This window comes from Pelecanus crispus, chromosome 2 (genome assembly GCF_030463565.1).
Source record: "Pelecanus crispus isolate bPelCri1 chromosome 2, bPelCri1.pri, whole genome shotgun sequence".
Lineage (NCBI taxonomy): Eukaryota > Metazoa > Chordata > Aves > Pelecaniformes > Pelecanidae > Pelecanus > Pelecanus crispus.
Window position 1 is genome coordinate 160,522,586 of NC_134644.1, and position 216,602 is coordinate 160,739,187.

A 216,602-nucleotide genomic window follows, 5' to 3' on the forward strand; every position below is an offset into this window, starting at 1 on the left:
CTCCTTGCAAAAGTAACATGGTTAAAAGAGAAACCAAATGCGTCTCCATCTGGCTCCGAGAAGCAGCGGGGGAAGCTCACTCAGGGCTGCGAAATGAAAATATCCCAATGCCACCCTCAAATGTCACCCAACGTTGCGGGCGTTGCTGCGTGGCGGGCTCGGTGCGTGGGGCGAGCACGCAGCCGCAGCTGCTGACCTTGCGACGGCCGGGTGGGCTTTGGGAGCTCGGGCGCCCGTCTCATTCTCCCAGGGTGCTCCTGAACTTTCTAACTGGGTCGCAGAGCAGAGTCCCCCCCAAACTGGGGACACCTTCAGAGCAGGGGGTTATTTTTCAATGCTGTTCTCCCACGCTGCAGTGGCAGTGCAAGGCTTGGACCGATGGAAACGCAAGCAGTTTTATCTGAATAGCTGGAAACCGCATACTTCCAGAAAGGAAGGCAAGTCACACATTCCCTCTGCCCCACATTTTCCCATTTTCCTCAACAACAACAAAAAGCTTGGCTGTTTGGGTAAGAGCTTCTATTTACAAAGCAAATGATAATGCTGAGCAGAATCACGGTTCAAATCAGTGGCTTAAATATTGTTTGCCAAGGCAAATTATTTACTAGTGTAGTTTGCCACTTTTTTGTCTGATGAAAGCTTCTTTCATTTAAGTGTTTACTAACAATTACATTTAAAAGGACAGAGTCAAGATTCGTAAGCCCTCAGACGGACTGAGCTTCCCTTGGGACCTGTCCCATATTCTATACTGGCATTAAGAAACACAGTACAGTTTTCTTTAAACTATCTTGCAATATTAAACACGTACAATTGTGAGCTTTGTTTAGAGGTACCTTTTACCTGCTGCAACATCTGTTCTTCCCCACGATGGAGCTTTACAGGACAGTGGCTAAAGAGCCCTCCTGTTTGCTACCCACATTTTATCAGCCTGCCAGCCTTTGCTAGGAGCTGATCCTTTTTTAGGCAGTTTCTTAACCAAACGTGGCTCCTTTGTGCAGCTGCATCTTTGCACTGCAAGCCTCAGGGAAATGTAATCAGCCTGGGAAGACCTACATCTTAGCTACACCAGGATGTCGTATTCCTCTCCCTTGCACAGACCAGGACTGTGAAGTCAAGACCTATCTTCTAGTGTTCATCACCAGCTGGGTCGAAAATGAAATAGGTTGCAATAAGCAATATTTTTCTAGTAAAAAAGCTGCACAGAGGTCTAGAGAAAAGTAATCACCAAAAGTTTTACCAGCTGTTCCTATAAAATTCTTCACCCTTAGCCTCTGGTATATCCTGTGGTTAAACAGCTTCACTCCCAAGCACTAGGTAAGTACAGCAGTGTGTGACAGCAGCAGAAGGGCAACCAAAGATGTCACAAATAAAATCACTCAATAGTGTTGCCTATCTGTCTCAGCTAATGAAGTTCATGATTTCATGAGCAAAACATGGGAATCAGCAGCCCCAAGCTCTCCTCCAGCCTGGGACCGAGTCACCGACTGACTCAGGCAAAACACAACCGAATTTTCAAATCTGGTGGCCAGTTTTCAGGGCCCAAACCAATGTGTCCAGCCTCTTTTTCAGAGATGCTGAGCCTTTGCTGTTCCTGCATATTTTCCTAACACACAGGTGCTCAGTTCTTTTGAAAGAAAGTTCGTACATAAGTTAAAAATAGCCACCCAGAAAAATAAAGCAAGAAACAAAGCCAAAAAATACAGAATCATGGATGACTTCTACTGATTTGAAAAACACATATTTAATTTTTCCATTCATGTAACCTCTCTGGAGCTTGTAAACTGCACAATTTCACATAAATGGAGGAGCTCATTTTATGTTTCCTGGTCCATGCTAGAAGTATATATTAATTAACCTCCTTTGTAATATCCTTTAGAACTATAGATGATGATGACTCTGAAACTGCTAGTCTTTTTCATATGTGTTATGTAAGACACATTTTCCAGTAGCTCTGAACTGACCACATACTCAGATGCACAATCATCTTTTTGTCATAAGGATTCTGCCTGAAGCCACCCCACAGATGCACAAGGAACTTATTAGTATAAACAAGGTCTAATGATTTTGTTCAGGCAAAATTTCACTGCTGGGATCACTGGCAATTAACTTTTTTAGCAATTAATTGCCATTTTACTCCTCAGAATAGGGAAGACTAAAGCTGAAATAATGTATTCCTGGCCCAAGAATGCAGTGGTTCAGTGCAAGTTTTAGGGCTTGAATGAAACACATTAAAAAGGAATCCTAACAAGATCAACAGAATATGAAATGTCTTTTCATCAATTATTGTGCGTAAGAATTGGCTTGTGGCTTTTATGGCTTCTATGATCATACTGATTATTATTTAACTCGGGATGCAAAACTTTGAACCAGCCACTAGGTGACACTTTAAATGAGAAATTCATATTGTAACATTTCCACAGTTACAAGCATTCCTGTTCTGCACTGCACAGAGTTAATATAAGAAAGGCAATATTTACAGTCTTACATAAACCTGATTTTTCTTGAGCAGTTTTTTTAATGAGAAAAGAAAACGCAGAGAAACCAAGTATGTTGGCTGAGTCAGAGGTTGGGGATGGAGTGGGGTCTAGAAACGAGCCTTTTTAGCTACTCATCTCCACTTAGCACTGCTGGGTGCAGCCGCATTGGGTGACCGCGGGGCCAGGGTGAAAGCTTCCAGTATGCTTGACAGCAGCATGAAAGGCAGAAAGGTGAAGGACTTCTCCAAATAGTCCCAGAGCTCTCACCCCCCCAAACACAGCTTCCATATACAATTATGGCCAAGAAAAAACAGTCAGGTACATGAAATAGCAATTTCAAAGAACAAAACCTTTTGACAAACTATAGAAATTCAAGCGTGTCCACATCCAGTCTCCTCAGATACAAGCACTGTGAAACCCCATGAGCTTCCAGCAGCTGAAGTGAGCATGGGAAGATGTGGGTACCTCGCTGAAAACACCCTGAGGCTTTTTAGCAAAACCAAAGAGGCACAACATAACAAGGAGAGATGATTCCTCCTTGGAAAGGAGGAAAGGAGGAAAGTCCTTGAAAAGGACTTTAAATTATATTTTTATAGGACTTTACAGATCAAAAGAAAATATCTTTGGCACTCAGCCAGCACAGTGGCTGATAAACAAGATGGAGAAGGAAGGGATGGTGAGTGTGCGAGGGCAAGGACAGCAAAGCCAGCCAGGGGCAGCAGTCTGATGACAAAAAGAGAGGTGAGAAGAGTCAGTGCAGGAGGGCAATGACCTGCAGTGAGGAGTCCCTCAGCTGAGATCAGCCCAGGATCCAGGCTACAGCCACATACTGGAGCCCAGAAACGTGATTGCACAGCCTGGGTATGCAGGGAAAAATACACAAAAGCTGCTGAAGGACGAGGAACCCGTATCTGCTTTAGCTTGTAAGAGTACCACTGAAGCCCCAAAAATGGGATCACCGAGAAGTCCTCTTTACCTGATGGAGGCAAAACACTCCAGCAAGAGACAGATTTCAAATGGCTGGCAAGCTGGCTTGGAAACAAAAAATTACAATGTGATCATAAAAGGGTAGGAGAGGACACAGATGCTTGCACGGATGGATGAAGGGGACAGGCAGGGTATAGAGGAAAAGAAGCTGTTAGCAGAGACAAGGGTCAGACCATCCCTTCCTTGGGCTTTAGGACATGTGAGAGTTGCAGAAGCTTCTGCAAGTATCTTTTTTTCTTACGCTCGTAAAAGCTGCATTTTGTCAAGGAGGTGATTTCCCTGGCAGAGGGCACAGGACTGACTGCCAGGAGCTGCACCACCATGCCCACTGCTATCCCATGAGACTGGGAAGACCCACAGAACAGGCTGTGCTCATGAAAGTACAGCCCTCCTCACCACATTACCTCAGAGCACCACCTGACAGCACCCTGCAGCTTCACCAACAGTCACCAATTACCTGTCTGATGATCCCCGCCCTGAGGGGAAAGGTATGCAAACCATAGTGCCTGGTGCACCAGAGGAGCATGCTGAGGACAACTTTCTCAACCAGAAAGATCCATAAAGGGGTGCCAGACCCTCAGGGATGATCATGGACAAATTCAGGTCTTTAAAATTGCAGTTTGCTGCAGCCCAACCCCTGAGGCACCAAGTGCCTTAGGCACCTATAGGCCCATCAACATTTCTGAGCACCCTACATAATGCCTGCAGGGTTCACAGGGCCGGGAGCCGAGCATCCGAATCCAGCCTGCATCTCACTGAGGACGACCAGCAAAACACGTCGCGTTCCTCCTCGTCTTGCCCTCCCGTAAGTGCCCTCCCAGGACAGCTACCAAACCACGTCCTGCACAAAACACAGGTGTCGTGGGTGCACACCTGTCTGAAACTGAGCCTACATGCTCTGCCTACCCAGAGAGAAAAGAGAAACCGCCGGCCAAGGGAGGACCTGAGTCCCAGTCTTTCTGCTTTACTCATATAAAACACTTATATACTCACCGGGACAAGGAGAGAAAGCCTGGTGGGTAGCCTGGTGAAAAAAGGAGGGCATAAAGCAGTACAGGAATAAATTCTCCCACACCCCACGTCAGATACGGCGGCTTCAGTGGCTAAATGAGGGCTGTGGGATCGGCAAGAGCACCGCAGCTCCTGAAGCTGCCTCTGATGCCTGTGGAGGGGCCTTAGCTCAAGTGCATCTTGCACACGCAATGACCATTTCTGCCCACACGCAAGCGAAACAAGGTTTATAAGCGAGGTCATGTCTTCTATCAGAGCAGCTAGGTTAGCTGAAAAAAGACGACACGTTTTCAGTGATCTGAAGAAAGCTTTGCATGCCTGAATGCCTGTCTCCCTTCTCCCAGCAGTACTACGGCTAATAGACCGACCGCTCCGATACACCTCTCCCAGTGAACTGCACACATGACTGCAATAGCATTGACACTAGCCCAACATATATACCTTCACCATCTTCAAAGAAACTAGCATTTTCCCAATTCAGTTTCTGGACAATATTATTCTTATGAAGCAGCACAAGGCACTTCGGGACATAGTTTAATCTAGTCTACCCTTGATTGGTTTAGAGTAGACTTGGTAGTGTAGGTATATTTCTTAAGATAATCATATATAACAAATCTAGCATGCTGCAGAATAAAAACTGTTCTGGGATGAAAAATCACTTCTTCATGGAGGGAATGAATGGTGAAACACGGAGCCAAAGAGCCCAGATGTGTTTTTAATGTAGCCCATGCAAGGCTAAGTATGTCTTCAGGTCCTCATCCTTGCTTTCCACTGTTTGAGATGGTGACAGGTATCACAGGTGCCCATCAACAGCTTTACATCCATCTTTTTAAAAGTGCTGTAGACTTCACTGGTGTGAAAATCACCCACCTACCCCCTGACAGTAGTCTGGAGGTCTCAAGGGCCTTGCATGGTACCTTGTATGTGCCACACACAATCACTGTAAATTTATTTGAATTTTACAAGTGATACAACCTATTCTGCCCCACAAAAACGATAGCCCTTTGGAAACAACGAGTTAAAGCTAAAAGAGAAGAGAAAAAAAAAACAAACCAAAACCAGAACAAAGATGGGAAAGCTACTTAAAGATGCAATAAAGCAGGTTTTCTAGACTTCAAATCACGTCCCTAGTTTCTTTGTGTAACTTGTATGTACCTCCTTTACCATGTTTGAAACTTTCTCTGTAGAACATTAGCTTTTAATTTCCTGGGTATATAAAACTTCTTGTGGGGACTTCTACAATAATCCTGTAACATATCTCTCCTACTTAATCATATTTATCCTCAGCCCAAACTCTATTTTGGCACACTTTTCAAGCTCAAGGCTTGGTTATGATTAAAAAATTTCCAAGTGCTAATCTCTTCCTTACAAGTAAAATGTGGATATAATTAATACTGTTTTGTTTACTTTGCGTTTGTTTTCTTTGCCAAATGAGAGTTTCTGTTTGTTTTATATCTCCCTTTTTTAATGTTTTTGGCAGCTGGATCAAAAAAGTATTTTAATTAATATTTTTCTTCTCGTTAATCTAAAAAAAACACTGATATTTTCTAACTAGCAAAACCCTATTTGATTTCAGTTTAAAGAGATATGTCACTAAGGAATATTGTTCTCAACTTGCCCGCAGCTGAGACTTTGGACATCCATGCTCTGCAGCACTGATACTGCTGGGGAAAAAGCAAAGTGGGATCAGGGTGGAAACAGAGGATTTCCACAAAACAAACAGGGACGTGCCCTCACAGGGGCACATTTTCCTCCTGTTTCTATGTGCAAGGAGTCATCTCAAGACTGAAGAATTGGCTGCTGTTATGGTGACCTACAGGTGTCTATACGTATGAAAGCTTTTTTGGCAGGGTAAATGAATGTGTGAACATAGGACAGGCTGTGGCAGTGTTATAGTTAAGACAAAAAAAGGCTGTGGGCCTTCTGGGGCTTGAACCTACTTCACACGAACACAAGTCCAAGTCAAGTTCGGAACTATTTTATTTGCATAGGGACTGCAAGACTGCACCACTAAATGCAATCAGTCCAGCATAAAGCGAAGAAAACCCTCTAAAAAGATCCTGAAGAAATTAGGACAGCTGAAGAAGAAGAGATGACCTCTGAAAAAGAAAAATCACAATTATTAAAAGCTGGCTAAACTCCCTGATCTGATTCACTGAGTGGCCACATGAACACTTATGCAGAAGAGGATACGGATACAAATAGGAACTGCACAGGCTTCTGCCCAGAGAAAAATGCATAAGGACACAGCTAACACTGTGACTTAGCCCCATCTGCAACCCCTTTTGGGGGGTACTGATTTATCTCACAGCTGAAAGACACATCGTTATAACTTACACAAGCTTAAGCTATCCCCAGCTGTTGAGAGGGGTTAGGTATTTGATTAACTCGGAAATAACTGGACTTTCTGCCCTTTTCCTTCAGAACAGAAATAAACCCAGCAGGTAGAGTCCAGATACCAAGCATCTACCAGCAGCCCTGGCAGACTGGCTAGTCCTTGCCATCATTTCCATCCCTCTCACCCCAAATAACCACTCCTAGGGCCACACTGCAAGTCAAAAAAGGTTAAAAAATTCCCTTCTTTTGACGGGTTTTGCAGTTGGATGAGTTCCCTGCTCTGGTCGTCAGCCCTGGAAGCAGCGTGTCTGTGAGATACAGCGAGCTGCAAGCTGGTACTGCTTCTGAACCCCCAGCCAGGCACTGGAAATAAGCAGCATCCCATGGCCAGGGGAGCCGAGGGCAGAGCACGGCCCAGCTCTTCTCTTCCCCCCCAACTCGCTGCTGCTCCCAGGGCAGCAGCGTCACCGCAGCATACCCTTGGCTCTCCACATTTCTTAACATGCATCTACTGCTGCCTGTTTTAATGGCAAAGCACACAAGCGTAGAACAATTGCATATTACTTTTGAGGTCATTTCAGACAGATGGGCTACTTTCCAAGCATCACAAATTTTCCTAAGTTGAACCATGTCACCACCACTTTAGTCGAATGCCAGCTTTTTTTTCTGATTACAGCCGAGTGCAAAGATGACAAATGTAAGTACAAAGGGAAAAACATCCTGTTGGAACAGTACTCCCTGTTTTCTCCATGTGAGAAAAGTATAAGCGACATTTCAACAACAAAACAATGTGATCCATTGCTGGATTTTTTTTTTTAAACCCATATCATAACGTGTAACTGAATACATTTCAAGTGCTGCGGGAATGCAGTATAAAACAAATGAAGGTAAGTCCTAGAAATCAAAAATATGCAACTCTGTGCTTGCATGGATTTGCATAAGAACTATTAGGGTTTTTGTGAGGTAAAAACTTTTTTCACCTTTCCAGCATAAAACTTTGGAAAGGAATAAAGAATAATTTTTTTAATGGATTAAACAAGTAGACTGTAGGGAAACTCTGGCCACTCAAATACCAATAGAATTCTTCAATGTTCTAAAGCAAATAATCTTACTGAGTTAAGTTTTGTTTAACTCATCTTTTTTTTCATCTAGCAATACAAGATTTTCAGAAAGAATTGGTTCCTCAGTTTAATGATTGCTGACTGCTCTAAAACAAAAGCAGCTCTGCTTTGCTCAGCTTTCACAGAAGGATCCCCACCCCAGTAAATCTCTTTTTCACAGCAGACAAGACTAAAGTCAGCTTGAAATTATATTTGTTGAAGTTTCTCAGGGCATGGACAGATGTTCCTGGGCATCCACAGAGAGCCTGCAAAACAGCTGGGACTATTTAATTTAGCGTCCTTTCACTGTTTATGGCTACCCCTTCTCCAAGATGCTGCAACCAAACACCTTTGAAGGCAATGTCTAATCCAACCCACGTAAAAAAGATTTGAATAAACTACCGCTCTGGTGAGGAGAGTGGAGACACCTCCTTTTCGACCAATAGCTTTGCCAGTTGAAAGAAAGGCCTCCAGTGCCTGCTGTCCCTGCTCAAGTGTGCAAACTCAATACTTCATCCATTTGGGTGAGAAGTTGCCCAGCCCGGTTGCTTCTCCCCCACCTCTGCACCACACTGACCATGGGCGTTTCACTGCTTGGGTGATCTTCCTCCAGCCTGGTGCTGAGGAACACTACGATTGAATCACCTTTAAAAAAAAACAGACCAGACCAAACCAAACCAAACCAACACAACACAGTTTGTGCAAAGAAGGCAGGATGGACGATGGAAACAGGCAAGGAACAGCAGTATCTTCAGGTGACAGCTGAAGTCAGCAGAGGAGGACCACCCCTACCCCTGGGGTGAACCATGTTCACTTTGCACTGAGAGAGAGCAGGAGCACATACAAGGTTCCTCTGTGGCAGCTTAAGCCATGACAGCTGTTTTGAAAATGAGTATCGGCCTATAACCTCAAGTTCATACCCCTGTTTGTAGGCAGCCTAAGCCTGCTGAAACATCTGCTTGATTCCACAGATATTGAGCATGGTTTTGGAAGGTATTGGATTAAAAAAATGACACTAGGAAAGCTTTTGCTTTTATTGCTTCCTACTCTAACGCATTATAAATAAAACAAATAAGCCAACCCCAAAGCTCCATTGTATAAGGGCAGGTGGAAGAGCAGTCAGACGGCAGCGCTGTGTTGAGGAGCCAGGACAGAAGGCACAGGGCAGAGGCATGGGAGGTTTTGGAGAGGCGTCAGCTTCAGCAAATAAACCAGGCCTGATGCTGCCAGCAGCAACTGCCAGGACAGCACGGTAGATGAAGAACACCCAATATCCCATGACTGTCACAGCCACCTCCTACCATCCGTGGGGAAATTCTGGGCTGGCTAGGCAGAGCAATGGAAGGGCAGAAAAAGACATCTTAGTGTTGGGGGTGAAAAGAGACAAAATATATTAGGAGAACAGAGCTTTGGAGATTCCAAAAGGGAATCTTTCCTTCTTGTTCCCTTTGTTGTAGGGCTTGGGGGGAGGAAACTATCCTTGTGATCTCTGCTCTATTATTAATGCTGTGTTTCAGTTGTACTGTACTGCACAAGTCCAGAATACGTTAAGGGACATCAGAAAAACAGAGCCTATTTAGGTGCATTGAATTTATGTGGTCAAGCAAAAATGACCTGAGTAGTGAATCCTTTTGGACTTGGCAGGCAGCTGAGATTGGGACCCTTCAGGTTGTTACCTTTAAGAGAAGACTAGATTGTGACATCAAGTGCTTCTTTGGTACAATCCTGTCGTTTACAAAGAATGTACAAAAAAATGCTGTTCCCCTGAGCAGGGAAAGGAATCCTATTGTTTTGGATATCAAGAGGCACTTAAGGGCTTCTTACAGTTATCCTGAATGAAGGGCCATCAGCTCCAAGGGAATTTCACCCAATTTTATAGCAGCCATCCCTTCCCTCTGTCCCACCTCAAAGGGGTGGCCTTGTCTGGGGTTTGCCTGTTGTCTTCACTGCCACCTGAGCTGTGCAGCCTCATCATGGAAAGAAAGGAAAGAAAGCATTTACAGGTGATAGCAACTTAATTATTTACAAAGTGTTGTTTCATCAGAACATTTTCTCTTTATCCCCTCATAGTGGCCATGTTTTCATCCACAGGATGTTTTTTGATTGTCTCAGCCAAAATGCCTTTTAGGGGTGCAAAGAGAGCCTTTGAGGAATGCCCAAATGACTGAGGAAGCCGTAACTCTCCTGGGCTGAGCCATGCACTTCCAATGTCACCTGCTGCAGGTACCAGACTGCCGCCACGAACTCATACACTTCTTTCTCCAAAGATGGCTGAACCAAGCCATATTTTCTCTTTATACAGCCTATGAAGTTTTTAAGTATTGCACCCAACATCCTTCACTGATCCTGATATAGATGAGGGCTGGACCACCTTTGGCCTATTCCCACCATCCCACACATCTGAGGCTGATGCCAACATACCAAACCACAGACTGGTGCAGCTGGAGGGGCAGCAATTTGTTACAGTCCTTGCAGTTTGCAATCAGAGTTTCTCTGTCCCAGCTTTCGTAGCCTGGACACTGAATTTGGTGCAGGTCTGATCACCCCAGTCTCTCTGCTGCTGCCACGACACGGGTTCCTCACCACCATCCTGTCCCAGCTCCAGTAACCCACACCAGCCCTTGGCCTATTCCCCCGTTCGCCTGCCATGGCCAGAAAATGTTTTCAAGCTGTCACATTCATCAACAGCACCAGGGACATACAGCTAATATGACTACAAAGTTTCTTCTGCAAGGGGAAATACACAGCAATAGGTGAGCAAGTGTTCTGTAGATAGTAACTTCTACCTTGAAATTCACTTTATTGTCTTTGCCCTTTTTACTGCTATTTGTCAAGTGTGCTGGTGCCTCCTGCTGCACCAAAGTCTCCTTGAAGCAGGTCTCGCACTTAAATAGGGCAGTTTGGAGTAATTCTGCAGAGCTCAGCTGCTGGAGTCAAGTCATTGAAACACAGAGCGTGGGATGGGTGTCCCTAGGCTGTGTTCCTCCCCTCTGCTTTGTTATGCTGTTTGCAAAGTGCTGAGGGACGTGTTCAAATCCCGTCCCAGGTTTGCACAGGGCTCTCCCTGAAACCCGGAGTGATTCCCTGTGGAGCCCGCTGGGAAACATCCTGCCTGCACTAATTCTGACAACTCTTGCTACAGCACAGGCAGAGCAGTAAAATCATCCTTTCTTTAGGTCCACACGTTTCCCCCTTGGAAATAATCCACGTCTGGCAAAAGAATGACCCGGTGGGTTGGTTTGTGTGTAAACATAAGCGTACACACCTGTCTTGGAACATCTCCTCATGGGTTAGTCCCATGTGGCACGTGTGGCCCGGCAGCCTAGGAAGCATGCCCTGCCTTGTCCCTACAGCTACCTGCATTTTGACACATGCCAATACAAAGCCAGAAGCTTGAAATTTGGCATTAGATCAAAAAGCCTGTATGAACCAAGTGGTATTACCCAGGACAGTTAATATATCCCAAGTTCTTTGAGCAGCACAGGGATGAGAGGAAGCACTTTGGTTGAACATGCTATTTAGAATCATAGAGTCATAGAAGCAGCAAGAAATAGCTGTGAAAAGAATAAAATGGGAAATTGCAGTAATGGGGATCGGAGGTAGCTGCTGTGGGAGGGAGGGTTTCAGGAGAAGAATGGCAGGAACAGTGCTGGCCATGTTCCACAAATAATGTGCAGGCTTCTACACCAGATGACACGGGAGGAAAAAATAAGGTTATGTTCAAGGATGAGTTCCCAAGAACTCCTCAAAAAAAGAGAAAGCCAGTGAAGAGGTGAGTGATAGCAAAGCCAGAGATGTCTTCCAAAACTAGAAGGCTGTCAGGTCAAAATCTTTAAATAGCAAAAAATACATGGAAATAAAAGATCAGAGGGCAAGAGTCCAGAAACACGTAAAATTGTGCATTATTTTTATAGATATGAGGTTAAGATTTAAGGCTTCTGTACTGGGTGCCCCTGCCCAGGGGCTGGCGGCGGGGCTGTGGGGCGGCCCCTGTGAGGAGCGGCCGGGGCTGCCCCGTGCCGGACACAGCCGGTCCCAGCCAGTCCCAGCCGGTCCCAGCCGGCTCCAGCCGGCTCCAGCCGGCTCCAGCGGCCCCAGCGCAGGGCATGGCTGAGCCCCACAGCCAAGATGGTGGCACCCCTAGGAAAACGTATCAAAGAAAGGGTGAAAAACACTGGGCATGTAGTGAGGAGTGACGAGAAAAGCATAAGAAACAACTCTGCAGACATCATGGTCATGAAGGAGGAGGGGAGGACGCGCTCCAGGTGCCAGAGCGGAGATTCCCCGTCAACCTGTGGAAAATACCTCAGTGAAGTGGGTTTATCCTGAAGGACTGCAGCCCGTGGAAAGGGCCCACAGTGGGGCGGGGAGGCGAGGGGAGGCAGGAGTAGCAGAGAGGGGCTGGGACGGAGGGATCACAACCCCCCATGCCGCCTGGGGTGGTGGGGAGGAGGTGGAGGAATCAGGAATGAAGGACTGAAGTTGAGCCTGAGAAAAGGGGAAAGAAAAGTGCTGGTTTAATTTTTGTCTTTGTTTCTAACTATCTAAATCTATTTTAATTGGCAATAAATTGAATCAAATTTCCCCAAGTCGAGTCTGTTTTGCCCATGACACTCACTGGTAAGTGATCTCCCTGTCTTTATCTCAGTCCGTAAGCTTTTCCATCTTATTTTCTCCCCCTGTCCTGTTGAGGAGGGGGAGTGAGAGAGCGGTTGGGTGGGCATCCGGCAGCCAGCCAAGGTCAACCCACCACAGCTTCCTATTAAAAATCTCTACAGGATATTATGAAATTAGAAAAACAAAGGAGAAAGGTTATAGATGAAACTTTTGAGGTACTTCACAATAAAAAGAGTGGAAGGCAGGCATGAAGCCTCCCACAGAAATGAAGAGAGTGGCTGGACAGGAGTTGTATTAGAAGAGGAGGCATCTGGGGACCCAACTTCTGTAAGGAAGAGCCATCTGCAGTAAGAGAAAAGCTCTGTTTGGCTCAAACAGGGTGAGGAGACAGGAGCTGAGCATAACTGCTACTATTTTGTATTTTCAATCTCTTTCAATCCAATTTTTCATGTACAGCGCTAGCAACTGAAACTTCTAAGCAATTCCTCACTCCTATACTTTGAAATATGAAGCCTGCTAGGACAAAAGACCATTTACCATGAATCTTTCCTATGAAATTTAAACAGTACCCAACAGCAAAATACTTCTCCAATGCCGATAGAGTCCATATGTGGTATTTATTTCTGTATTTACATTTCTTTGTGCACCAAAGTGACAGTGACGCTGTTCTCCTTTACTCTAAATGCATGCAGTGCACACAGTTTCATGGGTTTTGAGACAAAGAAAGCCTGTGAGATCATTTGGTCTAACACCCTGCAAACATAGTCATTGTTTCACTGGGCGGTGAGTCCAAGGGAGGGCGCATCCCAGCTGGGCTGGTGTGGGCGGCACGTGGCGAGCGGCACTGGGAGGTTCGAAAGCCCCTGTCCAGCAAGGTGCAGCAGAGGTAAAGGACATCTCCAGCTTTGCAAGCACATATAAACCAGTTCATGTTACTGGTGTGTCAACAATTACAGGTTTTGCTCCATTTCCATAAGTGACCCATTAATCTGGTGAAGCGCCATAAATGAGCACTTACAATAGCGTGTGGGAATTCGGACAAAGTGGTGCTAGCCCAGTGCTGCCAGGAGCAATCTCATGCTGCCACCTTTCATTCATCTCTCAGAAATATTCATTACCTCCACTTCCAGTTCAACTTATGTCAAAGGATTACATTTGGCGTCCTTGGGTAAAGGCTGCTTGCAAGCACTCTTATGAACAGCTGCAGCTTTCAAGAACGATGCTAACATACCTTTAGCTATCTGGCATTCAAACTCAGCTGGCGTCCTTGATGAATAATTGGAAACCTTCCCACTGCAGTGACTTTAAACTCATAGTTTAACCATCATATTGCATCCTCTGAAACATGGCAAGATTTTGTAGAATAAATATTGCTACACACATGGAGCACTATTTTGTTTTTTTAACATCCTATACAGGCCTGCTCAGAGGAAATATTTCTACAGGCTTGGACTTCATGAGAAGCTCTTTCTTAATCTAAAAATGTCCACAGCCATCCCTGAACAGTTCAGCAGGTCACCTGTGGGCAGCCACTGTTAGGGGCAGAGTCAGCCTCTTCTTTCCTTTAGGAACAGGCAGCCCCCCCGCTACCCCTCCCTACCCACCAGGTCCCACTGCCAGCCCACGCAGCACGTCCAGCGGGGAGGGCTGGAGCACTCAGGTAAGGTGCAGACAGAGCCTCGACACCGCTCCGGTAATGCAGTCTTTCAAACAAGGGGAGCAATACCTGCTCGGCGCCAGAAATGCTCTATTTTTGAATCTGACAAGTCAGTGCCCCACTTCGACTTGCAGAGCTCAGCGTTTCCATCACAGATGTGGTGGCAATAAGGAGCAGCCTGCGCAGCACTGATGCATGCTGACAGGAAGCTTGCATAGATCAGTGGTAATTAGAAGCAAATCACAATTAAAATCTAAGCAAATCAGAAGCAAAAGAGACTCAAAAGAGGGACCCAATGATTACTACTCCAGAGTAATCAAAACCATTAGGAGTCAAGCCATATGGAGGGGAACTACAAGGCATGCGCTGTTTTACTAACTCCTTATCAACTTGCCTCTCTAATCAGGACTTTACATTTCTGGCACAGGGAGTTATGAAAAAAGTTACAGATCCTTGAGGTGTTACTGCTCTGATTAAAGAAATTCATAATGTCCTTTGGAGAAAAAGGCTTAGGTAGAGGTGCCTGTAATAGGAACCTTATTTAAACAGATTGCCTTTAAGCCCAGGACTTTGCCAGCGAAGCTCCAGACACTGGAAATTTTAATATAAATCAAAAGCGAAGTGATGTGGGAGTTTTAAACTCATAATTACATATTTTCATAATATTAATATTGTAGGAGGTAAATACAAACAAAACCCAAGGTACCTTCCTTGTGTCTGTGCTGGGTGCCAATTTTAACATTGCTATCAGGTAACATATATGAAAGGCAGTTTATATGAAAAAGGTTAAGAGAGAAGGCATCTTCAGAAGGCAAAACAGGCTATAAGAGATCTACTATGATTTTTAAAATACTTTTTCTTCTCAGTGCATTAAATAAGACTTTCTACTTTACTTCTGAATCAGAGCACTTCCAACATCACCCCTGAATGCACACTGAAAGGACTTGCAACTTGCCAAATCCCAATCCAATTGCACTTGGCAAAAACATATTCACGCTACTTCATAGCCTGGCTTTGCTTGTAATTATATTTATTTAAGACTGCTTCAACAAGCCAGAAAAACACATGGGGCGGAAGGGGAGGGAAGATGCTCCTACCGTACCAGTGGATCTTTTTTCTCCATGACAGAAGCTTGACGTGGAAACTTCACTTCCCCTGGCCCCGGCAGCGACTCCCGGCAGATGCACTTGCCCAGGGAGGTTGTGGGCTGCCTTGGCCCCGGGCCGGCTCCCGGGGGGCTGCCTGGCCACCCTGGGCCTGGGATCCCGATGCCGCGCAGCTGAAGTCAGGGTGCCAGCTGCCCCGGCGGGACAATGGCTCCATTGGGAGATAGCTGGGGGACAAAGGCGCTGCTTTCAGGAAGGATTTTATATGCACACATGTGACCTTTGCCTGAAATGACTCTATGGAAAGCGTCCCTGTCCTGAAGATCTGCTTTCAAATGCAGCGGTCTGAGGCGCTTGCTTAATCTGTCCTTTTTTTTCTTTTCTTTTTTATTTTTGGCCACAGATGCCTCAGGAGAGGTCATGTGCAGATAACAAGGTGGTGCCAAGCTCTTTCTGATCATTTAATAGAGCTATTCAGTAACGGATAGGACTATTTTCTTCACTTTTCAAAGTCCTTCACCAGAATGGCCACCCTTGCTAGAGTGCACATAGGTTTAAATTTATGCATCCACAAAAGAATGGCAGAGCCTTTGGATTTTTAATGGATTGGAGTGTCTTATTTATTTCCTATAAATCCATTTATTGTAATTGTGATTTTGAAGTATTTTGAAGGCTTCATACTTGACTGAATATAAAATAGAAGCTGTCAATATATAGCACACAAAATCCAAATATCGCTATAGCTAGCTGGAGGTGGGGGGATGAAGATGGGGTTTATCACCCTTACACTGGGATACTGTAGCGAACGCTGCAGCTATGGCAGGTCAAAGGAAGGTCCCTCAGAGCGATTCTTTGTTAGGTTATAGGGAAGGTTAACAGCAGTATGCCTCTTTAAGGTTAGCCAACGTTTACCGTTGTAAGATCTTGATTTTTGCTGTTTATTGCTCTGATAACATTTGCACTGACCATTTTTGTGCTGGAAAGGGTGGGGGGTTTTAATCTATTTTTAAGGGAAAATATGCCAAACTTTTTGAGACTAAAACAAAGGATGTATACGTGCTATACTGATGTTCAACAAAACTCTCTGTCCTTTCAATAAACAGATCTCAGGCTTACATACCCTAGAGTAACAGATTGGATTTTGGGGGCCGGGGAAGAATGGCCTTTGTTAAGTGAATATGTTCATTCATCCCTACCAAATTCCAGCCAGATTTGGTCAAGTTATAAATCTTTAAGAGATCTTTGTGTATGCTCAGCACTGTGTGCTACTTGCTCACACTTAACAGCTGAGCTCTCTGAAGATCATCTTCTCCGGGTGTCTTTGAGCCCGTTATAGACTGACCCCAGGTCACACTGTAGGTCTATTTCAAGGGAAAGGAGTTTTAAAAGGTGCTCACAGTCACAATGGGATCCAGGAGTGGGGTTGTGTCTGTCCGTCCATCATACATACGCTCCCACCCCCAGCACAGCTGCACGCGGAGCCCACCTCTCTCCTGTAAAAAGTGTGTGCTTGTGCATGCTGGGGAAGGGGATTCCTTGTCCTGAAATAAATCCTGCCCCATCCCCCAGACAATATCAAAGCCCACTGTGAAATCTCCCCATGAACTCCCCCGTCCATCCTCCCTGCTCCCTACAGCCCCTTCCCTCACCATCAGTCCTTCAAGAGAAGGAACACTGAAAAGGAGGATAAAATCAAAGCTTTGAGGAGCCACTGAATAGGTGGTGGGCCCTGTACTGTAAATGAAACAGGGCTGCTGCTGGAAAGGCAGCATGGAGTACGTTATAATGCACAGAGACCATAGAAGCAGACAGATTTCAAGTGTTTGATTTAGAAATCTTAAAATACAATGTCAGTATTTTTGCATGTCAGATCAAATAATTTTCAGATAAAAATCCAGTTAGAGTTATGTAAGTACTAAATGCAAGTAATTTTTTAAAAAAATAAATATTCTACAATGTCTAGAAGCAAAGTATCTGAGCATCCTAACACAAGGGAGTAAAAAAAGTACGGAAGAACAAGAAACAAATTAGCAAACTCACAGAAGATGTCCCCACCTCATAGCAGGCTGTTCCCAGCATTGTGCTCCGTAATACTTGTTTTGAATTCCATTTGAAAGAAGATGCCTCTTACTTCCCTTAGAAGCTAATGTGCAGCCTGCAGTGCTGTTGACAATTTTTTAGTCCTTTGATCCCCATCTGACTTTAATATAATTATTCATTTTTTTAATTTCAGCTTATCACTTCTAATTATTTGTTGCCCCACAAAAATACATCAGTTTTAGAGCAGAGGGGCTTAAACTCATCATTACAAGTGCTCTGCTGAATAAAGGCATGTTTGCGTAACAAACTCAAATGATTTCTCCACATTTACAGAGTTTATGTATTATCAGTGTTTGGAGAAAAGCACAAGCTTCCCCACTTAGTCTCCTTTCAGCACAGTTAGCAGGAACTAGCATGATTTATTATTTCCCAATATATTCATTGCAATCTAAAAATATTTTGGTAGATATTTACCCCTGTTTAACACCACAGCATTCTAAGTCATATGGCTATCGACTTCTTTGAGTCATGCTCAGTTAAAATAAATCTTAGTAAACTCTCTCTCATTCTGTATAAATAAACTCAAGGCAGTTTGGCAAAACAGACGCCGCTGTCTCTAGATGTCATGGGGAGTGGTGGCTCTTGCTTTAGATAATGCTTCGTCAGAATTAACGCACACCAACTGGCACAGTTCAAGCGGGGGCAGTGGTGCAGGGCAGGGCACGGTCAGAGGAGCAGACAACACTGCAAGTGGAAGCCAGAGCCTGTCCCTAAGAGCCCAAAAAGCGCAGGAAGGGCTTTAGGAATGGATTTCTACCCATAAACACATCCTTTTTCCACATACGGATCTGCAGCGGTAGACCCCTAAGAGGGGGTCTGTGCAGTGCCACCACCACTTTTACAGACTGTGGCCATCACTGCGTTTTATCAGACACCCTCTCCCTGCAGTGTGTCCCCAGTGAGCCATGACCAGAGCTGTTGGATCTGCTTTCTGGACTTGGCTTTAGGCAGCAGTGAGACACAAGCTGCTCATTTCAGGGCTGGACGTGCACAGGAATATAGCTGCTGCACTTAGGAAATTTCCAGGTGTGGTAGACAGCTACTTCCCATTTGAAGGAGCAGCTCAGCTGGACAGACAGTGGATTGCAAGTCTTGGATAAGGAATTAAAAATCCACCAAAGTCCTATTTTAATCATGCAAAACATCCAGTCTAATGAAAATCAAACCAACAAGTTTCCAGATATGCTAGATTCAGAAAACAGTATTCAGGAATTTGATTTTATAACAAATGCACCAAGAAGACTTACCGAGGAGCATAGTTTTATGCTTTCATATGTACCACAGGCCAGGCTGTACTGGAAGGTTAATGAAAACAATAAAAAATATTCTTTCTTTTTCAATATTCAGATTTTAAAGGAGATGATAGTGGGTAGGACTGAAGCTCTGCAGCCAGACAGGAGAAAAGATTACACAGGCTCAGCTTTAAAGCAGATGTTCTCCTCATCAGAATCAGAAATCTGAACATCTCTTGATCTTGTGCAATCAGAGAGAGTAGTTATATACTTAAAGCAGGCCACACATTGAGCACCTATATATGGATTTCCGGAGCTAACATTAAGATCCTATTTTTAAAAGCTGTGCTTACGGATGCCTCAGCCTGCTAGAAATAAAGACCTTTTGAACATTATTCCTTTTAATACCTTCAATTTCTGCATTCATTTTTAAACAGTATTGTTGCAAATAAATTCATCAGAAAATTATACTGGCAGTGAAATATGCCATGGGTAGTACAGCATTAAAATCAACCATAAAAAACAGTGCTTCAAAAAAAAAAAAAATTGCACTGTAGATAGTCATGAATAAAAGAAGATTGTGACTTACAAGAAATATACAACCCCTCCTCCTGTTAATCTGTTCCATATTTGATGATTGAGCATGAATTACAGTTGAAAAATATCCCGGGGGATTACTTAATATACCGCCTAATCCAACCATCCACCCCCTGCAAAGTACAACCTCAGTGCGGTTTTGCTTCATTAGGAGTTTCTCTGCAGCTCCAATGTCCCAGCTCAGTTTCACCTCCTGCAAACAGGTCTGAGCATGAAGAAATGGCTTCTGTGGCCAGAACTGTGCAGAAATATGTAATTCTGTACAAGCATAATTGCACGAGCTGAGCTAATGGAAAAAACATACTTTGTCCGGCTACCTTCTAGGCATGGCTGGAGTTACCCCTTCTGCAATCTGAATGGATGATGTGGCCTTGTATCTTTGACATATTTTCCTTTTCTTAACCCTTAGTTTACACTGTTTCAGCTGGATAGCAGTTTTGCTCAAACTCTAAAGGTTTACCACTTCTCCTGTTCAACAACATTTTTCCTGCCATGAAATGTTGTTTTATTTCCCCTAGGCTTTGCCCACCAGCCAGGATGTTACGGTATCCTTTATCCTCAGTTTAGGCAAAAACGTATCTGCACTTTGAAAAGTCATCAGACCCAGAGCTTCTAAAGATCCTCTGTCAAAAGATTAATCCTCCCTTCTTGAACTCTGTTAACCACAGTATACCAGGCTATGAGCGGCTATAAGATAGCACAGCTTTAACAAACCTGCACCAGTAGAATCCACGTCCCCAAGGATATCTTTCATGGGGAGCTTGGGATGGAAGAGAAATGGCCATAAACTGGTGGTGTGGGTAAACGCGTACAGGGAGACAAAGTGTGGATACATGAAGAACTGTAAAGATCTTAACTGAAGTTCAGTTCCCCCTGATCAGCACAAAAAGGCTCTGCATGGGCTGAAGTTTTCCTGAGAGCATGAACTTGGTGAGATAGGTTAAAGCTTTATCACTCAGGCCGTTACACAGGGCACTCCAGATCCTGCATAAGGCCAGAAAAGGGCCATAGGGGACAGTAGCGTATTGCCAGCATCAGACAAGATTCTGCTCCTTGACTCAAGGGCTGACACCATGACTCCTTTATCTACTTTCCATATCACTAAAACACTGCTTTCTACACATCCTATCCTTCTCTTCTCCTACTGGTTTTCTTGCCTTAAGCAAATCCCTATGCCCTGTCCCCAACAACATCTCTGTAATCTAACGCAGACACAGCTCCACCTCATTTTGAAGTTCCTCGTCTTGTACAATATGTACAAGTTATGCCAAATTCCACATTCTGAACAAATTTCTTAAGTGAAACAGTAACTCACAAATCGTAACTAGGGACCAATTTAATAAAATACTTCAAGAAATTTGACATACATATGCCCCAAAAGGGAACACCACAAATTTCAAGGCTGCTCTTATCTGCTAAGGAAAATCCAGTGTTGAAACATGGCTGTAAAGGTTTGAAAAGAGGTATTTCACTAGGAATGAGGGATATGTACATAAAATTTTAAAAAATCGATGAACCAATAGCACAGCTACAAACTCCCCACAAACTGGACCCTTTTTACCAAAGAGCAATGCACCAGGTAACACCGATCCATAGATGAGGGTAGTCAACAAACACAGCCACAAGTACCGCCAACATACCCTAGAGAACTGAGAAGTCAAGAAACTCCAGAAAAGGCTTACAGAGGAAGGGGTGATGACTTCCAAGGGGTCCTACTGCAGGGCAGAGTTTGGACACACAGATGCATTTGCAGGTCATACAATAAGACCAGCCTCTGAAGCATAGTGAGGAATTTTGACCACCAGCTGCTGTGCCAGCAAGAAGCTGTTGGTCCAACAGCCGTGGCATGACTTGGGTTGTTCAATGCAATGTTTGTAATTCAAGACCAGCAGGTTGGCCAAATTACTATAATGCCTGGATTTTCATCTTCCTGAAAAGAAAGTTAAAATCTGGAGAGAACATAAACATTTCAATCTTTTGGGGGTTGGGGAAATTGGTTGATTTTTTGGGGGAAGAAAAAAATAATGATAATTTCTTACTTCTTATCGCCTACAACTGGGGTATAAGAGACACTTCAAGTGAATGAACAACTCATCCTTGCATTTCCAAGCATTTTGAGTGAAGCCCATAGAAAATCTGTAGTGAAAGGAAGCTACAAGCCCAACTGCAGTGTGGGTTGGGGCCTTCCAAGTGCTAAACTGAGAGGTATCAATCACAGTAACAGCTGTTCCTGCATCAAAGTGCACTCAATTCTAGGGAAAAAACTGAGAACAAACTGGCCTGTTTGGTTTTGGATGCTGCAGTGAGGAGCCGTTGTGAAGGTTTTGGGGTTACACAAATGATCTCTGACTTGAATTTTACATATAACTATTTGAGACTTCCAAAATGACTCCAGTTTGTTTGCAAAACTTGGTTTATATTCCTGCTTATAATTTATCTTCTGCTTTTGATTCCTCACAACATCTGTGTCCTTTTTCCAGACCCCCCTGCATGGTTTTATTCACTAAAGCTTTCAGAGTTTTGTTTTTGTTCTAACGTTTTTGCCTTCTAAGTTGTTTTTATTATGATGTACACCACACTGAGTGCTCTGGCAGCCTGCGAGGGGTGTTTTCTAAGAAGAATAAATTATGGGCATTAATAAAACAAAGCACAGAGCTTTTGAACATTTGGTTTCAACGTGGAAGGATTCTCTTTCTCTTTCATATGAGAATCATGTTGAGGATTTATTTCTAGGGGGACTTTTTCCTGTTATTAAGATCTAACAAAGCAGTATTTTACTGAAGGCTTTTTGTTTTTTCCTTGCCCGCTCTGTCATGGTTATTGCGAAGCTCTTCTGCTGTTTCTCATTTCACTGCAAGGTACCTATGTGCACATGAAAGGTACACTGTGCAGGGTTCGCTTTCAAGTTTTCAGTTAAGTGGGGGAAGGGAGGTTTTGGAGGTTTTGTTTGGGCTTCTTTTGTGGAGAGGAATTAAGGTAAGGATACGGAAACCAGGGGCAAAGTAGTTCTTTAAAATAAATCCAGATCTCCCCTCTGTAAACACATGCCAAACAAATATACAAATTACGGCAAATTGGTTGGCTGTGTTCACAACTGGGTTAGTGCTAAAAAACAAGAGCGCTATAAGCATGAGTTACAACATTTATTTGGACCTCCTTGAAAAGTCTTCCTTTCAGTAGGCTCAATCCTGCAACACAAGCAATTTAGCTCTCATGAGTAGTCCCATTGACTAAAAGCAGGGCCTGGATTTACAGGGTCACCTAAACCAACAGAAGAGTTTTGAATGCAACATTTTCCCATAAGTCACTTCCCATTATACCCTTTTGCCACCTGGACTCCATCTCCTTAAATCTGCTTTATTGGTCCCATATGCTTTTATTCAGCGAAGTGCTCAAGCTTTGATGGAATGGAAGGGACGTAAGCGAGCACCAAACAGCTTTCCTGAACCGGCACTGCAGCCGCACTCCCCATTAATGCCTCCTTTCATATAGCTGCGTCCCCACACTACACGCAGGGAACAGCCTCCCACTTGTAGTTCCCAAACACGCTGGCTTTCTCTTCCAAACCCGCTCGCAAAATCCACTGCCTCCCAGCTGCCTCCAGCTCACAGGTTTGCACCGTTGTCCTTTACACGATGGAGGCACCTTTTGTTAAGTGCCACTGAGTGCTCGACACCACCAAGTGCTTAAACTCCCATGGGGTTTGGTCCCTGCTAGTTCCCAGGAGCGGGGTCTCACCCGCAGCCCAGCAGGTCTGGGGGCTGGCAGCTTCCAGCTGGCACCGCTGCCACCTCCTTGTACTGCCTCTGGCCCTCACTTGGCTCCCAGGGGATTTAATTATGTCCCCCCAAAAGGCACAAAACACTTTTCCCCCCCTGATTTTGGTTGCATTTGGTTTCTGGCTATTTAGCAAGCTGACTCACCCCATCAAGGTGAGCCTCTGGGCTAACACACAGGAATTCCCAGAAGTGGAGTGGGAGGAGGACAGGACAGGACCACCACATCCAGCAGTGCTGGATTAATTAATTGTTGAATCATACCCTAATTAGGAGAGAGACAGCGGCAGCTCCATATAGCCTTCCCGCACTGTATCTCCATGCACCTTCTCCTTTTTGTCTGCATTTTACAATACAAAAATATGAGAAAATATTTTAGTGTAGATTTCCTAAAAACAATGGCAATTTTTGCACCTGGACAGATTTTTAGCAGCATCTTAACATATTTTTAAGCTGGTATATGTTAGCTATACACCTACTTTTAAGTTAAAGATGCAAACAGTTTGACTACATCATACTCCAGATCACAGAGAGGGGGGTGGGAACCGTAAACTTTGCAATGTTTGACTTGAACTCAAGTGAAAACATCTGAAGGCTTTTATGGGTGTTTGTATTTCTCAGTGACAGGAATCGAGGTAAAAGCGTCTCGATTGTTTCTTTTTATCACTTTCCAGCCGTGGTACAAAAACAGGAATCTGTTAATTACTTCGGACACCGATGGGGTCGGATTGGCAGCAACGAGGAGCTCTGAGCCTTTCACTTGTAACTGCTGTCATGAAAAACTCCCGTGTGTTTCCTTCCTCGCCACATGTCTCACAAAGAGATTTATGGCTGTGTTTTAACCACGTGTCAATGAGCCATTCAAGATTTACAGCAGCAAATTTGGAGACTTATCTCCAACAGAATTTTCCCACTGATAGACCATAATTTATAAGAAGTGCTTGCATATTTAATTAGCTGTATGATGAGATGAAATACTATGGAACAGTGGCCTAAATGGAGGCGGCAAGTCAATGGCACCGTATCCCTTCCTAGGAGGGTGAAGAGTAAGCAGGACCTGAGGAATGAGATCAGATTCCTTAGCTGCACCATGCTGCTCACAAGCAGCAGCAAGTAAGTGTATGGGAATACCAAGAAATGAATGTTTATTTGCATGTCCTGAGGTTTTGCCTTAGTTCTTGCAGGATCTCTTACCATCAATGCCACTTCTGTCAATTTGTTTTCAACCAGACTCCCAAACTTCCCAGCAGAGACAAGGACCTATACAGTGAATTTGAGCCAGTGATCACATTGACTTGTTTAGCCACCTTTTACTAAACAAAGGGTTTGGAAACCATTTCTCCCGACATCTTTTTTTCTTCTTTTTTTTTTTTGGTTTTTTTTTTGTTTTTTCAGTCCACATGCACAGGACAGGGCTCTGTGAGGCTGGAACAGAGAGAGGCTATGGGCTTGTGAGGGGATGCCAGGGAAGAGGCCTGGGGCAGGTGAGAGCTGAACACCCATATTTTTCTTACATGCCATCTCTTGTCTCGTGGCACTGTGTCTCTTGACAGCTCTCAGCCGCTTTCATGACATGCATGCCAAGGAATGGGACAGCAGAGCAAGGAGTCCCTGTAGAAGATCTAAGCGATACAATTTCTTGTTACCAGAGATGTACTTTTTTCTCAGGTCTTCTCCCAGCTTATTACTTCTCAGCCAATGAAAGCTCAAATCCAGCTAAGGCGGTGTCAGCTCCTCCCTCTCATTTTTTTGGCATGTGCCCAGAGCATAATCTTTTTCCATGTTTCAAATATCAAACCTTTCATTAGGGCTTTGAGCATTTCCAGTTTAAGTTGTTGTAACCTCTTCTGCAACATACCCACATAGCCAAAAGAGCATATACAACTCAGACACCACAGCAACTTGCCAAGTTGTGTTCAGCTGAGTTTCTTGCTTCCATTTGGAGTCTGCTGTTACGGATCGCCGTTATTCTTAGTACCAGTGCTGATATTCTTATCACCCCTTTTGGCTCAAAAGGTGAAAACACTTCCAGGCTCAGCCTGCTATGCCTCTTACTATCATCCCACCTGTAAATTCATTACTTCAGAGAGAGAGAAGCATTTACTAGAACAAGCCCAGGGAAGCCTGACCCAAATTAACAGGTGACAGTACCCGTCCTTCTTCCACTTGGTGCAAACACCACATTTTGCCTTTTACGAAGTGCTCATAGCACCTTCAGAGAACATGTAATTACTACCGAAGTAGAATTTTGCTGTTTGAACTATCAGTCCTCATACATCTTCCAGGGGACCAATATGAATTTCAAAAGTAAAATTAAGCACAAAATATACTTTATAAAACAACTTTTCAAGGTGCCTTCCTACATTTTAAAGGATTTACAGAGCACAATCCCATCTTGTTTCCTTCTCAAGTTACCTGCAAGACACTCAGGAATTCCTGAAGCACAACAAAAAGATGACTTAGGTATAAACACAACACATGCGTAACAGAAATAAAACAAGTAATCCATTTTTAAAACTAATTACTGGAGCATGTACTTTCCAGCAGAGTTTCACCCCTCTATTAATTCAGCTCATTCTTTACCAATAGGTGAAAACAGCAGGATCAATGTGGAACTGTGCAAATAAATAAGAAGAGCAATAATGTAACTTGCAAAGGGTTCCAAGAAGGTTGGACTTGCAAAGCAACAGTCTTCTCTCTCTGATCCCTTATGCTTTCGCCATTCATCAAGGTTGGAAGTAAGACGAAATTGTTAAATCAGAGGCTGGGGAGTACACCAGGCTTCCAAGCCCAGGCTGTGAAAGGCCCCCTCTGTCCATTGCAGAGTTTTACAGGGACTGCAGACAGCAGACCTGGGACAGCCTTTCAGGCCTGTATTTATCAGTCAAATCTCCTCTTGCACTCTGGAGGAGCCCCCTGGAGAGGCTTCAGCCCCCCCAGTTGTGTTGGCGTGAGGGGGCTCGGCGATGTGCACCCCCCGCCAGCCGGACCTCCAGGCTGCCAAAGTTTCCCTTCATGCAGCCAGTTGGCTCTCAGGCAGCACTGGCCTCCCTCTGCTAGCAGGACTTCTCTTTCTTACACCAGTTTCGATGTATGGAAAAATAAGATACCTGTCAGGAGAAGTAATTAAGCCCTTTTCAGTTTTATTACATTCCTTCCATTTTATAGGTAGGCTGTTTCTTTCTCGTTTGCTTTGCAAAAGACATTATAATAATAATTAACCAGTGGAAAGAGTTTGGTTTTCATTCCTTTGGATGAATTGCCTTAGAGAGACTGTGTCTGAAGTAGAAGAGATTAGTACTATATTTACTAACATGCTACAGGCTCAGTGAGAGAAGGGGGGAGTATCCCTCAAAAACGGCTGTTTGTTATAAAACCCACCACAAGTAATCAGTATACCCCAAAAGAGCAAAGGCAGCGATGGAGCAAACCCTTAATGTGAACCAGACCAAATAACATGAAACAATCAACTTGATGGGTGAAGTAGTGATTTGGCAAATGTTCTGAGGCTCCTTGCCATGGGATTTCCAGACAAGTAATGGTGAAAGTAAGTAAACACGCCTCATCAGAAATAAAATTAGCAACAGGCACAGCAGTAACACACAGCTGGGCCATTCATTCAGAAAAGGGATTCCTTCCTCTACCTGACACTAAATCTTACCCTCCACAGGGTACCACAAAGCAACGTTACGTGGGGTTCACTTCCATCAAAACACTTGTGAGCTGGAGGTGCAGCAATGTGATGGCAGAGTTCACACTTCATGACAAAACTGAGAGGTTGCCTGAATGAATCCATATCCGTTATGAACGTTTGAGGGAACAATCTGGGAGCTGGCACTTTCTGGCTCCCAATCTCATGCTCTATCCATTACACACAGAAATTCTGTGTTTCAGTGACAGAATTACTGAGGCCTTTCTGGGGAGTGTTAAGCCAAACTGATTTCCTCACCTGGAAAACAAGAATAAGAGGGTTAAAGTATGTAAAGGGTTTTAAACATTCAGTGACATTGCTAATGGCTATTCTCCATGTAGCAACTGAATCTTGATTTTTTTGTTTATATTTCACTGAAGGAACTCCTCCCATCCCTGGGGAGTGTGAATTGTGCAGAGTGGAGAGAAGCAGAAAAGGGATGTTTCATTTTGTCAAGAGAGGGATTCGGTCCCTCCAGGAAAAGGAATATAATACATAAAATCATTTTATAAATCTTCAGCTCCAGAGCTACTAATCCAGCATTCTTTCAATGTCTTCAAACTCGGATGATGTCCTAATGCACAGCCCTTCTCTCTGATTAGCTGCAAAGAGATGTGAGATTTTCTGGGGACACCAACCGGGGGGGAATTTGAGACAATCCCCTAGACTGGAAATCAACAGCAACAACTGTATACAAAGGTTTGGATTTTTGGACAAAACATCAGGGCCCATGGGGAACATTCCTGCATTGAAGTCAGCATTTGATTCCAAAATTTGACATCTCCAAGATGCTAGAGAGTTTTCCAGAAAACAAGACCATCACTCAAAGTGTGACAGGGGCTTCTAACTGTTACAACATCATCTCCAACAGGCATTAACACTAAGCTTTAAACACCGAACGTTGGGGTTTGATGCAGCTCCAGGAAAGTGCTTTACTAAGCTTCAGAGAGGATGTGCTAAATTTGGAACATTGTCCAAAGAGAAAACCAATTATTTTCACCAGAAGTCCATCTAATGTTTTGCAATGACCTTAAAGCAGGCAGATAGAACAAGGGATGGCAAATAGCCACTGATGTGAATTATATTTCATCCCAGCTTCGATGTCGTTTGTCAAATACAAACAGTGATCAAATCTGAGAAGACACGTGGTGTTCAACAGGCAGCACAAGGCTGAAGGGAGCCTGCAGTATGGCTGAGGGACAGCCTCCTGCCTTCTACAGAAGGAGCTCCCAGCTGGTTGTGTGTTTCTCTGTTACTGAGAACCTGATCAAGACAGTGACCAATCTTGTGTTGCAGAAGGCACCAACGTAGGCCAACATTTCTCCTGCATTTTTTAGTATATTCATATCTCTGCAACAACCAGCTTTAGCGTGCTCTTAGAGGTATCAGCATGGTCACGTAAATGCAAAATACATCACCCAAAATGTACTCCAAGTCACTCAAACCGGGGATATTCCCACTCCCACTGGAGTATGTCCTCTGGCAAGACACTGATGCATGTCTCTGTTGATCTGACTCCAGTGTGTCCTGTTTATTCAGGTGCTTTCTGCACAGGTCCTGGTGCTGTAGACCCCTGTTTCAAACTGTATCATCCACAGCAACAAGCAAATGGTCTTACAGCACCCTTGCTCCCTCTGCTTCCTCACATCAACACCACACTGCAAACCAAGTCAGGGAGCTGCTCCAGATCAGAAATTCTGAGCCGGCTTGCTCTCAGTCAGATCCATTTTGCAATGCTAAATGCTGCCGATAAGAAAGGGGCACAGGACCACACCCTTGCAGTTTGTACACTGCATAGCTGCACACTGGGGCTGCAGGACCAGCTGAATCTTCCGGGTGCTGCCAGTGATACCAACAGCAACACAGAGCAGCCCAGCACAGTCACTGCATACAAATTCCTGACTTCTTTATTTATGGATCACCATTCAAAACTGTTCTCTGGACAAGATGATCAAGAGATGTCCTTGCCGTAGTGTCCAAGCAGTTTCCAAAATATTGTGAAAACACTCCTTTGCGGTAAAGGCAGCATTATCACTATTTTCAGATGAGACATTAACAAACTATTTCCAATAATTTTAAGAGCCTGCCTTAAGACTTCAAGAATCCCAGTTTCTAGAATTCATAGCATTAAATAGCACTAATACTACAGTCTATAATAGGCACTACCAGAGACTTGCTGTACTGGATGTGTGCAGCACAGACCCCTGTTATCTCCAGCTGAAGCCATCAAGACTCACCAGTTCTCCTAATCAGAGCTGTGTGTCTCAAGCTGAGTGCTGAACAGAGAAGTTAAAAATGACCTTTTCTGAAAATTATAGCTGAAATGACCTGGCAGCATCCCATAATAATTCTGTCTATGGAGACACAGAAACAGGATTCAGCCCTCCAGAACAAGATTGAGTTGATCTCAATGTGACCTGATTCCTCCTGCAGCCTCATTCCCCACTCAAGACACCGCTTTGAGATCGTCTCATACTTTTATTCCAAGAAGCTGAGTAAAGTTGCCCAGATGGTCTGATGTCCACTTGAATTGCAACCTTAATCATATTCCCCAAAGAGAATACTTTGTGGGTTTTTTTAAAAAAGACTGAATTCAAAGAAGAGCAATTTCTAGTGTGTCAATGATGTGATGCATGTTGACTCTTTTGTGGTTCAACAGCAGCACTGGAAAACATCGGGCTTGCACAAGGTAAGAGACTGGCAACTAAGAGCTGTTGTAGATTGCCATCCTTTTAGTAACTGATACCTACAGAGGAAAAAAGTATGCATTTTAGCAAATGGCTATGAAACCTGTTGCCCAGGAGCACTGAGCCTCCTGAACTTCTGGTTACAACCCAACTTCTGGAGGGGTTGGTTCAAAGGGATTTTGTCTTATCATTTTTGCCCATTATCCCTTGATGCCCAGCTTCTCCTCCTTGTTGCTGTTCCCTCTCAGATACTCCTTTGACTTTATTCTCTGTCACTGGTTCTTTCTTCCAGTTCTTGATCCATTTGCTTAGTTCCCTCAATCCCTGGGCTAGCTTAACTTTCTATTTCACATTTGTCTCACCTTCATTGGGGGTCAGTCTCAACCACCAGATTTCACCCTGGAACAGCTGAGCCCGAAATGCCCATTCCCTGCTGCTGCCTCTGCCCTGGGAGCAGCAATTTTGTGAACTGCTTCAGCCATGTGTCAAAGTGATAAGTCTCACAGAAATTCACAGGGTTTCGATTTCGCCTTGCTGGAGTCTCTTCTGGAAATCAGGCAAAGACTTTTAAATCACGTGGATGGTTTGGCCAATTCTACCTCTCATGTCTACTGAAAACTGCAAGTCTTTTCATTATTTCAGGCAGATGTTAGTGGATGATTCAGGGAGCAGATACACATAGTTGCCAGCCACTGAGCTGAAGAAGTCCAAGAGAGAGTCCAAGAGATGATGGAGTTGAGCAGAACTGAGAGTTATCCAAAACTTGTAGCTTGCGCCCAGCTCCCCTGGGAACACACAACACACACTGAGCAATGGATTCCAAAATATTAAGAAATAAGCTAGCGTGTAAGAAAAATAAGGATCTCCTGTTGAATTAAGGAGTTAGGTCATTAATGCTTGTTCGTATTACATTACTCACACTTGAGAGACAAATAACTATCTGTTGCCTCACTAACCCACATATTTATTTGAACAAATATTTCCCAAGAAGTAGGGAGAGAGAACCATTTCAACAGAAAAGTTCTATATTATGGTCTTATCATAACAAGCCATTCACAGTACACTGATGTGTATCGTATACAAGCATCCATTGTAAAAAGCTATTAAGTGTATCTCATTTTACGGTGCTGACATGTTCGTTCATTCACAGAGGTCATTAGCTCACAACGGGGCCTCTCATTTCCATATGGCCTACTGAGGTTTTGCTATATTTCAGAATCAAACTGTAATATGAGCATTATTAACTCCAAAGGACATGATCGGTGCCATATAAAGTCAATGTATATAAAAATCCTGCAATCATTCAAACCAAATTTTATATAAAAAAATCTACAGTCTCTGACTGGAAAGGACACAGTACATGATTAGCTGAACTTCACATGCTTAATATGTTTAACAGAAGGCTAGCGTGCTAAAAAGAAAAAAATACCCAATGCTAAACAAAACTACCTATTTTCCTCTAAGTTGAAAATGTTGCTCAGCTGCCTGTTTACAGGCTGGCCTGTAAACACGGTGCTGGATGCAAGCTGTGTGTGGAGGTGAATCGCGGCTTACGTTTTGATCAAACAAGTCGGTTACTGCTGCTGGAGTGCCAGCGTGACCCTCAGCCCAGCAAGCAGAGCCATGCCAGGCAGCGGCACTGCCCTCTCTCCCCAGTGGGCTCCACCACGCCAGAGCTGTGCCAGGCAGCCAAGGGCAGGACGCTATCCACCCGAGCAGTAGAAAATACACAGGAGAAAGTCAAACCCTCTAAAAAAGTAAACCAACATGCTATGGGAGTTGGCAGCAGCTAATTAGCAGGCTGCCCTCACCCATGCACATGCCCATACAGTTTTAACCATGTCTGTAATTGTCTCAAGGGCACGAAAGACTATTTGGTGGCATGTAATGATACCTTCTGCATGAATATACTTCCATCTCCTGGTTCTGCTCCTCATCCCAATGGGGTTTGAAACCCTGACATCCTGAGCAGCTCACGTCTGAGGCTGTAGAAAAGAAAAAAAAAATATTAGTGGAAAAGAAAAATGGGGGGGAGGAAGAGGGAAGACACAAGGGAACAGGGGCATGAAGATAAGGAGTCTGGGGTGTGAGGTGGCCCTTGCCCATGCAGTGAATTCAGCTTGTGAGAGCTACACAACAGTTCACCTTCCAGTCTCTCCCCCTTCCCCAGCCTGGCAAGTGCTGGTACAGCATGAGCGGGCACACGAAATGTCCTAAAAAACTCACCTAAACAGCAGATGTGGCTGATGAACAGATTGGTCATCATGCAGAAGGAGGGGTTGGAGAAAAAGTCTGTCCTGACAATTACAACCACAGCTCCGGTGAGCGCAAGTATTTCTTGTGTATTTTAACCTGCCTCCAGGAAAGGGCAGAGAAGTCATTTGCATGCAAATGCAGAAATTGAGCTGTAATTTGAAAGGAGAGAGGCGTGTTGCCTTGACAGAGAGGAACACTGCAGCCTGAATGATACCAAGATACAAAAAGCTGGGGTAGTTGTGTCCCTCCAGTGAATGTCAAAGCCCCAAGAATATTAGGTACTAGACAACTCACCACCTGGAGCTTCTTTTAACAGTATAAGGCATTATGGATGCCTTATACTAATTCATTTTTACTTTAAATAACAGTTTCAAAAAAATACCCTAAGATTTACAGCTTCCCTGTTTTTCTGTAGTAGACAGGTAACTGTCAGGAGCTGATTCAGGAGCCCAGCGTGTGGAATAGGATCATCCCAGCCTGAAAGTCTGCCCAGACTGAATCTTCCCGTCATGCTCAGGTGAAGCCTCCATCATGTTTAAGTACAAGAAAGGCAGATAAATGAGAAAAACCCGCACTCAAACAGGGGAAGGTGGAAGGGCTCTCAATGGCCTGGTAATATCTGCTCCAGCTGGTGACACTGATTACGTAAAATTGGCCCACACTCTAGGGACAGGTACGACTCAGAACCACGACCAGAAATACATATTGATAAAAAAACAGCTCCTCTGTGCGCAACGGCCAATTTCCGATTGTATTTCTGTCCAGGCCAAGTAACATGTTACATACGTAATGACAGAACAGGTAAATCAGGTTCGAAGTGTATTTGGTTTTTATAAAACAACTGTAAATCACATATTTAGAAGCTCTCCCTATTCTTAAGGGCATAAATCATTAAAGGAAAATTAAAAGAGAAAATCCAAGCTCTTTGTTTCAGGTACATGACAGCGATTCAGTCACGATAAACTGCTTGACTCTGGAAAAGAAATGGAGCTCTTGCTAGGTTCTCAGTTAACACTGAGGAATACAGCACTCAAGGACAACAGTCAAAAACTAAGCAGCTGTTATATGTTATACACATCATCAGTGTCTTGTTTTCATTTTATAAATGCATTTTTCTCCAATCAAATTGTTGAACTTTTATTGAAAAAAGAGTACTGTATTCAACTGTCCTCTCCATACTATTTTATTTAGACTTTCATCTCCTACATTACAGCAGTAGTAAACAACCAGTTCCTTGAAGTCCTTTCTCAATTCTCTTATAACATAACTGCACTTCTCTCTTCCATGAAGAGACATACAAAAAAGCTTTGTTCCTTCCCCTCCTCTGTGTCTTATCCTAGCTTGTAAGTGCTGAGTGTTTTATTAAGAACCTGGAAGAATTTCAGTGCTGTAAAAACAAATGCCTATTTTTAAAAATCTGAGTCTTAAAATTAAAGCAATTGAATGTGTTCAGTATTTTGAAATTAGTCAAGTAGTCAATAACAACCATATGAATCCCAACATTTGAAAATGACAGCATCCTTTGATAGAAGCATTTGAGACAGAGAAACATTTTTTATACATACCGCTCCAAACACAAGAAAAAGAAAGAAAGATGCTCGCACAGACTCTGGAACTGTAAGATGTCCATAAGGGACAAGGAACATCTATGCCTGGAGGAGAAATAAGCTGTAGTAACCTGCTGGCCACAGAGCTGGGAACAGACCATGAAAAACCAAGACAAGAGGCTCAAACTCCCAGTGCAAGGCATCATCCTGCTCCAAAGCAGCTTAAACCCTCTGCTTTGGTGGATGGCTTTGAGTGATCTGCCTTTCTTGAAGCTTGGACATCTCTTAGATGATTATTACATCAATAAGCTGGAATAAGAATTGAAGGTAAAGAAATAATGGTGGAAAACAAGTGAAGATGGCAGCAACTCCATGGGTGAGTCCAAAATACCTAAAAGCAAGTAGGAACTGCCTTAGGAAGGCAAGTGGTAGAACTGATGCAACACCTTTAATCTCTCCCAGTCTCTCTTCACCATGGTGACAGATCATCTCAGCCCCTCCTCTTCCTTCTTCCCTACCTCCAGTTCTTCAGCACAGTCACATAATTAGGAATTAAGTGACTAAAACTAGCAAAACAATGATACACTGTCAATAACTTCCGTATCAACTTGAAGAGCTGTACTCAAATATTTCCAAAACTGCTAAAAAACCTTCTTCCCACACATACTTCAATTCGACTCCTGGGAGTCCAAAGTCTCTTTTATAATGCCAAAGTTCACGGCATGAAAAAAATTGAAAGATTTAGCAGAAGAAGTGACTAGAAGTTCAGCAGAACCAGTCACGTAAGGTAAGACAGGTCCAGGGCTGCTCCTACGTAGGCTGTAGCTGGGCGCTGGAGGAAGAGTGTGGCCACCTTTCTGTTGCTCTCACGGTGTCCCCTGGGCTTCCGCGCCGAAACCCACGCCCAGGCAGACCCAGCAAGGCTGGGCACAAACCGCTCCAGCACCCACGAGAAACAGAGGGCTACTCACACAAATTCAAACAGCTTTTAAATCATGAGCGAGTTTGAGTCATCGCTCCTTTTCCTGGAAAGGTGAGGAACAGATAACTTCCAGAAGAGGCTGTTTTCCCTGAAATAAGTTATTGAAAAAGGGAAGAGTCAATCAGGTCTTGACATGTGCTTTCATTCCTAATGTGCTTTCAAACTTTTTCCTTCTTTTTAGGGCATATTTTCATTGAGAAGTTTTATCAGGTACTCACATTTTACAGTATGATTTATTCATAAAATATAGGAACACTTAGAAAATGAAAAGTGCATTTTCAGAACGAAACGCTTCATATTAACACTCTTCTGAAATTCAATTCTGTGGATAAAAGTAAAATAGAACAAAATCGAATAATAGTAAATAAAAAAAGAATAAAAATAATTTAAAAACCCTATCTGACCTGAAATGACCTTTGGAGTAATTTTTGAAGAGCGTTTCTTTCGCCCTTTATTGTTGAGACCATTCCTTTTTTATTTTCAACACAGCAAAGAAAAAAAATAACTGCCAGTCACGTAAGCTCATCTCACTCCAGCCTTCCAAAATTGCCAAAATGAATCCAATTCAAAACATTCACGCAACCAATTCACAACAAAATTAAGACTCCCAAAGAGGTGCAGATGTAAAAACTTGAATTCGCCCTATCGTATTGTTTTCTCGGAGTGAAGTCACAAGGAGCCGCGGAGCCAAACGAACCGGCTGCTGCTGCCAACGGGGGTTTTGGTCCTGCTCATGCCTCCCTCCCTCCCTCTCCCCGCTCCACCCTCGGCCCCGCAAGGCGTGCATCAGCCTCGCTGCCTACTCAGCCTCTGCCCAAAAGTTTCAGCTCACTAACGCAGCGAGCATGAGCCCGATTTTATTTGCAGGTTGGAGAGCTGTGTCGGGCCCCAGAAAAGCCTGGTTCGCACCCAGAAAATCCAACGTGGGACTGGGAGGAGGAATAGCTGGGGGGAGAGCTCGCTCCTCGCTGCATCGGTGGCAGCTGTTAGATCAGCCCAAACCATACCCATGCAGTTTCACTTTTACTCAGAAATGAAAAAAATCTAGCTAAATATGCTTTCAATTTTTGCTGTCACTCTACGATGTTTACCACAAAAGCGTTCATGCTTTTCTTCCTAAGCACCATACTAGACGAAGTACGCTTCAATAAAATACAAAGTCTTTCTAATGAAATCATGACTTGTCTACATCAAGAAATGTCACTAACATTGTAGATTTATCTGGACAAAAATAATAATAAAAGAAAACTTTGCAAATGCGTTTAGCAAAACTATATTTAGGATATCAGGTGACTATGGAATAACGGAGACTTTATAGATTAGCTGCCATGGCTTAATGTGTATGCAAACACTCATATAATGTAAATGGCAATAATAATATAAAATCAGGAAACAAATACATATTTTATGAATAATACGTATTTTATACATGTATACAGATATAAACACATAAAAGTACTTAAATCTCATGCAAAACTTTCATATTTACTGGGTGTATTTTAAGGGCCCTAGTGCAATACTGACGCTGCATTAAAAATCAGGTTCCTAATTTTCTGTGGCATAACTGTCTTAAGGAACTAAAAATATTGACATGACTAAAAATTCCTTGTATTAAAATTTACATAAATCATCAGATTTGTGTGAATATGAAATCAACTAAAACTAAATGGGTTTTATATCCTAAAAAGCTAAACAGTGTAAGGATACTTTGTTATCATTGATAAGAAGCCTCGTGCCAGCTGGAGTACTTTATAGGACGGCACAATTTATGAGAGAAAGATGGTACCTGCTCACCCAAGAACTCAAAGAAGTTGCATCCTGCTTGTCCTTCCTCCACAGCACCAGGACAGACTGACAGGGTCTGGTAGTGAACTGATCAAAGCTGAAACGCACGCTTACTTGGACAGCTACGGCAAGAAGCTCTATCCTGATCAGACACTTGAGCGTGTCTACAAATCTAAAGAGATGCAGCAGTTACTTCGTGGACATTTTATCCTATAATTATGCTGAGAAATAAAGAAAAAAAGCAAGATGAATGAAAAGTCTGCATTAAAAAAATGCATACAGGTCTTTTAATATTACATATTTTCCCTACACTATGTGCATTATAATGTTTAGAATGAACAAAACAAAGGAATTCATGTTAAAAACTGAGATGTCAAAATAAATTCTCCAGCCTTTGACCTCTTTGCGCATTTTCAGGAACATAAGCATTTCTACTTTATGTGTGTGGTGCATATTCTTCCAGTATTTGGATACTACCCCACCTACATCAAGTATTTCTCCTTTTGTTTCAAGGAGAGTGTACTACAAGCCAGAAGTTTTTAACAGAAAATCAGAACCCAGACCAAAATCAACTGCACAGGTTACTGCCAGCCTACGAGGTTTGAAGGTGGCGAGGATAAAGAGCTTAGTCCACTACCCAAATACAAAGTTTTAACTTGATGTCAGGTTATAACTTTGAAATAGTCATCGATTTTTCAGTAGAAGAAAAAACCCAAGCTAAATTGCGGTCGGGAAGATCCTTGGCAGGCAAGGACCTCTGTTTCCTAAGCCTCCCACAAGGGCCCATCACATCCAGGGAGCTACCGCAGTAATTGCACCGACAAAAATGGAAGATCGAAGAATCCACGAAAACAAACTATAGCAGCAAGGTCCCCGCACTGTGGTAGGGCGAAGCATCCCATAAACATCCCCTGCGGACATTTGCCAGTCTGCTGCTTAAAAACCCGCAAGAAAGGAGCTTTCGCACCATTAGGTGCCTGTTAGACTATTTTTCATCTTAACATTCAACAAAAATATTTTTTCTTGCAAATAAAGCTAATCCCTTCCTTCCCACAGGAAGCATCAAGAACAACTGATAAACTTTTGTTGTAGCAGTATTTTAGGTATTAGAAGGCAGAGTTCCTTCCTCAAGACTTCTTTTTATTCTAGACAGGGAATACTTCGTTCCTTTTTTTTTATTCTAGACAGGGAATACTCAGTTCCCCCCCCCTTTTTTTTTCTTATATGCAATGTTTCCTATTGTTTCCATTTAGGGGAATTTGCCCACCTATTTCTTAAAATGTGTTTCCCCAAATCACTGGCACTTGATAGAAGAATTACTTTCACATCTTATACAAAAAATTCCTGCTAACCCTGAAGTGAGTTTTGCTTTTTGCAGTAGTTGCTCACCTCCATGCAACCAGATGCTTTTTTTCCCTCACTGCATCTTGCAAGATGGGGGAACGGCTTGCTTTCATGTACTTCATTTTCCCTCAAATTCAGTAATTCACATTCATTCCTACTGAATTTTGGCTTGCTACTTTTGGAACACCTGTGCAACCTGCCTAATTATTTTGACTTTTGAGCACACCTACCAGTTTGTGAGCACTGCCTGTCCACGGAGTAACCCCTGCAGACCTCAAACTTACTTTGCATTCCATAAACACATTAATGGATATTCTGAACCAGGACCATGAAATAACCTCAGAGAGTGCACTGTAAAAGTCTTTGTAGATTTTTTTTTCCCCTCCAGTTTTCTAGTAATGGTGTCTTCACTGTGTTTCCTTAGCATATATTCAGTAATTCACTTGAAGTCATACAGCCAAATACGATGCTCAAATTGCCGTGTTACAGCTCTGCCTCAGTTCTGTGCCTGTATCACTAAACAATACGTTTCCCCTCAGCACGAGAGTGTAAACCCACGTCTCCAAAAGTAGAAACTACACCAGCCTAAATTATCCATGACCTCATTTTTAAAACATAAACGCATCTGCCTTCGCTCTACTGAACAATGCCAGCTTTCACTGCTTATTAGCCCAGGTCTCCCACAAACACCTTTGGCACTGTTACCTCACCCCTTAGCCAAGGGAAAAACACCTAAAAATATTTCCATCGAGCTGTTTCCTATAGCCTCCCAACCTCTCCCTGTGACTCACAGTTCATGATGCTAACGCAACAGCTTGCTGGCTCAAGAGAGGCGGTGAGCTGAGCTGTACACATGGCTGGTCTACCCAACACACGCTCAGTGCCTCATTCTATCCCCACTTAAGTGTTTTCCTGTTCCTTTAGCTCATCTAAGCTGTAAGAGCTTGCAGTTGTTGCTAGAGAGGAAACAAACCACAGGGAGGTGGGCTTCACCCAACGCAAAGAGCTGCTGGCGTGGCAGCAGATGGGCGCCACATCCCGCAAGGAGAGAGGCTGCGATGCCGCCCGGGTCCATCGCGTCCGAATCCAGCCCAAACGTATCTTAACGTGTGTTCCGAGTACAACGATTAGCGCAACTATCCATGCAGTCTTAAAGGGATATGGCGTTTCAATAACAAAATAAGTATATGCATATTACAAAATACCTGAGTCTATCATCTTTCCATTCTACAGCTAATTTGGTATTAGAAAAACTACAAGATTCAACAGCAGGTATATAATATAAAAGTATTTATTAACTTTCATGAAACAGAATATAGCTTAAAAAAAATCTTCTTGGGTCCCTGTTGAACTTTCTCTCTTTGCCCTAAGAAGGAGAATCAGTCTCTCACAGGAATTTGGGGAAAAAAAATTTAAAAATATTTAACCCAAATACAACCATCTTCTAGAAAGCCAAATGTGAAGCAATCTCTGGGCAACAGAAGTCAACCAGTGCATGGAAATAAAACCCCTGCCTCTACATACAAATAAAGAAAATACATAAAAAGTGGCAGAGACTATTTACCTCTATTATCAAAACTTCTAAAAACTAAGTTTTTAAATAGAACATTTGCTGGGTGTAAATAGTACACTGCATAAAACACAGCTAAAGAAATTTAAATGTATCCATCATTTAAAGTCCCAGGCAAAGCTTAGTCTACTAATGTATTTCTCCTGTGGATTCATGAGCTGATCATATAGAATGCTGCCAAAAAAACCACCCTTCAGCAGGAGGAAATATGTATTTTTCAATTTTTAAGCTTTTCAAAAATATTTTTTTTAATTTTAGCAAAGCTATCCTTCAAAAGCATATTCCAATGTCAAGCTTGAAGAAAAAAATTCTGCCTCTGTCAAAATAATTTGCAAACTTTATTGGATTTTTAAAAGCCTGATTACAGGACAAAACATGCATTAAGCGTTTTGCTAAAATTCCAAAAACATAATTGCAGAATGTCATTATATTCAAAGGGTCATGTCCATAATAAATACCTGCAGCTTAAAAGCAGCTTGGAATTTTTTAAGAGTTTTGGTATCTGAAAAAGGCAAATGTTCTGTACACTGTTCTTAAAATTCTGACGTTACATGGCAATGGTTAAAGCAAGAAACAGCTCAACTGAAGACTACAGAAAATCCCTGTCTTCTCAGGAGGTCCACACTTGGTTATACAACACTACTCTGGAAACAGCACTTCACCAAAGGTCTGGCAATTGGCTTCTGCTTAAAACATGCTCTGCCTCATAACATTCTTCAAAGGATTAAAACATAATTGATTCTGGCAGTACACATGGTCAGCATGATGTGCAGGGGGTTGCCAGTGGACATGGGGCCCTTACATAAAGGGCTGTTTTCTTTGTTTAAAATGGAAAAAAGAGTGGGAGGTGTGGAGAACAGTGAAATACAAAATGACTCAATCATAAAACATTTTTTTGAATCAGATTATTTCAACAGCTGCATATGCAAATAGAAGGCTTCAAACAAGGACGGTGGCAGAGCTTCTGAATTGCTAAGGCAATTCACATATTCTTATTTCCATAAAAAAAGATAGAACCTATAGTTATATACATCCTTCTAGGTATTCAGAGAATATTGCAAGTTGAACTCCAGAGAAGCTATCAATATCAGTCTGAAAGTGATGGGGAACGGATTGATCGTGCACTGGCTGGACTGTTAGAGAAAGCAAAGGGATCCTTTTCCTTTTCCTTATTATCATGTTTATGTTTATGCTTATGCTTATGCTTGTGTTTCTTCTTCTTTTTCTTGTGCTCATGGTGGTGATGGTGATGGTGATCACTATGTTTTGAGGAGTTTGATTCTTTACTAAACACAGACAGTGGAGCTGCTGAGACAGGGTGCATGTTCATCTCTCCCGAAGACTGTTCTTTACCTAAAAAAAATGGATATAGTGGGATTAATAAATGTTTACCTTGCATTGTTTTCAAACATAAGAATTCTGAAATATTAGATCAAACCTACATTATCATTGAAACATGCAAACACAGAATCTGTTACTATACTTGTACCATTTGTTTTTTGTTTTTTTCAGAAAAGGCTCTGAGCATGCCATATGCTTCCACACTACTGACAATTTTTACAGAGGAACTCCTTCCTGCCTCGAAAGTATAAATGTATCCCAGACAATTAGGAATAGGAAAGAGCTAAGAAACTGCAAGTTATACTAGCTTCTAGAAATTAATTTTTAAACAGAGTAGGAAGGCCACTATACCATGAATCATGAAAATATAACTGCTCATGAAAACTATGACATAAAGTGCAGGACTGGCATGCATTGAAGTGCATTTCTGGGATGTGAACTCCTTTTAGTCAGGAGCTAAAGCTCCGTGCAAGAACAAACTTTTTGATACTGAACAGAAGAATTAAATCACCTTTTCCAAAAATTGCATCTTACAACCAATTTAGCCTATTTGAAAGATTATACAAAGTTTTGTTCTTAAACAAAAAGCAAATTCCAATAAAGACAATTACACCATCTTTATTCGTATATATTTCACAAATACACTAGAACTACTTATATATTGAGTAAGCCTGGTATCTGAATCTGAGGAGAGAAAAATCTGATCCACGACCTCTCAATTCCTGAACCACTTTCTCATTCTCTCTCTGGCTCATTTAATATTTCATTATTTCACACAAACTGCAATAGCTTCAATAGTAGGGATTAAAGGGCAATAATCTTGGAATACCATTGTTAATGAGTGGAAACACTTGGAAGGTAGGAAAGCTCGAATTCCTTTACGCAGAAACTGAATCAAATCATGTGCATTGCAAGGATGTGCTTTAACTACTAGACAAATGTAGAAAAGTACCATCTGATTTTTCAAGGCAACTACTCCGTTAAGTTTTACTTAAAATGCATTTTCTTCACAGCTGCTTTAAATGTTGGGGTTCCCCCCGCCCCTTTCAGTTTTTGGTGAAAATATGCCTGTTGTATAACAAGGAATTATGTTATATCCTTTGCAATTATCTTTTTCTGTATGTTTGAAAATGGATTTTTTTTTCCCAGTATATCTTTTTGGCTGGTTGGTTTTCTATCTTTAAAGGCAAGAATGATTTGCCTATGGTAACGATTCCTGGAAGTCTGAAGAGCCAGCTCCCTGTAGCATGACAAACAAGCATTGAGAAAGATTTCCATGCAATCTTTCCAGCCTTACCCATAAGATTAAGAGCTGATTCAATCAAGCACATAGATAGGAAAGTTTCTAGACAGTACAGCTGTTCTGGTTGTTTGTTTGTTTTTAAATATGGCTGGAAAAAACCAAAATCTACATCTGTAAGCAGTGTTTATAATTCAGAATAGAAATACAAAACATTTCTACAGTGAGGATAATCGATTACTTGGTGGAACCTCTATTGCTTAAAGTCTTAAACAGCAAAAGTGATGAATTTCTAGAAATACGTTTGGTCTTGACCACAAGAGGTGAATATGGTGCAATATAAAATTCTGCTGATGTTACAAAGGAGGCTAGACTAGAGTAGAACAGTTTCCTATAGACTTAAAATATCTAATATGCACGTATTTTAAAAAAACACTTTAATTTTTATTTCATCAGAACTATGCAGTAGTAAGCTCATGTTATCAGTGCAAAGATTTATTGTTAGAACTCACAATGACTTTACTTTTTTATGTATATTATGGCAGATAGAAGATAAGCGCACAAATTCAAATTTCTACCTGCTGACTTCAATGCACAGTTACTACAACTTTTTTACACTGTTACCTGGAGCAGTTCTCAACAATGCAGACAGCATGCAAGTATACTGAATTTGATGCAAAAAGATACAAGACTGCTTCACAATTTAAGAATTTCTAATTACATTTCTCTTAAGGAACTCCTACCTGTAACTAAACCTATCCCCATAACCTGAGCTCATTCCTCTAAAGCATACAGCTTTTAAACAAGTAAGAAAATTTTCTTCAGCAGCTGCAAGCATGCAAAACCAGCCATGAAACAGAAGACAGAATGGTGGAAAAAGGAGCCTATCTGACTTGGGCCATTAGAAAACTAATGGTTGGAGGCTGTACCTCAGAAAACCAAAGCACACAATATTTGACACCATTAAAATAGGCTACAGTAGTTAAAGGTGAACTGTTGCAGTGACACAAACACAGCTTCTATCAACACAGAAATAAAGGTCGTGGCAAAAAGCCTGAAGAAGACCGATCAGTATTCGTCCATGAAAGATGTACAAAAGATTATCCAAGGTATGGAACACATTCTCACATGTTCTCAAGCTACCGGCACATGATCCATTAAAATATACAAGGCAAACTAAAGTCAACTTAAAAGAAAACAAAAAACGCACACCCACGACACAAACCCTTAAAACTTCACAGCTCCATTAGTTCCAAATTGTGAAGTTATTTTTATATTGAAACTGAACTTGTAGGTCTAGACACTACCTTTGTAACAACCTCAAACCAAAGCTAAGCCTCTGAGCTTTAAACATTTTAACCCAGTATAACTGGTATAAGGACACGGGCTTAAGTCCGCAGGATGCAATCAAACAGACCCTCTTGATGCTGCTGCACTACCTGCCACTTAGGCAAATTTCCTGCTGTTTACTGAACTACCAGCTCTACTAATGCAACAGTCTGCATTATCATTTCTTTACTTATTTCAGGTAGGTTATTAAAAAAAAATTATTCTTTAAAGCAGTTAAACATGCATGACTGGAGCAAGTTAGGGAGCAAATACAACAGCAGCTTAAGCCAACAGGACTGAAGGGGTGGTGATGGGCACCTGGAAACTGAAAAAGGCAGGAATATCTTCAGGAAGAGGAGAAATGGGATTCATCTGCAACTCAAGGGCTACTGATGCTTAAGGAGACAGTCAACACTGGTAATATGTCACAAATGTCAATAAAAAGTGAAAGAATGTCATTACAAGAATCTGTTTTCATGGAGCCAGTACGAAGAGTACACACACACACTTTCTTAATAGAGGTCAATGACAGCTATTATCTATTGGTTTTTTAAATGCAAAACGAACAACTATCCAGAAAATTTCCTCCTACAACTAAAGAGTGCTTTGAAATCAAGAATAAAATATACTGATCCTGGATGATGGCTCAGAAAGGATGTATGCAGACTACTGAACTCAGTTGTCTGTAAAATGGACAGACCTGTAAAAGCTCTATAAAAAATTTTACAGATTTGTACCTGTAAATTTCACCGTTAAATTTGCAGAGCACTTTTTCTTCATTTTAATTTCTTTTTAATTAGTATCTACTTAAAGCCCATGCCAGGAACCTGCCAAACTAGGAAAGCAAGGCTAAATACTAATTGCTTCACAGGGCACTAATATCATCCTCATATCAACAGAGGTAGCCGGATTGCTGCAAGGAGGCACGGAGCACTCCCTCTTCCTGCATGGAGCCCACTTCCTCCTGGCAGAGGGAGCGGGACTGGAACCCGGGTTTCTCAAATCACAGAAAGACACAGTAAGTGGAGGGTGAGCCCAGGAGCTCGCTTCTGAAGTGGTTAGTAGCATTCCTTGGAAGAAAATGCACATACATGCGTCTATCCACTTGGATCCCCTTCTGTTTGGGATGTGGAGATTCCAATGTAATTATTGGCTTTGCGGTGTTCCAGCTAGTTGGGTAGGTGTTTAAAATTAGACAGGATTACTGTCCCATGGGAAGAAGATCATAAACTTTGTGCACACCTTGTCACAGGGACCGATACAAATGCTGTAGATATTGTGAGAGAGAACAAAACATGAAAACACAGATCTTGTAGTTTAGTTTTAGAATGAAAGGGGTTAGATCTTGATACGCTTTAAAGTAACATTTTCTGTCGTAATAAAAATCGCTGTCAGATAATTATAACATCCTGTTCATCAGTTATCTAGGGTAAATTTTTTTTTCTTTTTAAGAATCATTGGTGCATGAACATTGAACAATGTTGTTGAGTACAGTGTTTTACCTATTTTACTCCTATTGAACCTTTACAATTTGGGAACACGTAACTTGAGACTTTAACATACCAACAAGCTTTCAAAGATCTTCCATATGGTCTCTACTATATTTCTGATTTTGTGTGAAGAGGGTGGGACACCACAGACTTACAGTCTGTTTCTCTGCATGTACAATCTATTTAAAACAGCTGTCTTGTGTAGGACTTTTCCAAATTTACACTTGTTAAAAATGACCCCATTTGCACCCTGATTTATTCAAACGTCAGAGAGGGAGAAACCAACTTCACAAATCACAGCAAAGGGTAAGGCCCATGGGTCCAGTGTTTTGGCTGAGGACAGGCTGGTGCTCCAGAACCTGACACCAACCACCTCTGGGAAGAAGAGGACATCAACACAAGCACACGAGCACTTAGTACGTCTATCCCAGAACCCAAAGAGAGCTTGCTAATGAGAAAAATAATGCACTCTCTTTGCCTAGCAGCTGAACTGCAGCTCTGGCTAGCATTTTCTCTAAAGAGAGAACAGTAAAAAAGCTGAAAAGATCTTAAAATCTGTTTTGACAATTACCCTGTTTTTCCTTATTTCTACTTTTCTTTTTTAGTATTACCCTGGAAACATCCAAGACACTATTTTTTAATTTAATGCTGTGTTTATGCATCTGTTGAACCATCAACAAAGCACATACAGAAAGTTACCAAGCATAAATAATTCCAAGCTTCCAGAATGCAAGTGTCGTCATTTGTCTTAAGAAGCAGACTCTTCAAATTATGTATCTCTGAAAAAAAGTTATCAATTTTCTATCTAGTAGAGTGTTCTTTTAAAGACCATGTGACAAAATTAAAGTTTGTGAGTGAGAAGTAAAGGTCTAGTTAAAGAAAAACACCAAAACACCCAAAAGTTTTCTGAGGATGTACTAAACAGATCAGTTAATTTGGCTCCAACATAAAAATTTTAAGTAGTTCCAATTTACAGATTCGTTTGACTTCATATTTTTTAGTGGTATTTATATCCAGACACATAACTCCTTATACGTATACCAAAGGATAGCATCTACTAAAGTACTGCATAGACGGGCTGGTGATTTAACTAAAATATCCTTTTAACTGGTAACTGTTTTATTAATGTCCTCATTTGACTCGCACGTAACAACCATATTGCTTTGTCCTTACATTAAAATAATGAATAACTGTGGTGTTATTTTTACTACATTTACTTTAATATTCTAGAAAATTCTAGAGTATTCCCTACTCTGGGAAAAAAGAACATTTAAATCAGTAAGTCAATTCAGAATACTTTGTGCCTCTAACAGTTTCACGTAGTTCACTTAGAAATTTAGTTGCTAGCCTTATCCATCTTCTAGGTTTGAGAGTGATCAGCTGTTTTCTCAGAGACAATATTATGTTGTTTTTACTAAATCATGTAGTTGACACACTGCAGCCACACACTGATGCAATTCTCATTTATGTTGTCACTTTATCTGCAGGTCTTATGTTTCTATTAAAGCTGCTTTCATGCACTTTAGGGTAGTCTAACAGAACAGTTGTAACAGCTCTCCTTAAAAAGTAAAGCAAAAATCCATCATTGTCAGTGGTGTCCTCATATCCAAAATGTGTTCATTTATATATTTGTCTGTGTGCTGGTTTTGGTAACCCTTTTTGGCAGGGAGCCACTAACTAATGGCTGAACTTTGAAGTACTGCTGCTTTTATAGCTAACTCTAGTAACTCTGCTGAGCTGCAGATGACCGGGCTTTTTATACAGTTCAGACTGAATTCCTATTAACTACTGTATCCACACTTGAAACATGGCAATTTACACCACAAGCTCAAATCTACTGTTGTAAATGTACTGTTTAAACATGACTACAGTAGTTTCCCTCTACACTTCACTGCAGTATGTGCTGTATCCAGTTTCAAATCGTTCCAGAAACAATTCAATCCAGCTACATTATTATTTCCTGAAACTGCACACAGTAACTGTGATAAACAAGATCACAATCCAATCAACACGTATGACTGTGGCCTAGACCTTCAAAGTTTCAGGTACACCTACATGGTAAACGGAGTGACCTACAAGGTCAGCAGTGGAAATTTCCAGTTTGATTACCCTGGAAAACAGCAGGATTAATAGAGTGGCCAAAGGATTTTTCTGATCGGTGTTCGAATGCTCAGGACATGTCCTCAAAGCCCACTGCTCCTGAATGTGATCAGAAAAAGGACTGCCAGCGTACAAAGAGAACATCACTGTACTTACTTTTTTTTTTTCTTTTGTATAAATAAAGAAAAGAGAGAATTGGATACTGCTTTGTATCAACTATCAAACTACCAAAAATAGTTGGGAAAATTCTAATTAAATGTTTATCCATGATGACCTGTTGAGCCATAACAATGTGTAACTTCACTGGTAGATCATGCAGGCTACAGCCAGGCATTTATTTTGGAAGCAGAAAAGAACAGGCCAATCAATAACCACTGACACATACAGCAGAATTTTTTCAAGGTTAATTTTGAAGTATTGTACTTTCCGACGAGTGAAATATTAAAGTAAATAAAGAAGTGTATCTTAATCTGATTTCACTGAAGTCAACAACGTATGATAAGTCAACCTTACAGTCTGAAATGAGAGTTTAAATCTACTGCTTACACAAAATCTGATCTTGAAATCCTTTGGGTCTTAAGAGTAGGGAGCATTACTACTATTCTTGATGATTTAGTAACAAATAAAAATCTCTTCTTGCATTAGAAATGTGACCTTGCACAGCTTTAGAGGCTCAAAGGAGGCTACCGTGTTTCTAGTCCTTAGGGCAGATGAATAATCAACACAACAGTATTCAGACAGTTCACAACTGATGTTTTGTTTGTTTTAAGAACTTCTTGAAAAACACAATCCCTTATAACTACCAGAGTCCACAGTTCCATTATTGCAGACAGGATGCTTTAGTAGGATTTAAAAAATTTTCTATATGAACAACTACGAAAGGTGCTGTAATTATAGTACTGAAACCTGTAGTCCTGCAAGAGTTGTAGTACAAGACTTCTTTTATTGCCCTTGCAGCATGTCTCAACCCTAACCTTTCACATCCATGAGCAGAAGCATACAGAAAAAAAGCTTTTAAAGGAAAATAATATTTTCCTGGCTTTATGGGGGTTACATCAACTTGAACAAATCCAAATTATCATTAGGGGTGGTGTGGGGAGTGTAAAATTAAAAAAAAAAAAAAAACCCTAAAAAAAAACCCAACAAAAAGGACTACACAGATACGGCAGGATTTAGACTCAACATGAACTTCCTCCTGGCAGCTGCTGTTCGCAGGCGGTGTTTGGCTGATGACCTAACACTTCATGTGACACGTGGGGACATAACCCACAGCTGTGAGAGGAAAACTGAGTATGGACTAAGAGCTCGCTGCCTTCCAAGTAAAAGTCACAGAACTGAGGCAGATACAAGATCTGACAGATTTACTAACAAGATACTGAGACCATTTCAGAACCTGTTGTCAATCTATTTCACAATAATCACTCACTAAAATGCACCCATCCTCCACCATTGCTGCAAAAACTCAAAGGCCCTCAGGAAATATTATCTGCAATGCCTTTGTAAAACAGAACACTCCTATGTGTGAACAATTTTATTTACGTATGCTTTTATTTTTCCCCATCTGTTTGGCATTTCTTCTCAGAAGTATGCTATTTCCTAAAGACTGAACTGTCTTTATTTACTCAGTCTGAAATTCATACATCTCTGGTTCTAAGAAAAACGCTATGAATAAGAAACAGGTGAAATTTTAGAGGCAAAGAATATCTGAAGTGGAACTGTTTCTAACCACACAAACAAAAAAAAAAGAAATTAATCTGAAGTGTTTCAAAATAATGCTTTTCAAAGGCCTTTTTTATAATTTTTAATTATTTATAATTAATTCTGTAGCAAAACCCAGCATTTGTCTCATTTATTACCTACAAAAGAAAATGTATGCCAGTGTGCTGAATGCCTCAATGGCAGAAGTGAGAAGGTCATTCAGCACACAAATGAAACTCGAAGTAGCTTTTCCCTGCTGTAGGTCTACAAAAGCAGCAGTCAACTAGCCATTACTCCATTCCTGATCTGACCTTACCCTTTCTGAACTCTAGCGCAAACTTAATATGCAACAGTCCTGGAGCACAGAGCTGGCATACAGAGGGTCCCGTAAGTCCTATTTGTGAAGTATTTGGCAGAGTTTTGTTTATGACTTTATATTCCGTAGAGTGTGTAAATCTAGTAAAAAAAAAAAAATTGTTGCAAAATATCATGTAAGAGTTATAAATACTAATCCTCAGTGGATCAGCTTTGCACTTGCGTGCCCTGGATGTGTCATTCTTTGCCGTAACAGAAAATGAGATGGCTGACCATAACACTGAGGACAAAATTGAAAGCAGCTCTGAGAAGTTTAAAGTGAAGGTTGTGCAGAATTAGGCTCCTAAGTTCATGAGAGCAACCTATATGCAGCCTTCCCCTTTACTCTGCTGAAATGCCCATGATTTAGACAAAAAGTTGTGAGTTTTGCTACTCTACATATCTAACAGCAGATCCATGCTGGTGGAGCTGGCTGTACAGGCACATGTCATTAACCAAAGGCCATCTGGAATCCAGAAACTAGACCTCCCTGTGTTTTATGTCCCCATATGAACTTAATTTGTTAGCTGAGCAATGACAGCAGTTACCTTTTATAAAAAAAACCCAAAACCCTTGGTGGCTAGAGCATCTGCCAAGGAAGTAAAAACGTAAGCCCTAGGCCCTAAGGGAGTATGAGCCTACAGCTTCCACACCTCTGGCCAGCGCCAAGGCACTGGCCTCAGCAGGACACTCAGAGCAGGAACATCCACCAGCCCTTCTCTTAAACAGGGCCACTAAATTGCCAGGTCACAGGGAAAGTAGATGAGGTTGCCTGTCAGCATAGCTCAGGACCTAGGGCACTCAAGACGGAACCAACGCTCCAGATCCTGCTGCCAAGGTCTACTTGTGTTTTACGTTAGGCAATCACTGGATAAAAACAGAAAAACAACCAAGAAGGTAATTACTCCGAATCCTACTTCTAAGGCCAAATACTTCACTTTTACACATTGCAGTACTGCAACCTTAAGACCTTGTTTTGGATGTGTACCGAAGATCTCTCAAAATGCTTGTTACACAGTCACACCACCTCAGCTTAGCTCCACTGGCACATTCTGGAACTAAACTTAAGAAATGTGGTTAAAATATTTTGAGAAAATGAGACTAACCACTGAATTTCTTTGCTAGTGACAGATAAGCAAAGAATGTAGAAGTTCATCAATGAAGCTCAGTCTCCTTTAAGGTTTTTAAGAAACACTATTCTTTGAGAAGTAATTTTGCCAAATATTTTATGAAAAAGATACTAAGAGAAGTAGGAAAAGTGCTTGAAATGAAACCATTTTACTCATAGATGCAATCTTTTCAACTTTGAAAAGCCTGTCTAAGCATCTCTGAGGTTTGCATGTTTTTTAACTACTGTTGTTAAGTTATAAATCATTAAGATTAGAGATTTTTTACCTGAATAGTCTTGCTGTTTTTTTTAAAGTTAATCTTCAAAATTATAATCTTTTAAATGACAACTATGGCAAAATAAGTTTTACCCAATTGCTTCTGGAGTTCTATTTCAGCTTTATGTTATTTTATTAATTCATTAGCTTTTCACTTTTAGAAGCATGATACACACTTGCCTTACTTAGATATGTATGAAAATACACATGTACACTGTTATCTAGAAAAATACTGGAAGCTACAGAAATGTTCTTATGCACCCTTTACGTACTTCCTTGAATTCAGTTAATATTTAACACTTACCAGCACTGTATGTATGGGAATAAGCAGTAGCACAAAAACCCCCACAACTGAAATAGTTGAGAAATTCATGGTTATAATTTTCCCAATAAATTTACCCGTACCTGGTGTGGATGGTCTCTCCAACATGTTCAAATGATGGTAAATAAAGGCTTGACTGTCATGAACTGTGTCCATATCAATTTCCTCCTCTTCTTGAGAGTTTGAGAACTAAGGTATCAGGAAAAAAAAAAATAAGCAGATGCTAATAATTCATAGGAATATCACTAAATAGAACTTAAAATGTTTTATTTTTGAGGTAAACTGAGGGTGAGAGGGAAAGGAAGTGATATCTACCACTGCAAAGGAATAAAAATTCAATAAAATTAAAAAGGGTCAGTGTCTTTTCTTCTTTCTAATTTACTATGAAGCTGTGTGAACAAGAGCATTAACTGTCAACTTTAGTTCTTGCCAGCCAATAAAGAATCTGATGGGAAATGATTTTGCCAAAGTAAGTGTAACAACTACTGTACACATATACACAAAATGTCTTTTTGTTTGAACACAGCTTTAAGGGAAGTCAGCAGAAGCCACTGCCGTTATTCTGAATCCCCTACATATTGTGCAAGTTGAATTTCCATTTCTTACTCTGATTTTGAGTTTGACTTTACTGTCTTCATTCTTCTCTAGTATTTGCCCTGGCTCCAATGGAGACCCGAGTGGCATATCAGCCTTCCTCTTCACCCCCTGCTGATGACCAAAAATGCTGGATGCTGTTTCCTTAATAAGATGATCATCCTCCTGAAGCAGCATTAAAAGACCAAAATTAGAAGATAGCAAGAGCCATGTTTCAGCCTAAAAGAGACCTGATAGCTGAAAACACTTCTGAGTAAAGTGGGTGATTTGAACAAAGTTTTCCCTGTAGTTCTGGCAAAAAGTATTTTCTAAAACCCTGTATGGATTTGTGCCAACCTCTCCTACAAACATAGTTTCTCTTTACTTCTATCCGGGCTCCCTCTGCATATCTAGCATTGGCATCTTTTCTGTCCCTTCTCACAATCATGGTACTGTTGGTGTGCAACAACATTTGCCGCCTCTGAATAGCCTTTCTATAAATCTGTGCCTTGCAGACTCTCCTCAGTCCAAATCTCAGTTGAAAAACTGTGATAGCCTCTCATCTACACAGGGGATTTAGCTAAATCTACTTTTAGTTAGCTTTAAAAGCTAATGCTTACTTTGTTGAATACAAATCATAGTGAGCACTTATAACAGGGTTTTTCTTTGATTTCACAACAATATTTATTAAAAAGAGCTAAACTCTTTTGTAAATTACTGCTTAGATTGTCAAAAAATAGGGTCAAAGGACTATAAAAATAGCAGGAGAGTCTACTAAGTTACACATATAGTAATTAAAATAGGAGACAGGTGTTTCAATAAGTCCAATACACAAAATATAAAAGGAAAAATAAAGTACCCACAGAAGCTAACATAATTAAAAGCCCACTAAAAACTAGATAAAAGCCATATCATAGACTCTCAAGAGCATATGCTGCTCCACTGAACTGCTCTTCCCCTTTCCTATGAAGGGCACTCCAGCCCCACAAACTCTTGCCCTGAACAATTCAAATTCAATTTTATGAAGTGGGTAACTTTTACCATCCTCAGCAAATTCAGTGTCACGAGTCTATCAGTACTGATTTTAACGTGTTTATGTTCTCAGAATATACAGTCTGCTTTAAAGGACTGAGTTAATCTGATGTATTCTATCCCCTCAAGTATGTATTTCACTTTTTTCATCCCTATTATTTAACCCAACACACTGCTGTTGTGAAACACTTCTCGGTAAACTTTGGCTGATGTGAGAGGCAGCCTTTGTTTTATATTACTGTTTTTGTTTGTTTTTTTTTTAACAAGGAAAATCAGTTCCCTGAATTTTGGGTGAGTTACAGTGAAAATGGTAACCTTAAAGTAAGGGGTAGGAGAATGGAGATGAGGCATAGGAGAAGATACGAGGGATGAAGTGTGAATTGAGGCTTATACTAATGCTGTATTTTCAGACTAGTGTAAGCCAGTACTGCTGCTGACAGAAGCAGCCTCTTCCCCTTCCTCACATATTTCTGTCCTGGGCTGCCACAAGCATTTGTATAACTACATGATGAACTGGACCAGGAAGCAGACCCAGCAGGAAATACCTGTTCATATAAGAAGTATTTTTCAACCAGATCCTCCCCTGATCCAGCTCACTATGCAGCAACAACTGTGCTAGCACAAGGGAGAGGACAGAACAGGAAAAAGAAGAGTTAAGAGGAAATTCTTTTGGTTAAGATAGTCTGGCTGCTAAAAAAGTCTGGATGTTCACTGAACTAAAAAATCTGCCAACAAAATGTCTCCTGTTACTTAATTCTGATGTCTGTGTGCAGCAAATTAGGACTTATTACTTGTTCTGTAAATATGTAGGATAGCTCTAATGATGTTTGACTCGGTCATCATTTTCTCCCCCTACTGGAAATAGCCTGCAAAGTACTGTGATAATTTGCACTCTCAGTATATTTCTGAATAAAAACAATTCAGAAATTAACTATGGGATTGATAAAGTAACTATGGGACCTACAAAGTAACTATGGGATTGATAAAGTAAACTGTCCCATACAAAAGGGTGGAAAGAGTTTCAAACATGCTAACCACATGTTCACATTCCCTTTCAGGGTTTACTCCTAAGCAGTTTCAAACAAATGTAGTTTTTGAAACTCTTAGGAAAATTACTCATTATTTCCATGCCTGTTAAGCTTTTTCCCCTCATAATTACATTTGTCCAACAAAAAGACTTAGTCTTGCAACAGTGGCAGTTATTCTTCAGAAACGTATCACTTGAATAGCTTGTGATATCCATATTCTAACTACACAATGGATTATGTGTTAAGACTGAAGCCTCCAAAAGCCAGAAAGATATCAAACTTAATGGATGCGATTTTTCAGAAGTTGTTACAAATCCTTCAGAGCACAGTACTAAATAGTCAGATTCAAGTGTTCAATGAAGATGTGTTAAAGTTCCAACTTTCACATCTCTTAAGGTTGTTTAAAAAGAGGTATATCTATGTATTTTAAGATGCACTAAATTTACTGACAAAAGGTTTTGTTTTGGAAAATTGCATAACTTGCCTATAAGCAATATTCTTAGTCTAATAAAAAAAAGTTTTCATCACAGCATCAAACATTTCTGTGAATCACTTCAAGTCTCATAAGCAATACAGAAAAAGTAAAGTTTAATAAAGAACAGAAATGATGAGACTAGAAAAAACAAGTAAAAAGCTTACATACACTAGGCAAAACAGTTAAAAAGTCAAAAAAGTTAGAGCATATACCAGCTTTTCAAGTGGAAGGAATGAAGAGTAGCAAGGTATAAAGTAGCTTAGGTAAAGCATGAGAAGCTTGAACACAATACAAAATTAAATCAGCAACCAACGCAAGGACTCAGGGCCAGCTGAATGGGATGTATGCAGATGGTTTGTGCTTACGGTGTTCTGAAATCCTACTGACTGTCCGTGATTGTTAGTATTATTCACAGGTTCCTGATTATTTGCAACTGATTCAGGGATAATTGTCGGATTAAGTACAGCCTTCTTTTCTTTCAGATTAAGAACAAGTCCAAGCTCTGGTAATGGTAAACAAGAAGGTCTGCTGAGGCCAAAAAGTGTGAAATAGAGGTCCACAGCACCACATCGTAATCTCCAGTCATGTGAAGTTCCTAAAACCCAAAAGAGATTATTGTTAATACAGAGATGCAATCTTCTCCTCCCCCTCAAATAAGACAGTTTAACTGATCTGGATCCACCACAGTATGACATTTTCTGTGCTTAAGAAACACTTCCCTCATTATTCCTGCCTCTTACTGACTCAAACTCACCTGCCACATCCTGTTTAAAAGGAAGGCTTTAGGTTGTTTGGGTTATAAGCTGGATGTGTTTGGTAGAACAAGACTGGGAAACTAAGCGCTATAATAACAGAATGAAAAATAAAAGGAAAACAATCACACCCATATGCTTTTATTTTTGAAGTTTCACTTCAGGTTTTACTATCTGAAAATTAAACAGAATATTTTGTTACCAAACTGGCTTCCCATGTCAGTGGATTTGGTCGCACTTGCCTATGTATTCCATGAAGTGTAGTAGGAGCCTTAAGCATGACTGAGATCTGTACCCTCTGGAAACCACACTGATAGCGGACACAAATCAGCAATGCATAAACATGCTTTCTGATGTCAGTACTATGTCACATACTTCACTGGATACTCCATACTTTAATCTGTATTCATACTGGAGATATGTATTTCTACAGCAATGCTTCATTGATTTTATCCTTCACTGCAAACTGTGTACTGCTTTTGTATCTTCATATGCAAATGGTCAAAGCACGTTTGGCACCAATCACAACAGAAAGACATCTAACATCTGGTGCAACGCTGCAAATACAGTGATTCTGGTGTTAACTCAGCCCAGCTCTTGACTGATTGCAAGTTTATTGAACATATTGTTCCACAGCAGGAATAGAACTATATCTGGTAAACAAGACACAGATGTGCCAATTGCCATGTTAATGTGGCTGTGCAAGACTTAGCACAAAATAAAATTGCAAGATCTATCCCTGTGAATACTAAGTTTCATGGGGCTAAATAGTGTTTTGAGTGAGCTTAGCTGTACATACACTTCAGGTACAAGTAACTGATCAGTTTCATGAATAGCTGGGTGAGGAGAAAGTGATATGAATATTAATCTGGACATTTCTAACATTAAAATACTCTCCAGAGAATGACACATTCACAAATATTAATTTTAAAACTATTTCAATATTTTAACAATATATAATTTACTCAACTTCTTAAGCTAGTACATCTTAAAATGATATGATGAATCCCCATTCAGTGTGTCTCTCCTTTTCCAGTGCAACAGCTATGCTTAAATACAATTGGTTGCTGAATTTCTCTGCAATCATTGGAACTTCTGAGCATTATCAATTTAATGCAGATTAACACAGAAGTAAAAAAAAAAAAAAAAAAAAGATTACAGATATCAGTCAAGAGTCTGTTTTCTATTGCATGTGCTTATGTTAAATGAAAGCAACTCATGATTCTAGAATCAGGCAGCTTTAAACCTGGCTACTAACTTGTCTCACATTAACGAACATTTTTTTCATGGCACTCTGGAATGCTACAGTTATCCCTTACAGAAAATAAATTGAAACATTATGTCATCTTGATGCGTAGAAATTTAAGTACTTAAAGCCCCATGAATCATAATAAGAATGTATACCCTGTTACTTGCAAAAAGAGGTAATGGTTGTAAGTAACACTGCACACACTCTTCCTTCAAGAAAAAGGAAAAATGCACTCTGTGATAGGAACATCAAAATTGTCTATTTTCTGTGCCTGACACTTGGCAAATCCTACAAAACTGAACTACTAGTAGTTTCCCCACTTCAACCCCTGCAGTGTAGCTGTAAACTTTTAAACACTAAAAATAATGATACACAGAGAACAGACAGCCTTCAATGACCTAAAAAAGCTATATAAACATTTATATGTAATCTACGTAGTAATGTGCCAGATGTTAAAGGGCATTTTGTCAGGACTGGATAAAACTGCTTCAGTAATGAAAAACAGGTCAATGGTAAAGATGCAAGCCCTTCTCTCATTAGGATCTTTCTTATCACACAAGGCAAATTGAGTCTTAGGTTTATAATACACTTCTAGAAATCTTGTTTAAATTATCTGTACAAATGTTATCCTCTCATGTTCTCTCAGAGTTTAGTAAAAGAGGACAGAGACTAATCTAAAGCAAACTATAAAGAAAAAGGTAACACACACACCATCATTTGAGGAAACATTTCCTTTGAACTGGGTCAAAGAATCATTCTGTGCCAAAGTACATCAAAGCACACTACAGTAGTAGACGAAATAATGAAAAACAAGGAGGTTTGGTACCCTGTGTCACTGAAAAAGTTCTGGAGGTACGTACCTGATGTTGCACTTCTGAGACTGAATTTTCAGTTTCTAATTACTGAAACTAAGAGAGTTCTTGCCATATTCTGAAGCAAGTCTTCAACACTTGTTCCAAAAAAAACCAAAACCAACCGAACAACAAACAAATCAAAAACCAACCTGAATTCATCAGTTTCCAAAGCTGATCTACCAAAGCTTCGTTACATAAAGGGGACTCCATGTTCTTAGTAAAAGGTGGATTCTTAGTCAGCATATCCAGAATCTTATGCCTGAAAAAGAAATAGAAAAAAAGAAATCTTTATTAAATCCGAATGAAGGCACTAAGAATACCAAGTCTGTTCAGTTTGCAATATTCTTACAAACTTACTCAAATACAGGATTTCTTGCAAAATTTTAACTGATGTTTTATGCTTTCAGCTCTTCCTTCTGTCCACAACATGCACAGATTTACCATCAGCAATATAACTTAAAAAGTAAGGTGCAAAGCAGCAGGATGTTATTAGACATATTTTTTAACAGTTAGGTACAAAATTGTAGGCTACATTATGCTCTTCTGTTTGATAACAATCCTTTTTGCACACTGACCTGATAAATACAAATAAGGAGCAACACTGGCTAACGAACTCTTTACATACTGACACCACAGTGTTTTTAAATAACTTTACATGTTTATGACTGATAGAAAAATGACAGGACCAAAACCAGTGACTTGCACATCCTTCTGGAAAGCAACACTGCCACCTCTTAAGTTACATTAGTGTATAAAAATTCTGCACTTACCACGTTCGCTTACAATTTACACACTGAGCTGAAAGTCGGTACATTTGTACCCACTTTCTTTCTTTAAACTTGACCTTGAAAACATTTTATGAATGAGAACAATTACTCATTCCATTACTTATTATTTTAACTATTTTCCTTGTATAGCCAGCTTTCCCCTTGCCGTCTTACACAACTGGGGCAAGAAAACTCTCACAGATTTTTTTTCCCTGTTCTTAAAGAAGAGGCTTACATATAGCACTCAATTCAAAATTTAAAATCCTCTTTAAAAAGATACAAATCAAATGAAATCTCCTTCCTAGACTGAAGCTAAACCTCCTCTAGTGAGTCTAACTGTATCTACTTTCATTAACAATAATGACAGAAGCAAAATAGAGAACAATCTTGTAGCTATGATTTTTGTAAGACATCACTTATAGAGACAGGGTAAAAGTAATATTATTATTCTTTGAAACTCGGTATTTTAATGGTGGCCATAAGAAGAATGTGTTGGGGAAAAACAAGGATTACGAACCTTGGTGTTCAAGGGTTTATAATGAACATGCTAAAATATCCATTCACTCACTGGTGAAAACAAAGTTGAAACAGGCAATACTAGAAATTACACCATGTTTTCACATGTTATCCTTTCACCCCATCTACAGTCTAACAATTGCTTTACACTCCTTGCTGACAAAACATTGTGTGCACTATGTCTCAACTGTTGTCTTTACTAAATATCACAAAGTCTTTCTGCCGTATACAACATCAGATTTATACACTTTATTTACGATCAGGAAACGACCTCTAACTTCAGACTTCCACCACAGGGGTAGAGCATAAAAGACAAAAATAATATAATGGAGAATTAAGAACAGAGTATATTAGTTTTTGAGATATAAACTGTTGAAACATCAAAACATGCTTCAATTTATATAAAATAACAAGAAGAAAAAACAGTTTTGTGAAGCAGTATTAAGCAGTTAAGCATTTGACCTATTCTAGCAATTCCAGGCCAGGAATTTACTTAGTAGTTCCAGCATTAGCAAAAATACTGTCTCTTTACTAACTCACTAACCTTATGTAGGGTACAGGATCATTCTGAACCATAGTAAGCAGCCACTGTAGTTCTTCATAGCTCCTATCAACTGCAAAGAAAAATAAAATAAAATGCCTATAAACATACATGAACTAGAGGGATCTTGATCAAGACAATCACAAGTTCCTGAGTTAGCACACAAAGACCTTGAATCACTGGAACTAAAAAGGAACTTCATTAATTATAGTGCAAATTCAAAGTAAAAGGTGGTTTATTTTCCACTGAAATAGAAACGTGCATGGAACTCCTTCATGCCTGAATTGTTCAATAACCATCAACTGACTATTAGCAGGTAACTCTGTCACTTGTGAGCATTGATTGGGAAGATCACAGAGTAAATGATCATCTTAATATCGTGTTGGAAACAAAATCAGCTTGTTAGTTTAAAATTTAAATTAATTACAAAATTCCTTTGATTGTCAGAGTAACATTGCAAAATAGGAAACAACACAGGACACCAGCAGCAGCAGCAACTACACAAAAAATGAAAAAATTTCTATGTAATCTTTTTTCTCAGGTGCATAATTGTTAAGATTTTACAGCAGTATTCTCATTTCCTCAAAACAATGCAGAGCTTGCTTAGGCTTTGCTTTACTTCAGAATTTGGGGTGTATTAATCACTCCTATCTAGACAGCTCCAAAAACATTTCTGTATTTCTGTTGCTTTTCATTTTCTGGTCCTAGCAATGTATTTCTCACTTCCCCAAGCCTACTGTATCTTCAGTTCTAAATAACTCAGTTCAACTTTCCTTCCTCATCTCAGTCAGTTTTCAGTCAGTAATTTTTAAATACAACTTTTCCAGTCCAACCAATTCTAATACCTATTATTCCCTTGTTATTTCACTACAGTAAGTTGCTTCTAAAGGAAGAGGCAATTATCTAAATTATGTTATGAGAATCAGCACTTCATAGAATCATAGAATGCTTTGGGTTGGAAGGGACCTTTAGAGGTCATCTAGCCCAACCCCCCTGCAGTGGGCAGGGACAGCTTTAACCAGATCAGGTTGCTCAGAGCCCTGTCCAACCTGACCTTGAATGTTGCCAGGGATGGGGCCTCCACTGCCTCTCTGGGCAACCTGTTCCAGTGCTTGACCACCCTCATTGTAAAAAAATGTCTTCCTTATATCCAGTCTAAATCTATTCTTCTTTAGTTTAAAACCATTATTCCTTGTCCTGTCACAACAGGCCTTGCTAAAAAGATTGTCCCCATCCTTCCTATAGACCTCCTTTAACTTCAGTTCTATTAGAAGTTCTTTAAATACCTAGGACAACTAGAAAATAAGATCTCTTGGGTTGGCAGGAAGCAGCCAAGCAATTAAAAACTACATTATAATATTGCTTACAAGACAGCTGAATAGTCTTCTGCAGGCCACTTCCAAGTCAGCTCTGCTCTTCCTACAATCCAACCAGAACAGAACTGGTTATACTGGTGAGGCACTGAACTGGGCTGGTAAGCCCTGTTTAGAGGCAGAATATATTAGCTCACGTTCTGCACCATTTAGACCACAGCTACACAGTTCTGGATGATGCCAAAGCAAATTTGTATCCATACAGACCAAAACTACAATCTCAGATTTGCCTTAAAAATCTGAGAAATCTTTGAAATTCTATGCCTAGGACATACTTTTAAGGGATTACTGACTGCCTGTGCTTGACTCCATGCACAGCTGCTTTTCCTGGCAGCTACCTTGCCTGGGATAGAAGGTAGCTAGAACACTGCATACACAAAAAAGTTGTTTTGCATGGAAGAAAAGTAATATTGTATAACCATGCAGCAAAGACTCACAACATGGCGAACACATTAAGTTACAATCATAAGCAAGCTGCAATTATTTCAGCTGCTAACAAAAGGGATTTTAAAATGGTTTTTGATTAGAAAATGAGAACTCTGGGAGATGAATCCTTTAGGCTGACAGGACTGAACAACAGAACCAAGAAACACCATACTTTTGTGGTCAAAAAAGAAAAAAAAAGAAGTCCTTTTTGCTTCTTAAACTTATTTGTACTTGAAATAAAGTAAGTCTTCCCTGCTATTTGTCTCATAGTGTAAACTAGGCCTGCTAGACTTCCAAAGCTTTGCCACTAATGCATTTAACCTGCTTTCCAAATTTATATAGCATCTATGAAACATGTACATGACAAATAATATATGACCTTGGGCAGAATAAATCTTATTAGCCAGAAGAATCATAGACTCATACAACAGTCCAGTTTGGAAGGGACCTCAAAAGATCATCAGTCCAACCTTTTCATGGGAAAGGGAGCCTAGATGAGATTATCTAACACTCTGTCAAATTGCATCTTGAAAACCTCCAGCAATGAGGACTACACCATGTCCCTGGGGAGGATATTCCACTGATTGATTGTTCTCACTGTAAAAAATTTCTTTCTTATATCAAATTGAAACCTCTCCTGGTGCAACTTGTACCTGTTGCCCCATATCCTCTCCATGTGGCTACTTGTGAAGAGAGCCTCCATCCTCTTTGTAGCCACCCTTTAAGAACTGGAGTATTGTGATGAGGTCCGCCTGAGCCTTCTGTTCTTCCAGGAAGAAAAGACCTAACTCCTTCAGTCTTCCCTCACAGGACAGGCTCTCCAGCCCTCTGATCATCTTTGTGGCCCTCCTTTGGATGCTCTCCAGTCTGTCCACATCTTTCTTGAATTGGTGGGGGCCAGAACTGGACATAGCACTCCAGATGTGGCCTGACAAGTGCTGAGTAGAGTGGGATGATCGCCTCTCTCTCACTGCTAGTAATGTCCCTGCAGATGCAGCCCAGGATCCGATTTGCCTTCGTTGCTGCAGCGGCGCACTGCTGACTCATGGTCAGCTTGTTGTCCAACAGAGCCCCCGGGTCCTGTTCAGCAACACCGCTCCCCAGCCACACAGATCCCAGCCACTACTGGGCTCTTTGGTTATGTTGTCCCAGGTGCAGGACCTTGCACTTGTCTTTGTTGAACTTCAGAGTTTTTGCTTGCCCACTCGCCTGTCCAGGTCTCTCTGGAAGATGGCTCTCCCATCTGACGTGTCCACCTCACCATCTAGTTTAGTGTCATCAGCAAACTTGGTGAGGCTGCTTTCAACACTGTTGTCCAGATAATTTATGAAGATGTTCCCAGGGGGGCCCCACTTGTGACAGGCTGCCAGCCTGAGTAAAAACCATCAATCACCATCCTCTGAGTGTGGCCCATGACCCAATTTCCTACCCATCTCACAGACCACCCATCCTGTCTGTATCTTGCCAGTTTGTCCAGGGGAAGGCTGTGGGAAAAGATGTGTAGATTTTCATACTTCTGGTAGACATAAAAACAACTGATTGCTTTCTGAAGTAAAAATTCTCTCGAGATTTTTTCCAATTACAAGAGATGGTGTATCAGTTCTCAATTACAGCAGAGCATCTCTGAGACCCTAAACTTTAACATTCATGAGATTAGATAATCATGGATATTTATTTAGAACCGTTTGTTGTTACCTCTTATAAATACGCAACTGCTTTGTTGTATACATGTAACTACTAATAGTCATATAACTATCAGAACCTAACTTTAAAAAGTTTGTTAACTTTGTTCACTTCAAGCCAGTTTGGATCAACTGTCCAAGTCCTTATATGCTGCCTCAAGCATTTTACAGAGTTAGCGTGTCTCAAAAAAAACCTTACTATTAACAGCAAAGAAAACAACTTATTCAGTTCCATGGAGAACTGGTTTCTTTTAAAGTAACTTAAAAAAAGGCAGTGCTATTCCTACCCTGAAAGTTGATAGAAAAACATGGGAGTTCCACACTGCCCCAGAAAATACAGACTTTCCTTTTTATGGAAATTACAAAATCTGTCAGCTTCCTTTACAAGAACTGTTAAAAAGCCAGCTTTGGCACAAGAAACAGGCATTTGATAGCTGCTGGTTTATATTCAGTATGAACTGGAAATCAGGTAACCGGGAACAACCAGAATCACACCTCTTGGCAATAGACGGCCAATCATTTCTCCCTCCAAAGCCAGGTTTAGGGCTCTGTGAGACAAGCACTGCTAACTTCTATAGGGGTAGCTGAAGAAGTCAGTTAGCACACTGAGCTTCTGGATTTATCCCTCCACCAAAAACTTACCGGTCTTACAGCAGGAGCAGAAGCTAATGTGTTCAGTGTTGGAAGGTTATGTTTCAGAAATGATACTGGTGACCAGTTAGATAGTGGGTTGTGTTGTGAATTGTAGTGACTTTATAGCAGATAGGTATTTGCATCTGCTACCTCTGCATCAGAGAAAGGCAAGGGGGGGCAAGGCAGTTAGGTACAGTAATACTCTAATCCATCATTTCCAGATCTCACAGTGAGCTCAGTCAAAAATTACGTTCAGCTCAATCACAGATTTCTTCAGGTAATCTTTCTACTACTTTTTACCATTCAAGTTTTACCCTCCTGTAGAGTATTTCGAGCAACTTACCCTATCTTGCTTATACAGCAGCCCATTTGATCAGCTGTTTTAAAGATGTACTATATTACTTTGCAGTACACTTTCTTATCCAAGTCAGTTATTAACTATAAACACCATCCATAAAAGGTCAAGAATTTAATGACAAAACATTATTTCTATCAGTTTGTCTTTCCAAAGGGTGGGATGAATTAGTGAGGAGATTATGCTAAAGGAGGCAAGGTGATGAGTAAGCTTTCCATTCTCCAGCAAATGTTTCCACTAACACTCTATGAAGGGAGAAACAAAGTGAGCAGCCTAACAGACAGAGGTGCACAGCACCAGCAGAGTTCTGAATTCTAGCTGGGTATCACTCACAGGGTCACCAAATGGTACATGTGCAGTGTTTTATGGATCCAGAATGCCTGGTGAATTACAAGACTGAGCACGCTCAGTGCACAGCCTCCCTTGAGATTATCAGTTTTTCTGTATGACAGTCTGGTTTCAGTCTGTAAGTGTACGTCTGAATTCTGCCAGATGCATTCACTCAAAGACTCCAATTGCCTTACAACCTCCCATTGCCTATCTAGCTTGAGAAGTCTTTGGACAGAATGACAGCAGTAAGATCAAAAGTAATAAAGCCCTTATAAAAAAGAGAAAACAATTATTCATGCAAAAACCGAAGAAAACTCTCCATTACCCTGAAAATGAAAACATGAAATTTGAGGCACAATAATTAGAAGTCTCGAATCGACAGTCTGCTCACAGACGAAGAGCTGAAGGATTTGGCCACTTTGATAGTTCAAACACAGAACTGTCACAAATCTGCTGAACAGAGAAAGACTAATCCAAATAAATGAACAGGCCAGTGCAGTACTAAATCCATTTTATAAAATGCAAATCATTAAAGCTATAATTTCTAACTGCCTCTAGAAAATGTCAGGATTGAATTTCAACTTCAAATGGCATTTAAGAAAGGACCTGCAGCAGTCAATTAAGAAAAAGACAATGTTAAAAGAATGGAAACATCTCACAAACGTAAGCTATGCATAAGGAATGGCAAAGCAGAATCAATCAATAACCATTAAAGTAATCCAAGTTTCCAAAATTTATAACCATAAGATGCATGCAAAAAGCAAAATAAAGAGGTTAGCAAGAAGGTAAAGCAAAACCACGAACTTTGACTAGCAATTACAGCTGAACTCAACTGAATCAAAATCACTAAACATGAAGTGTTAAATTACCAAAACCCCTTACCACTGCTCATTGTGCTGTCTACTCATTATTTCAAAACTTAGGTATCTGATTCAATTTGCAAGACACTGAGAAACAATGCTCACCACATCTTCATAAAACTTGCATTCTCTAGGACAAAGCATTAACAGCGATCTCAGCTTCTCATCAATACATCTGTCATCACACAAGCTCATCTGGTGAACAGTATTTCAACCTAATATTAATGAGGTAAGTATGACACTTTTCTACTATATCACAAGTGTTACAAAGTGTCACAATACTTGAAAAAAGTACCTTTTGTGTAATCAACTACAGCCTCCAACGCTGCTATTCGGACATCTACGAAGTGCCCGTATTCTGCGTATGACTTGAAGAGAGCAGGATCACTTGGGACATGACCATTCTTCTGAAGCACTCGAATAGCTTTTAAACAGCTAGATGTGATAGAAAGAGGAAATTTACATTAGGTTTCTGGAATGCCAGCCAAGAAGAATAAAATTACTTTCTTCAAAATCAAGAACTGCAATTTTTCTAGAATTGTATTATGCAAATTATCACGTTACAATTACTTTCACAGCATTAACACATAGCTCTCATTAACTCTGAATTAGGCAGAAACACAAACAAAATTCCCCACTGTGTCAAATCCATTGTTTGGTTTCAGTAGAACTGTACTAACTTACAGAGAAAACACAGCCCAGATTATATTGTGTAGTCTATAGATATGTTACAAGGCAACCTTTTGCAAAACTTTCATAAATGCTTTTCTTAAAGAGGCACAAGCATGACCGACTTATGCCTGCTATTAAAAGTCTACATTGATAGAAATAATGTTGAAAAAATAAAGTAATCAAGACAAACTTGCACTATCAGCTTTTGGAAATTGGAAGGAATTTGACATATAAGATTAAGACATGCAAGCTAAAATCTCAAATACTAACTCTAGAAGGATACATAAAACCCAAAAAAGTAGCGTTAATATGTCTGCTCTCTTCATGTGTACAACAATTATTAAACCACACCTGACTGTAATGGTATGCCTGTAACTGGGAAGAAGCTTCTCCATATTTAGGAAACGGGTAATTTCCTCAAGAATAAGTCGAACATCAGGATTTAAGTTATCCAATGTTCGAACTTCATTGTTCACACTGACTGCAGGAGTTACAGAGTTGGCTAAGGCATCAATCAGCTCAGCACGATAGTAGTTGTCTGAAAACTAGATGAAAACAGCATTTAAACACAAGCAAATATAACAATATATATTCTTTAAAAGCTAAGAAATGTTGAAGCACTGTTACAGAACAAGATTTTAAAACATAAACCATGTGAGAAACTGCATGAGAAAGCAAAGCAGGAATAGATTTGTTCTGAAAATGGATTTGAGAGTGATTGAGCAAGCAGACATACTATCAATCATTAATCTTCACTCTGTAATACAAGCATATTAATAGTAATGCATAGTTTTATAAAAATGGAAAAATCAGGCATTGAAAATTTTCCTGATATGGAAAATAAAAGCCATTATTTCTAAATGCGAGCATCTACAACTATCTGTTTCTATATTCAGTACCACGGCTACCAAGGTTAATGGGTGTTCAGCACCTCAGAAAATCACACAGTTTATCTAGATAGCAACCCCACAAGCTTCTGAGGTGAACTAATGGGCTCACTGCTGCTCATTGAGGAAACCTTTGCTTCTCCATTCACTCCTTTTACCTGGGCTCACAGTTTCAACCACTTCCATTGTGCTGGCTGTTGCATTTGTTGGTCGTGTTAATTCAGTAAGCAGCAAAAAGTATAAAAATAGAATTTAAAAAGCAGTAAAAAGTACCGAATTTGAATATTAGTTAATTTAATCTAAACAAACCCAATATCTGTCAGATTCGGCAGAAGATGTCAAATACATGTGCGGAAGGGACATGTGGAAAAGTGAGGCGGGATCTCTCCGTTGGTGGTCGGGAGATGTTAGCACAGCTCACCACATTCTGTGACTACTCGTGCTTGCATTCACATGTCAACTCTCTACATCTCCACCCTCTATCATCCTCTTATTTCAGTAATCTTGCCACGAGTGTCTTATTAGAGTATGTGTTTCTACACACAAAGAAGTCAGACGTAAGAGGCTTCAGATTGTTCCACTTCACTTTGGGTACTTAATTGGGAAGATTATGCTAGGCTCCTAGCAGTTGTAGACTTCCTCTGTAGCTAGGGAGATGGAATTTTTTATCATCTCAGGATCTTAAAGGTCCTCTAATCATCCTTCAGAGGTGGTCTGTGTGGGAAGGAACTTTAGATGACAACACTTCCAATTCTGATGCTTCAACTTAGTGATGGAACAATATTAACCTGGGTTTCAGCAGTTATTTAACTAGATGAAGGCAATCCAGTTCTGTGAGCTAGAGCTGACATTCAGAACCCAGAACACCAGAGTCCTGTATATTGTTAAAAAAAAGATTATTTCCTTTCCTTGCTCTTTAAAATACTCTTCTCAAGGTGAAAAAAACCCTAACAAACCAGTGCTTAACTTTGCATGCTACATGTTAGCCTCATGCACATTTTCTCAAAACACATGGGTCTTTTGAATGAAAAAGAGTAAAACGAGAGAAGTATGTGTGCAAATGAAGACAGGCAGGTCCTTAATAAGTTAACAAGCACAAAGAGCTTTGAAACATCCAAGAAATGCCACAAAAATGTCAGCTACAGAACATTCTGTAACATTTGCTCTTTAGTTTAGTGTATCGCCTTTTCATCAACTCTCCTAGCCAGATACTTACATTAGTTAATATACTGCATGATGGTTTATGCCACTAAGACTTTTTTCAACAAAGAAGTGAGAGATTAAATTAAACATATTGTTTACCTTATTCTTCCTGTTATCATTATACTTGATCAAATCCAAAATAAACATTAAAACCTCCTTAGGACAGAGGTTGTGAACATCTCTCAGAAGGGCCATGGCAACAGGCATAGTCTGCATAATAAAATTAATACAAACATCACTCTGGCATTAGTGAAATGATAGTTACACCCTGAAAAGAGCTACATTCTAAAATGAGTAATTAACATTTTCACAATAGCAAATCTCTGAAATATTGTATTTAAATGCTTTTTGAAAGTCATACTACATGCTATATAATTTTCAGATCAAATAAACTATGTAATTATTGCTCAATAGTTAGTCATAGTGCAGACATTTGAAAAAATTGTATATCCAAGAAAAGACTCTCAAGTCAAGGCACTATCAAAAACATAACAAATGAAAAATAATGAAACACAGAAAATTATGATGGAACTAATTCTGACACAGACACTGAACTTGAGTGTTTTCGTGTGAACGTAATGTCTAAGCTTCCATTACCACTGAGAGGTACAGATCCAATACAGTCAGTGAAGCCTAAATAATTATTAGTCAGACAGGTATTAGCCCAATTAGGTATTTATTTTAGAATGAGCAATTCTCTTGGTCTCCACTCGCATAGACTTAGGAATCTTCCTCCAGATCTACAAACTTGGGACATGGGATTAAAAAGGAGAAAAGTGTAAGATTTAATGGGAAAGAATGAACAATGACAAAAAGAGCAGAAAAATACAAAAGAAGGTCCAAGAAAGAGACTGGTGGGGAAAAAGATGAAGCAGTTTTAGACAGAGTAAGAAAACAAAATTTGAGTTTTCTCTATAATCAGGAATATGAAATCTGTGAAATAAGAACTCAATCATCCAATAATTATAAAGTGAACCTTGAGAGAAAACAATTGTCATCCATTTTGTTATCCACTGTACAACTAACAGCTATAGGTCCCAGTAAAAAAACCTACATTAACATCAAAATAAGCTGCAGCAATACATGATGTTGAAATAGAAAGGAGAAGGCCAGAAGGATCATGCAGTGCCTTGAACTAAAAAGCCCACCAATTAGAGATAAGATCTATGAGATTTTATTTGGAGTATGCTATCATTGCCACTAATGAATAAAGACAGCTGAATTCACCTAAAAGATAAAATGCGTAGCTTTTTTACTGTGCAGTAAATTCTATTTAAGAATCAGCTCACAAATATGTACAAATCATTATTATAGGTACTCCATTCTTCTGAAGACACTGCTGATTTAACTTTAGCTACTCAGAAGAAATTGATAAAATTTTGTTAACTGATTTTTGACTAAGATGGAACAAACAGATGCCATATAAGAACGAACTAGTTATTTCGGAATTTTATGAAGGGGTAAAGCAGGACTGTGCTATCCATCTTTCTTTAGTTGTCAACTGTAGGAACATTTTTGTATTTTGACTTTTTTTTTAAAATGTCCAGTGGAAAAAAAAAATTACCTTTTGCAGAAAGTAGCTTTGAAAGTTCATGAAATTGTTGGTCTTCACAATGTTTGGACAAGTCTTACAACAAAACATTCGGGTAAAGAGTGACTTCATGGCTGGTGGTCCTGTCCACGTACTTACCATGGAATTTGCAATCTGTAGAATTAGGGGGTAAGGGAAATCATATTAACATCACCACTGCAAGTTTACTTTGGCTGTAGAAAAATACACATTACCCATAATCAAAAAGGATAATTGCCAAGAACGTACTGTCCTTCAAATAGATACAAACGGAGCCAATGCGCCCTACAACATATCGGGAATTTCCATCGTTACAGACCCACCACAGCCTAAGGAAAAAATCTGGTTTCACACAGAAGAAAATTAGTTTGATGATTTCCTTCTAAATTATTTAGCTTGTTTCAAAGAGTATTACATATACAATAAGAGAAAGAAAAACAAGAGGCTATGTGAAGACGGGTAGCAATCCATTTCACCATTGCTCTTACTTCAGATGGGTCTTTTATTACAGAAAACCATTTTCCCACTAAGCCAGGCTTCAAAGGAAAGACAGAGGGAGAAAATACGGCAGTCAGACTAGATGGTCCCTTTGCAATAACTGAAGTCTTTGAACTAAAGATGCAGGTATACCTTTTTCTGTAAGCTACATAATGACTCTTCCTGCAGAGGAAGCTTAATCCCAAAGACTGCTTAGAAACCATGACAATGAACTTAAAACTGCAGATGTGAAATTTATGTAGCAGTGTAAAATAAAACTCAACCCCAAAAATATTGTCAAAGTTTACTATATTTACAAGATATTCACTATTCCATTAATATTGGGGTGTAAATTCTTTAATATTTTTTAACTACTTCTCATTTTAAGCATTTCGTTTTGCAAAATCTATAGATGAACAACAGTATTTTCAAATTAAATCAACAGTAGTTAAATCATCATCTTTTCAGTATGTGTTCTGACTCATTTGAACTTCTGTTTAAATACTGACAGAATCCAAGTTTCCTATTTATTCTACTGATACGCTATACACTCTGAATTAAATGCATTTGCACATTCCCCAAACCATAACACAAATAGCCTGTCTTGCATTATTTCTATTTTCACTAAAAAGATGGTACACTCTATTTCTGCATCCTTCAATTCAGTATAGCATAAAAAACTGGCACAAAATGTAACTGTCATGCACAGCTATGAAACTCCTCAATGTTGGGGGTGGGGAATAGTTTGTGGTGGTGGTGTTGCTTTTTTAAACCTTATACCACATCACCAACACTGCAATGGATCTGAATGGAAAAAGCAGCCTCCATATACTCCAGGGAATTCATATCGTGACATTGTTTTCTCCTTTTTCTGCAGGGTTATTTGTCATGAACTACTCAGCAAAGTGCGCGTGTGCACACACACATCTATTAACTTCTTTATCAATGAGGATTTAATATGTTACCTGGATACTTTATGCCTGAGAGACTGAAGTTCTGTTTTACAATGAAGTATACTGTACATTTAGAAAGTGTAGTAAATTCAGTTTTATAATTGCATTATCACCAATCATTTCTCTGTATCAACACGAGTACACCAAGAATGTTTTACAATAGTAACCGCAATCCAGCTACAAGTTGCAAATCAACAAAAAAGAACCCTCCCCCTAATAAGCAGGAGGGACTTTGCTTTTTTTCAGTAAAGAATACAAATCCTGAATATTTACAAGCTGTGAAAATTAAACTGAGTTAATGACAACAGGAAGTGATTCTTACTAACACCCTCATGTTGGAACTTGTAATAGAATCCTTTCCTCCTAGGTAACTTACATAAACATATCTACAGTTCTGTCTTGGCATGCCCCTTCACCTAGAGTCAATGTCACAGCCATACTTTTTGCTTAGCTTTGTAATCTTTTTTCTGTAAGTCAACTACCTTATCTGTAGACCCAAGATTTTTCATACAGTTACAACTGAGCAAAACTGGTTATGATTACCTGCAGCCCAATTGCCTGAGAATTCAAAGTAAAGACAGAAAAACTATTGCATTTAAACATTGTAACAACTGCTCTTTTAATATTTACCTGTGGAATGTACACTTTTAAATATTCTAGGAGAATTCATTATGAAACATGCATATTGTATGTCAGATACTGGCAGTACCACTACATACACTGGCAGTATAACACCAGTGTTTCATAATATTAAAATACTTTGTGACAAACATTTCTTGGATTTTGATTTTCAAAATATGGCCAAAGGATTTATTTCTGTACAGGTACTGAATTATTCTCAACATGTACATGGCAGAAAGCAAGCTATATGCCAATAATCTGGACTCTATGACCGTAGAAGTATGTCAAAACCATGCCTTTTCAGAAATTCTCTGTGTTTCCACCCAGTTGCTTTATAGGTTTCTCTAATTTTCATTCTTAATGCTCATTTTGTGTCTAAACAAAAAAGATATTCCCTTTTCAAGGCCATTATTTGTGGTTTTAATATTTAACTGCAGACCAACATGATGTTTATTTTGTGCCCCTATTCAACCTGAAACAATACTGAGCAGCAATCTGAATTCATATTAGACATACAGATGAATTTCAGCACTGCAGAGTTCTCAACAGACAGGCCAAGGAACTTCCCAGTAAAATAAAAAAAATACAATTTGGCTCTGAAAAAGATTAAACAAAAGTCTTTTCTTTCTGCCATTTAATGAAATCTGGAAAAATCCCTTGTGGTTTTCATGTCTGACATCTCAATTTTGACAATTATAAAAGCCTTCTGTGGTCTCCATTTACAGACTAAAATAATACAGCTTTCCTTTCAAATAGTCATGTTAAAAATACTTGGCAAATACTTTTAAGAGGCTAAATATCAAGTCAGTTGAAGAACTGTGATGAGTTTTGAGCTGAAACGTTTACAACATCTAGTGGATTTCTTCCCTTACTCCCATCCATGCAACCTCACCTTTGCAAGGCAGAAACAGGCCAGCATTCTCACTCGGTAGAAACATTGTTCTTGTTCTAGTATATCAGTCAGTGCAAGCCGCGATGCTGGAGTAGGGAATTTTTCCAATGCCAGAATGGCTTCTTCTTGTGCAACCACATCTCTCTCGTATCGAAGCTGATACTGCCACATGAAATCAGATTGTTCAAATTCTACCTTCCTCAGTACTGACATATCAGGATCTATTCTTATCCAGAGCAAAGGGGAATCAGCACTAAGACAGACATGAAAAACATTAATAGCTTACAATATTTCAAGACTATAGAAATTCAAATGATGTTCTAACTTGTTATGAGTTATTTTCGAAGTATTTAGAGTCAAAGAACCACAAAAGAATCCAAGTTAGAGGGGACTTTTGAAAGTCACCTGGTGCAATCTCCTGCTTCTAGGATGGCAATTCTACAGCTTCCCAGGGTAATCTCTCCAAACCTCTAATATGTCAAAGTGAATACAGTGTTTTAGTATTTTTAACCTACAGACCTGAGTTCATGGTAAACTACTTATGATCTCAATATGCTTAATTCTACTTCCTCAGACACCATAACTTTCATAGGTGAGCAGCACTTTATCACCTTCTACAGTTTAAGACTACAAAAAAAAACCCAACAAAGAAAATCTGGGGGTAAACACCAGGTTTTTATATACTGTTTTTTATCAATAGATGTGAAAGTGCTTTACAAACACACACATGCTATAATGTTGAAAGCTGACAAGGGTAACCATGCAAATGCACAGAACTGCCAAGCCAAATGATGATAAAAGTGAAAGTATCAACAGACAAGATTAAAGTGTTAGTCCCACAGACAAAATTACTCAGTTGTATTCCACCCAAAGAAGCATTTTATACTTTAGTATTCACACAGCACCATGACCGCAGAAGTCATTTATGGGAGCAACAAGCACAAACTATATAATAAAGTCTCTTACTCAGTTTTCCACATAAAAATTTTTAAGAACAAAATACAGATATGGAATTAGGACAGAGTTTGGCATGATGAAAAGAGCATCATTATAAATATGATGCATATTTCTGTATACATTTGTAGAATACCTAGAATTACTGTCAAGATAGTAGCTAGAGAAGAAAGAACGGTGAAAAGAAGAGTGCATGCACAGGATTTAGAAGAATAGAAAAGAACGAACATTAACATATATGCTTGGAGCATAGGAGTCCAAACTGGATAAAAGAATGACAGCATCGCAGATTAGGAGGTTAGCAGATAAACAAAGCATAAGTGACTTGCATAAAATCATATACCAGTTCAAAGGTAGTTCTAAGAAGATCATTATGGTTTCAGCTCAGCGTAATAGCTGAATAGTAATGCAATAGCTACCTGAACATAACTGATAGGAACCATTCACAAATATTTATGCTAATTGCTCTTAAATACAATTTAAAAACTGTTTATTCATATGTCAACTATCATATAGAAATTATAACAATTACTTGCTCAATGAAAATATCCCTTATAAAATTATTTTTCATCATATTTTAGATGAGGTTGAATTTACCAGAATCTCCAACACTTTTAAGGTGGCAAGCAATCTATCCTTCTTCAAAGAGACACCATCCATTTTCAAGAGCAGATTATTTACTTCCCTCAGCCAGCACAAGGTATCAACACCTTCAGTATTTCTGAGAGCACCACTGGCTCCAACTCAAGGTAAAGCAGGTATTTATGCTGAGCAAGGATTTGCTTCCAAAGAGCTAAACAGTTCCAACCGAAATTAATGCCAGTATGAATTTCAGTAGGAAGCGTTCCATCACTTATTTTCAATTTAAAAGGATTCTTTCAGAATTAACCACAGATTTCAGGAACTTGTCTATTGTAGTGTTACTTAAATGCTCTTCATCAAGGTCCAACAAAAATTGCTCGCTCTTTGTTTCAAGCAAATTCTTGTTTACATTTTACCTATAAACTCAGCCGAATATCATCAGAAATGTGTAAGAAGAAATCAAGTAATTTATTTTATCACTTCATCATGCCTAAGATTTTTTTTTTTAAAAAACTGATTATAGTAGTTAACACATACATTTTACACTTCACCAGCATTTTCCCAGCTACAGAAGAAAAGTCTCAAAGAAGGCAAAGAAACATGTCTTGAATAGTCTTGAAATTTGCCAGTCGTATAATGAAGTACAACATTACTATCAAATCTTTCAAAATAGCATGCTTCAGACAAGGGGAACATGGCTCAGTCTCACACTGAGAAACTCCAGCAAGCTAACTTACTCCATAGCAGAAAGGTCCATGTCCACCTCTTCTCCATTCATCAGTGGAATCTTTTTCTTCTTGTTTCTATTAAAAAAAAGAGAAAATAGAAAAAAATAGGTATTTAGAAGATTACCATGCTAGCAAAGATATGCTTGTAAATGGAGCTTAAGCTTGCAAAAGTACGCTGTGTATTTCACCACACCGAAAAATAATGCTCTCTCCAGCAAAAAATATTCACAAAGTTGAGCTGTGCATCAGTTTTGTTCAAATAATAATCACCAATACTTTACATTGGTTTAAACTGGACTCCCACCATTTTTACAATTACACATAAGCGTACAACTTTGAGAAGCAGAGGTTAAAGGAGCATTAGGAAATTGAGAGAATCTATTTGGGAAGTATGTAACTTTTCTTGCTCATTAGGTTTAGTTAACAGCCCTGGCACTCTTAACAGAAAACTATGCAAGTGCTTCATTCATGTATCTTCACTTGACGTACTCCTCTGGCCTACATTTGTCTTCCCTCTAATTTGTCTTTCCCATTCAAAGACATTTTGAGTAACTTGATTAATTACAGTCTTCATTCAACTCGTTCTACATAAATAGGGTCTTTATAAAACTTTTATAAAATTTAAGACCTTTACTTATAATTAAGAACCGTATATAAAACGTAAGGTTTCTCACTGTCCATAAACAGTAGTAAATTCTATTTTCTCCCCTTACATCAGAGGTAAATCTTATTCAGTAAGATTAACAAAATACAAACACAAAATTTAAAAAGCATATATTTATAATCAATGTACTATACGCTTTCACGTATCCATACTAAAACTACTTGCAGTCTGTATTTTAATTCTTACCTTCTGCTTTTAGAATGGCAAGGTATATCATGTTTAAGACTGTTTTCTTCAATCTGCAATGTGTGGTTGAATGATCCATCAAGTTCTTGCACTGTCACTTTAAGAGGACCCTTCAAGTTCACAAGATTTTGTTATTAACATTAAAATTATGCTTATTAACCTACACATCATACTTGTAGGTATATATAAATATGGAAAATTGATCTTACCACGTATTTCTGAGTCCCAGGAGATGTGTAGTCTTGTTTTATTTCCAATTCCAATACATTCCGTTTTCTATTAAATGCAAAGCTACCATAAAATTTTACCACTCCACTCTGATCCCTAATAAGCAGTATAGGAATTCTAGTGCACAATGCAGTAGTTATAAACAAACATAATTCTCAGTGTTTTCACTCTTTACACTTGCTTTATGCTTCTTTATTCCTAGAATTTCCTATCCTAAGCAAATCAAGAAATGAAAACACTGAAGTTCGTTCATTAACTTTTTAAGATTTTCTTTTTTCTTTAAACAGTTCTTTAATATACAATCATGTACCTTACGGTGAAAAACTGAAGTACAATGAAAATTATCTAGTAAGAAAAAAGTCATTATGAAAAACTATATTGGACCCCACCATACCCAGTGTCCTTGACATACTCTCAGAGGAAGTAATTGAGTAAGACTTTAGTAACTTCAATATGATTTGCTTTACTATATATTTCAGTTAAATAATACTCATGGGAAAATGTAGACATTAGTTTCTGTTTTCTACCCATGCTACATTCAACTCATTTATTTCATTGCAGTTTTTCAAACTGGGTCATTGTGAGCACTCACTTGTGTGTGTGTATATGAGTTCACATATACATGAGAGTTGTCCTGGTTTCGGCTGGAATAGAGTTAATTTTCTTCCTAGTAGCTGGCATAGTGCTGTGGTTTGGATTTAGGATGACAATAATGTTGAGAACACACTGATGTTTTAGTTGTTGCTAAGTACTGCTTATGCTAGTCAAGGACTTTTCAGCTTCCCATGCTCTGCCAGGTGCACAAAGAAACAAGGAGGGGGCACAGCCAGGACAGCCGACCCCAACTGCCCAAAGGGCTATTCCATACCATATGACGTCATGCTCAGTATATAAACTGGGGGGAGTTGGCTGGGGGGCAGCGATCACTGCTTGGGGACTGCCTGGGCATCAGCCAGCAGGTGGTGAGCAGTTGCACTGTGCATCACTTGTTTTGTATATACTTTTATCATTTTTTATATTATTTTATCATTTTTATCATAATTATTTTATCAATATTTTAGGCTTTATTTTATTATTATTATTTTATCATTATTTTAATATTATTTTACTTTTTTTTTTTTTATTATTCTCTCCCCCATCACACTGGGGAGGGGGAGAGTGAGCAAACAACTGTGGTGTTTACCTGCCTGCCGTATACAATATGACTGATAAAAAGTAATGATCTCACTGTGCATTTTTATCCCAGGCAACAATTTCTTCAAGTCAACTGTTCCTGTGAATAACTTCATCATTCATTATTTGTTTGACAGCCATTACTACACTTTATTTCTATTAAAACTAAAACTAGAATGAAGCAGTTTAGTCTAGTGCATGTTCTCAAGTCTCTGACAAGCAGGGAAGGAAAACCTGTTCTTTCATGTCCTCACATTTAAGGGAGGAGCTGCCAGATTCCAAGAGGCTTCTTACCATACATGCATTATTAACTTTTCTCCCAGAATATGGTCATTTGGCTAGATACCTCAGACTGGTTCTGTTCATAAAGGTCTGTGACTTTGTCATTAGGTACAGCTTATGGCATTTTTAGTGGTTCCTTCAGCACAAGGTTTAAACAAAATCAACACAGCACTAGTTAATAGTAATAAAATATCCTCCCAAACAATACAAAGACCTGCTCTGGTCTTACAAGCTGTAAGGTTACAATTCTTCCTTGCTTACAGAACAGACGTAGTTAAGATTCACCCAGCTCAGACAGTAATGCTGATATTTAGGTATAGTTGCAGTGTGAATATACGTACATATAGAACCCCTATTTTCCTCAAGTGCTTGGAACAGCTAAGTATGGAAATTAGAATAATGTGTATTTATACTTTATAAAGACTTCCGATGCAGATAAAATACTAACTTCTCATATTACTCTATAAATATTAATTATACAGTGTTTTTAGTTAGATGTTGAGATGCATGAATATTATTAAGTCAGCTCAAGTAAATAATATCTAAACACAAATACCTACTTTTGTTTTCTGTTGGAACAGTAAGGTATGTTTTTGCTACAGTCATGCATGATTTTAGCCTGCAGTCACGTTAAAGCTACCAATTAAACCTGTTAAATGGAGCAAATTCAAATTTACCCTCATATCAATCCAAAATAAGAAATCCTATTTCTTGACTTATATCACTGAAATTTGAAGAATCAACACACAGAGGTTTATTTTACCTGAAATTGTAATATTAACACAAGCTACCAAGCTATTAAAATGTTAGTGTATTTTAAACTATCAATCTGTGCTTTAGGTTACTTATTTCATGGTGATTTACTGGAAATCACATCTTAAAATGCACCAGACTATAGCATTTTCCATGTCAGACTTAAGCATATTTCTATGGGCAGTGTCCTCTGGAATCTCTTTAGTATAATTTGGCCTTAAATTCCAGCAGACTTCTTGTGCTTCTTTCAAAGTAAAACTTAAAATCATGAAATCCCTTCTAGTAAAGAACACCCAAAAAAGCTAGCATACTCTAAATGACCATGAAAGGAGTGTGAACTCATGGCTCACATCTATTTCTAATTTAAAGAATAGTGTACTTAACTGTTTTAAGCAAAGACATTTCATACCTTTCTTCACATTCCTTTAATGGTGCCAACTAAAAAACAAGCTCATTCTCCATATTAACAATCCAGACCAAGAATAAAAAGGATACACCCACTGCTTTATTAAAGGTTGGATGTCTTTGCCAGAGACATTTGAGATAGATTTCAAAAACCCAGATGTGGAAACCAACATCTGACTCCACATGTGTGACTGGAACTTCTGAGATGAAGCAGTGCTGGCCAGACTCAACAACTTGTTGAAAACCTAAAATGATAAAAAGTTATTACTTTCACTAAGTACTTCAATATATAAAATAAGCTTTTCTGTTTAGTTGCAGCTGAATTGCAACTAAAGACCAATAAAATCATTCTCTGATAACTGGCCTCGAAAACAGTCTTTCAAAATAAAGACATATCAGGAAATTATTTGCTCGTCCATATCAGAAATTGTGATTTGCAGACACGGAAGTATTTTTACTTAAGGCAAACCATCCACGATGCTGAGGAAAGCTCTGAACCCCCAGCTTCTTCACATGGGAAATGTTTAACAGTAACAAAATTAAAACTAAAAATGTCATCTTTGCTCATCACTGCTACAGGTACAACTTATGCAGCTTTTAAACAGAGTTGAATTCAAAGTGGAATACAGAAACACTTTTTGGCATCCATTTTCTAGTTCTAAGCATCGCTATACTTCACAACCATGTAATTTGTGAGGTTAGTCACTGCAAGCAGGTATGGCCTTTATTTACCAAATTATAATGCAGAGTAGTGTGTTTTTAATCAATTCTTTCCACCTGAGCTTTTTCAAAGAACCAACTTCCTCAAAGTTACAGATATATACACAAAATCCATTAAAAGACCATCAGCTTTCAAAAATTATCTCCAGTAAAACAGATCACTGACTATATCTGCTTTTAGAAATAAAACAGCCATCAAGTTCTCTGCTTTGCGATTCCTATTTAAAAATGGCAAAGAATAATTAAAATTTATGTAAGGAAAGCTTTAAAAAAGGTGGGTCTGCTTTACTTTCAACCTGTTAACCTCTTATAATAGATCTAACACAAGCACATACATGTTGTCCTTCAAAAAACAGAACAAACCAACCAACCACAAAAAACATCCAAAAACCTGAAGCTGATAAGAAAAGGTACCACTTGGTTTCTAACTGTGTGTTTCTTTATAGCACCCTATCTTTTTTAAGACGTGTCACAAAACATATTTAGTAAAGAAGAAAAAGTGTAACTCTGCAGAAATTTGGCATTTCAGAATAAAATTACAGTCATATTCAACTGCTTCTTCTAATATAAAGATCTATGCTCCCTCTAGCACTGAAAATTTTATACAGTGGAGAAAGAAGCTGGATCCTCATTACTTTCATTATTTATAATTTGATTAGATTAGCTCACAGCAACACCAGTGAAAGTAAAACAGTCCTCAGTGTTAACAACCAATCACAATAAACCAAAGCAATGAATACCTTAACATTAAAGAGAATATGCAATATATAAAAAGTTTACAAGTTATGTATAAGAATAATAGCTAACCTTATCGTAACACAGAAGACCTACATTTTACATTTGTTCTATTCTGCTAAAACTGAAAATACAGATGGAATCCTATGATGACCTGTTTTGTTCTTTCTTAAATGCCTTTTAATAAATAGAAATGCAGCTAAAGACAAAAAGTTGTCTATATTCTACATAATCATGTATACACCTACCTGCAACATGAACTCCATGCTAATCCTGTTCTCAATCAGTCTCATAACAAGATGTGCTTTACACTGGAACATAGTGTAATATTCCCAGGACAGCGTATGAGGGTGTTTAATAGAAAAATGTAAATGTGATGCAGGGCTGAAAAATAAAAATAAAAAAACCCCAGCTCTCTATTTTGCATTTTATGGAATGCAACTTAAAATACACCTTAGCAACCAAGATTATAACTGCACCAACGATTATTTAGGATCTGTTCTACTACTTTAAAGTTATAAATTATAACATGCTTAAAATGACCGCAAGCTTGTACAGAAAGGTGACACGGGTGCATGTACCTGGCACACAGCAAGTACTGTATAAAGAACAATGACAGGTAATACATGCTGTGTATTACTGTAAAGACAGTGGTAGCAGTAGCAACCAGAGCAAGGAATCTGTGACTTGAGTCTGGAAATTAGTCATGAATTGACATTCCACTTCCATTTCCAAGTGATTGTACATAGTGAATATCTTATATTTATATAAATAATTGTTGCAATTGAAGAAAAGTAAGAGGTTTAAAATTCACAGCAGACTTTCATGAGATGAGCCAAAGGAATTGTTTGTTTTTTATTTTAGTTAGCAACTTTATGCTTTCAATACTCTGGCAAACTGATGACTTCTAAATCAGAAAACATGCCAAGGAAGACTAGGCAGAGCATCATGTTACAGCTGCCACACTGTTTCCATAACTTGAACTATCTGTGGTGCTCCTTCACACATACCCTTCATGTCTATAAGCAAAATATTTTAAATGGTTTCATTTCATTCTATATCAGAAGACAAACAAATGGTGAAACCCTGAAACTTTTAAAAACAGAACTGATTTCTGGATAGCCTTCGTGGCTGTACAGCAGTAAAACACCAGAAGACTTAATTCTGATGAGCTTTAAAATTAATTTTCTCCAGGTTTTACATTTCAGAACACAAACATTCTGACCTATAGCCCAGTTAGTACAAAAGTAGCTGTAATACCATAATTCTCGAGAAAAATAAGACATTTTTGCCCCCTTTCAATTATTTGAGAACTGGACAGAACTAGAAGTCTGATGTTATTTTATTGATGAACCAAGTCTGTGGCAACTGGGCTATGTTTTTTCTTTTAGTTCTTTTCACAGGACATTTGAGTTTTCCATGAATGAATAACAAACATCTTAAGAAACTGGACCCACAGTCAAGCCAACTTCTTAAGAAGTGGGAATCCAGACTTATTTTATGCTGGTTGGTGGGAAAATCACAAATTGGCCATTGTGACATAGAAAATGCCAGCTACTTAAAATTTCTGGGCTCAAAATTGGATTCTTCCCCTGCGATTCTCGCTTATAGATAACCTAACTAAACCATTTCCAGATGGACCAGGCACCTGATTTGTCCAAAGACTTTAGAAGACACTGCAAGACAGAATGAAATAATTCATGAATTGTAACGATCAAAGATAAGCGCTATAAGCCTAATCTTTCATGCCAGCTACCTTCAGGAAAAGACTGGTCTCCCAGAACCTTCAAACACCTATTAAACAAACCCTTTTAACTTTGACTAATCTTTCCATGCAGCTGAAAGACGTATGCCAGCAAGAAGCGTTCTACCAGGACAGGATCAGCACTTGGCTCCTTATCTGCAGCTTTTAGGATTTCAGGAGATGGCAAGAACCAAGGTAGCTGCAACACCTTAATATTTTTTTCCATCCTTCTATTTACTGGAAGACTCCCGTGACTCTACTCATGAATGTCTGTTTAAATATCTTAAGAAGACACAAAAAGAAAAGTATTTCTAAGTTTAAGCAATACTATCCTTCTTAGGTATACTGAGTATATGAATAAGAAGGTACTCAGGTTTACTACTTGCTGTTTCTAGTTGATAGGCAATTGCTAAAGTTCTTATCAAAATTGTCCTGTTATTTTGGGTACTTCTCTATTCTGAGGCAGGGAAGAGTTAGCAACCATGGAAGAATTGAAATGCAAGGAGGAAACTGAGGTTGTGGCTCAGACATTATATAATAATTTGGTCTTAGTACAAAACTGTTTATCCAGCTTCAAATTATACAGTTGATTGACTTTGGTAAAATTCTTTTCTTGAAAATTACAACCAAGCCAGGACCCACATTCTTGGCCTTCTTACATTTGCTAAGTGTTGATTGATTTTGGTACTGGTTACATTATTTAACTGCAAATCAAAACTGAGACAAGTTTGCATTTGACATGTTCTGTAGTTCATTCAATATTAATACATTTCTTCCAATTATATTTTTCTTCAGTCATTGTACTTCTAAAACTTTTATTGAATTGGCACCAAATGAGTATTAAAATTAGGAATATGGACCTAGAACCTTTGTCAATGTGAAAATTGAACTAGCTCTTCCATGGAAATTTGTAATGCTCATGCTCTCAAACACATTCTGGTCATTCAACATAGACCCGTCAATATGCTTCTTCCATTTCAAATATATCTATATAAATTTCTTGAGGTTTTTTAACTTTTACAACAGGGTGGTAACAGCACCATCAAAGTCTGAAGAGAACCAAAATCTGAGAGGGGAGAACACAAAATGAAAACATAACACATGAACCGTTGTTTTGAAGCTTTCATCCGTACAGCAGCTAACCTGCACTTTCCTTTCTTTCATTTTTCTGAACTCTGGGTTTTTTGCTTTTAAAATAAGTGCTCTGGAGAGCAGTGTTTGTGTTTTACCAGACATAAACAGGAAACTGTGAGACCTGTGTTTTGCACAGAAATTAATTCATGTGTCTGAAAAGTTTTTGTCCCCCCAATGATTTCTTTCCATATTCTAATTTAGTTGAAAAATGAGATTATTCATTAATCTAATTTTTTCTTCATATTATTATTAATTGGGACTGATGTAATGCAAATATGCTTGGCAGGAAACCATATAATAACAACCACAACAAAGAAATGCAAAAAATATATTGGAGAGTAACGTTCTAGACATCATTATGAAAATGCCTCCATAAATACCAATCATTTCCCAGAGTCAGGAACATATACTTAGTTTACATAGAAGGGAACTTTGCAATCGACAAGAATCAGCAAGCTGTAATTTATATTTAAGCGATGTTGTTATTATTATTAACAAGCTGTAATACAATGAAGTAGGGAAATAGCTGTAGAAACATACAGTGTCTAACAGTAATACATCACATAGAGGAAACACACATTTAAGAGCATCAGAACAGGATTTTGTCAATTATTTGTGTCCAAATCTAAAATAAATACAATAAAACTAATAAAATTAACAGTTAAAAAGACACTTTTATTTTAGTGCATTTCCTTTTTTATAAATGTGCCCTTTTTCTCTAGCTTGATCTGATCCTATAAATCTGAATTTAGTCTCTCTGTGTAGGAAAATATGTTGCCAAATTGTAATGCTGCCAATTAAAAAGCCTGCCAAGACCTAATTCAGTACCCCAAATTTTCCTTAAAAAAAAGACATCACCATCAACATGATGCCTAAAATGACACACCTAGCTGTAACTTGCTTTGCAGAGGTATATGTAACAAAAGCCTCTAGGTACTTGGTCTGCTTCGCTACTTGAAAGAACAGGACAGTGAACTAAATCAAAGTCCATCATGAGCAGGCAAGCAAAACTGAGTAATGGCTTGGCCTGCATACACATACACAAACTGCATCCGTGACTGTCACAGCCAGAAAACATGGTAGTTGTTGAGGATTCACCTGGCTAGGAAACTCGCCAGTATGTCCTATTCCTAATTTCAGAAAACACTTTCTTCTTTTTTCATCTCAAAAAAATATCACTATTCAAATTTCAAATGGGCTATTTGCATACTTCTTTCAGTTCTAAATCCAGAATTTTAATTTTAATGAACAAAACCTGGATTTGCACACACTCAAAAGCAAGAGAACCACTGCTGCAGACAATTTAGGTTGTATTTTCATAATACAGGGGCTTCTGATGCAGTAAAGACCTAAGAAATTCACATATTCTCCCACTCCACCTGCACATGCTCAACGTCACAGTTTTGCACATGCTGCTCATGAGCTTCCAAAGAGCAACTCTTTGCGAGGCTGTGTCATAACTAGATTAATTTATCCAAGAAAAGAAAAACCCAGCAAAAGGATGTCATTGAAACCTGGATCAACTCACTGATCTGGCTTCTAGCAATACTTTTCTACCGCCGGTGGTTAGCACTAGGCAGTGGGTAGTACAGGAGTATCACAAAAGATGTAAAGGGAAAATTCCTAAGCTAGCAATACTGAAGCTACAGTTATTGGGAAAACACAAACCCAGCCAGTTCACAGTTACCAATGGTACTTCACAGATGACTGATCTAGTATTTTTTTTTCCAATTGAAAAGAAATCTCAGTATAAGATTGCAAGGTGGTAACTGAGAGTGGAAAGAAAAGGAAAACTGATGATACTGTAAAAAGCCTGAAGATTACTAACCACTCCAGAAATAGCTCAGGTCAAAATTCTGGCTCAATATTCTCTCTCATTCTCTTACTAAAAATTAGTGTCATAACAGCATTACAAACATTCATTACACTTAATTCCCTTCAAGATTTAAACTGAAAGAAAAATAAAACAACAGTGACACAAAATACTCAAGATGTACTTTATGAGACTGGTAATACATGCCTTGGGCAGCTGATTCTTCAGCCTTTGGCCTTGTGCTACACAACACACCCAAGGCATATATTAATGGCCCCATAAAAACATACCCTGTAATGACTTGTGGCTTAAATAAACATACTTGTCTTTCTCTTTTCCTCCTCCAAATATTGGATGCAGTAAAACTCCACCAGTCTTCAGTTCGTATGCCACTATTTGATCTAACTCCTAAAAAGTACAACATACATAAGGAAACATAATTTTGAAAAGTTGAGAAATTATTTAAAGACAACAGGAAAGCTTTTCATAGCATTATTCAAGCCATACCTCCTAATTAAACTTGTTTACAAACACAAAGAGCGTTTTAAAATCAGGGATATTCCTCAGCATAGCAAACAATAATAAAACAGTAGAAATTAGCAGTTAATACTCGTTCACGGTCTGGATTGTGGGTCAACCCACAACAATATTTAACTACAATATTTCTAACGAGTATTATAGTTCAACAAATAAGTTGTCTCTGACCAAAAGAAAGGTGATTACCATTTCCTTGCAGTGGAAAGTAATACTGGGCATACCTACACAGTAGACTGCAGCATATAGAAGCTCACCTTGACCCATCCCCAAGCCAGACAGAAGCCAGCTCTGAACTGGAACATGAGTTTGAATTTGTGTGGTGCTGTGCCCATTTAACAAGCACACTTCAAGGCAGGATGTTTGCACAAGCTTACTATCACCCAACAGTCAACACGGCTTTTGAATCAAATTGGGTCAGCTTGAGCACAGGGAGAGTGAATTGACGTCTGTCTGCAACCCAATGTTAGTCAAGGAATTTCCAAATGTTGATATGTATTGATATTTATTGATTCATATCAACTTACACACTTTCACATATTGATAATACATTCAAAGCAGTAAGGGCAGAATTGGGAGCTGCGATAGCAGCACCTCTTAGTTCTATGTGGAAGCACTTAACTAACTCATACGGAAGAACATAAGCAATATCCAGAAGCAACTTCTGCTGCATGCAGCAGTGAAGTCTCAGGTAGACCTCCATCCAGTTCTGCTGTTCTCTATAGCACCCACAGCTTTAGCACCCACAGCACACAACTGGTGAGCTGAATGTACGTTAGGCAGATAAGGATATGGTATTGAGTCCCCATGTAAGCAAGGCATGTAAATGGAGCCCATGGGGTTAATAATCTAGTTTTTGGAAGAGGAAGGGTTAAGAGAATGTGAAGAGAGAAGAAGATATACATCTTTCTGTGAATTAATGTTACTGGCAAAGAATGAAGTGTCACTGCTACTATCACTAGAGAGTACCTGTCTCAGAGCATTATTTGGAAATGTAAGAAATAGACAGAAATCTCTTTTCCAAGAAAGGAAATCCCTTAAACAGGGATTTTTTTACTGTTTCATTATTTCATTTAGTATTTAAATGATGCTAAAAGATACCTGATCCACTACTGATCCAAGCTAACACTGGAGCCCTTCTGAGCTATATGGATGGCCATCACAGTATAACAAATTCACCAAACATATCTCCTTATGAATCCCATATCCTATTCTAAGTGTTTGAAAAAGTACAATCTTTTTTGACTTCTTTCTGGTTTTGTGCAAAAGCCCAAACACAAAGACGAAAAGTAACTGCACAGAGACAATGAAAATTATTATTCATCAGGCAGTCACAGAAACGTATTTTGATTATTATGTTCGGTGTTTTTCCTTGCAGCAAGTGGTAAAAATATTTTACCTCTAAGTTTAGTAGTGCCAAAACATTCCTTTAGATTGCAGTGCAAAACTATATTATATTCTGGTTTTATATTGCATCTTCTTTGATGTAAAATGTCTGAAAGATACAGAAATACTACTATTATGTCGTTACCTGTTTAATCCAGTGGCGATACTCATTAACACCAAAGGTTTTTTTCATCCAAAGGCCATAAATATAACCAGAGATTCCCTTTAGCACCCATTCATCTGACCTATAATAAGAAAGAAGCATGAATTACAGCACTTCAGATGGTATTTTGTAAGGAGTGGTATTTTTGACGAGCTCAAAATAGCCACAGATTTCAGCAGGTTATATAACTTCTCTAAGTCAATAGGAGTCTGATGAGCTGTGAACCAATTTATGTAACTTGGCACCTGGACGGGACTGATGAAACTGAAAAGCCAGTGAAAACTGAACTTTTACCACAGAAGCCCAGATTAAAATATAAAACTAAACCATGTTAGCTGAAACAGTAACAATAAAACAGAGTAAATGGACACTGAAGTTAAAACAACTGCTAATCTATATGATCTTAATTTCTTGATAAACATCTTAACGCAATGCAAAAGATTTGAACAGCAAGTAGACAAAATGCCTATCTCGCAATATAGTGGACATTCACTTAAACACCTCTTTTGAGAGTTATGTTCTAAGAGAGAAAAATATGGACAAAAACTATAAAATAATCATGAAATAGAATTCTAAACATAAGAATGACAGAATATGATGAAATGAATAAAATAAAGACACAAAGGGAGTCATTATGAAGGAGGAAAAAATTGTCTTCACAATGGAAGCAGACTAGAAATAAGGAAGAGAGCAAGAGAAATTGTAACAGTACAAACATCAATTTAAAAACATGCTGGTTTCTTTTTTTTTAAGCCAAGGATACTCTGGGACATACACTTTTACCATGAAAAAAATAATGGGTTCCTTGCCCCTGATATATAAAGTGCATGCAAAACGCTTTAAAATAAACACTGATCAGAACTGCAAGAGCCAGCTGGGGGAGGTTTTCTGAGGGATGGAGTTATAGGCAGCTTACCACCGCAATGAATTTGCCCATTTGACAGTAATTTCTGCATTCCCCTCCCTGAACTTCTTCGTAATTTATTAGTTCTGCGCTCCACAAGTACTTCCCATGCAGGCTACACTTCTTCATCCAAAATACGACAGAAATTTACTGATGATACAAGAGAGTCTCCCCTCAGAATTTCCAGGCGCCAAAGCACACTACAACGTTCAGTAGCAACAACTTCTGAGAGAAGACACGTTCAATCTCTACAGTCTTTGGAACCTTTATATCTCACATCCCCCCTCTCAAACAAAAAAATCTCATGGATTTTCATTTATTGAGCTGATTTTATTATTCCTTTTTTTTTCTTTCTTCTACAGTTACTCTTTCACTTATTATTCTGATAAAATGCAACATGTAAATTAAAATTTGAGTTTCCTAGATTTTCCCCATTTTCTAGAGAGTACAATGGTAAAATACTTACCAGGACATTCTGGATATAAAACATCCAAAGAACTGCTGGGCCAGGGCCTGTGCTAAGCACCTCCTTGTCAGTGGAGTTTCATCTATAATCATTGCACTGTGTAAGAGATTTGTGCTGGACCCCCATAAAAGGAAAATAACACAGTATGAGCCAAAACAAATAAAATAATTCATTCGCTGGTTTTCCAATGAGATAGTAACATCTTTTTTTAAATACCCTTAATCCAGGCAGATCTCCTGCTATTATCATCTATGTACAACTCTCTGTGTAGAGCTAAAGTAGTTTGTTTTAAATGCCGAAACTCTTTCGGATTTCTGGTACCCTATCCCAGCTGAAAAAAAATAAAACATAATCAAACTTCTGCACTTAATTTGATCTTAAGTATTTCATATGTGGTGTTTCTAATTCACAAAGAAAACCACTGCCAATTTTTTCTTAAAGAAGATACAAATCCAACATCTTTATAACACATAAAATTGGAAATGGTGTTAAAAGCCTTGTAATGTCAACAAAAGCCAGCCTTTTCAAACTAGAGAGCCCAAAACTCAGACTGTAGAAATAATAAGAGCTTCATGTATTTCTCAATAGTCTTGGACCTACAGCTTCTAAGCCTGTGGATTTAGAAGGCGTAATTTTCTCAAATACTAACCTGAAAATACTCATGGATGCATAAGCAGCTACTTCAACATAAGCTTCATCTATAAAAACAGTCTTGAAACAGGAATATGGATAGCGGCAAGTAAGAATCTCCTCATAAAATTCAAACACTTCATGAAGGTATGACGTGGTATGTTTGAGCAACGGGAGAAGTTGTGGTAAGCAAAAATGAGTCACCTACAAACAAAGGAAAATTTGGTACAAGACTGATGAATATATTTAAATCCATAAATATCAAGTATATTGCATAACAGAAAAAACCCCACAACACAATAAAAATATAGCTGCTGTAAATTTAACAGAACAAAGCATTCTGAAGCTGTGATAATGACTATCATGGCAGAAGAGTGCACCAGCATGTCCATCTTAATTGCGAGAGCAACAACGGGAAAATAATTTTAGCAGCCAACACACAGTAACAATGTCTACCTAGCGATGTCTATAATTTAAAAACACATGACGTTTTTCTTTCATTTTGCAATCCAATGTCTTTTGGAGGTAGTATTTTTCTTTTATGCAGTAAAGAATTAGCTATTTTCAAATCAGTCAAGCAGTGCTACTGTTTAGAAGACTTCTTACAGCTAAAACTACGAGTAACCTTTGATATTACTGGTTTTTCCACAAACTTATGATGCAGCCAATGACACTGACTTCCGCAGTGACACAGGAACCAAGTTAAGAATGACATATAACTTCAATTCGTCTCTATAGAAGTTAAACTCTACCGAAATTTATCAGTTTGGGTTTTTCAAATATCAACAACTGGTTGTTTTTTTTTTAATAACTATTATCTTTCACAAGTGAGTATGTCCCACCAGTAAAAGTCAACAGAATACCATTGCTGAGGACCAAAATCTGATGTTTGCCTTTGGATAAAGTGAAACATAGCTATTTCCCAGTATTTTCCTATCATGCTTTCAAAAGAAGAATACACAGGCCAGTCTTTATGATAAACTGGTAACTTAATCTGCCTGCCAAGTCCATCCTTACCCCATCTGAAACTACACATATAAATATTATGGCAACAATCTGTGAAGAATGAAAACTCAATGTCAAATTTAGTTCAAAAGACTACTCAATTGTGTAGCACTAATTCTCATCTACTACCAGCAACAGGATGGGTTTAAAGCTATTTTGAGAAATATGCTGTTACCAACTCCAACTAAATTATCCCCCAAAATTCAAGCATAAATAGAATTATTGCTCATTCAAAGGCTTTACTTTGGAGATAAACTTAAATACAGGCATTACTAGACAAGTTTTATCATATAACTGTACTAACAGAGGTCGCATCTAGACATACCCATATTTGACCAATATATACTGGTCGCAACATAAAAATAGTCACTACTACTTTACAAAAAAAAAAAAAAAAAAGGGCAGCCTCTATGAATATTATTACCTCATGCATGTATGGATCAACAAGGATTTCAAAAGGTCCTATCGCCAAGGAGATGTTCGAAGCTGCAGTTGGAATAGTCAGCATATAATGAAAAGTCTTCTTTCTCATATCATGGGTATATACAGTTTCCACCAAATCTCCGTTTGAAACAGCCACCATTGCAGCATCTACAGTATACTCAAGTTTCCAGGTACACAACTCAGAATATGAATCAACACAAGGAAACCAAAATCTAGGGAAGTTAGGATTGGGGGAAAAATGGTTAACAATCATACTTCTCTTTTTCACAGATGATTTTTCTCTCAAGTTCCAAACTATATTCTTAAATACTTTGCATGTTGACATACTGACTCCTACTATACATTAATTTTATAAAGCACTACAAGTTTCTTTGCCATTACCTCCTGCTGAGCTATAAAGACTAAAAATCCTAATTACTAATCATTAGATGCTACTTCACATCGGTAAGCTCCTTTAGAGTATAAATTAAGTTTTAGACTTTTTCAAAATTACAAGAATTCAAAGAAATTATCTGTATTTCCTACACTTTGAGATTAAATAGGAAACACAGTCTAACATTCAAAGACGGTTTTCTTACCTTGTAGAATTTTGATAACCACATGAAAAGACATGAGCCCCTCTTTCTGCCATGCTGCCCTCCATGTTGGGTACCACAAAATGAAGGCCTCCTTTTGGCTGGTCCAGAGAAAAGTTTATATGCACCTTCAGGACTTTCAACTCTGCCATAGCAAGATCAAAATTACAGTAAATACATACAACTCCCATGAAAGTTATTTCAGAATAGTCATTCAGTTTTGGACTCTTGGTCTTTCAAGATGATGTGTTTACTTCATTCTCATGGACCTCCAGGTCCACTTACAAAGCACAGCTCGAAAGCTTACAAAACTGAAACCTCTTAAGCTTAACTTACAGGATATGAATTTATGAGAATCTTTATTAATGAATACAAACTGCAATTGGAGTTACATTTCATCTTCCAACTCCCCAATAGTAAAGAATCTTTATACAGTGATTGTACCCTAAACATGATCTCCTTTGTACCTTGCTGAAATAATTTTCTACAAAACCTGCATGTAACAGGCACATTCTTAAAAGACATGTTATTGTAATTTGCAGTTTCTTAAAACCTCTTATTATAGTTAAAGCTTTTCCTGTAACTGAAATGTCCTTGCTTTGGTTTAGTTTCACAGAAATCTCACCTATGAATAGGCTGGCAAGAAAAGAAATTCAGGCATATGGTGAAATTTATCCAACAAATCTCACCATATTTTGGCATTCAAACTTTGAAAACAAAAATTACACCTGTTTGAATATTTTCATTTTTAGGCTTGCAAGTAACACAACAGGAACTTAAACAAAAATTAAAATAAACAAGTGTCTTTCCTATTGAGGTGTATCTGACCACACTGTGTGAGTCAGTTTCATGATATAGTTGTTTTTTCTCTCACAGGTCTCACAAATCCACGGGAAAATCTGATAAAACCATATAAGAAAACCAATACAAGAAACTAATAAGATCCATGTAAGAAAATAATCAATGTTGAAGGGTAATTTATTAAAAAAGTTACTTGTTCCAGGATCTAGTACACCAGTTTATACAGTAGTCTACTTTTCACTATTGGATCCGTTTTAAACCAACCATTCTTCAAAGTGAGATGGGAAAAAAATTAATATAACTTTTTAAACAACACTTATATAGGCATATCGTTGTAAATTCTTCTCTTTGTTGGCTCATGCATATTGTAAGCAGCTTCAAATAGTTACAGTTTAGCACCCACAATACTGCATTACACCCACATCCTCATGTATACTTCTGGGCCCATGAACTCCCCCAGGAGTCTGTTTGTAAAGGCTGTTCAGAAACCTTGCAACCACTTCTCCATATTACCAAGAAGTGCGCAGGTATTTTTCAGATTTCGGCTGGGAAGATATAGGTGAGGAAAAAGGAAACAGTAACCACCATTTCATAATGTAATGCTATTTCTATTTGTATAAATCTACTATCTTCCTATGCAAACTCACAGTTGCCATAGCAACTCTATGGCATCTTTAAGCTTTCAGTATGGTCTCTTTACTTTACCATCAACATGTTTCCACAACTCCGAGGGAACCTTAATGCAGAGTTCTCCATTTCCGGCATCTGGGTCCACAGCACTGACTGCGGCAGCGTAGGCATTGGAAAAATAGTTGAGATTCCTCCTGTCAGAAATACCCAGTTAATTCTTAAAGTACATGCTGAACTACAAAAAACAACTTCTGAAGTTATAGGATTTCTACACCGAATTTCATAGTGCATGTTCAACCAAGTATTTTGTTGTGTTTTTAAAGGAGTGAAGGGAAGAAGGAGTAAGGATTAGATTTTGAAAACCAGAACTTAAAACTAGGTTCTTACAGAAGTGATTCATGATCAAAAAGACTTAAGCACTAATAAACCCCAGTAAATTAAATGAGAAATGTTTGGTGCTCTTTACTTCCCAGTAAGAGTAATATTTACGCTTACTGGAAGAGCAATCAAAAATTCTTGTTTTGGAAAATTTTGGATTACATTTGTGTGTTTCTTCTAAAGATCTGTCTTGAAGATCTGCTTCCTCACATATTGTAGTTTTGGTTTTAAGTTGCTTTTCCAAATGTAGTAGGATTTTAGCTTGGCAATGGTATTTTCCCCCCTCTTAGCTTGATGGATAGGAATAGTTTTATTTTATGCTCTTTTAAATATCACATAACGTACTAGAGTTTTAGCTTCAATACGCTAAACTACAGAAACACATACTGTACTTTTTACTCCCTAGAAATAATTTTTTAAAAATGTTACCGTAATTCATTTTTTTAGGATGCAGACACAAATTTTTGTAATCAGGTTTGAGCTGCTCAAGCTACTTGTGGTGCGTTGACCCTGGCTGGATGCCAGGTGCTCACCAAGGCCACTCTATCACTCCCCTCCTCAGCTGGACAGGGGAGAGAAAACATAACAAAAGGCTCATGGGTCAAGATAAGGACAGGGAGAGATCATTCACCAATTACTGTCAGAGGCAAAACAGACTCGACTTGGGGAAATTAGTTATTTATTACCCATCAAATCAGAGTAAGGTAATGAGAAATAAAAACTAAATCTTAAAACACCTTCCCCCCACACCTCCCTTCTTCCCAGGCACAACTTCACTCCCGATTGCTCTACCTCCTCCCCCTGAGTGGCACAGGGGGACAGGGAATGGAGGTTGCAGTCAGTTCATCACACATTGTCTCTGCTGCTCCTTCCTCCTCAGGGGAGGACTCCTCACACTCTTCCCCTGCTCCAGCATGGGGTCCCTCCCACAGGAGACAGTCCTCCATTAAATTCTCCAACATGAGTCCTTCCCATGGGCTACAGTTCTTCATGAACTGCTCCAGCATGGGTCACTTCCACCGGGTGCAGTCCTTCAGGAGCAGACTGCTCCAGCATGGGTCCCCCATGGGGTCACAAGTCCTGCCAGCAAACCTGCTCCAGCATGGGCTTCTCTCTCCATGGGTCCACAGGTCCTGCCAGGAGCCTGCTCCAGCGCAGGCTTCCCACAGGGTCACAGCCTCCTTCGGGCACATTCCCCTGCTCTGGCGTGGGGTCCTCCCCGGGCTGCAGGTGGATATCTGCTCCACTGTGGACCTCCATGGGCTGCAGGGGACAGCCTGCCTCACCGTGGTCTTCACCACGGGCTGCAGGGGAATCTCTGCTCCGGTGCCTGGAGCACCTCCTACCCCCCCTTCTTTACTGCCCTTGGTGTCTGCAGAGTCGTTCCTCTCGCATACTCTCACTCCTTTCTTCGGCTGCAGATGTACAGTTTTGGTTTTTTTCCCCCTCTTCTTAAATACGTTATCCCAGAGGCACTACCACCGTCGCTGATGGGCTCGGACTTGGCCAGCAGTGGGTCCATCCTGGAGCCGGCTGGCATTGGCTCTATCGGACATAGGGGAAGCTTCTAGCAGCTTCTCACAGAAGCCACCCCTGTAGCCCCTGGGCTACAAAACCTTGCCACGCAAACTCAATACACTACTACATATTAGCTGCTAAATGATTGCACATTTCATTCCGAAGTAATACCAAAGTAATTCCAAAGTTATGGCTTAGATTAACTGTTTTCTACTGAAATGTGCAGGAACATGCATGTGTCTGCTATTACAGCAGTTATGAGCAGGAAGTTGTCTTATTATTTAATGTGATTACATTCAGGTACTGGAGGACCGACCAAGTCAAGTTCAAAAATAACCTCAGTTTTGCATCTTTACACTACAGCTTTTATACTTCTTCAAAATAGATTTTTAAACTCTGTAAACATGGAAGCAACACTTAATTCTAATCCTCTAGTACACAGAATTCTTCAAAAGCTTGCACAATTCTATACCTGAAGAGAAAGTGTTTGAATTACTGATCACCTTTTTTCCCCAGAATTTTGAGCATTTAGGTGTGCACCACTGATGAATCCAACCATTGTGGGGGCAGAGCTGCAATCAAGCATAAAGCTATCTGCAGTGTTACTGCACCACATTGGAGTAAATTAACTTTGGCTGTCGACTTCACTCTTCCATGGAATCTGAAGTCCACGCAAAGCAGACATGATCTCACTTCAGGATTTTACTTTCATCTAACCATTCCCTATTCACCACCCACAGAGAAAACAGCATTCAACCTAAATTACAGTACCTTGCTTGGAGGAATGGAGGGTAATTAACCATGCCAGGATCATCCTATAAGTCTAGGTATGTCAAACACCATGCTTATATTCCTAGCCTTCCACATCTAAAAAAACCTGCTAAAACACTGAAATATATTGAGAACATATTTTCATGCAGTTCTTGATCTTTGGCAATAATAGTGCAAAAATTCCCTGGCACCACTACCTAGACTGAGAATGTTAGGAGCAGTAAACTCGTCTACTTTGCTTGGAAGCTTCTGAAAATAGGACGTGAATAGTAAATGGGAGCATATGAGCATAGAAACATCCAAAACCCAAGTTTTAATACATAATCATTTTTAACTTTTTCATAGCTGAGGTGTACCTAAAGATAGGATACAATGCCAACAAGTTTTAAAAGCACAAGGTTGAATTTGTACACTAGAATATACTATAACTTTGGCTACGCTTCCAGACCAATTCAAACCAACTTAAACTCCAGCTGATGTCTGTCTCCAGCCACGCATTCCTACTCCCTCACTAAGGAGACTACTGATCATCCAACCCTGGGGTGATGCAGCTGAAAGTGCCAAATGAAAAAAAAAAAAAAAAAAAAAAAGCCTTTTTTTTTTTTTTTTTAGGCAGCTTTCAGTTGGTTTAGCTCCCTGACCTGACATACTGAGGGGTCAAAGAGGTGCTGCTACTGAGGCATGGGAGTCTGTCAATGGGATCATAACCACCCCAACTGATGTTGCTTTAAGCTGTGTTCAAATGGCATCCTAGGAAGGCAAGCAAATACCATTGGAAAAACTCTCTTTAAAAAAAAGACTGCATGACTAAAAACTACCTTAGTAATTAAAGAAACTAGCAACAGAAAACAACAGTAACATTCTGTTAAGATTGTAAAGTCTTGAAGTTCTTCATTTTAATCGAAACTGGTTATGAAAATTCAGAATTACTGATAGGGGATCCCTTTCCAACACATCAGTGAGAATTTGTTCCAAGTTTGAGGATCGTGATGAGCTTGTGGTTACATTTTAAACATCAATGGGTTCACAGACAGGAAAAGGTTATGATTTTACAGCAAGAAAGGTAGACTCCACAGGGCTTAACATTTTATGGAAAACAGTCTATTCTGACATTTCTATTTTTGTGAACTGTTCCAATTCAAATGGGTGATTCATTGTAAAAGGAATCCATTAAAGGCTTAGTACCAGAGATTAATTTTTTCATAGGTTGAGCTATTCTCAATAAACTGGATATGGCCATTTTAACAAAAACAGAGCTCATGCCAAAAGTTACAGCCTAAGGAACAAAGATAAATTTTCCTAATGCTAAGTATAGATTGACATTGAAGAAGTAATATGCATTCATGTTTTCTCCTGGTAGGGATACATTTTATTATCAGAATTCACCCAAAACACTTAATTACAGCCCAAGTGCCTACTTGTTGACTGACTAGAAACAAGCGATCCTGTAGAGACTTATTTTTTAAAGCTACTCATTGATTCCAAATACCTCCACATCAACTTTCCATAGCACATCTCACTACTAGCTGCAGTGGTGCTACTTAACTGTTACACAGCCCAAACATATAGTCTATAAACCACTTTCTTCCTACAGTATTTAACATCACCTTGGCAAAATAAGCTCTTTGATCCACATGTAATTCATTACTCTTCGTTACCTATAATTCATTTACTACCTTACTTTGCTTCCCAGCTACAATTACCACTTGGTTTTGGAGTCCAACCCCAAAATATATAAAAAATATGCTATATATAATATATGCTATATCATAGGTATACATATATTGAGTATGTACACATACAGATAATTTATGAATAAGGCAATGAGCTGAATCTTTGGCACACTGAAAAACTAGTTTTCATTCTTGCCCAAGGTTAAGGGCTTTGCCATCTCTTTCTTCAAAAGTTCTCTACACCTCTGTTTATTTCTAACAAGGTCTATCGTGAATTTATAACTAGATAAGCATCATACCAGTGGAAATGAAGGCTATCTATTGCAGAAAAACACATGCTCAGTCCACCAGTAATGTTTCTATTTTGTGCATAGGCTAAAGGCTTGATCACTGACATGTCAGAAGAAAGAATATTGCAAGACATGCCCTGAAGGCTATCACATTGCTCTCCCTCACAGCTTGCTGCTGCTGCTTGTAACTAAAGCAACAGTAAAGTTGGAGGCTATCAAAACATCTTCATATTTTTAAAGTTTAAAAACTACAGGCTTCACGTTAAAAAAAAGCTGAACTAGTGAATGAACAGGTATATACTGCCAAAGGTTAAAGTTATGCTGAATAGAGTACTTATGCACAGGAAAGCATTATGTGCACGTTAGCTATAGAAAATCATACCTTCCTTTACACAGAGTAATAATAAAATGCAATAGCTTCTCAACCCTGCACCATAGTTGACATACAAACATGTGAAGCACATAACCAAGTGTCCTGGTTTCGGCTGAGATAGAGTTAATTTTCTTCCTAGTAGCAGGCATAGTGCTGTGGTTTGGATTTAGGATGACAATAATGTTGAGAACACACTGATGTTTTAGTTGTTGCTAAGTAGTGCTTACACTACTCAAGGACTTTTCAGCTTCCCATGCTCTGCCAGGTGCACAAGAAACTGGGAGGGGGCACAGCCAGGACAGCTGACCCAAACTGCCCAAAGGGCTATTCCATACCATGTGATGTCATGCTCAGTATAGAAACTGGGGGGAGTTGGCCGGGGGCAGCAATCACTGCTTGGGGACTGCCTGAGCATCGGTCAGTGGGTGGTGAGCAGTTGCACTGTGCATCTTGTTTTGTATATTCTTTTATCATCATTATTGTTGTTGCTGTCTCTACTGTCCTATTAAACTGCCTTTATCTCAACCCATGGGTTTTACCTCCCCCCCCCCCCCCCCCCCATTCTCTCCCCCATCCCACTGGGGGGTGGAGGGGGTGGGGAGGGTGAGCAAGCAGCTGTGTGGGGCTTAGCTGCCAGCTGGGGTTAAAACACACCACCAGGCAACAGCAGGATCATCACAAACTTCACTTATCACAGCTCAAACCACTGCATCAAAACTCCAAACTTGTGCTGTGGCTATTTAACAGTTTACAATCTTACCCATAGGATCAAGCAAAGAGAGATGTCCTTTGCCCATTTTAACATAAAAGGGGCTGAGATACACAGTTGTCTCAGTATTCAGAATACATACTGTGGGATTTCTGCATACTATAGCCCAAAAAAATAAACCCCACTTCCCTTATATTGACAGAATTGAGAAAGCAACAATTTACAAGGAAAAGTGGGAAGATGAGGAGGACAGAGGCGGCTGTAACACTTAACAGCCCTCAGACAAGACTCAAACAGACATCCTCCAACACTATTTGCAGTCTTTGCAAGATTTCAAACTCTTCCTTAAAAGTATAAGCAAAATGGGATTCTCTGCCACCTTGTGTACACATGGTAAAACTATGTGAATTGTATTATACCTTACAGCACTGTTCAGATGTTTGCTCAGTCAGGGAGAAAGTGACACCATCACTTAAGCTCATCTATCTATTCTAACAGGAAAAAGCTATGATGTCCTGAAGCCTCAAGAGGAAATTACAAGATGGAAGACTGACTTTATTTCTACATAAAACTCTAAAAATTCTTTCAGTTGTTACCTGAAATTATGGTTTGGAACTAATGGATAAGCTGGCAATGGCATCAAAGCTGAAAATACATTTAATGCACTAACTAAAGGTTTCCAACATTTCCTACAAAATCCATCAATTTTTAATTACCTTTTTAGTGAGGTCATTCAGCAGAAGTGACAATATACAAGACAAAAAAAAAAATCATTTCACCTTCCCCAACACTGAAAATGTGCTATGACAGAGACCACATATCAATGATTTTTGCATCAACAGACGATAAAATCCAAAAGTATTACTTGAACTGAAAACAAGTTGAATGTCCAAATTCAGAACACAAAGAGCTGATCTGACAGAAGACCTCACCCAAGAAGTAGCAGAGAACATTGTGGTGAGACAGATACTATTTCATAGATAAAGCTCTCTTTACCCTTTACTTTCTCAACCCTCTTTTAGCTACGTTTTCTTGCATGCCAAAATTTGGCACAACATAAACAAGAAACAGTTCACCACTTCATATCAGCAAATGTAACCTCTCAAGTCACAGATGCTGTAGCAAGTCTTCCCAAATAATTACAGTGGCTTTAAATACAGAATTTTCCATTTTTAATTGAATTTTGTTGCTAACTAAGGGAGTAACAAGTCTTTAGAATATTTTAACTTCGATAAAAAAGGTAGGAAAGAGTCCATTAAGCCAACAACTTTTTCTACATACTTTATGTATTCTTTTAGAAATTGACATTTAAGAAAACCAAAAGCACTATCAAAAGGAAGAAAATGTTTGTATATAAAACCTTCAAACTTGAACTAATTTTTTATTTGCAAAACACCACAGGAAAGAGTAAAGATAGAAACCAAGTATTTTAAATAAACAGATTGCCAAGAACCATCTTAATTTCACATTTACTAGTTCAGTAGACCACTGAAGAAATCTGTGCAAAAGGTAACTATCCCTGTAACACTAGAAACAAAATCTGATGTCCTGTGTCTGTGTCCTGTTCAAAATAATTGATATACCTTGTTCAGCTGCAAGGGTACAAAGGACATCGTCATTAAACCTGCCATAACAAACTAGAACTTGGAAGAGATGACCAGCAGAGCCAGGACTGATTAAAGACTACTATAAATCACTGCTGTTTCTAGAAGCAGTTCTTTGTAAAGAAGGGCAGAGGAAACACACTTACAAGTTTCTTTTTGAGGTACTAATTAGAGTTTTTAGATATCTAGCATTTCTGTTTGTAATCCTGCCTTAAGAGCAGAGATGCTGTATTTAATCAATATAGCTACCACCATGTTCAATACCCTATTCTGACCAGGTATTTCAATGGAAAAAATACACCTCATGTAATACTTCATAACCCATGTAGCCTTTGACTTCTGAGATAAAGAAAAGAGGCATGCTAGTTTTTCGTTAAGAATATTTGGTGACCTCTGTCTTTTGTAACTATGAATAACAGGACTTACGAAATACGGAAACTTTCTATTAAGTTCGAATAGCAATGTGAAAACCTGCAGCAGTGAAAAACCACAGGTCACTGTAGCCCTGTGTGAGACAGGATTTCACTTTGCATGCATTGTCCTCAAATTGCATTCACTGCTCTTAAACAGGATAATATGAAAAAAGGATGATGTTCCACTATACCACTAGGATGCTAAACAAAGCAGCTCACTTCCTCCACAAAATGATAGAGTTGTCTCTCCTCATCCCTTGCTTAATGTAATGGAGTGCTCACTCTGATCATTTTAAGTGCTGCTCCTTTCTCACATCTTCCGGAAGTTACTCCAGATTCAGTTATTACAGGATCACAGAATGGATGAGGTTGGATGGCACCCCTGAAGGTTATCTGGTCCAACCCCTCTGGCTCAAGCAGGGCCACCTATGGTCAGTTGCCCAGGACCATGTCCAGACAGCTTTTGAGTATCTCCATGGATGGAAACTCCACAACCTCTCTGGACAAACTGTCCTGTCCCAGGGCTCAGTCACCCTCACAGTAAAAAAGTGTTTCCTGATGTTCAGAGGGAACTTCCTGTGTTTCAGGTTGTGCCCATTGCCTCTGGTCCTGTCATTGGACACAAGTTAAAATACATGAAATTCCATCTGAATGAAAGAAAATGGTTTTCTGCTGTGAGGGTCATCAAACACTGGAGTAGGTTGCCCAGAGAGATTGCGGAGTTTCCATCCTTGGATTTACTCAAAACCCAACTGGACACAGCCCTGTGCAGCCTGCTCTAGCTGACCCTGCTTGAATGGCGGGGGTTGGACCAGGTGATCTCAATAGGTCCTTTCCAACCTGAAGGACTCTCTGATTTCATACCAGACAGTGCTGAACATACCTAGCACTTTCATTAGAAGTTATTTAACAATTCAGCAAACTGTAAATTCAACCAAGCCATAAAAAGAAGGTGTGAAAACATGAAAATAAGTTTCAGTAAAATCAAAAGAGAATACTTAGTGAAAATATTTGCCCATGGTGCTTCTCTTACCAAAAACCAAACAGATATGAGATTTTTACCAAAGCCTCTTCCCATACCATTTCCCCAAAACATGTGGGAAGCTACATGTTTTTAAACTTGCTCTTCAATATCAGATGGTGAACAAATTTGTAACTTTTCCTTTCAAATTCTTGAAGTGAGTTTAGGTAACATTCTAGGACTTATACCCTAATCTATGATGCTAATAAATAATGAAAGTTTGATTCCTTAGAAAAGACCAAATGGTTTACTTTATAGCTCTTCAGAACTATTAGGATCCCCGCTATGAGGATTCTGAATTTTTGACTTACCGAGCAATAGCAACAACAACAACAAAAAAAATCAAGCCACAAAATGGACAGGAATTACAGAATTAATAGACTCAAGTGGTTCAGTATCAGGACGCAAAATTTCAGAACTCTGATATCCACTTCAGTGTCTTATATAAATGAACACTGTATTTGCAAACTGAATTACTGAAACTCTTGCATAAGTGATGAATAAAGGAATATAGTGTCTGCCATAAACAAACAGTTCAAATCCAATGATGCATAACTTTGGATAAAAAGTAGCACTTCAATCTCAGTAACTGAACAACAGAAGTTCTCTTTAATACTGCAGTTTTCAGACAATAGTCAGAGAAGTTAAGTCAGGTTTAACCTGAAAACTGAGATGGGCTAAGAAATATCTCAAAGGCTCTAGTCATTAAGGCAATGGGTAGACAACCTCTTATAGATCTAGCTACATCACTTGAGAATGCCACTATTTTCACAAATCTAACTAGCAGGACTGTATGGACTCTGCAGTTTACTGCAGAGTAAGTCTAGCTAGCTCCTATCTGCCTTCATCAGCTCTCTACATGAATGCACGCAGGATGGGGAACAAACAGGAGGAGCTGGAAGCTGCTGTGCTACTAGACAGCTACGACCTGATTGCCATAACCGAAACCTGGTGGGACAAATTCCACGACTGGAATGTGGCTATTGATGGCTACAGGCTCTTCAGAAGGGACAGGCGAGGAAGGAGGGGCGGAGGCATTGCCCTCTACGTAAGGAAATCAATACAGTGTGAAGAGCTGTCCCTGAAGAATAGCCATGAGCAGGTCAAAAGTTTATGGGTAAGAGTCAGAGACAGAGGCAACAAAGGGAACCTTGTGGCTGGTGTCTACTACAGGCCGCCTGATCAAGGGGAGCCTGCTGACGAAGTCTTCTTCCTCCAGCTCCGGGAGGCTTCGCGCTTGCAGACTCTTGTCCTGCTGGGGGACTTCAACCATGCCGACATTTGCTGGGAAAGCAACACGGCGAGCTGTAGGCAATCCAGGAGATTCCTGGAATGCATAGACGACAACTTCCTAAGCCAGGTAATAGACACACCTACCCGAGGGGACGCGATACTGGATCTGATGGTCACCAATGCAACTGAGCTCATCGGTGATGTCAAGACTGGAGGCAGCTTGGGCTGCAGTGATCACGCATTGGTGGAGTTCATGCTCCTGACGGACATGGGAAAAGCGAGGAGTACAGTCAGGACCCTAAATTTTAGGAAAGCAAACTTCCAGCTCTTCAAGGAGTTAGTCAGAAGGACACCCTGGGAGACGGTCCTCAGGGACAGGGGAACGGAACAGAGTTGGCAGATCTTTAAGGACACCTTCCATACAGCACAAGAGCTATCAGTCCCCAAGTGTAAAAAATCAGGCAAGGATGGGAAGAGACCAGCATGGCTGAATCGAGACCTGCTGGTCAAACTAAAGAGTAAGAGGGAACTGCACAGGCAGTGGAAGCAGGGACAGGTGTCCTGAGGGGAATACAGGGAAACGGCCCGATTGTGTAGGGAGAAGGTCAGGAAGGCCAAGGTGAGGATGGAGCTGAATTTGGCAAGGGATGTAAAGAATAACAAGAAGGGCTTCTACAGGTATATCAACCAGAAAAGGAAGGTTAAAGAAAGCATACCCCCCTGATAAACAAGAATGGCGACCTAGTATCAACGGACGAGGAGAAGGCTGAGGTACTCAACAACTTCTTTGCCTCGGTATTCACCAGCAACCTCTCTCCTCACCCCTCCCAAATCGATGGACCAAAAGATGGGGACCAGGGGGGTAAAGCCCCTCCCACTGTAAGGGAAGATCAGGTTCGAGACCACCTGAAGAACCTCAATGTACACAAGTCTATGGGACCTGATGAGATGCATCCGAGAGTCCTGAAGGAATTGGCTGATGTAGTTGCCAAGCCACTCTCCATGATATTTGAAAAGTCATGGCAATCAGATGAAGTCCCTGCTGACTGGAAAAAGGGGAATGTCATGCCCATGTTTAACAAAGGGAAGAAAGGAGGACCCTGGGAACTATCGACCTGTCATGATCACCTCTGTGCCTGGGAAGATCATGGAACAGACCCTCCTAGAAGCTATGCTCAAGCACATGGAGGACAGGGAGGTGATTTGAGACAGCCAGCATGGATTCACCAAGGACAAGTCCTGCCTGACCAACTTAGTGGCTTTCTATGAAGGAGTGACTGCATCAGTGGACAAGGGAAAAGCAATGGATGTCATCTACTTGGATTTCTGTAAAGCCTTTGACACAGTCCCCCACAACATCCTTCTCTCTAAATTGGAGAGATATGGGTTTGATGGGTGGACTGTTCGATGGATAAGGAATTGGCTGGATGGTCACATCCAGAGGGTCGTGGTCAATGGCTCGATGTCCACATGGAGACCGGTGACAAGTGGGGTCCCTCAGCGGTCTGTACTGGGACCGGTGCTATTTAACATCTTCATTAATGACATAGACAGTGGGATCGAGCGCACCCTCAGCAAGTTTGCAGATGACACCAAGCTGAGTGGTGCGGTTGACACACCAGGAGGACGAGATGTCATCCAGAGGGACCTGGACAAGCTGGAGAGGTGGGCCTCTGTGAACCTCATGAGGTTCAACAAGGCCAAGTGCAAGGTCCTGCACCTGGGACGGGGCAACCCCCGGTATCAGTACAGGTTGGGGGATGAAGGGATTGAGAGCAGCCCTGCCGAGAAGGACTTGGGGGTACTGGTGGATGAAACGCTGGACATGAGCCAGCAATGTGCGCTTGCAGCCCAGAAAGCCAACCGTATCCTGGGCTGCATCAAAAGAAGCGTGGCCAGCAGGTCGAAGGAGGTGGTTCTGCCCCTCTGCTCTGCTCTGGTGAGACCTCACCTGGAGCACTGCGTCCAGCTCTGGGGCCCTCAGCACAAGAAGGACATGGACCTGCTGGAGCAGGTCCAGAAGAGGGCCACCAAAATGATCCGAGGGCTGGAGCACCTCTCCTATGAGGCCAGGCTGAGAGAGTTGGGGTTGTTCAGCCTGGAGAAGAGAAGGCTGAGAGGAGACCTTATTGCGACCTTCCAGTACTTAAAGGGGGCCTAGAGGAAAGATAGGGAGAATCTTTTTAATAAGGCCTGTTGTGACAGGACAAGGAATAACAGATTTAAACTAAAGAACAGATTTAGACTAGACATTAGAAAGAAGTTTTTTACAATGAGGGTGGTCAAGCACTGGACCAGGTTGCCCAGAGAGGTGGCAGAGGCCCCATCCCTGGCAACATTCAAGGTCAGGTTGGACGGGGCTCTGAGCAACCTGATCTAGTTAAAGCTGTCCCTGCTCATGGCAGGGGTGTTGGGCTAGATGACCTCTAAAGGTCCTTTCCAACCCAAAGCATTCTATGATTCTATCAGTTAATCAAGGTGGTATCAGCTCTGAAACTGCTTACTAAGACCTCTCCATCTTTTCAGCTAGCAAATCTCTCAGAGCAATCACTGTCCAAAGGGAACAACAAATAGCTGAAGGACAGTAATAAGCATCTTAATTTAGCAGTCCAATAGTTAACCTGATAGTCATATAATTTGCCTTATTCCTATTATTTGTTTCAAAGTAATAAGCTAATTATATATATGGCTATCTAGACATATTTAATCAAATCAGAAACAATTCTTACAAAATCTTATTAGGAAAATGGGAAATATTCCCAAGAACTTTGATACCATATGAATATTCTTAGGTATAAAAATAGGAAGGAACAAAAATGACCATTCAATCTGACATTACACACCACAAAAATCAGGGCAATTTTTGCAGGACAGATTATCAGAACATAAGTTTTGGTCTACATAATATTATACTGATGCAATCAAACTGATTTAACCAATGATGCTGGAGTAAAAAATAATCAAAAAAGAAACTGAAAAAAACCCCTCAAAACCCAATACAAAAGGGCAATCCTCTCAACTGGAACTCTCATATGAATGTAGTTGCAACACTGTAAAATGTTCTCTACAAGAACATAAACAAAATGCTATTGCCACAATAACGTAACTAAATTGTCTATAAATAAATGAGCATAGAAGGTGGGCATAGATAAACCTGAAGTCCATCAAAGATAAAACATTTTAGCCAAAGATTTTTTTTTTACCAGGGAAAACACACATGAGAAGGACAGTCTCCTAAAGCGCTGAGAATACTACTGGCATCCGCCACCTTTTTCCCCATAAAGTACTTTTTAAAAAAGTTTGATATTTTTACAAAACAATACAAAGAAATGTTGGTAAAAGAAATTCTAACGAAGAACAGCATGAGTCAGAATTATTGCCAAATACTTTCCCAGAATTAAGTCACCATACCAAAAATTAACTTCTGAAACTTACGTTGCCATTAGGAAATCACCAGGTAAAACTTGCCGGTACAATAAAATAGGTCACGCTTAACAGCAACAGAAGACATTACATCTGCAGTTTTAAAGACATCACTTACTGCTTTGACTCATGGTGACAAACCTCCAGCGTTGGATCGTTATAGATGAAAGCTGCTTCTAAATCGTTGACTCTTACTCTGTAAATCCGGCACTGTTTACTGTTCAGTTTGATTCTATTCAGGTTTGCAACTGTGGGAAATATTGTCAGTTCCACATAACCCTACGAAAACACAAATCAAAATCTTCTGTGAAATCTTCATCAATTCACAAACTAGATATATATAAAGAAAATTCTTATTAATGCCTTTCAAAGGAAAATCATAGGTAAAAAAATGTTAATTTTTTATTTGAAAAGAAAATTGGTTTGCCCTTTTAGATGTCTAAAATACATTTTGTTTCGTATCATTTAACAGATGAATTTTCCCAGCTGTGAAACAAAACAAAAAACTTCAAAATGACTGGTAATCATGCCTGTTTTACTGGAAATTATCTGCCTCTATTGACCAGATTTCAAGTTACCAGCATCACTATGTTTTAGGTTTTGGTATATGAGCTTGAGACAATGATTTTTAAAACCTAAGCAGAATCCATTCAGGCAGATATCTAAATTCACAAAAAGCCTCAAATGACTTTAGGCCTGAAATTAGGAAAGTCTCTTCAAAGCCCCAGCGAACTCACACATAAGCTAGGAAACTCCATAACCCTATCCCTAACATCAGCTAACACTGTGTTGAAGGTCAATTTTGAATTGCAAATTGCTTTGTAATATTATTTACAGTGCAGTGATTTTCTTTTAGAAAGCTTTTCCTTACAGAGATTCAAGTGTTCACAATTAGAAGGTATTCTATTTGACACATCTCAAGGAATGACAGACTTATGAGGGGCATCAGATTAGAAAGTATAAAATATAAAGAAGCTAAAGAACATAATTAGCTTGTGTGTGCAGTTGTTTACTCTAAAAGCATGAAGAAAACCCAGACTTTTAATTTCTACTTTCACATTTTATTAAAAAATACTTACTACAACAGACTTTCTCTGAAAATTTATGTTGTTGATACAAACTACCTGGTGAGTTGTGCTGGAAAAAAAAAAAATTAAAGTAAGTAAGGTTTTGCACAAATGCCAGCATTTAAAATAATATTTTAACCCAGCTTTAAAAAAAAATAGAGAGCTCATACAGGATGTATGTACATATAAATACTGCATATAGCATATATTTATATAAGAAGAATTCAAGATGGTCTAAATCTCTTACATGGTCCAAAACAGATACTGCACTGAAGTTGCACACAAGGTCAGTAAAGCTCCAGTAAAATCAAAGTCTAGTATCATACCACTATGAATATTACTAGTAACACAGGAAGACAGCAACATTGCTTTTGAACATCACATAACAATACGTAAAAATATGTAAAAATATAGTATAACTAATGGCATAGTATCAAGTTCTAACACTTGCGCAGTATTAGAAAACAAATATTAGAAAAAAAGTATTAGAAACAGCATGCAGCTGTAATATTTACAATCAGAGACCTGTGGAAAATTTACCTGGTGAGCTGATGCTCATAAATAATTTATGTAAGCAGATACTATACATGAAAAAAAGATACAGTATGTGCTTTTACAATTAGCATGTCATAAAAATGTATTATTTTAAATAATGGTTACATACCAATCAAGATAGGTATTTTAAACAAGTCAAATGCATTTGCTTAAATTTTGAATGATGTATTAGAACTCCTGGTAAACAAAACTCTAATTTAAAAAATGGAAGAAAAAATAACAACTCCAACTCTTTTAAAACCTTGGAAGTTTTTTCTGTAGTAGGTGGCATCTTCACCCGCACTTCACAGTAGTGCTATTCACGACTCAAGATCCAACCTTGTAATAACTGAATTTTTATGCCACATTGCACATTGCATGCACATACTCATGTACCCTGTGCATTAAAAAGTGACTTTGCTTCAGTTGAGCAAGTTCACTAAAAATTCCGACAAGAGAATGGTAACTTGTAGTATCCAAAGATGGATTCAAACGTTACCTACACATTAAAATGTACATGATAACAAGAGTGATTCTATTCATAAATACATCTGCATTACAGATTTATCAAGAAATCAAGGAGGTATAAACAGAAATACATAAAGATCCACTGAAATCCAGAACCAACCACTTTACAGCTTGATTACAACCAAAACGATGAATGTGTAAAGATGACAATTTGCTTAACAAAGCTGCTTACCGCAACTGCATTTTTTATATATATATAATATATTAAAAAATATATATATATATAAAAAAAAAAAAGCCCTTAAGTCAAAAGGGTTTGACACAGCAGTAAGAATGAAACATGGTATGGTCTGTAGGGCTGATACTGTGTGGAGAGACCTCCAAGGTTTGAAGAGCACGATGCAAATATCTTTATAGGATGAGACTGGATGGTTGATAGACTCACTGTCCACGAGTGAGTCCATTTACACAATAAAACATACACCTACAATATACATTTCCTGAGTGCAAGCTATGACATAAGCAATAGTTCCAACCTTCTGAGGTAAATAATTACTGATCAGCCTGTGGTCTGTTTCAAATACGCACTGGTCTCAAGTATAGCAACTTAAAAAAAAAAAAAGGATACTTATAATTTATATGGTCTTGGGCTCTCAAATCCTTTGTCTCCTTTCTTTCTATTCATCGTGAACAGCAGCACTAAACACACACTGCTGATCGTCAGACTGGCATCAGCATCATCCTCGCTTGACGGGTCCTTCGATTTTTCCCCGTGACAGGTCGTATTTGATCACTCATCTCCCCAGTGGATCTGTGGCTCCCAACAGTCAGGCATCTTCAGCTCGAATAAGCGCCATAGTTATAACACGAACAACATTCAGTCTTTCTACATAACCCTTTACGAGTGCAGCACACAACCCCTCTCTACACCGGGGGTACGATACCAGTTCAGAGGCGCTGCGTGCTTCTTTTCCGCAGGAACCACGTAAATCAACCGGCTCAACGGGCAGTGGCGGCGGCAGCTACCGAAGCAAGAAGGCCGCCGCCGGGCAGGCACGGCCGAGGGCTCCCCGCTCCTGGGACCGCCGGCTGGGGCAGCACCCTCCGTGCCGGGGGGCAAGCGGGCCGGGAGGGCGGAGCGCAGGCGGCGCCGCAGAGCCCCCCGCGGCCCGGCCTTATCGTCGCTGCGGACGCGGGCGCTGCTTCGGGCGGCGGTTGGGCTGAGGGCTCCCGCGGCTCCTTCTCGTCCGGGACAGTCGGCTGGGGCCGGCCGGCATGGAGGGCAGGGGCGGCCCAGGCTCTCCGGGCCGCGCGCGGCTCCCCTCAGCAGCGCGCCCGCCGGGCCCCGCCAACGCTCTCCCTCTCCGCAGCGGCCGCCATCTTGTTAGTAACCTTTACCCCGGCGGTTGAAAGGTCGCAGGCCCTTTAAGGGAGCTCGAGTTCTTGAAGGATGGGAAGGCTTTTGGAGCCCCGCTTTTCAGAAGGCTGGTGTACTCACGGCAGAGGCAGCGAAGCAAAAAAGAAAAAAAAAAAAAAGAAAAGAAAAGCCGAAAAATAATCCTAAGGACGCCTGCGGGGCCGGGTCACGTCCCCGTGCGCATGCGCCCCGCGGGCCTCCAGCGCAGGAGCCGGCGGGCGCGCGGCACACGCAGGCCGCGACTCGCGCAGGCGCACGGCTGGCCGTGGGCGGGGCCTGCGGGCGGCGGGAAGCGGGGAGCCGGGAGCCTCATCCCGGCCCCGGCCCCGGCCCCGATCCCCTGCGCTCACCGCTCGGGCTGGGAGCGGCGGGCGGTGCGCGGGGCTCGGGGCCGGCTCACAGCCCGGGGGCTCCCTCAGGTGCGATAGCGCCCTGGACCGCCCGCCTCTCTGCTGGCGGGGGCTCCCCTTGCGCAGGGGAGCGCCCGCCCCGGCGCAGGCCGCCGCCGCCGCCATGCTGGCCGTGCCTCCGCGGCCGGCGAGCCGCCGTCAGCGTGGGGCGGCTGAGCTGCTGCAGCGGGGCCCAGCCCGCCGGGGGCCTTCGGCCGGCTCCCCGCTGCGCCCGCTGCTGGCGGCCCTCGGGCGCGGAGCCGCTCGCTGCCTGCGATCGCAGCAGTGGAGCTCCGGCGACTGACAAACGCCTGGACGTGCCCGAGTGCGCGCACCAAGCGCGGCCCTGCTGCGTAGGGGCCAGGCGCAAGGGCACAGCCAGCACAGGCTCACAGGATGATACCGTAGCTGTCCTGGTTTCGGCTGGGACAGAGTTAATTTTCTTCCTAGTAGCAGGCATAGTGCTGTGTTTTGGATTTAGTATGAGAATGTTGATAACACGCTGATGTTTTAGTTGTTGCTGAGTACTGCTTATGCTAGTCAAGAACTTTCCAGCTTCCCATGCTCTGCCAGGTGCACAAGAAACGGAGGGGGCACAGCCAGAAGAGTTGATCCAAAGGGCTATTCCATACCACATGACGTCATGCTCAGTATATAAACTGGGGGAGTTGGCCAGGGAGCAGCCAGCACTGCTCGGGAACTGTCTGGGTATCGGTCGGCGGGTGGTGAGCAATTGCATTGTGCATCACTTGCTTTGTAGATCATTATTATTATTATCATCATCATTATACTGTTACTATTAGCATTACTATTTTACTTTATTTCAATTATTAAACTGTTCTTATCTCAACCCAGGAGTTTTTCTCACTCTTCCGATTCTCTCCCCCATCCCATCGGGGTAGGGGGAGTGAGCGAGCACCTGCGTGGTGCTTAGTTGCTGGCTGGGGCTAAACTACGACAATAACACATCAGTCTTTGTTTGCGGCTCAAAAAAGGATTTAAGACAGTAACTACACTGTTGTCCAAAACTGATGCTGCTGTAGACGTCCATTGTAAAGCCCTACCCTGAGTTATGCAACACGCTTTTGTTAAGAGATTGGCTGAGAGCAGCAGTCTAGGTGATATCTTCCTGACTTGATCAGTGACCCGTGAGAAGTTGCTTAAGATCTGCCAAGAAGGAAATGAGGGGAAAGGTAATTCGGCAGGGGGAAGATGGCAACCACCGACTCATGAGCCTGCGACCACAATTACACCCCAGACTCAAATGGAAGGACAAGTGAGCATGCTTGCTAACTTGCATACTAGGCGAACAGATTTTAACCAGTCATAACACTGTGTGTATTAGGGAATTAAATCTGGTAATAAATGCATATAAATAGATGCAAATGAACTTGGCTCAGTTGGTTAGAGTGTGGTGCTAATAACGCCAAGGTCACGGGTTCGATCCCTGCTCACTGCAGGGGGGGTTGGGCTCGATGATCTCTCAAGGTCCCTTCCAACCCAAAGCATTCTATGATTCTATGAAATGCTAACTTGATGATTTAGTGTGCTAGCTTTGTGGAAAGCCGCCTAGCACCCAAACTTAGAATCAGAATCATAGAATCGTTTAGGTTGGAAAAGACCTTTAAGATCATCCAGTCCAACCATTAACCTAACATTACCAAGTCCACACTAAACCAATTAAGGGTAGACTACACTAAACCATGTCCCAAAGTGCCACGTCTACCCATTTTCTGAATGCTTCCAGGGACGGTGACTGCACAACTTTGGGAGTAAACAATATCTCATCTCAGTGCGTGAAGCTTGGCTTATTGCACAGCAGGTAAACACGCCCTATTTGGGACAACAACACTGCTGGAAACGTGGCACGGAGCCATAAAATGAGATTGGGTTCAATGGCCCCTTCTCTTCCGCCCCAAGTGTGCTGTGGAGTGCCTTTAGCTACAATATTGGGAGGACACAATGACGTTTCCTCATAACCTAGATTTGGTCTGTTACAAGCAAATTTTGATTCATCTGTCTGATGTTAAATGCTTGCATCAAAGCAGCTGATGGAGTTAACCCTTCCAGCATCAGCGGTTCTTGAAATTCAGAAAGCAGCATCTCATTTTGAACGTCTGACAAAACAAATCAGAACCACTGTGAACATGTAGAATCATAGAATCGTTTAGGTTGGAAAAGACCTTTCAGATCATCCAGTCCAACCATTAACCTACACTACCAAGTCCACACTAAACCAATCAAGGGTAGACTAGACTAAACCATGTCCCCAAGTGCCACATCTACCCGTTTTTTGAACACTTCCAGGGATGGTGACTCCACCACCTCTCTGGGCAGCCTGTTCCAATGCTTGACCACCCTTTCCGTAAAGAAATTTTTCCTAATATCCAACCTAAACCTCCCTGGCACAGCTTAAGCCCATTTCCTCTCGTCCTATCACTAACTACATGGGAGAAGACACCAACACCCACCTCACTACAACCTCCTTTCAGGGAGTTGTAGAGAGCGATAAGGTCTCCCCTCAGCCTCCTCTTCTCCAGGCTAAACAACCCCAGTTCCCTCAGCCGCTCCTCATAAGGCCTGTGCTCCAGAACCTTCACCAGCTTCACTGCCCTTCTCTGGACACGCTCCAGCACCTCAATGTCTTTCTTGTAGTGAGGGTCCCAAAACTGGACACAGTATTCCAGGTGCAGCCTCACCAGCGCCGAGTACAGGGGAACAATCACCTCCCTGCTCCTGCTGGCCACACTATTCCTGATACAAGCCAGGATGCTGTTGGCCTTCTTGGCCACCTGGGCACACTGCTGGCTCATGTTCAGCCAGCTGTCTACCAACACCCCCAGGTCCTTTTTGGCCAGGCAGCTTTCCAGCCACTCTTCCCCAAGCCTGCAGCTTTGCATGGGGTTGTTGTGACCCAAGTGCAGGGCCCGGCACTTGGTCTTGTTGAAGCTCATACAGTTGGCCTCAGCCCATCGGTCCAGCCTGTCCAGGTCCCTCTGCAGGGCCATCCTACCCTCCAGCAGATCGACACTCCCACCCAGTTTGGTGTCGTCTGCAAACTTACTGAGGGTGCACTCAATCCCCTCATCCAGATCATTGATAAAGATGTTAAACAAGGCTGGCCCCAGTACTGAGCCCTGGGGAACACCGCTCATGACCGGCTGCCAACTGGACTTAACTCCATTTACCACTACTCTCTGGGCTCGGCCACCCAACCAGTTTTTTACCCAGCGAAGACTACGCCCGTCCAAGCCATGAGCTGCCAGCTTCCCAAGGAGAATATTATGGGAGACTGTGTTACACGTGCAAAAATAGTTTAGATAAACCTGAATCATTACCTTGGTATTATGATACAGCTCTATTCAGGTAATACTTAAGTTTTTACTTGTTTCACAAACAAAACCCAATGTAAATATACACTGTTGGATCACCGACTACAAAACTATTAATCGCCTTGTGGATTTCAGCTAAGGAACCTTCTATGATGCAATGGAGGTTATTTCCAAGCCTTTCACGTTCATATTAGTGTTGATCTCAGAGGGGGAACTTACTGGTGCTATTAAAGGACCGCAGCTGCTGAAACCAGACGGTGAACACGGCCTCCTGCCCGGCAGAGAGCCATTACAGGCCAGCTGAGCCTCTACACAACTGGGTCAAACACCACACTTGTACGCTTCAGAAACGTGGAGCACAGGGAATTGATTTTGCATCAGTGGGCAAGAATAAGCAGAGCTCAGGAAGTAGGTTTTATTCAGCTTTTTATCTATAACAAAATTCCAAGGATGCACACATCCATCTTGAGTTACATTTGATTTATACTTTCTTTCCTCTCCCCGCTCACCCTACATTTGGCATGCTAGCAGTTCTGAAGTTTTTCATATCTTACATCTGAGTTTGATGCAGCAAATGCTTTTTGTATAGAAAAATCCTACAGTTGTTCAGTTTTAAAAAAAAAAAAAATCTGAAAAATGTCTAATATTAAACTCTGGCTCGCTGACATGCAAACAATCCTTTTTAATGATCACAAAATTTCAATTTCAGGCGCTCCATTTAATGACAGTATCATAAAAAATATCCTGTTTCATTGCTCTACACAGAATAATATTCCACCCTGTTTTCAAGACATGATTTCTATGTGCAGTTATTTGCCATAACAAAGGTTTTTTTTTTAAAAAATCATATTACAAAGTTTTATAAGCTCTCTTTAAAAAGCAAAGGTAGTCTTCTGTAAAAAATTAATTTTACATTCTCATGGCAGTTTATAGGAAGTTCATAACACAGTGTGCAACTATTCTCTCATACCTTCACACTTGATTGCAGCTTGGTTTTTTGTACTATTTAAAAGGCAATTCTGCCAAGTGTTAGCGTGTCAAGAGCTTGTGCCAATGTTATTCACAGACATGACCACAAAAAGAACCACCTTCCAAAATTAAGACTGGTGTAGTCTCAGTCAGGAATAATTTGTTTGTGAGCTTGTCAAGGTCTGCAGTATTCGAGATGTCAACACTGCAACAAAATCTTAATCTTTAAGAACACTCGCTAACGGGCAAAAGACTAAGCATTCCATGTTGCTGTCGAAATCAATTCAGTTGATTCAATTGTTATCAAGGAGTTTTTAATTTTTAATGTCAGACTTCAGTTTATGGATAGACAGCTGAAACGTATTCAAGAAGTAGCTTGACTCCTGGCATAACTACAGACACAAAGGAAAAAAACGATGGGCAAAGGAAGACAGGCAAAGGCTGCTGACACTATAGTTTCTTAGAAGAGGCAAGTGCCCTCACATTCTACCTGGCTGAGCAGAAAACAGAACTCATTCAAGAAGCTTAGCTGCTTAAACTCAAGAACACTGAATCATACCGGCTGACGACAACTTTCCCCAGAAGGCAGCAACGAGCAACATTCACTGTTACTCCATTCAGTATTCTCAGTACTTAAAACAATAGTTGTTATGAGATGGGTCTTCTAGAATTATAAACTTTAACGCCATTCTGCACTGAGGAGCGAGCATATTTTGTCAGAAGAGCACCAACTGTCTGCTTCTCTGCACATAAGTCTCTATAGAGGAAATAAAGCAGATGACATTGGCATTAGAGATATTCTCATACAAAATGAATCCGTGAAATACTTCTAGAATACAGCAATAAACTGGAATAGGGTATTGGGAGAAAAAAAACTACTACTGTAACTCACATAAACCTAAAGTTTGGAACTTGACTTGACATGTAAGCAACAGGCAAAACTACATTATTTACTTCAGAAACAAGGATTTTGGTTTTTAGGGGGAGGTGGTTGGTTTTTATTATTACTGTTCTCTAACAGGTTTTCAGTGTAGCAAAAACAGTTAGCTTTGAACTACTTAATTACATTACAGTACATTTAGAGCCACTCATAAAGGTTTGATGCAGTTACTTCTGCGTTACCATCTGTATCTGCTCACATGTATCCTGGCGGGGCCTTCCAGACCACACTGTAGTGTAAGTGTTACCACCAAAAGAACAAAGGATGCAGTACAGGAAGCACTATTCTTCTATAGTTCTTGTGTTGTAAATATGGAGACTAATTATAAATGTCAGGAGGTTTATCCTTTAAGTCTCCCCCAATGAAATAAGACAGAGTTATCACCCATTTAAACCCATAGGATCAGCTTTTTATGCAAGTTTAAATCCAACGAATATAGCTACAGTTCCCAGGGGTGGGGATTCTATTCATACAGAATTTGTATTCATTTAAAATGGAAACTATAGTATTGGAGGCAATCATAGCTACTACGCAAAAAGGGAAGAATATAACACTAATTATATTTTAATAAAAAGAAATGTATCTTTACTGTATATAAGGGGTAATATCCACTTCTGTCCACTTTTCCCGTATGCTGAATAAGCTGTTGAATCTTTCCTGATTGTCTTCAGGTAAGTCTTCTACTTTTAGCAGAAAGATGGTCTCTGGTCTTGAGCTTTTATCCACAAGAGCCAAGCCCTGTAGGTCAGCATCAGAGAGGAAGTGTTAAGTAAAGACAAAACAATTAAACTTCCTTCTTTATGGCAATAATCCACTTCTTCCTGGTAATAACCCATTCAAGTTGCCCTTTGCACCTACGAAGCCGCCTAAAACTGCACTACTAGAGGCAAAGTGAAAAAGTATCATAAAGGCACTATTTTACAGGCAGTATTTATCTTTTCCTTTATAACAAGAAGGGAGGGGGAGACTCATTAAGTCCCAACATCCCTCTGTCTCCTTTGAGCAGAAGGATTTTCATAGCTCAGCAATAGCTTCAGCTTCTGTTCTAGTTACAAGTATTAACTGTACAGCTGCAGCTTTTCTTCAAACAGTGAAACACACCAGGCTTACAGAAACCTGAATTGTCATGATTCCAGACTAATGACGCTTATAGAGGATGTCATAAGAAGTACTTTAACTCAAAAGCTGACAGAAATAACACAATCGATCCCCACTAATTGATAAAATCTACGTATGACACAAGTCAGTTAACAGCCTACTCACGAAAGAATCCATACTTCTTTACATTTTTACCTTAAGCTGATCAAGCCTTGTTGTCATCCCTTCAGGGACACTTTGTTGCCAGACTTCTTGAAACTCTGACAGATTGAATTTAACTGCATTTTGCAAAAGCATTTGTGCTATAGCTCTGCATATTTTATCTTCATGCATTTCAAAGTAAACCTCCCCTGCTGAGAAACAAAAAACAGGTTATCTTGGGTTCTTGCTTTTCATAAAAAGTACAGAGAACAGCCTCGTATTTCCATTCTGTTCTACAGTCTTCTACAAACCAAGTATCCTGTTTTTTCTTTTCCTCAGGGAGTAACCTGACCTGGTATTACTTTGGATAAATAATGGTATCTTAGAATCATATAATCATTTAGGTTGGAAAAGACCTTTCAGATCATCCAGTCCAACCATTAACCTACACTACCAAGTCCACACTAAATCAATCAAGGGTAGACTAGACTAAACCATGTCCCCAAGTGCCACATCTACCCGTTTTTTGAACACCTCCAGGGATGGTGACTCCACCACCTCTCTGGGCAGCCTGTTCCAATGCTTGACAACCCTTTCCGTGAAGAAATTTTTCCTAATTTCCAACCTAAACCTCCCTGGCACAGCTTAAGCCCATTTCCTCTCGTCCTATTGCTAACTACATGGGAGAAGAGACCAACACCCACCTCACTACAACCTCCTTTCAGGGAGTTGTAGAGAGCGATAAGGTCTCCCCTCAGCCTCCTCTTCTCTAGGCTAAACAATCCCAGTTCCCTCAGCTGCTCCTCATAAGGCCTGTGCTCCAGATCCTTCACCAGCTTCGTTGCCCTTCTCTGGACATGCTCCAGCACCTCAATGTCCTTCTTGTAGTGAGGGTCCCAAAACTGGACACAGTATTCCAGGTGCGGCCTCACCAGCGCCTAGTACAGGGGGACAATCACCTCCCTGAATATTCATTATATATATATATATTTTTTATATATATATATATAAATTTTATATAGATATATATAAAAAAATTATATATATATATATAAAAAAATTCCCTCTTCTCATTCTCAAGAAAAAATGAAGCAGAATATTATGTGTGTGTGCAGCACTGTCCGAGCTACAGTATTCATTCATATCAATAAATGTATTTGCCTCCCATCTTTTCCTCTTTCACAGTATCACTGTTTCTTCTACAGCTTTCATTCCTAGTTCTGAATGGCTTGTATAAAAGTGTTTGCTGTCTGTAGTTGAACAAGTAATGAAAACTTTCACTTCCTTAATCATAGTTATGAGATGATGAAGGGAGTAATGAGAATTTATTTTCTTTCACACTGACTTGGCTAAAATTGTCTGAACAAGGTCAGGCATAAACACTGCCTCCCACTTTTTCAGTCATCTGGACTTCCTGCAATTCAAACTTGTTCCTTGTGCAACCTGCCTAAATATACTAAGATGACAATCTGTGTCACTCCAACTACTTTCCTGTGTCCTTTAAGGTTGAGTGCAACTCCTACTTCAGCCAAAGGTGAGATGAAAGCAACGGTGGGGAAGAATTCAGACTGAGATTAAGGCACTGAAATATTATGTCTATACGTGAGATGGGCAACAGAGATTTAATTAATACAATCAATGGATCTTGTGGTGCAGTTCAGGGGACCAAAGGCACACGTCTACTTCAGGCAAGCTGAATTCAGGGAGTTCTACATGCCGTTGTCTATTCACTATAGCACAATTAATTGCTTAAACATCTGTGACCTCCTAGGGTATCGTAAAATTTCAATGAAATCTCTCTTTATAATGATCTGTCTTTAGTCACAAAATTACGGCTTGTAGACACCTAATAAATCACTTCAGATACTTCTGATGGTTCCTGATTTTTCCCTATTGACTTGTACAGTTTAATAGTCCTTTTTCCTATGCAACTTTCTCTAACAATTTTACTGATTTTTAGCTCACTGTTTGCTCCCTCCTTTTACTGGCATCGTAGCAAATTCATTTGTTTGGGCCATCCTCACAAAATCTGCATTTACTCATGAATAACTATTTCCTTTATGCAAAATTAAAATATGCATGCTTTCCCAAACTTACCGTCATCAATGTATTTCCTTCCATAGCTTAAAAGAATATGTTCTATCATCTCTCTGGGAGGGGGGGAAAAAAAAAAAGAAAAAAAAAAAAGAAAAAAAAAACAGGAATCAAGGTTTAAACCTGTTCATTAGGACATTACAGAAACAGTTACCAAGAAGAAGATGAAGGAACAGGTAAAGTAAAAAATCAAGGAGAATGGAGGATGGGACATGTCTTCATGGCTAAAATGAACAGATTGATAAAAACTTAGAAGTAAGTTAAAAGAGGACAAAAGGGGACAAAAAGGACAGATGGGAGTTAATTCAGCATGTCATCCCCAAAAGTCTCTTCCACTTTCTAGTTATAACTAGCAAAGACTAAAAGGCATAAGGAGAATAAGGAAAAGACTCCTGCAATGTCACTTCTTCCTAATGAGAAGTGACGCAAGTCACAAATTTGGCAGTTAATTATCCCTTACTGAATAGCAGGCATTTTTCTAGACCTCAGGCATAAAATTGCAACCTAACTGCAGACACCAATACTAAAACAAGTTTTCTTTTTGAGCCAAAAGCCAAATAAATGGAAAACGCTACATACTGTAAACTTAAGACTTTGCCTGAATGGTAATCTTAAATTATTTCATGACTCCAAATGGCAGTACAATAAACTTAACTCTTAAGATCTGAATTCAGTATCATACCAGAAAATATACCACCATCTCAAACATTACGCAAGAGGTAAACTAAACATTTTTGGCTAGCTTCAGAACAAGTATTTCAAGATGGTCAGCAATTTATGGCTTAAATACATGCTACTTCCATCATTCACAATTCAGCAGTAATGTTTCTACCATTGAATCAATGGAATTATTACCAATAGACACTAAAATCAGTTTACTAACCTGTCTAACCTACTAATGCCCTTGTATATTTTAGAGCCAAAGAAAATATATCATTAACAATATGGTAACTGGAATCTAGAGTTATAAGACTATAATTCTAATAAATAATAAATAATGATTGCAATTAGTAATTGTTAATAATGATTGTAGACAATTCGAAGTACTAAAAGTAATTGCTTACGTAGGCTCTAAAGATCCAAGTTCCTCAAGGCAGGTACGTAAAGGAACCTTACTTAGCGACCAGGACTCTGAGTCTATTAGCTGAGTCACGTGATTCAAGAGTTTCATCTCATAATCAAATTCTAGAATTCTCCAATATCCTGCCAAATAGAAAACCACAAAACAGTGACAGAAGGAAAACATTAACACCTTAATGCTATTGCCCTGAAGGCACACTACAGGAGTCTGGACATTTAGGTCACACCTTTACCAAGTACAGCAACAGTGTTCTGTCCTTTTCAGGATTAAAACTGAGAAAAAGAACAGAATAGTAAGAGCAAGTGTAAAGGAGAAAGAAATAAAATCATCTCAATTATGCATAACTGTTTATGTAGATTAACTGCCACAGATACAAAGACACTACAAATCCCATCCCAAGATCAGTCAGACCTGGAAAAACTAATAAATAATTCAGGCACAGAACTGCATGAACAGAACTGGCTGCACTGGCCCTGCAAAGCGGCAGTTCAGGTCAAGCCAAGTTGACAGAAATCCAGATGTGACAAAGCACAGATCTGGTACAATGGTGCTGTGCAGCTGTAAATGACAAGGGAAGTCACTTGTGAGACTGTCCTCACCTACCTAATAGGACGGTATAGAGAAGATGGAGCAGAAGTCTTCCCACTGGTGCTCAGTGATGGGAGAGAAGGCAGTAAGCACAAGTTGCAACAAGGGAAATCCCAGCTGGTTATTAGGAGAATTTTTTCCCCCTTGCAGATAGCCAACCACTGGAACAGCCTGGACAGAAGCTGTGCAATCTCCACCCTTGGGAATGCTCAGAACTTGACCAGCCGAGGCCCTGAGCAGCCAGGTCCAAGCTGGCCCTGTTCTAAAGCAGAGATTTGGATCTGATAACCTCCAGAGTTCAGTTCTGCCCTGTATTATTCTAAGACTCCAGGACTGCTGTCACCTGGCGTCCAGGTGAGGGTTTGGGCTTGGCTGAGTATAGGATAAGTAGAAGCTGTCCCAGGGTGAGGCACTTGCTCTATATGCCTTACATGGTAGGCATACTTCTGAGATAAACCCAGTCTGGGAGGAAGAAAGGACTATGAAAGGGCTGGGGCTACCTAAGGATCAGCTATTTTTGCCTCCAGAACTGCAGAAAGCAGCACCCACTCATCCATGAACAGGGCAGCCAGCCAAAAAATATTCATGCTATGGGTGGGATACTCTGATGCCAGTGTTTGTAGAAGCAAAGAAGGAATTACCCTGGAAAGAGCCAGACTGGTCAATGCCTGCTCAGTTTTATCTTTTTTGATCAGCTTCATAGCAGCAGAGAATGTAGGAAATATGGAAGCAGATCTTAGTACTTCGAAGTAACTTGCACCTTGAAAGACCAAGATGTGCGATGGGCCTTAGAAAAAGGAGACACAGATATTTTGTGGAAAAAATAGCAGGGTTATTTCCTCATAGGCAATAATATTCTTTAGAGATGAATACCTTCAATTTTGCAGGCATCTATAACCTGCAATTGGTGCAGTATTTCTTCTTCACTTGCTTGAATCAGACTTAACAAGTCTTCTGTTGTATACTGCAACAAGGGAAAAAAAGAAGCAAATAAACCAGGTTATCCTTACTCCTCCTTTGCTTCAGCAAGCATGCTAAATGCATTATAAGATATAATGAAAGAAAGACTTAGAAGATTAATGTTTTTTTTCCCCAGACTCTGAATTTTCTAAGGTTTACCACACTCTCTGAAACTTTTCCTGTAACTTACAACATTTTCTCAAAGGGTTATTCAATATAAAAACCAGTCTAACTACAGCAAAGTCTTTGTGCCATGCATAAGTAATATACCTGTATTCCCAAGATGTCAAACTAGCCCAAGTAGGCATCATAAATGAAGTATCACAGCAAGAATGAAAAGTTAATGTCTTCTGTCTTTCCTAAATCACATATTTTAATCTGTGAGATTCAAAGAAAAGGCAAAACAAAAATCACTTGTCCCTTATGGATAGAAGTCAGAACTCCAACTTAGTGTCTCCATCCAGGGAAAGCCTCCTCCAACATGACCTCACCAGCTATGCGTTGTGTTTTGGTGTCTGCTAACCAATTAGCAGACATGCAGCACAGACCCAGCCACAGTACATACAGCTCCTTGCAGAACAATTACTTGGTGAGATGGGAAGGTGCTGTGGATGCTGTGGTAAAGATTTAGGAGCCACAGGAGGAACAGAAGGTATCATGAAGAGTGAAGTAAAGGGAAGGAACACGAGACTTAAATCCTTAAGAAACAGGGCTTCATCAATTCCTTTATTCACCTCACAGCCTTTTTAATCAACTCTAATATTAAAGTTTTGATGATAGTGTAAGAATATTTCCTATCAAAAAAGAAAAAAATTGGATTAAGTACAGAACCATAGAATCATTTAGGTTGGAAAAGACCTTTAGGATCATCCAGTCCAACCATTAACCTAACACTACCAAGTCCACCACTAAACCAATTAAGGGTAGAGTAATAATTAATTTCATGTTTCCTGGCTTGGTGGCTGGATTATTTTTTAATGAAAGTAAAAACTAGGAATCATTAAGGTTGGAAAGGACCTCTAAGATCATCAGTCCAACCATCAACCCAACACCACCATGTCCACTAAACCATGTCACAAAGTGCCACGTCTACCCGTTTTTTGAACACTTCCAGGGATGGTGACTCCACCACCTCTCTGGGCAGCCTGTTCCAATGCTTGATCACTCCTTCCATGAAGAAATTTTTCCTAATTTCCAATCTAAACCTCCCCTGGCACAGCTTGAGCCCATTTCTTCTCATCCTATCGCTTGTTACTTGGGAGAAGAGACCAACACCCACCTCACTACAACCTCCTTTCAGGGAGTTGTAGAGAGCTATAAGGTCTCCCCTCAGCCTCCTCTTCTCCAGACTAAACAACCCCAGTTCCCTCAGCCGCTCCTCATAAGGCCTGTGCTCCAGACCCTTCACCAGCTTCACTGCCCTTCTCTGGACACGCTCCAGCACCTCAATGTCCTTCTTGTAGTGAGGGGCCCAAAACTGGACACAGTATTCCAGGTGCAGCCTCACCAGTGCCAGGGGGACGATCACCTCCCTGCTCCTGCTGGCCACACTATTCCTGATACAAGCCAGGATGCTGTTGGCCTTCTTGGCCACCTGGGCACACTGCTGGCTCATGTTCAGCCAGCTGTCAACCAGCACCCCCAGGTCCTTTTTGACCTCGCAGTTTTCCAGGCACTATTCCCCAAGCCTGTAGTGTGGCATGGGGTTGTTGTGACCGAAGCGCAGGACCCGGCACTTGTTCTTCTTGAAGCTCATACAGTTGGCCTCGGCCCATCGATCCAGCCTGTCCAGGTCCCTCTGCAGGGCCATCCTACCCTCCAGCAGATCGACACTCCCACCCAGTTTGGTGTCATCTGATCTCAAGTACCTGAGAGCTATTAGACTATGGGAACACCAATGGAACAACACTAAGTTTGGAACACCCACATGTTAAAACAAACATTTAATAAATACAGAAAGGTCTCCTCTTCCTGCTATGCCATTCCTATCAGACAGTATGTTGAAACATCATCAGGCTAAGCAGTGCTGAACTCACATCAGCATTTCAGCAAGGGATGACCATATTATAGAGTACTTTAAAAAACACTGCCAGCAATTGAGAGCAAAAATATCCCCAGATCAGTAAGCAAGTGCGTTTGAGAGTTAGATACTGCCATTCAGATAAGACCCTGCACAGGAGTCCTTAGCATTTGTTCCCGCTCTGAGGCCTGGCTAGCACTCCAACAGCTTTTTTAAAAAATCACTGCTCTCAGATATGATGCTTTTATCAGCTGCATCACCCTTGCAAACATAAAATGGAATGGGTTGACTTGCATCATGTCCATACCAGCAATTTCCAGATAAGGATGAGAAACATATTAAATACGTTAACTCAGATGTATTCAATCACTTGAATATGCCTTGCCATCTCACTGTAAAACCCAGGATTTTAATTTGGTGCATCCTGAGCAAGCTGTGTACTAGCCTGTTTCTAAGTTTTCCTGTAGTTTGCAAAATCACATCACTATGCATCAGGCTTCCTTACAGTAATTCCTTACAGTGCTATAGTTCCTAACGGTTCCTTTCCTGTAGTTCTGTGTCCATGTATGACACAGTACAAACAATTGAAAACCATGAGAGGTTTACAGTAAGCCACCAAAACATAGTAATTTGTTTTCAACCAGATTAAAGATGGCTTATTTGCTGCCAGCACCCAATAAATATTAAGTGTAAGCAAACAATATAGCAAAAATTTTTACTACACATGTATTGTTGGGATTCCAGTGAGAAGTAGTCCCATAGGAAAGAGAGCTTTCCCATGAAGAGCTTTCAGACTAAAGTTCCACCAGTAGCATAGCTATTGTCTATGTTTATCAGATACCTCTGGTTGTTCTCCAGTAAGTTGGTACACGAAACATTCTCCTTCAAAACAAATGGAGAAGATCAGTCCTCAAACTAGGCACTAATGTTTGGGGAGACATTGACATGTTTTTTTAAAATGAATTTAATATTATCAGTAAATACTATTGCATATGAGATCTTTTTGTGTTGCTAGCCTTTGTCAATCCTTGTAATTTCTGGACAATTTAAGCCCTTTTCCCTCTGCAATCCCTTATTTTGCTGCTGTGTCCTTCTATGCCTAGACCAGAATAGGTAGGAAAAATGAAAGGGGGAAAAGTCAATGCTGGGGGAAAGATTGTGAAACTTATCAGAAATTAAGACTGTTAGTTGCCCAGAGAGAGGCAGCATTTCTCTCCAAGGGAGAAAAGTAACATCTACGTTTGTACATGCAAGCACATACAGATGGTTTGTTAGTATCAGCTTCAACCAAGCCTCAGTGTCAAATACTTTGGAGCAACCACTTCTGTTTTTTAAAGTCAAAAGGAAAACCAACCAAGCTAACAAAACTCCAGGATTTTTATAAGCCTTTTATCTGAGACCATACGCTACACAGTCCAGGTCTCTCCATTACTAATTAGATCCTAAATTGGGTTGCCTGGAAACATAAAGGGCAGCAGGACAGGATTTTATTTGTATTTTCCCCTCTCGTAGTGTCAGTCTTATTCTCTGCCTTATATCACCCTTGTCATTCTCTGCAACTCCCTGCTACTCCTTGTCATCATGAATTAGTGATTGGCAAGTGCAAAGTGACTTGTATGTGGGTGCCCTGTGACCTTATACTTAATTCATACATGGCATGTCATACATGACAGCCCCAAAGAAGGAGGAAAGGCTGCATTACACTGTAGAAGTCATATAACTCTCAAGTAATTTACAAAAGGTTCTGAAGACTGTCTTCAAGAAACTCCCCACATAAAAAGGGAAATTCCCAGTCTCTTTCAGTGTCCTTCCTTTTCCTCTTTTTACTAAAAAAGGTTGCTTACCTGCTCCTTAGTGGGAGTGCTAACAATTACCAACTTGTTTAGAACAGTAGGCTTAAAAATTAATTCAAAGCAGCACTGTGAAACATGGGAGCAAAGGTATTTTTCTAGTTAAGAATGTATCTTCACTTTAATTTGCCCATTACCAATTACAAGAAAGTAATTTACATAGCTGATTTACCTTTGAAAATGTCAAAGTCTGATCTTTCTGACTATCTGGCCCTTCATATGGATCTTCCATTAAAAGCTTCCTCAGTTTCTTCAGTTTAGGTCGGCATCTCCTTAATTCCCAATAATTATTGGAGAAGCCAGCAATCTACAAGAAAAAACAGTGACTCTTAAAACATTTCAATCTACCATTTGGATTCAAAGAAGCTTACCAAAAATTATCAGCAAAAAGTGTTAATCTAGTCACTGCGAACAAGAATTTATTAATACGGTAACTACTTCAAAGATGAAACAATCATTGTAATATTTTCAATAAAAAAATTTACCACAGGCAGTGAAGAATAAAAATCCACTGTTGGTTGATAAAAATATGCTCGTAGTGCATATGACAAAGGGAACAACTCATCTCTACATGAGAATGATAGAGTATCATCATGGGATATATTCCTGCACAATCCTCATCAACATTTCTTTTCCTCTTAATACTAAGTTACATTACTGCCATAACCCCCCCCCTTGTATTATCCCGTTTCCATCTTCCCCACTTCTTCCCATGCTTGGGATCTACTTCATGGTCTGTTTATACCTTAATGATCATCACATCACTAGGCTCAAGTAAAACAGACACTAAGGAGACAGTAAGCTACACTTGCACACAACTAACAAGACATCACTGTTCCTTACTGTGATTCAAGACAGAAATTTAAAGCCTGCAACAGGAGCTCAGATGTAATCAATTCAACAACATTAATCTAATAAAAGTTTACCTCAGGATTACTCTGAAGGCATTTCATGGGGTACAGCTCAGACTTCCTAGAAGCCTCCTTGAAGAGGACAGGGTACTGGAGGCCTTTCAGCATTGTTTCTGTCATTTACCAAACCAACAGAAGTGGGCACAGAATGGCAGAGGCAGAACAGGCTCCAGGTTTGTGACTCCTGACTCAACCGCTAGCCCCTTGTAAAAAAGCCTCCATGAAAAAGCCTCCAGATAGTACTTTAAAATACCCTAAATGCTTTACCAGATTACTTTTTTTTTTTTAAGGTTTTCCATTAAAAAAAAAAACACCTTTAAAATAATGTTCTATTTAAATCAACTATAAGCAAACCACCTATATGCAGAAGTCCTACCCAAATTCTAATACAGAGAAAGCTCTCAGTTTTTAATCTAACTATTCTGTAGCTTGCTTGGCACAAAATTCAGGTAAATACTGATTTCCTGATAAACTTCTAAGCTTTTTTATTTTCCTCCGTGTCAAATAGCATTTACCTAAGTGCTAGATTTATTTTTCCTGCCAAGTTCTTTTCTGAGCAATTTGGCAATGAACAAGAAGGTACTCTGCATAGAAAAGAAAATAAATAATTCTAATTCATAATCCAAAGCTCATAACTAGAGCTGGTCTGTGTGAGGTGAATAAAATGGCAGACGCTTTGGCCCTGAGCGTTAGCCTCGCAAGTGATGCAAAGAGCAGCACCGAGACTGCAGAAGGGCAGCGAAGCCCCAAAATACTGAGTAAACATAGTATCTTTTGCTACGTTGCACAATTTGCAGTGTCAATACACCATGTAACGTTTTTTAAAGCATTAAGAAAGCTCTTAGAAATAAAATCTAAAAATAATTCCTAAGCAAATCACATTTATATTATGTTGACATGTGTGACTTCAGAGGACTAGTGAGATCATTAAAGACAGCAAAAAAAGAATATGGAAGAATATTACTTTCTCGTTAATCTACTTTAGTTTGAATTAACTTTTCTATTAGCTGAACTGCTGACTTCACGGAAGAAATGATGTTGCTTTGATTATTATGTTCATCTAAGGACAAGCGGGATTACTCCTCAATTATGTCATTATATCCATTAGAGCAAATAATGACCTAGTAATAATATTTGCCTAACTATTTTTAGTAGAATTTTATTAACTATGCTTCAGAAGAGCAGAGAACGACGAATTCTTTAACCAAGAACTCTAAAATCATTCACTCCAACAAATCTTTCCAGATGCTAGTTGAAAAGAGAGTCACCTTTGAATATATTTCTGTATTTAAAAAATAATTTTCAGGCATGACGTAGTATAATCTGCCTTTTGGGTAAAGCACTCCTAAGAAACAATTTGCAAACAGCTTATTTTAAAAATAGCTGCTAAAATTGAAAATTAGATTTTCTTTGAAAGCTTTTAATACCTACCACAAGTAATTACTATCCATGGAAAATAAACCAAAGTTTTGACTTCTTAGAAACAATAATTATCATACATTACGGATAAAGTTCAGTTGCTTGAAGAAGGGCCCCAGAGCCATTTTGGACACCCAAAGGTATAGCGTGCCTCCTGTGTATAAAGCGTATTTATAAAGTCATCCTCCTGGGGCTGCTCAATATACAAAGAACCTACAGGAGACTGACATCCTTCTGGAGTGGCAGCTCATAGCTAGACCAATACCACAAGGCATCTAAAATGGTATTAGAAGCCTATGTTTAGGCAACTGAATCCCAGCCGAGTTTCACATACGCATCTTGGATAAAATACAAGAAATTATAGAGAATTACAAAGTAGAGAATTAAAGCAAACAAACAACAACCCAGAAAGACATACCTGTGAATGAATAATATTACAAGATGCTTGATCTGCATTCAGCTGTTCTGGAGTTTTGCAGCCAGGAATAAACAGCAGCATATTTGAGGTATCTGCTATTTTCATGTCATAAGTTTTATCTTTGCTGCACAACACTGCTTGTTCATCCTTTTCACCACGGATTACTAGGCTGGAAAAAAAAAAGTACAAAAATAAAGATGTATTTTTATGTCTATTTCAGGATGAACACCTATTAAACTTGTCTGATATTTTTTCACATTTATACGTTGGTAAAGAAGTTATAAACTGCAGTTCTCTTTGGTAGCAGCAGTCACAGTGTACCAAAATATAAAGATATTATTGTCAATTAATCTAAAATATCTTAACACTATGTTTTTTCCTCACCTTTTTGAGTTTTCCTGCTCTGAAAGACAAACATTCAAGGTTTTTATGCAGATCACAGTTGAACCTCCTCACCTGCCTTTGCACACAAAACCCCTAAAACACCGATTAGGTGATGCTTTAGGCCTGAACTACTTCTTTAATGAGGACTGACACTGGCCCATTGTAAAACAGGAAAGCAAACAGAAATTGTGTCTATCGTGCAGCATCCTTCAGATAGTTCCCTCTCAAAAACATACACATTTTCTTGCAAGTAATTCCAAGCAGGAAAGAAAACCTTCTAGAGCATTTCAGTACAAAGAATCAATGCAAACCCCCCTCTTCAGCCCACATACTTGATTAAGTAGAGATTCTTAGTGAGTACATGGTAACACCAAAGCAGGACCACAACAGGGGAAGATTCAGTCCCTCCCAGGCTACACTAAATTAAGCGCTCAGATTCAATTTGAGCAAACTGCTCATCTTGCTTCCAGAAGCTTGCACGCGTGAACAAAGCTCCGCTGTGCCCCAAGTGGTCCTGAGCGTGATTCAGGCCTCTAACCAGTGACAGTTCATCAATATTGCACTGAGGATGGACAGGCTTGGTAACATACATCTCTGAGGACTATTTGCTTTAAAGGGAGTTCTAATGTTGTATAATTTTCAACATTTTTATTACGTCACTGGCATTGCAGCAAAGGAAGAAACTTCAAAACAGTATCAAAGGCTTATCTAGAATCTGTGCTTGGTCCAGAGTTACATGTCAGGTAACCATCCTACCAAATGCCTATGCAAATACCGTACGTCCTTCGCTGTCCTGTTTGTCTGACTTGTAGGCACCCTGACATCCAGCCGACCTCAACAGTTCCAGTAAGAAAATCTCAGAAGCCAGAGGGATTCTTTTAAAGACATAATCTCCTTTCCTAAACACAAATTTTTAGGCATCTATCTTTATATGCCTGGCAAGAAACTCTCCGGTCTCCTCAGAGGCAATTTTTCCATATGGGGGGGAAAAAAAAAAAATCTTCTTAGAGGTTTTACTAGTTTTCAGTTTCCGATGCTCACTGCAGGGGGGTTGGGCTCGATGATCTCTCAAGGTCCCTTCCAACCCAAAGCGTTATATGGTCTATGTAACTGAGCCAGGCTTAAGGGACAGTTAAATTTTCATGCAAACCCTATGAGAAGCGTAAAAGTCTGGAAAAAGCCACGTTTAAGAGCCGTGTCAGCTACTCAACACTAACGATAGGACAGCACAGGCCTTGACAGCAGGGAGGGGAGGAGCAGCCCTGCCCTATCTCCGTCCCGCCATCCTGCTCCGACTCCCCCCACGCACGGCGGGGCGAACGCTTCAGCCTCTCGCCGCGGGGCGGGCCTGTCCCCGTCTCTCAGCCTGCGTTGGGTCGCCGTCATGGCCACTACGGTCGCCAGACCGCAAATGGCGACCGGGGGGGGGGGGGGTGGTGTCGGCGCGGTCCGGGCCGCGCCTCGCCTGAGGCGAGGCGCGGCCCGGACCGCGCCGACACCCCCCAGCCTGCAGGGGGCGCCCTGCCCGTACCTGCGTCCCGCCTCCAGCTCGGCGCAGAGGCCCGGCTCCAGCTGCAGCAGACAGCACTCGCCGGCTCCGGCCTGCGGACCGAAACTGAGGCACTGCACGATCGGCAGCAGCTCCGCCGGGTTCAGCTTAGCCGTTTGTAGCGTAGCGTCCACCTCCCCGCGGCTCCTCATGGCGCCCGCCCGGCTTCAAGCCGCTCCGAAAACCCCGCCGAGGCGGTGCCGCTCGCGGTGAAGGGGCGGGACGGGAAGCGGTGAGGCGGGCGCCGGCGGCGCGCGCGGGCTGGGTTGGTTCGCTGGTTGCCTGCGATGCGCCCGGCCGTAGCCGCTGGGGCGGGCGGCAAACACCTCGGGGTTACGCTGAGGGGAATCGCTCTCAGCGGCGGCCGCTTCCCGCCCGCCCCAGCCCGCGGGGGTGCCGCTCCACCGCAGGTCTGATCCGGGATAAGCCGCCCCATTTCTGTCCGGCTGCACTAGAGCCAGGCTGGGCTGCAATAAAATCCCTCTATATGCCAATCAGATGCCACAAAACGCCCTGAATAAAATGTATCTATAAAATACAACAACAGGCCCAATATGGGAGTCCCTGCCCGGCTCTGACTGAGGCAGCACCGTGTATGTGTTTCCTTGACACCCGAGCATGAGAGCAAAGGTGGGGAGAAGGAGGCCGACGGTCCCAGACGCCATTACGGGGCCTGGCTGCGGGTGGCAAGACGCGGGTCGAGGCAGCTGCAGGTGGGTGCCCACCGGCGGCACCCACCCCTGCTCCTTCTGTCACGACAGCTGTGGGGATAGTCCGACCGAGGGCAAGCGTCTGCCAGCTCTCGTCTCACATGGCCCCTTAGGAAAGGGATTGCACAGCCCCCACGGAGGGGTTCATCTCCCCGTCACTCAGGGCCCAGCTGGGCTTGGCGCTGTGGCCTGACCTGGGCTCTGTCTGCTTGAGGAAGCTGTGAGGAAATGCTTGAGCTACAGCCACGACAGAGATGAGTAAAAACCACAGGCAAGCGCGATTATTGCAATGGAAACAGTCAGCAGCTCAGAGATTCAAGAGGAAGTCTATTGACATCCTTAAACCGTAAGAAAAAAACAAGCGGAGCCTCAGAAGACAGCGGCTCAGCACCACTGGGAGTCAGTCCTCTGCAAGGAGCAGCACAAGATGCATCTTCCCTGCCTCGTCCAGGATGGCCAGCTCCCTAAACACTCACCGAGTTCTTGCTGCAGGGTATATTAACACTCAGCCTAGTAGCGTGTTAGTCCTAGCTGTCTGCTGTGTGCATTAGAATCATAGAATCATAGAATGCTTTGGGTTGGAAGGGACCTTTAGAGGTCATCTAGCCCAACACCCCTGCAGCAAGCAGGGACAGCTTTAACCAGATCAGGGTGCTGAGAGCCCCGTCCAACCTGACCTTGAATGTTGCCAGGGATGGGGCCTCTACCACCTCTCTGGGCAACATGTTCCAGTGCTTGACCACCCTCATTGTAAAAAACTTCTTTCTAATGTCTAGTCTAAATCTATTCTTCTTTAGTTTAAATCCGTTATTCCTTGTCCTTTCACAACAGGCCTTATTAAAAAGATTCTCCCCATCTTTCCTGTAGGCCCCCTTTAAGTATTGGAAGGTCGCAATAAGGTCTCCTTGCAGCCTTCTCTAGGCTGAACAACCCCAACTCTCTCAGCCTGGCCTCATAGGAGCGGTGTTCCAGCCCTCAGATCATTTTGGTGGCCCTCTTCTGGACCCGCTCCAGCAGGTCCTTGTCCTTCTTGTGCTGACAAATAATTACTTTGTGCTCCTAGGTTGCGCATATGTGCTTGCAGAGTCCCTCTGTGCTTGGTATAAGCCTGCACCAAATGACCCAGACAGGAGGTTGTACCACGTTTGCGTCAGAAACGGAAGCCAGTGGCTCGGTTCGCTACCCAGCCTGGCAGAGAGCAACTCTTGTTACATGTGACTGAGTCAGGCATCTTCTGCCTTCAGAAGGTCCTTTGCCTGAGTGGTGCCAGCGAGGCAACTGGCCTTGGAGAAAACTTTGACTGAAGTAATGAGGCAGTTACCTCTATCACATGTGCAGTGGCTCGTTGAAAGACTCAGCCATCTATTGTATTTTCAGGTTTTATTTCAGTTACTGGAAGGTGGAATTACAGTCATTGTGTACACAGGAAACCTGAGGCACTCTGACTTTGACTAGTTTCTACTATTGTGTATGTACAAACTGATATGTGTATAGCCTTATCTGAGACTGTTACATTTTGCTTTAATGTAAATCTGTTCCTGCACACCTCTCAGGTAAACCCGAAAATCACAGTTCTACCAAGTAAATGCTTACACAGTTACTAACTGTTTAAATAGCAGCTTAATTATGCTGGTTTTAATTTATACCTTAATTTGTGCAATTTCCCAGTGACCTTGCATGCCTGCTTCTTCTCCTTTCTTCTTTTTAGTCTGTGGAATAAAAAAGAGATTCTGATGAAGCCAAGGAACTGAATCCAAGGCATGAATTCATGGAGTTTGTATCTTAAGAGCTCTGCTACATAACAGAAATCCAATGGGAAGAAAATCACTGAATGTTATTCAGGAGCTGGCACTGATCTGTGGTCAGGAACGTTTGTACTAGTTATTAATTTTTCCAGCCAGTTTTGTTTATCCTAGTAGTTCTGGTTGTAGATGCTCTTTATCTTATTTCCTAAGGAGCTGAAATGTATATGCTTGTGCTGCTTGCCATCTTTCTCTGCCTGTCCCTCACTGACCACTGTGGAAGTTTGTGTTCAAGTTCAGGCAAATTTGGGAGGTAAAGTTCCTAGAAGCTTTGTGGAAATCAGTGGCTGGACAATGTATTTGAGCCCCTACTTATGGGAAAGCAGCTCTGATCCATTCTGAGAGGCAGCGGCCAACTGGCCTATCAGCGAGAACATGGACATAGATCTATAAGAAACATGGCTCATGTCTCAGGAAATGACTTGTATTATGCTTCTCTTTTCACTGAGAATGCTTTAGAGCAGTGACCTAACTGGCAAAAACTGATTTGCATAGGAACTCATGAAGCTGGTTTCTTGAAACACAGATGAATCATTCAGTGAATTTGGATTGCAGAGAAAATGAGAAGATGCTGAAGTATCAATGTTGCTGTCAATTTATAAGGAAATGCATGGTATGGTAAGGGAACTTGGTAGGATCCTGAAATTATTTTTTAATGATGCTCTGGGATTATTTATTTGCTCTAGGGTTGCTGTAGCATAAATGAGTACTGTTTTCACTTTGAGCTGGTATGGTGGGCTAAAACTGTCAGGGTTCAGGAGCATGAAACATCATGGTACAAGCAGGTGTGAAACTCTCCTGCAGCAGAACGAAAGAAAAAGTTAAGGAAGCAATTAATTCAACCATCCCAATTTAACTGATCACCAGCTGAAGTCAGTCCCCCCAGGTGCACATGTGAGGCTTTAAGTGGCTGCTGTGAGCGTACAGCTGAGAGGTACACCTCTTTTAACAGGTCTCAATATAAGGGAGAAGTAGACTGAACTGCTAAATAGCCTGCATCCTCAGCTGGGTTGGCGAGGGGAGGCAGGAATGAAGTCAAGTCTCAAGCAAGATAAGCTTTGGTGTAGGTTTTCAATTGACTGATGTTAATGGAAATTAGCGTTAACCGAATCTGGTTGACTAATGTTGAGTGAAGTTAGCAAAACAAAAAATGGATTGTTGAAGATTATTATAGTCTTGCCTTTGAAGTTCCTGGCCCTGTATAATGTTTCCCAGGACTCAAACATCAAGGATGCAAACAGCAAAATAAATGAAGGGCAGCTGTGACAAATCAAAGAAAGGAAGTTCAAACAACTCCAAAGCTCCACAACTAAGACATAAAACAATGAACCGCAAGATAACGTATGTTGTAACAGTGCACATTACCAGTGTCAGGCTCTAGTCATCAGGCAGCATGTTAGGAGGATGACTTCCCAGGTGTGATTTCAGTTCAAATGCTTGGGAGATCTACAGTAAAATGCAGTGAATAAATTGGGCTACATGAAATGGAGTGTTTAAATGTCAAAGAAAGATGTACACCCTAGAAACTTCTGAATGTCTTTCAAAGCACAACATAGGTAGCTGTAAAAATAAAAAGATAATAAAGCCAGCACTGAAAGAATTGGCACAGCACCAAAGTTGAATACCATAACATGTTACCAGCCTGGTGATAATTACACAGTTACAGTTCTTGGAGATTGTTCCACAAGAGAGGCTCAGTTTGATTAAAGCCTCACAAAACTCATGAAAGTTCAAGGATTTATTTTTTCAGCTGAAATGCCATCTGCAATATTTAAAATTAGCATGTATGTTACATTTTCACCCATTAAATGACAGTTTCTCATTGTCTAGAAATACCTGTCAGTGAATGTGCCCATTGTGCTTCAACACAGAAGGTGACTGTGGCAGCTGGACCTGCAGGTGTGACTGGAGTTAGAGCACAAGAGCTCTGACTGCCGTTTCCGCATGTCGCGGGCTCCTGTGAGACACTGGGAGAATAACTGTCTACAGTGAATGTGCTACATTTCCTTCCTAGGAAAACAAGAAAGAGGAAAAAAAAAAAAAAAACAAAACAGAAAATATAATTATGCCATTGTATAAATCCATGGTACACACATATCTTGAATAATGATTGTCTAGTCTGTCTCAAACGTAAGAACTGGGGAATACCGCTGAAATTAACAGAAAGTAAGTTATGGATAACAGGAGAGAAGACCTTTCTGTGCAACACTTTGTAGAACTTGTGATGTGTGGTGGAAGTCAAAAGAGTGCGATCCATAAAAGAGTTAGACAAATTGATAAAGGTTAGACGTGCTTGTCTCTGTTAATCACAGTGTTCAGGTTTTAGTCATAGCTCAGGACCCTAAATAAATTCAGACCCCCTAAATCACCAAAGCACATGCTCTTCTGCTGTCCATTGGAGTTGGTTATTGAGTTAGACATATTTTTCCTTTTGTTTTTTCCTTTTTTTTTAATGAATAGCTAAAATAGCAAAGCAATGGCTTGCATATTCTGTGTTCCAGGCATTGATTGTAGTATGTTCCAGTAAAACTGTCATACCTGATGATGTCAGCCAGCAAAGCACCACAAAACAGGAGATAATGAGTCCAAGACTCAAACAGGGAAAAATTCAGCCAATTAGTAGAATAACCAGATAGCTCATTACTACCTCAGATAAGTGCTGTCTTGTCACTCTTAATAGGCCAACAGGGAGGTGCAAACCAGTTATATTCAAATTAGGAGAAAATAAATAGTTGTAACTGAGCCTAAATATTTGTGTAAACTATACAATAGCTTGGAGTATCTCAGTGACGTAAAATTGCTTCTGTGCTGGAAACAGTGGAGAAGAAACACTCAAGCATAAAGCTGGAGAGCACATGCCAAAATAGCCGGAGCACAAACACCATCAACACAGTTAGGAGATTACTTTGAGAATTTCACAGTACATAGCTGTGACAAACAAGAACCCAGATGCCCACTGCTTACGAGACAACTAGTGCTTAGATACCTGTTTTGTTGTTATGTCGTTTCTCTGCGAGGACAGCGTATGTAATTGCAAACAAAGCCAGAGAATCGGTCATGCCACACTGATGTCATTCGTGATAAGGTGGGGTAAACCTGAACGAGCTGGTACCCAGCCTACAGTCATAGCATCTCCCAGTCTCAGGCAGTCAGCCAGGACATTCTTAGCTACAGAGCGTGTCCTCACAGTGTAAACACTGGTGCAACGGGTGGGAAGGTGCTATGATTTCTGTTAACATTGGCATGAAAGAGCAGGACATTTTTTTCAAGACTAGATTAATTATACGGACACAATCCCTTTTAGATTTAGAATATATGACAGTGCATGCCATTTAATGCATGAGTACACCATGAAAGTCTTTTGCTCCGTGTACGTTTTCTGGATAGATCTCCAGAGTGCTTCTGCCACAGCAAAAATTGTAATTCAGACTCAGCTGATTCTGCTAGTTGGGAAAATTAATAGCAATACATTGCTGCGGGCCCTAAAATTTAATCACGATACACCTACTGCTAAAATTATTTGAAACAGTGTTATCATTAGTATCTAGGAGATAAATGTCTATAAATAAATGGAATTAAATGCAATTTTTTCTTCAATACTGTGTAGAGTGTTTTGTGGCTAATTTCAAGGCTCAGTCTGGAGACCTTATTAATAGCGACATACTAAACATCAGCATGTGTCATCTGGCAAGAAATCATATCGTCTCACTTCTTGATTAACTAATATCTGCATAGTAGTAACCTCAGAAAGTTTTTTTGCAGTTAATGTATTATTATTTTTTGAGACATTGCTAGGGCTAAGCATTACAAGTATATGCCAGCAAACTACATACATATAATATCTGTATGATTCTAAAATAAATAAATTAATTAATGTGAAAACCATAGCTATATTACGCAAAATATAAAAAACCCAGGAAGATGCATCAAATATTTTATTTGTGAAGAGCAAACAATGGAAGTGTGACAGGAAAATGACAGTAAAAATAGCAGGATGAAAACTCGAATGAGGACCACGAAGAAGCCAATATAGGAAAAGCTCCTGTAACAAAAGGATCAGAAGCCTTACACAGGGAAAAATTCAAACAATACAAATGAGCATGATAAAAATTCTGTTCAAAACCCTCAGTGTTGCTGTGATCTATAAACTACAGAACAAATATCTGGCTCTGTTAAATTCTAGTTGTTTCTCTTGTTTCTGCTTGTAGGGCCTTCCAGTCTCACCCTCAGTCATGTTGAATAATGACATCTCAGGCTGGAGCCTTCCAAGAATTACCAGTTAGCTCAGTTTTGTCATTCTCAACTTTCCTCCTGGTGCTGAAATGTAAGATGAACAGACTAGCCCCTTCCCATCCTGCTCCCCAATATACCTAGGAGTCCTTCTAGTCCCATGTCCTTTTTAGCCCCAAACCATATGCTAGGCAAGAAAGTGCAAAAAACTTTGCAGACATCTCTGCAGGAAGCACTTTGTCCTGAAGATTTCCGTCTACCCCCCTCATCGGGTATTACTAGGGCCTATACCTAAAGAATGAATGTTCTGTATCAATTATATTTTTGATATTTTTTTTTTTCTGTGTAGATCCTAACCATCTGTAGGGGTTTTTTTTTTCCTGCTGCTGAATACTAGAGCTTGTCATCAGGCCAGATATTTTTCCATTGTAATCACTGTGTCAATGAGTAGCTGGAATTTTTTTCTTACAACTCTGTGAGTAATGATTAGTAGTGAGTATATCACAAGGGATATCAATGTCTTGAGAAGCTGAACAATTTGACATCATGTGGTAAGCTATAACCAGGACAACAGAAGTAACTTTCCATTCATCAGATGTTTTGGCCTCTCAGATCTGCAGTGACTCTCAACTCGGAAAATAACTTCATTGCCTGTACAGTGAGGAGAGATCCTTGTCCTCTCATCTTCTCCCTTCTAGGTGTTGGAAGCTGGGTCACCAGTTTTGGCATGGACCTTACCTAACAGAATTGCCTTTCCTCCAGAAATTGTTTGGTAAGTGGATGATGAGGCTGCTCTCATCATGAACTGCTTGAGAAGAGATGCTGTGTGAGGCTTGAGGGGAGATACTGCCCTTCAAGCCCTCTTTGGAGAGCTACATGAGTTTTCCCCCAAAATTTAACAATTTGAATGAGAGAAACATCGAAGGCAATTAAGAAAATTAGAAATCTTTAATTAAAAATTCAATGCAACTTCCATTCCTGGGGGAGTAGGAGCTGGGGTCTGCCAAATTGGGTTACACGGAAAGTACAGGTGTAGCTGATCCTATTCCGTGGTGGGGACGTGCAGTAAGTGGGTCACTTGAGGTGCTTACAGGCCAGTTTTCTATACTGACATCTTTAAGAGTGACGATTTGGAGGGTTCCTCTCCAGAGAGAGGAGTCAATGCAGACAAGGAGGAAAGGTCTCGTCTCTCTGCGGGTTGCTGTGGAGACAGGCAGCGTCCCGCTGTGAAGAGAGCGTAATACAGAGGGGAAAAGCTCTGAGGGACATTGCAAAGACAATTTATTCCTTCCACCTCCTACCTCAGCCTGGCTCTGTTGCTGCTGTCTTCCTTCCAGCTTCTTCTCTTCCCTTCCTGATTCTCTCCCCTCCTCTTTTCTTCAGTTCAAGTCCCACCTCTCTTCTTAGTGGGACTCGTCTCTCCCCATTCCTTTTCTCTTCATGGCTCTTTCCTGTACCTTTTTCTCCTCATTTTACCCTACTTCCCTGGGTGAACTCACCTTGGTGAAGCTCTTCCCAGATGCAGCAACAGACCGATTTTCGGATGCTTTTTTTTCTGCTGAGATGTTGAGAGCAGGACAGTGTTCCCAGTACAGTTCACCCTCGGCAATATTATTACCAGGTTCTGTATTTCAAGAGACCTGAATTTGTTCTTATGAGAAAGCCTTGCTATGCTTCTGCTTCATCCCAGTTGTGTCTGTTGGTGCCTCCTTCCACTCATTCCTTTGGCACCCAATTTCCCTGCAGCAAAGAATTCTGGTTCTCTGTAGCACCAAAAATGCCTTCTCTTTGTCTCAGTAAAGGGATTGGTCATATCCAATCATTTTAATGTATCTCAGTGCAACGTGGTATCTGATTTATTTTAGAAACATGTTCTACTGAGTTTATTTCATTGCTTCAGCACTCCCAAGAGATCTGTAAATATTTTGAGAACCCAGGAGGTCCCAGACAAATGCTTCTTTGCAAGATGCTTTCATAAAAGAGAATATTGACCTGTCTAGCATTTTACTGGCTTGAATTTTTCATTTTGACTAGATTGGGTAGTTATGTCAGTGTTCATTGTGGAGGGAAATTAATGATGGACTCAGGTATGTTTGTATTTGTAATCCCCTGCAAAAATTATATTGTCTAAAGATTATTCCCTTGTAAAATTACCATTAGCTTCATTTAGCAGTCTTTTTCTTTTGTCGAGCATCAATTCATGACGATTTTCTAACAGGTATTTTCATTATTTCCTGAAAGGACCACAGGGTGGCAGAGTGATTAAGAACATATCTACTGGAAACAGTTTATTTCACAGACAAGACCAGACCAGAGTTAGGTGACCCAAGAGTGGCTGCTGGTGGTGATTATCCCAGTGGAGCTGAGTGATGCCGCTGGTTTGTAGCATTTCTGATGTCTCGCAGCAATGGTGGCACATAAATGTGCCGTGCCTGCCGGCTGCGCCCCAAAGAGGCCTGTCAGCGGAGGAGCAGCTTCGCTGGCGGGTGTTCCTCAGCCCCGGGATGTCTGCGTGCCGCACAGCCTCACCTAACGACAGGATGTGATGTGGTTAAGGATGGAGACAACGCTGAAACCTCTGCTTTGTAGGCTACTGTTTGACAAAGACTGTTTTTCTTTATTAAAAGCCTCATCAGTCATCGGGGAGTATGATTCTGTATCTCATGGCAGCAGCTGTTTGGCATCCTGTCAAACTGTTTGCATCTGTTCCTGCCACCAGAACCACATATCCACAGATATGTGCGCACCACATGCTTGCACCCACCACCCACCCCAAACCCTGGTTGTGGAGCTCACTCTGGGGCACGGAAGAGCCAGATCGCCTAAGGTAGAGCGCGCTCCACCACGGGCAGCGTGGAAAGAGCAACAGTCAGCAGAAACTTGGGCTGAGAAGGAGGAGTAGGTAGCAAAGGACTAGTAAGGAACAGCGTCTTAGACTGAATCTCAGCTCTTAGGTGTTGCCCCCCAAAGGAGAAAAAAAAAAAGTGCCTGCGCGTTCAGGGCCAGTTACAGTGCAGAGTCAAACCGTCAGTTCAAGCCACAGCGGTTTAAGCAAACCTTTTTGATCTTGCAACCAGACATCAGAGCGCATTAACACAGATATAGCTGGGGGACAGCTTCAGAAGCTGGCTTTTACCACTTAGCTAGTAGGTGTTGTCTTCACACTTGAGATGTGGTTTAGAAAGCAGTTCCTTTCCAGCTTAGTCACACTTCGCAGCTGACTCGCACCTCCCAGCCCGTGCACTAAGCTGGATACTACAAAAGCCCTGGACTACAACCTGGGCTAAACATAGGATGTAGACATAGCTCAGGCTGAATGAGTTCGTAATTGCTACCAGTTAAATGCAGAATAAAAGAAAGAGAAAACAAACCAAAAAAGAGCTACTGGAAATACATATGAAATCTTCAAGCATTAAGGTTTCAGCCAGTTTTACAGGTGCTTTTTGACAGGTAAATATCTTTGTGATGCTCAAAATTAGACATTATTGCAAAACTACTGAATATGTGAAATAAGAGGAATTAGAAAATATTCTAGGTGCAATAAATAAGTAGAGGGACTCAAGTGTATAGAACAAATGGCATCACTGGCATTGGGCAGTACAAAATGCTGGTTTAGCAGACCATACTGTCAACTTGAGTTACTGGGTCTACTGGTTTGATGCGAATCTCTGATCTTTTATCTTATTGAAGCTGTTTGTTTCCATAAAATATTTATCTGTTCACAGGAGCAAGCACTAAAACATGTACCCATCTCTTGGTCATGCTTTAGCTGTCAGTCTGCACAGGAATCTCACTATCTGTGTCTGGCCCAGTGAGTGTTTGAACATTTAATACAAAATGGAAAAGCTGAGTAAGGACAGGCTTAGAAAGCCCCTTTCAGATTGTCTCTGCATATCTCAGGATCAAAATGCCTTTTTCTCTGCACTTCAGCTTACTATTACAACAATTACCAGGTCAGTGACATGTGAAATGTAAGAATCTAAACAGATATGGGTCTCACTCTAGTGCTGAAATGTTGGACAGATTGTGATAAATTTGTCCTGTTATCTCACCATGGTGGCTTTTGCAGGAACTTGGATGTTATAATAAAAAAAGAGAAGTTTAAAACATACCATTTTTTTTGCTGAAAACTTACTAACTTTTCCTGTGGTTTATCACAAGACTAAAATTAGCTTGGCCAGATGCACTCGGTTCTTTGAATCACACAGGCACTGATTCTTCTGACCGGTTCCTAGCAGACAACTTAAATTGTTCGAATTTAGAGCAGCAAATGAGCAGCAATGAATGTAATCTCTGCACTGCCAAGAGTGGGAAACACTATTGTGCATAGCCTGAAAAGAGGGGAGACTGGACAATACCTGGTAGTTCCTCTGGTTCCCCTTGCCAGGCCCCCAGTGCTGAGGAAGTGAACCAGTTGAAACACAAAGACAAGTGACCTCTCTTTGCAAATAAGCATGGGAATATAGAAAAAAAACCCCACACTAATTTTCCATGAGTGTTGCAAGACTTACTTAAATGAAAGGCCAACTTAAAAGCCAAAAACCTATTTTGTATTTGTCTTCCTCAGTAAGAGAGAGACCAAGTATTTTTAAATTTGATGCTGACATAATGCTGGTTCTTACACAAAAGATGTTAGGAAAAACAAAACTGTTAACCCATTGAACAGCTCACCTGCTAATGCCTTTTCTCCCTGAAGTGCTTCACCATCTTTTGCATGAGGGGATCAATGCCTTAATGATTTGTCTGTCATTTTCCTGTTTAAAAAGCTCTAGTCATCACAGCAAGGGAAAGACAACCTTATGTGAGACTCATGAACAATGCTGTAGGAGAAATGAGAAGTACACACATGAATATTGGTAATTTTTTCAGGTGAATGTCTCACGCTAAAATAAGCTTGCAGAAAATTAATTGGTGAGACTAAAGAATTGATTTACCAAATCTCAGGTTAATTTATGAAGTCAAAATGTAGGCCACAGATGCAATATTTTTTAAAGCAGCAAAAGCAATATTCTTATTTCACTACATAAACATTTAGCATTTCACCACTTGGGCATTTACTCAGTGAGATAAGAAAGTTTATACAAATTACTAGAATGTTTTCTAAAACCAGTACTCCAATACAATGTCCCTATTCATGCATGATGTTCCACAGAGTGTCATGACCTTGGGGCTTCAAAGGTGTAGCCCAATACCTTACTGCATGCCAGAGAGCCTCCAGCGTCATCAAAAGTCACTGGAAGACACTTGAGCTTCCCCTCATACCTTTGGTACCACCTCTCCACCAGACCTATGCGGCTCTTCTTACCCTCTTGATGTTGTGGAAGATGAGTTTTAAAGTGTCCCAGGGCTCCGGCTCAAAGATCTGTCACGCTCTTGGCTGAGGAATGCCTTACAGTCAGCTAGCTACCTTCATCTCCCTTAACTCCAGCCATGATAAGGTAAAATGCAAGTATGTATTCATATCTAAAATAGACACCAGCTCCTAAAATTGATCCTACATTTATAAAAAAGAAATCAATCCACTTCCCGGAGGCTACCTCAGAGGGATGTCTCTCTCTCTTGCTCTCAGGATTTCAGGCTCTGCACATGCTGTCCCACCGCTTAAAGGATCTTCTTAGTCTTTGTGGCCAGTCTCCCCTGGGAGGAAGGGTCAAGACAATTTAATCTTTTGCTAGACCTTATGTTCTACAGCAGCCTGTACATTAAAAACAAACAAGCTACAAACATCTAAACAGGTTATTTTATGTAGCTCATTACTGGCTTTTGGCTGAAATGTGACCCTTTGGGGTTACGTTAATTAACCATTTTGGGGTGACAGCAGGCTTGGAGTGACTGATACCCAATTCCCTCCTCTTAGGCACACTGTAACTGTAAGAAATTTCAGTGTGAACATGTGGAACAAATTACAAATGGGATATCATTGCGCAAAGGCAAACATGGCCGTGTATAATCATTAAATAATTTGGTACAGGAAATTGCACTGGCCTGCATTTTCCAAGTTGCAAGACCGTGCAAGGAAAGATATGCATTTCAGGCTGCAGCCCCACAAGCACCCTGAGTCAAGCCGATAGCTTGTCGCTGCTGAAAGACAGCTTCTTCCCCCTTTTGATCTCCCTCTTCCTCCTGTTTTGTTCCTGCTCCAAGCTGCCCGGGCTCACTCCACCTCAGTGCTGGCTCTGGTGCTCGTTGGACCCTACAGCCATCTGCACAGCTCCGCTCAAGAGCCCAGAAGAAACTCTCCACTTTCTGGTACTCTTCTGCCTGCTTAGTGAATTGAATTGCAGCAAGCAGAGGTCCCAAAAGTGGGAAAACTAGCATAAGACACATTGCAGATTGTGCTGCTGGAGCCGAGAATGGTGTATCCCCTTTTAGCAGTGGTGAACAGCTGAATCAGCCAAACCCAGGTGATGGAGCTGAGGGCTTACCCAGAAATGGTCTGCAATGTACAATAACATTCTCCTGAAATTGTCTTTCCTTCAGTCATGTGATAAAGTGCTTCATAAAAATGACTGTGTAAATTCTTTGTCCTAAAGATAAAGTCAGATGAGATGGTTGTTTCAATTCCCTTTTTGTTTCCAGCTCTGTGAATCTATACTTTGTATGTTTGCAGTATGAGTGGAATTAGAGGGTGTTTGCAAGTGTTCAGATTAAATGCATGTCTTCCGAATTTACAGCAAGCAAGCCCAAGCTGCAGTGTTTACAGTCCTAAGGTGACCTCTCTCCCTGGCCCATTCCACAAATGAAAGGAAGGCAGATTCTCTTTTTCTCCCTTTGCCAGCCATGGATTTCTAGTGCTCTTTGAGACCTGCAAAGGTGCTCATTAAAACAACTATACTGGGTTGAAATAATTTTTAGAAGAGAATTTCCTGAGCTGGATGTGGCTGCTGTCTGCTTAGTAACCCTCTGTAGATTTCTTTTCCAAGTACTTGTCCATTTTTTTCCTTGACTCCAAGACCATTCTTTTACACCCAGAGCCTCGTTTGGTAATACATACCGCAAGCCTACTATGGGCCATGCAAAGAATCACGTCCTTCCCCTTGTCTGCAGCCTGGTTACTACTAGGTTCACTTGGTTCCCTCTTAATTCTTCTCTTGGTTCTGAATCTGTCGTCTTGGTCCTGAATCGATGACGATATTGCAAATGCTTAAGCATATGCAATTTCCATGCACACGGAGTATGTGCAGGCAGAAATAAAGGCAATAAGTAGGCAAGCAAGGTGTATCTTAATGTAGTGAGGGGGGTGTTGGTCTCTTCTCCCAAGTAGTTAGCGATAGGACGAGAGGAAATGGGCTTAAGCTGCTCCAGGGGAGGTTTAGGTTGGAAATTAGGAAAAATTTCTTTACGGAAAGGGTGGTCAAGCATTGGAACAGGCTGCCCAGAGAGGTGGTGGAGTCACCATCCCTGGAGGTGTTCAAAAAACGGGTAGATGTGGCACTTGGGGACATGGTTTAGTCTAGTCTACCCTTGATTGGTTTAGTGTGGACTTGGTAGTGTAGGTTAATGGTTGGACTGGATGATCTTAAAGGTCTTTTCCAACCTAAACGATTCTATGATTCTATGATTAATTGCACGTGTTTCTAAGTGAAAACCGGGGTTGGACCACTGCAGATGATGCCTTCGGGACTTTTTTTAAAAAAGGCTGTTTTTTTTTTTTTCCCCCATCAAAAACGTTGACAAACAGCGCTCATGACCTTGCACTTCCCATTGCCAAGACCAAATGCTGTGAGAAACGCGCCCCTGCCCTCTCAGGAATTCTGCATCCACCGTCGCCTGGAGACAAAGAGGTGAGGTGGGCTGGGGACCGGTGTCTGAGAACAACCCCTGGGGAGCAGATGAGCAGAAATCAGGGCGGTGGGAGAGCAGCGGCAATTTTTGAGGGTGAACATCGGGACCGGGAGCTCCCGCTCCGCCCGGCCGTGCCGCGGGGCCGCCTGCCGGGGCGCCACCGGAGCCCGGCGCCCAAGCCCGCACAGCCGGAGCCCGGAGCCCGGAGCCCGGAGCCCGGAGCCCGGAGCCCAGCCCGCACAGCCGGAGCCCGGAGCCCGGAGCCCGGAGCCCAGCCCGCACAGCCGGAGCCCGGAGCCCGGAGCCCGGAGCCCGGAGCCCAGCCCGCACAGCCGGAGCCCGGAGCCCGGAGCCCGGAGCCCAGCCCGCACAGCCGGAGCCCGGAGCCCGGAGCCCGGAGCCCGGAGCCCAGCCCGCACAGCCGGCCCGCCCGCCCCCGGCGCTGCCCCTCCGCGCAGCCCGGCCTGCGGCGGCCCCGCGGGGCACTCTGCGCCCGCGGGCAGGCGGTCACGGGTGGGGAGCGCGGCTCCCCCGTGCGCGGCCGCCTTCTGCCCCCGCCCGCCCCGGGGCAGGCGGGGAGGGGAGCGGCGGGGCCGCCCTCGCCGCAGCGGGGCCGGCGCGGAGCCCGGGCGGCGGCAGGCGCTTGGCTCGCAGCCCCCGGCGGGGAGCCGGCCCCTTCCCGCGGGGCCGGGCAGCGCCGACCCTGCCGTGCGACAGCCGGGGGGGGACGCTGCTGCCTCGGCGAGGCTGGCTGCGGCGGCGGCGGCTCCAGCCGTGCGTTTCTCCGCCTGCCTGTGACACAATAACACGGGAAGCGGGGGGGGGGGGGGATCGGAGCCTGCCGAGGGGAAAAGTGACCTGCCCCGCTCAGGTGAGCCGAAGCGGCGGGGGGAGGCTGCCGCCGCCCCCCCAGCCCGGCGGGGAGGGGGCGGCCGCGGGGCCGGGCGGGGGGCGCCCCCCGGAGCTGGCAGCGGGGGCGGCGGGGGCGGCGGGTCCCCGGGCCCCCTCAGCCGGCGGTGCTGTGCCCGCAGGCCGGCGGCGATGGAGGAGGGCATGAGCAGCATGCAGCAGAAAGCGGCGGAGCTGGAGCACATGGCCGAGGTCCTGCTCACCGGCGAGCAGCTCCGGTAAGCGGTAACTGCCCCCCGCCCTGCCGGGGACACGTACCCGGGGGTCCGCAGCAGCCCCCCTGAAGGGGGGAGGGGGATCTGCGGGGCGGAGGGCGAGGGTCTGTGCCCTCGGGCTTTCCCTTGCACCGGAGCACCTGCTCTGCTTCCAGCGCGTCCCCGGGCTCCGGCCCCGCTTTCCGCAGCGAGGAGGAGGGGGAGGAAGAGGAGGAGGAGGAGGAGGGGAGATGGCAGCCGGCGCTGCGAGCCCGGGGGGGGGGGGTAAGTCCCCACCTCGGGGGTCTTCTGCCCCGGGCAGCTTTGCTCGCCTGCGTGGGACAGGAGGCGTCTGGGGGAAAGGCTGCTGGATCCCTAGAGGGATCAGGCGATGCCGAAGGAGAGTTGCATCTTTAAAGATTAACACCCCCCCAAACAAACCTCAAGCGGTAGCGCCTCAGCGCTCCGGCGAGCAGTGAGCGGGGCGCAGGGAGCCGCTCCTGCGCAGCCCCGTGTGCGCTCCCGCAGCGGCGCCGGGCCGCGGCCCGCAGGGCTGCTCCCGGCCCCAGGGGCTGCTCCTGGCTGCATCAGCTGGTCCCGGCAGATGGAAGGGGATCCCTGCTGGCAGCACCATCAGTAATGAACTGTGACTGGAGTTGTGTGCAGCGCAGAAACCGTTAACAAAAATGCCTGACTCTGTTCATTTTTAATTTCTGTGATGTATTTAGTGTGCCATCTGTACCCATACGCTACAGAGGAGAAAAAGAAATTCTAAGGCTTTCGTTTTGTTGATGGAACATCTTGTGATTCTGGAAGAAAAATCCTATTATTGTTGTTTGTTACACATGTAACTAGAAAGAGATTGTAAAAATATTTTCCCAGCAGTTTTTGCTTGAATTTTCTTTGAACTTTTTGCTCAAAAGCCAGACAAACACTGCAACATGGTAGAAATGTTGCTTGATTGGGGAGGTGCCATCATTGCCGCTAGTACAGACACTGACGTTGTTACTGGTCACATTCACACGGTAAGGACCATTGACACCTTGTGATGCACGCCACTGACATCCATGTTTGGGGAGTAAACGTTGTTTTAGTGGTCTGGCTCTAGAACACACCAGTGTCTGCTCCAAGCTTGAGATTCCTCCTCGGAGTGGCCTGAAGTGAAACCTAGGGTGACAGGGTGCACTGGCATGCATGTTCTGCATGGTGGACTTACTGCTGAGTGGTTTGTCCAAGCCCCTGATAAGAATACTACTGTTCCTAATTTATCTCACGAGAAGTTGTTGATTCAAGGCTAATACAAAATTCTGTTAAAATCATGTTAAGTCTTTCTATATACCTCGTAGTTAAATGTAAAAACACAAGCTTTGCAGTCTTTCCCTAAGGAGAAGGCTGAGGAAACTTCAACAAATCTGACTCCTAAAATCCGCTCATTGGTCTCGCAACCAAGGATGACATTTGTCATCTTATTTATTAAGGTAATGAAACATGGTGCTATTTTTGAGCAGGGTGATCTACAGATACAAAATAATTATTCCCCATCCTGTGGAGTTACCTATGGACATTCCTTTGCAAATCTGTAGGAGGTGGCCTAGATCTCTTCGGTCTGTGGTTTCATGAACAACTCAGCCTGCATAATGTCTAGCTACTGCTGAATGGGGAGATCCCTCTCCCCCTGACCCTGTTCCTACTCCCCACTCCCGGCTGTGTAGTTCCACCTCCTCCCTCATGCCTGCTCGTGTACTTCTTACACTTCTTGGGAGCAGATCCAATGTGGCCATCGGGCAGGTAGGTTAGTTTTCTCATCTGCTGACTGCCAAAACCCATAGAAGATAGGTGGTGGGAATGTGGAGCCAGGAGCAAGAAGAGGAGATAGAGGAGAAGAAGCGAGATCTCCCATTTCAGCAGCAGTGAGGTGTTGCGTCAGCTGGAACCGTTTTGTGAAACTGCACCCAAAATTGTCTCTCTTCCCCCAGTTTTTTGTTAACTTTGTTCTGTTTCTCTGTCGGGCAATAAAAGCCACAAAATAAGTGATAGAAAACTGGACAGTAGACAAGTTTTAGCCAACCCTGCATTTAAAGTTTCCCTTTCCCCGTCCAAGATAAGTGTAAAATTGTTAAGGCTCAATGAAAGCCTGGAGGGTTTTCAGGATCAAAGACAGGCTATCTCAGCAGCCTTTGGGGCAGGCAAACAGATGATAGAAAACCAGCACACACATGCACTCAAGGAAACATACTGTACTCTATTCTTAGTGATGCTTACAAATGCAAGATAAGCCCTCAGCGGGAGTGATGCAGCCAGACAGGTGATTATGTGTGTATTTGGGTGAAAGTGCATATGAGCAAGTGTTGCATACTGCAAGATGAACACATAACTTAGGAGTAAAAGTGTAAAATGAAACTGTGTGCATGGTGTTGCTTACACAAACCCAACCAAATGGAGGTATTTAAAGCACTCTTGTACTGGACTAGTTCCTGTTGCTTGTCTCGCCTCAGCCTCACGTGTTGCCTCATAGCCCCCATTCCTGTGGCCTGTTTGCTGCACGTCCATCCCTCTCTGGCAGGGACCTCCTCATGCAGTGAGGGCTGAAGCCATCTGCGCAGCGCCTTGGTGAGCCTGGCTTTGCACACTGGCAGCGCCCGCGGTGGGGAGGGAAGCCCTGTGCCCCCTTCCCCTCCCCAGGCAAGCGCATGCTGGCTAGGGGAGGGAGAGGAGGAGGCCAAAGAGTTTCTTCCTTCTCCTTGTTACTGTCTCTGGGTTGCTTGTGTTTGTCCTTTGCGAGGTCAGGAGCCTCAGCCCCGGTGTGTGCTATGTCTGCTGGCACCTGGGGAGCTGGCTGCTGGCATGTGCTGGCACTGGCCTTGCACCCACCCGCTTCGGTCCTGAGCAGTTTGTGGGAGATGAGGCCGTGATGTAAATCCCGGTCCACAGGTAGGGCGACTCATGGAAAAAGAAACAGGACCTTGAGCTATATTTTAGCTAACATGGTAAATTTTTACATCCGGTAGTGTCCTCTGTAGCTGGTTGAGCGAACACCTAACTTACTTTTGGTTAATGGGAACGCATTTTTTAAAGTGAGTGCTTCTGAAGTTTGGCTCTTGATAGGCCTTTTAGTTATCAAGCTGACAGCCATGAAACAAAGGAGAAGATCTCAGCAGTGTGGCACTTCAGGACAGACCTTTGGCAGCTTCTCGCTGCCGTGCAGAAGACTAGGAAGAGCAGGGCGAGAGCTGGGATGGGCACGCTCCAGCTGCGGGCTCTCCAGGCACCGACAGCCCTGCAAGGACAAACTGCTGGGCTCTGGCTGCCCGACAGCTCTGACCACCCAAACACCCAGCTCTTCCCTCGGTTCTGCTGCAGTTTCAGAGACCCTCTAGCTGTTCGGCAGCGAGCTCGCTCTTTTGAGGATGGCTGCAACAGAGCTGCCCTTAAAAGGCTCCATAAGTTACAAGTGATGAGCATGGACCCATCTCCTGAAGAAGCTGCGAGCTGTGCTTAAGAGGATCAGGGGGCCTTCCGCTTCCTTGGGATTGGGAGAGCCCTTTGAAGCCTCCACCCCGCTACGTCCCTGCCTGCAAACACCTGCCTGGGGGCAGCCCCGGGGAAGCAAATGTCCCTCAGCTTCCTCGGTCTCGTTGGGTGTGCCTGAAGGAAGATGTCACAGCCTTAGTGCTTTGGGTAGTCATCGTTGGACGCCTAATAACGGGGACGTGTAACAGCGCTACTGCAGTCGACAAGAGTTTTACCAGAAGCAGAGCAATTCCAAGGTCATGCCCTCCCGGCTGAAGGCAACAGGTTGTGCCCATTTCAGTGCTGTTTGGCAGAAGGATTAAAGTATCTCTGTCTGGGTTTGAGCATTAACTTACCTAGAGCTGATCTTGCCTCTGGCAACCCAAAGCAGTTTCAGTGGGCATGTTCTGATACACATGCTGGCTGCCTGTCTTACAAGTCAGGGGTGTCTGAAGTCTTCCTTGTCTGCTAATTGTTTCTTGATACCAGACTATCACCAAAATCTGGTATATCTTCCAAGAATCCCTCATTTCTTGCAGAAAATGTGCTTAGTCATTCAGGGTGTCTTCAGGCTTAAGTTGACCAAACAGCAGTATTAAAAGAGCACCTTTTTTTTTTTTTTTTTTCAATCAGAAATTGCCATTGTATATGTGGTGCAGCTCTCTGTAGTAGGTGTAAATTGAATGACATTTAATGTCTCTGAAGACTTTTGGATATCTCTCTATCACCGCCCTTTACAAGAAGCAACACCTTTCCCAATTCACACTTCTGTTAAATAGTTGAGTAAATAATTAGGAAACTTCTTAGATGAGCCAGTGTTTTTGATAGAATAGTTCTTATTATTCAGCATCTTCTTTCTTTGTGTTTAGGGAAATATGAAGCATGTTTCTTAGAGATTTTTCTTTCTTTCAGAAGCGACAAGATGCAAGATACGGTTCAACAGAAATTTGTTTGCCTTTTTGTCAGAGTTTGTGTATGTGTTTCATTTTACAAAAGAGGTTTTACATGGTAAACAGCTATACATTTTGAAGCTGCAAGAGAAAGGTCAAAACCAGTTTTCACTGGTCTTCTAAAGGTCTCAGTTCAGGAAGATTATCACTTTAAGAAAACGTCTTGATATGTTGGAGTGCATAACTTTCAGAGTCATTAACTTCTGAAGGATGATAGCACCTACAGGTCCATAAATTTTTTTCTTATTCTGAGCAATAAATAGTCAACCTTTTTCACAGTGCTAGGGTTCAAAAGTTCATTGGCATTCTAAGATGCAAAGAACCCAGGGCACACAACAATAACTGTTTCTAGAGAAATGTAATCAAGAGAACCTTAGCATTAATTATTGCTATAATATAGAAATACATTAACCATATAGTTACATAATTTTTTAAATGCTATCACTGTGTTTGAAAGTATATTAACACTCTAGTGATGCACTACTACAGGTGTGTAAGCTTATACACTAAAAGGAATGTAAGGATTTAAGATATAGAATTGTCTAGAGGTCACTTCCTCTCAAGGCAGGTCCTGACCGATCTTCAGATATTAAACAAACGTGCCATTTTTAAAGACAGAATTCATTAAGATGAGATTTTGTAATCTGCCTAAACCAATCCAATATTGTACTTCCACCTAAAGGGATGATGTGTTTTTCTACCCCCCTGCACCTTGTTCTTGCAACATCCTTAGTTCTTCACCAGTGGCTGCATTTCCCTTAGCCAAGAGCTACTGATTGGGCTCAAAACTAACCCTGAAAAAAACAGTTTTCAGTTGTCTGGCTTGAGAAGGCTCTTGTCTGCTGACTTCTTCAGGGTGGATAGGACACAGGAGATTATATCATCCAATCTCTGTGGAACAGAGGGTTCCAGAACTCTCTTTCCAAATAATTTCATAATTCTGTTTTCCAAAATCAAGCAACCAAAAAATTGGCAATCTTCTCTGTGAGGTTCCACCAGAGTAATACACTGAAAGAAAAGGTTTCAAAGTGAAGGTTAGTAAAGCTGCAAAATGAAGTGCTCTGAAATCAAGAAGTTTCCTGCTAACTCTACCCTATCACAACACTTCCAATTACATATTTTACTTAATATAAATAATTTTAATTTTATAAAAAGCACGTTTCTCAAATTTATATGTTCATTTTTTCTAGCATCTTTGATACCTGATGCACCTTCTCATGTGTTTCAATCTTACCCGTCTGTACTAATTTTAATATCAAGTCCCATATGTGTATATAAGCATGCATGCGTGCATGCATATATATACACACACATATACATATATGTATATGTGCATATATGTATATGATTCCTGGGCCAGGAATATCAATTTCTCATGCCCTTCAGTAAAATTTGTGACGATTCAACATTTCTAGAAATCAAGATGTAAGGCTTTTGTTTGCTCAGTTCTTTCCTTTAAGCTATGCCTTTTAATAAGTCGTTCCCGTCAGCAGCTTTCCTGAAGCACAACTCAGAGATCAAGTAGTTAACAACGCATGTGCAAATAGCAATCACTCTTTCGCTGTGTACACAAGAAGGCGGATGTTGTTTGAGTGGTTTGTGCTGTATATTTTATGTATTCCATTCCAGATGGAGTCAATCATTAACTTTTGTCTCAGGTTAGCAGAGGTCAGCAGGCAAGCAAAGGATCTTGGATATGTCTAGCATGTGCAAGAATATTTTTATGTATTTAACGTTAGAGGAGCTGGCCATGAACAGGTGAAGCAAACTGTTTTGTTGTTGATGTTTGTGCAGGGAAGGGAGAATTAATGTGCCAAAAGCAATCTAGCTTTGCATTTACTACATGATCCCTGCTCCTGTGGGGGCAGCGGTCATAGGCTGGCACCATGACAGAGAAGTCCTCCTATCACTTGTCATTATTATTTACTGTTTGTGTAGCAATAGCACCTAGGAATTTGAGCTATTTATCAAGTCCCGGCAGGGTTAGGCACTGTACGCTCTGAAGAAAAATAAAGCCCTTGCGACACAAATCTTGGCTGCAATTGGTAGTGGTTTCTTGCAGCAGTAGCAGGCTCTGGCCAGCGAAGGAGGGTCTGTGTGAAGCCACCAAACTTGGGGAACCAAAGTGGAACTCTGTCAGGATTGGGATTTCTGCCTTGGGAGGTCAGACACCGAGCCCAAGAGTGGCATCCCGAAAGTGCAGAGAAAAATACTGCCAAGGTGTGGAGATGTGGAGGTGACACTGTGTGTGCCGGGATGGGTGCGGGCCTCTGGGTACTGTGTTCAGGAAAGGATGTGCTCTTTTCTCCCTCCAAAGTTGTACCTGTAGAGTGAGAGACCAGACTGAAGCCAGGAGGGAGGTCAACCAGCTTTCGCTGTGGGATAATTGGACAAGGACTGGGCAGGAATCTGTGCATCTCATTTTAATTGAGGTATTTCTTATACCTGTAGACTCCAGTACTTTTTGAATTGTAAAACTTAAAAGAATTTCAGTCCTTTCTGTGATGTAAAACTTAAGAAAGTGAAGGATATGGTCACAGCAGCGTTAGCCTCTCTGCAGTCCAGCTAAGTTCCTGACGCAGACTTCTTCATCCCCATCACTAAGTGTCCAGGCACTGAGTGTTGGCTTGGGTGATAGCTCTTGGCTTAGGGTCTGCTCTCAGACATTCCGTCCTGAGCCTCTGGGCCCTTCTACCTTTCTTGCCACTTATTCTGCTTTTTATTTTCGTTACCCTTGTATTGTGGTTAAGTCTTTTGCCTCTTTCTTCCTGGCAGAGCAGGCTTGTGTGAGTCCTTTTGCTAACTGAAAGATAGTTTTCTTCCTGTGTTCAAGGCCAGGGTTGAATACAGTCATCTCCTCAAAATAAACTTTTGTGGGGAGAGATTAAACTGATGAAGAACTGGCAAAGGGGATGAAAGGCTGGGTAGGAAGCAAGAGCTAAGCAGGTTTGGTTCATGTACCTGGTCCCTGAAGAAGATCTGCATCGAGACTCTAAAGGTTAATAAAGACAGAAACTGCAAAGCTTCAGGTCTCGGCAGAACCACTGGCATTTGTTGAGCAAAGGATACACTTCACGTGTTAGTCATGGGTTGTTGGGGTTTTTTTCTTAAGCAAGAGCAGGACATATAAACCATATATATTTAACAATTTTAATGTATAAACCACTGGAATTAAATACAGCTTAAAACTATTTGAACACAGGCTCACAAGGATCCTTAGTTACACTGATTCGACTAAGACTATTCGTATTATAATAGAATGGAGAGACAGATTTACAAAGGCAGTTTGCCTCCACTAGCTAGCAGAAGGAAAGCTGAGAAGGGATTTTTAATCAATTTCATAAATAACAATAGCCATGAATTTTAATTTTTAAATTTTTTTTTAATTGTTTGAAGATTTGACCTTTCCCTTGAATCCCACATTTTTCCTGTGGCCTTAAGGAGAAATGACTGTATTGTGAATATGCTTTTGTTCCTTGCAGTAGAAAGAATAAAACTGATCTCAGAGTTAAAGAAAAATAAAATATTTAAACTTACACTGCCAGGAGAGTGCTATATAGCAGGAGTGGAAGTAAAACAATGTGCAATCTTGCTCCTTTATTTTTTGAAAACTCTGAAGCATTGAGTTGCATGGAAGCATGGAGGAGGGGAAAAGATAACCCACAGACTGTGTCACAGGCTCGCTCAGGCTCTAGAGGAACCTGTGAAGCCAAAGGAGCCTCCTCAGGCAGTGATCATCAGCAGGTCTGCTTCTGTTACATCTATTTCTCTGTCCCTCAGCTGGGCTCTTCGTCATGCTACAGCTACGCAGGGATCCAGGTATGCCTGGAGCTAGAGAAGTGGAGAGGAGCTAATAGTTTGGATGGCTAAAACTTCAAGCTAGTAGTGCCACTGAAAGCAGTGGTCCTCTCTTTCTCATACCCACACCAACATAGGTGTTTCTGTGTCCTGGTTGCCTCCTCTGTGCTTCCCCTTCTTTGGACTGGCTTAAGCGTCTCCGGACCACCACCATACCATCACCGTACGGTGACCTGCACTGGGGAAGTGATCAGCAGGGCTTTTGGATGGCTGATATTTCAGTTGGGTCAGTTTTACAAACTGATTTACCGCACGACCACATAAAAACTTTCTCTGAAGAGGTATGGGGGGAGAAATGGGTGCTGGCTTACCCCATGCCACTGAACTACAGTTTAAGGCTGTGGTTTTCTGATACAGCGGATCTGACTGCAGGCTGCTACTGCCCTGCTCTTATTGCTTCCCTTGCACTTGCATGGTGTTCGTCTGGGATCAGAAGGTCAGGGAACTAAAGCAGCTGAAGCCAAATAAGAAAAAATTAACTTTCTAAACAGGCTCAGCATGAGGGCAGACCAGTGCCAGCACTGGGGTGAGGGAGCTGGCAGAAACACATGGTCAAGGACAGGGTGAGGGAACGGTGGTAGCAGCCACTGCTGGGTTTGCTTGACCACCCCCTCAGTGCTTAATTTGCCTAAACTCAACATGGGTCAAACATTTTCTGGATTCCCATTAAAAAAATCCAGACTCCAGTAGAAGACAGACTATAAAAATCATGTTGAGTTTAAATGCCCAGTGCAGATGTTGTTACCAGATAGGAACAGAAACTATGTTTGCAATTAGATTATTTGTCTTTCAAGGTTTTTACCTTTACTTCTGCACTCTTGTCAGGGTATTGTGCATGAATAGAGACAAATATTGACATTTCATATGATTTGAAATTTGTACTATGTAATTTATATGACCAACATATCACAGTGCTACCAGTGTGACACCACTGCTTCAGAATGCAACCCCCAACCTTAATTATCAGCCCTATAATTTTACAGTCTTCATAGGTTGCTTCTTAACAGTGCCTCAATGCCGTAAATGCATTTGGATCTCAAAGGTGCATTTACGAATAATTAAAAAATATGCCTGATTGGGCTTGCTAATTCACAACAAATATAGAAGCTGGTTTTCACATAACAAGGCCATAATTCTCCATTTCCTTGCAACTGTGTGGGTGATTACATGGGCTGCCACCGCTGTGTCACGGGGATTTGCAGGCAGATGAGAGTTTTCTGGTTTCTGTGGAGAACCAGGTGACTATAGGTCACGCTGTGGGTTTTACAGCGGCATTGAGCTGATGTGTCTAGCTGCTGCTGCAGGAAAGGGCAGCCCAGGTCCCCTGGACCAGGGCTCCTACTTGGCCTGGGGCACCTGCATTGGTCTGTGTCTGACTGCCATGGTGAGCAGTCTGGGGAGCTCAGCCAGGTTACCGTCGTACCAAACTAGCACCAATGACACTGCGAGGGGTAGGGTCAGCTGGCCAGGGCTCAGGGGGTGAGGAGCTCCACAGACCCCCCTTTTACTGGGGGACCCCACAGTGAGATTGGCTTCTCATGGAGTCAAACCCTGATGTTAATGTAATGTGCCAGTCCAGGAGCCCCTTCTCACCCCTTTCATCCATTCTTCCCCTGCCCAAACACTGTTTAGATGTCAAGTTTTTGGCAGAGATCATAGCAATGCTGTCCGGACTGGGGGGACTACATCCAGACGGCTCTGTGGCTCTTTGGGTGAGGGTGCCTCCTGTGTGTTAAGGCAGCAAGCACAAAGATGCTCACTTGAAGATTTAAAACCGAATGGCAAAACTGGAACTAAATGACTGGTCAGAGCAAAAGCCAACATCACCTGAGAGACGGTGATAGCAAAGGTGGGAGCCTGAAAGTGGAGATAAGCATGGTAATACTGTGTTTGATGTGACAGAAGAGGAGGAGGCAGTGGAAGGAACTGGGGAGATGGGTGACGTTGTTGAGATCAAGAGCTGTGCAAACTATCTTTCTAAGAGCATTCCAGCTAGATAAGAGCCAGACAACATGACGTTTCTCAAGGACAGTGCATAGAAGAAGCCTTGCAGTGTAAGATAATAGGGAAGAAGAACTTGGAACAGAACTTGAATTTTCTGGGGGCGAGGTATAGCTGTCCTGGCGGTGCATTGCACGAGCAGTCTGCAGAGACCAAAGTTCTGCTGCTGCTAAGCAGCACTTACACTATCATATTTATCCTTTATGGATCTTATATAGCCTACCTGCTTTGGGAAGATTCTCCCACCCCCAGTAACACAGCTACCATCTAGCCCAGCGGCCTTTCACCTGGGGTTGTGGAGGTTTATGTGGGTTTGTTTCATTGCTTCTCACACTAAGGGCCATTGCCAAAATGGGTATATTGCTGTAATGTTTGCATTAGAGTGCAGCTGAACTGTTGTACAGTCCGCTGGCTCTGTGTTTGCACCACTTTCCTGCATACTGGGCCAAATGAGTTTATAGGCAGGAGTTAAAAAGAAGTGTTTGTATGTTGTATCCATTGCTCTTCACATTGTTTCTCGTGTCTTCAAAGCGTTGGGGCTGCTTAAAGCAAGACTGTGTATTCCTTCGTGTTTTCACAAGCCATTCCTGGCTCTGATTAAGAGGCAAACCAAACGCAAGGCATAGTTACAATATGGTTCGTAAAAACAATGATTTTTAATTTAATTCCAATGAGTATTGCAGAATATTCACAGGAAGCTAAAGTTGTGAGGGCTTGTCTGAGGAATCAGAGTCCAGCACTTATGCTCATCCTCTTTGGGAGGAGAATCTAACAACACATGGCCAACATGTCACTCAAAGTTAGGATTGCAAATAATGGAAATGACTTCTGAAAAGATATTAGCTAAGCATTATTTATAGCGCTGATTGTCACCAGTGGAACAATTTCCTTTCATTTTTTGCAGAAAAGATCCTTCTCTTGATAATCACACATCCTTTTCTGCAGTAGCGTATAACTGTATAGCTTAGAAATCAGGGTGACATAATAGAAAGACATTAATTGTTTCCTGATGCTCAGGATGTAAATAACTTATACTTTCCTTTAGCTGAAATTAATTTATTTTTACTAAGATGTAGAGAGAGTAACTCCCAGCTTAAACTGCTATTTTGCTGCTTGGTCGGTGCAAACGGGGGAGATTGTAATGTGAAGAAGCTCAAAGTAGCATTATAATGTACAAATCCCAAAAGAGATTGTACGAATACCATTTTGAGAATTATTTGGGGCTAGAAGTTTAAAGACTTGTCTTGGACAATTAAAGTATTTTCAAAACTAATAGCATTTGGACAAACTCAGACCTTTCAAGTCTTTTGGGAAATGGTAGAAATAGATGAGTTTAAATTAATAAATAGATCTCTGTGACGAAAAAAATGGCTCCATGATAGGAGCCATTGGTATCATACTGCTTCTTGTCTAATTAGAGAGGCACTGAAAGTAGGTTCCTAAAAGCACATGGAAAAAAAGAAATAAAATAAGGTTTATCAAAAGCTTATTTTCTCAACCTTAATTTATGCAAAATTATGCAATTATCTAAAATAGACAGCAAAAAGGTGTCTTCGTACAAGAAATGCATTGACACACTGGCGCAAGTGCCAGGGAGGGCTGGCTCTGAGGCCGGGGGCGGACTGGAGCACATGATGTACAAGGAGATGCTGAGGGCTGGGTCTGCTCAGCCCAGAGAAGAGAAGGCTCAGGGGGATCTTACTGCTGGCTGCGACTACTTGAATGAGAAGGTGTAGGGAAGCAGGGAGACAGGCTTCTCCAAGGTGCACAGGGATAGGACAAGAGGCAGTAGGCAAAATTTGCAAGGGAATTTATGAGATATTTGGAAATAATTATTCACTGTGAGGGTAAGTAAAAAATTGGAGTAGGGGCCCAGAGAAGCTCAGAGATATTAAAATGGACGCGACCCTGAGCAACTTGTACTAACTGGAGATGCTTTCGGTATAGATTGGACCAGATGACCTCCAGAGGTCCCTTCCAACCTGAATTACTCTATATTTCATGAAGGCATAGGGTGATGTCTTCTTTAAACCGTGGTGGCTGATATTATCAGCATTTTGTTACTGGCTGGTAACCAGAGATTATTATCCACTCAGTTGCACTGGTGGGAGGGCGTGTGAGAATACTTCCTAACCTACTTCAGTGCAAAATCAGCTGGGTTAGTTTGTACAACGCGTGCAGTGGGTGACATTGCCACTCCTTTCACATTGCCCAGCTTTTCAAGCAAATTTAAGGATGAGAAATGTATCCATTTCCAAATGAATGCCCAAGAACTTTTCAACTGAGATTTTTATGAAGATGTGAAGGTGAGAACCTGGTTGCCTTGACTGCACTGTCTTAAGTCAGGCTGGGATTTTACCCCAGATCATGTGAGATTCATGAGATGCCAACATCGCAACTGTTCCTGCCACCAAGAGAGCTTTTCAAGATGTCTCTGAGGTTATCTGTAGATCCATTTCTTAAGAACTTGGGGGACAGAAACCAAAGTGCACATACTTAGGACATACTGGTTTTTTATCAGTCCTTGAAGGATGAGACTAGAAAAAAGATTGGGGCTAGTGAACAGAGTAATACATGCTGGGAGGCCAGTAGATCATGTTAGTGCCAGAAATCCTGCTGGCTATGTTGTACTGGCATTACAAGAGGAACAGTAATCTCAGGGCAAACCACCTGCTCCTCCTTTCTCACTGCCTGCACAATGATACAACAAACAGATCGAGCGCTCTCAGATCCTCTCACACTGTGCACAAAGGGCCCAGTTTGGGAGTTTATTTGTGTGCGTAAGTTCCTGGTTTTCCTTAGTCCCACAGCTCCAACTTTGTTTGTGGGAAGTGGGTTTTCAGTCCCACGTTGAGGGAAGAAGGTATTGGAACTGTTAACATTTGGAAGGTAATGAGATATATTCCCTTGCCTTTACAGATGCGATCAAAGACGTGATTAAATCAAGCATGTGCCCAACTATTATCCCACCTTTTTGAAAATAGTATTTATTTCAACACACACAAAGCAATGAGATTTGTTGCTTTCTCTGTATGCCGTTGTGCGTTATCACAGTGCTGCAAGGCCTAGATCCTTTAAAAATATTTTATAACAGGGGAAAATCCGATCATTTTAGGTTTCTATAAAGTGGTGTTTTTTCCAAGTGCCATACTTCGGGCCCACTGTAATGAATCAAACAGTGGTGGTTGAAAGATAATTGCTTGCATTCACTTTGTTTGGCTGCAGAGGCGCTAGAGCTGCTCCAAACTAATATATTAAGAACTTCATATGACTTTTTTTGGTTAAATCTGTAAATCAACACCAGCTGAAACAGTGTATCCTACATAACTTCACATGAAATATGTTTGTACTCTTGTTGATTTCTTTTCTGATGAATATGGAACATCTGAGTTTATATGAGGCCAGTAACAACAGTACTGTTGGGAAACACATTACTGGGGCAAAGGAGGAAGGAAAAAGGATTGCGTAAACTGTTTAGGAGAAGCACAATAAACATGGGGAGAAGAATTTATTTAAACATAGAGTGGCTAAGGAAAAGTTCCAGTGGACTGGAAATCGTGACATTTTGCTTGCAGGCTGAAGACTGTACACGGCATATCTTTTCATGTAAAATATCAGTATTCCACCTCAGAAAATGGTAGACCTGTGGAAAAAGGCGCAGAAAGGTGTAGGCCACTTGATCAATGATTTTGTGTGTTCAGTGGCCACAAATTTTTTGCAGTTTCAGCAGTTAATATATGCACATACTGCTTACATATGGACTGAAATCTGTTATAGTGCAGCACTCAGAAAGCTCATTGCAGTTACATTCAAATTAAGACCTAATTGGCACTGTTTGTATTGTGCTTTGATAAGCCAGGGTGAGTAATGGACTAAACCTTGGCATGCTCTTTAGCATGCCTCCACACGTCTGGGTAGCTATAACGAGAAGTGCCTGTGGTCCATCTGCCCGGTCGTGGTCACTGATGCCATCTGAGGAACAACCATACCCAAGCTCCTACAGATCCTGCCTTTCTTCAGGACAGGTGATGTCAAGGCTCTCCTTGAGTGAATGAATTGGATTTAGGATTAACACACAGTGCTGGGCCACGTACAGCGATGATAGGTGAATATCTGAGTCTGCGTAAAGGCACAGTGCAGGCCCTAACATATCACCTCCTCTTGTCCTGTTGCCCATCTAAAGCCAATCCCTAACTGTCTGTGCAACATGTGGTTTAGATTTAAGTTCAGGCCTGACCCAGAGTTTGGAGCATGTTGTAAATATAACCATATTGTTGTCATCTAAGTCTACCAGCATTCAGCTGAGGCTGATAGTGTATGTAAAACTGATCCTATTACTTGGTGAATAAGGATCAGGGTGCATGTTCTGAGTTGCATGTTCTGAGTTATTAAAGTAGTAAGAAGGCACGGTTTGAATTTATTGTCAGACCACATAAATACCTGTTTATTGAGCTTCCTGCATGTGTGGAGACAGAATTTTGCCTAGAATGAGAAGTGGCAAACACATGGCCCAGCAATGGGAGCAAGCTGTTCAGTAGAGCAGCTGAACTTCTTTGGGCTCCTTATTGATTTATTTATTATTTTAAAGGAAAATTTCCATTTAATCTTAAGAGCAGAGGAAGAACACTTCTGTAATATTTATGTTTTCAAAGCTCATCTACTTGTGAACATTTAACGAGGCCTAATCAAACAAGACAAGATCCTTGACAGCATCCTGACAGAAGGAACTATTCATAAAGAGTGGTTATGCAGCAGCTGTGTATCTGTTCATATCATATATCAGATGTAGAAAAATGCTGAGCTCATCCAAAGAAACCATCTCCAGGCTAGATTTTTGCAAAAGTAAAGTCCTTCAAATAAAATTAGTCTTTAACCAGGATTTTTATTAATCCATTTTCCTTAATGATAAAGTTCTTCATTAGCCTTCCAGAATTTAAGCAGTGAGAACTTCATGCCATTGAGTAATCCTCTTAAATTCATATACCGTAATTCTTCATATTACGTGTTTGTATGACCTAGATAAAGAAAGAGATTTAAAGCAGATAGGACAGTTCTTTATCAGAATCATAGAACTGTTTAGTCTGGAAAAAACCTTTAAGATCATCAAGTCCAACCATTAACCTAATGCTACCAAGTCCACCACTAAACCAATTAAAGGTAGAGTAGTAATTAATTTCATGTTTCCTGGCTTGGTGGCTGGATTATTTTTTAATGAAAGTAAAATTAGAATATCATTAAAACATTTGTGTCAGAGAGCAATCCTTTCTGTGTTTAAAAAATGAATACAGTATTGTTATGTTGCAGAATTGTTGAGTAAAATCATTGTTACCATTTGGCATAGATGTGTTTGAAACTCATTCAGCATAGTTTGGGGCAATCAACAGCTTTTCGAGACATTTTTCATTTTTTCTCCGTAGATGATGATTCATTTCTTCTTTTTCATTTAGCACTCACAGTGAAACCTTATTGGATGTTACAGGTTCCTCTTTAAGAAAAACATATATAAGTAAGCAGAATGTTAATTAGGATTATACTGATTTGTTGCCTCCAGCTGGCTGTGAAAGTCATACATATTTTACACTCAAAGCAATGTTTTTGTTAAGCAAACATGACTTCTTAAAGAAACTGAAAGAGGCTGTAACATAAGTCTATTTAAGGCTTCTATCCTGTTTAGATTTATTTACTTTAATAATTACATACTCTATATTATTTCAATAAATAAAAATTCAAAAAAATCATGTGCCTCTATATAAATTTAGACAAATTCCAGGCTTAAGAAGACGAGGGTGACTATGACTATGTAGTCAGGTTCTTCGTGGTAGCTTCACAAGATCTCAGATGCGGGGCTGGAGGTTCCTGCAAATCTGGTGATTTGGGTCTCAGCGGGATGAGTGGCTGTTGCACGTGGAGGCAGGAAAGCCAACTGAGTACAGACATGTAAAGGCTTCACCCAAGGGTAAAATGCAGAGTTGGGCCATGGAGCAGGCAGAGGAATCCTCTGCTGTTGCAGCTCCTCCTGGCTTCTACGCTTTGATTTAGCAAGGAAGCTGACCAGACCCTTGGCCTCTATCCATGCTGCTAGCCAACTGATGGGGTTTCCTCCCAGCAGATCCCCAGCTGTTTTTTGACACAGTTGTATGTCACAAAGGTTGTAGGATTTCCCTCAGATGTTGGAGGAAAACTTGACACTAGTTTGGTGTTGACTGTACGATAATGACAGACCAGGTAGATATCTATCCTTCCAATCAGCCACGTAAGTACTATTGTATGCTTGCACAGTAAAAATGAAAAACGAGTAATACCCTGTTGCAAAAGCAAGGAAGCATACTCAGAAAAACAGAAGTGTCTTGTCATACAGCTCCTGTGCTTTGGCAAGAACATGAAGAATGTCTGTATATCTGCATACCCACTTTTAATAAAAGCCTTAATATAAACGGCAAATGCCTTATATTAGGCAGTACTTGAACTTTTCTTTTTTCAGCTGACATGAAACAGAACTTTAGAAAGGCTGTGAGTCCTGGGCTAGTGCATTCAAAGGCCAGCCTCTGATATTCTTCCTCCCTGTAGTATTGCCAAGGTTGTTCATAGATATCAGTGTAAATCATGTAATTATAAAACATGGGACTGGAAGGTCTTCTGCAGAATATTCTAACACATAATCCTTTAGTATATTTACTACAGTTCTGTAAAAGTTATTTAAGTTCTTGCCTCAAGTAACAATTAGAAATTTTGCTCCAATACTTTGTCTAATTTTTACCTTAGGATCCCTCAGCCTCACTTAGATAGCTTTTCATGCACTCTGCTTTTAACTCACCTGAAGGATTATAGTCAACAATTCTGTTCCTCTCACTTTTTGTTTAGATAAGGCTAGACTCCCAAGCCAGTATCTTTCTCTCTGCTCATAAGACTGGCTCATCATTTCTCATACCAGTGTAGCACTGCTTCATTGAGTCTCTTTGAGCTTATCGTTCTTGAATGAGGATGGCATGAACAATACACAGTATTTAGATGATGTCCTGTAGTATCATATGCAATGACATGAACAACTGGATTTCCCATCATTTCTAGAAACATCTCAGTACAACCTAAGATTGCCTTTGTTTTTTGTATTGTCTCAGGCTGTTGGTAGCCGGTAGTGAGTGAAAGTTTAGCTACTGCATATTCAGCTATTTCTTACTCTCTGTTGCTTTCAGCCTCTGCGTTCTCAGTTTTCAGCAGACCATTTTGTTGTTAATGCACAGCTTTGCATTTTATAGTGTTACCTGTCCCTCCATTTCTATTTTTGCACTGTGAACGTCATACACTAACAATTTAATCACCTCTAGGTGATCCAGTCAAATGGGTCATTACTTTCAGTGTTTAAAAATTTGCATCAGTTCCAGTTTTATTTTATAGCTTAGTGGTCAACCACTGGATTTCAATAGACTTCTGGAAGACAGTGGAAAGAACTCCCTTGAATCATGTCTTCTGTCAGTGTAACATCCTGCGTATTGCAGTATTGCCAGCCATAGGAGGTAATCAGTGATATGAATCAGTGCCAAACATGAATCAGTGCCAAAATATGGTAAGATTATTTTTTTATTTAAAGAAATTCAATACAGAGTGCCTTTTCTAGTCAGTATTTTTTCACTTACTGCTTTCACAACTTCCTTCAAAATAAAAATAAAGCCCAGTAATGCAGTTATACTAAACATGAAAAAAGGAAGCTACTCATTTAGAATGGGAAGAGGTAAACAAAGTGTGATGGATTTAATACAATATACTGTATATTGAAAGAGTATTGCATCTACACTCATTTTAAAATGAACCTACGTATTTGTTGGAAGTGAGTAAAAAGTCTTGAATCATAGCCTCAATATAAAATTGGGTTTGTTTACAATAGTGCATAGCACTAAGTATTTCATTGCTCATTTCATTACCTGTCAGGTACTGGCTATTCGTGCTTAATGATGCTCATTATTACACAGAACAGTAATTGTCTAACAGTTTTGTGTAGACATGGAAAACAGTTGCTAAAAGCAATTGAGATATTACTGCACTATGGCTTATTGTTATTGATGAAGGCAGAAAATTTTTTTCTTGCTTTCAGCAGGGTTGCCAAGGACCGCTGAAAGGCATACAGTTGGTGCCCCTCTGAGGAGCATAAAATATGGAGGAGAAGATCTCCTGCAGGTCTGCAGTGCTCAGGCTGAGAGCGGCCATGCCTGGAAGGACTTTGAGATCAGGGGTTACCCAAAGCCATAAAACGTCTCAGCAAAACTATTTGTCACTCATTGACAGGGTGGGAGAAATATCACAGCCGCACTTGAGATAAGGCACTTGGCTAATTTCAATTCTCCCATGGATTTCTTGGGTTACCTGTGGCAGATGACGACACCCTTTACTGTTTGCAGTGCAAAGCTGTTCAGTACTGCAGTGCTTTCTGGGTGTTACGGACCTGCCCTTCCCCAGATGTGCTGGGAGATGGGTGGGTGGAAAGACCTCCTCATTTCTCAGGATGTTTAAAACTTGCTGCATGCAGTGCAAGAGTGTAGCAAGGACATACTCAGCTTTTCCTTGTGCAGAAGTGTAAAAGAGATGTCAGCCTTGGTGCATAAGGGACCTCAGCCTGTGGCTTTTTTTGACTCCCCTACCCCCTTGCAATGTGCATCCAAGAGAGTGGTTGTCACGCAGCAGGGCTTTCTGGCACCCACAGCCCCTTGTGTCCTTGCTGCAGCCCTTCTTTTTTACTCCAGTGACACAGACCTGCAGGTCCAGCACCCTATTCCCCAGTTCCCAGTCTGTCTCTCCCGGTTCTTGAATGGCAGTGCTGGCAGAAATAGCTGTGGCAGTAGAGCTTGGGCTCTTTGACCCATATTTGCCACATTTAGCCCATTGAGCATTTGAAGGGAAGATTCACCTGTCCCAGCCACGTTACTGAGATAACACGTCTGTGTTCCCTGACACAAATTTCATTGATTTTCACTGGCCTCCCATGAGACCTACACTGCTCCTTCCTCAGTTTCCTATCTGTAAAATGCTTCCTTTATTGAGAATGATTTTCAGCCTAAGTCCATGAGAGTTGGTGGGCTTTTGGCTACTGTGTTAATCCAGTCAAAGGATGTCTATAACAACAGTTGTCCTATGGTTTCGGGTCTGCACTTAGAAGTTTTGGTGGTTTATGGTAGAACTCTTCAGTTTAGATTTGTGAAGACATCCCCAAGAAAATTAGTCCTCACAGTACTTACTGATTTAGTAAGCCTAAGAATATCCTTGCAATGGAGACACAGAAAAATAATGTGAACAAAACCTAGTTGATGGACATAAGCAAAGATGGCTCATTCTTCAGTGAAAAGTACATCAGTTCTTTTCAGGATCCACAGAGTAGTATCACATAGATCTTGAACTGCATGCATTCGTCCCATGTGTCCATCCCAGCTCATCCGTACGTGAGTGAGAAGCACAATTGTATTTGACTTCCTTACAGAGGAGGAGAACTGTGAGTTCCGAGTTCTGACAGCTTCAGCCAAGAAAGCAAGCAGCTGGAGCGAAACAGGCAAACTTCCACTTTCCTTATGACTAGGGGCAGGTGAAATAATAACTTGCCCGCATTTTGTGTTTTCATCTTTGTAAAACCCACTTTTATGCTTTGCAGCAGGACAGAAGCTCTTAAGGTTCAAGCGCGCAGGCAGTTGGAAGTATTATTCATGTTTGTACGCATTTTGATTAAAAGTGAAATGAAAGTGAAATGGCTTGGCAGGCAGGGAGATTAGCCGCTTCACAGCTTCCTGTGGACATGAGGAGAAAGTGTCATTAGATCTGTAACCCTGCAAAATACTGAGTCTTCCTGCTTCTTGAAAAAGAGAGGTGAACAAATGCTGTTCTGATTTGGTGATACTGTTAGACTACCCTCACATGTGGGTATATCATGGCCCAAAGAGAAAAGTGGAGGGAAGTCAGCAGTCCACCAAACACGTTCCTTTCCTTTACAGGGTCAAACCCTAGAAAAATGTCAACATAAAAATTCCAGAAGTTGATATAAAAGTTATCTAAAGATCCTCTTCACATTCACTGTTTTACCAGCTCAACAACGTTACACTGTGTTGTTTTAAATGAAGACCAGGTACAGGCTCAGATTATACACCTTTGAGGTTTAAAAATCCAAGCTCTGGTTTTGCAAGTGGTCTCTAGTTTTATGACAGATCGATACAAACACACAGATCTAATTTCCTCTGCAGTCTGGAGTACTCGCAAGGGAGGCCGTGGGTCTGACTTTCTGGCAAGAATTTGTGGGTTGAAAGAGTGTGTCCAAGAGACGTCATTTGCATTTCATCCTATACCCTGAGCCTTGCCTGCGTCTGTTCCCCAGAGCTTCCTTTGACGCCTGCCAGTGTTAGTAAGGTGGTATGAGTATTGGGGAAGTTCCTGTGCCTGCTCGGTTGCAGGTTCAGTGACCTTATTACTTTTTGAATTTAAAAAAAAGGATTTCGTAAAAGAGGCGGCCCCAAAGTTTCATTTAAAGCCACAGGGCACTGGTGAACTGCCACTAATTTGGAAGCTTTAGGCTTTCCTCCACAGTGCACCAAGAGATGGTTTATCTGAAAAGTCTCTATCTGGCTCTGCGTTCTGGCATACCCTCACATTGACTACATGGCTGTGGCCAAAAAAGTGGAGATAAATGCAGTGATGAGAACTGATATCAGGAGCTGCTCTGAAGACACCCTTACCCTGTTTTGGATGGTAGAATTCCTTCTCTGCCACAGCTACCAATACAGAAATATCTTCATCCTATTTCCAGTACGACCCCATGTTTTAAAGGGTATTTTAGCTCCTGTGAATATCAAGTAACAGAACTAAGTGATCGCAGAGCTGAAGCATAAATAGGAGGAGGAACAGGCAGCACCAAACCACTGACACTTCAGCTGAGACTTGGCAAGCCCGGCTGGAAATGCTTGTCCCAGCAATACACGTCGCATTTGCAGACTACCTTCAGGATCGCCTCTGTGTACAAAGTTTATATCGTCACTGACCTATTTTATTTTTTTTTGCTGACAGTGCAAAGGCAAAAGTTTAGCGTAAAGGCCATTTCATATAGTTCTATATTTTCCTGGATGTGTATATATACACAAACGCCGCCACATGCTCACTCATTTTGTAATGAATTGGGTCTGCAGCTGACCTGTGAGTTTTAACTTTCAGTAGGAATTATGCTTCTAAGTCATTGAGACACTTTGGAAAAATGCTATCTTTTAGTAAGATGCCTGTCTACCATGCTGTAGACAGGTCGTATGCTTACGTTCAGAAAACAGCCAAACTTTGTGACCTCTGGAAGAATACAAAACTGTTCTGTTTCCAACAGGAAGGGGCAATTCTACCTGCCAGTGGAGCACCTATGATGTCCCTTGAGAAGAGGTGTGGAAAACCCATGCTCTTTAGCCACCATGAATTGTCCTCATCTTTGGCAAGATATTTTTTTCTGTCCCTATATTTTTGTCACAAAGGATTTCATGACTTGCTTTACTTGGAAATAAGTAAATCCTTCTCTGACTAAAGTTCCAAATATATGAAACTTGTGAATGAATTTGAAGATGGCAGAAACCACCTGCAGTGCTTTTCCCTTCTGCATATCACTGTTAATTTTCAAGGTATCTAATATGGTTTTGTTCAGAGTTGACCTTAAAGGTGATAAAACTGTAGTAGTTCAGTGCATGCTGACTGGCAGTGCTCAAGCTGGGATAGTCACTGAAACCAAAGGTATATGCTAAAGCGAGGTGTAAAGCAGCAGTAACCCATGAGTATGCTGGAACTCATCAGTGGTGGTGGTTGAGCGCTCTGGGGCAGGACATGCTTAGTGCCATGAGTAATTACAACGTCACTGTATATTGTTCAGTAATTAGCAAATTCTGCTAAGAATCTCCATTTTAAATGGTCTCTTCACTGGCTTTTTGTTCTTCCATTAAAAAAAAAGTTGTTCTATAATGATGTATTTATTCTGTGATATATGAGACATATATGCATATATATAACATATATGATATATATAATGATCTATGATATTTACAAACATCATGTAATACAAATTATATATCATTTGTATCTATATATTGGTATATATCATATATATACAAATATGTATGCACATACATATACACACACACACACATATATATGTGTGTGTGTGTGATTGCTTCAGGACAGTATCTCACTAGTTAAAAGAGGTGAATGAGTGGAGCACAATATGAAAGTCTTGTTACCATGTTGTCTATCGAGTGTCAGGAACCAACCTGTCCCCTTCACATTTTTACTGAGCCTTCCTAGGATAAACATAGGGACTATATAGAATGTACTAGGGAATGGTAGATGAATTATTCAGAAAATTACCAAGGGCAGGAGGCTTTTTGTGTTTTCATGCATAGAAATCAGGACTGGATGGTGTTCTGTGAGATCTATGTTAGCCAAGCACAAACTACTAGACTTAATAGAGGGAAATAGCTGGGTGAAATATTTGGACTGTGGTCCAGATCGTTACTGTCTTCAGCCAGCGTGCTGGCCTTTTCTGGGGCTTAAAGGGAAAGCTGAACTCTTGTGCAGGCACTGCCTTTGCAAAATCCTTACCCATTGGTTCAGAAAAAGATGCAGAAAACTTCAAAATGTGTAATTTCCCTGGTGGAAAACAAAATGCAAGTTTCGTGTAGCTGCGAGAGCGATTTCTTCCCGAGTTAGTGCCTGGTTCTTCATTTCTAGGCAAAGATTTTGATTTTTCCATTATCATGACCTTTCCAACAGTTGGCAAAGAAAATGCCTAACAGCCTCTCGACAAATAATATTGTTCCTGATTAACTCTGAACACATTTACTGCAAAACAGGAGCAGAGTGTTCCAGGTTAGCCCAGTCCATGCTATGCAGGGGGAAGGAAGGCACTTCTGTTTGGAGCAAGAGTACCTACATGTTGTTAATTAAGAGCAACTCCTGTTTAGACAAGCCCCCAAGAAAACTGTTCTGGCTCGCACACATGCAAATACAGACTGCCTTTATTTGTTGTAAGCATGAATAACAGCCATGGATATCAATTTGCAAATATTAAAGGGTTGCATATGCCTGTTACAGTTCACAGGCAACCTCTTAGCAAATTTGAATCCACTTTAGCAAGTGAGTGGAGATAATTAAGGTAATGCAATTTCTGTAAGTTTTATGAATATAGGCAAAAAAGTATATAGACAGACCCTATAAATGCTCTGAGTGAGGAAAAAGGTTGTAGTGGGAACCCCTGTTTTTTGACATGACAGAAAACTTGAAATATTTATAAGCCTACCAACTGCAGGAAAGCCTTCAGTCAGAATTTAGGACATAAAAACTCATTTCTGGGGCTCTTGGCTACTGGCTTGTTTGTGGAATGCGAGACCAGTCCTGGCACACTCCTACGCGATATTTGGACAAAGACTTTCATAGAAGGGGGTTTCCCTCTTGTATCAGATTAACTCCATCCATGTAAACTTACACTGATGACTGAAAGCTGGGTCGAGCCATCTGCATATGTATTATATGCTCTTTCCCGAGTTTTGTTCTTGCAGATTATTGTGTGAAAGAAAACTGGATAAACATTAACAGAACCTGGAATATACTTAAATGTAAAGCTCAGTCAGACATACTGATAATTGCATGTTCTAGAATTAATACTGTGTAGGCTTTTCTTTCTAAGTATGGGAACAGCTGTTAGAGCACATCTGGAAAATATGCTTTAAGCAAAGGTATTTTAGCTCAGAGAATTTCACAATGCATGGGATATTTACCAGCACTTCTTTCCAGAATACTAATCTGATTTATCATTATTTTTAATATAAAAGTCTTTGGTTTTTTATGATGTTTGCAAAGCTCGTTTTGAATTCATATCACAGATTGGCCATTCCAGTATAGTTCAAGGCTAAATGCTGCAAAACAAAAACATTGCTTTTCTACTATTTTTAGGTAGAAGCCTACATAAGTCTTGTCTAATACCCTAACAATATTTTCTTCACTGATTTCAGCCAAATATTTTCCCTTTCTTTGATTCTAAAGAAAAGTAATTGTTTCATACTGGAATCACATTGAGAGGAAAATTGGTTGGACTCCTGCTCTGTGCTTCTTGAGGCTCCTTAATGTCCTTCTGCGCGATCTCCCTCCCTAGAAAATAGACATAGTTGTACCCCCTACAATTATTATAGCATTACTCAGAACGTCTTTGAAGTCAGTGAGAGTGTTCACAAGGTAGGATCCTGGCCACTTGGAAATGAACGGCAATATTTCTATTTGTGATAGGAGCCCAAGTGTTGTGGTTTCTATGCTTTCTTCAGAACTGTTGTATAGACATGGCACTACAAAACCAGAATTATTAAAATTATTAATTAAAATGGAAACAAGAAAGCAGAAAACTTTAAAAAACTTTAAAAAAACCTCTATCCATTAATTTATTGATGATGTTACTCATTTTGTTTGTTTGGAAAAAAAATGACAAAAAATAAAGATGCAGAACGCCAGAACCTTTACTAACAAGGTAATACTGTAATCAGGAGCTTGCATTCTGACCCAAGCATCTCAAAACCAGCCAACCAACTTGCTTTCAAAATGATGGGGGAGATTTTGCAGATAAATAGCATTTACCAACAGTTTTCCCAAGTGAGAAATCAGTTGTCCTTTATTTGGAGTAGGAGGCAACTTTTTAATGCTAGATAACATTGTGTTGGAACAGCTTTGTACCTGAATTCTAAATCATAAATGCTATGCTTGTTGTGCAGCTGGAGGCAAAATGAGTTACCCAACCAAGGAAGAAACTACAGCTAAAGAAATGAATGAGATTAACAACAACAACAACAAAATCTACGGCAGTGATACCACAAAATAAAAGAGTAACATGGAATATATTAGTGGTAATGTGGGAAAATTAATTCCAAATTATTGACAGTTTAATTGACCTACAGGAAGCATTTTAATGGGCTTAGTATGCTGTGCTGTTCTTCATTATTTAATCTTTTCCACTGGGCAGTAACCCAGTTTTTCCAAGGATGGGGTTTAAAGTTGTAACAAATGGTTGCTGTGGATTGCCTGGTGGTCAGATGCCAGTGCTGGCCGTGTGACCGAGCCTCTTCCTCCTCCATCCAACGCCTGCAAAGCCCATCCTGTGAGCAGGGCTTGGGTGCCTCTGCTCCACTCTTGTCCCAGTCCTGCTAGTTACAGAGGCTCTTTGCAAATAATACTCACAAGGTGATTTGACCCCCAGGCTCCGACTGCATGAAGAAAAGGTCATTAAAGATCGGCGGCACCACCTCAAGACATACCCAAACTGCTTTGTTGCCAAAGAGCTGATCGACTGGCTGATTGACCATAAAGAGGCTTCCGACCGAGAGACGGCAATTAAACTGGTGCAGAAATTATTGGATCACAGCATTATCCACCATGGTAAGTGCAATATCAGCTGCTAAAAAGTTCTAAGCTAAACTTTATTGACTGCTGTGAAGCAAAGGCAAATCCCACTCCTGCTCTTCAACCACGTATAGGACAGGTAGGATCCTTTCCCTGCCAGAAAGGGAGCATCTCCCTTGAACTGTCCTGCTCTGCAAGGTCCCCTGTGTCCCGAGGGACACGGAGAGGCTGAAGAGGCGTGGAGCGACGTTCCCCATGTCAGTACAGGGGGGCCAGTTACTGGAAGTTACTGTGCTGCTGCTTCCCTGCCTTCAGAGCAGCCCCAGCTGGATCCTGTCCCCTCTCTCCCCGCTGCCCTCACCTCCCTGCTCCCCAGAGCACAGTTTTCCAGCTGAAAAACCCATCTGAAAAATCAGCCGGCAGAAAAAGATCATTTTTCTCACATGGATTAGTCCTTTGGCCCTGTCCCTCACACCAGCTGCACAAACATTAGTGCTGGTACAGCTGCAAGAAAGTTAGTGGTCCGACTGTGCCCTGATTAATTTTCTCCTAAACTTGTTGTCTATTTGAGATCTGTTCCTTTCAGCTTCTTGAATAACAATTTACACCGATGAAAAGGAGACTTCCAATTCAGTGGTAGCATTTAGTTGCCTTTTGGTGCACAAAAAGGCTAGGAAGCACACAAAGAAAGAAGATCCAAGGCCTTGATTTCAAGCATATAGTATTACCCATTTCAAAAAGGCAAAATGTACCATTTGTTTCTTTTTTAAGAGAAAACAGAGCAACTGCAAACAGATGAATGTTGACTTTATGCAGGGGTCACTGTATGTGCAGCAATACTGCTGCTATCTGCAGTACATTAACACCACCTTAATTAAAGGAAGAAATGCACATATTGAATGAGTGCCACTTCTAGAGCTTCTGCTTGGCTATTAAATTAAAATTCTGGGTTGTTATGGAAACTGGGACTCATGGTAGATAGTTAAAGAATAAAGTAATTATAGGGTATTCAAATCTGACTACTTAATAATCTATTGCGAAAATGTCAGTGAAGAGTTGCATGGGTGCCTGAGTGACTTCATTTAATTGAGCAATAGATGTTTTATTGCTGAATGCTTGTTTAAAGCTTTAACAACCTTCAAATGTTTCCTACCTCAGGATCCAATTGCATACTGCAACTTCCATACAAATTTTATATATATGTGGGTATATGTTACACATAGAACAGGTGTTTCTTAAGAAAAACAATGCACTCAAAATATTGCACTCAAATTTAATAAATTTGTTTGTGAAGTGAGCTAGGGCAAATTCAGAGAGATTCAGTCAGGTTCTGCAGGATGCTCAGAGCATCCTTTCAATTCCTGTGTCAAGTGAAAGGGGTATCAGTTCCTGCTCCTCTGGTGCAGAAGGTGAGCCCATGTATGTGGGCTGACGACTCCCCTAGGAGCAGCTTGGTTGGGATATCTTTCCCATTAATTCATGCCCTTGCTGGAGCTCTGTTCCGCATTTACAGGAGCCCATCGTCAGCTGCTCTCTCGTAAACTTTATTTAGCATTTTGCATTGTGCTTCTGTTGTACCTACCATTTGCTAGCTGGCATGGCAGAGTGATTGAGACAACTTTAAGAGGGCAGAAGGTTTTGGTTTTGACTGTTTCTGCAGTGAGTCTCAAGTTTCCTACAGCATCACTCAACTGATACAAGTAACTTTAAGTTTGCCGATCCTTAAATTATTGGGTGTTCTACACTGGTGGCCTTTTAAACAAGCTAACCAGCTGTTTTCATCAAAAGGTTTTCCAGGTATAGAGCAGATGGATGCTTTTTTGCTCTTTATGTTTGCAGTAATACTCACAAAACTGATGAAATACCTATCCCCCTCACCTAGAAATCTGGTTGCCTATCTGAAAGTTTTTGCCAGCCTTTCATCAGGTATTAGAACTGAATAAAGTTGTATGCTCAGAAATACAGGGCATTAGGCTCCGTATGTGCTTGCTTTGAAGTTCAGCAGTGATACCTGCTAAATGGATCCTCAACTCCTTAACATCCCTATGAAATTTTTTTTTATTTTACCTTTCAGTCTGTGATGAGCATAAGGAATTCAAGGATGTTAAACTGTTCTACCGCTTCAGAAAAGATGATGGGACATTTCCACTGGACAATGAGGTGAAGGTCTTCATGAGAGGACAAAGACTGTATGAAAAGTACGTTGTATTCAGTATGCATAATGTGTTGCTAATAGTACCACAGGAGGAAAATTATATTTGTTAATCTATTTTTGAATAGTCTTTCATATCATGCAGGAATGGGTCTGGGTAATCCTGTGACTTTATTTGGTAACCCTCCTCTCTCTCCCCCATTTCCCTTTTGCTTTTTTACCATGTTGACTTGTAGCATTTTGTTTAAAATCAAATCACTTTTTTTTTATGTTCTGGGTTGTAAATACATCCTATATGAGAACCCAGAGTGAATTTAAGCCCTTGAACTGTATTCTGTAAAAATAATTACTAATGGATGATTTGTCATGTAAATTTATAATCACAAGACCTGAACCTTTAGTACATCAACATGTACTGAACAAGTGACTACATATCTGTTGAGACTCTGTGTCTTCACCAGGAGGCAGGAGTTTAAATAATAGGTGAAATTAATCTTCAGTGTTCCAGTCTGCAAAGCTTCTACATCAGAAAGTTTATATTAAATGTAGTTTCAAAAAAATCCCAGCCAAGAACATCTAATTAAGATTTGAAACAGAGGATTATGCTGAGATACTGAATATCCCACTGGATTACTTCCATCAGATAACTAGGCAGCTTAACCATACCTCCCAATCTATAATTAATCACATTTTTATTCAGGATGTAGAGATTGTGATGCAGTACTTTCAAGCAGAGTGAATAAAATGCATGTTGGCATATGTTACAAACTAATACAAAAGTTGTGATACTTTATTTACCAAAAAGCTTAAAGTATTGCTCCAGACTGAATCCCACCCACTCTCCTGCTTGGTTAGAGCAGAAGCATGCAGCAGCTAGGAGAGATGCTGTCTTCTGGCAGGCTTAGTTTTGTTTCCCTCTTAGAATAAAGCACTCAGGACAATCGCAAGTTTAAAAGCTGATGATAAATACTGGTTTCAAGGTTAGAAGGCTCTGAAGGTCAATTTGGTGAAAGAGCAATCAAACTGAAATGTAAACCAATAATTGTAAATGCCACCTCTTTTGTTGCACCCAGTGACTGTGACTATTTAAAGTAAAAAAAAAAAAAATGTATACCACATAAGAAAATACACCACTAGAAAAAAATCCTTCATTGGATGCACTGGGACAAATAAATTAAATCGCTTATCTCCAAAATCTCCCGTGCCTTACTAAGCACAGCATTTTCTCCTTTAGACTCTGTAATGCACAGTGGCTGCAAGCCTGGCCCATACTATGAAAAGCCGATTGGTGTGTGTACAATAGCAAACCTTTTTCTTTATTTGTTTTCTAAATTTCTGTTTCTGTTCTTCATGAGCAAAATAATTTTTTGTTGGTGAGGCTGATAATAGTCCTCTGCATGAAAGGAGCCATGGTGGGAAGAACTCTATTCTGCCTGTGTCTTCTTCCATCCCCATTTCTCTGCATGAAGAACTATCTCCAAACCAATGTCTAGTGTCCAGTTTGTCCAACACTATACTAGCAGAAAAATGTTCGTAACAGTATAGATCGTTCCCATGTTGGAAAAGGAGTTAATGCCAAAAGCAGCACCTATATCTAAATATGACTGCATCCTCATGAGGTGGTTGCTCCTAGGCAACGTATCTAAAGGGTTCAGAAACTTCTAAAACCAGCCCTGAGTGCTAAATATAGTATAGATTAAAAATACATGGCATTTCAAAACCAGTCTGTGACAGTCAAAGCTAGTCAAAATTCTCCATGGATCATTGGAAATATTTCATATTCATGGCAGATAAGAACACATACCTGGGCTATCTGGGCTTTGCTTTGTTTATTGTAGCAAATAGAGTGTGCAGAGCACTTGGATTTCGTTAGGTCCCTTGTCCATTTGCGCTTATTAGCAACACCTTCACAGTTTCATTGGATGCATTTTAAACTCAAAATCTAATACTAGAAGTCAGACTACCACAGAAAGAGTTCTCCAATGAAATGTGTGTAAGTGTAATGTATCTGTTGAATCGGTTTGCTTATAGTGTTGAGAAAGAAAATATTAATTCAGTGCAATTAAAATAGTTATTAAATGGCAACAACTGGAGAAAAGTATTCATGCACAGACGTGAAGTGACTTACTGGTATATCCAACTTCTTTATCAGAATGCCTGTAGGCCTAATTTCAAGAGAAATGCAACTATACCAAAGGAAATCTATCTGAATCCAACATATTTTAAAAATCTGTGTCTCATTTTGTAGGTGTTGTTGATCTTCACTAGGCTTTGCTAGCTTAAGATACACATTATAATACTATTTCCTGCTCTTCTCCACCCACTGCATTAGGTCTGGAGTACCATTACATTCAGAAGCCAGCGTAGTTTGTGCTTGCCAAAAATTGCGGAGATGTTATCCAACATCAGTCCATGCAAATCAGTACCTCCAAAGGGTAAAATGAGCAAAATGCTTTAGGAAGATCAGCAGGTTGTTGGAAGGGCAGAGGAATGGATGCGTTAGGCAGGTTCCCTGCGTTCAGACAGCTGTTTCAGGTAAATGCCCCATGCTCTGCTCTCAGACACGGGAACATTAGGTCTGTCCCCATGGTGAGGCGCTCCCTTTCCCCGTCTCCCTTCTGTATGACCACAAAGGTTCTTGTACCCTGGATTCTCCTCTCTTGTGGCATTACCTCCTTCACCTGCTGTGGATGTCTTCGGTGGCTGTACTTTTGCCATTAGAATCATAGAATCATAGAATCGTTTAGGTTGGAAAAGACCTGTAAGATCATCCAGTCCAACCATTAACCTTACATTACCAAGTCCACCACTAAACCAGTTAAGGGTAGAGTAGCAATTTTGTGTTTCCTGGCTTGGTGGCTGGATTGTTTTTAATGAAAGTAAAAACTAGGAATCATTAAGGTTGGAAAGGACCTCTAAGGTCATCAGTCCAACCATTAACCCAACACCACCATGTCCACTAAACCATGCCCCAAAATGCCACGTCTACCCAAAGAAGATGTAAAATCAGTCTCTGACTGTATTCTCCCTTCATTTGCACTAAAAATTGTAAATCAGCTCAGATTCCCTGCACATCATTGCAAACTTTGGTAATCCTTTCTATGAACATGCTTTTAGTTTCAAGTTTATACCTAGAGATGAAACCTACTGTTTTTTCTACAGCTTTGTCTTGTCTGAAAATTGTTGGGCAGTTTATTAGGTCCAAAGATGGTATCAGTTTTCATACTCTACGGGACTGACCAAATAGACCGAATGAGATAAACATGTTTCCTGTTCAACAAAACTCTCCCTGCAAATCTTAAATAAATCCAGCACAGACCTTTCATAGCTTTAAAACAAAAAAATCAAGTTGTGCAGGCATCCTATTTTTATAATGTTTGCAATTCTCAGTAGGTTTTGGTCAGGCACACAGGATTGTTGTGTTTCTGGTGCAGTCAGGTTTAGGAGTCATCTCATGATGTGGACTTCAACTGAGATTTTTCAGTCAGATTTCACAGTGCAGATTTATGGTTTTAATTTCAGGAAATCATTCAGATAATTCTGAGACTGTGTTCATTGAATCACTTTCATTTTAACTCATCAGTGGTTAATTCAAATTTATCCTCTGGTGCAGTTATTTAGATAAAACAAGGTTAAAATTTTCTTTTGAAAAGGGTTTGAATTTCAGTGTTTGGCTAAATACATTCCCTTAATGCAGGATAACACCAGTTTTAGAAAATAATATGTTTTGACATGAATGGCCTCATGTTTTTTTGAAACAAGGAGAAAATGGAAGAGATAGAGGCAGTTTCTGATTCTGGCTAATGAAAAGCCAGGTTTTTGGCTGATGTAAATTGGTACAGCTTTGTTGACAGCCGTGGAGTTACAGTGATTCACTTCAGTTAGCGATGTAAGTCTATGGATTGCTGCTTCTGGGTTTGTTAAACTGTCAATTTGTCGTGTCTGTTTGTTCACAAGTCCAGATCCTTTGCAGTGCTATTCTGGGCACACGCAGAAGGGTGTGAAATGTCAAGCTGAGTGTTTTTCCACTTGATATTTTTCCAGATTTCTTTTGTGTCTCTGTAAAAATCTAACAATCAGCATCTCTTTTTCAAGGACCTCTCTATCTTCGACTTCAATGAGCTGGTCAGGTAATTATAGACGCATCAAAGAATAATTAACACAATCCTAAGGACTTTTTATTTGGTGCCCGCAGAGCCTGGGTAACCAATTCTGGGTAACCATGCAGCAGATGGTATGAAAAGACACAAGCTTTGTGTTTGCTTTTTTTCCGGGGGGAAAAAAGCCTGGTGAACAAGACACATTTAAAGATGGTCCCTTGGAGCTCTGTCTGTATTAGATGTGGTTAGTGTGGGACAAAATGTTGCCTTGCATGCAGATGCTTGTAAATCAACATTTGAAAAAGAATAAAGTCTTTGCAAGAGTTCTGGAGTCAATATGTTGTCCCCCGTGGCCCATACTCTTGCTTTTGGCCTCATCCCTGACTTCAGCTAATTTTGACTTTCTTAGCTCTTACTCAGCTCAGAGGTGCTGGCAATGACGCACCAACAGCTATGCGGGCAGTTCGTTGTATCTGCCACTGACATACAGCTGTGGTTGAGCAGCCTTTGCCTGGGTTGATGATCTGCTGCCTCATGGTCAGAGACAGTCAGTTCAGGCTTCTGGTTAGCTCTCATTAAAGTCAAGGGAATAAATCTTTCAGGTGAAATAGCAGGGGCTGGATCTTGCCAAACCTCTTCACTGTAATTTCAAATGAAACTTCTCTCTGTGTTCTTACGGCACAGATTTTTCTGATACCTCCCAAAGGAGGTGAAGTTATAGTCCATGAAGTCTGGACATGCTGGCATTTTAAGAAAGAGATGGCCCAAGTATGGATTCACATGAAATTCAAATTTTTGATCAGAAGGACAAAGATTAAGCTCTTGCAGAATATTGCTATTGTAGTTCAGTTGTGCCCTTAGTTTCAAAATAGTTGGTGAAGGGAGGGGACTTATTAGTCTCACATGGAAGAAATAACTATGCCATTCTTGAGCTGTTATTCTGAAAGTCTTACCACTAGTCCTGTTAAATAAAATAATTACAAAGCAAAATGAAATTAGTAAATGAGGAGGCTATGGTGCTCCAACAAAACAAAAAAAGGTGGGATTCTGAATTAAAATTCTGTATTCTCTGTTTTCAAACTGCCTTCTCTTTCAAACTGTCAACCTTACTTTTGCATTAACAAATTACCGAGGCTTTTTTTTTCTTTTTTTTTAATACTGTGTCATTTGCATAGGTTACTTAAATGGAGAAGAATTTTATTAGTATCTTTAAGCTAGATACATGTCAATTGCTAAGAGGTTTAGAGACACCTCAGGATGTTCCTCTGAACTCTGGTGTTACATGGAGGCAGCTGAGGCACGGAGACTCTGAGAGTCAGATGTTAAAATGTGTTCAGGTGTGTAACTCACTGATTGCAGCTGCATCACTAGCACTGGACGCTAAATATTTATCAACCACCCAAACCACAGAACTACCTTTTTTTCTTCTTGAATTTTTCTGCAGCTGTTTCAGAGCTTATGGGGAGAATTTTCAAAACCATCTAAATGACTTCGGGGCATAGTCCTGCTAACTGTAAAAATTAATTAGGAATTTTTGAACACATTAGTCACAATCTGGTGCTTTTAGGCTAATTTTGCTTTAAAGTTGATTATGATACAGTAACTTTTAGAGAAGCTAAAGAACTAAATAGGGGAAATGTGAAACTGAAAAACCTTGGGTTTTTTTAAGGAAAAAACAAGAAAGCATTAACTTCACAATGGGATATACAGCCTAAATGTCTTGACGGAGCAGCTATAATTCACATCCTGAGTTTAGATTGATAGCTTGAGGAAAGATTTAGTAAGTCAGTGAAAGGTTCACACATGTTTCCTTAGTATCAGTGAGATTCGCCAGAATAGATCCGGAGTTGCTTTTCTGAAGAACCATTTTCCTTACCAATTTTTTTCCCCCCATACCAGGCTGATGAGTTCTGAAAATACTCTTCTGCAAGCCAGGGAAGAGGAAGGAGTCAAGTACGAACGGACCTTCGTGGCATCGGAGTTCATTGACTGGCTGATCCAGGAAGGAGAGGCCACGACACGGACTGAAGCAGAGCAGCTTGGCCGCAGACTTTTGGAGCACGGGATTATACAGCATGGTGAGAAATTTACTGCCAGGTAGCAAAAGCTACACTTTTTGTAGCACTTTCTTCAGGTCAGATCACATGGAGGGGCTCTTGTCTTGGTCATAATATGTCCAAGTTCTAAATAATTTCAAATCGGAGTCTAGGTAACTTCATTTAATAAAAGGGTGGCTTTTTCAAAAGCTCTTTGTATTAGTTCTGAAAATTCCCAAATGCAGAATACAGCTAGAATTTTGGATTGTATAATAACAACATAAGGACGTGGATGAAAATCAATGCTCCTACACTTGTGGTAATTAACTTGTAGAACTTGTTATCAGCGATATGTATAATTGAGGTAAATAACTTTGTAAGGATCAAGTAGGGATTAGAGCCATATATAAGCTAAATTCTCTATGTAGAATAAAAATGACAGGTTCTGTATATCTTCCTGCTTGAGGACAGGAGCAGAGCACAACCTGGTGCCAGAAAAGCAGCTTTCCCTCTTGGTCATGTTGCAGAGTTGTTCTAGTGTGTCTGGGCAAGAAAGAGGGTATTGCTTTTGTCTGAAGTGTTATTATATTTGTCCTGGTGGTGTAACTTCTTTGAGGAAGGAATCGAATATTTCTTCATGGTCCAGCACAACGTGTCTGGCAGATGCACCTTCACCAAGGAGCTCCCTCTGTTAAGGGTGGAGGAGACTGTTTTCTCTCCGTACTGCCCCGAGGGTGAAGAAATGAACACCCCTGGCACCAAAACCCATTTTACATGTTGTCGTCATCTACTCTCAGTGCAAGCTGCCCTTTTGTGACCAGGCGTTTTCCACCATGAACGCGTTGCAGTGCCTCTGGGAGTGATGAAGGGGAGCCAGGAGATGACAGAACGAGCTGGCAGAAGCTGTTAGCTATGTTGCTTAATGCACAACGGGAAAGTAATCAGATCCTGGTGATCTGAATGTTGTCACATCAACACTAATTCTGACAGAGAACAAACAATTCACGATATTAACAAGTTGTTAATATACAAGGTGCTAGATTGACTAGGTTGGTGGTTGCTTTGTGAGAAAACCTAGTTTTAAGGAATAGAAAAAAATGGGGGTGTAAGTGACCTGCACAGTTCCTTCGTGGTTGTAATCATGCTCACATTATCTTTAGCTTCCAATTACTAGGAGCTACTTCTGAATGTTGACAGTAATCAGCTTCCAGTTCTATAATTACGCCTGTGCTTCCTATGATTTATAGGGTGCCAACTGCATGGAGCTTGACGGACAGGGAGGGTATGCCACCCCTCCTCTTTATAGCAGCAATGATTTCATTCCTATTTTTACCTGAGCATTTTCTGTGTATCATATACAAGGTAAACTTTAAACTTAAAAAAAAGAAAGAAAGAAAAAAAAAAGACAAAAGCAAGATTTATGCCCCTATTGACATTTTTGCAGTGGAAATAAAGTCAGGACTTGACATTTGGTACAAAGCTGGATTTACTTTGCTATTGAAATCTTTGCAGAGCTAAGAAAGTCAGGATGTGGCTTTTATTGTAGATCAACCATTGTTTCGTTAACTAAGGCAAATGCTCAGCAGTGCATCTTGGCAAGGAAATAATTTTGCCCCCGTCAAGCTGGGTTTCTGGGGGTATTCCTGAGTGACTCTGGCCTGCTCACCTTTATGGATTGCCCTGGCCAGTTTTGCAGATTTATCCCCTGCTCATCCTCTTCTAGCAGTCAACAGCACATGCAAAACGCCCTGTTAGAAAGAGATTTGAAACTCATGAAGTGACCGCAAATGGGATGCTGGGAATTGGTTGATTGCTGAGGAAGTGGCCTTCTCACTCCAAGGTGCCATCATCTTCCTCACTCAGCTTTTATCAGGGCAAGGGTAGCTCAGTGTGAATTTCACACTGTCTTGATGGGGAAGCTGGAAGTAAAATAAAACTGAATTACGTCCTTGAGATTTATTTTTACAAGTGGACATGCATTGTGCACGCTCCTGAACAGGAGATTTAATTCTCTGGATTTCACTGAAACAATTTGTCTAGTCTTAGGAATTTTGATGAAAGTACTAGCAGAATTAACGCAGAGCTGGTGTGGGGTTCATCTTAGCAAGTGGATACGATCTGTGCGTTTTGAAGGTTCATGTAATGCTGGCTTCCTCTCAGAAGGGAGCTCAAAATGAGAACTCCCCGTGCCGAATGGGGTTATAAACTGTAAAACGGCACGAGCGGTATTCTTTTTTTTCCTCCCTGTTTCACTGAATTCTAGATCCAGTTACCAAAAAAAAAAGGGAAAAAAAAGGGAAAAAAAAGGGATTTTTCTATCTCTTAGTACAGTAAATTCATTTCACCATACTATGCTCCCTTTGTTTTGTATCTCATCATCCGTACCAAAATGTTACTTGACACTAATTGGCATCCTTGTTGGCAGAACCAGCAGAAAGACTCTCAACTGTGCAGGAGTAGAGAATAAAACATTTTCCTGCCCTAAAGGCAATCTTTTGCTAGCAGTAGTGTTTGATATCCACAATATGGAATAAAATAAAGCTTGCTCTACTATTCTTATGAAGTATTTATTACCTTGCCTAATGCAATAGAAAGTAATAGAAATAGTTGCGTCAAGTTGCCAATCTCAGTAGTAATTTTCCAGCCACAACTGAATTGTGCAATTTATTTTTACTGATACTGACTTTCATTTCAATTACTCAGAGAAGCTCTATTCTGCAGCTGAGGTACTGTATTCAAAACAGCTTCCTGTCACATTTATCTTCACTTTAATTGGTCAGACACAAACCAGGTTTCACACAGGAAACAAACACTGATGCTAATTTTAAAAAGGAAAACAGTGGTTTAAGAGGAATTGTATAAATGCTGTAAAAACATCAAATGTTTCAGTTTAAAAATTATCTTCCTGATCTCTTTGGGCATATATAACTATACACATTTCCCCTGCCATACATGAAAATGATGAAACGTGCTTAAGTGCTGAATTGCTTCCTTCCAAAATCCCACTGATACATACAAATCGTAACCCACAAACCACCATTTTCACAAATAGGAGCCAGATGTCCTTTCCTATGGACTGGTACTCCCAAGTACTATGGAATAAAAAAAAAAAAAAAGTAAGTAGCAGGTTATTATGCACTGTGCATTTCTTGAAGGCTTGTGTTGGCAGAGTAATTGCCAGTAGTTGTTCTGCATTTGTGAACACTGATGGGCTTTGCCAGAATACAGGAATAAAGATTCTGCAAAGAATTATAAACATGGTGGTGCACATTCAATAAGGGCAGGGACAAAAGGTGCACAGAACACAATTCTCACCTGTAGAAAAGCCCATTTCTAGTATGGTGAGGTATGTAGAGCTTATTATTATATTCTTCTTCTTATATCTTGCTATTAACAGAATAGACTTTCCTCCAGGAGACTGGATTTTTCCTAGTTCTTCATATGGTAATGGTGAGACAGATTAGCTACTGTGGCCAAAATTCATGTGCAGCAAGAGAAGAAGGAGGTTCTCTGCCAGCTCCAGGGTAGATCAGACCGAAGTGAGGATGGGTTGGGGGGCAGGCACAGGAGAGCATGAACACCCACACACAGCCACAGCCCTTGCTCAGTCTGGAAAACAGAGATACTGAGATGTCCAAGGAGGAAAGAGGGTGTCCACAGAGCTCTTTCTGACATCATTATTTGGCTCATACTTGGTTACGGCACTTGCTGTAGCACTTACCCTGCACCTGCAGCCCCAGCAGCAGAGCACCACTGACATGACAGGCTAAGTCCTCCTGTCCTCCTCCGAGGACTTGTTGGGTATGAAAGCTGGGGGGATGCAGAAACATCAGCCTGCCTTGCAGAAAGGTTTAAGATATAGAATCTCAAACGATAAATACCTTCCATTTTAAAATCTGGTTGATACTGTTAAGAGGAACCTATGCCTTCTTAAGATAGCACCTGCACTTTGCAAGATGAGTATTTGCATTTCCTCTGTGGCAGTGACCAAACCATAGCACATTTAGAAATACTTTTCAACATGTTGTGGAGTGTAAACACTTAGCGATTGCCCTGCACTGCAGACAGTACTGCGTATGCTGCTCTCGCAGTCAGGGGTGGAAAAAATCTCTTTTGGAGATGACTGGCTAGCAGCTATCTTCTTTGAAACATTTTATCAGTGCTAAGATTTTATAATGATAATAAATATGTGGGAAGATGTCCTAGACATGATATGTGTCTTCTGCCCCCACCTCCCTTTAGAATACCTTTCAGCTTTAAAAAGTTTGAGTTAATTGCCCTTGGCCAGACCTGGTGCATTCAAGGCACGCGCATGTTCTGCAGGCTTAGCACAAAAGCAGGTGCTTACCCCCTCTCAAGAGTTAATCTTTTCTCAGCAAAACTCCACTGTGCAAATTACTTTCGGAGATGAAAACAAACATTTTGTAGTGACTTAGTGAGAACAGTAAATATTGACTTATGCTATCTTCCTGTTTCTGCAAAAAGTCTTAAAACATATATTTAATTATCCCTATTCTTTGCAAGGACTCTGTACCTTTATGCAGCAAATTTCCTTTACAAAGACAATCAGTGCATTTAATTTTAAGCATCAAGGTACATGATGCAGTTGAAAGTTTGCTATAATTGTGGAACTAGATTAAATATCTAACAAAGTATTATTTCTTTTGCGTTTGTTGAAAAGCTTTCCCTCTCATCTAAAATTTCTGTAAAGTGTAAAGTAGGTGTTGTTACATTTATTTTAGACATCTAATTGCTTATGATTAGCTGACATTTCTTACTTTGTAAGAGAAAACTTGCCATACATGTGAAACACACACTTCTTCCTTAACTTGAGATTTCTCTCTGGAACGCCTTTTCTTGGCAATATCAACCACAAGTAGCAATTTGTAAGTGCCATTGAACCATCCCATAAATCTTTGACTTAAATGGTCATGTGTTTTCTCCTCCAAAATTAACACATAGATTTTTTGTATAGTTTTTCTTGTTGTTCTAACACCTGGATCACATCAGCTGTTGGATACATCCAAGCATTCATTGTGTATATGCCATGCTAAAAGTTATGAAACATCATATTTTTACAGACGGTGCCTTGATTTATCTCAGTAAAACACAAACCTTCAGTTAGTCTTTGAAGTCCTGCTACACAACTTTGTTTTTATTGTAAGCCGGGTTCCCCCTGAGACGATGCCACGCAGAGGCACTCAGTTGTTTATTTGTGAGGCAGTTCTTCCCCAGCAGTTCCCATACATAGGGACAGTAACCTCACCCACGGTAATTCAACTGCTTATGCTAAATCTGGAGACCACTTTGCATATTTTTCATGATTTTGCCCTGGTAGGAAAGTCGGAGAATAAGAACTTCGTATGTAATTGTGCAATCTTCCAGCTCCTATTCTATCGGCTTCTCATTGCGCTCTTCTTGCAGTTGTCTTTATCTAAAGCAGGAATGCGTTTGGTTTTTGAAAGAGCCACACGCTCTATGCATTATGTAAGTAACATATGAAGACTTCTTTTCATATTAACTACCTAATTCTATTTTTCTGACAGACAATGGGTTTCAGTTTTTAACAGCTGCAACAGAAAAAAGATACGCAGATGAGCCTTTTCATCTTCTGCTTCCCTTGCCACAGACTGTACTTTCCATACTTTATTTGGAAGCAAAGAAAAGCAGTTGGCTATGTTCTGTAAACTTGCTAAATTAAAGACGATAAATCCTCATATACAAACTGAAAAGACTGCTGAAATGTGTGTGATTCAACGCTGGCTCTTCATGCTAGAGTAAGTCGCGTGTATTTGAAAATAGACTGCAAATAGATGGCAAACCTACTGGCAAGACAAAATGTATATAGAAACACTTATCTGCATGCCTATTTTAAGGCAGCTGAAGTAAAATGTTAATACACTGAGCAGAACATACCACTTTAATAAGAGCAGGTTACTCTGTGTTTCAGTTCCCAAGGAACTTTTGACAGTTGTCTATCGTAATCTTGATGCTTTAAGAGCAGTATAAAAGTCGTCTAGACTTTTTTTGCACTACATTAATATACGACAGTTCATCGAAACAGCTCAGGAGACATGCTTCTCTAATTATACCACAGCTTTTTTTCTGGAACTCCTTACAGGTCCAGGACCTACTTACTTCTGAACATGCTTACTGGCTTCAGCCTTAGCTAGGATGAGCTGGAACAGCTGTCTGGATTTTGTATTTCAGTGCCAGGATCTGTCCTGCAGTTTTATACGAGAGGGTTGGTGGAAATGAGAGCAGTTAAAGCTTAGGTCTGTTGTCCATTCAAAGCGAATTCCTTGTAATCGAGATACGAAAACAGTACTATTTAGTACAGCTGCATTGCCAAGAGTTTAACATGCCGGTTGAGTACATTTGCAGGTGGGCTTATCTATAGTCTATGTAGCATATATATATATATATTCATAAAAGGCAGAGATGCAAGCGTTGTTTTTACATGGTGCAGGGAATCCAAGACCCAAGGCCCTGTGCTTGCTGAACATCTGTAGCCTCTCTTCCTTGATTGGAGGGAGCTCCAAGCAGGTGGAATTCATCAATGTGTAAAAGGAAACTCATCTGAATAGGTGCCATTATTAAAATGCATTTGCAGATGCCAGATTAGCTTCAGAAAAACAGGAAGGCTTTGAGAGGAGTGGGAAAAGCATTGTCCAATGCAGAATAAAGCCTCGGTTATTCTCCTCCAGCCGCACGTGCGTTGGTGCAAGGCAGGAGTGGAAGAGGGACGGGGCAGGAGCGGTGGGGTCCTGCAGCAGAGGTGGGCGGCGCGGAGCGGGGCCGAGGACCAGCCGAAAGCCCAGCAGCCGCGCCGTGTGGGTCTCAGCAGCTGGCCGCTGTTTCCCAAGCTCGTGGGCTCACCCTTGCTCTGCGCAAGCCAAAGTGGACGCGCACACTTCCACTGCTTCTCTGGCAAGGCACCGAAACCGAGCTGGCAAAAGGCCTGAGGCACAGAGGAGACAGGCTCAGCAAGCCGTGTGCTATCCATGGAGAGAGGCATTTTTTTAAGTAACCATTATTTTACAGTGTTGATTTGTTTCCTTCCCTTTTAAATACCAGTTCTGCTTAGGAAAGGGGAGTGAGGAAGGAAAAGGACACCGGCCTGGAGCCAGACCCTTCCCTGGGCACACTTTGGGAGCTGGTGGGAGTGGCTCGGACCGTGTCCTCCTTCAGACAAACCAGCGGCCCCCCATCGCTCCCGGCAGCCCGCCAGCGTGTGTCTCATCATCCTGCATACGTCGACTCTTTTGGGGCAATGTCCTGCCGCTGCAGAGGTCAAAACTGGTATGGTCGTCTGTGACTTGCTACATGAAGGCAGAGACCATTGCAGCCAGTAATAGTGAAGGTCCAGAATCATCTCCTGCAGCTTTCAGTTGGGTTTAACTTCATTTTAACAGAGGAAACTACCTCAGTAAAAAGCCAAAGTATACTTGCAAATAGACTGGGGCTGCTGCCTCGTGCAGCAAAAGGCTTGGAAACGTGTTTTGTACCACTGGAAGGAGTTCAGTGCTGCTTTTGTCTTTAAGTGGGGAAAGACGTGTGTGCTGGTTTTGGCTGAAATATCAGTGCTGAAAAATCCATATAATGTGCTAATGCTTTTATAACCTCTTCCTCTTAACCCCAGCACAAGCACACACTCACACAAACAAACAAGTGCACACTTCAGCACGCCCTCCCCTCTCTTGGGAAAAGCTGCTCATCCAGCTCCTCGGGGAACTTTGGTCTCTTTCCCGCCGGTCCCTCAAGACGGAGCAGCCGTTCCCCGGCTCCAGCCGCGGGCTCGCTTGGTGACAGCGTCGTGTTTCTGGGGACGTGCAGAGCAGCTGGAGCGCATCGCTGGATGTGGCCTACCGGGAACTGCGGCTTTCGGCTGGTAGAAAGCATTAATCACCGCAGTGGGACGTACACAGATTATCAGCGCTAAAAATCACAGGGAAATGAAGTTGGGGGAAAGATTTGGGGGAGAATCCAGTTATGAAAATGGCCTGATTTTTAAGGCATGAGTCACACCATTTATTAAAATAGGCTTTTGTACTTTCTGAAGCCTTCTCAGTTCTGTGAAATCAATGTAAAGCTAATATTTCTATCTCTGCTGTGCATCAACCTCCTTGCAAAAGAAGAAAAGTAAAAATGTTTAAGCCCCGTGCAGGTCCCAGCATTTTACGTCAGGATCAGAAGCTGAAAGAAGATTTGCATGGATGTTGCAATTTATATTTTATGTATCTGGACAGAAACTGTGAAGCAGCCAGGCACAAGAACCACTAAGCTGCAACGTTAGGTGCTGCCAATCAGAGAAATGCCAGAATAAATAATCTGATTTTTCTCTTCTTAACAGTAATGTAAATGGGGAATAACCATCTAAAATCCTTGCCAATGAAGTCTGCAAACTCTAGGGATAGATGAGACAGTAAATAAATAATTAAACTCTTAATGAAATGGTCATTACCCAAAAAGAGGTGTGTTTTCATATAACTAATGGTATAACTAGAAAACAATACATCTAGGAAATGAGAATGCAGGCTCGCTCGTTGGTGTGAAGCAACACTGTGCAGGGCAAGGAAAATGTGCAGGGCACAAATTGTTCCCAGCTTATGTTCTTCATGCAGTACAGTTGTCTTAACTGTTACTGTGAGCCTGAGATGTACAAAAAGAACAGCAAGTAACAGAAGGGGCGTGAGGTTGCAACTGTGAGCCTGCAGTTCTGATAGCCAGATTTTAGGAAGGATAAAGAAAGTCTGAAGGGGACTCAAGGAGGGCTAAAAAAAACCAAGTCAGAATTTAAAGGGTGTTATTTATTCAGCTGATCAAAGAGATGTTTGAGAGTTGGCTTCATCACTTCACAGACTTCTTTACAAAGATTTCTGACCGGATCTTACGTAACTTTCTGATGAAGGTGTGACAAAGTCCAGGGATTAGCAGCTAAAGTTAAACACATTCAGCCTTGAGTTAAATCTTTATTGCCTGGCAGGGAAAGTAACTGAAGGTTTCTAAGGGGAAGGGTAAAGTGGTCATTACAGGCTGCTTTAAAATAAGATTAAACTATAGTTTTGTAAGATGAAAAGATAGTTTTTTAATTCCATTTCTGGGAGAAATTTTGTGGCCTGTCTATGTGGGAGATTAGACTGATGGGTTCTAACTGTACCTCCAAAGTTTGATATCGGTGACGGTGAATTACTGTTGGTGTCTTTCCCTCCAGGACCACAAATGCTCTTGTGCACTTGTATGGTTTTTGGAGGTTGCCAATCACCATGTATTTTCTTTACTCTCTTCAACAGTTTCCTTCTGTTTCGTAAGGTGCACATCATAACATGAACATGTTGCCACATGAGCACTGGGGAATTAAATTGGAACGAAAAACCCATGAAGTCACTCCACCTTGCTCTTTGCACCACCCTCATCCTGTACAAATACTGATCCTGATCCTCGTCAGCTGTGGCCTGACAATTTAAGACAAACTGAAATGGGTGCCAGTTTGCTTTTCTATGCTGCATTATGAAGGGCAGTGAACTAATTCAGGAGTAGTTAAGTCCATCCCTATCCGGAGGCAGCAACTTCCATGAGAGGGACAGACGCCTGGAGCAGGAGCCTTGCTGGGCACCACGAGCGTATCTGCTGCTGCCTCTGAGTCAACGCTCCATGTTAGCTTGAGGTAACAACGTCTAAAGAAATCTTACCTTTAAAGAAATGCCTCCCGAGCAAGTCTGCACAGTCCTCTCCGTATTCTGCAATCAGTTTGGAAAAGTTTTTCACTCCCACTTTTCTCTGCTGATTGCAGCAAAACATGGAGTGTTAAAGCAGCTGAGCTGAGCACCCATGCCTGCACTGGAACCTCTCACCCCCCATGTACCAAGCGTAACAAAAACAACCTTCTGTGCGTGCTCTGCATCCGGCATTCACATAGTTGTGATTTATTGAGGACAGGGGCATGCATAGCTCCTCCTGGTTAATGCCGAAAGTCAGCCACTGCACCTGAGGAGAGCTTCAGCAACAGCCTGCACCGGTGTCTGCTTCCCCCTCCTCAACCTCTTCCTTTGGACCCATGGTGTGGAAATCCTTTTTTTCCACACCATTCCAGATACACTCACTCTTAGGCAGAGTCCTGGCGTGGACATTGCATCCCAAATAACAAATATGTCAGAAAGTTGATGATTCAAAAAAAAAAAAAAAAAAAAAAGCCCCATGGGGCACACCAGTAATTTTGGTGAGATATTTTAATATTTTATTTGATGATTGTCGTGTTTTAACCCCAGCCAGCAATTCAGCACCATGCAGCCGCTCGCTCACTCCCCCTGCCCCAGTGGGATGGGGGAGAGAATCAGAGGAGTAAGAGTGAGAAAACTCCTGGGTTCAGATAAGAACGGTTCAATAATTTAAATAAAGTAAAAAAGTAATAATGGTAACAACAATATAATAATAATACTAGGAATAATAATATACAAAGCAAGTGATGCACAATGCAATTGCTCACCACCCACCGACCGATACCCAGCCAGTTCCTGAGCAGCGATCGCTGCCCCCCAGCCAACCCCCCCCAGTTTCTATACTGAGCATGACGTCATATGGTATGGAATAGCCCTTTGGGCAGTTGGGGTCAGCTGTCCTGGCTGTGCCCCCTCCCAGCTTCTTGTGCACCTGGCAGAGCAGGGGAAGCTGAAAAGTCCTTGACTAGTGTAAGCAGTACTTAGCAACAACTAAAACGTCAGCGTGTTATCAGCATTCTTCTCCTACTAAATCCAAACCACAGCACTATGCCTGCTACTAGGAAGAAAATTAACTCTATCCCAGCCGAAACCAGGACAACGATATATGTACAAGGAGGCAGTTTGAGCTAACTACTCCTGTTTATTTTTTGAGCTTCTCCTTAAATGTACATAAATATTACCTTTTAGTCATGGAAAATGCAAAAAGTTACACGGTGCTACAAATACTTTATTTGCTCAAACGGAGGATGTGTGCTGTTACTCTAACACTCTTGCATGAAATGTGAATTACCAGTAGAAACAAGGAATTAAACTGTGAAAATCAATGAACACTCAGATTCTGTTCGCATACTACTTGTCATGAACGTTCTGGCTACAAACCCTTTATTGTGTAAATCATATACAAATATTCTAAAACATACAGTCATTGGGCTTACCTTTTCCACTTGCATTCATTTATTGTATAAAATTTCACCCTTCCATGGACTAAAATAGTTACAGCAGGGATGAATTACTTCAATATAAGACCTAAGCTTCACTATTTAAAGTATATAATATTACAATATTGCAGTCAAAACAAGTGTTGATATTCTAAACAATGTTCAGTATCTTGGCATAAAAAAGTTTATATTATGTAGTTTCATGGTCAATGATTATTCTAGAATTTCAGAGTGCTTCACAATATCTGCAACACATCTGTGTGTTGATCTCTGATAATCATAATTTCTGAAGACTGGCAGAGCACTTCAGTTAATGACACAAACAGAACAGAGCAGTTTTACTTAAGAACTGTAGTGCTATAATATTTAACTTGTATCAGAAACCATACTGATATTTCTTATATGGCAAACAGTTGGCAACAGTAATTCTACTTCCAAGTGAGTATTTGTGGGGCCCTCTTTTCACTTAACATTATGAATCCCAGTAGTGTGCTGCATAAGTAGAGCTTGTCTTTTTAAGTTTCAGAGAACTCTTTAAGATGTCATAAAAAAAGAAAAGGAAGTTTTTTGTATTTGCATTAGGTTATTCTAATAATGTGGTAGGATATTGCTAGATATTGCTACTTATTGTGTCAGAGGTCTGAAAATGAGACTGCTAGCTGTGAACACCTACGTATTAACTCTGCCTCTGATAGCAAAGCCTTTTGTGGATGTAGGCAAGTCTCCAAATCTCTCCTCCTCTATTTCCGTTCTTCAAAAATAGTGATTGTTAGTAAGTGTTGTTTAATAGTATTGCATACTATATGTGCCCAAAATGATGAGCACAGCAGCAGTGTGTGCCTGCAATAATTAACATGTCAGAACACAGTAACGCATTGCTTGCAATGCTAAATTCGACTTATCAAAGCCATTTTGCTCATGGAGGACGCGTGCGGCTGATTTGAGAAAACAACAAGTTCAGCACCAAAATGAATCCGAGAAAAGCCAGGTGACACTGGCTCTTCTGAAGCTCTTCAACAGAACCATGCAATCTAGGTAAAAGGGGTCTTTTGTGTAGATGGTACTTGAAACTTTGCAGTTTGGCTGACTGGCATGCTTTAGTCATGAAAAAAAGGTAGAGTTTCAAAACGCTACATTTTTTCAAAACTTGAAATGCCCTACAGCCTACGCCCTGCTGCAGGACTCTGGGGCAGACAGTCTGCGTGGCAGCTTGGGCACAAGCATGTGCAGTTCAGAAAGCTCCTGTGTCCTGATTATTCCTTGTGTTCCAAAGGCAAAAGTCCATTTGTACAGGCAGTGTCTCCTCTCTGACACTGGCCCAGGCAGGCAAGAGACATGGTTCTTTGCAAGACAGACATATGGTCTGAACCCATATGGCAGTTTCTGTATCTGTATGGAGGGCTGTGCCTTGAGGACCATGGCTAGGACTGGCATCTTCTTTATTGTTTGGATGACCTGACATCCCTGGCTTGAATATTCTCTTTGAGACCACCACCTGCTGGAGAAGGTGACTGTGCTTTTTCCTCTTTGAGGCTATTCCTTCAGCTCACAAGCATCAAATGACATACTGGAAGTTTATGTCTAAATACAGCCTTTTTTGCCAGGCTGTCATATATATGGTGTAGTTCTGTGGGGCTCATGGAAAGCAATCTGAGACGCACGGTGGGTTAAGAAGGGATGAGAGCAAGCAAGAGTGTGTTGGGGATGAGGATGAAGGGAGAGGGGGCCAGCGGGGCTCCAGGCTCTGGATCCGGTGTAGCACCTTGGGCTCTGCTGCTTTTAGACCCATTGTACCAGGCAGAGCCAAGAGCAAGGCAAAAGTTGGTGTCTGTGATAGGAGGCTGAGGCCAAATGAAGTGCAAGACCTGGCTGATGTCTGAGTGCGTATCTGTGGTGGTGTTTACACTTTACATATAAATATGTATAATCCACCAGTTCTTATGATTCAATATTGGAAGAAATGCAATTTATAAACTAGGTAAATCCAGAATCCAGATCCTTCATGGAGAAGGTCAACTGTGGGAAATAATTTCTGTGGAACATGACCATAGGAGCTAGGTGAAGATGGAGAAAATGCAGCCAAAATGTCCACTGCAGATATTTAAGATGCTGCAGTACTAATGCAGGGAGTACTCCAGAGGGCTCTTCTGCGATCAAGCCCTGAAGGAGTCAGAGCACTTTCGGGACCTGGCACAGGGCTCCATCCAACTGCTGCATTTTTCATCGCTATTAAGTTGCAGCATCAGTGGCAGCGAACGCGCAGACGTTGCGGCAATGCTGCAATCTGCAGGTAGGCTTGATGCTCTGGCTCTGACACCAGCAACCTGGGATTTGCCCTCAGTGTCAAAACAGGTTGTAATTAAGACTTCTGTTCATTATGTAAGAAATTATTTTTGGCTGGGTGCCTGTTCCCAAACCTTGTGTATCCGTGCAAAGAGGAGGAAGTGGCCTGCAGGAAGTGTCTGGGACACAGTGTCTGTGGTGAACAAGACAGAGGAAATACACAGGTCTCGATTCTCTGCTGCCCTGTAGCTCCAAACGAGGTAGTCAGTCGGAGCTCCCAGGGGCTGCCCTAGGCTGATGAATTTACAAAAAACTTGATGTAAGGAGCTAAGTCTGGTCTGTAGTGACTGGCAGCACCAAACAGCAAAGAAAGGGAGCATGCGTGGAGATGGATCATTGTGCAACCTGTCACGGAAAGATAAAGTACTTCCATTTCCACTTGACAATAAGAAGTGCTTGTCATTAATCAAGGTACTGTAGAAGATTCCTCTCAGCAACGACCCCTAAAGTTCCTACTTAGTTATTGACGCTGTAAAAGCGTGTATATTGCCGCTACCTGCGTGAAGCTGACCACCTTCCTCCTTTTTCTGAGTCTGCAGAGGGGAGAGCTCTGGGTGTTGCTTCCTTACACCAAGGTGTGCAACGCACACATTGCAAATACGTACACTCTGATTTCAGTCCTACCACGCATAGACATTCTATCCATTTCCTTTTCCAGTGTCCAACAAGCACCATTTTATGGACAGCAACTTGCTCTACCAGTGCAGAATGAATTTCCGCCGGCGGCGGCGATTAATGGAGCTCCTCACTGAGAAATCTCGCTTGATGCCAGAAAGCCATGACAGCCCGTTTTGCCTGCGCAAGCAGAACCATGACAACAGAAAACACACCAGTTTTCTCTCAGGTGACTCATCACTGTACTGCTGTCTGTAGGGTGACTCCACGGGATGTTAAACAATCCATTCTTGGCCAAGGGGTTTCAGTGTTTATCTGAAAAAAGCAGGGCAGGGTATCACGTATTCCTGTTCGTAGGGATGGTCCATTCACTTGATTTACCAAATCTTTAGCTCCCTGGGGTGGTTTTGCACTTATATCAACAGCATGTCAGGTACCGATCAAAAATCAGTGTCCATGAACAAGCAGAACTGGTTAAAATCCCTCCAAGCCCAAAGTAATTAGTTTATGTGTTCTATGTGGATTTTTTGAGAAGAGTGAAAGTGAGGGGAAGGGGTGCTGCAGCATTTGCCGTACAGCAATATCTGGCAAGAACTGAAAGAATAAATGGGAAGTAGAAGGAAGAATGGAAGAAATTAGTTCCCTGTATTGAAATGCCTCTTAGAAGACACTGCAATGGGAGCAGTTCAGCCATTGGGTTAGCTGCAGTATACATGAGTATATCATACTTATCCAGTGACCCTTCTAGTTATGTAAAATACACTAACCCCTACCCAGTGTTGCCAGCAAAAGTATGGCTTATTGCTGTTATTTTAAAGAAACCAGGGAAATGGGTTTAATAATTGATACCGGTTCCCTTTCTCTCTGTATCTTCTCTCTGTAGTGAGTCCCACCAAGGAGATAAAGATCGTGTCGGCAGTACGGAGGAGCAGCATGAGTAGCTGTGGCAGCAGCGGGTACTTCAGCAGTAGCCCAACGCTCAGCAGCAGTCCCCCCGTGCTCTGCAACCCCAAATCTGGTGAGCACCAGCATTGCTTACGGTGCACAGGAGGCAGGGTGCAGACATCTGTCTGGGGAGAAGGCGACGTGAAGAATGCCTACATCGCATCCAAGTTTATCTTTTCAAGGAGAGATTAAAAATTCACAGCACCACAGGTTTTGTAGGCCAGAGGGGACTGTTATCATCCTCTAGCCTGAAGTCCTGCTGAACACAAGCCAGACGCCTGCCTCCAATAATCTCTGCATCAAGCCCATAATTGTGGTTTGAGCTGCAGTTTATATCTTAGGAAGACGTGCAGTCAAAGACCCAGATTTGCCAAGCTCTGATCCGATTCAAATCTCCTCCTAGAGACATTCCTTTGGTGCAAGTCAGAGGAGAGTTTAACTATCCAGTGTCCGCTTGAGTTGCTATGAAATAACACAGCTCAGAAAACAGCAGCCTCGAAAAAAAGAGGCAGCATTGTTTCAGCCTGTCAGGGACCATTTCAACATTTTCATTTGTTTAGGTCTTACACCGGTCTGTTTAGGAAGGTAGAAGTAGTGTTGAAACTTATTTTCTTTTTGAAAGGATTTCCTATTCCACGCCGGAAGGTTAAACACACGCATTCTTCCACAGTTCACTTAAAATTGTTTCTTACTGTACATCTGGGAAGGGGAAAAGAGACCAGGATAGATACTGTTTCAGCCTCTCCGTTTTCCTCAGAAGCAGCCCTGAATTTCAAGGCAGAGTCCCTGCTGCCCTTTGTGCTCCTTATTATTTCAAATTTACCGGGTCTCTGCTGACAGTGTGGGGAGCGTTGTGCAACCAGGGAAGGCTTCAGTGGGTATGTGTAAGCTTTGCTTTCAAAGGGATCCTGGCATTTGAAATGATTACTAGGGAGTGCCTCAAGCACTGTATGAATCCTGTTCAAAACATTGACAATTTACTCTGGAGATGAGTGAGCTAAAGTGCATTTCATTCCTGCTGTGCAGAGTGGCCATCAGAAGGAAGGGCATGGTTATGGGGACATTTTCTTTCTTTCTCCTTTTAGCTCATTTTCTTCCCTCTCCTTAGGCTCTGCTGGGAATTCAGTATGAAGTTCTAAATTAAAATAATTTGAAGGGCTCAGTACGATTGCAGAAGCCATAACCCCCTACACCAGACCTGCTGTCCAGCTTGGGGGAACGCTCTCAGTGCTGGTGATCGTTGCATCCTTGGAGTACGCTGCTGTTGGGCGTTCGGCCCCACCTCCCAATGTGTTTACCTCTATATGCAATGTGTTTGCCCCTATATGAAGAGTGCCGTATTATCATGTTTTGGCAGAATATCTCTCAGGTATACTTCCCAGAAACGCTCTGATAGATTTTGTATGGTGAGCTCTTTGGATCCAGTAGGTCACTAATTACATCCTGGAAAATTTTCTGGGATAGATAAAGCAGCATTCATACACTATCCATAAATGTGTATGTTATCTGAAGTATGCTGGCTATTCCATTCCTTTCTCGTTCTGATTATATATGAAGTGTCGATCCATGAGTAGTGAGAACAAGTTTATTTTAATGCAGCTGATTAGACAACACTGAAAGAAAAAGGGTGATGCTACAAGGCCAGGCTGAGAGAGTTGGGGTTGTTCAGCCTGGAGAAGAGAAGGCTGAGAGGAGACCTTATTGCGACTTTTCAGTACTTAAAGGGGGCTTACAGGAAAGATGGGGAGAATCTTTTTAATAAGGCCTGTTGTGAAAGGACAAGGAATAACAGATTTAAACTCAAGAAGAATAGATTTAGAGTGGATATAAGGAAGAAGTTTTTTACAATGAGGGTGGTCAAGCACTGGAACAGGTTGCCCAGAGAGGTGGTAGAGGCCCCATCCCTGGCAACATTCAAGGTCAGGTTGGACGGGGCTCTGAGCACCCTGATCTGGTTAAAGCTGTCCCTGCTCAGTGCAGGGGGGTTGGGCTAGCTGACCTCTAAAGGTCCTTTCCAACCCAAAGCATTCTATGATTCTATGATTCTATGATGCTGCCCTTGTATAAATTCTTAATTTTTTAAAAGAAATTATCCCTTAGGACCAGTTTTCAAACTCTGAATAGCTTTAACAGACTCATATTTGAAAGTAGACAGCAAAGGACTTATAAACAGACTTATTTTTAAGAATTATACAACTACGGGCAACGTAGGCTAATTTCTCCTGTAGTGCAAGTACAGATCCACACGTCATCTCGCAGAGGTTAACATAAGGTGCTCAGATGTAAATGTTATGGAGGAATTCTTAATCCTCTGCTGGACTATAAAGTGATTTTTTTCACAAACAGTTTCCTGCTATCCAGAACCAGAGCATGTCACTGAACTGCGTGCTAATAAACACAAGGCAGAGGTGTATCGTCAGATGAGTTCCCTTGCAGGCAAACACTTAAAAAACCCCCCAGGTCATGACTTAACTTGTTTTTCATGTAGAAAAACAATCATTAAACAAATAAAAATTCTGGAGGTATAATGGAGGCACGCAAGGGAGTCCTGCGTGGATGATTTACCTGATTCTGACTTGTCGAATGAGCGTAATCATTCAGTTTTTTTACGTTGACCAGGCATGTTCTGCAAAGTGTAACGCTGGCTAAATGACAGTTTGTCAAAATCCATGGGAAAGATAAAAACATATTGGTTTGTATGGTAGAATTCTCCCTGCTCCCATGAGTGTCATTAAGAAACTCATGAATGTCTTCAAATACCATCTGTGGGAAATTTTATCTTCCACCTGTGACTGAAAAGGCAGACATCATCAAAATTGTTTATCACTAAAAGAAAAGCAGACATCATTTTAGAGGTGAAGCAGGTAAATATGGTGAACAACATATCTTCCCATTGTCCTCCTTCTTTGTGAAGCATTTATAGACAGATAAAAACTGGTATGCAGAATGGAATCCATTTGGTTTGGCAGAACTTTACATTGTTCAGGGGAAAATTACCCCATTACATAGCAAGGCAATGGGGAATCACCTGCAGAAACTCACTGGTATTTCCTTTCATGTAAAATCCCAGCCAGCTGTAGATTACCTAGGCTCTCCCTGGTTAAGATGGGGCTAGATGTCTGTGCCTACTATTGCATAAAACTTTTTGTTGGGATAATTCCTGACTCAAGCAGAATTTTGTTATTACTTAATTCTGTGATTCAAACCCAACTCAGATGAAATAGCAGAGAGCACCTAACATGCACAGAGCGAGCCGGGAGGAAAAGCTGCTCCATGCCAGGAAGGTGGGTCACTCATTTCAACACTGAACGCAGGAACAGCCACTTCTGATGTTTGTGATAGTGTTTAGTGGATCTTGATTGCAGGCAACAAAGTCTGTTGGCTAAATGCCCTGATTTTCCAAAGATCTCATCATTGTAGTCAGAGTTATTCTGCTGTCTTTTCCTTGGCTCATTTATTACTTTCAAGCAAGTCTGCAAGAACTGAAAGAGTGTATGGGAAGTGGGACCAAAAAGATGTTGTATCCCAATACTGTATCTTATTTATTAGGAAAAACTCTAGAGGAATGCTCATATTGAATATTCATTTATGTACGTCCACAGTATTAAAGAGACCTGTGACTGCTGATGAGCTCTTGATGCCTGGAGCCCCATACGTAAGAAAAACTTTTACGGTATGTCTTCAGTATTTTTCTTTATTTTCTGCATGTTGTATGCATAAAGTAATCCAAGCAGACATTTCCTGACGGGATAATTAGAGCTTATTTGCATTTGCTAAGGTTTGTACTTTAAAATCCCAAACTCCGTTATCAGTACTGCCACACATTTCAGGTCTCATTCTGTGCTTGTTTAGCCTGTCTTTATGCCAATGTAGTACTGCTGACTTAAATGAAGTGTAAAATTACATAAAGCCAATAACTTTTGTATTATACAAACTCATCTAGACTTTGTGCTCCTGGTAATATTTGCACTCCAGGAGCGGATTCCCTACTCAAACTGAAGTTTTCTGCTTAGGTCTTTCTACACTGTAATGGGACAGAAACTTTGATTCACATCCACTGCTAGAGAAAGCCTTTCTGCAAAGACATTTTTGAACCTAGTCATTGGAAGCATAGCTTTTTACAGCTTCCTAGGGCAACAAAAAAAATTCATTAAAAGCAAGACAAATCATTTGGATGGAGCCTTTCCCATGAGTGATGTAACAGCCTGTACACAATGTCCTTTACTATGTGTTAAAATTATGCCTTGAACCATTTAGATGTTACCCCCTTGAATTTCACTGAGCTGCCCGAAGGCGATCACATCCTTCTTTTCTCTTTCCAGATCGTCGGCGACGCAGTGGGCTGGGGCTTTGTGGTGCGGGGGAGCAAGCCCTGCCACATCCAGGCTGTGGACCCCAGCGGGCCAGCAGCCGCGGCTGGGATGAAGGTGAGTTTTCAAAACAGGACAATTTGCCGGGGGTACTTGTGCTGCTCAGTGAAGGTCTTGGGCTGCCTGTACTTGGGGAGGGAGAGGTGCTTTTGTTTCCAGGGTTGAGGATCATTGTCTCAGTTTCAGGCATTTGCACACAGTGAGTTCTGCTGCCTTTCATCCCCCTCCTCTCTCTTTTCTTCTGTCCTCGGGATTCTTCAAGTCCCTTTTTCACTTGCAATTCATTTATCCTCATTTATCAAGTTGCTTTCTTGATCCTTTCCCTTTTTTGGGTATTTTTTTCTTGGTTGGTTGGTTGGCTGGTTTGGGGGGTGGTTTTTTTTTTTATTTTTGTGGTTTTGGGGGTGGGTTCTTTTGTTATTTTCACCTTTTTCCAACCCTGCACAATTTTAGCCTCCCTCCTCTTGACTTTGCAATTTGTGTGGTTGTTGGTATGCAGCTTCTGGACTTTGCCTATATAGAAGTCATAGAATCATTTAGGTCAGAAAAGACCTTTAAGATGATCGAGTCCAACTGTTAACTGTCAGTTAACTGCCAAGTCCACCAAAGAGGACTTAGAAAGACAATAGGAAGGGGCAAAGTCAGACATACGTATTCAAAGTGAAGCTAGCATAACCCGTTGTTCACTGTAAAGCAGCTAAGATTCAAGACATTTTGGAAAGAGGAATGTATGATACTTTCATATTTCATAAAGAGTTTAAGTACTTTCATACATGGTTTAAGAATAAATAAATACAAATTCCATGTGGTAGCGTTTGTATTGCTAATGCAGACCCCACCGACTTACCTACAGGTTTGGATCATGTCCTGCGTATATCTGTGAATTACTCAGCCTTTTGCACAGTGGGAAAAATAAAAGCAAAGCATTATGCCAAGTACAGATAAAAGCAAGAAAGGGAAACTAAATGCTACATCTACTCCAGTGTCCAGGCTGGGTCAGACACAAAGATTAAATCGTCAGCTTATGTCATGCTTTATTGTATGGTAACAACACAGATGAAGGATTCAGATGTATTCTATATGCAGCCCAGTTAGCTGCAAATTTTTTCCTGCCTTCTAATTTATTTCCCTTTCCCGTCACACTCACCCCAGCTGTCTCTCGCCCGTATATTCATACCCACCAAGCTGGAGGCAGTGTGCGCCACGACTCCAGAGATGAGCATCCTGCCCATCGCACAATGCCAGACCTGCCATGGCACCCTCCTTAGCAAATGCACTACAGGAGTTTCTTCTCTCTGGCTTCTGGGGGTCTTTTTTCATGCAACTTGTAAGAATGTACTGTCTTAGAAACATTTACTTCTGAGTATGAGCAGGCGAACCCCAGGGAAGGGGAATGGCAGCTGCAGATCCTGTTGGTGCAGGCAGCACCCTGACACATCCTGCTGGCAAACGGCTTGATTTCTGAGGGAGCTGGAATTTTTAATATGTTTTTTGCAAAACCTAAATATAATATGCAGCTAAAATTTTCATACAAAGAGTATCATTTTTGAAAAGTAATCCTGCCTAAAATGTAAAGGACTTAAATTTAAAACTAATGAATTTATTCATGTGTATGTTCTAGATCCTGAACTTGGGAGTTTAGTACTTTACAGCATCTTTTATTCGCTGAATATGGTAGCTAGCAATACAGTAGATCTATTCTGAAACCTGACTTGTAAAAATAACACTTTGGTGTCATATGTATAATCTTAGAGGTTTCAGTTCTGAACACAGCAGCTTAGCGCTGAATACAGCGGGCCTTTGGTTTGTTTTTACTTTTGGTTTCATGCTGACAGCCCTGCAACTACACACGAGGATGTTCCTGTTAAATTGGGTTCTTTCATATTTCACCTCTGAAACTGATTTTATGTACCAAATTATGCCCTTGTGTCTTCTGTTCGTGCTCTCCATGCACTCATGTACTCTGATGGGGTTACAGAAGTTTACCTGATCCATTCAAGACATAAGAATGTAAAATAGTCTGCTGTTTCGAGGGGAGGAAACTGGATTTTAGACAGTAACACTGCGATATATTGCCTTGAATTTGCACAAAGGACATATCTGATTATTTGCAAAGGTGCTATCTTTATATAAAATGGCTTTTCAGAGCAGAATTGCACATAAACCATTATGGCCATATATTAGAGTCCCTGTTTAGACACCAAAATTGGCGCTCCGTTTTCAGAAACGCTGAATACCTTTACCCCCTGGTGCAGAAATGCTAGTTTTCTTTGAAAATAAGGGGTTTTGCTGAGGTGTTCCCATGGCAATAGGTATGTAAATTATAGTGCAGTATTTGAAATTTTTAAAAATCTATGTCACTTAATCCATCTGTTTACAGAACTCTTCAATCTGGCAAATTTAAAGGAATCGTATGACAGGCTTTAGATGACAGGTCCTTGAAAATAAACCTTCCCCTGTGTGGAAGCTGCAGGAGAGGCACTTTGAAAATAGGCTCTTGGGCACGGTAACTTCTGGTGGGCTGGTGCAAGAGGCTTTTGTCTGCCAGTGTTGCTCTGAGCGCTACACCAAAGAAGCGCTAACAAGGAAAGTTGGCTATGATGAAAAGGGCAAGAATTTGAAGAAAAGCCAAGACTTCACGTTGCAGTTTGTAGAAAAGTTCTTGGCAGTAGCAGCAGGGTTCTTCCTCCTAAGGAGATGTATCCAGTGTAATCGTTTTTGGAAGTGTCTTCATTTGTAAAGCTTGTGCTTTTGCACTTATCTCTTTTGGTGAGCACTATATTTCTGTCTTTGCATTACGCTGGACAAATTGTTGAGAGAGGACTGCTGTCTGCAATCTCATTGTAGGACCTCACTTTGCGCACTTAAAACTCTACTGTGCATTATATAAAGCAGTAAACATGACAGGCTCAACTTACCTGAAGGATTTGGTGGTGTCTTGCTTTCAGTCTGACCTTGGCTGGGTTCCTAGCCTGCTCCAAAGCGCTGTGAATTGGGAGTCTGAGTAGAAATCTCAATGAACTTGGGACAGAGCTCTGACCACACACAGCGGCTGTGTGGTGGGCATGGTGCTGGGCGGCTGGGATGCACGGGTCTCCGTCGCACATGCGCACCTCCGCAGGGCAGCACTTACCATCTCGTTATATGTGACATCCTCTTCTGGGGGAATTTTCAGACAATTTAATTCTGAGAAAATCCCTACTAGCATGGTCTGCTGAAGAGGTGTGAGAGGGTGTAATGGTTTTGGCTTTAAGTCTTGATACCTCTTCTGGGGCTGGTAAATAGGATTACCATTTACAATCCGAGGTTTCAAATATGAAGCTGAGCAAATAATTTAATAAATATCTTGTCAATTAGCTTTATTAAAGTATTTTTAGACCTGGTTCATTGAAGTGTGGTTGCCTGTGACAGCATTGTGAAGAGCGTGGTTGCTGTAAGTGCATTAACAAGTGGGAGCTGGAGGCGACACGGGGCTATGAAAGGAGTCAGTGTTGCGATGCATACTTCCAAGTTATTTGCAGCTCTGTTTTGCTGTCTGCTGTCATCAGCAGTGGAAGACAGGAACAGCAGGATTTTGAAGTTCCCAGGTTGCTTTAATATTCAGTATTTATTGGCTGCAAAATAGGTCTCTGCAGATGACACTGCTAAATATTGCCAGTTGTTGTCAGGAAAACTCCTTTCCCTCTTTTTTCAGTGTTTTATTCTGTAAGTTAATTTCTGTTTTTAAGGTACAAATATTCTTTGAAAAGTTACACAACTTGACTTCAAACTAGTGACTTAAATTACGCATGACACGTTGTTATTTAGTGTGACATCACTGCAAAAGAGCGTGACAAAAGGAGGAGACCTAGCTTAGTGTGAGGCTTGTGAAAGAGGCAAATTAATCACTCAATTTGCTGATTATCTGTTCTTCCCTTTGGCTGGAGAAATCCATGCCCAGCTCTAACCTTTGCAGAATGCTGAAGAGTATCTGTCTCCTTGAACAGACTATGTGCAACTTAGTATTTATAGCTGTTACACCTAAGGTCTTTGTATCGTACTAATTGCCAATGGCCACTCAAGCTTTTCTACCCTATTCTAGTTCTTCTTCATTTCGGTTAGTAGTAGGGACTTTGGGGAACCACATATGGTCACTGGTACCAAACCCTTCTGTTCTGAGCTCTGCTTGAGGATTACGGTCTACAGCCAGGATCATGTCAGCGTGGTTCTGCTCTGCTTCTGATCTTTGAAAGCTGGCGCAGGGAGGAGGTCAGCCTCATAAATTTTCTGCCTGTGCCATTGTCTTCTGCATTCACAAATTATTATTTCAGGTCCACGTTCTCAAATGATTTCACTAGCAGAATAAGAGCCAAATCTCGAGTGTAACTGAGTAGCCACTGTTTTGTGGAGCAGATTGCTGTCAGGTCCCTTGAGGTCATCAAGCCCAGTCTCCCTGCAATCAGGGGAACACTGGTACTCCGCAGAGACCAAATACTGCCACAGTTACAAAATATTACAGGCTTGTAACATAGAGGACCAAAAGCTATGCATTATAAGGTGCCAAGTGGGGAGAAAACCAACCCAAAAGCATGTGATACCAGAGGAATTGCCAATGCTTTTGATTCGTGCAATAGGAAGAAATTTGAACTGTGAAATTCTCAGGAGGTTGAATGTACCCCATGCTGCAGAGAAATGTAAAACCCACTCCATGGTCCTTGCCAGTCTGACCTCAAAACTGGTGATTGCTTAACTGTTTGATAAACAAGATAAACCAGTCTAAAAATCTTTAAAAAAATTATTCCCCCCCAAAAAAATATCCCATTTATGGCTGTGGCCAATCTCCAGTGTTTTACAGGATAGTGAGAAAAGTAGAGAAGCTTGGACATCGTAAGTGAGAAACTTCTTAACACCTAAAGGCAGCCTAGCAAGAGCTTGAAGACTGGGATCTATGTTGTATAAATAAGGCATAACAAACATACCTCCATTTAAGCCTCCCCGTGAAGCTTAGGAGAAGGAAGATCCCTCAGTGTTTGGTGCTGGCACTCTAACCCATTAAAGCACTGGGAAGTTGCTTCAGTGCTAATTGAAGGTATCCGAAGGGTACTTTCATTATATCATGCAACTGAGCTTTAAATGAGAAGACGAAGTAGGTTTGGATAAATATTTATACTGTGCACTAGCATATGGTGTTGTTGAAGCAGACACTATTCAGTCTTAGAATTCTTATCTTATACCAACATGTTACTGATTGTAGAAAAGCATAAATTACACAAGTTGCCATCTGTTTTCAATTACAGCATGAAAACACTGAGGCAGGTTGGTATTTTCCTTTAGCTGTGTTATCAGCTCGCTGCTGAATTTGATAATTACATTAGAGTGAATTCAGAATGAATGTATTTGGTAATGTGAACACTCAAAAAAAGTTGCTGACACGCTGCTTTCATAGCTTGTCCATAAATAGAGAAGCAGCAGAGCTAAATGCGCATAGCACTGCGTGCGATGAATGCCGCTACTGTAGAGCTTGAATATAGATGTATATATGTTTCAAATATGTCTCCGTAACAGAGTGCCTCATTTTCTGACAGTATTTAATTATAAACTAGAACATAAAGGTCCATTCTCCCCCATAGAAATGTGGAAGCTGTATTCAAGCACCTATGACTTCAGAGAAATCTGATTTTAAGAAATCAGATTTGATATTTTGCTATAAAATCAACTCTGGTTTTGCAAACCCAAAGAAAATTCAAAGAAATTGTAGCTCTGTCTTTCACTTTATGCAGCTGTAACCAGAACCTCAGATTTTATGTGCTGCTATCCATCACAGAGATTGGAGAGAGTGAGCTGAGGAGGGTAGCCTTTAGCCTTAAACATCTTGTAAGTTATGCTCAAGAAGAGTGGTTGTCACCTTACGACATGTTAAGAGCATAGTAAGAACATAATGGTCAACAGTGTGGATGCTATTTTTTTTTTTTCATTTGATCTTTAGCAGAAATCTTTCTAAAAGACTCCAAAGAAAAAAATAGCAAGGCAGCTGTGTTAGTCAGTAGCATGATGATTCAAGAGAAGTTGGAAGAGATCAAATATTTGTGAATCTGAAAATACTCAACTCTGCCATCGACATGAAAAATGGATTAGTGTTTGGTTGTCCTTGACAACTGTTTAACAGCATGTATAGCAGTCACCGTGCTTTCCTGATCGATGCATGAATCTGTGCCTGGGTGTTCCTACTCTGTGCCTGCCTCCTCTTTTTGGTCTGTGGTCATCATTTGCTCAAGGAGTTTGCTGGTGAGCTGTGGTGATGCCTCTGTAACTGTCCCAATGTTTCCATTTCCAGTGGGTGTTTTTAATTAACCTCAATGAGTAGTTCCCAAATTTTTTAGAGTGAGTCCTGTTACCACTTTTCAATAGGTTGGACCTACCCTAAAACCCTGGTACTCTAACTATACTGGGAGTATTGCCATCAAAATTACGATAGTAACATAGTTCTGTGAGTACTGGGCAGCAGGCTGCATCACACCCATCTCCTCTTGTCTGAGAGTTTTGTGAATTCAGCCCTCTCACCCACCAGGGGCTTCTCTTGCTGAAGGAAAACACAATTTTGGGAGCTGCATTGTGTGTCACTACCAGAACTTTGGTTGCCAAAAGGAGGCAAGGTTTGGCAAATCTCTCCTTTGCATTCATTACAGAATACTGCTAATGCAACAACAGAGTCCTTATGGCCTTGATCATCCTTTGCATTAGCACAGTGTCTCTAGGTTGATGGAAATCATGAAATGTTTTCTCAGCAGTCCCCCTTTCCCCTCATCATTGGGAATCCCAGTGCAGCACTGGATGAGCTGCGAATCAGTCTGTCTTCCGGCCCCTGTGCTGCACCACCTACTCAGCCTGCTTTATTCCTCTTCCGTGGTCGAAGCCCTATCACTGTTGGACCTCTCTGAGTGGCAGGGGACTATCTTAGAGACGCTGTACCACTGGTCTGCTGGTGGAACCTGCCCCATGGTGGACACATGGAAGACACAATCTGGATTTGGATTCTCTTCTTCAGCTTGTCACAAACTCTGTGCAACTATGCTGACCATTTTCCTACCAAAATACCTATGCATCTATATATTCTTGTAAAGTACTGTGGGATTAGGCAGATGGAAAATGCCAACAAATCTGACATAATCAAAAAGTTTGATGAGTAGATCCATTTTCATACCAATACAAATTAATAAAACTCCACATTTGCTCAAGTTCCCATGTGTTTCCTGGGGCTGTGGTTCACAGTATATGGTCTAAGTTTCCCAGTCTTAGAGCAACATGTAGATCCAAATTTACAGACTGGACATACTGACTCCTGTGCAGCAGTGTTACATCGGCATAGGCTCCACTGAGTTTCAAAATTCAGTCTGTACAACTGTCCTCTTGCTAAGCCCTCCTCCTCCTGAAGAGGAATTTGTGTTTGCCTCATCTCCAACTACTTTCTTTGTGACATACCACCCTGACATCCCTGCCCAGGTTGTAACTGTTCTGGGGTGAGTAGAGGCTTTCTATTTCCAATGCCATCATATTCCAGTCTCTGCTAGTCTTTACCAAAATTCTCCTCTGTTTTGCTCTGTCTTCCACGAATAAGCTGTTAGACTCTAAGTATGACATTCTCATTCTTTTAAAGGCATGATAAAGCTCCTGTGGTCTTCAGACATGTCAGAATTCCTACTTGTTTTAGTGGATCTCCATTTCTCTGCTTGTTTCCTTGGTTTGCCTTGCTTCTTTCCCGACAGAATTGTTTAAGGATCAGTTTGTTTTGAAGACATCTCTTCTGAGGTCCCAGTACTTATGTTGAAGTTGGTTTGGATGGTTGAGTGAACTCCACCCTTGTGCAGATGTCTCTGAGAGCAAAGTCACCACCAGATAGATGGGTTGTGGGACTGCACTCACTTCAATGGACCATGGACTTCTGTTCTTCTGAGTCAGTGGTAATAAAATCACCTAAAAAAAAAATTGGCCAGCTTTATATTGGACTAGGTACTTGCTGTGGCTATCAAGGACTGTTCTATGATAAAAAGATCAAAACTCTGTGTGTGAAAAGTCACCCCCCTGAAGTACAGAAAATATGGGAAAGATCCACTTCCATGCAGACGGGCAGCGCAGTGCTCAAATGTCACTCCAGCAGGATGTAAACAGCAAACTACACACACAAAAGAAAACAGAGAAAAATTCTTTTTATGATTTTCAGTCCTGTTTTTGAACAACAGGACCCATGTTAGTCACTATGGAAAAAGGAATTAAGGCAGTGGGAATTCCTATGTAAAATATAAAAGGAGTGGGTTTAGCTTTTTGAGTATAAATTTCACCTTTAATAGTGAATTTCCTCCTTTTTCCCCTAAACTTACAGGACACAGGTTTAGCAATGTTTTACTTGCTTATCCCAGATCTGAATTTTGGCCTGTAGAACAGAATTACATTTCCAATAACTCTGCGATTTTTTCTGAAGACTCTTTTTAACAGAGTTTTACTGGGCAATAAAATTACTTTTTTTTTCTTTACAACAACTGAAACTTTATGCAAATACAGGAACTTTCATAATACCTCAGAGCTCTTTCTTCTGCATTTACCGCAGTGTAGTTGACAGTAGAATTGAACTTGTTTGTAGGCTGGTCACCTAAGATGCTGTTGGGCAACAAGTGACCTATTGTACTTGTGTCTGTACATTGACTCCTTCTCATCAATAGCAAATACAATTCAGAAAAAAGAAATGTCTGCAGGTTTTTAATCAGAGGTCAGTGGGTTTTTTAAATTTAGTCACATTATTTTAATAAAAAGTAGGCTTAAAAATTCTTTCCGAGTAAGTGGTGTTTTATGGCAGGATAACCCGGATATCTGAACACCCTGCATTTATGAAAGTGCTTTCTTGATTGTTCCTGAAGTCTTACAGCTGTAGCCATTCAGAAAGAGAGAAAGCAGCCTTGGTTTCAGCTGCACTGTAAAACAGGGCTGTGCTTGTGTTTTGATACAGCTTCCAAATTCCAGTGTGGTCTATAGCCCATTGAACAGCGAGATTTAGTGCCAGCCAGAACAGCTGGGATCTTACCCTTGCTTGAGCTTCCTTAGGCTATTGCAGGTCACTCTTAGGTAGTCCAGGCTCTCTAAAGAGAGGACTGTCATCTGAAAAATTTATCCCACTGCTGGATTGCTGCAGAATGGCTGAAACCTTAAAAAGAATGTCCTAAGTGTCTATAAAAAAGACATAAAATTAGAGGCCAGTACAGCAAAATGCTGGCATTTGGAACTGCTTTTGCTCTCAACTGAGGATGAAAAGCATTTTGTATTATTAGGTTTAGTTGCAGTATCCATTTCACTTGAAGCCTCGAAGGCTTCCTCGGATGCTGTTGGGTTTACAGCATCGTGGCTATGACAGCGCTCTGTCCCGAGCGCTTTGGGGATGCTGCTGCTCCCCACCTGCCTTCTTTACAGACCTTCCCCACACTTCTCCATGTCTTTTCTTGTTGCTGCTCAAGACACAAGCTGCCTTCCTTTCATGATATAAGTGAATGATTTGGGAAACATGTTGCATTAAAGCCAAGGCTCTGTTGAGCTAGTCAAACACATGGGAAAACAATTGCACTTTTGTCTGTGCAAACAGAGCGCAGCTGTTTGTCTCAAATGGCGCAGACCGTTCCTGCTCGTTACAGTCTTGATACCGGAGGGTGCTGAGGGTGCCCTGCATAGACCTGACTGCCCTTGTAACTCTCTTGTCTGGGCTGGTTTAGGGACTATTTTTAACTAATATAGGCCCAAAATGAACTACATTTAGTTAGTTTAGCTAACTGTATTTGGCCTTGTAAGTAAACTGATAAATAGTTTTTTTTAAGTTCTTTATGCATTATGTGTGTTTTTCTTTTAGCAACTCTATGTATAGATATACCAGGAAAAAAAAAAAAAAAAAAAAAAGAACACTACAAGGTCAACCCAAGCATAAAAAGACATTATTACTAAGCTAAGACTCCATGTTCTTCTGCTACTGATGCAGTATGTCACCCAGAGCCACCTTTAGCCATTTGAGTTATTTAACATTTTCAGAGCTGTTCTGTGGCAGGTATCAAATTGCAGTATACAATAAAAATGCTTATAAAGTTAAGCCCGCAGCCACTGGTTTGCTTTCCTGACATGGCCCAGCCCAGCTCAGCTTTACCTGTGGGTATTTCTCGCTGGGACTCAGATTCAGTCGGTCATTTTACACACCAATTCCCAATTAGGGCCATGAGAAGCAGTGACCTATATTTCCCTATTTCCTATTTATGGAAGGTTTGCATTTCAGGGTATTAGGTCCTTACTGTTACTACCCTCCAGGTATCTACAGATAGCTTTAATTTACTTACATGGGCATTTCCCATTTGCTGTGTCGGCGTTTGTCTGACCGCTCAGTCAATACGTTGGGGAAACTCTGCCGCTACAGAGCCAAGACTTGCGTGCAGACTGAAAGCCGCCCACCCCAAAACACAAGTTGTTCTCATGGGCTATTAGGTCAGCTCTTTTCCCCCTCTAATTTGTCCACTCTATTTGTGGAGTTTGCACAGCAATGGTTTCATTCTATTGCCAGTGAAAAAAAAGACTGACATTCCCATTGATTCCCATCAGTGGGGAGGGAAGGAGGGAGAGAGAGACTATCTGAATCAGTGATGAGGCCCTTTGAGAATCTATGACTTAATTTTATATTATGTGACTTACTATATTAAGTTATAAAATATATATAATTTTATTAGATGTATTTACTTATTTTTTTGATTACATAGTTTTTATGTTGTTTAATTTCTGATTTTTTTTTTTTTTTCAGTTAGAGACTGATGAGTTTGGAATACTATAAAAAATTCAGCTCCTTTACCAAAAAAAAAAAAAAGTAATGAAGGTATGCAATGAAAGTATGTAATGACGCCTTGCTCAGGCAAACCAACCATACCAGACCACAGCCACATATCAAGATGGCGAGCCAGAATTACACACTTACATTTTTAATTCTGTAAATGGAATTGGTTTTCTCTGCTATGCATTGTACCATGATCTGCTGGTACCTAGTTTCTAGCCCACTGATGGGATAGTGAGCCAGCTTAACAGTGGTGTAAATATTGAACAAGAAATGTGTCCCTCTAGAGAGAAAATCCTGTGTTTATGCAAGACCTGGACACTTGCCTACTCCCACACCACCTACTCTACAGCCAATTGCACATTTGCTAGAGATATTTACAGAGCTGAACACACAGCTGCAATTTATTCTGTTTCATCCAGTAACCTCAATTATGTAGAAAAAGACATTGCATGATTTTTTAACCTTGCGGCGACATGCAATAGGTTTTGAATTGTTAGGTTCCAGCTTTGATTTACTAATCCTAGCAAGATTGCATGAATTCTTAAAAAAAAAAAAAAAAAAAAAAAAAAAAAGAAAAGGAAGATAAAAATCTAACTGGAAACATAACTTTTAGGACCTCTGATTTTCATCTCTTTTCCTCATTCCAGCATGACAATGTAAAGCTTAGCAGAGTGGGAGCAAATGCTTCAGTGCTGCCTGTGTTTGCTTTTATTTGGAAGGTTAGTGTTATGTCTTAGCTTCTTCTGCGGCAGCATGTTCAGCATCTCTGTGGCCTGGGCTCTTCGCTGAGCACGGGGATTCCTCTGCTTTATGGCTACGGGTTACCTATTAAAACAGAAGAGCCCCTGTATCAGCATAAATGCAGGTTGTGGGTGTAAGGGTGTAAAAGAAGAAGTTGAGCCCTGCGCCCTCCCCCTCCTCCACCGCTGTTCCCTGCCTCAGATTTCTCTGCGCTTGTTCCTTCTACCCTAACATACATCTTGCCATTGATTTCACTGGGACTTTAAGTTATCTGAAAACTTAAGCTGCAGTTTACTGATCTAAGTGTAAGCTGCTGCCAGAAAGGTTGATCCTATCTTCACCTCCTTTTCATCTCCCTCTTTCCCTTTGCCTCCAACCAGATACGTATCAATTGCCTTCTTCCTCCAACCATGTCAGGCACATCAGGGAACTTATTTTGCCTGAAGACAAGTCCTTTCATTTATTTATTTTTGCTGGCATGAGATTAAAAGGAGCAGTGCCCGGCTTTGGCACGTTGCTCCCTGGAGCCAGCACAAAGGGACAGGAGCACCTCTTGGGAGTGCAGGCACCAAGTGCTGCTACGAGCCCTCCTCCCCTTTGGAAGAGGTTTGATATCTGGATCCACAGAGTCCTTGGCAATTCAGGCTGAGGGTATCCCTTTCTGCTGGCAGAAAGGGTTGTGGAGTCCCACATCAGGTTACTGCTCCAGCTTTTAATAAACAAACCTTTTTTTTCCACATTACTTTTAAGAGTAAGATTAGTTCTTTGTACCCTAAGGAGAAGGAAACCTCGTTCTCTGGTGGTGTCGCTAAGGGTTTTGTGTACGAACCCATGGCAAGGTGTGTGAGATGGAAGGTGATGATGTGGTAATTAGCTCGGAAGGTTTATTCAAGAGATCTAACAACCGGCAGGGCAAACCTGTGCGGTTACCCACTTGTAAATAGCTCCTTTTTAAATAGTAACTGCAATAAAAAGTAGCAGCAGTGTAAATTTTTGTTCCTCTGTGACAAAATAACAGCCTTAGACGGCAGTAAGTGTTTACTTTCACTCATTTCTCAACTCCTTCATATTTCATATTTAAATTAGATTTAAAAACTGACGCCTTGATTTCCATCTGTTTGCTTGAGAGTGCAGCAGTGCTCGGGAGGCAGGAATGGGAGCAGCGGTTCCCACAATCCCCAGAAGAGCAAGGGGAATGTGAGGGGGTGGAAATCCCATTGAAGCATAGCTCTTCCTTTAAAATGTTGGAAGCTTGGCTGTCCCCTTCCTCCTTGCTGAAGGCTGGAAAGCTGTGTTTCAGATGTTACATTCTTGTAGCACCTGAGCCTTCTCCAAATTTTGCTGAAATCTGTCAGCAAGACAAGAAAAGCCAAAGCAGATATATCGCCTTTTTAAACAAGCAATGGTAAAGAACATCTTTTCTTTTTTTGCTTTGCTTTTTTCTTTCTCAGTTTCAGCAGTTCAGTAACCTTCATGGGTGAGAGCTGTGGCCATACCACAGGAATCAACCAGTAAGTTTTCTATCTTGGAACTGGCCCAGAGTTTTAAAAAGTATCTATAAGGTGTGAAGAGCTTGGTTTGTTAGGTATTCTGCTTAAGACATCTCCAGGTCACTGACAATTGCAAAATGTTAATCCTTCAGCCCCAATTTGCACGGGTGCCTGTAAGGAAGGGTTCTTACTGACAGCATGGCCTGAAATTTAATAGAAATCAGGATCTTGCAGGTCTGTCATGCAGATTACACATAGAAAATAGATGGTTTTGCTAACCACATGTGAAGAACCTTTCCTCTGGAAGATCACGTGAGTTTCAGAAGACCATAATGAAACAATTATAAGCTTCAGCTACTCAAACTGGGCAGCCAATCCTTGTCCCTATAGGATTAGTAGGACATGAAAAAAGCATTTATTTGTAATTATTGAGGGTATCTCTGTAACAGAAATGTAAGTAGGCTGTTTCTGTAATGGATTTAATTTTAATTTTCATTAGCAAGAAGAAAAGCAAAACCACTAACGTTGAACTATTCTTTTCTTTCTGAAATAGTTATATTGTCAATTCTGGTATCAATTTTATTCTGTAAAAGTGTCAAAATACAATTTTCTTTAGACAGCTCTGAAAGAAGTTATACTTAGAAGTTTTTGTTTTAGTTCTTAGGAAAATTGCTGAAGAACTTTCCAGGGTCAAAAATAACTCCTACATTTGCCTGAATTCATCATTTCTATTTGATGCTAATAAGGTTTTAAAAAGAAGACTGAAAACCAATACATTTTTCCATGTATTTTGGGAATGGCTTGTCTTAAAGTAAAAATTATCTGTGTGACTTTGGCATCACATCAGATGATAAGAAGAAATAATAGTCAAGGGGCCATGTCCTAAACTATCAGATAACTATATGTAAATGAGCATGCATACAAATTACGAACAGAGCCAAGGGTTAAATCCCGTCTGTCTCACGGTGGACGACTGAGCCAGCCCTGATTCGCTCACAGCTTTCCCAACAACTGCATGTTTCTGTGCAACGTGCTAATAACTCTTGAAATACCTTGGTTTCAAAGGGATCTGCTTTGCAGCAGGACGTGGCCCTTGCTTGCGCTGCCAGCTACTAGAAATCTGTTTCAGATCTGTGCAGAGTCCAGGGGTGAAATCCTGGCTGCTCTGGAGTGAAAGATTAGTGCAAGGCTGGATTTCACTCTCTCTCTCTCTCTCCAGCATTTTTAAAGATTTTCCTTCACGCAGTTGCCACATGTACAGTAGTATTCACACCTTCAGTGGAAATGAATTGGTGGCAATGTTTTCAGCATCTCTTTACGCTGTTAACACCTGATGCCAGAGCAGCTATCAGTGTCAAACAGCCCACGAAAACCCTGCTGTTTGCTTGAGCTTGGTGCTGTTGGAGGAGAAAACTCAAGTGTGCTGGTAAAGACTTTGTGCTTTGCAGTCCCACACCCTGAATGGTCCCGTTACTGCCCCGATAATTGGGTAAGATATCAGTACTGTGGAAAAACAGTATTTTTGCCACTATCTTTAAGGTGTCATTGCATAGTCTAGCTTTGTATTCAAGAACTTCAAGCCTGTGTTGTATTTGGTAACATTGATTTCTTTGGTACCTGTTCGATCTGTATTTGTAATAGTGTTCATACTCTCTTTCTTAAAGAGAAGTTAGCCAAAAAAAAAAAAAAAAAAAGCAGAGTGGATTCCAGACACTGATCCTGACATTAAAATGTAAATGATAAATCCATTGAGAATTAGAGCCTTAACCCACGGCCGCTGAAATGGGGCGCACATGTTTGCTGCTGTGGAGAAGGGCAGTCCCCCAGCCACGCTGCCTCCCGTATGCTGGCACCGGCATTTGTGTTCCTCTTCATCTCAAGCTTTTTTTAAAATTTCTGTCAAATTAAAGTGACTGTGTAATCATGGTCTTATTCTACTGTTTTGAGATATGTTATCTGCTGACTTGGCGTAGCTGTTACTTGCGTCGCGACCAGTGATGAACGGTTGCCCTCGCTGCATCTGTAAATTTAAATGCTTTTTTAGGGCTGTCCTAAAGAACTTTGCAATCATCACTTAAGCCAAATTCTGCGTTGGGAATTTCCAGCTCTTCATGATCTTTCACAGCACCCTTCTAAAAAGCGTGCCTAGAAAAAGAAAGGAATTTTTTAAAGGATTTTTTTTAATATATTAAATTGAAAAAAGTCCAGCAAGCAAGGCCTGGCTCCACAAGGACAGGTGACTGAAGCCTACAGCGCAAACAGCATCTGAATATCCGAGGATCTAGGCTAACTGCCTATCCTCAAATAATATTCCTGTAGCATTCATAAATATTAAGGTCATCTTGAGGCAGAAGGCTAAGTAAGACTTTGTGACAGGTATGCAATGTTTTTATTCAATAATCGGCTCTAAGGTAGTTGTGCAATTCCACGCCCATGCCTGCAGCCGGTCTCTGACGTCCCTTGGGAGCATCCCACAGTCATCCTCACTGCAGCTCCTAATCCATGCTGGCTCAGCCGTCCAGACCCGGTGCAGGCAGCCCCCTGCGAGGGCGTGGGGCTTTGGGTTGGCCGGCGGGCAATTCTCCCGGCAGGAAATCCAGGGGGTGTGGATGTGCACTTTGGGAGCAGCTTGGCAAGATCAAGGAGGGGCTGGCAGCCAAAGCTTGCCGTGGAGGGAAGAGCAATTACCAGTGAGGGGGAGGAAGGGTTGTACAGCTCCAAGTACAGCACAATCCTGATTTTGGCCATTAAACTTTATGGTAATTATAATTCCTCTTCTTGACATCTTCAGTTTGATGATAAATGGCATGACAAATCTTTCCTAACTTCTTTAAGTGATAGGTTCCCAGATCCTTTCTGTTCAAATGTAAATCCAAAGTTGAAGTTTTCCTTTTCCTGGGAACACCTGGATTTGGTTAAACATTCTGTATTTGCCAGTGAAAACCTGCAGAAAGAGAGAGGTGCCTTTTCTGCTATCCCTACTTCTGTGGGCTGCTGTGTGCCAGGGTGGGAAATTCAAATACTTAACAATAAATGTTTATTACTGTAACATTTAAATATTTGAAATTAATTAAGGGAGTCTTTTCATTTCAGTGTTGCTTTATTTAACTGTTATTATTTCTGTGGTTTTTAGATCGCCACATCCTGACCAACAAAATGGTTGGAATTTATTCTGGGCTTTGTCATTTCTTGAAGTCTGAGGGATAAAAATGGATCTTATCTCCTGTCAAGCTCCTTGGAGAGCTATGAGGAAATGAGCAATAAAAGGCTCTTTAACGCTCTTTTAACTTTAGTTTATTATCTGTTATAGTTACTGATGTGTGGAAACCAACAGAGAAATTTTACATGTTTATAGTTACAAAGCCCTTAACAGCTGCGGCTATGAGCTGAGCACTTACAGCTTTTTCAAATGTGTTTTTATAGATGTAACATTAAATCATCACGATTTTGTAAACCAGTCTCCTTAAGAAAATTCCTGAGATAACGATATGTGGGTTGATAGACTCGGTCAGGGCTGGTTTGTGGGTACTCACTTGCTCTCGCTCATTTTGTAACTCCACCAAGAGAGCAACGCCAAAATGCACGAAGCAGTGCTGCATTTCATTTCCCCTTGCTGGCTGCTGCTCTGGATGGAAAACTGGGGTGGGGAGAACAAAATGGGGTGAGTTGAGGGCACTCAGCATACCAAAGGGCCTGGGACTGTGAAAACCTCTCTCTCCTCGTCAGGACTGGAGGACGCAGCAAGTGGCTCTGCATTTCTTTATGCCTGAGGGAGCCAGATCTGGAATTTGCAGAGACTCAGCCCTTGGGAGCACTGGCCAAGCGATGGCCATGGAGAGAGCTTGCTGCCCCCAGGGTGACTGGCTCTTTGTTATCATCTGCTGTTCCTCATGGGTCTTATTCATGCAGTTTTAGGACAGAAGCACTGTCTTCTGTGCCTTGTCCTCCTTTCTACTTTTGTCTTCTCATCTGGCTTGGGTAGACTTTTTGCATCTAATCCAGCCCACTGGAAATGGTGAAACTAATAAGCCATTTGGATCCGGTGCAAAAGACGGCACGCAGGGGACTGTTCTCAGCCCGTACACATTGCTGATTAATAATACCGCCAAGGGCATACATTAAAACAAACACACTGAGAACGCAGACGTGTCAGCTCTTGTCTTTTGCGTAAGAAATTCACTCTTTGGCATCCAGATTGCTGTTCACTACTGCGGTGCCTGTATGATCCGCATTTACACCATTGCAGCCCTGGTGCGAGTGGCTGGCCGGTCTGGAAAGGCAGTTCCTCTGCCAGGGACGCTCCCTGGAGGCCCCCGAATGCCCCTGACATGATCCGGCATGCAGATTGATCCATCACACGCTCGCATGCCTGTCCCTGGCCAAACACGAGTCCCATGCACTGGGATTTCAGTAACTCAAGAAGTCTGAGACTATGCAGCAGTAAAACAAACGTCAGCCATTCAACTTCCAAAAATTGCATTAAGCCAGAAGAGACAATGTTATTTCTGCAGGTCTGTTTTAAATCAACCCAAATATTATTCTGGAGCCAGAGCTATAATTCAGTAAAACTTGATACAGTCTTGGAAAGCCATAGAAACCATTAGGAAATACCGCTGGGAGTTGAGAGACCTATTGATACTGTGAAAATCTGCATTTTAAACTAAACAGACGTGACTCTTAAACACTAATCGAGGCACATTGCAGAGGATGATGGTTACCTTTTCAACCAAAATCCTTAAAATTCAAAAGGCTTTGTCTGCATGTAAAAGCTGAACCGTTTTCTTAATGCTACTTGCAGCTGAAATATAGCGTATGAATGTATAGGAAAGATACATCCATACTGTCATGGAAGTTGGCTAAGTGGTATTGCTGATTGCTGTACTTCGATGATCGTTTGGGCTGCCAGTAAGGCTGACTTCCAGGATCTTCAGCTCTGCAGAGGAGTTCTGAGTTTGAAGGGGTAAGGTGTAAGAGAGAGGTCTGCCCTCCCTTCAGGGGCTGCTGCTGCCGCTGTTTCTGTGCAGAGGCTCTAAGGAGCAAAGATTAAAATCATTGGTGGTATTTTTGATGAAATGTTACATTTTCGGGTGGCTTTGCTTCATCTATAATTTTCCTCAAATGGAACATCAATAGCTACATTCTGTACATTTTGCACAAATACAAATTGAGTTTCACCACACGTTATACTTGAGAAGGAAGGTAGCTGATGCACAAAAGTTAAATGACTTGGCTTGTGAGAAAATCTGTTTTAGAGCTAGCAATGGAAGACACCAGAGCTGTTTCCCACTTCTTCTGCATACATTTCTGTGTTGTGTTTCTGCCTAAATAGGAAAGGTAAAAATGCAAAATAAAGTGTGAAAATTTCTAGTGATACTTCATTGCTTCTTTCATACAGACTCAAGATCACTTATGAGTAAGATAACCTTCTGGTGAATGTATTGTTTTCATTGGAACATCAGGATGATATTATTGCTACTTTAGGGTCCATATTTTTATCATTAAAAACACAGATCTAGACACTACACATTTTTGGCCTTTTTACCAAATACTGTAATATTATGATTAGATACAGAGAAGACGTAATGTTTTTGAGGAATCAGTATTGTTATCTTTCTTTTCCTCACCATTTTTTTACAATGTTGATGTGACTTTTTCTCTGATTAACTCTTTTAAGATATACAGTGGCGTTGGTCAGAATATTTCCATCAAGACTTTTTGGACAGAAAATGGCCTCTGATGATACAAGACTTTCAACGTTTGAATTTGTTATGGCTTTTAAAAACAAAATATTAGCATATTTGAAATTAATTAGTGAGCCATACTTGCTGAAGAAAACCAAAAACTGTTCACATAAAAAGTAAGAGCAACTGAATCTGTAGTATTATCTCCTGAAAATGGCAGTGACATTTTAATGCATCCTAGTACTGACTTCATCTTCCATATTATTTCCTAGAATTTGGATCCTTTGGGTTCATGTTGTACTGGTGGAGGTTCTGGCAGTGAAGTCATCATCCAGACCTTGCCCCAAGCCTGGAAACATGATGCATATTTTTAGTGTCACTAGCAAGAGCTGTCTAAAGTGGTTGCTGTGAAAGCGTTTAAGACAGACTAAGGATAACAAACTCTTTGCAATGGCCAGGGCTGTCTTGTCCCGTATTATTTGCAAAGCACCACTGATATCAGAAAAGATTATTGTTATAAGAAAGATATCATTGCTGTAAGAAAAATGATTGTTGTTGGACTTCAAAATGCCACAGATTTGAAAGTTGCAGTGGTATTTCAAAACGTTTTATGGAACATTAATTTGCCAGAGGAATTCTAATAAATGTGGTTTTCTTAAGAGTGCTGAATGAGATGGTATGAAGAGTTCTGGAGGTTTTGCATGCCCAGGAGTTGATATTACATCTGTGTAAATAACCTTAACAAAAACAGTCTAATGCAGAACTTTTGCTGCTTGCCTTTCTCCTCAGGTTTGCCAATTTGTCGTGTCTGTCAACGGCCTCAACGTTCTCCACGTGGATTACAGGACAGTCAGCAACCTCATCCTGACCGGCCCTCGAACGATTGTGATGGAAGTGATGGAGGAAATAGAGTCCTGAGAAGGAAAAAACCTCTTACTGGACATTTTTGTGAGAGAAATAACGACGACGACCATGGAGCAGCATGACACATGGAGACAGAACGTTGCTGTGTCTAAATAGATGATTTTGCTTTTAGGGGAGGGGGCCTCTCTTTCATTTAACAATAATAGCACTGGTGATTATGCTAAGAAGTGAAGAATAGATACCAGCATATTTTCACTAAGGACTTTTCTTTGCCCGACAGAGACAAGGTTAAGGCCTTTAGGTTGTCTGTCCAGCCATGTCTGCATCAGTCAGAATGGTTTCTGGTTTCCCACCTAAGAGGCCGGGCAGACTTCCTCACAGTCCACCACTGGATCAAAGCACTTCAGGAGATGAAAGAACCAAATACGGTGGGGTCAGGATGTCA

The 216,602-nt window shown here is 41.1% G+C and overlaps 3 protein-coding genes across 4 annotated transcripts; 1 reads left to right on the top strand and 2 right to left on the bottom strand.

Annotated features, from left to right (window-relative positions):
- Positions 1-38,619: 38,619 nt before the first annotated feature.
- On the bottom strand, positions 38,620-106,985 carry TAF2 (TATA-box binding protein associated factor 2). Of its 2 annotated transcripts, XM_075704760.1 has the most exons (26): positions 106,586-106,985; positions 104,964-105,018; positions 104,003-104,163; positions 90,554-90,672; positions 89,051-89,192; positions 88,453-88,684; positions 87,043-87,227; positions 86,394-86,507; positions 85,006-85,105; positions 83,263-83,348; positions 78,498-78,633; positions 76,885-77,039; positions 74,163-74,277; positions 73,954-74,063; positions 73,113-73,178; positions 70,840-71,092; positions 67,891-68,031; positions 66,426-66,536; positions 64,588-64,781; positions 63,860-63,999; positions 57,909-57,978; positions 56,231-56,340; positions 53,592-53,821; positions 50,725-50,877; positions 50,202-50,307; positions 38,620-40,212 (listed from the first exon to the last, which is right to left on the bottom strand). In XM_075704760.1, the coding sequence occupies exons 1-26, from the start codon at positions 106,636-106,638 to the stop codon at positions 39,947-39,949; spliced, it is 3,603 nt and encodes a 1,200-aa protein (XP_075560875.1). In that variant the 5' UTR covers positions 106,639-106,985; the 3' UTR covers positions 38,620-39,946. The 2 variants fall into 2 exon arrangements, with proteins under 2 accessions (XP_075560875.1, XP_075560876.1); XM_075704761.1 differs by lacking the exons at positions 83,263-83,348; positions 85,006-85,105; positions 90,554-90,672; ... (1 more) ...; positions 104,964-105,018; positions 106,586-106,985 and having other exon boundaries at positions 89,051-89,159.
- Positions 106,986-112,598: 5,613 nt separating this feature from the next.
- DSCC1 (DNA replication and sister chromatid cohesion 1) lies at positions 112,599-127,665 on the bottom strand. Its single transcript, XM_075705836.1, has 9 exons — positions 127,496-127,665; positions 125,581-125,749; positions 123,005-123,139; positions 118,876-118,966; positions 117,398-117,536; positions 116,337-116,389; positions 114,294-114,448; positions 113,590-113,738; positions 112,599-112,817 (listed from the first exon to the last, which is right to left on the bottom strand). Exons 1-9 carry the CDS (start codon positions 127,663-127,665, stop codon positions 112,709-112,711), a joined length of 1,170 nt encoding a protein of 389 aa, XP_075561951.1. The 3' UTR covers positions 112,599-112,708.
- Positions 127,666-143,081: 15,416 nt separating this feature from the next.
- Positions 143,082-216,211, top strand: DEPTOR (DEP domain containing MTOR interacting protein). The gene is made up of 9 exons (XM_075706029.1): positions 143,082-143,167; positions 168,695-168,873; positions 170,912-171,035; positions 176,989-177,167; positions 191,285-191,470; positions 192,125-192,259; positions 195,789-195,859; positions 196,509-196,613; positions 216,083-216,211. The coding sequence occupies exons 1-9, from the start codon at positions 143,082-143,084 to the stop codon at positions 216,209-216,211; spliced, it is 1,194 nt and encodes a 397-aa protein (XP_075562144.1).
- The last annotated feature ends 391 nt before the right edge of the window (positions 216,212-216,602 follow it).

Bases quoted from the DNA above. Each gene is read 5' to 3' on its own strand.
- TAF2 (XM_075704760.1), bottom strand. From the start codon at position 106,638: ATGAATAGAAAGAAAGGAGACAAAGGATTTGAGAGCCCAAGACCATAT. The intron at 86,508-87,042 runs GTTAGTATTTGA...ATGGGGGTCCAG, and splicing joins GCATCCATGAGTATTTTCAG to CACAAATCTCTTACACAGTG. The intron at 68,032-70,839 runs GTGAGGTTGCAT...CTAATTCTACAG, and splicing joins CCTGTTTCTGCCTTGCAAAG to ATTGCAAATTCCATGGTAAG.
- DEPTOR (XM_075706029.1), top strand. From the start codon at position 143,082: ATGGAGGAGGGCATGAGCAGCATGCAGCAGAAAGCGGCGGAGCTGGAG. The intron at 143,168-168,694 runs GTAAGCGGTAAC...TTTGACCCCCAG, and splicing joins CTCACCGGCGAGCAGCTCCG to GCTCCGACTGCATGAAGAAA. The intron at 177,168-191,284 runs GTGAGAAATTTA...TTCCTTTTCCAG, and splicing joins GCACGGGATTATACAGCATG to TGTCCAACAAGCACCATTTT.
- DSCC1 (XM_075705836.1), bottom strand. From the start codon at position 127,665: ATGAGGAGCCGCGGGGAGGTGGACGCTACGCTACAAACGGCTAAGCTG. The intron at 123,140-125,580 runs GTATGTCTTTCT...TTTTTCTTGTAG, and splicing joins GTAATATTATTCATTCACAG to ATTGCTGGCTTCTCCAATAA. The intron at 116,390-117,397 runs GTAAGCAATTAC...CCCCCCTCCCAG, and splicing joins CTTGGATCTTTAGAGCCTAC to AGAGATGATAGAACATATTC.